General features: G+C 38.5%; 1 protein-coding gene and 1 non-coding gene across 7 annotated transcripts; one reads left to right on the forward strand and one right to left on the reverse strand.

The window, feature by feature from the left end:
- Positions 1 to 53498: 53498 nt before the first annotated feature.
- On the reverse strand, positions 53499 to 229733 carry CCDC85A (coiled-coil domain containing 85A). 6 transcript variants are annotated; one of them, XM_033125491.1, is made up of 7 exons: positions 228649 to 229733; positions 220279 to 221236; positions 90996 to 91072; positions 66605 to 66739; positions 63423 to 63542; positions 59577 to 59675; positions 53499 to 55273 (listed from the first exon to the last, which is right to left on the reverse strand). In XM_033125491.1, exons 1-7 carry the CDS (start codon positions 228916 to 228918, stop codon positions 55184 to 55186), a joined length of 1749 nt encoding a protein of 582 aa, XP_032981382.1. In that variant the 5' UTR covers positions 228919 to 229733; the 3' UTR covers positions 53499 to 55183. The 6 variants fall into 6 exon arrangements, with proteins under 6 accessions (XP_032981382.1, XP_032981384.1, XP_032981383.1 ...); XM_033125493.1 differs by lacking the exon at positions 66605 to 66739; XM_033125492.1 differs by lacking the exon at positions 59577 to 59675.
- On the forward strand, positions 140682 to 140783 carry LOC117033498 (U6 spliceosomal RNA). The gene has a single exon (XR_004424894.1). It is a non-coding gene; the product is annotated as a U6 spliceosomal RNA (small nuclear RNA).
- Positions 229734 to 288358: the final 58625 nt, after the last annotated feature.

Genomic DNA, 288358 nt, shown 5'->3' on the forward strand with positions numbered 1-288358 from the left:
AATGACCTGAGCATCTAAAGTGCTTAGGTAAAAGTGAAAAGAAAAAAAAAAGGACATTGACTTCCCAAATTCTTCCTCTTACATGGAAGAATGTCACAGATTCTTACATATTGAAGTTATCATTCCCAGAAGTTCTGAGCATCCATTCTCTATTCCTTTGTGGTCCAAGTCCTGGTTTTGGAGGCACTTGAAAACAGTACAAAATTTGTAGCATTTGCGTGGCAGCTGAGAAAATTTGCAACGTTAAACCACATCACTATAATTTTTAAATTATTTTAATTTACAATGTTGACCTGACAAAATATATTCAAAGTTTGAATGCTTTGAATACAGTCAGTAGAACAAAAATAACAGTATCATGTTGCCTATAAAAGTAATTTGTGATTCTGATGAAAAAGGCAAAAATATTTTGAAATATAATTTGTGAATTATGTATACCTTTGTCTATTCCATCTCCTAACATTGCCAGCTCAATGAGAGAATGCCTAGACATACACAATATTGATTAAATATCATCATCTTTGATATTTTGCCTAATTTCAGTCCCATAAAAAGTATAGTTTTATACATTTTTCCTTTTTTAAAAAAAATGTGAAGGTATATTTGTCAAACTAAGAAGGGAAACATTTTTATTTCACAGTATGTTAGCTTGATTTAAAACTTTTACATATTTAGACATGGTATATGGGCTTCATTTGTCTTCTTGCTTTGGGTCTTACAGATTTTAGCGGTGGGTCTGATATGAATACATTCTTGAACATTTTTTCACTTAGTTTCTTAAGATAAATGTATAGAGTTACAAAGTCAAAGAGAAAGCACTTTTTTTAGAGCATTGTTTAGATCTGTGATACTTTCCCAGCAAATGTACCTTTAACAAATGGAATATTGTTTACTGAGTACTGTTTACTATCCTTGTATCAGAACACCCATCTTGGTTTTCAGTTTTTATAGTGTTGCAAAATTTTGCAGAGCTGTTGCATAGGCCCTGAAGAGACAGGGGAAATCAGAGGAGACCTGGGGGAATGGGCAGGACAGCTGGAGGAGGCTTTCTTGGGGCTCAGGTTTTATCAGTGGTCTCTGTGCTGCAATTCAGTTGAGAATCAAGAGTCCTTCAGCCTGGAAATTTCATGGTGGGCTCTCTAGGAATATAAATTTTTGTATTTTTTTCAAAAACAAATAGGATGTTTTAAAAGTATACACAAATAAAAGGAGAAAATGATAATCGCCTACAATCCTAACCTGGCGAAAAATTGCTATAGTACTTGTGTATATGTAGTTTCAGATATAAAGTATGTATGTGATATTTGTGTGTGTGTGTGTGTGTATGTATGTGTATACACTTTTACATTTTATCCCCTACATAAACTGTGAACAATTATCCATGTCAATAAATATCTAGTGTAGTGCATTGGTATATGCATGTACCTTAATATATTCGATTATAATTTGTCACATTCTTAGATGTCTAAGATATTTTACTTCCATAAATAATCCCAAGATAAACATCTTTGTACATAAATCTTTAGAATTTTGTCCATTTGTTAATTTAAAGCATGGCCTTCAAAGTGGAATTACTGACTTTAAAATAAACGAACATTAAATGTTTTGATAAATATTGTGAAATAATTCTCCACGAAGGGTATATATATATTTTATCCTGCAGTACATGAAAGTGATTAATTCCCTAATTCATTGTCCTCTTTCTTTTTCACTCTTTACTAGTAAATCTCAATGGCAACCCATAATAATTTTTGTTTTACTGTGTATGGTTACAAGCCATTTTAGATAAGCTTTCATGTTGTTATGGACAAATGCATTTATTTGTGAACTGTTTGTTATAATATATTTTTTCTGTTGTTTGGCTCTTCAACCTATTCTTACTTATGAATACACCTTACACACAAAAAAATATTAAAACTTCATCTCATTTTAACAATAATTAGGAAACTATTTATTGACCAAAGCTCTGTTTAGGCCCTGTGGAGGGCACTCAGTAGACATGATGAACAAACTAGACATGATAGCTGAGCTAAATAACTAATTTAATGATCAATCCAAGGAAGACAGAAGAAAAGGAAAGATTAGTTTTCATGTCTGCAAAGCTGTTTTAACCAAGAGATGTACTGAGTAAACTTACCTTGCTTTAGAGCAAGAAATCTGGCTCCGTAATTCTTATTTTTATTTATTCAATTTTTTACTATTCATGTATTACAAGTATAAACTTAATGAAGAGAGTTTTAAATTCAAATAGTTCTGCACAGCTTATAACAAAGCAGCGGCATACCTGCCCTGTTCCTCCCCACCCTCTAGACCACTGTACAGAAGCAGGCAACTTCCTTTTTAGTTATTGGAACAGATATTTGCCTGCATATTTCTAAACAATATATTTAAACATCTATTTTTGATCTTGAAATTTTATATATTGTAAATTGATTTTATGCTAATAATGATGAGCTTTAACACTCTTATAGTAACTCTGTCTCTTATATACACACATCACAAACACCTACACTTTCCCTATGTCGTCTCTAAATTATAATTTTTGTTTAAATCATTGTCATGCATTTCTAATATATAACTGTTACCTGAGGTTTCTCAGTCTCGGCACTATTGACATTTCGGGCTGGATAATTCTTTGTTGTGGGGGCCGTCTGTGCACTGTAGGATGTATCACAGCATCCCTGGCCTCTATCCACGAGATGCCAGTAACACATCCTAGTTGTGCTAACCAAAAGTATCTCCAGAAATTGCCAAATACCTTCTGGAGGGCAAATTTGCCTCCAGTTGAGAAGTACTAATTTCATCTTATAAACGATGACTCTTATTATTAAATAATGTTCACCACTGAAATTACAAGTCATAGAATTATTTTACTGTCTTTCCATACAAATTTTGTTTCTACTGGAGTTAAAAATTGCATTGTGTAAGTGTGTTTGCTTCACTTTATATGTAAATTTATTGATAGTTATATAACACCTCTTAATATGTCAAAGATATCAGTTAATCTATGAGTTTAGTTTTCTCTGTCGTCCTGCTCCAGTATGGACCAGTTGCTCTCTGTCAGATAAAACTGTCATCTTGCAACTTCGTCTTGTGCTAAGAATTTTGCCTTACTATTCTGATAAAGCTTCTTTCCTGGATTCATGTGTATTGGTATAAATTGTACTTGGCTGCTCATAAGAAACGCCAAAACAACAGTGGCTTTAACAAGCAATAAATTGACTTTTTGCTGATGTAAAGGTATTGGAGAGCTAGTTCTGTGCCGTTATGGTAGCTCCAAAAGTCATCAGGGATCCCGGCTCCTTCTCTGTTTCTGTGGCACCCTGTCCATGCATACCTTGCCTCCTGATAGCCAAAAAAATGGCTGCTGGATTTCTAATATTATATATGAACTCAAGCAGGAAATATAGGAGGAAGAGTTGAGAAGACCAAAAGCGTTCTTGTATAATTTTGGTTTGGTTTGTATAGAATTCTATGTTGGAAATCATGTTCCCTTAGATTAAAATGTTGAAAACATTCCTTCATTTTCTTGTCTTGCAGTGTTACTGCTAAGAAGTCTCATATCATTCTGATAGCCGATTTTTGTGATCCCTTTTTTTTTCCTCTAATGATGTTAGCATCTTTTCTTTGCTATTTCTAAATTTCATGACAATCACCTTGGTTTGGATCTTTTTCATTCAAAGTGCTGGACACTTAGAGGAGCTTTTCAATCTGGAAATTCAATTTTTGGACAATTTTCTTATAATATTTTTGATTCTACATTCCCTCTGCTTTTTCTATGCTTTGATTATGTTAGAACTCTAGTTAGTTGAATGTTGGAACACCTGGATTGATCATATAATTTTTTTTCTCTTTTGTCCCCCCCCCCCCCATTTTTCATTTACTTTCTTTATGGTTCTGTGTTTCTGATCATTTTTTCAATTCTAACTTAAAACCCATCTCTTTAATTTCTTATTTCTGCTGTCCAATTATATTTTCTTCTCTGTTTCTATTTTATAGCTATCTGTTTTTACATAATTATTTCAATAACTTCCCATTTCTCAGAGACCATTAATGATAAAGTTTTGCATTTTCTCTGCTTCTCCAAGGTCTTTCTCCTGTTTGTTTCTTTTCTGTTTTTCATTAAGGGAAATTTCTCAAATATCTTGTAATGCTTTAATAATCTATTCCTCTCTACAAGTAAGGGGTTTAAAAGGTAATTGGAAACATTTTTTGTATGGATTTGTCATCTTTCTATAGCACTATTTGGTAAGGACTTGGTCATTTCATTGGAAAAGCCCAAAGTCAATATCTGTATATATGCTTTTTTTAATCAGTTTTATTGAGGTATAATTGACATATAACATTGTATAAGTTTAAGATGTATGACATGATTTGTGTTTTATAATTCTGATCAAACTCTCTGTGGATGATTACTCTAACCAATTGCCCAGGAGAAGAGTTTAAACTTGTCTCTTAGCACTCTGGAAGTAGAGTATGAGAATTGGAGTGTAAGCATCCTTTTAGGATGAGTAATTCAATTAATTTTTGTTTTCAAAATTGCACAGTATCCCTGCCCTCATCTGTACAGCCTCAAATCCACAGGTTTTGAAGTACAAATTTTTCAGAAACTATTCCAGGTTTCTCTATGGTAGGAGAGCACATATGAGGGTCTAAATTCTCGTTATAAAGACTTTGAACAATACCTCCCATTTTCAGGCCCATCCTCTAACTCAGACTATACAGGTACCTGTACCTCCAATTACTGATTCTCTAAGAGTTCTCTGGTGAGAATTGGTTTCAAGTGTCTCCCTCTACTAGGACAGTTACTATTTGTCCATTTATTCTTCTACATCTTTATTGATATAATGTGCTCCAGTTCAGTCTTTCATTTACTTTGTCCTTGTGTTTTATGCATTTTTACTGGTTTCTTTTCATTTTGGTGGTATTCGTGGAGGCTGAAGATAAATATGTTCAACATTCCAGTTTTATCAGAATTTCCATTAATTTGTTATAACTTCCCTAGGTAATATTGAAATGGCCTCAAGTGTGTAAAGAAAAGGGGCATGTTAATATTACTAGGTGAAGACAACAGAAAGAATTAGTTACCCTGAGTCGATTTCAGGAACTAGTCTTTGACAGTTGGTGCCATGAATTGTTTGGCCAACAAAACATTGTGAGATTGTATATTTAATCCCTACATTATATGTTCCTTATTGTGATAGTTCTACAACTGCTACCTTTATCAGAAGGAATGAGTCAAATGTACCAAGATTTGAAAGATGCGTATGTGGTTATCTGATAAAATGTAATTGGAGCTTACATACTTTTGTCTCTCTTCTACGCTTCACTTTCAAGCTGATTTTCACATTAGCTGTCATGAATAAGTAATATTTGAGTTATCTTACGTCAGTCCTAATCTTGAGCTGAAATTCAGTGAGAACCATTGGGGATCTCCCAAATAACTCCTTTAAGTGGAGAAGTTCCAACTGAACAGGCTACACTTCACCAGTCCAGCATGTTAGGAAGATGTAGGAGCAGGAGGAGTAGAGAGGATTAGATCTGCAGTGGTCAGGGTATATTTCTGATATTTATATATGTGATTAATGAGGAGAATCCCCGATCCCCGTTGTTTTTAGGAATTACATTGTCTGACTTGTGAGGCACTATGCAGCATGTCTTCAGTCATAAATTTAGCGAAGTAGCTTTATTATTAGATTGTACTGAATTTGTAGTGCATTTTGCACTTTACCTCAACTTAGCTCAGTATGTGCCCATTGGGTGCAAGTCACTTCAGATGACACAGTATTTGAAATGCCATTGTGGGAATAAATATTTGCATTTGACTTTTGATTATTTCCAAATGGACCAGTGAAAAGCTGTGTTGAAATATAATAAGGTTTAATACCCGGGTAAAGGAAATTATCTTTGTCTCATCTCTTGCATAATGTGTCTTAAATAAATTCTAACTCATATTATTGAGAGGTACGTTAAGTTATATGTCTCAAGAGTAGAAGAATTTTTGCACCCTAATTAAATAAATTTCATTTCTTGGGTTAAGCAAAAACAACATAACGGCAATGAGATTTGGCTTTAAGTTTTCAGATGTTAAGGAAAAGAAAATAGTAGAAATGCAGAGAGTTGAACAATTTTTATTTGTTACTTTTGAGAATAGAAACAATTTTTTTTTTTCTAAAAGGGGAGCAGGAGTTGTTTCCTGGGTCTTTACACAGCAAACATCTATGAATAAAATCTTCAAACATACACTGTCCAAACTAATGGTTCCTGTATCGAACTTCAATAGAAGCAAAGAACATTACATTAAGTTGTGCCTCAGTGAAAGCAATTCTTTGAAGAGCTGAGATAATGTGGCAAATGTGCTTTACTGTCTGATGGTTTAATACAGGAATGGATCTTGGGGAATCAAACGAATGTCAGCGCATCCATTAGGCTCTTCAGCATCAAGAGTAGAATGGAGGTTAAGACTCTATAGAATTTCTATAGGAAATTCAGTTCTTCCTTAGACATTCAGGAGTAAATGGAAGGGTTATTTATTTCTGAAGTAATCATGATTATCCCTGTAAGTGAAATTCTTTGGGATGTTTATACATTGTGGCATATTCTCAGAATCATGTCTGTTTTTCTTGATATGGTTGAAGAGGTCCATTTCTATTTGGTTACACATATAGAACATTTTGCTCTTATTGATAGCCGTAGGAAGCTAAATATTCAGAAAGTAGATGAATGGATTGGAAACATACTTATATTCTCTTTAAATAACCTCCTAATTCACAAACATAAAGATTTATGGCTCAGCAGTTTATAGCATAATTATTATTTTCTTCCAAATTAAATAATACAAAATTTAAGCAACTCTCTTCATCTACTTGGGCTGCCATAATAAAATGCCATCGCCTGGGTGGCTTAACAGATAGTTTCTTCACTTTTGGAATCTGATAGTCTGAAATGAGGGTGCCAGTATGTTAGATTCTGGTGAGGACCTTTTTCCTGGCTTGTAGATGGTCACCTTTTCTCTGTGTCTTCACAGGGCAGACAGAACAAGCTCTGATGTCCCTTCTTATAGGGACACTAATTCCATTATGAAGCACCCACACTTATGTCCTCACCTAAACCTGACACGTCCCAAAGGCCCCATCTCCAAATACCCTCATATTGGGGGTTAAGGCTTTAACATATGATGGCGGGGTGGTACATGTTGGTCCATAGCAACAACATTACCTGAGTGTTCATGTTGAGTGTTCTAGTTGACTCTTCTAGGTTTTCCTGCAGCCAGTATTTGCAAACCATGATGTATAGTCATCTGTTTATCTGACTGAAAATACCTGGGCTCATTCAAGAAGTCCTATGTCTCTTATCTTGTCTGCCCTTCCCCTTATTTTTTCCAGAAAGAACATGGCCAGTAGTCTCAGTTTTGAAGAAATCGAGAAATTCTTGGTTAAATGACTGGTAGATCTGATGGAAATGTATGAGAAAAGAGAAAGTTCAGAAGCAATGCAGAATTTTTATACAAATCCTAGACCTAACATTTCATACCCACCTCCCATCAAAATAAAAAACATAAACTCAAAATTCTGTTTAGTACAATTTATTTATCAACCTGCCTAAACATATACATGCATAGTATAATCCAACATGTAAAGTCCTCATCCTTTCATTTTGCATATGGATGTGAATCCACATGTACAGTATAAAATTTCACACATTCAGTTAAATGAAATTTCAGTATGCTTTACCTTTTAGCTACTAACTACAACTGGACACTAGGATTAAATGTTCCAGGTATAGGTCATCTGTATTTGTGAATGGCCTTTTTAAAAAAAAAAAAAATTAAAGTTTATTGGGGTGACAATTGTTAGTAAAGTTACATAGATTTCAGGTGTACCAGAAAAAAAAAGGTATGCATCATACTGTCAACAGTATTGGCTGCACATAAATGTTTGCTCTTTGATTTAGACATTAGAGTGATATCTCTAATAATGCTTACATCACTTTACACTTTCAAAAATACATTGTTTAAGTTCTTGAAGTCAAAGCAAGTACTTAAGAAAGTATGGGTGTGTGTTATCTGCAGACTAAAGGAATATTGCTTTGTAGGTGGTAATAAGTGGAAGTGTTAGTATTCATGGACTTTATTTTATTATTTGTGTTTTTAAGATACAGATAGTTGGGTTAGAAGAGGGAAGACTGGGCTGTATTCATATGTATGTGTCTCACTGGGCTATAAGCTCTTTGATGGCAGGCTCTATAACACATTTGACTCTCTGTCCCCAGAATAGTATTTGCATAACATAGGGGCTCTATAAGTGCTTACTGACTGAATATTCATCTCCAAAATAGCTGGAACACAGCATAATTAATTCAATGCTTTAGTTTGATTTAATGACCAATAGGGATAGCTCATAGTCAAATAAATTGATGTGTGTCAGATTTACAACAAAAATGGTGAAGCAACTTATTTTGTTTCAGTGACAATTATTTATAAAGCTATCTATTCATTTGATTTAATATTTCAACCAAAACATTATGGAGCTTTACTTTCTTGTTGCTATTTTCTTTCTTTTACTTCATTTTTGAAGATTCCCCTGAACTCTAAAAATATTTCCTACCTCATTAAAGAGTCTGGCTGACAAGTCCCTGATTGAAAAATACCAGTGGTGGTTAGTTTTGGTTACTTCTATGCATTGTCAGAGCATTAGAAACCTCAAGTTATACAAAAAATCTAAATACATTTTCACAGATACTCTTAAAGATAGACCAAGATGATTACAAAGTCAAGGTTATTTTGCAAGGGGAAAGTTCCTTGAAATTTACTTAACCTAAGGATTGTGGTCAAAAGCCAAGTCAGATAATTGTTCTATGCTCTAGTAAATTTCCTTCCTGCATTAAAATGCATTTGCTTAAATTTGTGATTTCTGGGAGTGGATAATTGGTGAATATTGGTGATGCTTCATCACAGACATGGTTGAAATTTGGTTACGTGGGAAGTGATATGTTTACCAAGTTGCAGAATATTTTGGCTTTTTATGTTTAATTTCTGGGAGTTAATGAATTCATGGCACTGTGCTTTCAGTCTGGTAAAGTAGAATCCAGAGAGAAATACTTTGATGCTTTATCTAGAAAAGGAGAATTGGGATACCTTCAGATGAAATGAGATAGTATGACATAGCAACATCATCATTGCAATTACTTATGAATAGAAACAAACAAAATCAACCATCTATGTAGATATTAGTGTGACATTGTCAGGAGTGGATGAGAAGGGTTTTCTATCAGTTTATTAGATGACTAAATTGTTCAGGAGACCTTGCCTCCTGATTAGAATATCAGCTTTGGAGTCATACAGCATTGGTTTCAAGTCCCAGTTCTCCCTCTTAGGTAGTAGTAGTTGTGTTCATTCGGGCAAGTCGGTTTTCAATGTCTGGCATGTAATTGATCCACGATATGGCGGTTATTGTCATTAACTAATAAACAACTAAGGTGTTTTTCTGGAATATTCACATTTCTTTTTCAATCAGTATTTGTGTTCAGCATTTCTGGTTATTGCCAGGCTGAATGTTGAAGTCTTTGTTCTATGATTTTTCTCAACTCAATTAGCCAAATATCCTTCACTTTTAGTTTATAAAGCAAAAGCCTCAAGGGTTAGAGATACAAGCATTTGCATACTATATCTCATTTTTGTTACATATTTTAGTAGGACCATTTTTTTAAATGCCCTAGCAGTAGGTTCATGACCATTCCTTCTAAATTTTGATTCTATATTCAGGAAGATAGTGATGATAGCTGTTAGGGAAATTGTGATGTAATAGTCCCTGAAGCGCTGGTCCATGCATCTTGGGACATATTCAGATTTGCCTTATAGACTAACCTACCTGGTTAATGTTTTTTATTAAGTTTATTGGGATAACATTAGTTAACATTATATGAATTTCATGTGTATATAACTTTATAATATGGCATCTGTGTACTCGATTGTGTGCTCACCACCTGAAGCCTAGTCGCTTTCCATCACCATGTACTTGACCTCCTTTACCCTCTTTGTCCTCCCCCCAATCCCTTCCCCCTTAGCAACCACCATTCTGTTGTCTGTAGCTATGAGTTTGGTTTTTGTTTGTTTACATATTAGTTTTGTTTATTCTTTTGTTGCTTTTTGTTTATACCCTGCATATGAGAGAAAGTATATGGTTCTTGTCCTTTTCCATCTGACTTATTTCACGTACCATAATACTCAAGATCATCCATGTCGTAAGTGGCAATATTTCATCTTTTTTATGGCTTAACATTCCACTGTGTATATGTACCAAATCTTCTTTATCCCAACAACTTGTTTTTTCTATGTCTTAGCTATTGTGAATGATGCTGCAGTAAACATAGGGGGACATATATCTTTCCAAATAAGTGTTCAAATTTTGGGGTAGATAAACAGAAGAGAGATTGCTGAGTCAAATGATAGCTCTATTTTTAAGTTTTTGAGGAACTGCTGCTTTATTTTACTTAATGAAGGCACAGGTGGTACTGAGTATAAAGAACAAGATCTATTTCTTAGAGAATAGGGAGACCATATGTAAATTAATAAAGTCTAGAAAAAATATATATGTATTTGATCTATTCCTGAGATTATATCAAACTTTTTGCGTTTGAGGTCAAGAACCTTAGGTTTGCCCTTTATTAGCTGTATGATCCTATGAATTACTGGACTCCTGTGAACGTATTGTCTTCATCTATAAGATATAAGATATAAATAATATGTCCCACATTGTTGTAAGTTTTATCTAGATCCTTTTTACATAGATAATACGAGGAAATTCTTGGTTCATTTTATAGTGCAAAATATCTGTTCAGAAAATAATTGATGGTCTCTGAACCAAGCTTTTTAGGCATGAAAATGCAAAAAGACAACTGACAATTCATTGAGTGAGCACACACTGTGTGTGAGGTAAATGTTGGACGATTATTACATAAATTTATATAATTGAATCCACATAACTATCATAATGAGTAGGTCTCATTATCTTGATGTACCACGTGAGGGAGCTGAGTCTTAGGCTGGTTTAGGAACTTAAGCCACACAGCTGAGGCTTATAATGCCAGATGTTTGCTCAGTTTGTCTATTACCAGACACCTATTCTCATGTAATTTACTGTGTTCCTGGCTCTGTCTTATTTGCTTCCACCAAAATATTGTCATTGTTTCCTATTTATTCATTTATTCTTATGCTAAGCCTGTTTGCTTTACTTTAGCCAACATTCCTGCTTCATTTAGGATTGGTAAATATGTATATATCCATTTCAAATGTCAGGAAATCCATGCTATTGACTTTCTGGTTAGCAGGTATAGTAAAGAGGGGTGTGACTTACACAGGTGATTTTCCAGCATTATTGTTTAACTTCAAAAGCAAATACATTCATTTTATATGTATTTAATAAGCAAAAGGCCAATGGTCTCAGATTCCTTGATAGCCTCTTGAAAAACATCAAATATAACAGATTTACTAATATTTTTCTCATTAAATCACATACGGATTTAGTCTATACAAAGGCAAGGTCTGCATATCTCTGGCAGAATCAGACATAGATGAAAGATGAAGTCACTCATAGTTGCCAGGTAATAGTAATAATATGACTCTGAAGAGTGAAAGTGCTGTTATCTCTGTGTCCACCTGCCAAACGGCATGCAGAGAGGGAACAGAAAAGCAGAAATTCTTCAGCTAAACCAATATGACAGCTCTAAAAGCAGAAAAAAACAAATGATCGATTTTGAGATATTCTGATACGTCAGTTCCAGACTTGACTGAATCCAATATTTAATGAAAAATGGAGAATTCAGACATGGAGTAAGTTAAATTACTTTGTCATTCTCCCATTCATAGCTAAATTTCTGTTTTCTACTTGCATATGGTTAATAGGTCATGTAAAGCAAATATTTCATAAACTTGATTAAACAACCCTCTGTATACAGACTGCAAGTAAATTTGGTGTTTAAAACAGTGTTTAAGCTTGAAAACCTGGCAAAGCTACAACGTTGCTTAAAGAGAAGATAGACAACACAAAAATAAACTATTTTTATTTTTCAGATTATAGCATGAAATATAACTTGTTAATCATTCCAGGATTTTACTTGCATGGATAATATGTAGCAATATAATTCTTTAAATTTGTGCTTTCCTCTCATTAAGCAGAATTTTTGTAACTCAGGAGAACATCAGGGTGACCTTGGCCTTTTGGATGTCCTTTGGAAATGCTGCCCTTTACCACCCACATACCCGGCCCAAATCTCAGCAAATGACCTTGTGTCAGAAGGAAAATAGGAGCTCCCGAACATAAATTCAATTTCTCAGCTTTCTGCCCCACTATCCATATTTATTTACTTCTGTATATACCAGTTATAGAGGGAAATGATTAAGGCTGATCCACTTCCTGGTGCTCTGTTCCCCATCCCTTCCTGCCACCTCTACTTTCTTATTACATCCATCATCATTTGCTCTCTTCTTTGTTAATCTCTCCCTCTTCACCGGTTCCTTTCAGTTCATAAATTTTAATTAATTCAACAACTATTTTTGAAGATTCTGCTTGATGACAGGCTCTTTTCTAAGCACTGGAGGTACAGTATTGACTGAAGTAGATAAAAAATATCTACTTCCATGTAAGTTAAATTCTGATGTGCACAGAAGAGAATTAAAAATAAGTAATTGTATACTATAGCAGGTGGCAATAGGTACAAATGAAGAGTTTGCTGTAAAATAAGGTAGTCTGAAAAGGTTTGCCTGAGAAGTGGATATTCATACAAAGGAGGGGAAAGTGTGGAACACATAGATCGGGGGCAGAGCATTTTAGCAGAGGAAGCAGCAAGTATGAAGAGGAACATGGCTGCCATATGAAAAGAGCAATGAGGAGGTCGACATGGCTTGAGCATTCAGTGAAAGAAGGTGGTGCAGATCACACAGGGCATTTTTGTCAATTATTAAACTTTTGTCTTTGAGTGAGATCGGGAGCCAGTGGAGGGGTTTGAGCAGAGGCACGGTGTGATCTTAATTGGTTTTTATCACTATCATCTAGCCTGTGTGTTATAACAAAGGCTATAGAGCAAGGTCAGGGCAGAAGCAGGAAGGTCAATTAGAAAGCCATCCCAAAATCCGGAAGAGAGAGGAGAGTGGCTTGGACTAGCGTGGTGATGGCAGAGATAGTAACAAGTAGTCAGAATATGGATATTTTAAAGATAGAGTTGGTAAGGGGTGGTGATACAGGGTATGAAATAGGGCACTTAAGAATGAAATAGCCTTAGTGGGGCTTCCACTGTGTACTTGGGATGTGGAAAGCTGGAGAAAGCATCACTCCCATCCTTACAACAACAAAGACAGATGATCTGCAAATTTACATCTTTTCTCAAATCCATTAGAGAATTGAGGTTTCAGAGCAACCAGTAACTCTGAAATCTAAGTAAATATACATGCCTATGAGGAGATACAGGACACAGGTATTTGCTTACATGGGAAGAGCCATCAGCCACTAAATTGCTATAATCGTTAAGGAGTTGGGTAAGGGCTGACTGTGGGCTAGAAGACAATATATAGAGAATCTCTGAGACTCAAAGGTGTAAGGGAATTTGCACCCACTTGTAGATTCTTTTCTATGACCTCAGTGGACACGCACAGAAAGATTGGGGGGAGTGTTAAGACAGTGTCCCACATGGTGTAGGCCTGGCTTGGGGGAAGAACAGTCACCTTAGGAAAGGGACAAAATCCCTCCCAGATCCTTCTCCCTTTATATCATCTTCAACTGCTGGGGGAGGGCAACGAACACTGTCACAGTTAGGATACATGAAAACCATTTCAGTCCAGGGAAGGAAAGCGAAAAATCCTGCTAACTCCTGGGAAGGTGAAGGAATATATGCTCGGCCCATAACTACAACAGATGGAGGAAGGCAAGAACTGAGAAAACGCCACACCAATAGAATAATTGACACTGTGCCTACTCCCTAAGGCTGGGGCTTAATCAGCACAACAATGACAGCTCCAGCCACCAGGCTAAAAGGTGCCAAGTAACATTTAGCTATGCAGTTGTGTTGGGAGAATTACCTTGCCTCAGCTAGTGCAATAGTTTCCTAACTAGATGTCTTTTCTCAAAATAATCCCCTACCATGATTCCAGAAGTGTATATCCAACATGCAGGTAGAGCCTATGTTTAAAACATATTATTCATTCTCATTGGGAAGCACATGAAACCCTTCTTTGTGTTCCCCCTCTGAGTAACTAGTCTCATTTCTGATTACTTCATTAAATGCACTCATCGATGTCATACTACTTACAGTTCTTCTAAATTGTTTACATCATTTGGTTTTTGTACGTATTTTTTTGTATGAAAGCTCTCATATCTCCAGTTGGTTGGTGGTATGAACACAATTTGAATTCCACCTAATTTTTAAAGTCTTCACTGATCGCTAACTGCCATTCTGTCCTCCAGAGGGACAGCACTCCACATATCCCATCTTACGTGGTACTCCTTTGGGTGCTTAACAAGTGTGTTACTATTTTAAATTCATATGTCTGTTTCCTCCACTAAAGAGTGAGTTTCTTGAATTCAAACATATCTGGCTGCTTTTTAATCTGTTTTTCCAACCCCTTGCTCAAAACTGAACACATGGAAGGTTCACTGTAAAAATGATTGAATAAATAGAATGAAATAGAATGAGCAGAGTTAGGTTCATAATGCATTGCAATTGAATGAAGACAAGGATTAGCTTTTAAAATGTTTTCAAATAAATCAGATGTAGAAAACATACCAAATATTATATATTTTATTCATTTTAAAAGAATTCAACTTCTCAACAATTCTTGTCTGGATTTTCTAGCATTGGACCACACATGGTCTGTAGATGTATTTTGACTTAACTGTTACGAACTTTATACACACCTGATTTGTTCTTTTACTTCAAAATAATAGTAGAAATTGAACTGGCTGTCAATCTTTAGCTACAGAAAAATGCCTTCTGTGCATAAAATGTAATTCTGTACTTGAGAGTGTTGAAATTTTATCTACTATAAATTTATTTGAAGATGTGCTAAAAGACAAATGGTCCTTGATGAAATCTTAAGCAAGAAATCTTGAACTAAGGGAGATAAATTAAAATACACTCAAATTGCTTGTTGCTCAAAGGGGCTATTTGACTTCTTGATTTGGTCATACCAAGATCCAAACATGGATCCAGAATGAATTGCTACTGGGTGTATCCAGATTCTATTACTTATTTAAGTAAAAGATACTATTTAGTATCATCTTTTTGCCCTCATATTTCATAGACTAGGCTTGTAATTCTTCTGAAGAGTTACAATGGAAACATTACCAGACTTAATAAATCAGTTAACCTTTTTGAGTTTCTACGATGTGCAATAAATTTGAGGGTGGATTGATTAGAAAGAATCCTTGCTTCTAATATGCTTATAGCTTGCTGTCAAGATAATACCATTATTACTGCTACTAATTTTGAGACCGTCAATCACAATATTATATGTCGATATGTGTCTAACACTGTGCCAAGGAATTTATATGTATAATTAAAATTTAACCATCACAAAACCCCTATGTAGTAGATGTAGTTATTATCCCTGTGTAACTACAAAGCAAACTAAGGCCTAAGAGTTTTGTGAACTTATTCAAGATCACACCTTTATTAAGCAGTATGGCTGGAAATTCTAGCCAGTCTTATAAGAGAGCGTGTTCTTTTTACTTCCACAGCCTATTGCCACCTTAAGTTTTACAGTCAGAACAGTTAAAAAGCACATGAGCTAAATCATAGCTTACTATAACAACCTAGAATTATTGTGGGCAGTATATGATTAATTGCCAAAGGAATGGTAAAGACAAAGTGTTTGGGTTCATCTTGCTACTTGAGTACTCGAAGACCACCTTCTACCTCATCTCTTGTAATGTATCTTCTCCTTTAAGGCCCCCCCCTTACAACTCCAATTTGATAGCAAAGTCCAGAATTATGCAAATTTACTCAAATGTACTTGTCCTATACAGATTTTTTAAACGTATTGATTAAATGTGTGCTCTTTTGAATGAAATATATATACAAACTGGTCCCCTGCTTGCCTGTGTACCAATTTAGCCTCCCCACTTGTATGTAAGGCTTAAACTGATAGCTATTGTTGAATTCTTGCAAAATGAATTGGACTATAATAGTCTCAATCTATCAAATTATGTGCCAAATAGCCATGTCATAACGAATGCCTGGCTGTGACCTAATGGACAGCTTTTTAAAATATGTTCTTAATACTACATCTTCAGTTTTTCCCTTATTTTAAAGCTTCTTTCCGTGGTACCTTCGAAGTTCACAAATTTCATAAATAACTGCATTCAGTCTGAAAGAATAAGACTCTGGAGATTTATGATGGACCCATTTGACTGTATAAAAGTGAAGTCACGTGATAATGATTTTCTTTGATTGTAAGGACATTCTTTTTAGAAAATCAGTTGAGCATTTTTTTCCTCCCCATTTCAATGTAGATCATCACTACTTTAGTTATAGCTTACATCAGGCTTGTATAGAAAGAGAAAAAAGAAACCTTTGTTTAGAAATGCTTTCAGCGTTTGACTTACTGAAAGAATCTCAGTAGGAATAATTTTAACCCTAGCTTTCCCAAAGAATTAGCAATTTTAAAATATATAAATACATATTAAACATATACATATTAACTCCATGAATATTTATGCTAGTGTAAATACTTTTAATTCAAGGTGTGTCTATCTAGAAGAAACTGAATTCTTATTGTTTCATAAACAGGCTTCATAAAATCCATAGTGTTTGTGAGGACATAGGCAGAAAAGGAGTAAGTCTCAGCCTCATACAGTAACTTTTGTTTGCAACAGGAGAATAGAATGTGGGTGGCCGAAATCCGCATCCAAAAAGTGCAGTCAGGTTTCTGATTTTATGAAACTGCTTGACTGTTGGAGTTTATTTTGATCATCTCTGATTTGATTTTCCGATTACGAACCTATTTGCGGAAAAGCAAGATGCCCGTGATGTGGCCGATTTGTTAGTTTTCATAATAACTTAGTATATTTGCTATGGTGGGGATGTTCGGACCGACTCCAGTATCTACTGTAATATACAATTTCATTTCTCTCCTAGATGATATTAAACATTGAAAAATGCCACATTATTTGAGTTTTTAAATTAAAAGGAGGTGCTCATCCATAAAAATATCTGAAGTACATGTTGTTGCCTGTTAGATTGTAAGTGTAGATGCAAAACTCCTGATTTGTGAGTCACATGGCTGTGGTTCTAATCCTGAGATCTTTGCCTCTCTGAACTTGTTTATTCTTTCCTAAAATAGAAAAACACATCTACATACCGTGTTTCCCCAAAAATAAGACCGGGACTTACATTAATTTTTGCTCAAAACGACACATTCGGGCTTATGTTCAGCGGATGTCATTCTGAAAAAATCATACTAGGGTAATTTTCCGGTTAGGTCTTATTTACGGGGAAACACTATAATATGGCTGTTTCCAGGAAATAAAAAAAATATATATATATGCCAAAGAGCATTGCACATGACTCTTCTTATGCAAGTGTTAGTCATCACAGTCATTTTTCAAACTAAATATGTAATTATTAACTTAATTTTTGTTCATCCAGAAAATGATTTCTAATTCCCTTTTAATATGCAGTTTTTTTCTTGTTTTGCACCTGAACAAGGTTTCCATATCTAGCTAATTCATTCTTTTTATATTAAAAAGTGAGCTCTTCACGGTGGGGAGCTACTGACTTAATCCCTTCTTTTGGGAAATCCCAAACCTCAATCATCTACTGGAGTAACTTCTGGCTGAGTTGAAACCTACATATTTGAGACAACCGAGTTCTCTAAAAACACACATTCTTTACAGATTTGGAAAGGAATCCCAAAGTCCAAGGGAGAAAAATTAAATATTTGAGCTTGTCATCTTTCACATAGATACCATCATTTCATATGTTTTATGGTTGCTTATTTGATGTAGTGAAAGATTCTTCTATACATTAAGAGGTCCCAACAATGTTTGGTAAGGGATTGTTATAACATACTAAAATAATACTACCAAAAGACACTTTTTATTGAAATATTTTTGATCTGAACATCAGTTGATGGCTATAAAAAGAACTGATATGTCAAAAAATATTTGTACCAGAGTTGATTAACTGTGCACAGGTGAGCCTAGATTATATGAAGAGTAAAATTAAATGAGAGGTATCAGCTGAATTTGATAAATTTAGGAGCAGTTGAGGAAAATCATAATATTTTGAACACATTTTGAGGTCTCTAAAGCTAGATACCATGTTTTAAAAATGCTTTTATTTACTGTAGTAAGTCTTATAGAACACAATGTTTATCAATTTTATTAATTTATCAAATAATTCCAAAATAAAAGCTTTCTAAGCAGTTAAAGCAAAACTTACATGGTATCTAGCTTTTGTGTCAGCAATGAAGAAAGTGCAATATTAAAATTAGCTACATTTCATTTACATGTTTTCAAAAAAATTTTGCACCATATAATCATTAAGTGTTGATAAAGTTTCTCAACATAAACATTTTTGATTTGATCTACCTTTATGGTTTACTCACTACAAGTGAACCACCAAATAATTTTGACTTATTAGGTCACATCAACAAATTCTGAAGCTTTGAACCCCTTTGTATCTAAATGCAATGGCATCTTTGAGATGGGTAGGAGAATTCTCTGGATGTTTTGCTCGGTTGCCTAGCAATCAGTTGCTTGATGTGTTTGGGGAATCAGGCAATGAGCAAGAAGTCTGACAAAAGAGTGAAGCCACAAGATCGTTTACAAAGGCTAGTTATATATACAGTAGCATCTGTTTTAGCTTCTGCTTGAGTGTATAACATAATTGAAACTCAGCCAATATTTTTGAATAAGCTTCACTATGGAAAAAAGGGATCTTGCAGTAGTTGTATTGAGTTGCTCACATGATATATATATATTTTTTTTAACAGAGGGCACATCTTCTCAAGGGACTGCTAAGCATCCAACATGTGCAATGTCTATAATATGAATTGTAATGAATTAGGAAATAACCTTCTGAAAAGATGTTCTTTGGCATTATTATCAGTAGAAAATTTCAGTTCATATGAATGATTACACGTAATTAAGCAAGTATTTGTCTTTAGATTAATTCTCATTATACAGAGTCCTTTTCTAGAAATTTTGTGATTTCTTGATATACGAATGTTTTGTGACAAAACCATAGAAGCCATCGAACAAGATGCTGCCTATTACACTGTCATTGTGTCTCAATAGGGTGATGCTAAAATTCTTAGACTCCTTTCTATAACATTAAGCGTGAGTTACAATCAAACTGTTGTCCACCAATGAGTGGCTGATGGATAACTGAATCAAATATGATAGAGTCTGCTACTTCTTATGACATTCTTAAATCTTCTTGGGAATAAGATGGGGTAAAAATTTAAAAAATAATATGAAAATTGATGGGTATGGAAATATAGTTTCCATAAAAGCTGTCATGAAATGGTATATAAAAAAGTATTCAGTAAAACCTCTAATTTATAATGTGCTACGTATATAACTACTATAAAAAATTTCCAGAACATACGCATTTCCCTCTCATTAATAGTAGACTTAACTATTTACATTTAATGTTAATGTTTAATTTTTAAACACAATGAATATTAAGAATTTTACAGTTGAGATAATACATAACAAAATGTATCATTGTAATCAGTGTACAGTGTACAATTCAGTGATTTTTTTTGGTATATGTACAAAGTTGTACAACCTTCACTACTATCTAATTTTAGAATGTATTCAGCACCACACAAAGTAACCCTAGATTCATTAGTCACTCCCCGTTCTTTCCTTCCCCAACTACTAGGAAGCACGAGTCTTTCTCTGTCCATGGATTTGCATATTCTGAATATTTCAAATAAATGGAATCATACAATATGTGGTATTTTATTTCTGGCTTCTTTAATTTAGCATAATGTTTTCAAAGTTTATTCATGTTGTAACTGAAAATATTTGATTGTATAGGTATACCACATCTTGTTTATTCATTTGCTGGTTGATTGGCATAGCTTTACATTATGGCTATTTTGAATAATGCTACTAGGATCACTCATGTACAAATTTTTGCACAGCTGTATGCTTTGATCTTTTTAGGTATATACCTAAAAGTGGAATTGCTGGTTAATATGTTAACTCTGTGTGTAACATTTTGAGAAACTGCCAAATTGTTTTTGATAGCAGCTGCACCATCAGCTGCACCATTTTACATTCCCACCAGCAATGTATGAAGATGTCAGTGTGTATATATATATATACACACTATATATGTGTGTGTATATATATATATATATGGCCAACACTTTTTTTATTTTTTTATCATAGCCATTCTGGTGGGTGTGTAGTGATTAACTTAATGTAATTTGATTTTCATTTCCCTAGTCATTTAAGATATTGAGTATCTTTTCATGTACTTATTGGCCATCTGTATATATTCTTTGGAGAAATGTCTATTCAAAATCTCTGCCCATTTTTAAATTGTGTTATTTTTCTTGTTGAGTTGTAATAGTTCTATATATATATTATAGCCACCAGACCCTTATCAGATACACTATTTGTGAATGTTTTGTCTTTTTTACTGACTTGAGCATTCTTTGATGCACATTTTTTGTTTTTTTAATTTTGATGTCCAATATCCCTTTTTTCTTTTTTAGTTGCTTATGTTTGTAATGTCACGTTTAAGAAACTGTTACTTAATCCAAGGTCACAAAGATTTACATCTCTATTTCCTTTTAAGAATTTTATAGTTTTAGCTTTTACACTTAGGTCTTATATTTGAGTTTTCATATGTTGTGTCATGTAGGGGTCTAAATTCATCCTTATGAAGGTGGATATCCAGTTACACCAGATCCATTTTGAAAATATTATTCTTTCCTCATTAAATGATCTTAAAATCCTTGTTGAAAATCAATTCCATGAATTTACTTCTGGACTGTCAGTTACACTCCATTGATCTATATGTCTCTTCTTAGATGAATACCACATTGTTTTGATTTCAGTAGTTTTGTGTAATGTGTTAAAACTGGGAAATGTGAGTTCCCCAACTTTGTTTTTCTTTTTCAAGGTTGTTTTGGCTATTCTGGGTCCCTTGTAATTCCATATGAATTTTATGATCAATTTGTCCATTTCTGCCAAAATGAAAGTTGGATATTTAATTGGGATTGCATTGAATTTGGGGATCAATTTGGGGACTATTGCCATCTTAACAAAATTAAGTCTTCCAATTAATGAACAAGGGATGTATTTTCATTTATTTAAATTCTTTCAACAATGTTTTGTTGTTTTAAGTTTCCAAGTCTTGCTCTTCTTGGATAAATTTATTTTTTAATTATTCCTTTTGATGCCTTAATCAATGAAATTGTTTTCTTGTTTACATTTTAGATTGCTTACTGCTAGCATGTAGAAATACAACTGATTTTTATGTTGATATTGTGTCCTATAATCTTGCTGACTTATTAGCTACTATAATAGTTATTTTTTGGATTCTTTAGGGTTTTCTATGTATAAGATCATGTCATCTGTGAATATACATTTTTCTACTTCTGAAAAAAAAATGTTGGGATATTGATAGGCATTGTATTGAATTTATAGATCACTTTGAGTAATTTGGACATCTTAACAATACTTAAGTTTCCAATCCATGAACACAGTCTGCCTTTCCATTTATTTGTGTCTTTAATTGGTTTCAGCAATGTTTTATATAATAGTATTCAGTGTAGAAGTCTTTCACCATCTTGGTTAGGTTATTCCTAAGTATTTTATTTATTTTTTTTTGAAGCTGTTGCAAATGGAATTATTTTCTTAATTTTCAGATTGTTCATTATTAGTATATATCTATCAGTTTGGTGAGGTGTCATTCTTATGGTTTCATTTCATTGGACATGATTTCATTTAGTTTTTGAACATATTTAAAATAGCTATTTTAAATTTTTGTCTAGTAAGTCCAATGTCTGTCTGGGCTTCCTCAGGGAGTTTTTCTATCTATTTATTTATTTATTTGCTTTTCATGGGCCAAACTTTCTTGTTTTATTACATACCTTGTAATTTTTGTTGAAAACTGGACATTTTTAATATTACAGTTTTGTAAATTTGAAAATCATATTCTCCTTCCTCCCCTTGGCTTTTTGTTGCTTCTTGTTGCAGTTGTTTGTTTAGTGGCTTTTAAAAACTATTTTGCATAGTCTGTATTCCTTATCATGTTTGGCCACTGAATTATCTGTTCTGTTAACTTTCTGATCAACTGGTGATTGGACAAAGATTTTCTTAAATAGTTGGAAATAAAAAAAAATTGCCCAGTTTTTGGATGGACTACATGTGTGAGTTTGGACATGCCTTCAGTACTCAGCCAGTAAGTTTACAACTCTTCCTTAGCCTTTACTTACTTCCTGCTTGTGCAGAGCCAAAAGATTAGCCAGAGGTGAAAATTTAAAGCCTTTTCATGTCTTTTCTGCACATGTACACATAGCCTTCTGGATTCCCAATATTATGTTGTAGCTTTTCAAAACCATTATTCATTAAAGCATCTTATTCTGTAGCCATTCTTCCCAAGCTTTTTGGTTAGTCTATCGTTTGCCCCAGCTGTCATCCATTGCCCTTAGGCAGCCGTCATAATATATTTGCTTGTATATTTAATAAACATGCCTCCGCAAATAACCATCTCAGCACTGAGAAAGTTCCGAGTTAGTCAAGATAAAAGCCAGCCCTTTGATCCAAGAAGTTAACAAGACAGGTCAACTGAACCTAGAGTATCACATAATAAATACCAAACCCTTCTCTCTAGGTAATTCCCAGCAGTATTGACTCTCAAATATAATCGTATCACATTCAGACTTGGTGAATTGTGTGGGAGATGTGCATTGACTTAAAATTAAGTGTTTGGCAAAATATAATGTTTTGCAACTATACTAAATAGAATAGGGAGATACTATTAATAAAATTGTAAACGGGGATATTGCTACTTTGAACATTAAAGTTAGTTTGCATAGCGTGTGTGTGTGTTTAAAGCCATTACTGATGTCTATTAAAGTTCCAGAATACTGTTTCAACTTGCTTAATTAAAAAAAAAAAAAAAAAGGTTTGGAAAGTTGTTCCTATCTGTTACTTTAGAAAAATATATCCTAGATAATAGTAACTAATATTGATATAGAAATTTATGGTTTATAAATTTATCATTATAAATTTCTATGGTTTCTCCATACACTGTCCTTCAGTTTCACAAAAATGTATTCACAAAGGAGAAAAATGTTCAGAAATGTTGAAAATAACCTGGAGTCAAATGTCTAGTAATTGGCCAAACTGGGACTAACTAAAAACCATATACTTTTCCCAATACCATAAATGTAAAAATAATGTGTACATACTTGAGTGGCAGATGCTTAGTGTGAACCATTTCTCTAATTAAGCAGTTCATAGAATTGATTCAGTGCAATTCTGAAATTCTACCTCTTTCCGTCATCTCTGAGAGACCATCATTAAAATCATCCCTTCATGTAGTGGTGTAAATGGGTTTTCAACATTTCAGGCTTTTCTCTGAGGAAGAAGTTGGCCTGAAACCTTTGATGTTTTATAATCACAGAGCCTTTTTGATCTTGCTTGGTTATACTAATTTTACATAATATTCCCCAGTCAATAATAATTCTATCAAATTAAAATTACTTTATGCTTCATGGTCATCAAAGAATATCTGTTTCAGCCAAATTAATTGCCTGTGATATAAATGCAACCAAGGGATTAGTTGCTCTGAGAAGTTTAAAAGCTGGTTCACTATGTAAATTTCAAATGCCTATTGGGTTAAATTTGTTTAAGCTTTTCTTTCCAACCTTGGGGGAAGAACAAAAGTCATATCACTATACAAAATTATATTTAGTATGTATCAGAGTTTGGAGATACCAAAATAAATAAGTCTAAACAACCAAAGAGAATAGAAGTGTGCTTGGTGTAAAAGTACACTATTGATATTTGAGTCATACAAAAAATGAAGTGCCTCTGTCTATGAACCTGAAGAAGATTTACTAAGCCATCAGTGTTCTGAGTCTCTGTAAAAGCAATAACCAGAAGCATTGTTCTGTGGAGAAGCGTGTCTGGATGAGTGGATAGTGGGGGAAAATGGGTTTCAAGCCAGACCCTTGTGTTTCGGTTTGCTAATCTGTTTTAACTGCTTACAGGGTTATCTTGAGTATATCGGTGGAATAAGTATGAAAGATATTTTTAAAACTATAAACTGAACCATAGACATAAATTACTTTTATTACCACACATTAATAATTCTCAAGAGAGTGTAGCAATGTTGAGAGGAGACTCCTGAGTTCCCCTTTCTTAAGTTGTCTGCCGTCACAGCAATATTTCCAGCTCTGTCACTAGATAGGGGAAAGGAAGCCATAATTGTTAGCTCTCCTTCCGATTCAAGTGATATGATAGGTTCAAATGGGACAAAGTAGCCTAAAGTTTAAAAAAAAAAAAAAAAAAAAAGTCACATAGCCAAATCTCAAGAACAGTGTTAGCAGTGCTTTTGGGATACCCGGAATCTAGATTTAGACACCATCAGGATTTCCTTGGCATTTGACTCTGATTCTGTCTATATACTGGTTTCTTCATATTGGTTTCATCCTCATAACCTCATTTATTCCTAATTACCTCCAAAAGGCTCTACCTCTTAGTACCATCTCATCTGGGGAAGGTTTTCAACATGACTTTGGGAGAACACAAATATGCAGTCTATAACATTCCATCCCTGGCCCCCCAAATCTATGTCCTTCTCATGTGCAGAATACATTCATTTGATCCTAACAATCTAAAAGTAAACTCATTTCAGCATCAACTCTAAAGTCCACAGTCTCATCTAAATATTATCTAAATCAGATATGGGTGAAATTCATCCTGAGGCAAATTCCCCTTCAGCTGTGAACCTGTGAAACCCAACATGTTATACGTGCTTCTTCCAAAATACAATGGTGGGACAGGCATAAGGTAGACATTCCCATTTCAAAAGATAAAAATGGGAAAGAAAAAGGAGTAATAGATTCCAAATAAGTCCAAAACCTAATAGGACAAACAGCATTACATCTTAAGGCTCAAGAATAATCCTCTTTGCTTGATGCTCTGCCTGCCTTCCAGTTCCACAGGGGGGTGTTGTCACCCCCATACCTCAGTGGGATAGCCCTACAGTGGCTTTCTGCAGTGGCCTTACTCCCATAGCAGTTCTCTACCTGGGCTCGGTGGCTCTCCAGGGTTGGTGTCCTGTGGGTGTGACTCCCCTAATCTGGGGTCTCTAGCCTGTTGCTCTGGTGGGTGGCCCCATCCTTTGAAATCTGGGTGCTTCTCACAGCCTCTACTGCCTACAGCCCATGCTGATCTCTCTGCAGGAGCCCAAACTCTGAAACAGTATGGAGGAGCATGTGGCCGGCTTGACCGCCTTGGAGAGCTGACCCCCTCTTTTGAAACAAGTCTGCCCCGCAGGCCTTTGCATAGTGGGCCTGTGATGGGAGTGGCAATCTTAATGATGTCTGATTCACCTTTGGGGTGGGGGGGGGGTCATTCTTCAATTTTCTTGAAGAATAGCTCGTGGGTTCTGTTGAGGTGGCTGATTTATACTAGTCTCCTTATCAAAGGATTGCTTGACCAAACCCTTAGTGTTCTCATTGTTTGTAGTATGGGTAGGCTGAGAATTGTCCACATCTTTAAATTCTGCTTCATTTTTGCTTAATAATTTGATCTTTAAGTCATTTTTCTCTTCTCACATCTTATTATAAAAAGTCAAGAGAAGTTAAGCTGCATCTTCAATACTGCTTAGAAATTATTTCAGCTAAATATTCCATTTCATCTCTCACAAGTTCTATCTTCTTCAAAGCACTAGAATACAAACACAATTCAACCAGGTTCTGTGCCACTTTATGACTAGAATTGCCTTTCCTCCAGATTCCAATAACATGTTCTTCATTTGCATCTGAAACCTCATCAGAATGGCCTTCATTGCCCATATTTCTACCAACATTCTGTTCAGGATTACTTAGGGAAGGCTTTCTCTACAGGTTTCCTCTTTCTAAGCTCACAACAAAATCTCCCTGAATGGTCCATTCATGGCAATGTAGGCTTTTTCTAACATGCACCTCAAAACTTTTCTAGCCCCTGCTCATTACCAGTTCCAAAGCCGCTTCCATGCATTTAGGTATTTGTTACAGCAGCATATCCACTTCTTGGTACCAATTTCTGTCTTCATGAGCTTGGGCTATTCTATCAAAAGCCCATTGACTATATGGCTTATAAACAACAGACATTTATTTCTCACAGTTCTATTGGCTTGCAGTCTGAGATCAGGATGCCAGCATGGTCGAGTTCCAGTGAAGGCCCTCTTCTCAGTTGTACACTGCCGATTTTCTCCATGTATCCACGCAACAGAGAGCAGATGGAGTAGGCAAGCTCTCTCCAGATTCAGGAGGACACTACTCCCATTAATGAGGATTTTATCTAATCCTAATCCCAAAGGCCCCACCTCCTAATACCATTCCAATGGCGGTAGAGTTTCAACATATGAATTTGGGGAGAAATAGATTTAGTCCATAACAGATGTACATACTACATTTTGTTTAGCGTTTCAACCATTAATAAAGACTTGGATGGTTTCCACCATTTGGTTATTGTGAATAATAGTGCTATGAACATGGGTGTACAAATATCTCTTTGAGACCCTGCTTCAATTCTTTTGAATAATTCCCCAGAAGTGGAATTGCTGGGTCACACGGTCATTCTATTTTTAATTTTTTGAGAAACCTGCAGACTGTTTTCATAGGGGCTGTGCCATTTTACATTCCCACCAACAGTGCACAAGTGTTCTAATTTCTCTACATCCTCATCAACACATTTTCTGGTTAATTTTTTGATAGAGAGGTTATATGTCATTGAGGAAATTCCCCATTCCTAAACTGTATCCATCTCTTTCTTTCCCACTTAAGAATGCATGATATGATGTAACTGAATGAGAGTGATTTTATTATGTTTAATTATGAATCTGTTCTAATTAATTCATTAAAGACTTTCATAACTTGTCTATTATAATAACAAATATGCAACCTACCTCTATCTTGTTCTGTCTGATAAGAATTATAAATGATGGGTCTGAATTACAGTGATGTAATTGTAGTACATATAGAAGGCTCAGTTCTTAAACTTGTACTTGTTTGCCTGAAATGCTGATTCATATTGTCCATTTTTTATCAGCATTATTTCTTTGCTCTATGATTTTTTTTTTAATTTTTCAATTACAGTTGATATACAGTATTATATTAGTTGTAGGTGTACAACGTAATGATTAGACATTTATATATCTTATGAAGTGATCACCCCAACAAGTCTAGTACCCATCTGACACCGTCCATGGTTATTACAATATTATTTAATATATTCCGTATGGTGTACTTTACATCCCCACGACTGTTTTTGTAGCTGTTTTTCTATACTTCTTTATAAGTGTTTTTATATACTTCTTAATGCCTTTTACCCTTTGCACGCATCCCCCAGCCACCTTCCCATTTGACAACCATGATTTTATTCTCTGTATTTATGAGTTTCTTTCTGTTTTGTTTATTTTGTTTTACAGATTCCACATATAAGTGAAATTATAAGGTGTTTGTCTTTCTCTGTCTAACTTGTTTCACTAAGCATTATACTCTCCATGTTGTCCATCCATGTTGTCACAACTGGAAAGACTTCATTTTTTTATATGTCTGAGTACCATTCCATGGTATGTATGTAACAATTCTTTATGCATTCATCTATCAATGGACACTTAACGTTGCTTCCATATTTTGGCTATTGTAAATAATGTTGCAATGAACATAGGGATATATATCTTTTCAAATTAGTCTTTTGGATTTCTTCAGATAAATACCCAGAGGTGGAATTACTGCGTCATCTGGTAGTACTATTTTCCATTTTTGAAGGAACCTCCATACTGTTTTCCATAGTGGCTGCATCAATTTGTAATCCCACCAACAGTGCACAAGGGTACCCAATTTTCCACATCCTTGCCAACACTTGTTTATTGAATTATTGATGGTAGCCATTTTGACAGGTGTGAGGTGATATTTCACTGTGGTTTTAATTTGCATTTTCCTGCCGATTAGTGATGTTGAGCATCTTTTCATGTGTCTATTGACCATCTTTATGTCCTCTTTGGAGAAATGTCTTCAGGTCCTCTACCCATTTTTTTTATTCAGTTTTTTTTCTTTTTTGGTGTTAAGTTGTATGAGTTCCTTCTATATTTTGCATATTAACCCATTATTAGACGCATCATTGGTGAATTTCTTCTCCCACTCAGTAGGTTGACTTTTCGTTTGGTTGATTGTTTCCTTCACTGTGCAAAAACAGTTTGATGTATAATCTCATTTGTTTATTTTGTTTATTTTTTCTTTATTACCCTGGCTTAAAGAAACATCATGACATACATAACTTTTTCTTAATTTTTTTGATATGTCTAGGCTATGTTATTTATGAGTTTTTCATATTGTTCCAAACCTCCAAAAATTGTTCCAATATATTTATTGAAAAAAAAATCTGTGTATAAGTGAACCTGTACAGGTCAAAACCATGTTGTTCCAGGGTCAACTGTCCTCACTTTCCTAGCATCTCTTGTGTAAGGGTGGCTATATGACCCAACTCTGAACCGTGAGGTATAAAGAGAATCCTGATGGGGAGCTCCTGGAAATGACTTTCCTCCTTGATAGAAAGATGTGTGACCCCCCCCTTTTTTTTTGTTCTCCAGATCCCCCATTTCTTCCCTATAGCTATGATTGTATGTGGATGTTATGCTTGGAATTATGACCTAAGAGAAGGCCAAAGATCCTAATCCAGTACACTAATATTAATGAACTGCTGCCCAAACCTGGAACTACCTACCCTCAAATGTATTGCTGTATGAGATAATTAACTATGTTTATTTTTTAAACCAATGTTACATGTTCTTACTTTCATCTAAAAGTATTCCTAACACATGCAGAAGAAAAAAAATGTAACCAGAAAAGGGTATCTATTCAAATTCTTTAGTGAGTATTATGCTTATGGATAAAAGGTTAGAAGTCTCCCATTACATTCCGGAATGAAAAAGCATGCCAATTATAGTTTCCTCTATTCAGTGTTATACTGCAGATTCTGGTCAGTGCAGTAATATAGAGAAATAAAGTTAAAAAATTAGAGAGGAAAAGAAAAAATTAATTTGCCAATGATATAATTGCTTTCATAGAAAACTAGAAAGCATATATAGACAAACCACAGAACTAGTAATAGAGTTTTGCAAGTTTGCTGGATTCAAGATCAACTGAAAAAAAGATTACATAACCACTATCCACCAGGAAAAAGAAATTAATATATATTAATATTACATATAATAATCGTAAAGTATCCAGTAATAGCTCTAATAAAACTTTGTAATACTTTTTAAAAAGAGAATAATTCCATAAGATTTAAGTACATAAGATTTGAAAAGCAGACAAAGTTTTAGAATCAAAACACTCATTATTTTAAAGAGACATCAAATTACTTGAAATTAATCTATTTTTTTATGCAATGTCTACTCAAAACCTGAAAGGCTTTTGGGAGGGTGGATCTAAATGACTCATAAAATTAATGTGAAGTTACAAAGGGCCAAGAATAGCTGAGACAATTTTTGAAAAGAAGTACAAGATAGATAGATTTTACCAAACTTATTTAACAGCATATTAATTATGATTACATCGTATAGTAGTTGCTTGAGGTTAAACAAAGAGAAAGATGGGGAATTTTAGAGAACTGGAAATACCTACGTGGCAACTTAATATAGTTCACAGGTATCATTAAAATTATAGGCAAAGAGTGGCCAAGTATATAATGGTTCTGGGAAAATTAGTTATCCATGTGAAAAACAATTGGATTCCTATTTCATCCTATCTACATAAACAATTAGGTGGATGAAAAGCTTAAACAGGAAAGGCAGACTTTTGACCAAAATAACAGAAATTATGAAAAAATATTTTTATGATCTTCGATTAAAGGAATGATAAATTACAAAACAGCATAAATCTTAAAAGATTAATGAATTGACTATATTAAAATTAAAATTTTATGATCAACAAGAAACACTAAAAAAACTATAAGCCAACAGGTTTAGAGAAAATCTCTTTAATATCTAAAAATATTTGAAATACATCTAACAGAGTTAGGATCTAGAATTAATAGAGGATTCCTACATATGAGTAAGAAAAAAAGTAATAATGCAACAGGTGAATGAACAAAGGAGAGCAAGAGGGAACAGAAAGGGAAGCCTAACCTACACACATGAGTATGTTCTGACTCTACTGATTATTTGGGGAATACAAATAAAAAAACTGAAATTCCATTACCCATCTATCAAATTTGAAAAATTAAAATCCACTTTGACAATTTAGTTAGTTGTTGAAGATATGGAGCAATGAGAACTCTTATTTATGTTGCTGGGGATGTTTACTGATGGCTTTGGAATGGAATTTAGCATGATCGAGCAATGTCAGTAATGATTCTTCACATCATTCATACATCCTAGAGAAGATTTTGATAACACAAGATAACGAATAAGATGTTCATGGCATTGTTGTTTGACATAGTGAAGACTGAAAATGGCCTAAACATCCATTAACAAGAGAACAGATAAATGACATCACAGTAGAGTACTACACATAGTTCAAATGAATGAACTAGCGCGCTACATAATAGTTACATCTCAAAAACGTAACAGTGAACAGAAAAATCAAGTTTCCCAATGATGGGCAAGTTATGCTGTCTATATAAAGTTTGAAAACAGGAACAACCCTTTTATATAATGTTTATTCATACGTACACAAGTAGTCATTGATAAAAATATGGCTGGGAGCAATGAATACCAGATTCAAGACAGTGTTACCTCTGGGGAAAAAGAAGGGAAAGAGATGGGAGAAATGCACAGGGGTTTCAGTTGTTTAAAATATTTTATTTCTTAAGCTGAGAGTTTGTTATATTGTTTATTGTATGATTTCTATGATTGTTAATGCCTGAAATGTTTCACAGTGATCTGTTTATCCTAGCCTTTCTATCTCTCGGTCTGCCATCTGTCTACCCATCCTCATCTATCTTGCATCTACCTATCTGAATGAAGCATACATGGCAAAATGGGTAATCTATAAGTTTTTTGTTATTTTCTTTTCCTGAATAGTTAAAAAAATATAATTTTCTAAAAGACCATACTTGCTACTGTATAGATAATAGAGGAGATAAGAGGAGGTGTGCGTTGACATTGAGTGTCACTGCAGTAGCAGATAGAAGAAAATAGTGAATCTGAAAACCATTAGGAGATTGAATGGATGCCTATGGAGATTACTTGAAAATGTTGGTGCAAGGATGGTTCTCATGTTTCTTTCATGAGCCTCTGAGTGGAAAATAAAATGACTCCTGTTGCTAGAAAATACATGTGGAAAGGGGGATGTTGATAGTCGGAGCAAGAAGACCGCCTGTCAACCTAAATTTTAATATTCACAATTTCTATTTCTTGCAACATTCCTTGATGTGTTGTGTATCCTAATAAGTGCATCCTGGATCCTTGGCTACAGAGTCCAACAGAAGAACTTTTCTGATGTGGCTTGCCCCCTTTTGAAAAGTCCAAGTTACTTTTTGTTTGCTTGAAGATCTACACTCCTTCAAATGACATAGTCACAGTTTGTACCGAGCTGGCTGGCGTGAGGTGGTCTAGGAGTGATCCATTACTTGGTCCTGCTTGTGGACAATGTAGGCTGCGGACCAGAAATGCTGATTGGATTGAAACAGTACTTGCAGCTGAGACTCATCTGTTAGGAAAGGGATGTTGCCTAAAGATGCCCCCTGGAGGATGTGGAATGTGCTGATCTGCATACAGGAGAGGGCCCTAAAGACGGCAATGTGCAAGGCTTTCACTGTTGATAAGAATTCAGGTGAAAAATTTGTGTTACACGCACTTTTTACCGCAGCATGACTTCTGTGGACGCTGCTAATGGATCAGAATTTGCTGCATGTTGTTTTGCGGTCGCTGTATTTCTACACTAGTTCTAGATACAGGATTTTTAAAAAATACTTCTTCAGTATTTTAAGAAGACTGAAGTATATCTTTTAAGAAGACAGTATTTGGTAAGAAGACAAAATGAACAGTTCTTTCTCATCTTCATAATGCAAAGTTATTTAAGATTTTGCCATTGGGCTGCTTTTCTGTTTGTTTGTATTTTGGTTTTGTGGTTGTTGTTCTTTTGTTTTTGGTGCCTGATCCAATTCTTGGCAAATAGCGAAAAGTTATGTTTCTCCTCTCATATTGCTGGTGCTCATTGCTATAACAGGGTATGAAAAGCGCTAATGGATGCCACTAAGTATTAATAAAGTGAGCAAGTGAGACTGCTTAAGAACAAAGGCTCAGCTTATAAGATACCCTAGATTCATACATATCACTCTTATTGGAGATGTGCCACTTTTCCAATATTGATTTCTATGACCACGTCCCTTATTCTGAATCATAAAAGGTAAATGAGTATATGTTTAAAACTAAATATAATATTTAATTTTGAGCAGTTTAGTTACATGTATGGAGAAAACAGGTAATCCTGCTCGCTTGAGGGTTCATTTTAGTTAAGAATAAAAATTTTGCTAATATGTTTTATTCACCAAGACCAAACACAGATTACATTTTTAATAGTTATATTCCAAGAATCCATCAGTGGGAATGTAGAGAAAAAACAAGATAAAACAAAACAAAAAGGAGATCTTGATAGAAGAGGGAAAGATTCAAAAGCCTGTCTCTCCTTGTAAGAAAGTGTCCTGTCCACAAACTTCATACAAAAAAAGTTTGAAAATATTAATGAGACATTTCAGGGGTGAGGTGGTATTGCTGATTTTCGTTCTCAGCAACCACAACCTGTATCTACATAGTTAAAGGAGGAGCTTTAAGAAGAGTTTATATTAATAATATTCCAGGGTTTTGATCCTAGGTAATCAAGATTGTGATGGAGACTTACCGATAATATGTTTCTGTTCCGTTTATTATTGAAGACTCCTGCTTTTATCTTCTACTGAATCTCACATATTCTCAAGTTCATGCTAGCTGTCTGAAGGTTGCTTGTACTCCTAGAAAAAGTACAACTTCACAAAAGATAATCTATTGGGCTCCTCCCCATTTTCTTTTTAAAATCAGTCTCACACCCACCAGGCTGCTAACCTTGCCTTTATCTATTAATGTACAGTTGGTTCTTCTAGAGCAGAGTTTCTCAACCTTAGCATTATTGACTTGGGGCTGGAGAATTCTTTGTGGTTGAGGGCCGTTCTGTGCATTGTAAGACATTTGGCTCCATTCCTGGCTTCAGTCCAGTAGATGCCAGTAGTACTCACCCATGCAGTTGTGACAACCAAAAATGCCTCCAAATCTTACCAAATGGCCCCTGGGGGCAAAACTCCTCGCAGTTGAGAACAACTGTTCTAGAGATATGTTCATTTGGGTCTCCAAGGGGAAACAATGGTGAAAAATCAGTTCCGCAACCTCATTGACATTTGGATGTTTTTCATGCAGATAGACATGTTTGGGGGTTATCCAAAAAACTTCATAAGACAGGAACCTCTTTTTACAGAAGCATCATTCTGTCACAGGACTACCTTCTGCGTTCTGACTCTGAAGCAGCATGAAAACATGGATCACTTTCCTGTGCTAGGTGATGAAATACGAGTGTGAATGAAAAAATGATTTCTACTCGAAAGGAGTAGGCACTTCAGGGACTTTTGGTCAATCCTCAACCAAAATGAAACTTAATGTAAATCAGCGTTAACTGTGGTCCCTATTATCAGTAACAAGCATTACTGCTGGCTTTCATTAGTGAAAGACACCACACATGTTTATGTTCATTCCTAAGAACTTGCTTTACTCTGCTATTCTGGTATCATTATTAAAGGATGAATAATACCCAGAGAGGTAGTTAAAGGCACTTAATTGGCATATGAATAAATAAAATGTTCAATTAAGAGGGCCAAATGCCAGGGATTTGAATTAGTTTAATGCTTTCCTCTGACTTGACATGATCCATTACTAGTGCTTTGCATTTAAAAAATGCTCTGCTTTATAAGACATGGGGTAAATTATTAAGATTTGGCTTAAACCACTTCATTCTATTGTCACTTTGTTTTATATTTTCTTCTGTGGTTCGTTGCTTAAATTCATAAAGAATAGTCCTTACCTTAGTAAACGTCTTCCCATCTTAAGATATTCCAAGGCTTTTTTATTCACTGATGCTCTCATTTGATGCCAAGTGGCATGCATTTAATCTATTGTGCAGCTACTACATTGAGATGATTTATTAATTGGCATATTTCAGCTTTCCAGCAGCGTGCACAAATTAACATTCTACTCTGCTTATCAGAAGTAAGCTGGTTGTAGCTTGTCATATCTGTGCTGATCCTAAAAATTATCTGACATAAAATTGTTCATTGTCCAATTAAGTAAATTAGAAAGCTTCTATCACTAGTTAAATTTTCAGGTTTGTGAAATAAAATAATAATGAATAGAATTGTAATAAAAACCAAGTGTACTGACGCATGATAAAAATTTTCATTACTCTTATTCTGCTTGTCTTTCCTCCTAGTACCTATTTCCAAAAGAATCATCTAAAATAAAAACTAGTACTAAATCTTATGGAAAATACTCCTTAAAACAAGAATGTTTTTTCTTTATTTTGATACATGAATATTTATAATTCTTTCAATGTTCAAAAATAAGACTATAGATAGAATCATATTATCTAGAACGGACAGTGATTTTATGGTTAATTCTGCACAATGCCTTTATTTTTCATATAAGGACACTGAAATTCAGGTTAAATGACTTACCCAAAGTCTCTCATCTAGGAAGAGGCGAAGTAGGCATAATAAAAAGGAATTACTAATTTCTGGTCTAGTGGTATTGGTTTTCCAGCATATCATCTTTCTATATGAACTTCAGAATTATATTTTATGGTTATATAATCATATAATGTAGAAATTGAGGATAAAAGGGGCTAAAATAATCTTTTATCCACAACCAAAAATTTTGTATAGAAATTTCAAAGGTTTTAATGGTTCTTGGTATCTTCTGGCCTCTGGCATTTGGAAATTCACTGTGTACATCACAAGTACCACTGGATACATGGGAATTATAAGATCTAAGTGTTTATTTGCATCAGATTCCTTTGTACTTTTATAGGTGCACTTTTTGAGATTTATATTAAAAAGATACCTTTAGCATTGTTCATTTACAAAAACATAAAATGTTAAAAAGTGAAATAATGTTTTTAAGTGTTTAAGTAGAGGTTTTTGACACGTAGGAACAAAAATGTTCTTGCCATAGTAAAGCCAGTGTTGAAGAATTGAGTATTATTTTGTTATGATAGATGTTCAATGTAATTTCAAGGGGTAAAAACTTGCTATAGTGAGCATTCATATAGAAAAGAATTGTCATGTTAGTAACATTAGTGATAATGTAGAGAGCTATATATCTACAGATCCACCAGATATAGATATAGACGTACTTCTCTATAGGTATCTACTATATAGAGGTACGTCTCACATCATAATTTTATATGTACATATATATTTACATATATATGTATATATATATAAATTTATGATGTGAGACGTACTTCATTGTGTTTTACATTTCCCTAAAGCTGGTAATATTTATGTTGTAAATACCTTTTTTTCAGGTCAAGAAGCATTTTTTCAGGTCATTTCAGCTTTTTGGCCATTTATATATCTTCTATTCAAATCCTTTGCCCGTTTTTAAATTAGGTCATTCCTCTCCCAGGAGAAATGAAAACATATGCACACACAAAATTTGGCGCATGAATGCTTATATTTGCATTATCCATAATAGCTAAAAATGGAAACAAGCCAAATGTCCATCAACTGAGGAGTACATGAACTGTGGTATATCTATACAATCAAAAACTATTTGGCAATAAAAATGAATGACATACTGATGCATGCTATAACATGGATGAACTGTGAAAATACTAAATGAATAATCTTAATACTTAAGACCACATATGATATAATTAAATTTATATGAAATGGCTAGAATAGGCAAATCAAACGGAGATAGAAAAGATGCGTGATTGCCAATTGCCTGGGGCTAGGGAAAGAGGAGTGGGAGTGACTGCGAATGAATATGTGGTTTCTTTTGGAGAGATGAAAAGGTTCTGAAATTAGACAATAGTGATGGTTGTGCAACTTTCTGAATATACTAAAAACTATTGAACTGTAAACTTCAGTAGGGTAAATTTTATGGTACTCGTATGTGAATTATATCTCAATAAAGGTATTTATAAAAAGGAAAATAATACTTATAACAAAGATAGTTTTACTCTCTAGGAGTTTATCAAATAATAGAAATGAGAGTTTCAAAATAAGCCTTTTAGAATCCTTACTACGAGAATAAGTTGGTTACCAGCTGGTAAATAACAAATAGCCATTTGTACTTAAATTAAAAATTAATATACATATATTTCAAATAAATGTTTTCACTTCCTCTTTCAATAAATAGCCATCAATCTAGTTGCCCAAACCAAATATACTTGAACGTCATCTTCCATTTTCTTTACCTCAATCTGTAGTAAAGCAGAAGCTTCTGTTGATTTCACCTTTCATCATCTGGGTACCATTTGGCATTCTTCCTTTCCCATCATGCGGCCTCAGCCTTAGTTTGGAATATTTGACGTACCCTGTTGTTATAGCCTATGCAACGGTTGGTCTATACTTCTGTTAGAGATTGTTCTAAAACACATATATGATCTCAGTGATGTCAATGGAACAGTTTCACTCATAAAGACTAAAATTCTCAGTATGATCTGGAAGGCCTTTTACATTCTGAACCCTGTCCATTTTCCAGTCTTGCTTTCTGTCACTTCCATGCAGCAAATTACACTAGAGTTCAATGTACTTTTCGTGCCATTTCAGACATGTAAAATTTTCTTTCAAATCTTCTTCATTGACCCATAGGTTGCTTAAAGAATATTGTTTAGTTTCCAAATATTTGGTGATTTTCCAGCTACCTTTCTGGTATTGTTTAATTCTTCTGAGATCTGAGAATGTACTTTTTTCTATTCTTTAAAATCTGCCAACGTGTGTTTTATGGCCCAGAATATGTTCTGTCTTAGTGAAAATTACATATAACCTTAAAAAGAATGAGTATGGTTAGATAGAGTATTCTATAAATTTCAACTATATCAAATTGATTGATAGTACTGTTCAAGTCATAGATATTCTTACTGATTTTCTGCCTCCTTGATCTATCAGTTACTGACAAAGATATGTTGAAACCTCCAACCCAAGTAGTGGATTCATCTATTTATCCTTGTGGTTTTATCAGCGTTTGCTTCATATATTTTGACATTCTTTTGTAAGGTACATTCATGTTTATAATTGATATGTCTTCTTGGAGAATTGACTCCTTTGTTATTATGTAATGCCTATATTCATTCTTGCTTTGTCTGAAATTAATATAATTACGTCAGCTTGCTTTTGACTAGTGTTAGGATAGCATAGTAATATAGTTTTTTCCATCCTGGTATTTACTGCGGTTTATTTTGTGGCCTAATATGTGATCTATCCTAGAGAATATTCCTTGTGTACTTGGGGAAAATAAAAGTATATTCTACAGTTTTTGGATGATGTGTTCTATAAATGTCTATTTAAAGTCAATCTGCTTTAATGTGACATTTCAGGCCTTTATTCACTTATTATTTATTTTCTGTCTGGATGATATATCCATGGATGTTGGTGGGGTATTAAAATCCCCTCCTATTACTGTGTTACAGTGGATTTCTTCCTTTATGTCCATTAATTATTGCTTTATATATTTAGGTGTTCTTATGTTGGGTGTATAGATATTTACAAGTATTATATCTTCTTCTTAAATTGACTTTTTAATAATTATGTAATGTCCTTCTCTGTCATTGTAGTTTTTATTTGTCTAAAATCTATTTTGTCTGATATGATATTGCTACCCAAGGTTCTTTGTTTTTGTTGTTGTTTCTATTTTTGTTGTTTCTTTATTCTATCACTTCATTTTCAGTGTGTGGCTTTCAATTTGAAGTGAGTCTCTTGTAAGTAGCATATAAATGGGTCATGTTTTTTAATCCATTCAGCCACCTTATGTTTTTTATTAGAGCATTAGTTCATTTACCTTTACAGTAATTATTATTATTATGATTACGATGTGCTTAATGCCATTTTGTTAAATTTTTTGGTTGCCTTTATAGTTCTCTGTTCCTTTCTTCTCTCGATCTCTTCCATTGTGGTTTCTTGGGTTTTTTTTTTAGTATTTGTTTGTGTTTCTTTCTCTGTATTCTTTTAATATCTTTTGTAGGTTTTGGTTTATGGTTGCCATGAGGTTTATATATGGCATTCTATATGGGAGTCAATTCTATTTCAAACTTACAGGCATTTACATTTGAATATATTCTATAAAGACTACATTTTTACTCCTCTCCACACTTTGTGTTATTGATGTTATGTTTTAGATCTTGTTGGGTTGTGCATCCCCTAACTACTTATTGTAGTTTGGAGTTTGATATTTATTTCTTTTGACCCTCGTAGTAGCTTTTTAAATGTCTCATTTGTTATATTTATTAAATATTTGTCTTTACCAATGAGACTTTTTCCTTTCATATATATGTGTACACACACACACACACACACACACACAAGGTCTGACAATTAGGTTTGCGTACTCATCCTAGAAAAAGTGCTACATACCTCATTGCTGAATATCACTACAGTCACCTTTGAAGTACTCCCCTTGGGAAGCTATGCACTGACACCAGCACCTAGTCAACCCATCAATGCAATTTTGGAACTCTTTTTCTGGAAGGGTCATCATAGCTGTCATCGTATTACCCTTGATGTCCTGAATGTCATCAAAATGTCTTCCTTTCAATATTTCCTTTATCTTCAGGTAAAGAAAGAAGTCATTGGGGCCCTAGAGAGGGTGTTCCAATATAGTTATTTGTTTACTGGCTAAAACCTCCCTCACAGACAGTGCTGTGTGAACTGGTGCATTGTAGTGATGCAAGAACTCCTTCAGGACCATTTTTGCACGCACCTTTCTCATGCCAAGATTTTCCGTTAAGATTTTCCTAACTGTATCTCTATCAATGTTTTCTTGGTCTGCTGTGCTTCTCACAGACAGCCGACGATTTTGATGCACAATTCAATGAATTTTGCAATGTTTTCATCAGTTCTACTCATTACCGGCCACCCTGACCTCTCTTATCAGTGATGCATTCTCTCCCCTCAGAAAAACATTTAATCCATTTATACACTGCCATTTTCTTCATGGCATTATCCCCATAAACTTGGACTAACATGTCCCTGATTTCACTTCCAATCTTGCCAAGTGTAACAAGAAATTTAATGTTTGTTCGTTGCTGTAATTCAAGTTCAGACATTCTCACAACAGCACACAAAAACACGCAACAACAATAATGAACGCCACTAAGCAAGACACTGCAACACATTGACACGAACACAGCTATGAGACACTGATATACTAGGGTTATGAAACTCACTGAGCTATTTGTACAGTGCTGCCAATGTAAGCGCCCAGTGGCAAGTTTGTGAACCTAACTGTCAGACCTCGTATACATTTCTACTTATGGCCTTTCTTTTTCTGTTTAAAGAAAGCCTTTTAACATTTCTTGTAAAGCGGGTTTAATGGTGATGAACTCCTTTGCTTTTTACTTGTCCAGGAAACTCTTTATTTCTCGAATTCTGAATGATAACCTTGCTGGGTGTAAATAATTCTACGTTGTAGGTTCCTTTCTTTCAGTACCTTGAAGATGTTCTGCTTCTCACTTCTGACCTGTAAAGTTGGTGCTGAGAAATCAGCTGATAGGCTTATGGGGTTTCCTTTGGACGTAACTCCTTGTTTTCCTCTTGCCCTTCAAGATTGTCTCTAACTTTTGCCATTTTAATTACAATATGTGTTAGTGCGGGCCTCTTTTTGTTCATTTTGTTTTGTTTTGTTGCAGTCTTTTGTGCTTCCTAGACCAGGATATCTGTTTCCTTTCCCAGTTTAGGAAAATTCTCAGCCATTATTTCTTAAAATAAAGTTTCTGTTCCTTTTTCTCTTTCTTCTCTTTCTGGGATCTCTATAATGTATGTTTTTGAGCATTTGATGTTATTCAAAAGATTCCTTAAACTGTCCTCATTTTTTTTTTTAATTCTTTTTACTTTTTGCTCTTCTGATTGGTTGATTTCCACTAATCTGTCTTTCAGATTGCTGATTCATTTTTTTAATTAGTTAATCTGCTGTTTCCTTCTAGTGTATTTTTCATTTCAGCTATTTTACTCTTCAGGTCTGGTTGGTTCTTTATTATACTTGAGCTCCTTGTTGAAGTTCTTCCTAAGTTCCTCTATTCTACTCTCAAGTTTTGAGAGTATCCTTTTACTTCTCCATTAGGCAAATTAATTATCTCAGTTTCCTTTGTTTTTTTCCTCCCCTGGGGATTTTTCTTTTTTTTTTTTTCATTTTAGATACATTCTTCTGTCTTTTTGTTCGTTTTACTTTCTATGTTTGTTTATATGAATTATACAAAATAGCTATCTCTTCTAATCTTCAAAAAATAGCCTTATATGAGGCTTCTTTGTAGGCTGTGTGTGCCTGGTGGTACTGACAGGCCCATAGGTGTCTACTATGTCTGGGGCACTGACCTACTGAGCTGGAGCAGCTCTGGGTGGGGAGGAGAGGTACATGTAGTAATGCTCTTGCTGGTTGGTCCCTTTGTTAAGGACCAATACAGGCTCTAACAATGTGTCTGGGAGTGTGCTGTAGACCTTGTAGTTAGGCCAGAGTCCCTGGGATAGAGCCCTCAGCTACCATATAGAAATGCAGGGGGACATAAATATTGGTGCTCACTGGTACCTCTGACCCCAGATAATTCCTGCAGTCTCTGGAAAGCTCCTGCAGCTCCCCAGCCTTCTCTCTACAGTCTCTTATTTGTTGTAGAGAAAGTGGTCTTTTGTAGATGTAACCTCTGTGTAGGCTTTATTGTAGCAGGTAGTTTTGGGAAACTGGGTGGAGCCAGAAAAGTACTTAAGGTACCTGGGACACTGACTTGCTGGGCAAGATGCATGTGGCATCCTGTTGTTCTTGCTTGCCCCCTTTTTTCAGAGGTAAAGGCTCTGGGCAGTGGCTGGGAAAGTGCTGCAGTGATCTCCCAGACAGGTCACAGCACCAGAATAGAGCTCACGCCCACCCTATTGAAGTAGAAGGGAATGTAAACAATGGCACTCACTGACTCCTCTTGTTCAGAGAGTTCTCAGAGGGCTCCCTCAGTTTTCTCAGCCTTCTCGATTCTGTCTCTCTTGTTTGTTGTTCAGAAACTGTTCACTTAGCCTCTGCTATCTTATAAAAGTAATTGCTCTCCCTATATATGTATATTTGAGTTTGTTCATTGTTGGGGCGAGTTCACCATCCTCCTACGCCACCGCCATTTTGGACCTCTACTCATGAACAATTTTCTATGTTTGCATGTAGATATTTATGTTATAAAACTATGAATGGAAAGGATACATGCCAACTTTAGAACAGATTTTGTCTCTAAGTTGGTAAGAAGGAGATGAATAAGGAAGGGGGTTCAAAAAGGACTTTAAAAAATGTTTTTTGTTAAAATTGAATCACATATAGCAAAATGTCAGCATTTGTTAAAATTTTATTTTCACTATGTCTGAAACATTTTGTAATTTGGGAAAATTGGGAAACTCCAAATCCAGAGTCCTATTAACATCTTTGGTACACTTTTAGTCTTTGAAACTCTGAAATTCCTAGGATGCTTTTACTTTCTCCCCAGTGGCAGTCTCTCATCCGAATCAGCCTGGGCCCACCATCCTGGTCCCTCCATCTTCACCTGCCTCTTAATCTCAGCCCCCAGCATAATTTTGTCTAAGGTATTTGCTCCTAACTCTCTGCCTTTCATTGCCATAAGCAGTCCTCCTTTGCTGTTGAGATTCTGCCTCAGCACTATTTCTTACCTTTTCTCCCAGATGGTTTAGAGGATACAGGAGTCATGAGAGGAATGGCAAAGTAGATCAAAATAAACAAGCAGAAGGAATAAGGAAAACCATGAAGTCCCACTTGCTTATTTCTTTTTATTCCATTACATAAAGGTAATACAGAACCTCTCTTTTCTGAGAGTAGTTGAATCAGTTGTTTAAACACACTCTAAAACACACTTAAAACTAATCCATCATCATATGGAATATTTATCCTCTAATTTGCTATATTAGGAGAACATATATCCAAATCATAATATTTAAAGTGTACAGTTTTATTGAGTAGGATTTGGGGGGGGTCAGTAATAAATTCCCAAATCAGACTAGTTTAAAATAATAAGAAAAAAAATAATCTACCTATTTGAGAATCCAGAAGCAGAATGGATTCTAAGCAAGGTATATTCAATGTTTCAGCTCAGTTCCTCCACTATTCTCTTGGTTCTCTCTACCCTTACCCGTGTGTATGCTTTTTCCTCAGAAGTAACAGACAGCTCGTCCTTAGCACATCTGACAAGAGAGGGAAGAAAACTTCTCCCCTACCCATAACAGAAAATTTCTTCCCTAAGAGCTTAAATGAGCCTTGTTAGGTCATGTTGCCACCATTGAACCATAGGATGCCAGGTGCTGACTGTCTTAAGATTGGCTTCAGGAACCAATTATTAACAAGTAAGATGAGACGACCAAGATAGGCTTTGAGTCTATGCTTTAGACTAATCAAGATTCAGCTCTAGAATTGGAAACTGTTTCTCCTGATTCTCTTAGACAGTGTGGAAGAGGGGTGTGTTTCCAAAGCAAAGAAAAAAAAAAAAGAAGGCTCACTTAGAAAGGAGGAAGAGAAAAATGAATCCTGGGTAGCCAGTCAATGTGTTCACTATTGAATGGAAGGGCTACACTGAGCCTAGGGAATGGTGATGGTATGGGAAAAAAAATAAAAAGAATACCATAGATTTATCTTATCTGGCCTGTCAGAGACCCATCCCTATCAAACCAGATTCTTGCAGAGGGAAAACAGATTTCCATTATATAAGTCTTTCTGAAATGCTATATTAAGCTCATGCAGCTTGGCCCATACCGAACAATGGTTCTTAGAATCAAAGGCCAAATTCAGACCCTTTGTGCTTCTATAAAACTGCATTCCTGCTTAGCATATGAATCTGTTGCCATGGCAATTATGATGTTGTACATTATATGCTATCACTTTAGAACAGGATCTAGAAAAATAAAAGTCCTGGGATAGGAAACAAAAACCTTCTTGGTAATAAGACCAAATGGAATTGAAAACTTGGACATCAGAACTATGAGAAACTCTATTGCAAAATGAGAGTATCTGTGTTTTAAAGGGACATTATTAAATCTCAATGAAATGAGACTATACTTCATTTATGATTTATCCTTATTTTCAAAGGGTTCTGAGATAGTCTTTGACATTGACACTCATATAAAATAGGGTAATTAAAAAACAACTAGGAAAGAGGAGGAGGGAAGGATTAAGGGAAATGCCAGACAGGAAGAAAGAAAACACTGGAAATGTTGGGACAGAGCTTCCATTTTCTCTTTTAGACTTTTAAAAATCTTCTAAAATCTGGTAAAGTTTTTTGTCCTCAATCTCACTAAATTGCTCTCAGCGGTGTCCTTTCTGCTATACAGCCAATGTACTGAACTTTTTTATTCCCAAGGTGTAAAAATATTTTTAAAGAATGCAATATTTACCATCTCTCTGAGAACATTGGTTGTACTTCTGAAGTCTTAATTCTTTTCCTTGATATATATTTTTTGTTGAGTTTTGTGCTTTTGATTCATAGTTGTGGCTTCCCTCCAATGTTGGGTGATATTCAGTTGTATACTCACTTTAGGATTGAAATTTCCTTATTAGCCTGTTGTGTTTATTTTACAACTTGGTTTTAGGAGAAGCAAGGCAGGATGCTGTGTTTGGGAGATACTGTGTTTCCCCGAAAATAAGACCTAACCGGAAAACAAGCCCTAGCATGATTTTTCAGGATGACATCCCCTGAACATAAGCCCTAATGCGTTTTTTGGAGCAAAAATTAATATAAGACCCGGTCTTATTTTCGGGGAAACACGGTACTGCAGCCTTCCTATATTAAGTAGGTAGTAGGACAGCTTTCTATATTAAGTATATAAAGGAGGTGGTGGGACAACTTTTAGGTAGATTATGTCAGTGCCTAATGATCTGGGCACAGAGCCCCATTTCCTTTGGGTGTTACTAACCTGAAGACTTTGCCCTGTGTCTCCAATTTAAACATCCTTTCTCTCTGCTCTGGCCTGGGGAAATTGTCTCTTTTGTTCTCTCCCAGATCCAAGAATATCTGGGAGAGAACAAACAACATTAATAGTGGTTGTACTAAGAAGGGAAAGGTTATGTGCAGGGGTCAAAATGCCTGGTTATTGTCAGTTACCTCAGAATCCCATTCAATGCATGTATCGAACTTTGCTTATTTGGAGTACTCTTGCAGCAATTCTCATTTTTGCAGCCATTCTCATTTTTGCAGTCATTCTCACTTTTTCAACAATACTCTCCATCATGTACCTGGAATTGTGCATCCATTCTTCAACCAGACACTCTCTGATCTTTCAAGAATTGTCATAATTTCTGGTCCATGGGATACACTATTTCCTGCTTATTTATTAAAATAAATAGGAATTTATTTATTAAAATATATTTTTAGGGTTTGAGGCAAGAGGAGGAAGCTGCAGCAAGTACTCATTCTGCCATTTTGAAATGAAAGTCTTTATTCTCAAATGTTTTCACTGTGACATAAAAAAATAATTTTGGAAATTGTTTTCCAAACATACTATTCCTATGTGAGAATCAAACCAGTGTCCCTTTTTTCCTCTATTCTCACAGTCACCATCTGTGATTGGCCATCCAAGGCCTATGGTAGGCTGAATAATTTATAAAAAACAGAGCTTGAAAATATGTAACTGTGCAGCTACAATCTCTTTACATGGCAGATATAGACCCTTCAATGTTGATGTGGTTCCCTCCCCAAGCCTGACAGTATAAATTGCACAGACCATGGGTCTAGGCTCCTATGTCTTAGAGGACTTGCCATCATTCATTGTGGACTATCAAGACCTTTGAACTTTGGAACTAGGGAGGTTATAAAGAACCTTATGACAATTCAGCAAGATAGATGTGTCTCCATTTGGCATGTCAGGAAACAGGCTCAGTGAGGTTAAGTTGTTCAAACTCACAGAGCTAATTATAGAATCAAATGCTGACCTTGCTGGCCCACAGTCTGCCTAAGTCAGGCAGCCTTTATTCAATGTTGCACTTAGTACAGCATATTTTACATTGGCTTCAGCTCTAGGTAATGATACTCTCTTCTCTAACTTCTATTGTATTTACTCTCTAATTCCCACCAAAAAAAAAAAAATCTATTCATCATATGTAGTTGCACCATATGAAATTGTTGTTTTATAGTCCAAAATAGTTAAATATTGGAAATTTCATATAGTTCAATTGAATATATTGTCCTTTAATTGTGTAATGGCATAGAGACATTTTTAAAATTTATTTGGTAAAATTGGTTAATAACATTATGTAAATTTCAGTTGTACAACTTTATAATATGACAGTTATATATTCCATACTCCATTGTGTGCTCACCACTTGAAGTCTAGTCGCCTTCTGTCATGTTGTATTTGACCCCTCTTACCCTCTTTGCCCTCCTTCCTACTACCCTTCCCTTCTGGTAACCACCATTCTGCTATCTGTATCTATGAGTTTGTGTTTTTGTTTTATTTATCCGTTTGTCATTTTTTGTTTTATAGCCGACATTTGAGTGAAATCATGGTTCTTGTCCTTTTCGGTCTGACTTATTTCACTTAGTATAATAATCTCAAGATCCAACCATGTTGTAACAAATGGCAATATTTCATCTTTTCATGGCCAAGTAATATTTCATTGGGTATATGTACAACATCTCTTTATGCAATCATCTGTCAAAGGACACTTAGGTTCTTTCCTTGTCTGGGCTATTATAGATAATGTTGCAATAAACACAGGTGTATGTATGTCATTACAAAAAAGTGTTTTCAAATTTTTCAGGTGGATACCCAGAAGAGGTGTTGCTGGGTCATATTGTAGCTATATTCTTAGTTTTGTTGAGGAACCTTCATACTGTTTCCAATAGTGGTTGTACCAATTTACATTCCCACTAGAAATGGATAAGCATTCCCTTTTCTCCATATTTTCTCCAACACTTATTTCTTGTCTTGTTGATAATAGCCATTCTAACAGGTGTGATATGGTATCTCATTGCGATTTTGATTTGCAATTTCCTTATATGTTCAATTTCCTTTTATGTTCAACTGGTGATGTTGAACATTTTTTTCATATCTATTAGATATCTATATTCTTCCTTGGAAAAGTCCTTTGCTTATTTTTTAATTGCGTTGTTTGTTTCATTGTTGTTGAGTTCTTTATGTATTTTGGATATTAGCCACTTATCAGAGGCATTGTTTGCAAATACCTTCTCCCATTGGGTTGATTACTTTTTTGTTTTGTTGATGGTTTCTTTTGCTGTACAGAAGCTTTTTAGTTTGATTAAGTACCATTTATTTATTTTTGTCTTTACTTCCCTTGCCTTTGAGGTCAAGTTCACAAAGACCCCACTGAGACTAACGTCCATAAGTTTAGAGCGTGTGTTTTTCTCAATGTATCTTGTTTCTGGTCTTATATTCAAGTCTTTAATCCACTTTTGAGTTAATAGTTGTATATGGTCATATAGCAGTCTAGTTTCATTCATTTGCATGTATTTTCAATTTTCCCAGCACTATTTATTGAAGAGGATTTCCTTTCTCTAGTACATATTCTTGTCTCCTTTATTGAAAATTAGGTGCTGATATATGTATGGATTTATTTCTGTGCTCTTATTTCATTGGTCTGTATGTCTGTTTTTCTGCTAATACCATACTAGGTTGTTGTTGCTTTTTTTAATTAAAGTTTATTGGGGTGACAATTTTTAGCAATGTTACATAGATTTAAGGTGTACAGTTCTGTAATACATCATATATATAGTGTGTTCATCACCCAGAGTCAGTTCTCTTTCCATCACCATATACTTGATCCCCTTTGCCCTCATGTACCATACTGTTTTGATGTAACTTTGTAGTACAGTTTGAAGTCAGGGAATGTGATACTTCCATCTTTTTTCTTATTTCTCAGGATCGTTTTGGCTATTGGGGTCTTCTGTGGTTCCATACAAATTTGAGGATTTTTTTGTTCTATTTCTGTGAGAAATATCATTGGTATGTTGATAGAGATTGCATTAAATCTATATATTGTTTTAGGTAATATGGCAATTTTAACAATGTTAATTCTTAATTCCATAAACATAAAATGTATTTCCATTTATTTCTTCATTCTCTTTCAAGAATGTCTTGTAGTTTGCATTGTATTAGGTCCTTCACCTCTTTTGTTAAGTTTATTCCTAGGTGTTTTATTCTTTTTGTTGTGAGTGTAAATGGAACTTTTTTTGATCTTTTGTTGTTTTAATATATAAGAATGCAATAGATCTTTGATTTTGTACCCTGCCACTTTTCTGTATTATTGTATCTAATAGTCTTATTATCTATTTTTGGTGGAGTCTTTAGGGTTTTCTATATATAGAATCACGTTATGTGCAAATAGTGACAGTTTTACTTCTTCATTGCCAATTTGGATACCTTTTATTTCTTTATCTTGACTAATTGTTCTGGCTAGGGCTTCCAGTGTGATGTTAAGTAGCAGTGGTGAGAGTAGGCATCCTTATCTTGTTCCTGATCTTAGAGGAAAAGCTTTGTTTTTCACCATTGAGTATAGTATTAGCCAAGGGTTTGTCATATGTGGCTCTTATTATGTTAACGGTCCTTCCTTCTATACCCATTGTATCAAGTATTTTTTATCATAAATGCATGTTATATCTTGTCAACTGTTTTTTCTGCATCTATTGATATGAACTTGATTTTTATCTTTTATTTTGTAAATGTGGTGTATCACATTGATTGAGGATGTTAAACCATCCTTGCACCCCTGGAAAGAACCCCACTTGATTGTGATGTATGATCCTTTTACTGTATTGTTCTATTTGATTTGCTAGTGATTTGTTTAGGATTTTTGCATTTATGTTCATCAGAAATATTGGCCTATAATTTTCATTTTGTGTGTATGTTCTTGCCTAGTTTTGGTATCAGAGTAACATTAGCCTTGTAAAGTGAGCTAGGAACTATTCCCTCTTTTTCAACTTTTTGGAACAGTTTGAGGATTGGTATTAAATCTTCTTTGAATGTTTTGTAGAATTCACCAGTGAAGCTATGTGGTCCTGAACTTTTGTTTTTTGGAGTTTTTTGATTACTGTTTTAATTTCCTTACTAGTGATTGGTCTACTTAGATTTTCCACTTCATGATTCAGACTAGGAAGGTTGTATACTTGTACGCATTTGTCAACTTCTTCTAGGTGTATATCCCTTCATAATATCCTTTGTATTTTGGTGGTTTCCATTGTAACTTCTCCCCTTTCAAAACTGATTTTACTCATTTGAGTAGTCTCTCTTTTCTCCTTAGTCAGTCTAGCCAGAGGTCTGTAAATTTGATCCTTTCAAAGAACAAGCTTTGTTTCATTATTTTTTCTATTTTTTTTGTTCTCTATTTATTTCCACTCTGATTTTTTATTATTTCTTTCTACTGACTTTGAGCTTTGTTTGTTCTTCTTTTTCTAGTTCTTTAAGGTGTAATATTATATTATTTGGGATTTTTCTTGTTTTTTGCAGTAGGACTGCAAGGTATAAACTTGCCACTTAGTAGTGCTTTTGCTACATTCCAAAAATTTTGGTATGCCATCTTTTCATTTTCATTTGTCCTTATCTTTTGAGCTCTTATTTATTCTTTGACTCGTTAGTTGTTCAGTAGCATATTGTTCAGTCTCCACATTTTTGTGGTTTTTCTAGCTTTCTTTTTGTACTTAATTTCCATTTTTATACCATAGTGGTTGGAAAATATGCTTGATATGATTTCAATCTTATTAAATTCATTGTGCCCCAACATATGGTGTATCCTGGAAAAAGTTCTTTGTGCACTTAAGAATGTGTATTCTGTCCTTTGGGGATGAAAAGTCCTATAAGTATCAATTAAGTTAATTTGGTAAAATGTGTCACTTAAGGCTAGTATTTTCTTATTGACTTTCTGTCTAGATGAACTATCCATCGCTACGAGTGTGATATTTAGGTTCCCTACTATAATTGTATGTGTTAGTTTCTCCATTTATGTCTGTTTGCTTTATATATTTTTGTGTTCCCAGGTTGGGTGCATATCTATTAATGTGTTATTTCTTGGTGAATTGTCCCCCTTTATTATATAATATCCATCTTTGTCCTTTGTCACATATTTTATATTGAAATCTATTTTGTCTGATGTAAATACTGCTACATTCACTTCTCTCCGGGCACCATTTGCTTGGACTATCATCTTCCTCACCTTTATTTGGAGCCCATGTTTGTATTTGAAGTTGAGATGAGTCTCCTGCAGGAAACACATAATTGGATCTTGTTTTTTAATCCTTCCCACTACTCTGTGCCTTTTGATTGGTGCATTTAGTGCATTTACATTTATAGTGATTATTGCTATATGTGGACTTACTACAGCATTTTCTTTTGTTTTCTAGTTGCTCTGTAGGTCCATTGTTTCATTTCCCTTGTGATTCTATTTTAGTTTGTAGTTTTCTATGATTTTTTTCCCTCCATTTCCTCTTCTTTGTTTCATCTTTTATCTTCTTTGTTTTGTGGTTAACATTAGTTTTGTATAAAATGTCTCATACATACAATAGCCCTTTTTCTTATTGCCTCTCTTCGTCATTTAACTGTACACATTCAGTCCTTTTCCTCCTCCCCTTTTATGATTTTGTTTTCACAGATTATCTCTTTTTATATTGGGCATTCATTACCAAATTGTAGTTATTTTTAATGCTCACTTTTTCCCCTTTAAACTTTGTTATATTTAAGTGTTCAATATCCTGTTCTGAAGTAGAGTTGCAATTTCCTGCTTCTGTCTATCTGTTAGTCATTTTAACTCAAAGTTTAGTTTTGTCTATTTTTGTCTTTTTGTTTCCAGTAAAGCGCTCCTTTCAACACTTCTTATATGCAGGTCTTGTGGTGGTAAATTCTCTCAGCTATTATTTAGAGAAGCCTTTATTTTTCCATCAAATCTAATGGTAAACTTTGCTGGCTATATCATCCTTGACTCATGTTTCTGATCTTTCAGTATTTTGAATATTTCCTTTCACTCTCACCTGGCTTGTAATATTTCTGCTGAAAAATCTGATTATAATCTAATGGGGTTTACTTTGTAGGTTATAGTTTCTTTTTACCTGCCTGCCTTGAGAATTCTTTGTTGTTAATTTTTGACAGTTTGAATAAAATGTGTCTTGGAGGTCTTTGTACAGTGATATAATTAGGTGTTCTGTTAGCTTCCTCTATTCTAGAGTCCACATCTTTCTTAGATTTGGGAACTTCTCATCAATTATTTCTTTGAGTTGGCTCTCTGTTTCCTTTTCCATCTCTTCTCCTTCTGGCATACCCATTATACTTATGTTGCTCTTTCTAATGGAGTCAGACAGTTCTCATAGAGTTCTTTCATATTTAAAAAGTTCTTAGGTCTCTTCTTCCTTCTCAGTCATTTCTAGGTTTCTGTCTTAGAGCTCGATAATTCTCTCTTCCATCTGGTCCGCTGTTTCCTGTGCTCTCTAATGCATTCCTCATCTCATTTACTGAGTTCTTTAGCTTCAGAATTTGTTTGGTTCTTTTTTTATAGTTTCAAGCTCTGTAGTAAAGTACTTCTTTTGCTTATTTTCTTTCTGACTCATTAAACTGTCTTTCTGAGTTCTTTTCTATCTCATTGAGCTTCTCCATAACTGTAATATTAAATTCTCTGTCATTAAAGTCTCAGTCTTCCATGACTTTGAGTTTGGTTTCTGGAGACTTCATTTTTTTTCTGCGGTCCCATGTTACCTTGGTTTTTCATGGTTATTTGATGGGTCGTTTTTTTGCCTGCACATTTGAGGTGGTGAGATCTTTTCTTGTTTGTATACTGTTTTGCTATCAGTGATTCAGGTTCATAGGCAGGGTACATTTTGTTTGTTTTCCAGTAGATTGTGTTATAGCAGAAGTTTTTGTTTTCTCTTACCTGCACTATTTGCACTTCTGGGAATGCAGTGGAGTGGCACCACTTCAGTTAAGAAAAATGCTATGTACCCGCTGGGATGATGGGTGTCCCCTCTGTGACCAGCTTGCCTCAGTTACAGGGCACTACTGTGGTGGGGGCATGTGGAGGGTGGCAGAGAACTGATTTTGCAAGCTCCCAGTGCTACCCCTTTTTACTAATGGTCCCTGGCCCTGCTGTTTTTGGATGTCTCTCCACTACTTCTACTGGGCTCTTTCAGGATGGGTGGGGCAGGGAGGCGAGTGCATGATTTTGTGGCTCCACTATACTATTTAAGGCATCTCAGTTTTCTCTGTCTGGTTTGTCAGCTTGGGTGGGGCAAGGGAGGCAAATTTATGATCTTGTGGCTCCATTCCCCTGCCAGCAATGGCCATTAGCACCCCTGCACTGTTGGGGCTTGTCACCTTCTTTACCAGGCTCTACTGGGATGGGTGATGCTAGAGAGGCAAGTGTTCAATCTGCAGTGCCACCTCCTGTCCAGTAATGGCTGTTGGCAGTGTTGTGTTGTTTTAAGCTTCCAGCCACTTCTGCCAGGGTCTGCTACAATGGGAACAGGGAGGAAGATGCCTTTTCTTGGGAACTACTGCTGCTGGCCCTCTTACAATCCAGGCCATAGTGTGCCACCTGTAGCCCAACTTCTACCCCTGCTATTGCACTCAATAGAGCCTCAGTGGGCACGAAAATGCATATCCCTGTCCTCACTACCCCTATCCTGCCTCCCCTACTCATTTAGTCTGCCCACCTTCAGATGTTCTGATGTATGGATCTTTCAGGTATGTTTGTGTGTTAAGCAGAGGATCCTTTGTTGAGTTATAGTTGTCGAACTTGTTGTAAATTTACAGGGAGAAAGAAAGTCTCCTCAATTTTCTGTGATGCTGATGTCTAGAATGGACCTTTTAGAAGTCAATATATGAATTCTTCATAGAGGTGCCTTGAGCTTGTTGGTAATCTACCTTGATAAACCACTCTAAGGTCGGCAGATGCTTTCCAGGAATGGACGACAAGATTTCTAATGGAGAATTAGTTTGCATTTGGGGTTGGAGGGAGAGATGAAGCAACAGGAAGCTTACCACAGAGTGAAAACTCTGGAAATTAGTAGAAGTCATTAGGAAACTCAAATTAGTAGAAGTCATTAGGAAACTCACCACTTCCTCAGATTATGAAAATGGAAGTGTGAAGCAATCTTATCTAGATCCTAAGCATAAGGGAAACTCCTGCTGGCATCCAAGATACTATTTTTCCATGTTTTTCTTGGGAGCAGTCAGCACTATGAGTTAGGAATCAAAACTGTGTTTACTTATTTGATAGTGGTAGGCATTCATTAAAAGTTCACTGAACTAAGGCACAATCATTCCAATCAACTGTCAGCATTTTACCAGATGTCACATATGATGATCTAAATTTTTACAGTGCCTTAAGCATGTGCTAGAAACTTAAGACATTCGTTTTAAAACCTTAGATTCTGATGTCTACCAGCTTCAAAGCTGGAAACAATATTCTGCCAAGATATGTTCGCATACATTAATTTTTGTTCTACGGAAAATGAGATCATAAACTAACAAACTACTCACATAAGAGAACAGTACTACTTATTTTTATTGATAAATATAGTAGGTGATAGCAAGATTCAGGCTCTGGGCTGTCCATCTACTGTATCATTAAATGTTAGGGCTAACGCTAAGTGTAGGAAGCCTTATTCTACCACCTTATTAGTAATTTCTAAGAAGTATGTGTGTTCTCCGATCATGCATGTGTTTTCCAATTTATGACTTAGTTATATAAGCTTCTAAATACTGAGGCTGTTTTTCATTTTAGTATTTCCCCTGTAGTAAATTTCCTGTGATGATTCAACAATATTAAAACAAATGAAGATTGTATAACTAATTTTAAAGTATCCTTACTCTAAAATTTTGACTACATTATAATAGGGAATGGTGTGAATTGAATCTCTAAATATTAAATCCCTTACAAGCATATTTAAAACATACCTTTGTTTTATATTTAAGATAATAAGTCATCTGTGCAGCTCATTATCTGTGTTACTATCATTATCATCATACAGCAGTACTATGATACTTAATATTTAGTGACTATTAGAAAGCTCAAGAAAAAAACACTGTGAGATTAAATTATTTATTACCATTGCTAAGATGAACACATATACTTGATACTCAATTTTATGCGGAACTTTAAAAAAATAGTTTTAATACAGTATCAAAATTTACACAAGTATTTTGTCAAAAGACCAGTGTTTCTTGAATTAGCTTCTGCAGGCTCTACTGCAGGCACAAAAGCTTATTTTAAATGTCTTCAGAGTGTAGGAATACAGCAATTTAAGGATGAAAGCTTTTCTCACAAGAGAAGGTGTAAATATAGCAAGCAATTTTCTTTTACAGAGTAGTAATATTTTAAAAATATATAACATTTTAAAAGAAAGATTGGTTTAAATGGTAACCCAATTACAATAATTAGAGAGATTATTCTATAGTAAATTAACTCGTAAATATTTTCTGAAAGCAGAGGGCTGATCTTTCATCACAATAACATTTTTAAAAGTATAACAAAATTCCTTGCACAATGGCAATTAATACACTATGTAATGAGCCCATTTAAAAACACCACCAGAGTATCTGCTATGAATCAAATCTGAGTAATTTAGAAATCTGAAAACTAGGAATTGTTGCATTCCTACTTTTTATAAACTACAGTAAAAACTTAGCATTCTGTCACAGGCCTCTTGCACATTCGTACAAGGAACTATCATTGCATTTGAATAAACACAAAATACCTATCATAGCATTTCCAATACACACAGTCTAATATATATGTGTGTATATATATATACACACACATACATATACATACATATATATACCAAAAATATGAAACTAAGCAAAGCTAGCACACCTCTTTTTCAAACCTCAAGCAGTCTGAACAAAGATTTTAGCTTCAATGAAGGACATGCGTCAGTTTCAGAAACCATTAGATAGCTGCGTAGACAAAGAAAGCTTTTTCATAAATGCAGTGCAATATCTTAAAGTTTACATGAAGTTTATTAAATATAACAGCATGTCTAGAAACTAAATTGTAGAAATAGACATCTCACAGTCAAAAACACTTAGAAAAATTGTTTTGCTTATTTTTTAATTGAAATTGTTAATATTAACATCAATGGATACACTGAAGGAATAAAGGTTGACATGTCCCCAAGATGTCTTCATGAATAAGCTTAAAAGAAAAGATATATTTTGATCCTTTGAAAGAAATGGTACTCTGATAAGCACTCTATAAATTCTTGCTACCACCTGGTAAGGAGAATTTATATAGTATTTTTAGCACCTCAAAACAAAACCCCCGAAACCTAATCTTATCTTGCATCTAAATTATGTATCAGGAACTAGTATTTTGTGGATTAAAATATAAAAAATAGGTACTCAACTCTCAAACTTAAGGAGAGGTGTCTTCCAGCTTCTCATCTTTAATAGAACATGGTAAAAAAAACTCCCACCATTAAAGTCAGCTCTATCAAAACCACGGAGGCTCTACTGGACTTTTCCAATGATGCATGTTTCCCAATTATAATCTTAGATCTGAGGAGTCAAAAACATTTTAGTTCTAATGAAAATATTGGTACCAAAATGGTGCTTTCAAAGCTACCTTGTTCAAAAGTGATGTTGTGGACATCAAAGCGAGAGACATAAAATACAGCTTTAGTTACACTAAAGGGAAAATATGTGCAATGTACAAACACTCCATGAGTTCAGATTTGTGGAAATCCACTCTTCTTTTACCTCTCTGGCAGTGGTGATCTCATGTTTTAGAGAGTTTCTCACATTGGTCCTTTGTACTGGTTTCCAGACAAATGCTGCCTAATTCCAGGACACGAACCTGCAGCATCTCCAAGTTTCCTCCACACAACCTTTAAAAAAAGAAAAAAAAAATCTTAATTGTCCTCTACCACAAAAAAGATGGGTGTGTTTTTTGAAAGGGAAATCTATGAGAGGGGCAAAGAGGAATGTGAAGACAAGAAGACAAAATATCCACATGAATGAGCTCAAACACAAACAAAATGTGATGCAAGCTTCTAACTCACCAGAACTGCTCAGTAGATGAGACCACTTGACTTTGTTAGCAACCAGGGTCCAAATTAAAGAGTGATGTGCCAACTTACTGTAGGTATATGAGTGATACTTAGCTATAGCTGAACACGATGCACTTGGAGGACCCTTAAATAGTAACTGCCACCCTTGGAGATTGACTGCATTGGTAGAGATAAAGCGCAGGCATCTGTATTTTTTCAAAGCTCCCAGTATGATTCTAATGTGTGGCTGGAATTCAGAATCCCTAAACAAAATCATCCTGGTTCCTATATTACACATCTATAACGGGGATATCAAAATGTTTAAACCACTAAGAAAAGTCTTTGATCTTGAGCTATTTAAGTCCTGAGCTAATAGCGTTAGGGCCACTAGTAAGTTTCCCTGGCTTTCCCTGCAGAGTGAAGGCCTCAGTCATCGTAAGTCTTAGTATACCAAACAGTATAGGATCTCTCGGAATACCAAAACAGAAAGCATCCAAATGCAGGGAGGAGATAAGAATAAAATCAAGAATCACTGAAATAGATACAAATACAATGTTAAAAATTGAGCCATATTAGAGGGACAACAGCAAAGGTGTTATATAACATATAATATACCATACTATACTATACTATAATATATAATATTACAATATAAAAAAATCAGGTGTTTTACTTTACATTTATATTCTTAAGGTAAGAATAAGTATACAGTAAAACAACTGAATTCAATGATATACTAACATTAATTGGAAGCCATACTTGTGCACAAACACACACACACACAGTAACAGTCATAACCCTCCTAGTGTGTCTCACTGTAAGGGTTATGTTCAGATTGATTCCACAAAAATTTACATGGCTCTAACATGAACACAAAACCAGTTGGTTCATCAATTATTCATAGACCGTTTCTTTTGTTTTTCTTTAGAATAGACATTCCATTGAAACCCAGTAAGAATATAAAGTTCTCTCTACCTTTATTCATAAGTCAATGTAACTATTAATCTCTCTGTTTTAGCAGACACTACTATGTTATAGAAATGTCTTGTCATATTGGAAGGGAGTTGTAGTTACAGTCCTTAACTCTTTGGAAAGGAATGATATAGCGATGGATAGCTCAAACTGTACAGAAAGGAGATAGGAGAGGCTCATTTCTTGACTGAGAAGAGGTACAAACACCTAATGAGGAAGCCACGGGATATACCGTGTTTCCCCCAAAATAAGATCTAGCTGGACCATCAACTCTAATGCGTCTTTTGGAGCAAAACTTAATATAAGACCTGGTCTGATATTACATAAGACCCTGTCTTATCTTAACATAAGACCAGGTCTTATATTAATTTTTGCTCTAAAAGACGCATTACAGCTGATAGGCCAGCTACGTCTTATTTTCGGGGAAACAAGATATATACAATTACATCTACCCAGAACACTTTAAATTTCTGGTTTATAAGCAGAGGATAGGAAAACCTCAAAGGTTCATACCCGTAGACACAGAGCATGATTTGCAACTCAAAAGTGCAACCCTCTTCAAGTACTCAAGTGTAGAAGGCAATGAGCCTTAATCCTGAGCGCACTCTGGTGAAAGGAAATTCAAGAGAAGGCTGATGTCTGAAATCAGCCAGTGATGCTAACACGAACACAGAGTAGTAACCTGTTAACTAAAAGAGCAGAATAGGTCGGTGTCTGAGATTGTGGCCTAGATGACCAGTCAAGTATTTCACCTGTTCTCAGGGAATTTGTAAGAATGAAACAGACAAAACTAAGATAAAACCATTACTACAAAAAGATTTACTATTTCTTAGAGGGCAGTATATGTCTATGGCACAGGGTGGGAGAGAATAAAAGCACTCCATGCTTCCTAATCAACATGACACTGCTGTGAATAACAGTCTTTTCACTGGATAGATGTCAACAACTTCCTTCAGGAGCAATACCAGGAACTGAGGCAAAACTGCTATTAAGTTCTAGCTGAGTCTTATAACTGATCTCACATTATGAGAAACCTTTATATTTCTGTGACATTATTATAAAAGCATAGTTTCTCTAATAGGTTTCAGAAACTAGCTAAAATGATAAGAAATTAGTTATCTATGAAAATAAAAATATTTATTCTCCAGTAGTCACTATTTTCAATGTTCATGTAATTCATAATGGTGACAGATATTTTAGTTCAACAGTTTTTTCTCTTGGTTTTTAGATAGTTTTCAAATATAAGAGTGCTAATTATCATATTTGGGCTGGCTTGTATTTTTTCTCAAATTTTGGGGATCAAAGACAAAAGTGGACACACAGAAAAGGTGTCCTAGAGAACTTTTAAAGGTAAACAAGGAGGACAAGTTTTTGTTTTCATGAAAATGCAGGCAAACAAAAAGATCAAAATGAACTAACCAAGAGTCAGTCGGTTAGTAGGTCTCCTCTGTGATTAAGATTTTCTAATGTCTAGAAATCATTTATAAAAAAGAGACAAGAAACAATCCTGGCATTTCTTTACAGAAATTCTGGCATTAGGCATAATGGAGAGTATCCCCTCAGTAAGATGCATCGCTTGCCATTCTTCAGGAAAGAGTATGAAAGTCCCCAGATTTACCACACTTGAGAAAGTGAAAAGAGCTAGTCCTTATGGGAGATTTCAGTATACTCCTGCTAACTTCACTGTTGGTTAGAGAACAATTTGAACAAGTAATTTGAGTCATTGACTAATTTCAGGTTTCTTTTCATCAAACATAAACTGCGAGTGTGGGGTCTTACCCAGTAGTAGTTCCTATACAATCACCCATAGTCTATGGTAAAACTCAGACATATGAATTATGAAGGAGCTCCAAATACATCCCTTTAGGGGATGAGCCCTTTTAGTTCTATAGTTCCTAATATCTACACTTTCTCATTCCATAGTCAACAGATGAGAAGAAACCGGCAGGCATTCTTAGGTGTGTGGCTCAAATTTTTAAATTTATCTGAGGGAAATACTCACATTGAAAAGCTACAGAAGGTGAACAGTGATGCATTTAGGAAATGATGCCATCTAAAATGACCTTTTGAAAACAGACAAAAACATATATGCAGAAATGAAAAAAAAAAAAAAAAAAAAAACAGCCACAACACAAGCAAGCAGGAAACTAAAACTCTTTTCCCGGCAAATATAAAATGCCCACGGGACTTACTATGTAACGTTTACTGGATTCCAGGAAGACCTCAAAGAGGTTGATAAGTACATTAAGTGAGAATATCTGATACTATTAGCCTAAAGCTTAAGGGGATTTCTAAGCAATTTTTATATCCTAGTCGACAAAGAATATGAGGAGAAAGTAAAATATAAAGCTAATTAAAAACCAGTCCTTAATATAAGCTGCCATGATTTTTGCTTTTAACAAATGTGTTCATTCTATTTAGCTTTTTCAATAAGCTTCACCACTATATCCTTGATTAAGTGATACATCTAAGCATACGACTCAAAAAATTAAAATTTAGTCAGGAATTAATAGAATCCAAATCACATTAATGATTACATAAGATATGCATCATGAAAATAGCTTGTCAGTTTTTTTTACTGAATTCCTCTGACTTCATAGATTTCTGTGTGTCTATCTCTTAAGTTCATATCTATCTCCTCTTACTATTTTCTGAGCTTGTGTCAACCCCTGAAAGGTATAGATACTAGGTCACATGACATAAAGCACACATATACATGAAGAACCAAGAGTATTACCTATTAAGATGATTTTTTTTCCCTAAGTATGATTACAAATAAATGGGAAGAAGTCTGTGTTTTCTTTATCACAGGTTTTTAAACAGTGATTTTTAAGGAACTTCTTAAAAGTATGAAATAGAAACCCATTTATTTTATCAAAACTAATAACTCATTTTAGACAATAAATTTATTTAGAAACTTTCATAATTCATTTTGGAATATAGAATTTGGTAATTATTGCTTACCTGAATATTTTATAACATGATTATTGTGTTAATAAAACTCCAACAAGATATGTTAAAGATAAGAACAAAGGGACTTGGTTTTCTTTTCAAATAAAAATATAAAGGCATTTGACCAGCATTTTAAAAAATAGGTATTCATAAAGCAATAACTAAGCTGTAATGAGGCTTTCAACACAGAATACACAACAAAGCACATTAAACTTACATTGCACATTTCTCTGACTATAGCTTTTTCTGTCTCACTAAGGTCATGTTCATACTCTTTACCCTGTTGACGATCTATAGTTTCCTGAACATCCAAGACCTGGATTTGTTGGGGGAAAAAAAGCAAATTTCACATGGAGAAAAACTTGTTAGTTATGAATAAAACCATCAAGGAGCTCCACTTTGTAAAACCTTTAGTTTTCTCCATGTCTGCATATCAGAGTGGATACATATATGGCAAAACCTTTTTAAATAGCTGATTGCTGTGAAAACTATTTGGAATCAACTCTGCTTGATCTTCAGATGGCCATTAACAGCAATAAATTGCATCACTAAGAGTCAATTCATTAATGTCTAAAATAATTAGATGCATGTAGTTAATTGGGTCATTAAGATAACCTGACTGTGTCCACCATTTGGAGACAGTCAATAATTCTTGCTCCATTGTGAAGATGAGCAATATAATTAATTATACACCAAACAGTCCAAATGATATGTAGACATGGCCTGTAGAAAAGATGACAGTGACAAGTGAAACTGATCAGAACCCAGGAATATGTACATAAGATCTTTTGTTAACATTAACACTCCTGACCTCACAGTTCTTGCCTGGACATTCTCAGTGCTAGGAACATAATATGCAGATGGCTCTTTGATAGTAGCAACAAAAAACACTGACTCCTTATAGTGAAAATATTTGGGGAGCATTTTAAATATTTTTCATTAGAGCAAAGTATCTGGGGATGAGATGCTTTTAAATAAATTTAGATTCCATTTCTCTAAGTTACCACTAAATAGACTGAAAATAATATTCCTTTAAAAATGTCTGTAAAGTTTTCATGTCAATACTTTCTATAGTACAAAAGTTTGGCTTCGAGTGTTGTTTGTTATTTTTCTCTAGATCAGCTTATAATCAAAGCATTTTTAATGTAGCATTAGACAACAACAACAACAAAAAAACTTTTCCTGAAAGCTCCTGTAGAATCAACACTGCTAAACTCCCTGTTCTGTTGTCCTCATGTCCAATGCTCATGGCCACACCTAAATGTGTCACCTGAGCATTACCACCAATGAACAGGCCAAAATAAATGACTTAAGCATGAAGTAGGACCTTCATGTCAAGTGCACAGATAGAGATGACACTGATATTCACCAGAATTCAATCCTGTCATGAATACTCTAATTCACAAACTACTCTCTGGTTAAATTAAAACTTCTAGCTATTATTACTATGTACATACTACTTCTTTAACATAGGCTATGGTGGTACCGTGTTTCCCCGAAAATAAGACCTAGCCGGACAATCAGCTCTAATGCATCTTTTGGAGCAAAAATTAATATAAGACCTGGTCTTATTTTGCTATAAGACTGGGTCTCATAATATAATATAACATAACATAACATAATATAATATAAAATACCAGGTCTTATATTAATTTTTGCTCCAAAAGATGCATTAGAGCTGATTGTCCAGCTAGGTCTTATTTTCGGGGAAACACGGTAGTGAATATAAAGCCTCACTCGGTTAACTCAGATTAGAGTCAGTTTATATTCCTAAGGGAAATCATTAACTATGCTCAGTGAATATTCATAGGAAACCTAAAGAACTCTTAGAACAAGCTCATTTACCTACAGATTCAATTTATAATGCACCTCAGAGAAGTGTGCTTCATTTCAAGTCAGTTAATTTCTACTAGATGAAGTGAAGCTCCAATTATGAATTTTAAAGCAAGGAAAATGTGGTGTTATTATATGGGAGGTAATTTCTCAGTGATTTACGACACTTCCCCCCTACCTCAACCATGACCACAGTTTATTAAACCCTACAGATTTGGGGATATATATCAGACGAGGAGAAACTGAGCCATGGCTCTAGTTATTCCATTCAGAACAGAAAAATCGTATGACATAAATCAGCTCTAGATTACTGGGCTTTCAAAAACACACCATGTTGAGTGGTTACGTTTCTTCCCATAGGCTATGTTTGCACATATTTCTGTTTCAGACACAGTTAACTCATGGAAGCAAACACATTCTGTATTCAAGACCCTCCAGTTATCCAATAAAGATACTTCAGTTGCTCAGTATTACCCATCTGCCAATTGAGGACACTTGTGTGTCCTGATGATTACATAATATCTTCCTCTCTTGAGATAAAATTTTATATGAAAATTGGAGAATGAATTCAGAGAAAATTGAAGAGCTCTTCCTTGCCCTTCCCTTCCTGTTAGGCCATACTAACCCAGCTGCATTGAGAAATGGGGGCAAGATTGCAGTGCGACCCGCTATACTGCTCTGAATCAAAACACACTTGCCATTTAATAAGGCAACAGGCCAAATCAGCTTTCAGTATGAAAAGTAGGGCAAGGTGTTGCTTTGGGAGTATGTACAGACACTAACGCTATAGGATTGAAACCAGGCTCTCAGTTTTCATTTCTAAAATGTTTTTCAGACAGCTAGGGCCTACCTAGTTCATGCTAAAGTAACAGCATGTTTAACATGCCATTCGTGTTAAACAGCATTCAAATGCTGTTGCAGAGGGCAACATGCTCATGAGGGGATAAACCGGCACCCACTAGTCGGAGGGCAGCGCCCCTCATTCTGCTGTACCTTCCCATTGCCTCTCCATTGCCCACTTTGTGAATTATCCCAGTCCAGTGCACTGCCCCTGGCCACCAGCATGGTTCTGCTACCTTCCCTTATCAGAAGTGTATGCTTGGAAAAAGCACACTCATTTAATTGAAGTTAACAGCAAAATGTATTGAGGGAGCTAAATCTCCTGCTACAACCAAATCATACTCAAATCAAATATTTTGAAGTTCTCATCTACTGATTTGCTTAATGCATGCCAGGGAAAGTGTGGCCCCCTCCAAAAGAATGCATCTGCCGGCTGTTAATAAAACATTCTGAAACAAAAACAGTTTTAGAAAAGTTGTGAAACTCATGTGGCAAGGCAGGACTGAAGCACTCGACCTACTCCAGGGCTCAAAGTTTCACTAAGGCTGCATGTTAGGAATTATAGATAATATGAAGGACACGTTTCATACTTGGAAACTGATAAAACTTCAAGGAACTATCTCAATTTTAAGATGATTTTTATTACCTGCATCAGTTTCTTCTCTTAGATATTTATATTGCTTGCTTGTCACTTACCATTAATTTTACGTGTGGTACTTATTATTTATTAGAAAGCTCATTATTGGTAAAGAAAATTAAATGATAAATTTCAGCCAAGTCTTTTTTGAAGTCATTGGCAGAATCTGAAGTAAAAGTCAAAAATAAAAAAGCTTAATGAACAAGACCATATATCTATTTTCTAATACTCTCTAAATGAGCATTAACTAGGGTTTGAAGACCTAATTTCTACTTAGTGGAGGATAGAGCGGGTTTATGCTTATTTCAATATTTTATTTTAGTAAGTTGCACAATGTATATACATCAGTTGCATAAGGAAAGAAAAAATATGGTAACCTTCCTTCCTCTGGCCAACTATTCCCTCCCTATATTTGAAGACATCCATGCTACAAACATTGCACATAAAATACTTTTAACAATATTTTACACATATGAATATACATGCACATCAGATTTCAACTTCAATGCAGATAATGAATCACATTACTCAAAACAAAATGGTAACACTAGAGATTCAACCATAAGTACTCAAACCCATTGTTAATTTAAAAAATTAAAATCATACTTTAAAAATCAGATAAAGTTATACCAACAAGGGTTCAAAAAACAAAGTATCTATGGTTAACACAAGACTGTGAGGACTACCATACTACAGCAAACAAACCACAACACAACTGAATTTCTGGATAAATGATTGTACACAGTTGGTTACCTTAAGAGAATGTACCACCGGTTCAGGCTGCTGAGAAGGTGTGGTATGTCCACTGAAGCTAGCTGGAGAGTTGGGTGAACTGTTATTCCCATCAGCCCCTGATGACAACCTAAAAGAACCCTTAGTAGAAAATCAACAACTTTGTTATTAAAACTAAAGTCGTTTATAACTGCATAGATGTAATTCAATACTCAATTTCACTGTCAAATGAGAATTAGCCATTTTTTGAATTTTTTTTTTGAGCCTGTCCTACGATACTATCAACCTGTTAATTGGAATATACTTGCTGTTTGACCAGTAACAAAAGTCAACCAAGAACTATCACTACGCATGTCCAGGTGTCATTTCTGATTTACCAAAGTGAGCAGTGCCCCATGAGGATTGGCCATTAAGAACATTTTAAGAGCGATTTTTGAAACGTAAAGATACTCAAGAATAGGGAACTTGTGAGTTACTCCACAGCTCAGTTAAACATGCTCATTCAGCAAGACAAATGCCATATTCCATATGTCTCAGAAAATGCAGACACATCACATTTTTGCATTGGAGAAACTGTGTCTCTTATAAAACCCTTTGAGGGAAAGACCTATAGTGGAACATATTCAAAAGAGATTTAACCAAATTTAGCATTTTGCGGTCATTTATTTTAAAAATGAAAAACAAAATAGATCAGAAATTATATATTTGTAGTTTAGCGACTCTAAAACTGAATTGCTGAGAAATCAGAACCTAGGCATTACTAATTTGACCTGTGAGAGTCAGTCACCCATACAGGAACTGGGGAAAAATAAAAACTGGGCTTTTCCTAGGGATTGCTTAGAGAAAGACTAAGGGATCAGGAAAGAAATGGAACAGCAGTTATCTACCCTCTAGAAAAGGCAGTCTACTGGGACTATTCCAAACCTGTTTTTATGGTGATTGTTACACACAGGGGACCTGAGAGATTTAAATTTCTGTCCATCAACAAACCTACAGATTTTTTTTCATGCCTAATGGATTAATAACTGCTCCATTTATCTTGATCCTGTGAATCTAATCCTCTGAGAAGGAACCACTGGGGGAGCGTCAAGTGTGGATTCATAAAGGGAAGAAACAACTATAGTTTGGGACATTTATTTTCCTGCATCTATAGGAGAGCTTCTGTGTTGTACATTTTAGGGATGGGAAGGATAAGGTGAGTGTCCCAATAGTTTTAGGTATGGCTTTTATGCAAACCATGCTATTTTTAGAGAAATTGACAACTCCCATTGATTTTTATAAAAATTGTCATGTATACACTGTGTAATTTAGAATATCTTCTCCCTTCCCTTGTGGCTGTCACTTCTTATGTCCTTGAAGGCTATCCTTGCCACCTCAGAAGCCAACAGAGAGAAGCAGCCATAGAATCTGACATTTAGGTGACCTCTCTAGCTTCTGTCCATCATTGCTACTAATGATTAAATTAATAGCAGGGGAGGACAACCAATTGTAATAGCCCCAACTCTCTCTGGGAAAAAATATTTATAAGATTTGTTTTCCTGTATTTGTAATTCACAGTAAATCAGACATAATAGTACCTGATACAAATAACAGAAGGAAAACTACTTGAAGTTTAAAGATGGTTATAACCCACCACCAAATTTTGAACACTTCTTTTCCTCTATTAGAGATCAAATGTTTCCAAAACAAAGGAGTTATAAAGGAAGCTCTTCTTCTCTGCATAGCTCTGGTGCTCTACTACTTTCTTTCCCTTCTATTTACCACCCTTTTGAACTCGTGTGAAAAGGCTTCTGAGGTTATGCGGTTAACTTCAAACCTCTTATTTCAGACCCACCATTGCAGCGCCATCTTTCCTCTGACTGGTAATCTCATTTCTGGCTCTGTGCCACCCTCCTTCCAGTTCTTTCTTTCAAACCCTTTTCTGCCCTGCCCTTTCTGTTTCTAAGCTTCCCTTCCCAGACTTGGGAAAATGGTAAGCATATCAATCCTAACATGATTTTGCTTGGGCATCAGGCCTCTATTTTTCAGGGTATTTTGGTTTAAGGGAATTTCTGAACTCAGTGATAGGTAGCTTCCTGAAACCAAATGCCCGGACAATTTAGCATTGTTTAAACTTAAGGGCAGTTCTTTTCTACACTTATCTGTTCAGAAAACAACAAACATTCTTTTATTAAAGAAGCTTCCTTAAAACCATAATACTAATGATAATAATAATAGTGATAAAATAATTGGTACAATAGGAACTACACAATGGAGAAAAACTTACCATTTAAGGATTTAAGTTCTACTTCAAGTTTGCTGTGTGAGCCATGGACTAGTAATCACTAGAAAGATCAAGATTCATGTTTTATATGACTTTTGTGAGGCCACAAAAGTAACCAAAGGTCTGGTTAAGTTGTGCATGAACAGCTGCTAAACAGTTTTCTAGATTATAACAGAATCAAGCACCTCAATCACATCTGATTTAGTTACTATAAAATAAAAGGTTAGATTTTCTATATTCTCAGTAGAATCCAACCAATATTTGGAGAATTATCTAGGTTCAATCAATACCTACTCTCAGTTGACTAATACGGTTTCACTGAAGTATTTTTTGTTTTTTTAATGTGCTGAGTAAAATAAAACAAATGATTTTAAAGAGTCTCTTGGACTATATTTCTGTTAGAGTAAGCCTGTCTGTTTCAACTGTAACTTGGCTGGCTCAGGAGACAGGGAATTTAAAAACAGGAAAATCTTAATAAAATTGGAAATGTGACTTCCAACTTCAGGGTGGATTATTTCAAACTACACGTGATCATACAGCACATCACTATACCTTGAGTCAGCGGTCAAATGGAAAGGGCAATTTTCTGGGCTGGTCTGGAGACAACTGGTGGTGTCTAACACTCCATCTCCATGGCCACTGACCCTTTCAAACTCCCTTTCATGAAAGGTGCAGGGTACCTTTGTTCTTTTCCAGTGTTTCGAGTGACTCAACTTTCACCCTCAGGTTCAGGGGGAAAAAAAACAAAACACTGAAGATGACTGTTTAGGAGAGGAAAGACTCTACTCCCAACTTCCCTCCCAAGATTTAGACACACAGCAACTTTCTTTTGTGTATACAGACTTGTCCTTTACCCCCCCGCAGAATAACTTTTCCTCTAGCAACAGAGGCCATCTGGTTATGCACAAGCAAATGCAGCAGCTGACTCATCTTCACTCACCGGGAGAGTGGGCAGGCATCGTCCTATTCCTCGGCACCCTTGCCACCACTGCAAGACCCGCCGGGCTCTGGGCCCCCAGCCTTTCTCCATATTTGAGCTGTTTCTAGTTGGAGGTTGCCTTCTATTCTGGGTGGCCTTATATTTGGAACAATATAGTACAATCACTCAGAAAAATACTGTTTCCCAAGTCTCAAGAAAGCAGATAGAACAAGAAGCTGAATGAAACGAACCACAATGACCACAATGGCAAGTTGAAGCATGCACCTGTAACTAGGGAAAACATTAAAATAAGAACAAACTGAAGTCCTGAAAATTAGAACTAATACTGACTTTTTAAGTTTTTAGCAAAAGTGTAACATTCTCAAGCTATCAAAAAGTGGTAGAAGATACTGCTATTTAGACAACTTTATTTTGTGGGTTTTACTTATGAGAAATATAGAATTACTATAAGTCTTCCAAGGATTTAAAACTGTGTTACTTCAGAACTTAACAGAAATGACTTGAAATGCATTTGGGAGAACTGTGCCCTCTTGTTAAGAAATACAAGTTGGGTAGGTATATTTAATAGAAAAATTGACCCTACATCAAATTCTCAGCAAAATTTCTGTATATTGAAAAAAATATACGTATATAAACTAAGAGGACACTATTGCATTACAATAACTATTTCACATGGGACATATACATAGTTATCAAGATTTCTATTAATCATTGATTCCCAAATTTCTGTCCTAGTGGGAACTAGAAATCACATAACTGAAATAAAAAGAAAATACAAAAAAAAGTTCCTAAATTTCAGGTCTTTTTCCATGACCAAACTGTGTGATTCTGTTAAAATGATCAGAAGCAAGATGAACATAATTTCTTCTCCCTGCCAGCTTTCACTAAGATCTTTAAAAATGAAGGAATAAAATATTTAAAAATATAATATGAAAAATTCACAAAATATTCCCAAAATGCCGGTGTCTAAATATTTAAGTTAATTTTAGGAGACAAAAAAATGAAAACATAATTTTTTAGTTCTCATTGACCCATTGCCTAGAAATCTGTGCTATATTGTGAATAGCACTGGTCTAATTTTCACTCTCCTCTAACTTTTGGAGACTGAACAATAAAGAAAATATACCATGATCTTAAGTGAGGGAAAAATGAGAAGCAATAATGATCGCAGTTGCTACTCACAAAACTCTTTTCTGAATCTATGAAATCAGTACCAATTACCTATTAAATAAGTCACACATATTCCTCACATATAATGGATTATATATTTGTCCTTGGACCATAATGATCATTTCATCATAGCAACACTAATTTGAATATTGCTTTTAGCAATCACGTCACATGTCAGTATCTAATTTATTTCACCATCAAAAGAATTATATCTAGTAATTTATGATATGGCCGATGACTTAAAATTCACCTCTCACCCTAATCTGCATAGTTTTATTTCTGAGAAGATCATTGTGAGTAATGCAATTTTTTTACAAATAAGTTCTATCTTCAGGATTAGGTTCTCTCTTGACTTACACATCTCTCAGATCTTGTTTTTCAGATTCAAAAACTGAGTAAAACATAAGAATCCCTACTGTCATTCTTCTTTAAAATGTGTGGTGAAATTAAATCCCAATGTCTCTCCATTGTAACCAAGTTCATTATCATAACCATGAAATCGAAAGTAACATCTATAACCATTTAGAAGCCGGTTAGAAAGAGCAGCCATTTAGTTGCTATGTAAATAATATACATTATGTTCCCACTTTCAGAAAGTAGATATATGAAATGATAGATATGCTTTTCAGGATATTGTAAAAGGTTCTTTTCAAACATAAAATGTGATTGTATAGTATTATTAATCTCATAAGAGGGGGGCAATATACATGAGCCAGATTTTGGTGGAAGAATAAACTACTTGATGATATAACCATTTGAAAGGAAAGGTACTCTTCCAGAATCAGGATTACTGACTTTCTACTCATGTCAGAAACATTTTTTGTTGTTGTTGTGTAATCCTGGTCATGGAAAAGTGTGTTCCGGACCAGCCATCATTTTTGACCTTCAAGTAAACTGTATCTGAGTGGGATTTATATGTTAATAAAGGCTTAGATCTTTGCTTGCCCTACAATTGTCAATCACACTATTTTCTGAAGACAGCTTCATAAAACATACTAAGCCTCCAGTAAGTTGGTGCTTTGAGTTGTTTCTGGCAACTGTGCAGCTCAATATAGGGCAAACAGATTCTGGCTCTCAGTTGGGAGAACAATTCCAAATGACCTTAAGTCACTTTTTCTTTTCTGAGTAATTCTATTTTGCTTAGTTTTATTTTCTGCAGTTTTTCAAAATTCCACGCATATAAAAAGGAATACCTGAATGAACCTACCATTCCAATAGAAATCTGTGTACTCATTAGCCACTTAATATACTGGTACGTAGAGTAATCCACAAATTATTTCAGGTATCAGTCCACCCTAAATGCTGATAGCAAAGTAATGCTCTGCAACAAGACTGTGTGGGAGGTAAACTATAGATTACTTACCATGTGGTAAATTCTTTCTATAGAAATCCTGAATTCTAATGCTGTGAGCAAATAGTCTAGATCAGGAAACAAAAGTATCCCTTCGTATCATAGAAGAAGAGAAAATATATTGCTTATACTATCCCTCTTAGACCATGATATCTGGAAGATCTTCTTGCATGAAAATTGACATGTGGGACATTTCCTAATATTGTCCTTAAAATAAATGACTTCTTCAGAACTAAGAAAAAAAATGAAGCCATTCAATTTTTTAAAAGATTATCTAAACAAAAAGAAAATATATTATTTATAGTCTCATTGAGTGTATAATTATCATTCATAATTTGAGTTTTAAGGAAACTGGCAAGATGAAGCTATTCTGAATAAGTTATTTTATAGTTGTATTTTATTTATTGATATTTTATAATAGTAATATTTTAATGAACATTTTGGAAGTTTCCATTTTTCTGCCCTACAGAAGCATACATTTAAAAAATCTTTAAGAATAACAGAATACTGTTTCTTTATTTTTATTATGTAAAATACAGGCTTCCCACTCAGATATAAATCAGACGTAGTGCATTTGAAAGAAACTTTAGACCCCAGTCCTCTTATCTATTATAGGAAGCCAACTATGGAAGTCTGAAAATTGATTGGCTAAAGTGGTTTCCTGTTAGTTAAAGCTGTTTAATTTTTTATAAGTCCTGAAGCTAGGTCATACTGTCTGTCATACAGTGCATCCTCCCTCATCAGAACCCAACTTAGTTAAGGAGGAAGGATTAATTCAGTTTTTCCTTATTAAGGGCAATGACAGATGTTTTGCTTAATCTCATCAGGAAAATAACCTTTTGTTCAATTTGACCAGTTTTTATTCTGACATATAAAACTGCACTAGCATAAAAACAGAAGCTCAGATTAGAAGAGATTTTCAAGGTCACCTTGACAAACTTTTCCCAAAAGATATCTGTGAATGTGCTTAGACATGCTAACAGACCCTCTGCTTTGCTCTGGGAATATTTAGTTGATTGCGTTCAAAGAAAAATATTTTTTTATTTAACTAAGGAAATCTATTCAATACTGTTTTAAGACAATTTCCCGGATTTAGAGTCATTTATTCGCTTAACAGATATTTGCTGAGCACCTACCAGAAGTAATATAATATACCCTGCTGTGCCAGGCAAGTATCTACTCCAGCTGCTGTTGAGAGAGAAGCAGAGTAAATTTAAATCAATGACTCTAGGGTCACAATACCTAGGTTCCGATTCTTGATCTGACACTTAGCAGCCTCATGACTGCTCTGTGCTTCAGTTTCCTCACCTTTAAATTGTGGGTAGTAAGGGTAGTAAAGGTACAATGATATCTCACTCGATGGGTTGGTTCTTTATATGAACAGAGCTCTTAAAACAGTGCCTGGCCCATGTTCAGTGCTCTGTAAGTATTTGCTGTCATCATCATGAATGTTTTTGCTTTGTTTGTCAACACATTTTATAACTTGTTTGTCATTCTACTTCTCCATGTTTGTTATTTAGAGCAGCAGCACTCAACTCAGGGTGATTTGACCCCCCAGGGAGGGACATTTGGCAAAATGTCTGCAGACATTTGTAGTTGTCCAAATTAGTCTGTTTTTATGGGCATTTAGTGGGTAGAGTCCATGGATGCTGGTGACCATCTGACAATGCTTAGGACACTCTGCACGACAAAGAATTATCCAGCCCAAAATGTCAGTAGTGCTAAAGTTGAGAAACCCCAATTCAGAGAAAGAACTATGTTGGAAAATGGCAAAGCAAAATTTATGGTGACAGCTCCGTAGCAGATTTTGCATTTGAGGACAGGTGTCCCACATGATTCTGAGCTTGCGATGATTTTAAAGAAAAATCTAAGCTGCTGCCCTCGGGTGGTCTAAATATAAAGATATCCATATTCCCATCCCCAAGTAGGATATTACTCTTTCTAACAAAAGGAATAGAATTAAAAAATACCCAACACATCCTACTGTAACAATGCTAGCAGAATCAGGATATAAAATGGGCAGGGCAGGGCAGTGTTCCAAAGAACAAAGCGCTCTCAGAGTGGAGAGAGATGGCACACTGCGGCACCTTAAAAATCAAGACACCAATCCCACAGAGAATGAAATTGGCAGACGGTGCCGTGTGCACATTATGGAAGAAAATAAAGCTTCCTTAGCAACACAACAGGTAAAAATCCCGCACTTAACTTTAAGTAGTCACACTCAGAAGGAATAAAATTGCCAGCAAATAGAAATGAGGGCTCTGACACATGAAAACATCTCAGTGCAGATAAGAACAATGTGTGACATGCAGAGGGAAATCAGAAAGAAACCTGGATCAGAACAGCGACCATTGTCTCCTTCACACGTGACTAAGGGTTATAGTCTGTTTACATGTTTGCCTCCTCCATAGATAGAAGACTCCTCGAGGCCATGTCTTAGTCATAACTCAATTACTAAGCTCCTATTACGTGGTAGGGCTCTCCCTAAGTGCCATCAATTAGAAGATAATATATTAAGACGAGTTAACATGAGCTCCCATCACATGTTAATACCTATTAAGGCAGTAACGGTTGGCCTGGTGCCGTTCTCAATAATTTACACTCCATAATATTTTTCTTTTTGGTTTGGGCCCTCAAGTTCTCCTCTTTTGTGTTCTGATCATGTAATTCCTGGGCCACATGGAGACCCAGGAGATCCTGGGAAGGATCAGGATGGGTAGAATGGCCCAGGGGTCTCGGGAAGATCAGAAGAGAAGTGTGTTAATATTAATAACTGATACAGAAGTGGTGCACACCAGCTGACTATCAGCTCTGTGCTCATTTGATTTTCTCTACTCCAGGCACATAACTATGGTTGTGACAGTTACATACAATCTGCACCTATAATAATATCACAAGGATTCTGAAACTTGGCATTTTACAAAGTAGCCTAAGGAATGTGTTGAGAATTACTGACAGCTCACTTTGGAATACTATACAAGTCATGCTAAAAATGAAATACAGTAGGGTTCCAGCTAAATATGAGGTGTGATCAAACAATACAGTGAATGTTTAAGTAAAAAAATCTATTACAGTAAAAGACACATTGCCATTAATCCCCCTCAAAATACTCCACCTCAACTTCGAACACACTTATCCCATCGTTCTTGCCACTTGCCAGAGAAGTTCTGGAAGTCTTCTTTCGTGTCTTTAGTTGCGCTGTCCCGGCTGCCTCGATGTCCTGAATCGATTCAAAACATTTACCTTTCATGGTCATCTTGACTTTGGGAAAGAGCCAGAAGTCACATGGTGCCAGATCGGGTGAATAAGGTGGATGAGGACACACTGTAATGGTTTTATTTGACAGAAATTGCTGTACCAGAAGCAATGTGTGACATGGAACACTGTCATGATGGAAGATGAAGTAAAGATACAAAAGAGGCCTTCCAGAACTGCTTCAGAAAGTGGCAAGAACGATGGGGCAAGTGTGTTTGAAGCGAGGAGAGCATTCTGAGGGGGATTAATGGCAATGTGTATTTTACTGTAATTTTTTTATGTAAACATTGACCACAATTTTCTATCACACTTCGAATGTTCAAACAGTAACTGAAAGCATCACTAGGGATAGTTAGCAGACCGAAAATAGACTTTATTAATGGGGCATCCAAAGTATATGCTGATTCCCATCAAAATCATTATGTAATGCCAAACATCAAGTGCTAAAATCAAAAATTATCAAAAGGGATATTTTCAGCCTTATTAAGTGTAGGCCACTCTATAAATATTGAAGTGTTCTCAGCTAAGGAAGCCAGAAGGTAATATTTATTCACTCACTCTTCATTTATTATGCCAAATAATGGCTAAGATTGAGGTCTGTAGTAGAAGCACAGTAGAGGTGGTAAGGTGCTTCAATTCAGAGAACCTGACTTTTAGACAGTTGACTTGTTGAGGGAAACAGAAGGACATGAGCCTCGAATGTGAGGGACAGAGTAGCAGAACTGAGGCAGTCATGAAAAGCAGGAATCAGGTCACCGAGATCCTTCCACACCATATGAAGGATTTGAATTTTATTCTGTGCTGAGGCATGAGCTTTGACAAGACCTGATTTGTGTTTTATAGATTGCTCTTGCAATGTGGAGAATGATTTGGGTGGGACAAGACCAGCTGGGATAACATCCAATTAGGATATTAAGAAAGAAGTTCAAGTGAAAAATGTTTACTTATTGCCTACACTGGACAATAGCAGAAGGAATCAAAAGGATGATACTGATGGATTAAAAGACCGGACCCTACTAGCCCTAATGTTTATTTGAATGTAGGCAAGAGGGATCCAGGATGGCTCCCAGCCTTCTGGGAGGACCAGCTAAATTGTGATGCCATTAACCAGGATAGGAAATGGCAAGAAATTAATATATCTAACTCCTTCATCAGATTTTAAAATCAAGATCAAAGAGGTAATTAACAACTAACAAAGGCCCAAATCATCTTTCTCACACATACCCAAACAAATGTGTTTTTTTTTCCCTGACATGTAAAAGTTTGTAAAATATTCAAATTGTAATGATTTTAACTTCAAGCCATGATGAAAGTGGCTTATCAAATGATACAACGTTCTTGGAAGGAAAATAATTTTGAAATATCTGTGACTCCAGGTAAAAATTGCAGATATAGAAATATAGTTCCCAGAAAAATAAATAAAAGTAATTACAGAGAGTAGCAAGATGCCTTTTTATAAGAATTAGAGAGGGCAAACCCAAGGAAGAAAAGAATTGTTATTCTGAAAAGGCTAAGACAGCAAACACCCTGTATCTGTAGTCAGTGACAGCAGACAGAGTAACAGTGAGGGCCTGGTAAGAAATAGCTGGTAAACAATAGGTAGGAAATGTGGACAATTACGTTTACATACATTCTGTTTCAAGGTAATGAGTTGATGTGCTTAATTCTTGTCTTTTATTAACCACTGTAAGAAACACTGAAATTTCTGGAAGCAAAGAGGAATGATACCTCTAAATGAGTTTCCAATCAGGTTGACATGCACTGATAAAATTTAATGCATTGTTGCTGAGAGAAACATATCTGAATACTTTTAGGTCTTGGGCTTATAAACAAGGGGGTGAAGTGGACATGAGTAGACCTGAGGGTCAGGGCATGGAACTGAATCGCCAGTGTAGATGCAAAAGCAAAAGGTCCTGCTGATCCACACTGCATTCAGCTTGTAGAGCAGAGCCTATTAATGATGGCGTTAAATACCTCAGGACTCCTTCTCAGCCCCAGGGACTAAACAGCTATTTAAGATAAATACTTGTCGAGTTGACTAAGAAACACCACACTGTGAGGCGGTCTCTGCTGCCCTGGCTTTAGCAAAAGGAAAGGTCTTCAGTTCTTCAAGGTACAAAGCTCCAATGTACAAAGCTCCCACACAAAATGGGAAGGTCAAGATAAGAGAAAGGTCAACAGAGGCAGAAAGAGTGGGCTTCATACAAGGGCAGCGACCTCTCTAGGAAGCGGATTAATAATATGAATAAGTACAGGTGCTTGTTAGACAGTTCCATCCATGCCATTTGGTGGAAGCTCTATCTTGGAATATTCCCAATGATCTCACCCAGAAAGGTTTACAGAAACACAAGTGGCCAAAACGATCTAAGCAGTGTAGCCTCTGCATATGTGGTCGCAATAAAATCAGCAGCAGGAGAAATCTCCCATTAGTGAGAACACCATCAGAGCACACAAGGAAGCATCATGAAAGCATGAGCTCTATTTCTACAAACAACTCCTACTAGGAAGAAAGAAAATAAGTGATTTAAAAATATGTTTATTTGTGCCCTACCTCCTAACATAAATAATTGATGATGGAAAATAAGACTTTTAGATTCAAGCTAAATATACTCATTTAAGTAAACAATATTCAGAGAGTTAAAATAAAATATAAAACAATTTTGCAGAATTAGTACACAAAATAAGTTCAAAAATCATCCATCATTTTGGGAGATTAAAAATGTTAAACGGGCCTCTTTCTGTCTGCACTACACTCATTTCTCCTTCCCTATCTTTAAATCTCAGGCTGTCCCAGGGCACAGTCCACAGCCTCTTCTCTTTTGTTCTCAATACTCAGTCACAGGAAGTCCTAATTCAGTTCCATAGCCGTGTATGCTTCCAAATTTTTATCTCCAACCTTGACCTCTCCCCTGTATTCCAGCTCGTATATATCTAACTGTATGTGACATCTCCTCGGAGATGTCCATCTCACATTTACCATGCTCCAAATAGAAGTTGGTTCCCCTGCACCTCCTAACCTGTTCCCCCCAGTCTTCGTCACCTCATCTCTGTAAATAGCACCACCAATCATACAGCTGCTTAGATCACAATCCAAGGAGTCGTCTGTGACGCTTCCCATGGCCACCACACTGAACACCACCCTTGGGTTGCCATTCATTGCACAGTCTATGTGAACAGTTCCTCCAGGGGTTGTCAGTGCCCAACCTATGAAGCCATATGGGTCTCTTTCCCTTATATTCCACATCCAATCTGTCACAGAGCATTCTCAGCTCTACTTCAAGATATATTTGGGAATCCAACCCCTCTCCTCACAGTCTCCACTGTACCACTTAGTTCAGGCTACCACCATCGCTCTTAGACAAGCAAACTATCTCCCTAATTTAGTGTACCTCTGTCCATCCCTCTCCCTGCCTCTACCTGCTTCAGTCTGGTCTCTACCCAATGCTGACAGTGACCTTTTGGAAATGTTAATAGATGATATCACATACTTGCCCCGTTCCTCCAGTGGCTTTCATCAACTCAAACCCAAATCTAAATACTTGACCTTGGTTAACAAAGCCCACTGGGTCTATTCCCTGCCTGCCGCTCTGACTTCATCTCCTGGTACTTCCCATCCCACTCACTGCCACACTGCCCTTCTTGCTCCTGTTTCCTCACACACGACTAGTTCATTCCTACCTAAAGCTTTGTCCTTGCTGTTCTTGCTTCCTGTAATAGTCTTTCCAGCCATATTCCTTTCTTTCCTTCAGGTCCCTTCTGATGTCACTTCCTCAGAGGTGTCTTTTCTAACTCCATGTAAAATACCCTGTCACTCCAGTCACTCTCCAATTCTGTACCCTGCTTTTGTTTTCTTCATAGTGATTATCACTCCCAGATATTACATATTTATGGGTGTTTTTAAAAAAAGATCCACCTACTAAAATTTAAGCTGCATAAATTTTATATTCAAAGCCGTATACCTATTATCTAAATGAGTATCTAAGAGACACAAAAAGTATTCAAAGGGTGAAATACTGAGTGAATGGCCAAGACATTATCCTCCCATGACCTACAGAAATCCCATTCCATATGTGTTAAGGGTTGTTTTGGTTATACTAAGCAAAGCGGTGGAAACCCACTAATCATTTCCCATTGGATGAATATCTCTGTACCAATCTAATGATAAATGTCAACCTTTTTCTCTCCAAAGAGCAAGATCACTGCTTTTGTCTAGCCTAGATTCTGGGGATAAAAGCATAAATAACTAAAATTTAAAATAGTTTTACCTCATCCCTCTGTAGAAGTTTGATCACAGCTAATGCCACAAACCAAGTCTGCCTGGTTCATTTTTATTTTCTTGAAGTTTCTGGGTGAAGGAATTAAGAGTAATAAAAGGGCCAACATTCTGAGAATCTCACCCAAGTACAGGATCTGGCTAAACTATAAAGTGCACAGCTAAAATTTTCTGAAAAGTTGACTGAGAAATTCTGAAAAGAGATATTATAATGCTTTGGGAAAGGCAAACTTTAAAAAGGAACCTTTTTAAAATTAGAATTTTAGTAATAGTATCATCCTGAAATATAATCAGGTTAACTAGTAGTAATAAGTTTTCTAACACTGGCTAGAGCTGTCTTAGAAAATAAAACATATAACAAGTATTTTGCCTACTCAAGAAAAACGACCCAGAGACTAATGAGCTCACTGCCTGACCCTCAGCAAGTCACTTGTCCTCAATGTCTATCAATTAGCCTCACGTGGTGGCTGTGAAGAGTGGCTAATAAACCTGATTGCAAGGCTCTCTGAGAAATTAAGTGCTATCTAGACGCTTGATAATTGCCAGATTGCTCTCAGTCACCGTCTAAGCACTGTGAATGCATTGGGCTCTTTTGAAGCTCTCTGCTACCCTTTGGCTCATCTGAAGTCAATCAGTCCCAGTGACAAGGACAAGTGAGGATCCTTCTCACTTCCCTACAGGTCTCATCCTGATCCACAGGACACACACGTGCTGGAGACACCACCTAGCCTTTGCTGTCCTCTGGTCTGTCCAGAGCACTTCGCAGGTCCCTGATGAAGGGACACTGAATCAACAGCCAGTGAAGGCATTTCCTGCATTTCCAGGGAAAGGAAATACAACATAATTAAAAACCACATATTTGACAAAGACCGTCGGGGAGGAGAATATTAACATGAAGGACCTGAAAAGCACAGCATTCACTTAATTCTTACCAATGATCCCCTGATGTCTCATTCTTTCACAAAATGCCCTCATTTAGGGGAAAGGATGATTGATTTCTGACCTCCTCCTAAACTGGAAATGATTTTCCTCATTCACTGATAAACTAAAATCCACTAAATTCATGGATTTAGAATTTCACTTGTCTTTAACGAACTATATAGAAATTCACGTTCTTTCCAAGTTGCCAGCCATGTGGTATCTATTTTAGAGACGAGCCTGCCCCATGTTATCTTCTCAGTAATCTAAGACATGCAAAAATAGCCAGGACACAAAAGCAATGTAATCAGTCACTCACAAAAGTACAGCGTCAGTCACCATACATATGTGTTTCAGAAAAGTATAAATTTCCTCTCCGATAGTACCACAACACCTGTCCTTTCAGTATTGGGAGGACTTGCCTTTTCAAATCAAGTGCAAGCTTCTTCATCTCCAACAACTTTTCATCCCAAAGCTAAGTGGTTTGATAGGAAAAAAAATTCCTTTACTTCTTGCTCAACTACTCCTCTGGTTCAATCACAGCACATTTCAAAACCCAGATACTGATAACTTAGGGCAGGTTTGGGGATGCTAGGACAAAAACTTAAACCAATGCAAAAATAATACTTATTGAGAAAAGTATTTGTGTATAATAAATTCTTTAGGTACAAATGAAAATGAGACCAATTAACAAATATATATTAAGAGATAACCCAAGTCATGGACAAATTATTTTCATGTAGAGCAGGCATAAACTACTGCCAGAGTTAAATCCAGTCCCCTTCACCTGTTTTGTGAATACTTTTATGAGAACACTGACACACCCATTCACTTAGATATTCTCTGTGGCTGTTCTCAGCTGTCTGGTTGCTACAATTGCTGACATGGGTAGTTGCAACACACCATTTGGTTCACAAATTTGAAACTATTTGCTATCTGGACCTTTACTAAAAAAGTACCAACCCCTGCTATTGAGGATGAAAAGGTCATTGCAGCCTGGAATAGTCGGCGAAGGTTCTCTAGAAGGAGACAAACAGCTTAAAGAGAAACTATAACGGAACCAGAAGATAAGTGATAGGTAGACAAATATTCTTTCCCATGTAATCATTTATCTAGGGGATAGAAATGTCCTTAAGAATAAAAAAGCATGAGATCGTCCCATGCTGAAAAAAATCATTATTAGCATGATACAATCTCTCAGTGAATAGCAAAACTGATGGACTAGAAACTAAACTGTGTCTCTTGGCTTTAGTTTCTTGGCTAAGTCCCAGTGCAGACCCTAATGGTACCATCCCAGAGGCTTGGTTTGGACAGTGGTAGTGGAGACAGTGGTGGTCATGGTGTTTTCTTAGCTATCTTGCTTCACGAGAAACACACAACTCATGACACGTTTCAGGAGGGAAGAAAATCACTAAGACTAGTGATAACAGAAAACCTGTACACAAACTTTGCCTCTTCCCATTACTGGACATCCTCTCACCTACAAAACAGATATCATAGGGTTCAGTGTCAGAATGGAAACTAGCATCGAGATGGACTCCATGTTGGTCCCATGTCCCAGACCTCCGCTGATACTCAGGTTGTAGCTAATGCTTGTGACTAAAACTTCCAGGGTGGAGTGGGTGACTTAGTTATTCCACTCTGTGCACTAGGGGTACAAATTCTTATAAATCATCCATCTTGCTGGGTCTCAAGCTATGTTTCTCACAGAGAGAAAGGTCCATTTCAGGCTGCAACCCCATTTAAAAGAAAAAAGAGCGTATAAAAAAAAGAATTGGACAACAACTATCTTTTTCATGACCAATAGTGTCTCTCCTTGGGCCCTAAAGACTTCAGATTCTGAACACTTAAGACCAGTAGGATTAATGCCTTCAAACAGAATTAACATAAAAGGTACATCTAAAATGAAAAGTATAATTTCATAAGGCAAAAAGTATTAAAAATCAATATGATAACACTGAACATTTTCTACTGGTTTAAAGACCAATTAAAGTCTTATTTATTCCTAAATGACTCCATCACTTTATAGCCCTGAGAAACCACCCAGAACTGAGAGAGGTCCCCTCACATTCACATGACTGATTCTGAAGAACTTTGTCAATGTCAAGATCCTGTGCAGGGTACTCAGGAAAGATACTGGAGGGGCAGCTGCCCTTACCTGCTCTCGTGCCCATCTTGATCTCATTCTAAGTGCCAAAGGCTCAGCTTAACTGGTTTCCCAAACCACAAGAATTCTCTTCAAAGAAATGAGGAGCCACATGAGCCACCTTCTCCACAAGTGACCATTCAGAGGGTCCAGTCTTAAATAGACCTCTCCAAAGTCCTTTTAAGTTGGCAAAGAACCTAAGCTGTCATCACCAACTCTCTTACCATATGGACAAAAGCATGCGGATTTAGCTGGTTAAAGAACCAAGTATTCAAATAGCACCAGGTGGGAACAGGGAATGGAAAATGAATGAGGCTGGTCCCAAACAAAATAATAAGCAAATTCAAAATGCAACGTTGCTAAAGCCCCATTTTTAAAAAAAAATTTTGTGAGAAAGATGTCATCCAAATTCTAACTGTAGCTTCTGTTAACTTTTGACAAGCTTGGCACCCAAAAGGATAAAGACCCATCATTCCCACACAATTATTTGTGATCAGATTTACTAGAATTGTGATTTATTTCTGAGCATGTATTTTATATTTTTCTTTTATGAGATTTCTGTAGTTATGGATATTATATTTCCTGGCGTATGAAAGTATATAAATAAAAAATTGCCTCTTTTTGACATTATGACATACCTGCCTTGGGTGTCAAAACAACCAATATATCTCCGTTATTAAAAAAACCTCCTTTCTTAGAGCCAGCTTTTATGTAAGTCCAGGATGGCTCCCATCTGGTCCTGGGTGTATTATTTGTTATCTGTCAAACATTAGAACTTCTGCCTCACATGTTGTTCTGTTGCAAATGAGCGGCATTTTAGGTGGAAATAAAAAGGGGGGGGGGACTACCAAATTACTTTATTTGCTATACTACATTTGAGCCAGACTTGCATTTCTTCTGATCCTCCCATTTCTATATTCAATCTTTCCTAATATAATTGCTAAGAGTAATAATAAAAAAAAGAGTAATAACTAGGTGAACAAAACCACTCAAATAATAACTAGTCCAAGAGTTTTAAGCAAATAGATTAGCTGCCGCCTTATTGTTTTATTTTTCTCTGTTTTTTAAATTATAATTTAAAATTGCTTCTACTCTACTACCCTGTATGATGGAAGTTCCAAAACTTCCAAAGAGGATAAAATTTCTGAAAGAGAGTTTGATCATTTGTGTGCCTCGACTAAGCACTCGTGAAATCACAAATATCTCAGGTACTGAGTAGTTTGAAGATAAGAAGCTCTCCCAAAGGAAAATGTTAACTCACGTAGATACACTTGAATTAAGGATAATGGGGTATTTTCAAGGCACAATCTTTGAATGGATTGTCCCTTTACTAATAGAAACTCTTCCGTCACACCTCCATTTCTGGACTTAATACTAGAACGCTTTGGGTAAGGAGTTCTTTTTCTATAGGCTTTGGGCCTGGAACAAGGTAGAAGCCAAGCCAGGAGTGGGGATTTTCTTAGCCCAGGGAATGTTGGGAGCCATCAGGAATAGACAAACATCACTGTAGCTCCAGTTAACAGCCCAAGTCAGGACCACACTTTAGGAAAACCTGTATACTTTATGAGGGCGCAGCTCCCACAGGTAGGCTTATGGGGGATAAGAGAACTGATTCCATCTCTGCGAAACCAGCCTGAGCACAACCTATCCCTTTCAGTAATGTCACAGTTACAAAGGGGGGTGGGCTGTTTTTCCAAATACTCTATCTACTGCTTATTGATGTAGAAACTACTTTGTAGAATTTCTATAATATACTCGAAAATAAACCCTAAGTCTTCTCCATCTAAGAATGATTTACCCAGCCACCAAAGGCTCTTAAGTCAAAACAAGGCAAGGTCTGTAACTTATTTCATATGTTCTTCGGACTGCTTCTCTACACATACTTTAATTAGCTTCATGTGTTAACATTTTACCACGTTATACAGGCTCAATGGCACGCAATTTAAACGATACTATATAAAAGCCCCACATAAAGTATAAAAGTGACACTGATCACTGTCTCACAGTATACTTCCTACAATTTCTCTTTCATTCTCTATGTCAACAAGAGCATCTAAAGAAAGGCCTAGTCCACTTTCTTGCAGGCTCTTATTTCAGATGATTTAGTCTACAGAATGAATCCAATAAATCAGATATCCTTTGAAAAATATTTCTTCCTCTGGACATTGTTTCTTCTGTTCAGCTGACTTTGATTTATATACAGGCACTCTTTTGTTATTCACCGTCTAGTCACACTGCATAAAACTAACATACGATATCTCATGTCTTTTTTTCACAGTAATTTATTTTGACTTATCTCAGAATGGAATTCCTAAAATATATATTTTAAAATAAAGAATACACATTGTTTTGGTATAAATTACAGGTAAATAAAAACTAATTTTCTAACATATCCTATGTTGTGATTCTCTCATCATAATTTTTAAAATTCTCTCTGTGAAATGTCACATCTCCATATATTACATGGAATGCTTTGAAATATTTTTACATGTGATTTTAATAAAAATGTTTATATTAGTTTATGTACTCAGAAGAGAAATCTTAAGTCCAGGTGATCTTTAGAATATGTACCAACATTAAAAAGACATTTCCTTCTCAAATAATAGCACCTAATAAATAACACCGTATTTTCTAAAAGTACTAAGACTTCATACTTTGGGGTCCCTTTGAAATATTGTGTTTACAAACTGGATTTAAGTTTAGCTCCAGGAGACCACAGAAACTATGGCAGAGCAAAGAGCGAGGGCTGTGCTCCCTGAGCAATGATGGCATTCCATCACATTTCCTGTGGGCTCTAGTCTACCACTGGACACAACCAACTCAATCTTCTCTGAGTTTCTCTATCTGTTCTTCAGTCAAGAACCCTCATTCTGAGACCTGGTAACTTTGCATGGACTCAGGATGTTCAGGGCTGGAAGAAACCACACTAACCAATAAAGCAACGGAGGACTTTGCACCTGACCACAGAGAAACTCAAAGGATTTATCCCACTCATCTTATTTTTAAGTTAAGTATACTGTTAGAGAAACCTAGTGTCCTTATGTTCATTACACATAATTTTATGTAATGAATAAACACACGTTTAGGGGCTTGCACATTCTCTTTCAAAATACACATCAGCTAACATTGCTTAGACTAGTATGAGAGCCCCACTATATGAATATTTTATGTGATATGAGCCTTAAAGATATATACCCATACCTCTGTTACTTAAATAAATTTAATATCTGATGGAATTTAATTACCTTTAGAATCCAATAAGGCAGAATAACCCAGAGTGACGTAAATCAACACCTGTAAATATAAGACCCAGTATGGTATAAAGTTGTAGTATTAAGAAATTTTATACCCAAATAAAAAGGGGCACACCTATTTTGTGTGTACATTACATATAAACACAAACTTTCTCTGGAGAGAGCCATAGGTTTGCAGAACGTAGTAGAGCATTCCACATCACCTAGGACCGTTCTCTTTTTCAGTCAAGGCATACAAGGCTCACAGACGTTAGACGCATCATCCCGGTCCAGCAGCTAATGAGACCAACACCTAGTTCTCATTATCACTGTTTAGTGTTTGGTCTAGCATACTCACAGGGCCTCCTTTAATCCCTTGATTATTAACAGAGTCCAAAGTCACTGCTGACTACGTCTCAGCTTTCAAAAAATGACTCCGTTATATTTTGCTTATTTTTTACACAATGACAGCTTTTTAAATATAATTTAGTAAAGCTTCAGATCACTTAAAACATATTTAAACTGTCTTATTTTGTCAAAGAATATAATTATTTGTCTCTATTACATTTATTATATATAGTATGTTTATATTTAGGCAATACAAATACTGCCTGTATTACATTTATATTTGTCTACTTTATATTTAGAGGACATAGGTAACTACCAGTTATCAAGAGGCATCAACTCTCATTTTATGTTCTAAGCATGTTCAGATTGCTCAGGCTACAGCAAAGAAAGAAACTACAAATACTTTCAAATGAAATATGCATAAACTCCCTTGTAGGAAAGATCTGAACCAGAAGACGACAAGGACAGCGTGGTTTAGATGCCTCTTTTACGTCAGTCCCCGAGGTAGTGACCTCCAGCAGGAAATGGAGATCAAATGAGACTGCTCAAACAGGAACCTCAGCAACCTTTACAAGCTTCAACTATGCCAAGTTTTCATAATTTCCTGTTTTGATATCCATATTTCAATAGAATTCACATGAATTTAATTTCCAAATCAAACACTACACAATATTTCCTGCATTTTCTATGAGCTTGTTTCTTTACCTTATTAGAAAAGGAAAGACTGTTTCATCTTTTTTTAACTTTTGACTTAGGATTTAAAAAAAAAGCAATACAAGAGTAGAAAACTATTTCAACAAGGCAACTTTAATTTCTCTTATAGTTGCATCTCAAATTTTTCCCAAATATTCCCCCACATTGCTTCTCACTCATATATGTATCTATCTTTCTAGTTGATATTACTACACAACAAAACTTGATGCTGAGTCCTATAATTTTCTTGTGACAAATTCTGCCCAGGACAGGTAACAAAAATGCTACTAATTTTATGTCTACTACAAATAAAAAAAATTTTTAGGAAGCCCTAGTGATAAAATTATTAACATGGCAGCGTACGTATAAGAAGGCAACATGAATTAAATGTGAATTGGTGATACCATAGTCCCTAATAATTGAGTACTTTTTAAATTCAATAATTCTATTAATAAACTTAATACGTGACAGTTATATTTTTTGCTACATTTCTATTTCACCTATTTTCTCTCTTTAGAATGGAAATGTCTATCGGAGATTCTCAAACAAGAAACCTCAAGTATGAGGGGATCACAGAATGTTATAAAATCTCTTCACTTTGAGAGCATTCCATGTTGCCTTACACATTTTTCCTATGAATTTTACTTTCTTCAATATTTTCTCTGATAGTCTTCAGCTTTTCCCTTAATCCAGTCTCTATTTATTTAGGTTTTCCAGCATAACTTTCGCCCCATAAATTAATTTTCCGTATCTATTTGTCTTTTATTCCAGTATACCCACACCACTTGTGTATCTTCCATCTGTCCTTTGAAAACTCTGTTGAACTCTATTGAAAACTCTATTGAAAGCTTTTTTCCTTTTTCTTTAATTATATAAATCATGGTGATTTAGAGAAAATGACAATTCATAGCACTATTCCTTTGGTGGAGTCAAATTTTTCCCCCCAAATATGACCCTAGCAGCAACCAACCCTTCATGGGTTTAACTTTTTTCCTATCAGTAGCATCCAGAATCTACTCAGGTTGTGTAACACGGAGTTGTTATCCATGAATTTTTTTTTTTTTTTTTTTGCACAAGTTACTCCTCAGGAGTACCAGAAGGGTAATTTCCAAGCAAATAACAATTGAAGAATACCACCATCTGCTTTAAACATCCTGGAAAGCATTACTCTCTGCCTGCTTTTTGTGCAATAGTTACTGATAATTTTTCAAACCCTATTAACAGCCATATATTTATGTACCTATTAGACAAAAATGACTTGTAAAATATGAAGTCAGAAAATGTGAAAAGGAGAAAGAGCAATAACCATAATAAATATCTCCACAGCACAGAAGGAAAAGCACATGAGGGAGCTGTTCAGCGATGTGATACTGGACCTGGGGTGTGTTGCCATGGAAGTGAGGAACTCGATTTCTTTTTCTCCTGTGCACCCTGCTCAGCACTTCTGGCAGTGGTGACAGGTTCTTGTCCTTTGTTCAGAAACTGCTCTGGAAACAGCCCTGCCTCTTTCCCACTGCACTGAAAGACTGCATTGTGAGGCCACACTGTAACCAAATGACACAAGAGGGAGATTTTTCCTTCCCATTCCTAAAATTAGGCTTTTATTTGTGTGCTAGCACAACTGAAATAGAAACACTTGCTAAAAGGAGCCTACTTAATGGTGTTCCAAGGTGCCTAGCTCTCAAGCCCATTTGCTGAACCCACAGCACGCGGGCAGGCGTAGGACACTGGGAAGGTCGGGGCACTTTTGCTGATTCTAAAAACTTCTCTAAAATGTTGGTCTCCAGAGATGGGTGGTTTTGGAGAGGGTCTCTGGGGCACACCAGATATATACCGTGCTTTCCACACATGTGGATAAAAGGAACAGATTTCCCAGGAGGACTTCTAACAAATGCACTTAATTGACTTTGGCATCTCAGCAAACTGCTTGTTTCATGTCTCGGGCCCTCTTAATGATGCCAAATCCAAACTCAATACAGAATCGGTGAGAATAGTTTTTAAAAAGTTTTTCCATCATGGTTATGTCTGAATAGTGGCTGATGTCTTCAAAGGGCACTATTATCTATAAAATCATCAGATAGGCATTCTGTATCATCCACTTTTCTAGATGAATAGATTTCATTGCAAATATAGTACATAAATATACTGGCTAAGTCTGAATTAAAAATCCTTGTGACTATCAAGAAAAGGACAATAGAGTGAGTAGAGAGATCTAAGTAAGTTTTTTGAATTTAGACTAAAATATCTAATTTCATGGGTATGCATGTACATATACTGTGAAAACACTCCTGTAACTATCCGTTCCCCTACCCTCCTACCTCCAGCTCACTCTGAACTGAAAGGCCCTCTAGGAACACATTCTGTTAAGTATGAATTCTTTATGCAGATGTGAGTATATGTGTTTGTACAATAAAACTTTATGATTCTGAAGTAATTTTAAAATGTGTCATAGAAGAGAAGACACTATAAAACGCATTTGTTAAAATTTATGATGGATACCATGGTTTTAAGAAAAATAGAGTATTTCCCTTAAAGCAGAAATAGAATAAATGTCTAAGAAACCTTAGATGGCTGAGCAGATCCTGTTTTGAATTTTAAGATAAATGTTAGCATTTGACAAAAAGATAAAAACAGATTTAGCAGCTTAATTTCACCGAATTACATTAATGATAGAAAGTGATTAACGGACGCACTGTGAGCATGCTCGAAAGAACCCTGAGTAGGCCTACATCTTGGCCTGAGTCTGCCCTTAATTCGCAGTCTAGCCAGAACAACACTGCTAACCTCTGTGAGCCTTATATACCTTTATCAATGAGGGCGTTGTCCAATATAATATGTAAGGTTCTATCATCCAACTTTGAAACTCTGACTCTATAGCTACAGAAAATTTATGTTTGTTTATAAATGTACACATGAAACAGGTGTTGAAATTTGACACAAACTTCCTTACAATAAAATTTCATACCATATTGTGTCCTTTATCTCATAAATGCCTACTTACGTCACTGTGAGTGACTTCTACCTCATTGGATTTAAAAGGTAGTAAATTTCATAGATACCAGGTACATTTAGGTAAGTAACACACATTCTTCATTTAGGGTTCATATCACATTAAATATATACATAGTGGAGCTGACAGACCTGTCTGAGCAATTTTAGCATTATGTGCATTATTAGAGGTTCGATGCAATACTTTGAAATACTCTAATCTGTAAAAATATTCATGTTAGTTTACGTGTTCAAGAAAGAATGCCCTAAGTGCAGGCGATCTTTAATGTACATTTGTACCAACTTCCAAAAAAAACGTATTTTCAAGTCTCATTCATGTTGTCGCATGTGCAGGATTTCCTTCTTTTTTAAGGCTCTCATTGCATATATACCACATTTTCTTTAACCATTCATCTGTTGATGGACACTTAGGTTGCCTCCACATTCTGGCTATTGCGAATAGTGCTGCAGTGAACATGGGAGTGCAGGTATCTCTTTGAGATTCTGATTTCAATTTTATTGGGTAAATATCCAGAAGTAAGATTGTCGGATCATATGGTAATATTATGCCAAGCCAGTAACAAAAGAACAAATACCACATGATTCCACTTATATGAAGTATCTAAAATAGTCAAACTCATAGAAGCAAAGAATAGAAGAGTGGTTGACAGGTTGGGGGAATAGGGAGGTGGGCCTCTAATAATTACGATGTATGAAATTTCAGTCATGCAAGACGAATGAGATCTCAAGATCTAATGTACAACATCCTACCTATCGATAACAATAATCTATGCAACATTTCAGATTCTGTTAAGAGGGTCAATCTCATGTTGGCTTCCTATCCAAAAAATAAAATAAAAACGCATTCTCTTTTCAAATAATACCAAGCAATAATACTGCATTTTCTGAAAAGAATGAGACTGTCTGACTTTAGGACACCTTTGATTATTGTGTTCACACACTGGATATAAAGTATAGCTCAGTGATCCTTGTAGGATACTGTAGAGACCACGGCAGAGAGCTTTGTGCTCACTGGGAGATGGCCTCTATACTGTGGCCTCTATACTGATATTTCATCCACACTTCCTATGGGCTCCTTTCTACCACTGGATAAAAACAACTTAATCTTCACTGCATTTTTCTATCGGTTCTTGAATAAAGAACTCTTCATTCTGGGACTTGGCAACTTTGCATAAGACTGGACCCAAGCTTTATTTACCCTTAGACCTACAAAATTTAAGAACTTGGAGGAATCTAGTCATTTACAAATTAAAAAATTGAAACCGTTGCACCTAACCAGAGAGAAATCCACAAGCATTTATTATAATCACCTTATTTATTTTTAACTATGTATTGCTAGGGCAAAGTTGTGACTTTCTGTTCATTATACACAACTTTACATAAAGAATAAAAAAGAGCATTTAAGGAGATGTCTTCCTCCGGGAAAATGCTTTATATAATTAATCTAAACACTAAACTATGGGCAAAGAACCTCATCATAGCCACAAAAGATATCTGATATACATAGAATTCCAGTTGCCAACTATGTTCTTATTCCTATTTATCCAAAGACAAATGGACATATTTTTAAAAACTTGGCAGTAAAAAAAGAATACCTTCTAATCAAGGTACAGGAAGCTAGCTCTTACAATTGAAAACCAAATATTCAGATATTGAGACTAATTTATGCAGGGAAGTCAGCTTGTGGCACTGAACTGACCTTGCAAATCAGCTAACATCATGCAGTCAGAAATCGTTTTTGCAGGGAAATCTCATGATTATTTGTAATAGTCCCAGTAACATCTAAGAAGTTGCAAATCCTTTATGTTATCCAGCCCAAATCTCAGCCTTCCACAAGGATTTCCTTTAGGTGATTCTTACTGTCTATGTTCATTTCAATTGTGTTTATACAAATAGTTGCAACTGATGCTTCTATCATATCTATCTTAGCTGTAAATGGAGGCATCACCCTCAACTACAGAAATTTAAAACAAACATTGTTTTTAAACTGAGACAGATCTATTATCCTTTGCATATATTCAACAGCATATTTCAAACAATGGATTCTTCTTTGCGTTAAAGTAATTTGGACACACACATAGCTGTTCAATTCTAAAACATTTTTCATTTTAACATCTCTGAAATCAGCAAGAGTCTGACATGGAATCACTGACATCTTTTTTCCTTTCCTAATGGTACATATGGTAATGTGGCATCCCACATCAATAACATCTTACTCGCAGATTCAATAAAACATGACCTTTCCTAGCCATTTCTTGTGGAGAAAAAAACCAAAGCAATCTTCTTTGATAGAAGATAGCAGTGTATTTAACAACATGTGCTTGAACACTTTACCTTGAAAAATTTTTTTTTTAATTTCTCCTACTCTTAACTATGCAAGCTCTGTGCATTTAAATACACACACATCAAGTATAGTTGAGGACTCTTCTGATTTCCCTGTAAGATCTCTAATGCTCACTTTTATAGAATTTAAAAAATCAATCTTAGAATCATTTTCACATTCGTTGTGCCTCTTTTTCACTAAGATAGCATACATTCTAGAATGTCAATGTTGATGAGAGCCTCAATTCCTACTCAGAGTAAAACTAAGAAATATCTTTTTTTTCCTCTTTCTTTTCTTTTCCTTTCCTAGTTGCCTCAGAGATGGTATAACTATACATAATGTTCATAATAATGATAATTTTTAGTTTGGGGGAATAAAGAATTAGATGTTTTTAGTCAAGGGTCCTGGCACAGTCATACTATGAATCCAATAAAAGGAAAAATGTCAATGAAAATTGAAAAATGAAAAGTATAGGAGAGCAAAGAAAAAACTCTACCAGTAGTACTTTATTTCATGATACAAATAATCCCTTCTGTCATCATGAATTTTAAGATATGTATAGTTTGAGAAGGGAGATAAGTAGATTCATTTCATTTCATCTCATGATTTCTAGACAGTTGGCCAGCCAGTAGAAGAAAGAGAAAAGCATTCTTACATACACTGTCTGATACCCCAAATCATCATTAATGAACAAAAGTAGTTTAAAAACAAAACAAAATTAAAACCACCTAAGATGTCTTTCTAAAGCATATTTGCTTTAACATTTATCTATGTTCTCCTGCATTAAAACCAGTCTTTATACTTTCATTTAAACTACTGTTTACTAGCTGTTTGAGGTTTGATTTTCCCATGGTCACTTACGAAACACAAATAATCACCAAAATGTAGATAGAGCATTAGAAACTTAGAAAACTCTTTTTAATGCTTAGAAAACTTTTTTTATAAAATATTAAAATACATTATTGTCTACATGTCTAGAAAGGAAACCAACCCAAACACTGTAGAATTGTTCAACTCCGCTACCAAACATTTCCCAAGAACCACCACCTCAAAGGACCAACATCATTTTCACCAAGATATCAGCCCGTGGCAATAATTTTCTTAAGTTAAATATATAGCAAAGCATTAAATCCAGAAAAAGTGCCACTTCACATTCACTAGGGAAAAGAAATGAAGCCCCAAAGTAAAAACTGTCAATTACTGTCATCACTTTTTTGTGCTGAAAGAATTCAATCATATCACAAAGAATTTTAGAAAGTACTAATTTGATTAAAATACGAAATCTTCAGACTACCTACAGTTTTCCCTAGTTCGTAAATTAGCCAATTTTTCTATTTAAATACAAGACCCTTCTCTATATTCGCCAACTACATGCGTGACATATACGAGTGGTACTATCAAAGTATTTTCTACTTCTTTTCTCTTTTCTTCTTCCTTCCCAAGTTATTTTACATTCTTATTTCAGACATCTGCATCCTTTAGTATCACACTTAAGAATCTGAATAATAGGATGGCCATTATGGAAAGTAATGACACTCCACATTGATGAATGGCTATTTACAAAATGATTTCTATCATTCAAAGGAGAAAATGTAATTGAGACTTTCAATTCCAAATACAATGCTACAGCTCAAAAGACACTGACTAGCTGTGAGCTTCTGAAGTCACCCACCTGGGGCAGCATGCGATTCTCTTCCTCCAGCTGTCTTACTCTTGCCTCCAGCTGCCTAACATAGGACAAGGTTGATTCTAAAATTAAAAAGAAAGAACTCACATTATACACACAGGTCTTGTTCAGTACACTGTCAGGGTATTTCTGGCTTGATTTATTCAAATCAAGTAGTGACTACTTATTCTATTATTTAAAAAAAAAAAGATTTCTCCCCGGCATAACAGTAACAGAAGCCACTGAAACTACAAGCACTTGGAACAAGTGTACAATTTTAAGGAAAATTAGAGAAATTTATAGGTGGCAAGATTGCAGGCTTTTGCACACCACGCAGTCTTCAGAGCATTAAACATCTTGAAGATAGTTACCGTGTTTCCCCGAAAATAAGACTAACCTGAAAAGAAGCCCTAGCATGGTTTTTCAGCATGACATCCCCTGAACATAAGCCCTAATGCGTCTTTTGGACCAGCACTTAATATAAGACCCTGTCTGATTTTCAGGGAAACATGGTATTTCTTCTTTTCGACTTATTTTGTTTTGCATTTTAAGCTTCTAATCAGTGTCCCACACATTAAGACTTTTTTGTAATGTTAATTATGACCAAAATAAATTACAAGGTCATACTAAGAATAGAAAAAAAATTTCAATTATCCAGCTCTGCCCATTTTTCCCAATAAATATTTCAAGGTTTAAGAGCAATGTTTGTTCTTGTCACAAATCTATAGATATTAAGATATAATTCAGAGAACGGCTGTGAAAGGGCTAAATAATTAGTTATGCTGAATTTTGACTTTGATTTTGGCTGCCTGTGACAAGAGACCCAGGTTTTCTCCAAATCTCCAGGTACACCAGAGGCAGACTTGAAATTGACTTGTTTTCATTTCTTCACAAGCTTAGGTATGTGCTGAAAAGTCAGTATCAGCATCATGCTTAATTTCTGGTCCCTAGTGAAACTCTCAAGTTTATAGCTTTACATTAGGAAACGGGCCACACATAAAGAAAAGTGTAGTTTTATTTTCAGGAACAATTTGACAGTAATTCTTTTTCATTAAAGTGAAAACATTCAAGCACACCATACATCTATATAGCTGCAGTTCCTTCATTACCCAAGAACAAACATATTTCAGGTATAGTGAAATGTACATGACAATAGAGCATATTTCCAGAACATTTCCATAGTCAATATTAAAGCAGCAGATCCTCCTCTGTGCATGTTCAGCTTGAGAAACACCAAAGAGCAAGAGGCAAGATGGCAGTACATTTAAGAGGCATGTTTGATGCCTGACAATCTGAAGTTAGGATGAATGTTGATGCAAATTAATACTTTGATCTGAAATTCATCATGGAAGCTCTACTTTGTAAGTTTATATTTTATTTCATTGTATGAACTCAATTCCATTTTTGTGACCTTCAAAGCAACATTTTATTATTTTAAAATACCTAAGAAACTTCAGGCGCTATTTCATAAATGTAACAACTAAGCTCCTCCCTGACCAGTTGCCAGCATCTCTATGTTCACAAACATTTGCAGCAAGTCCCTATCACTGACATTCATATAACCACCCACTGATCTCACGCCAATGGAGAAGGCAGTTTTGAGCATTTCTCTTACAAGACAGAAACACAACTAAAGGAAACTGAAGACATTTGCTAAAAATATACTCATTTTTTAGCTCAATGAAATGTTATGAGTTTGCTTTATGGACTCTTTTCCAAATGGGGGTAAAAAGTATAAGGCATAAATGAATAACAAACTTATTGATTTCATGAATCTGCTTTACTCTAGCAAATGAATAAGTGATTTGCAGATCATCAAAATGTGAATGTAGATTGCCTGATTTACACTTTTGCAAGCCCCGCTCTTCACTCTAGAAAAACAACCACTTTCATAGGGCCATCCGAGGGAAAAGTTGCTCAGAAATATTCTATTTAAACCACGAACAAATGCAATTCTTTTTTTCCTTTGTCCACAATTTGCATCTTATCTTTATTATCCCTATACCGCACTATCCCTGTAATAATTAAAGCAGCTGAGATTACTATACAGAGTGACTATTCAGGTGACATTTGAAAAATGCTGCTGACTGGATTTTAAATCAGTAACTATCTTCAGTCACTTTAATCTATTTCTCTTTTTCAAAAATCTTTGCAGTTTATATATTTGATGTGATGGTTTCACTTAGTCTCTCCTTATATTTCAAGTCATATCATGTCAGTTCAAAAAAATAGGGGTAAATTCCTAAATTTGAACAACATTCCTTTCTCCGATTTTTAATGTCAAATTACAATAGATGAAGCTTACGTATTTATTTCAAAGCATTCACTACAAATATAAGCTGGGACAGGAAAAGCAAGGGAATATTTTAGACATTTAAAATAATGAAAAAAATAGCTTTATGATGAGGGCAAAGATAAGGAGAGTTTTGAGTTCATTCATTGAACAAATATTTATTGTGCCACTGATTTGTGTCAGGCATTGTTCTAGGGCTGAGAGGAAAAGATGACCAGTTATTGCAAGTTTTAGATTCCTCAGAGCACAAATTATATTTTAGGTTTATATGACCATGTGCTACGTTCCAGAAGGTCCTGTTTTTCTTCAGTCTCTCAGTAGCAGTTATTAACAATGAAGGGATAGAACAAATGAAAAATCTCCTGGGGTTGGGGGGCAGTAAGAATAGCTGATCTGTATGCATAAATAAGAGAACTCCTGCTGCTAGTTGTTTTATTCATCAAGAAACTGATTACATAATCCTTTAATGGGAGTGGAGTCAGCAAACATTTTTCTGGAATATACTGTAAGATCACCACTGGGTTCTCAAATCCCTATATGAAGAGCCATTGAAGAAACCACCCAATCCTTCAACTGTGAAATGAGAGAAAAACCAATTTGTTAATCCCTTAGGATTGCAATGTTTGTTATTGCACCATAAGCTAGCCAAGCCTAACTACAAGTACATAACCGATAATGGGATAGAAAATGTGTAAATATGTTTAAATAAAACATAAGATAAAGTGTAAGAAATGCCATGCTTTTGAAATATTCACATCATAATCCACATTTCAGTCCTAGGTGATCATTAGAAAAACACTGATAAAATCTTGTGTTAAGAAAGAAAAGTAGCCTCTTGCATTCTGGAATATATTTGGCCATGTCTTCGACGACACTTCTCCCACGATACTGCCTCCTTTTACTTCCTTAATCAAGGGACTTCCAGAGTGGTGTCAACTATAAAATAAGCTGGTCTTCCATTACACCCAGGGAATGTGGAGTACAGCTGTGCACTGACCTAGGAGAAATATCTGACAAAATCTGGCGTTTTCTATTATAAAATGATACGCGTGCACTCACTCACACACACACACACAACTGCATTAGAATGTACTACAATTTGAATTGATCATTTTATACCAGTGGCTGACAGTTGCTAAAACTGAGAGTTCAGGATGTCATTTAGGCTTTCAGAACTCTGAGGAGCCAAAAGAGCCTCAAGGCTCCCTCCAAAAACACCAAATACTATGCTATACTCTATATAGATGTGCAGTGTTAAAGGAGGACCTTATCTTCGAGAAGCACATAACCAGTTGGGAGTAGAGAAGGCAAAAATAAAGAAAACAATAAGGTGATACGAAATTCAGTGCTAAATCATGTAAAACAGCAGTACAGAAAGAGACCAATATTGGCCACAGTTCTTACAAAGAAGAAACTCGAGCTTAATGTGTCAACAGCAGTTGGATAGGCCAGAGAGATGCAAGTAGAGCCCCAGGGTGGACAAGGGCCAGAAGCCAGGAATAATCCTGTTGTGAACAGGGAAGAGAGAAAGGATGCACAAGGAGGGAAGAGAAAGGGACTTGCTGGGGAGCAGAACGAAAGGCCAAGTTCTTTGCACAACCACAGACCTGAAAACCCAATGTCAAAACACAGTTATGAAGGTGGTGATTTGCTTTTTACCTCCCACAAAGGTATTTCATTTCTCTTTCCACTGTGGGAAACCTACAGACATCTACACATCAGAAAAGCAAAATTAAGCAAACAATACCAATGTGAAAATCCAACGAGATTCTCCAGGTGTTCTCTGGGGAAATCGTGGGCATATTTTCAAAGCAGAAACCATTTGTCTCCATGTATCTCAACTTTCTTTGAACCTACATGTAAAAATCCACCTCTTGCAATAAAACAAGTATAAATGGTCATCAGAATTCCACTAAATTCACATTTTCTAAATAATCCCAATTTAGACCTGGAATGCACCTTAGAGATTTCCTAATTCAGCTTGTCCTCAATCCCCTAACTCATTTGGCGACTGAGAGAATAAAGCCCAGAAGGTAGTGATCGTGGCCCAACATGGGGGATCTGTCAAATATATTCAAAAGATTTCATTTCACTGCTGGTGTGTCACAGTGATTCCCACCTTGATCTACTAATCACTAATGTATCAAGATTCTTATATAAACCGTTAAATTCTAAGTTCTCCTTTTTGCTTCCTGACTTTAGATATTCTGGATGGATTTTTACCTTTACGCTAACTTGCTATTATCCTGGACTTGATTTCACGTCAATTTACCTGAAATGCACTCAATCGTTGTTCTTTGCTACTTTGAGAATACGCTGATCACAACATTAAACCTTCTTTCCCCTTGGTTTCTAAAGCCACGTTTCTCTCCCTAGGGATATACCCAACCCTGAAGTCACCCATGAATGGCTTTTACTATTGTACATAAAAGGTTTATCATCGGTAGTTGCAACTAAGGTTTGTCAAACTTCTTAATGGTTTTGATTAGAAGGAATGCTGTCTGGTCTGCAAATTTCAATTAAAATCTGGTAATGGTCTGTTCTAATACAAATTACAGCATTGTCAAGAATGAACAAGAGGAAAATCATTTGGAGACTATAGCAGCCAAAGGTTTATTGATGTTAGCTTTTCTGTGGTTCTCTAAGAGTTAGTCTCCCTCAGCTCGAGAGAGTCCAGTGGCCACATGACTTCAAATCTGGAGGCAATCTCTTTAATAAATGCCAAACTCAAAAACGTCATTTGTATTCGTTCAAAATAAATGTCACCATCCACAGGCTTTAACACATTTAAGGAAATTCATTCAGAATTATATTTCAAAAATTATTACTGTTCTGACTAAAAGTGTTTTTCTCTTCCTTCCTCAGGCAAGCAAAGGTCAGCCTACTTCGAATTTATATTAGCTCCACAAGTATAAGTGATTACATTTCTCACTATAATTTGATACTGATTTTTTTAAAAAAAAAATCTTGTTGGAATCAGCATTTTCAGAGTTCCCTGAGTATTTAACCCAGACTGCCTTATTGACAAAGAATGATGCCAGGTCTTTCTCCAGTACATTATCTATGAAGCTAAATGTTCCCTGGCCCCAACTTCTTTTAGCTTTGGCTTTCTGCCTACACCTTCTCCTGGCCAAATACTCAATCTACTCTACCTAGTCTAATAATACTTCTTATTCTTCTATGCATGGTATGACAAAAAGCTTTCTAATAATTAGAATATGCAAAGATTGGAAACTACGAATACATGCTTCATGTTACTAGAGTTGTTCAGAGAATGATCAATGAGGTTCTGCAAAGATTTCTACCCGTGTATGCTGTTGGGCTGGTCCCTTTAACCTGAAGTTCAATAATTCTACGATTTTAAATTCTTCCTACTCCATGGATTTCTTTGTTTTTTTTTTTCTCAACTCATCTGCCAATAAATCATATATTGAGTGCCTTGTGATTTCTCTTTACTTCATTTTTTAAAGCACATACTTGATTTACCTTAATGTCAACACTTCTTCACCCTGTAGTGATTATTTGCTGTGTGTCAGATGCTGTCCTAGATAGTGAGGATACAGTAGCAAGCAAGAGCAATAAGATCTGTGCAGTCATAGACTTCACATTCCAACAGGGAAAAGGACAGACTATGAAAAGCAAATAGGATATCTTGTGAAGGCACTGTGGGCCATAAAGACAACTAAACAGAGTACTAGCCCAGAGAGAACTGGGGAAGTACAGTTACATTGGGGAGCATGGCCTGGGAAGAGCTGTCTGAGGACTAAGACCTGCAAATAGGCTAACTATGCAAAAATCTTGGAAAAGAGAGTTCCAGGCAAAAGGAAAGCGAGTGCACAGGTGCTGCTGGGAAGACTTGTATCCTGGAATCTATGAAGGGGCAAGTGACAGCAGCTTGAGACAGGGATCTATTTGTCTTGTCACCATCTTCCACTGCTTAATGTTTTAAAATCTTGTGGTCCTCGTTCTGTTTACACTTAGACCTAGTTTTAGATTCTGTTCGTCTTTCCTTGTGACAAAAACTTTAGCCTATGTTTGGCTCCACTCCCACCCACCCCACTTCCCATCCACTGGGAAGTTCTATTGACCTTACCTCCAAATTATCGCAAGAATCCAACCTCACAGTAGTCTCTTAACAGATGTCTTGCTTCTATGCTTGCCTTCACCCCCAGCTGTATTGTCATGCAAAGCCTAGTTTAACCAATAGCAGCCAGGGTTTTCTTTCTGAATGCTAAGTCTGAACATCATTCTCCATTCAAAACCCTGCAGTAGCTCTACATTTTGCACCACATAAGAGATGAAGGTCCTTAAAAAATCCCAGTGTTGGCACATGATCTAGCCACCTGGTACCTCCCTCATCATGACGTCATACCCTCTGCTCCAGCCACACAGCCTCCTTCTGTTCCTGAACACCCAAGCATGCTTGGTTGTCCCCGCTTTCTGGAATGCTCTTCTGCCGTTGCCTGCTTGGCTAACTCACCTCCTATAAGTGGTCAAAGCTCAGCTTCTCAGTAAGACTCACCTGAGTCTATCTCATTTAATCCTACAACCTCCCCCCACCTCCAATCCATGATCTCCTTTAGCCTGCTATACTTTATTTTCTTCAAGATACTTTATCACCTTCTATTATATAAATTAACTTGTTGAGTTGTTAGGTTTATTGTAGAAGAGCTGTCTCTCCCATCAAAATGTAAACTCCACAAGGCAGGAATCTTTTTTGCAGTATGTCCTCTCATTGCCTAGAATAATGTCAGAATAAGTCTGGCACAATACAAATTTATTGAATGAGTCAATCAATAAGTCAGTTATGTAGATATTGCCCTGAAAGGAAATCATTTCATAGTACAGGTCTTTTCAATCATTCTAGTCAAGACAGGACTTGTATTTAAATGGAGCCTAATAGCAATTCTTTTGTGCCATTTGAAAAACATTCTATGGAACATTAAACTTTGGATGGAAACCTTGGAGAGGTTCTCACATTATGTCAGATATAATCATTGGTGGGTAATTCCCAAAAGAAAATCTCAAATGTTTTTTCACCAGGCTTGTTTTACACATTTCACATAAAATATGTGTGAGTGTGTGTGAGTGTGTGTGTGTGTGTGAGTGTGTGTGTGTGTGTGTGTAGGGGGTTCTGGAGGGAGAGAGCGAGAAAGAGAAGAAAGAAGGAAAAAGTCGTGGGGGGTGTACAAAATATCCACTATTTCTACCACTAGTGTCTTGGAATATAATATAAAGACCTTTCAGCTGGATATCTGCTTAATAAGGTTTCCTTTGGGTACCGGTACCCACCAGAAGGAATGTAAACTTCACTTAGACATCCTCCTCCAGCCACCCCTATGAGGGGCGCATTGAGGGCCAGGAGAAAGCAGAGTTGTGGGCACTGGGCAGGTGTCATTTGGGCCCTGAGGGGTTCTGAGCTGTCAGAGAGAGCAGCCTGAGGTGGGCGGCGGGCAGTGAGGTGGGCGGCGGGCAGGGGTCCGTATCAACACAGGCTGTGTTTCTTTGTAAAGCGGGGGAAAAAAATCTCATTTCCAGGGGTGTGGGGGAGAACAGAGTAATTTGCTGTCCTGTTTATTTTAATTAGAATGAAGACTGGAACTACTGAATAACTCTCCAAGAATGCTTTGACAGAAAAAAATTATGGATGCTATTCTCCTAATGACAGGTAAGTGCTATATTTTTTTCCATTTCTTTCTCTGTCTAAGCTGCAGGCTCCGTGTGGTAAGGCCTTGCCTTATAATTCTCTTCTGAGCTCTTACTAGCACAGAGCTCTATGCTAGAAGGTGTTCAATAACTGATTGTTGAAGGAACAAATCAATGAACGGCCTTGTCATTCTTTTCCCAACTTCTCAACCTGCTGCTCAGAGTTCTGTGCTCTGCCGTCTGGCCTACAGAAACTTTCTGGTCCCTAAAATTGCCTTCCCTTTTACTATTTCCTTTGAAAGCATCAGCCCCGTAAAGGAGGTACTAAGTAAGTAGCAATAAATTGGGCTAAAGAACTGAGAACTATATGGAAAATATTTCAAACTCTAAAGAGCTGTTTAACGTGAGTACCATTTTAACAGCTATTTAGGGTTAAAATGTCTTACTTTCCGCTGTTATGTTGCTGCTGCTGTTGTCTTTTCTGAGAGAAAAATAACTGCTTTTTCTAATGCCAGAAGATAAAAATTGATGTAATTTTAATAAATGTAACGATTTTCTTAAATGTATGTGGCCCCCTTGTAAGTGCATCTGTCAGTATTGTCAATGAATGCACAAGGAAATAAATCTGTAAAAACAAATTTTCAACAGACAGTAAACCTATAAAAATGTTTTTTCTTAGGATATTATTTTGAATTTTTTATGTATGCTTAGGTATTTTTAAAAGCCAAATATAGTTGCTTTTTTACTATCATATTTTTCAACAAAAGTTCTATCAAATTATATAGCAAAGCATCATTAATTTGGACTCCATCAACTGGGAATTCATAAAATGTCTTTGAATTTAGGCTAAATATAATGTCTTCACTGGCTATGAAACAAGAGTTGGCAAAACAAACTCACAGTGTAACAATTAAGAAACAGTTCCCCTACATAAGAAAAACAAAATTGCACCATGTTTTAGCATTATTTATCCACATATAAAGTAATGTGGATTGATAATGGATTCTAGTTAGTTAAGATAAACAAAATGGGAAAGGCCATATGCTTTGGAACATTTTTTTGTACATTAGCTATTTTGGTGTATTGATCAACAAGTACTTTGTAATCACAGTCGGTTAACATATTGAGTACTTACTATGTGCCATTTACTCTTTCATGTTCCACAGACACTCCACTGAAAACAATCGAAAAGGGCTCCTCCATTCAAGGAACATTCTCGTAGGGAAGACATATACACTGGCATGCACATACAGACACAGAAGTAAGTACACCACTTTCCTGTACACCCTTCACCACTTCAGCTTAGACCTAGATCAGAGAAGATATGGGGCATCCAAGTTGAAACCTGAATGTAAAGATCTGGAATGAGCTTTCTAAGAGCAAGTTCCCCGACATTTGCAAAGTCCCCAAGACGGGAATAAACCTGAGGCACTCAAAGAACAGAAGAAAGAAGGCTGCAGTGGCCAAAGTGAGGTGAAGAAAGTGAGTGGAGAAGGTAGAGGATTCAGTTGGCGTGGTAGGAAGGCGGCAGGGCCTGCAGTACACCCTTGGATTTTATACGGGATTTTATACTGTTGGGAGTAGGGAGATATTTGAGAATGGGGAATTGGCACCTGAGCGTGACATCATCTCATTTATACTTTCCAATGATCGTCCTGGCTGCTGTGGAGGACAGAGCAAAAAGGAATGAGAGTGAAATGAGGGTGATCATTGAGGGAGCCTCTGTAGCAGATGGGCTGACTTGTGGGTTGTAAGTGAGCCACAGCCGTGGTACAGAGAAGTGGCCCCATTCAGTGTGTATCCTAAAGGGAGAGACAACAAAGCAGATGGGTAGAATAGATGTGCGATGCTACGGCAAAAAGGAAATCAAAGAGAATGGCTACAGATTTCTCTCCTAAATTCTATACACTAAAGAACTTCCAGTAAAGAAAGGTTAAGAAAAAAAAAAATCTTTTCTTATCAGGTTACGAAAAAAAAAATCTTAATCTCAGTATAAAGGAATATTAGTTGATGCTATTGTTGAGAATAAATTATTGAATGCTCGCAAAAAGCAGAGTCTAAAAACTTTAAAAGCACTACTTCATCTTAGCATTTGACTTGACAATGGTAGTCTAACTAAGTTTAACACACCAGATTTTTTTTCCTGTTATTAGTAAAACTGATGTAGGAAATAAATCTCAGAAGTCCTATAAATACAGCCAACACAGGGCCACCTGGACACATTTACCCTGTTTTTCATGCACTTTGATTTTGGGGGTACTTTATAATGGTACCCCCAAAGGGAGAGCACCTTCTGATCAGGAAAATTCCTGCTGACCTCGACGTTCATTTGGGCCCTTCGAGATTCACAAGTATTCAATCATTTTGTCTTTGCCAAACAGTTACTAGGCAGCAACAGACTAATCAATCTAGTCAAGCAAGTAAATCAGATGACACGAAAAATGGCCACTAACTGTAACATGATTTATCATGTATCAAACACTCTGCTAAAAAGGCATATGCATTTTTCACATGCATTAATGCACTTAATCCTCACTGCAAAACTAAGAAGGAGGTATTATTATCCCCAACTGAGAGATGTTAACTCCTCAAAGTCACAAAGCTAATCGAGTTCAGTTCTGGAACTCAACCAGAGGTCTGCCCCAGCAAAGGCCACCATTTGCAGTATTATGAGTTCTCTCACTGCTAGAGGACAAAGACTCTGTGGAGAGACAAGGGTGATGGCCCTAATTCAGCAATTATCAAAGCATTTGCTCAGCACCAATAGAGTCTTACTGATTTCAATGCTCTTCCTTACCACTGGACTTTAGCACTATGCCATCACTCAATTGATGTATTTGTGGACAAAATGCAAACTGTATTTTTCCTAAGATGCAAATAAGTGCATCACCCCTTCAGTTCATATGGTGGTGCCTTCAAGTAAACAAGAGCCAGCCAAAGTGAAGAGAGCAACTTTCCGTCACCAACAGCCACACTACCCCAAGCTAAGTGCATGGATGTGCTAAGTCATGAGTCAACTTAATTAATGTAGATGCCATTCACAATGCAATCTTTGGAAAATTGCACCCAACTCTAACAACGCAAGTCTCAGGAATCTACAGGCTTAGAAGAAGATGATGAGCAAAGACAAAGGGCAGTTTCTGCTGGCTTGTAAATGCCTAATTTCCATTTTCAAAGCAGCTGCTTTCCTGACTCTCTCCTGGATTCTCTTCTGGACAGCTGGGGAACAAAGTTAAATGTTCATTCTGTTTAACTTAATGTGATAATAAAAGAATTGGGTGCATAGCACCCAACAGAAGTAAGCACAGGCATTTAAGAGAGAGGTCAAATATCTCAATACACTACTGTTTTTACAAAATCAGTAGGCAGACTCTGAAGGCATGTATCAATACTTCTGATACATGAGAAACTGAGGTGGGTCCAATTAATTTCTACACCTAAAGTAACGGTAACCTTCAAATAATGGTTTCTCAAGTTACCTATGGCCTGAAATTATACACACAACAATCAAAAGGATACTTTACATTCATTTTGGCCAAACAATGAATGTATTAAATTGTGTTCTGCTTACAGTAATTTGCAGATTGATTATGTATTACCCTAGATATGTGCTGTATTATAAAATGGTATTCTTATCAATGATTTTTATTCACCCTCACAAAGTACAAGAGTGCTTCTTTAACTTTCAGAGCAGATGAAAGTGAAAATCTTTAAGTTTTCATTTGAGTTACCTCTTGTCAGTGCATAGTCATCCTAACTGTTTAGGGAAAACCTTAAATTATAAATAAGAACTTTATCAATCAAAAAGTAAAAGAAGGAGTAAAATAGACTGTGAAATCGTAATGTAGACTATAAACTCCATGTCCCTTAAGAAAAGGACTGTATTTTATTTATCTTTGGCACCTATATTAAACTCCAAATAGTTGTTAAACTAAGGTGCATGCCTCTTCAGCATGAAAATAGCACGAGTATTTAAGAGTTAAAAATGCTTCTATAAAGTTCAAGTCTATGAGAGCTGAAAGAAAATGCAAGCAGTTGACTTGAGCTATAATTGTGCATAAACTAAGTAGAAGCACAAATAACAATAAAAACATTCCCCTGTAGGACAAATTATGATAAAAATAGACTCTACCTGGTCCCGAATGGCTTGAGGCATTCTAATTAAAAAATAATAAATGATGGTTTTACATATTTGGGAAAATTCTATTTTAGTAAGATATCTCATGGCCTTCTGGGTGGGAGAAGCTGGGCAAAGAGGGACCTCCTCCTGTCTGTGTATTCTTTCAATTAATAATCAATGTTATTCAACCCTGACGTCTCCGGGAGTACACAGCTATGGGGACACCGTCATTGTATAAAGAGAATTATGAGTCTATTTTCTCCCTGGGAATAAACAAAGTTATGTAAGAACTTAAAACAACGCAAGAGAGTGGAGGGTCTGCCAACAGAATTGCTTATATGTATATCCATCCTTCTTCCCTCTGTGGACAGCTAAGCTTTCTGTATTAGCACCAACAACTCAACCGGGCCTCTGTTGGAGGCTACTAGCTTAGCAGATGTACTGAGAAAGAGCTCTTTAAATCATATTAGACCCAGGAATAGGACAGATGATTCTTTTTCTTTTTCTTTTTCTTTTTTTTTTTTTTTTTTTTTGTAGTCTGTCCTTAAGAAGTACCCAGGAACATGAAGGTAGAATGAAATAATAGGCCCACGGCCCATGTAAATTCAAATCCATGGAAAATGATGGATACTGCTTACATTTACAAATATATGTCTTTCAACAATGGCCACTTCAGCAAACTCATCTATAGATAAATCTTCTCTGTCTAAATAACACCACCCTTGAAATTTATTTTCTTATTGCTGTGTATGCCAGGGTGACTGAGAAATCAATCTCTCATCAAGAGACAAAGGATCTGTTTACCTATCACGGCAATCAAGCTAAGAATTTAGCTCTTGATATACATGGGGAATAAAATGAATTACCTGGAAGGAGTCCACACTATAATTCTGAAGGCAGTGCTCCTCAATTCTGTGTAAATAAGATTAAATCAGCCTTTTTTTTTTTTTCATAGAGGCCTAGAGAAGGACTGGCTGTGTATGTGTTCACTACCATCATTGCATATTTGATACACAGGAAGAAAAAAAAAATTAGAAGCTTAGACAAGTCCTTCACACCATGTCAGAGAAGATTCTACCTCAGGAAGGGAGCATCAGATAGAACTTTCCCAAACCCCCAAGGTCAGGAACTGCCTGTTACTATCTTCCGTTCACTCTGCTCGAAACATCAGGCAGATGGTACAGTAGCTCCAAAGTTAAGTTCATCACAGAATCCCCTGCACAGTGGTTGGATTTGGCCTCCATTTCTTACACTTTCAGAAGCTAAGTTCTGTTCTCTGGTCAGTCTCTTAGCGCCTGACCTCAGTGCTCACGGCTCAGTCATTGTGAGTGTGGGGTCCAGTGAATTCTCGAGCCAATCTCCAGGACTTTGCGCAGGGGCCTGGTCTCTTCGTGACTGAGCATCAGAATGGCATCAGCTGTGCCCACGGTTTGTTCATTTATTCTGCTGTTTTCCATATATTCTATTCTACTTTTACTAGCACCTGCAACGTGCATGTAATATTTATCTCAAAACCACATTTACCAAGAGTTAATGTGTTCTTTTAAAAACTTGTCTGGCCTCTTAAAAGTTATTCTCAGAGGTTTCTAAGTTTGAGAAAACTTTTCATTTATGCTACTGCACTGAAAATTATTATGTATTGTTTGTACAGAAAAATGGAGCATGTAAGATCCAAAGTCTTAAGATATTCTTTCTTGGAAAAAGGGTTATGGTCTAGGGCCAGAAGACAGCCAAACTTAACCCAACCTACTGTGCTCTTGAGAAGTTGCACATTGTGGATGCTTTTAATCTGCTCTGACAAACTAGATTCTGGTCTGAGGATCTAGACCTGGAATCAAACCACAAATCCAAAGTCAGGCCGGATGGTGGAACACTGCACTTTAAGGAAAGCAAGGGCCAGGCAGGGAGGCAGACACTAGACCGTCAAAGGAGACACCTTAGGAACCAAGTTCAGGTGTGCAGATTACTGGGACTGGCCTGTGCCTGACTTCAAGGACCACGCATCATTCCTGTCCGTTTGCTTCTACTAACTTCAACTACTAATCTTCCAGACAGTTCCAACTGTTAGCCGACCGTGCTCTGTCTGTGCGATGTCCCCTTTATTCCGCTCAGCATCAGCTCCCTGAAGATGCTCGTCTGGGATCTGGTATAGCTCGGCAGTCATGAGAACAGATGCTGCAGCCAGACTGCCTGAGTTTGAATCTTGGCTCTCCCCCCTACTCTGCAAGTTATTACACTCCTGGGTCTCAGTTTTCCCATTTGTAAAATGGAGCAGTAACAACACCTACATCACAAGTGGAGGATTAAGTGAGTTACTGTGTGTAAAGCACCAAGGAGAGTGCCTGGCACATAGGAAGGCTATTATTATTATTTGCCTCCATTCTAGTGTTAAATGTGGTTTGGATACCCCCACCACCATGTCTCTGGCCCTCGCCAGTGGAGTAGAAGATTGCTTGCTTTGCTCTGCCCTCCTACTTCATTGCCATGATGGCAGACAGGACTATGCTCACCATTTGTGCAACCATCTACCCCACTGCAGCCCACAGAGTCTCGGTCCTGGCTTCCTGTCATAGATGTTATGGGCTGCCCGGCTCAGCCCTCCACCCTAACACTGGCCAAGTAACAGCAGCTTTCAAGGAGTGCTCCCTGACTACTGCAGGGAGCGCTGAACCTCAGCAGAGGGACTCTGTGAAATCCAAGTGAAAACCAGCTGAATCCAAGTGGATAAGAAGACTGAAAAGACAGTGAATGCCTGTGTGTTGGAGCAACACTGACAAAATGACTAAATGTGCCCAACATTTGTTTGACTAGTGCTAGTTAACCAATTACACTCTGGCTGTTAAACACTGAGTTGAGGTCCAAACAAAGGTCACAGATAAGCAGTATATTTACTGATTCAACAAATATCTGAATGTTCCAGATACTGGAATGCAAAGGAGAACAAACAATATGTAACGACAGATAAGAAACAAGAACATAAGCAAATGAAATCACTTCAAATGTATGAAGGGGGATGAAGGAATGATTGGATGGTCAGGGAGGCCCTCTCTGGGGAACGGGCATGTAAATTGATAAATAGTGACGGAGTGAGAGACAGCCTGGTTAGAGGACGAGCCTTCTAGACAGAAGCAGCAGCACATGCAAAGGCCCATGATGGAGATGAGCACAGGATTTTATATTTTTTTTAGTAGAGAGTACAATAAGAAAGAGTGTTAAACCTCAAGTCTGTATCTGCTTCAAACCAGTTGGTGATGAGGGTTATGGAATCCCTTCCAGCTCTGAAATTCTATAAATTTCTATAGGAAGTTAGGTATCAATAAGCACGGATAAGGCAGATTACACTGGCTCTGACAGTTTGCATAGACTAAGACAAAAATGCCAGAGGAAGGCGTTTCCATACATGACATACACGGCAGTCCTCAGCCTTCACTACAAGAACAAAGAAGATGGACGGAATTTCAGAAACTTTGTGATGATCAGGTTGGTCAAAGAAAGAGTAGTCATGGATAATACCCCATCTTCACATTGAAAGGACCGGAAGCCTGGAGGATGGACATGGGGACAGGAGATTACATAACAACAGGCAAGCAGATCCATGAAAGACTTGGAGTTTAAAATATTACTGTAATTCCTTTTTTAAAAACTGAGATGGAGATTTTAAAGTTTAAATTCCAAGGCTGTTCAAGCGCATCAGTCAAACACTCTGCAGGGGACTTTGAAACAACCACCCTTTGCAAGTCCTTTCTGAAAAACTCGTTTCTAATTATGAACACAACTCCAATATTTCAGGAAAAATTTCCTCTTAATGAGGAAAGAAAGAGTCTGGGGACAGATGAACTGGGTTGCCCAGCTAAGTATTTAATTTCCCACTTAGTTTTGCAAGACAAGATAGACAGCCTTAGTTCAAACATTAATATTTATGAAAAATGATATAATGCTTCATTTGGAAAGAAGATTTGGGGAAAATGCTCCATGCAGCAATGCCAGCTTAGGCTTTTTGGACTGCTGTATACTGGCTGGTGTAGGTAGGTGTGCTCCTTCATACCGAACGTAAAACTCCAGTTAACGTGGAATTTATTTTGTGAAAATATCTTTTCAGTTATATTGCTCAAATGGGTGGCTCGGAAACCATAGCAACTATATATTTTAATTAAAGTTTGCTGCTTGTAAGGAAAATCTTAATCGGTGCCTACCAGTCTTTGCTGAATTGGCTTAGCTATGGGAAATACAGGCTTTTAATAACAGGAAAAGAAAAATCTTCCACTTTGCCATCTTCCATTTACTACACGCATTTCTTACAACATGAGATAGACTGAGTTAATTCTTTAACATATGAAGCTAAAATATGCTCTATGAATAGAAAGTCCACTTGAACACAAAAATAGAAGAAAAATTATGCCTTTGGTTTAGGAGTGTTTTTCCAGGCATGAATAAGACACACAGATATGCATGCACATACACATGACATTTTAAAAACCTTTGACAACTATCATTAATACTTTTAATTTATTGAATGTCGATGACATCTATTGACCATAGAAAAGTGACCTTTGAAAGAAACGAAAACTCATAAACATACACAATAGTTTAGTGGTTACCAGAGGTAAGGGGGGAAGAGGTGGGATCAAATACATGGTGATGGCAGGAGAACTGACTCTGGGTGGTGAACACACAATGGGATATACAGATGCTGTATTACAGAATTGTACACCTGAAACCTATGTAACTTTACTAACCATTGTCACCCCAATAAACTTTAATGAAAAAAAAGTGACACTTTGCCGTTTTGTGAGTAACTGCCTGAAACCGAAGTGTGAATCTTTAATCATGCATTCATTCAAAAAAATGTGTCAACCATGTGTCAGTACAAAAAAAACACAACAAAACCTAATAGAGTATATTTAACAGAATATCCTCTTACAATCCTCTTATAGTGTGCCTTTTGGACACTTTTTGTTTTACCCTCATAATAGTATCATCCCTAGTCCACAGACAGGGTGGATGTGGACGGGACCTAGCAACGGTTAGTGACATTTCCAAGTCAAGTACTAAGATCGTATCTACACCTGCAGAACAGTTTAAGGCTTCAATAGAATTGACCAGTTAGCTTCATCAATAGCCTGTCAATTTTTGTAAGTAACAAAGCCAAAATCAAAACTGAGGTGAATCACTGGACTGATCTTTCTATTCATTCAATGGGACCAAGATCCTTTGTGACTTTATGGACCAAATGTCAAAAGCAGAACTCGAATTCTGATGCTTTGTCTAAATATGTGAGAGAAATGAAATCCCAGCTGGGACTGAATCGATTTTGCCCCTGATATTCAAGAACAGGTTGTAGGAGAACCATATAAGTGTCCATATAATATCCAAACCAAATTAGGCACTGACGCAATTCTTATGATGATTCCAAATGAAAACTTATCTACACTGTATTTAAAATTTATAATCTCATTAGCTGTCAACTAATCAAAATCTCTTAAATTCTTTTAACAAATATGTCTCAGGAATGTACTATATTATTATTACTGTTAATGTTATGCTGCCTTGTCATTACTCCATCTGGTCCTAGGGCTCCCAATACTAAGTCCGCCACTGAGCTGACTCTTCAAGCTGATCTGCACACTCCCACCACGGTAGGAAAGTTCCAACTTAAAACTCAGCAAGGAAGCTGGGATTCCTGACTCTTGCAGTCTGTAGTTACCTAACCTACTTACATACTCATTCTCTCAGGTCCTACTCATCCTCTTGCCCCCTTAAGGAGGGAGTTCTCCTTATCATCCCGGTACAAAATGCCCTGCCTACCCCACACCAGGGTTCCAAACGTAGTTTATGTGAGATTTCATTTGCTTATGCTTTTGCCCAGCTAACCATTGTCCCTTTTGTTTACAAAATCAACAGATCCCAACTATCTTTCAATAGCTGCCCTCAAGTCCTTCCATCTCATCAGAGCATCCCTTGACTAAGTTAGCTTGTGCTGGTCTCCCATCTGTGAAATCACACCATACTTTCCCTTAACTCAATGAAATGCTATGCAGATTAACCATGGATTCCATCCTAGTGCATCCATACCGTGGCCTCACCTCCCAGCTTGTTTATGTTCCTTAAGGGAAGGAGCTTAGTTGATCTCCCACAGTGTCGGGCACAGTTTTAGACACGTGGTATAAACTGCATAAGTACTTGCTACTTGGGTAAATATTTTTCTGTCTTAAAGTCATTACCATAACTAGATTCCATCACTAAAAAACAGTCACATTTACTTCCACTAAGTTTATTTTATTAAATTTCCCCATTCCCAAAAGGCTGCTGGGGGAAAAAGTCAAGCTGTTCTTAAGGTATTTATGCAAAATGAAGTCTGATAAAACAATTAGTATTTTTTTTCCCCACTCTGGATTACAAAATGTGTAAACAGATTGTATTTAAGGAATTACCTCAGCCAACCCCATGGGAGGTGGGGTGGATGGGCAGAATTCCAAAAGTTTATTTGTAAATCAGCTGTTTGGAAAGAGGAAACACTTTCCCAGGGACAGACATAATGCTCTATGTGGGGGGTTGTTTTCTAGAAGCCTGCAACAGATGAAGTGAAAGGGGCCAGGAGGAAGAGAAGCTCTAGTAAGGAAACAGAAGCAGATCTGAGAAAGATGACTGTACCCCCAACACCAAGGCTCTGGGAGCGGAAGGAGAACAATTACAGGTACTCGCCACACCCTTTGTGTGTTGTGATCTGGGAATTGGGGTCCAATGCACTAGTGCTGGGGGACAGGAAATTCCAAATAGCAGTAGAGTCTCCACTATAACTGTCAAGAGGAAGGAGAAAAGGAAATACCAAATTAAACTTGAAGGGAAGGGACCACTTGTGGCTCCCCAGTTGCTCAGGCCATCTGTGTACCAGCGGCCTCAGCAATGAATGATAGACGTACTTGAGGGTACGCTCAAATGGCAGGCATCTGAGAAATCACTGAGCCCAGTCTTTCTCAATCTGTGTGCTTGCAAACTCTAGATTCCCTCATAGAGTGAAGAGCTGCTCTGGAGAAAAGACATTTCATGGTCAATCAGTTTGCAAACCACTAGGCTAAATAGAATCAATCCCAGGTCATCACTGGCTACTTTAAGATAATAATGAACATTGTAAATCTTGGCAATAGTGGGGAAAGATATACTATGCAGCATTTCCCAAACTATTTAAAAACAGAATTATTTTTGCAAAGGACAAGACTATAGAGGTAATACATTGGGAAATGAACATCAGCCCATTCTTTGAATTTTACAGATGAGAAAACAGAAGCCTAGGAAGGCAAAACAATTCCTTGAGATAGCAGGGTTAATATGTGGGAGAGAAGGGACTAGAACTCAAGAGTTTTCCTACTCTAGGTCAGTACGCTTTCTTCTACAGCACCACACAGCTTCTAACTCCAGCTCTGAGCATAGGTTCAATTTTGTTAGGCACCTGTGCCCTAGCCCCACCTTCTTTCCTCAGGATCCTAAGGCTCTGCCTTCCCCCTCCCTCCATGGCTGAATGCCCAGGCTCATTCGAGACTGCCCTTGACTGCATCCCTAATTTATGCTACTCAATACAAAATTCAATCTCAACTGCCAGCTCACGGGGATCTCTGCAGATTACCTGCCACCAGAATCCCTCACAACATGGCTGGTCGTCAGCCAAAACACACCTGCTGCCCTTAATGGGCCTCTTCAACGCTAATGACTGCTTGCAGCAACACCATCGCCTGACACCACATGCTCCCTCCACAGGCCCAGCCTTGACCACCTGACTAGAATGACCCCATCGCCTCTGCTGGGCCCAACCAAAGTCCCTCCCTCTTTGTATAATAAATAAATACCTGGTTCTCATGCCCCATCCCTGTTCCTCTGCTGCCCACCAAGCTGTTTGTGGCCACAGGCAACATCTTGTACCAGTGTGAGTAGGACAACCTTCTGCCACAGCAAGTATCCATGGCAACCAGATGGAGCTGGATAATAGAATTAAAGTCCACAGATAATTCCCCCAAGTTAGCTTAGCCAATAGATGATTTAACAGAATAGTGAACATTTGGCAAAACTGAATATATTGGGCTCCAAATCTTCTTTGTTGTACCACGGTCTGCTGGGCAGAGACATGGTTTAAAGCAAGAGCTTGGAAAGGAGAGGCAGCGGTTCCAGGCTTGACAGGCCTAAAGAAGAAACCCTGCCTAGGAAAAGAAACATATGAGGACAGGATGCAAATCAGGATATCAGTCTTTATTCCCACTTCAGATTCAACTAGATTTATCATGGCCCTACGACGTGCCAGGTAATATTAGGAATATAAAGACATGTAACACATGAGATTTGCATAGTCTAGTTGGGAAAATCAAAATGAAACATATAAGAAATATGATTTAAATGACTATTAAGACAAAAATAGAAGACAGTTATGACAAACAGGAACATGATTAGTTGCCAACTAAACTGTACAAACAATAACAGCCACAAATGTTCAGAGCAATAAAATGATAATCTCTCATCTATGAAGACTTTCAAGATGCAAAGGGCAATAAGGTCACCCGACTCATCCATCCTTCCATAAAATGGGCATGGTAAGACCTAACCCATGTGAGAATTAAATAAGTTGGTATGTATGAAACATTCTGGAAACATAAAAGCTCTACAAACTTAGTTATCGTGCTTTCGTGTATCAGAATTAAAACCTAGACTAACAAGACTATCCTTTTTATATAAAACTCCAGAAATATTACACTAAATCAGTTTCAGGACTTGTGAATATTGTCATTATTTCCAAAATTAGAGATGAATGTAATTAGAACATAGATGGCACTCAGTAAATGTCAAATAAAGGAATGTCTACACGAAAGTGCTGTACAGATACTGTTTCCTTTTTGTCAGGTTGAAATCCTTAAAATGACTTTATAAAGTTGACATTCATAAAGCAGATCATGTTTTCCCACTGAGACTATACTGTAATTGGGTGTTAGTTTTTGACCCAGGATTCAGTATTACCGCTGTCACAAATATGGTCTACAATGCCATGAAAGCAAAAAGAAAATAATTATAAATCTTTATAATCATGTAAAGTACTAAAGTTACTCTTCAAATCCCATAATGTGGACATCATGCATGACACACACAGATTATACAAAGCGCCCGTATCACAAATACAACCCTATTATAAATTCAAACTCAGACTACTGTCAAAACTATAACAAATATTAAATATTTAACAATGATTTTCTTGCTTTTTAATTCTTTTAGCACTGTCTCCAGGAAATTCTGATTGACTCCCATTTTCTCCTGATAAATGTCTCATAACAAACACGGGCATTCTAAATTATTTCAACAACTGACAGCTACTGTTAAAGAAAAAGTTGCCTGGTAGATGTTTACCATTGGTAATGGTAGTGATGGTAGTGTTTCTACACCTCAAAAATTAATCTGTAGGTCACCATTAATGCCATGCTTCTCCTGGTCATTTCTCCTAACTCCAGCTTCAGTCAAAGCTAGAAACACCACACACCTAAACAGTGCCACAATGAAGCAAGGGTCCCTGACTCTCTGTACCTACTGCAGTCTCCAGTGTGTCTGAAATTCTGACTCAAACAGTGCTTCTCAAATATTACTGTGCATTCACATCACCTATGAATCGCCTTCAGCTATAATTTTGGTTCAGGAGATCTGGGCTTTGCTAGTACTTTTGTTGCTACTCCCTGGACAGCCCTTTGAGAGGAAGGTATTAGAACACTATGGATGCTTGTGTCCTGCTCTGCTCTGTGCCAGCTGTGAGACCCTGAGCAAGTTACACAGCCTTCAGAGCTGGTTTTCCATCTGCAAAAGGGAAAGCCTATTGCTAGATATTTGGAATTATTGTAAAGGCAAATTGAACTCACACAAAAGCTCTTAGCACAGTACCTGACACACATAGTTTGATTCTCATAAAATGTTAGTTACCTTCCCTTTATTGCAAAGTCATTAAAAACAACCGCCACCACGATTAACAGATCATTAGCTTGAGCTTTTAGAAGCAGTCTCAAACAACTCTTACCAGAATTGCTAGTATAAAATCCAGCAAAAGCCAAAATCCTATGTTTGAGCATTGATGGAAACTGTCAAGTGGAGAAAGGCTAAGACTCCTGAGGAATGGTGGGAATGAATGCAGTGTGAATGAGGGCAGAGCAGAAGGCTGCCCCAAACGACTGACACTAGTTTGAGATATTAGAGTTCATATTCTCTTTCTCTCTTTTCTCCTCAGCCTCATCACTAGCGATTACTGAGAATTCTGGTGAATTTTTAAAACTGGACCAAAAATATTAATCAAAATTCTTTCCTATGTTGTAAGTCAAAACACCATCATGTAAGAATAATATGTCCATGGAAATGTTTAAGGACACTTATAGGAAATTTGGGTGGAAAAAGTCGTGTTTGACATTTTTCTCCCTAAACGTTATCAGCATTGTAAGGATCAAGAGTTCCTTGAAGGTCTGAATTCGAGAGAGAGAGGGAAATGGCTCAAGCTATGGGAGGAATAGGAATTCAGCAGTCTTCGTGTCTGCTGTCTGTTCAGACCTGTAAACCGGAAGTAGGAAATCAAACCAACTAATTCTCTTTTCCTGAGAAGCATTGACCATACAACCTTGCTTTCATTGTGCTTCCTGGAAGAATTCCTGGATACTTCTTTTCTTCAATAGTTAAAAGTGCTATAGATCTTACACAGTTACATGTGAAGGGAACAGCTCTAACAATAGGAATCCCATTTTCTTTCCACCTTTGGGGTACTTTCTTAAATGGGCTTTCTCAGATGTGGCCACATAATTTTTTTTTTTTTAATTCTGCTAATAATCACAGTAATACTAAGCCCAGGGAACATGAAATCACTTAAGAACGTGCTCAGACCATCCAATAAAGTAAAGCTAAAGTAGATCGATTAATTTTGGTTGTTTGCTTGATTGGTCTGGTTGGATCGATTTGGTTCTTAACATATAAGCATCATCACGGTCTAACTTTGTGAGGGCCCTGTTGTAAGTTAGAACAGAAGGAATCCATTTTGTGTAGAAAGAATTATTCTGAGATCTCTGCTGCATCCTAGATGAACACTGAGATTTCTTGTTGCTTCTCATAGCTGCAGTTGACAGGACTGAGTAACAGAAAGCTAGATTCCAGTGAGAATACGTGCTAACCTCTTCAGCACCCTCAGCCGGTCCTCAGTCTATCAGGAACTGCTTCCTGTTTTCAGAGGCAGCCCTCTTCTCTGGACCCCCTTCTCCTTGTCAAAATAAACAAAGATCTGCTTGACAATCAGTTGCATCAATGAACATGGTCGTGACATTTCACCCAAGAAATGTCACTGTCTCCCCCAAGACTATAAGTGTAGGTTAAATAGCAACTGGGACTGGAGATGGCAAATGTCTCTAACCCTGTCACATGTTGGATGGGATCTGGAGTATGTCATGTCTTTAGGCCTCTGGTTCTCATTTATTATATGGGACAAACTGGAAAAACCTGATGGTGTGAACAGTGTCACTCCTCCAGGGTCTTGTGGATATGCATAAAGGGCCAAGAACTGAAGGAGAAAGCAAAACAATCGTTTTTTCTCTACTAGACATAGAGCACTTAATGTTGTAACAATTTAAGAAGCAATCATAAAATTGCTGACATTCAGCCAACCATGCTGTGATGAAGCTAGCCTCAAACCCCATTGCCAAAATCCTAGCACATTCTCGGAAGCATTCCGTTTTTCAGCTAACATCCTTTTGGGCCCCCAGCGAGCATGATGGTCAAAGTCATGGACAAACTTCCACATTGGAATAACATGACACCTTCTTTACTTCTTCATATCCTTCCCAAAGCTGTTTGCTAAATGAACCATTAACAAGTAAACTCAGCTCCCCAGTTCACCAAACTGCCACAAACTTTATTTTAAAAATCACTTTTATTGTTAACCATTGTCGCACATTATCCTGTCCCCTCTCACATCAGCGTCACCATTACTTTCGGAGCAGTATTTTACATTGTGGCATTAAATAGGCTATCATATATTTTATGTACCATAAAATATTTTAGAAACTGAGCTCATAATACCAACCAGGGTCTGTGAAGTTTTTATAATAATTAAACTGGCAGTGTCACTTATTGCGAGCTGAGTCTCAGAAAACATTTACAAAACTATGATTCGCGTAGCTACCTATCGGATTTAAGAGCTGGGTCTGATATCAAGAAAGAAAAATTTAACCATTACAAGGACTCATGTCATAACCCACGTATTTTCTTTTTTCTGTACAGTCCTTGAACAAGAAATAAAATCTAGTACTTTTGTCTGCAGTTGCTTATGAAAAAAGTTGTTAAGTTCACATGGTTTTTTTTTTTTTCCTTTTTTTTCCCCCACAGAAGGAACACCTGACCAAACCTTATTAACTCTCAACACAGTACAATCACATTACTAATATTTTCCTGTTATTTCCATAGGAAGAAGTGTCAAGGTCCAGTTGAGTCTGGAACTTTGGAAGCCAGGGAAACCCCCCTTTTCTTTCTACCTTTATGAAAGTGAGCTCTGGTTTCTAAAGAAGACTCCAGTCACTTCCCAAACACAACCTTCTTTCTCTCCCTGCAGTAGCCTTTAACTTGCAAGGCTAGGATTCCATCTTAAGTTTCTGTGACTCCAAAGCCAAAGAAGGTAGCTTTGGATGGTGGAGAGCGGGGTGTGCACATTAAATGAGACAGTATGTGCCAATGACTGGGCTCAGTGGACATTCCGTTTGGTCCCACTCACAAATCAATGCCATTTGGGCTGAAGCGCCCTCTTTGTTTGCAGTGAATGGTAGTGTCAACAAAGTCAGAAACTTATAGAAAACATTCCTGCTACATCTTACGAGGTTCCAGTTTCCAGGTGTGGGAAACTGAAGCTCAGAAAAACTGAGTCTCCCCACTACTTCTCACCAATGTTTCTCCAGCAAAAGGCAGCACACCCAGGATTTGAATCTAAGTCTTCCTGAGTCCAAAAGAAAGCTCAGTCTTGCTAACTGCCATCTTAAGTAGATCTTCATAGTTCCACAGGGCTCTAAATACAACCAATTCCCTAAAACCAACAGTGGCTGAATCCAGAACCCTTGGATAAATCTAGTGACGACAACTCCCCCAACACTGTCCTCCATTTTGAGAGTTTGGCGTGCAGAGTTCTTTCTACAGAGGAATAAATAGCCTGAGTGGGCTTCACAACACATTCTGATGAACATCAATTAAATATCCCTCATGTGCACACAGCCAAGGTACCCTTCAGGAGATGAATGGACAAATAAACTGTGGCACATTCAGACAATGCAATATTACTCAGTGCTAAAATCAAATGAGCTACCAAGCCATGAAAAGAGATAGAGGAACCTTAAATGCATTATTGCTAAAGTGAAAGAAGCCAATCTGAAAAGGCAACAGGTTATATGATTCCAACTATATGTCATTTAAGGCAAAACAATGGAGACAGCAAAAAGATCAGAGTTATGAGGAATGGGGAGGACAAACAGAGTACAGAGGATTTTTAAAGCAGTGAAAATAATCTATAGAATATTATAATGATGGATAATATGTCATCACTTTTGTACAAACCCATGGAATGCACAACACCAAGAATGAACCATAGCAAACTATGGACTTCTGGTGATTATGATGGGTCAACATCGGTTCACCCATGTGCATGTGTGGGGGCAGGAGAGGGACATGGGAAATCTCTAACTTTTTCTCAATTTTGTTGTAAATCTACAACTTCTCCAAAAGAAGTCTTTAAAGAAAAGTCTCACTTTAAAAAATGTCTGAAAACGGTGAACTGCAGTGTCTTCTCATGACTAGTTCAAGAAAATGTCCAGATTTGCCCAAAATGGTTTGGGTTCCTATCAAACCACCAGGTCACCAGAGATCCTCCTGAAATGGCTAGTTATGCTATGAGAGTGAAAACAGGATGATCTCTGAGTGAAGGAACTTCAGAATGGGAGTGAGTCACGTAAAATGTGCTTCCTAAAGACATTAAGAGTTTGCTGCCGACAATGATGTCATCGTGACTGTGTTCAGAAAGTTCTTTCCTGCATTATCACGCACAGCCGAGCTTACTTTCCCTGTCCGTAGCCACTGCTCAAAGCATCAAGAAGTCAGTCCTAAACGTAAATCATATCTACCAGTTTGCATGTAACAGCTATATTTGGAAAAGCTTTTTTTTTTTTTTTTTTTTTTTTTTTTGTCTGTGTAAATCAGTTCCTGCAGGTCAAATCATTTTATATCAGGTTTGCTTTAGTCATAGGTCTTACGTCTTCTGTAGCAATGCCAGAAACAGGCAGGAACATCTTGGCATTAGAAGTAAAACAAAATAACAACCACTACAGGCTATTCTGTCAACTTTACTTCATTGCAGGCTAATGCTGGAATGTCCTTTAGCTGTGTATGCATTCTGTTTTCCAAACTAAACCATCACTGGACCCACCATCTCGCCTCACTAAATAAAACAGCACATGATCAAAATATGGGCTTTGAAGCCATGGAGACGTGTTTTAATCCTGGTGCTGCTAGTTATTGGGTACACTACTTTAGGCAGTCTTTAATCTCTCTGAGCTTCAGTTTCCTCACCTGTAAAATGAAGACAAAAATACTTTGTAGAATTGCTGTAAGGATAAATAACTGGTACAATATAAACCTTCAATCAATGATATACTAATTATTATTATTTTCACATGTATACATCAATAAAGAAGAAAAAACTCAAAGTCTCCATGTATAAGTGTCACTCAATATAGGAAAAACAGCTATTTATTCCACAGATACTAGTTCATTAAATTTCTACCTCCTATCACTGGGTTAGGTACTAGGGTTAGTCTTGGCAATGAGAGAGGCTCACAGGGAGCTTGACTCCAGTGAAAAACTGGAATCCAGTAATTGGGCTGGAATCCAATTATTTTTTTAAGCTCAGATAATCGTTTCTGCACTATAAAATTACTGTATTTCATCTTGGTAAAATTTGTTTTATCTACTATTTTTCTTGTTTTGCATACTTAAAAGTAGGCCATCCCTTTAACTGGTAAGCATGCAAGAAAATGAAGAAAAATGAGTTCCAAAACATTATTTATAATAAACTATTTATTTTACAAAGACTCAAATTTCATCTACTCAAAGCCCAGGAAGTAACTTATAAAGAGAACCCCTTAGATTTCTTTGGCTTGAGCTGCAGTTCTAGAAATTTTTTAAATGCTTAACCTTATCTTCAGCTTTAAAAAAAATCTAAGTTATTAAGATGGTCACATAAATTCTGAATCTAGTAAATCCACTCATTCTGAATTTTCAGTCCATCAACCTGAACTAGACAAAATGTCTTCCTAACATAACAATAGCTGCGAAAGGAAAAACATAACCCACTTCGGATGATAATCTCAGGGAGTCTGGCAGTATCCTACTAGAAAGTTTTTTCCAGAACGGGCGGTGCATCTTGCTCACTGCTGTCACTCAGCACCCAGCCTGGGCCTGGCCCACAGTGGCTATTCAATAAATATCTAGTGCCTGACCAAGTGGTGAACATGCTTACTTGACATGTTAGTAGAATCGGCAGATCTCCAGCCAGGAACAGTATGGCCGTGTTGTGGACTCAATGCTTGTGTGCCCTCAAATCCCTAACCCCCAAAGTCATGGGGTTGGGAGGTAGGGCCTTGGAGAGGTAATTCAGTCATGATGGTGGGGCCCTCATGAGTGAGCCTTACAAGAAAAAATTACTAGAGAGACGATCTCTCTCTCTCTCTCTCTCTCTCTTTCTCTCTCTCTCTCTCTGTCTCTCTGTCTCTATCATGTAAGAATACAGCAACCAGGAAGAGGGCACAACCCAGAACCTGATCATGCTCACACCCTGATCTTAGACTATCAGTCTCCAGAAAGGTAAGAAATAAAGTTCTGTTGTTAAGCCACCCCGTCTGTGATATTTTGGTTATAGCAGCCCGAGCTAAGTCAGATCACAATATGTGGCTACTACATGCAATAAACATATAGTAAATAAAGCATTCTAATTCATAGTTTTCACTAACTTACACTTATACCTCCTCTGAATTAATTAAATTGGATGTATTATTGCCTAAGTGGTTGTATAATGAGTTAAAATTTGAACATTTCCATAAAACATTTTCAATCAAACTGAAAATGGCTGTTTAGGAAGACATATTAATAAGTTCTTCTTGTTGTTCTGGGAGATGTTCTGTAAGTCTCACAGAACTTGTAGCATAGGGCAAGAGGCAACCAATTTCTTGCTGATGTTCATCACTGTAGCCATATCATTTAACACAGCTCTAGGACCTGGCAAGTATTTCACTACCATTTTTATGAAGGAATTGAAAGAAGGAAGATAGCACAAGACTGAACGGAATCTCTTCTTGGAACAAGGTTATAGCTCCACTGAAAAGAAATGTGTCAATCTTCAAATTGTCATTTTTGGTAATTAATATCATTATCTGGGAAACAGGAGTACTTGATTATTAAATCAGCAATGCTGAATACAGAATCAGAAGCACTCTATACTGAATTAAATTCAGCAATTAATCAAAGCAAGTGTGCCAGCTTATAAATATCAATATTGAATTTTAAGCATATAAACTAGCCAATCAATTAAAACCAAGACCATGACTTTAATCATTAAATGTTGAGAAATAATTTGCTGAATTCTGCAAGCAATGAAACTTGAGTCATTGTTGAAGCCTGTTAAAAGGTAAACTGAGGCAGAATACAATTGTGAAAAGTTGATTTGAGCAAACATTGATTGAAATTGGGCAACGCCAAACCAAAAGTGGTTAGGCTTGCTTCATTAACAAGAGCAAGGTTTTTATAGTGAAGATATGGGAGCAAAGCAAATTATTTGACTGCTTGTAGCTTAAGCCGTTGTCTTATTTGGGAAAGTCTAGTTGGCTATTTGTGATTCGCTGCTTGACTTTGGCTTAGGTTTTGGTTACCTTACCCAGGCAAACAAGGCGTCAGAGCCCGAGAGTCTAATGGCCTCCTTGTTTCAAAAGTTTAAGAAGCCTGATTTTGCTGCCTTTGAGGCAGACAGACAAATTACAGAATCACTTGGAGTCATTATTTACTGGCTGTGCCCTTGCCTTTTGAATAAATCTGGCAGCGGAGGTTGTGTAATACAAAAAGTACTTCCCCAACGGCAAACAAGAGCAGTATGTTCTAGTGTTTAAAAATACAGGAACTAGAGACTGTCCACGTTCAAATCCCAACTCCACTACTTACCAGCTGTGTGACTTAGGGTAGGTTACTTCTCTGTGCTTCAATAAAATGGGGATAATAATACCTACCTCACAACTTTGTTGGAAGATCAAGTAAGTTAATAACTATGAAACACTTAAAACAGTATCTGCTAAATTGTAACTGTTTGGTAAATGTTAGCCATTACTAATAAACATATATATTCACTTAAAGTGACAATGTGACACTTGCATTATTTCCTAAATATATTCATGACAACCATTACTACTCTTTATTTTTTTTATTTTCCTAATAAGGACAATCTTCTATGAATTATTAAAACAAACATTTTAAACATTTAAAAAATAAACGTATTTTAAGAATGTTTATTGAAGCCAGACATTTTCTTTAAAATATTTGAGAACTGTTTGCCATTTCAATATTTCTGCGTTTCACTTTCATCACAATATTAATGTGGGTGGCCTAACAATTCCTCCCACAATTTTAATTTCCTATTCTGTCACGAGCATAGATGCAAATAAAATGAGTGGTATTTTACCTCCTAATTAAGTCTACTTGGCTTGGTGAACTCTCTTATAAAAGAACCAGTCCTAGAGGACATGATCAATGCCACTGCACAAAAGTCAAACTTGCAGGAATATCATATTCTTGTGATTGAAAATTCTACTCGACACCAGTCTTCAGTGCCATTGTTTAGTGTGAGCATGAGTGTTTCAAAGACAATTATTTATTTGAAATGTCAGTTCTGTGAATTTTCCTTAAGTCCAGAAAGCCCAGATAACATGTGCCATATTCAAATAGAACTACAGAATAAAAGGTGAACTTTATTGTCAGTGGCACTGGTTATGGAATGGGATGGTATTTCAGATAACACATCATATTTCCTAATTAGAATGCACTTACAACAGCCTAGTTCATGGCAACGCAAGGAGCCATCACAATTGCTACCTAATTGAAATGACTTAGGTAACTGCTTTCATTTGATGAAAATCACTAGGACACAGAGATGTAACTTCCACTCTTTCCTCTTTTTGTTCTAGTCTTTATTATCTCTTTCACAGCTTCTCCTGGCTTTACTTGATATGATAAACTTCTTCAAATAGTGTCAGTTCCCCAAAGTGTCCTTGCAGATACAGCTTCTAAGCAACCTTCATTAGGAGACACTCACGTCAACCAACGTATTGCTTGTCCATTAATGATGCCAGGGCATAACAGTCTAAACCATACTTATCAACTAATTGCTCCTTGCATGCCACAAAGATACTTCAAAACGTTTATGAATATAGTAATTTTCTTCCCGCCAAAAAAAAAAAAAAAAAAAAAAGCCTGGTAGTTTCTCATCTGCACAATAAATACAGCAATCATTCAGAGAGAAAAAACAATGATTCGGCTCCCCATAAAGACAAAGTTCTCATTCTCCCAAGTCTTTTGTTCATAGCAATTACCATCATTAGAAAGCCTTTCCTCCTTGGTGCCCTTCAACTTCTTATCCTTCCAGGTTCAGTATTCAGATCAAGTTCTTTCCTACTTGTGAGAGTCCCTGCTGATCTTCCTCCATTTCTTCATCCAACAAATACTAATTAAGCCCATACCCTATGCCAGGTCTTGAGCTAAGAACTGAGGGTGCAACAGAGAAGAAAACAACAGTGGATACCCTCTGAATTCCTATAGTCCAGTATTAGGTCTTTTGTCCTGCTTTCAGTTTGAACCACAAAATCATGCACAGTCTTTCATTTAAACGTTACATGATTGTGCCAGGGATTGGGGAGTATAAAGTACAGAGAAGACTTAAATCCAGGCATTAAGCAGCTTACTCTGAGTCTAGTACAGGGGATAGGCACACAAGTAAACAAAGAATTATGATGCAATGAGATAGGTTTGTAAAAGTTATCGGTGTAAGGTGTTATGAAAAAAACAGAGCAAGATCCTTTCTGGGTTGAGGAGACGGCTGGAGATGCCTTCAGAGTGGTAGCACATACACAAGGCGGGGACACTGTATCTGGATGTGAGAGTGATGGCACGGAGATACAAGGGAGCAAAAGCAGTGCCAGGGAGGTGGGCAGAGAGGCCAGAAAGGTGGGCAGAGAGGCCAGGAAGGTGGGCAGAGGCCAAGTAATGAAGAACCTCTACCTACCTTCACCCTGTCCTTTGGCTAGGGCAACGGAGAGCCACCGCAAAGTAACACATGGAAGAAGTCTAGACCAGATTTGCATCACAGGCGGATAGGGATGCCATATAACAAGAAACTAGTACAATAGTTAAGAGGACAGTATAATTCTATAAAAAGCTGATGGGGAGACAATGAACATTAAATATGCCGAGAATTGATGGGAATGAGGACAGAGTCCATAGGAGGGGTGACAAGAAGATGATGCATGCGAGAGACCTGTACTCCCATCAATACTTGCCATTCCTTCATGATGAGCACCATGTTTCAAACTTCTTTGGTATCAATCACACGTACCTACTGCAGTACACAGCACAGGGGAGAGGGCGTCAATAAAATTTAGCCAGCTGAGCTTTTAAGAAAACAAACCAGCAAAACATTTATTTTACCTGGTTTGAGCTAAGTCCAGAGAGAGAACAAAAGAACCAAGATATGGTGAAATAAAAATAATGAGGAAAGTCAAGTCTACTAATAAGATAGTGAATAATAATATCACTTCCAAATGGTTGAAACTTTATTTTAAATAGGAAAGAAACTACTCCCTGGAAAGTTTAAACCTCGTTCCTTATTTTCAGCCCCACAACATATACATTAGAAATGTGATGGTAAACTTTTGGGGACCCATAATTTACAATCCTGTGTGTGCCCTAAATGCCTTATATATGGAAGTTATTAAGTAAAAAGATTCAAGATTTCTGTGACACTGCAATTATCAGAAGTAAATGCAGTTAGAAATCTCTAAACCCACTAAAGTTCATCCACTTTGCAACTGTCAGCTGTCCTATGTCGGCGTGTCCTGCAATTTAGATACTATAATCAGCATCTCAGGAGAAGAACAGAACACTTCCGAGTCACACAAGAGAAGTAAAGGCCCGTTCAATGCTCATATTAGCAACATTTTATTCCAGCCTAGACAGCTCCAAACAATCTCCTTTGTTTTTCCTTATTTCCTTGCTCCTGTACAATCTTAAGCAAGTTACTTATCAATTCTGAGCCTGTTTCTTTTGCTCTAAAATGGGGATAGAAATAGTTCTTTCAGAGGGTTAACATAAGATTAAGTAAGTCAATATGTATTACATAAAGTGTTTAGAAAAACACAATAAGTGTTCAATATTTCCTATGATTGTTTTTAATGATGAACCTAATCCTATGACAAAAGTCCAGAGAATGTACTAAGTCTCTGAATTTTGTGAGAAATCTCTGATTAAAAACCAAATCTGCATTACTGCCAGCAGCCTACAATCCTTACACTTGCGTCAAGGACAGAATATCCTGGAGTTCCCGAAAAGAAATCAGCAGGTCCTTTCAAAGGTGGCATGGCCTATAGAGAGGGAAAGCAGTTACTGGTCAGGAAGCCCGGCCTGACTCCTCCCTCACTTAGCTCTGTGTGACAGCATGACACCCCGTGACACTGAGCCCGTGGCCTAACTTCTCCCCCACTCAGGTTATCAGCTTAAATGCTCTAACAAAGCCTGCCAGTTTCATCTGTCTCAAAGGGTTCATATGATCATCAGATGAGAGGAAAAAGAAATGCAATATCCTAAGACCTTGTTCTCAGTTCTTACACTAGGCTGGCTGTAGAGAAGTAGATAAAAGGAAGGCTTAGAAGAGCCAGCCTAACACTCACAAATAAGCACAATGCACATGCAACCCACTGAATGTGACTTAGATGGCTATAAAAGGAGCTTTCTGTTGAAATTGCCAGATTAGTCTAAGATTAGGTTCACACCAGAAAACATGAGAAACAAAGACGTCATTGTTCTGGAAAGATGGTATCTGGACACACTAATCTCTGTCCAGATCTCTTTGTACTAAGCGAATAGTACAAAACCAAATCTATTTCTCCCAAGGAGTTTTCATCCTATAATCATGTGATTCGTTTTTTTTCCGGTCCAAAATTCTGGAAGCCATGCCTATTTCATTTTCTGACAGGTGGGATACAGGAAGGAAACCTATGTGGGCCAAAGTATTGCATGTTATTCTCAGTGGTCTTACAACTCAGTCTCATTCTTACCCCCTGAGCTCAACACCAGTCAGTTTCTCTCCGAAGCCCTTCATTTTGCCTCCTCTTACCTATCCAAATATCTTTTTCTACTGCCCTAAGCGAAACAAAGCCTTCGAGCTGATGGAGGAGATCTATTTACTTTCTTTTAAACGTCACCTTTTCTTTTAAGGAACTCTTTCTGTATAAAATGTCTATCTCCTGCCTCAGCACTTAGAAATATTCAGATTCCACATTATCTATAAAGATTTTTCTCAACCCTCCAAACACCATCTCCAGTGTCCTTTCTCTTTCTTACTTCCTATGCTTTTGGTGTTAATCACATACTGCCCCACACAATTATATTGCCTGATATCCCGGGTAACAAAATCACAGGTGGCAGGGGTGTACTTTTTTAAAATAGAGATTCCCAGACTCTACCCTCAAGGAATTCTGACTGGGAAGGTAGGGCCAAAGAAATTATATTTTAACTAGTACTCTAGGTGATTCTCGCTCAGGTGGTAGGACGGTCATACTCAGAGAAAAGTGTCCTGTTGTAAATTCATCCTTTGACAGAACTCTGCACACTCACATGTGTACATTCACAACCACACACATACACGACACACAACACACCACACTCTACGCAAGACTCACACTCACCCACACAAACACAGGACACATTTAGTGACCACCGAATAATTTGATTTACCTCAGAAATACTTAGTACGACACAAACAAATACTATGTTCAGTGGGAAAAGATTGTAGGGTAGAGCTTTTTATTATTTCAGTAAAGCATCCAAAGTCTAGGGATTTTCTTTTACAAAATTTCTGGTGCAAAAAACATTAACTTATTTGCAGCTTGGACAGATTTAAAAAAAAAAAATAACTAGAGGGAGTCCAATATCACTCTTTTCATTTAGTGCTGTTTATAAAATAAAACCAGGGTTTCAAAATCCAGATTACTTAGATGGTACTCTAGACTGAAGTTTGTGTTTGTAGAAAAATTTAATGTGATTAATGTGACTCAAAACTTAAACTTGTAAAGAAGATTAATTCACTAACCTTCCACGGTAAACCTCACAAACACAATCATACTACAAAAAAAAAAAAAAAAAAAACAAGAAACAAAACGAAACAAAAAAAAACAAAACCCAAAAAACCACCCCACAAATGGGAGATGACAAGAGTGGGGCCCCCATCCACACTGTAACTGTTTTTATTACAACAGTTTATAAATAACTGGATAGCTTATTTGGATAGCTTCGTTAAATCCTTTGGGGGAACAAAAAGTTATCAATTTATTGAGTTTACAAACTTAAAGGTAGTCCATTCTTGAAAAATCAGGCAGTGGTCTGCTAGAGTAATTTGCATTATCTGGCCCTGTATTTCCCTGCCACCCACCTCAGACCACGTGGTCAGCCTCTAATAAACTTCTTTGTCCCCACCTAAGCTCAGCCCTGCCCCCAGGTAACTAAAGCTGTCTCATGGTAGGGGAAGAGGATAAAGGGGTTACTGAGAATATCTAATCAACTAACTAACAAATTATCATTAACTTATACTTGCTGAGAGATTACATCTGAATCTATTTTCAGCATTGAGAAAGTGTTTTTTTTCCATATTCATTTACCTATTCAACAAATATTTATTTAGCACCTATTTTGTATACCCCTCAAGGGTCTTATGCTCCACAAAGGGTGCCAAAAAAAATGTATACACATTTTAAGAAAAGAAAAAATATGTATTAAAATTGTAATACTCAATATATACCAATAACAAAAGTTGAATACAAGTCATGTGTATACATTTTTTTTGGCACTCCCAGTAGATACTAAAGTCAAACTCCACCCATGCCTTCCCCATAGGAGATATGTCCTATCTTATTCCCCTAATATTTGATGCTATGTCGTGATAACTTGTCCAACAAGCCAGTTCCTCTAGGCTGGGACCTATGGGTCCTTTCTCTGAGTCACAGTCACCCAGGGCCTGGTCTGCCTGGATATTTGTGGATATCTGCTTCTCAATTCTGGTCCCTGCTCAGACCACCACTACGATACCTTTATGTAACCCGGTGCCTCTTACCTGCCACCATTCTCTCCTGCCACCACTATACATTCTCTATAGTGTATAGGAGACACTGTACTCCTTTCTTTCCTTGCCTACTGAACATGCCAAAAGTCGTCTCTTGTCCAGCTGCTCACCTCTTCTAGTTTTTCCCAACCTGGTTGAGTTAACTCTTCCAGTCTCCATTATGCCCTTTGAGTTACTGTACCTGAGACTTTGAAGAAATGTGTTCTCTTTGTATGCATATTCGAAATGAATCACTTCAAGACCTAGTTAGTAAAAACTCACTCCCCAGTGCCATGTCAAACTCAAACGGACTAACACAGCTGTAAAAAGCAATGGGGGTAGGGGAGGGAAGCGTCAACTGATTTCATAAGGACAATGGCTGGGAATCACAGCTAATCCTACTTCAGGGATCTCATGTAGGCTTCTTGCTTACAATGATCTATTCCTCACCCTACCCAGTTTCTTGATTCCTCACAATTATTCACTGGCTATTGTCCTTTCTAATCTACACAGCAGCTGGAATCTCCTCTTCTGAGTTAGACAGACTGTAACTGACCATCCTCCATGCCCAGCATTTTCTTTCTCAGGTTCATGCTACTCATCCAACAATCAGCCAACTTGCCAGGAAATTTGTTTCCAGTGGCAAAGCTAGGAAACAAAGGATGTCTGGGCTCCAGAACCAAGGACAGCCTCGGGATCCCAAACAGAGATTATGAATTTTAATTATCAATCGCAGCACAGATGCATCCAGGCAAGAATATTAGAAAAGACTAATCAAGGAAGACATCAGCAGGGGGCATCGGTACAGTGGATCAGTGACAGCACTCTGAACTTAGCACAGCCAAGGCTAATAGCCTCCTTCTATGCTCTCCTCCCATTAAAGATGCCCTGGAAACAAGCTATCCAAGAATACTGCTGCAGTTATCACAGTTAGAAAATTGGCAGGCAATATTCTCTAAGCACCAGGCCAAGGGCTGAAGATTTCCTGTGTACCCTTTACTCTTTCAGACTGAGTGCAGTTATAAGAGGAGTAAGAGAGGAGGTACGAGCGACAAATAATGCATGGGAACTACAGGTGTGGAAAGCTTAATTCAGACCTGTCACACTAATGCATGCCTAAGCCTGGCATTTGCCACAGTGTGACTGGATTTGCTACTCTGTGTGTCCGAAATGGTAATGAGAATAGCAGAATTGAGGAAGGATCTGTACCTTTGATCTGGGCCTTCGCCTCTCTCCAGCTGTTCTGTCCACTCTGAATTGCAATCCTGTCCCAGGTCCCTCCCTTCCAGACCTTTGAAATTTGGCTAGCTAATAAAAATCACAGTATTCCAAAGGCCACAAGAGACAAAGAGAACTGATGTGTGTGGTTAAATACTTGCTCTATTAGTAAGACCACCAAATGTCCAACCTTGCAAAGCTTATTTGCAATTAAATTAGAGATGCCTTTCTAATTTCCACTTGTTCTCTACTTTTTAGATAAGTGATGTTACCACAAACCATTCAAGTGACCTCCTAGACTCCAGTTGTCCTGGAAAGAGTTGAAGAAAGTTTGAAACTAGGAAAGGGATAGTAGGCTTAAAAGATTCCGTCAATTCATCACATCCTCAAGGAAGTAATGATATTATACATATTAGAAAGATTTTCCTTAAGAATTTCTGAATTAAGAAAAATTCAGCTGAGCCCTGAGACAGAATTCAGGATGTAAATACTTATGAAAATCGTAATATGTTCCTTTCATCAAATGTGGAACAAGGTATCTTTTCTCCATAATGCAGACCATCATGTGGTTAAAAAGAGGACTCTCCTGGATTTAGGTCCCTTTCAGATCTAAAATTCCATTGCTCCTGGGCAATGTAGGTGTCTGTCTGGGACTTATTCATACACCAGAACCCTTACTTCTGCAATTAACTCTGTAGCAAACTCAGAGCACTGGGTATCATTTCAGTCTTGCCTATTCTCTTTCCTGCTGCCATTTCTCCTGCTGCCATTCCACAACCACTACTACTTATTCAACTTCAAATTACATGAAAATACCTTCTTGGCACAAGTTGCCATTTAGCTAGTGCATCCACAAGCAAGGCCTCATTTCTGGACATACTACAAACCCCAGGAAGTATCCATGGCTATGAAAGATGGCTTTGGTACCCAGGGCATGACCCTGTAAATCTCCTGCAGTCTGTGTGGGATGGCACAGTCTTGGAATCACAGCTAAAACCTTTCCCAGAGATGGGTATGTTGTTGATAGCAGGTCAGAGTGTCTCAAACATGGAACAGGTTAGAAGGTATTACTATTTCAGTTGTGTGTTTTTTTTTTTTTTTAACAACCCTAAACACTGCCAGTGGTTGGTGCCAAGCTCCAGCTAACCATCTGCCAAGTGTCACCCAGTTTAGCCAAATGGCTGAAGGAGAAAGAAACTCTGGACCCAGTTCCATGCACTAGCATCCAAGACCCCCAAATCATCTCAAACAGAAAGCTCTGACACTCACCTGGATTTAGCAAGCAAGTATTTTTCCCATTGCCCCATGCTTCTGGAATTGATGGGGAATAGAACATACCCTTGTTCTTGGAGATGCTTATTAAGTAGCTATGTCACAAATGCTCCAACTCTTGGCTTTGAAACTCAAACAATCATATATGCATGTTTGGGAACCAGAAAAATATACGTATGCCACATAAAGGCCACACAATGGGAAACACAGGTTAGTATAAAGACTGATGTCCAAAAACACCTGACAGAAGCATGTGGTTTTCTACTTACAGAGCTAGAAGAGAGGCACCGCCTCTCTGTTGTCCTGAGTAAGTTTCCCCCACTCATCCACACTCCATTTAATAAACCGATCAGATGATAAGCTGCCATTTCAATGAAGCAACCTCACCTGATTTGCTTCTCATTCCCCCTGAAGATTTTAGTGCCACTGTGGGAAGCATTTATAATGTGCTTTCATGCCCCACCTCTCAACAAACAAGTATTTACTCACTAAACCTCACTGCGAGTGCACTCCAGACAAAGCTGTGCTTGCAAAATATCTCATGTTCATTTTTCAGAATTCAGAATGAAGTGACTAACCCCTGATACACAATAAAAATGATTCAATGCAAACACTACCGAGCCTCTGTAATCAATATTTTATATATTAATAGGTTTTCAAAAGCCTTATTTCATTTTTACTGCTTTTCTGTATGGTATTATTCAATTTTAGTATGTGCAATGAAATAGTCTTGCATGAAAAAAAGTACACATTTCTCGCTCATTTTAAATAAGCAAATGGATAATTATTATGCTATTAATTTGCTGTGTAAATTGTTTAAATTGCTAACTCTTTCCTCTTTTCATAATTAGAAATGGTTCATTCCTTCCCAAGGAAAATGGAAAATTCCCTTCCAAAATAAACCGTTTCCTCCCTCATGTCTAAGGTATAAAATCCAGGTGCTCTGTTCTATGACTCTTACAGAATAAGCAACAACCTCAATGAAAAGCATTCCGTATAATGCCTGCTTAATGCTCATTCAATGTCAAAATCCACCCAAATCCCCTTCCCTCCTCTACAAGCTAATACCCTACTTTAAGAAAAAAATGCTAGTTGGGGATCACCTGAACACCTCCATAGACTAATGACAGGATGCCTGGTGACAGGGGAGGTTCAACAGTCTCGACTTCTCTCATTTTCATTTGCTGGTTAGGCAAAAGAGAAAGAGGAAAACTACCGTATTCCAGAGACTTCTCAGTAGATACATTATAAACAGTTTTTAAGTTATTTCAGAACATCCTGACACAGTTCACAAAAAGAAATCCTTTTCTGAACTATTAACGACACTTGGAGATAAACCTTTTACGAAGGTGCTATGATGATAGCCAAAGAGGCACACACGGCCATTAGACACATTTGGAAGCTTCTAGTGAGTGGAAAATATTGAGGAGGAAAATAACGAGAGGTAATGAAAGCTCTCCCATGAGATCCTGCGGGTGTGCTGAAGTTCCTGTGCTGAAGTTCCTGATATTATTTTTCACACAGAGGAAAGGAAAATCACTGACTGTAGATTTCATATTTTAAAAACTGACTTTTCCCCCCCCATTTTCAGGGTTGCCTGCCTCCCCTCTCCTTATTGTATGGTGCAAAAAGGATGTCAACATTTTACAGACTTACTTGGAAAGCAGTAGAAAACCCTGTCAACTAGATTTGGAACAACAGAATTTGAGACACTCTGATCTGTTATCAACAACACAGAAATCCTCAGGCATGTGGCACCTGGGTGGTGACACTGGTGACACTGGCGGGTTTCCTTTGTTCACCCTCTCACCAGGACTTTTGCCCAAAGCGAAATGCTGGTATGGTGTGAGGAGGGAGAGGGATTCCTCAGGCCACATCCTTCTTATTCTGTCGCCAAAGACTTTCCTGACACTAGATAATAATGCTAAAACTCATGGGAAGAAGACCTTACACAGACATCACCTTCTTAATGTGGACAAAAATGACCTGGAACCAGAGTGAGTAGCAGCAGAATCCCACACTCCAAGAGAGAAGGGTCAGTTCTCGTTATTGCAGCCAGGCACCTCCACCCACAGCTATTGCCAGCCCTCTGAGACCAACTTCCTATCCATTAACCACGTGTAGGCTGAGTTTCTGCATCACAAAGAGTGAAAGCTATCAGCATTTTATTCATCAGTTATACTTATGCCATGGCCCATGTGCAAAATGTGGCCCTTCATAAAGAAACCAACCTAACTGGAAGATCTGTTTAAGAAACAGAAAGGAAACCTTGATTTAGGTCTCACTACACAAAAGAAAAACAAATTAGGATAAAGTTCAGAAACAATGATCTAATGATCTTTAAAAAAGTGTGAGAAAAAAATAACAACTCAATAAATATGCTAATCAAAATGACCTCTTTCTTTGAAGCTGTGAGCAAATTTTCTTTTTTGAGGGGGGCACATAGCGAGGTGTCTGATTCATTCATTCATTCAAAAAAAGCAACTGGTCAATTCAAAAAATTGGGGCAGAAAAAGCGCAGCAACTTGTTCAACAATCGGGAGGTTGTAAATACAATGTCTTGAAACCTACATTCACATCAGGGAATACATATAATTCAATGACTCGAGTTTCTGCTATCATGTGCTTAGTCCTTAGGACTGCTGAAATCTCTGCCGTAATTATTACTATTAACAACACCAACCCTTACTGGGGATTTCAGGTTCCTAGCAATTGGGGATACTGGCCTTAGGAACCACCATGTACTTCCTCACAGCTAAAGCTCTTCTTAAAAAAAGCAGCGGGTCTTATATTGGACTTAGACTTTGAAATGTGAGATTTTCCAGCAAGTCTCTCCTCTAACTCAGCAACCTGGAAACATTACCCTCTTTTCACCCTCTTATCCCCAGCACCAGGTTCTGATGGGCCTTAAGTATTTTATCTGTCATCGTCAGTCAGTCCCCACATGATCCTAGAGTAAGCGACTAAAAAAAAAGAAAAAACACAGATGGGAATCCTTAATTCCCACCAGAGTTATCTAGTTGGGATGAGCAAGAAAATAAACTAATTCCAAGAGGCCACTCCCAAACTAAGAATGTCAGTGACTGGATAGCACTGGCTGTAACCATTCCTACAGAATTAAAAACAGACACCTGGAAAATTGACTTTTAAGTCCCATTTCTGATATACCTTCAGTTTTTCTCTTCATGAAACCCTCCAGCCTAGAACACTCCAACTGGTAACTGATACATCTGGTGGGCAGCAAATGAAATGGGTCACTAATATGCTAGCCCCATTGGAGCAGCCATGCAGTGCCCAAGGGGGCCAAACCCTGACTCTGGTCTTCTCCAGCTGTGAGTGGTCTGGCCCACTCAACCCACCGTGCTGTACAAATGCTATCATTTTCTATGTGTGCCATGACATGAGAAGGCTGGGGTGCTGTGCTATTCTGCCCTCCTCTCTTCCAAATGAGCAACCAATTGGCTTCATAGGATTATCCCCTCTATTTTAAATATCTGGAGTAAGTTGCACCTCTATAGGTCTGCATAGTACCTCATTTTCAACTTCTTTTTATAGATGACCTCATTAACGTTAGACATATGGGATGGGATAATACCTAACCAGGAACCAAAATCCACAGCACTGAAATCCTGCCCTATGATACTTACAATGCCTTCATGGCCCCTTTGGAAGCTGTATGTAAGAATGGCATCTCCAAGGGACTTGTACACCAGTGCAGACTCCTGGTAACCCAAAACAGATCACGTGGTGTATTTGGTTTTTAGTACTTATTTATTTATTTATTTATTTATTTATTTATTTATTTATTTTTAATTAAATCTGAGGCAGATACAAGTGGCCTCCAACCCTAAAAATAGGCCAGACTAACATATTGTCCCTCATCCTACCTTAAATCCAATTGATTGTTCATATAACCCTCCCCTTCCCTGGGGTCTAAGAGAGGGTTATGGAAGGTAGATGGGTCTGTAGCTCCTTCTGAAGGCCATAATGGAAAGGTTTGGACCAAAAGGAAATGAAAGAAAAGGTGTATCCTCTCTCAAGTTTAGAATCATACGGCAACTCAATATATGCCTTTGCTACAATAAATGTTTTTATCGAGGTATGGATTTTACTGACGTGTATGTCTCAAATCTGCCTAATTCTCTCCATCTCCATAAATTCATCCTAGTCCACGATAACCTTTGCCACTCTCACCTGGGCCTGCACCAGCCTCTAAACGGCCTCTATACTTCTCCTCCTTCCCCTACAATTCCCTCTATTCAGGAGTCAATGACCTTCCCAACATGTAAATCAGGTTATGACATCTCCCTCCTTCAAACTCTACAAAGGCTTCCTATGTTTCTTTGAATAAAAGTTAGACATATAACTCAGTCTACATGGCCTTACATATTCTATCTACATTTCTGACCTCATTTCATGCTCTGCACCCATTAGTCTGCAATGCTCCAACCACACTAGGCTCTGATGGCCCCTTAAACATTCTTTCCCTCTTTGGGGTATTTGTACTCACTAGTCTTCCAATCTTCTCCCCCATTTTCAAGGCGATAGCATCTTTTCATCCTTAAGTCTCAGCTTAAACATCACCTACTGGGAGAGGCCTTCTCTGACCACTCTAGCCAGAGTAGCCCCCACCCTGTTATTCTCTCTCACAGCCATTCTCATTTACTTCATAGCACTTACCACCACTATCTATCGATGTGTCCAGTCCTTTACACCTTTATCAGCCATTCTCATTTACTTCATAGCACTTACCACCACTATCTATTGATGTGTCCAGTCCTTTATACCTTTATCTCACTCATTAATGCTATCTTGGTGACTGTTGTGTCCCTAGGACCCAGCATAGCCTGTCTCATAGTGGAGGACTCCATCCATACTTGCTGAATGACTAATAAATGAATTGAGAACCCACAATATAGCTGGATCCATCTATGCATATTTTGTTTTTGAGTCTCTACTCAAAGATCAAGACATCAAGATTTTCTTAATTCTCTTACTATTCTATTTGTAGTCTTTAATATTGGTCTCTAAATGAGAAAGCAATACAGGTATTCTCTGCTACCTGAAAGTAGAACGTTCCTATGAAACCTTTTGTAAGCCGAAATGGTGCACAGTGAAGAAGGGATTACCATAGGATACATCATGCTATTTTTGCTTTCTGCTTTTTCATAAAAGCAAAAAATCCACTTTGGAATTATTTCAGTTAGTGAACACAGGTACTAATGTAGATCTTCTGTAAAAGTGAAGTGGTGTAAAGAGAACTTTCAAAAAATGGGGCTATATCTGTATATTTAAATTTTCCAAGATCAGAGTTTCCCAATTTACTATCAGTGGTGCTAATACTGACTATCATAAAACCCATGATACACGGTCAAACACTGCACATTATTATTACTATTTTTTTTTTTTTTGCCTGGGATTCACAATGCACATTAGCATATTAAAGGCTCCAAAAGAATTAGAGTAAAGAAGCCTGATTAACTTTGTTTAACCCAAGATTTTCCATTTTAATTTGACAACAGAACCAATTTTTATACTAATACCAATTAACATTCCTAAGAACCAGTTTTTCACAGGATACATTTTGGAAACAATTTTCCAGATAAATATGTAAGAAAATGTCAAATATAGTTTTCTTAACAGACATTTGCTGGGTTCAAAGTAAATATGCTAGTGACATAATTTGAAACACTAACAATGATAGTTAAAAGTCAATGATCTATACACCAGAGGTTAATAAATAATTTCAAAATTATTGACACTATTTCCTTCTTCTGTTTATATTCAGGATAATTAAATGATCACCATCAGTGATGTTACTGTGAGTTCAACCCAAAGCTGAGTAAGTCGGGAAGAGATACAGAGCAAAATTTCACCATGGATACAAACCGAATTCATTTGACCTCATCTCCTATATTAGAGGCAAAGAGTCAGGCATATTTAATCATAACACAAAAAAATGGCAAAAGCTCTTCTTTCTCCCCTCCCCCCACAAATGATGGATCTTCATAGGCACCCTCCCACCAAAACCAAGAAAAAAGGAGCACTGAAAAAAATAGAGATGTCATGTTAGTATTGGCAAAAAGTTACACCCCTGGCATTTAAATGGATTATATAGGTAATAATTAAGACCCAAAATAGCTAGAATGACAAGACAGATAATAGATTAATTCTAAGACTGATCTTTGAGTGATTATAGACAGAGAGACTGGGAACTCACTACAACTGAAATGTCGGCACTGATGCAAGGGTAAGACAAAGGAACTGTACAAGGTTGTGGCCCACAGTAGTGCAGAGCAGAGAAGCAGGTGGGAGAGTAACTGAGAACCAGATAATAGCAAAAAAAAAGGTTCTGGGTCACAACCAGGACAATCACTACCCCTACTCTTCTGGAATACGGTCTGAAAGCCTAGTATCAGAATAATCTCTTCAACTTAGATCTATAGTTGAATTGTAAAATATTCAAATAGAAAGCACCTGACAAAGATTATATTTTATTACCAACATGTTCTTACATGACCAGAATGCCCTGGTGGGCTTTAACAGTATCCCTCAAAAATAATGAAAACATTAAATTAAGCTTCACTAAATGAGAATTCTTGACAATTCAGTCAACAGAGCTGAAGTTTACATACTCTGCAAAGAGTCTGATGAATGGTTTGAAGAAGGTGATAGAGGTGACAACTGTGAAGGCTGTTTTCAAGAATCTGGTGTGTGTCTATCTCTCCAGCTCCATCTCTCACTGTCCCCTACCTCACCTCTACCTTTATCCTGTTTTGGATTTTACAGTCCAAGCATATGAAACTATATAGCTTCCCGAACATGGCTTGTTCTCTCAGGTTCCCTGTTTAGAATGCCTTTCTCCCATACACATCACCTCCTCGTTGCTCACCTAACTCCTATTTACCTTTCAAGACTTGCCTCAGATGCCTTCCATAAGCTCCCCTCCATTTCAGTCTGAGTTAACTGCATTTCCCAGTGCTCACGTAACTGTATCAGAATATTTATACTATGTTGTATGGTCCATTAACTTGACAATTTATTTGTCAGGCCTATATCCCCAATGTCTGCCACAGGGAATAGTAAACAGTGATTGATAAATATAGGAAGAATGACTAAATGCATGAAAAAATGTATATGCAAAAAAAGAGACAAAAGAGTGATAATCTGAAACCGAATGCAGCCAGTAATGAGAAATCATGGCCCTGATGCCTACTGACTTACGAATATATATACTTTCATTTGACATGCTAATCACAGCTTGGGCAGCTCTGCCTATACCCGGGAACCCTTGTCTGTACCCCAGGCCACAATCCTCTCCCAGCACTACTCTTATGCCACCTCTGCTTACACTGTTGAGACACTTACTGCCATGTTAGGAAAACGTGGCAGCAACTAAAGGGTCGCTACATATGGGCACAAGGCTCTCTACACACAGACTTTTAGAAATAATTACCCCTTTTCCACTAAAGAGATCAGATGTCATTTGAACTATTAGTACAGACACGAAACAACAAATCTGCAAGGTTCATTGACTAGGAAAATGGTGTTAATTGTGGTGCTCTGGCTTTAGGGTCTAAAATTTAGGCACAACCAGACTTGTCATATATATACACATATGATTTGAGACTTTAATAATGGTATGGGAAAAAAGAAACAGGGCCTCAAGACCTGAAACGCATTCCTCTACTGATATGTTCTAAAATACACCACTGAACTTGGTTCTGGAGATGTCATTTTCATGCCAAATTAAAGGTAAACATAATTAGGTGTAACACATCAAAAGTACTTCATTAAAGCACTCTTTGAGGCTAAAATATGCAGACAGACATAACTAATTCTAACTTATTTCTTAATAATTTCATTATTTATTTATTGAAAAGTGTCAGTCAAAAACATTAAACTAGTTTGTTTTTATAAGAGCTTAAAAACTGGCAGTAATTTTCATTGTAATTTATTCCTGTTTTCTGCTTTGGGTAATATATAAACATCTGATTGTTTTGATGCTAAAAGGAGAAGAAAAAAACAAAAGGAAAGTTTAAGTGTGGAGAGGTGGCAAGTGAAGATAAAACATAGTGAGTCATGATGAGCTTGCTTTAAATAAAAATGCTGGGATTATGACCAGATATAAAACTATTCATCACACTAATATAAAGACCTCGGTCTCCCTCTGTCCACTCCATCCCTCTGCAATGAATATGAACACCCTGGTACATTACTGCTCCCTCTCAGCAATAGGGAGGAAAACTCTCAATCATCCCCAAAAGCACTGTGTTCAGAGGTGAGACTGACCAGGTTCTGTAAAGGCAGGAGATAGACCCCAAAGATTTCCCAGAGGGCCTCTTCCATGATTCACGGGGCGCTCTCTAGGGAAGAGGGGAAATCTGAAGGTAACAGGGAAGGAACTGAAGAAGCCTGTATTTCGTCTCCAAATTGGGAAGGAAATTGCACACTCCCAAAAGTAGTTCACATTTATATGCACATAACTTTGGGTGTTAGGTGTTACAATGTCCCATTTCTTAAATTCAGGCAAATGGTGAAAAGGGAAATAATTCAATAAGGGTAAAGGTGAGAAAATAAAGGAAAATAGTCTTGGAACCAAGAAAGAAGAGCCGCATAAACACTGGGTCTGAAAGGCTGAGCCTGGCAGAGATCTGGTAGAAAAAGAATACAGGCTTAGAGTCATGTAACTCTAACACGCATTCAAAAGAGGCTATTACTTCTCCTTCTAGTCATGACAGAATAACTGGAACTGGACTTGCCCTCCTGACATAAACAACAAAAAAGTTGAATGGGATACTGGCAACTGTCCTCAGACATTAGACAACAGGCAATAGAAAACAGTAATCTTTGAGAGAAGAGAAGCACACAAGGTGAGCCCATGTTTGCCCTGGTCTTCTGCCAGGAGCACTTCCCAGAACTGGCACTGAGAGGTGGAACCCAAGCATAGCACTGTGTCCCTGAACAGAGGAGATAGATATTGGAGCTTGCAGCCACTGAAGCAACTGAATTTTGGGGGGCTGGGAACTGGGGAGGAGGGAGCTCCCGGGGAGTTAACCCAGAAATTTGGCATCTCCCACAAGTCCTTGACTAAGGGCTGAGTTGTACAAGTACGAATGAGACTCTGTCAGGCCTAGCAGAGAGAAGCTGTTACAAGGCTGAGAGATGAGCAAAGACACCAGATGTTACACTATGCTAAGAAACACTGGAGCTCTGCAGCAGCCAGAGTGAAGACACCTCACCAAACACCTTAGCATTCAGCTAAAATCACAGAGAGGCCACACCTTTGGCAAAAACACCACTCCCTAAGTAAGGGTTATGCCCTCAGAACTAAGAACAAAACCTAAAACAGAGTTGTCCTAACATAGAATGATACCAAGTCTGACAGGGTCAAAAGGATCCACCAGCAATTTTACTACTGGCCAGAAGAAACTCCAGTCTCCTTCAAGGAAGACAACATAAGCTAGATTCCCTATGAGGATTACCCTAGATGTCCAACGCACAATTAAAAAAAAAAATAGTAAGTCATAAAAAGGAGGAAGAAGTGAGACTAAGTAGATCATGTTGCTAACATGCCACACCCCTCAGATTGCACACTGGGCAACACTTAGAAGGATAGGAGAAAGAGGTGAGCCCCTGGCCAGATTATCAGTTTGAATTATTCAGCTGGATCAGACTAGATTGGACTTCCGTAGATACCAAGAAGTGACCAGAAAGCTCTGGGATATACACATGACATCACTAAAAGATAGCAAATATCAATTCAAAACAACATGGTTGAACTCTGATTAGAGAAAAATGAAACAATTTCATTTACGTACCCAGACCTGTTCAGACTCAAAAAACAACTTTATGTTGTAAGAAAATCATTATCTTGATCTTATTGTCAAAAAGGGGGAACAGAAGAGAGTAAATACCCAAGCCAATAGAAAGGATCTAGAAACTCTAGAATGGTGGAAAGACACTGAAGACACAAAGGTTCTATGACACTTGTACATTGATAATAACCTACCTGTGCCTCTAGCTAGGACTCATGCCCTGAGCTCCTGACCAGCCTATCCAAGTGCCTATTGGACATCTCAAGCTCCCCACAATCAGCAAGTTTAAGATTGAAATCATAAGCACCTACCCTCACCTCACTGTCTTCCTCCTGTAACCTCAGCTGATCCAACCATGCAGCTCTAGTGCCCTTAACCTTCATCAGCTCATGCCTGGACCACAGCTTTCACCACATCCCTTGCCCCCTAGTTTCTGCTCTGAGAGTCATTCTCCATGTTACTGTCACACTGATCCTTCTAAAAAGCAAATATAATTATGTATTATTCTCCATCCTTCAAAATTCCCTGGTGCCGTGAAGACATGGGTTCTGCTTATCTCCGTGTCGTCTTAGGCTTACCTAATTCCAGCCATGCCAAGCTGCTTGGAACGCCATGACCCATCCTGAGTTACTTTCCCTGCATGCTACTCTGTCTGTCCAATATGTCCTTTCCTAATATCTTTGTCTGAATTACTCCAACTCATCTTCCTAAACTCAGAGCAGGAGTCACCACCTCTTAGAAACCTAAGAGAGGTAAGTGCTACTCTCATTATGGTGATTCCTAAAAAGAAAATATTTAGGGGCAGATCTATAGTAGACTCTCATCCAACAATCTAGAGCCTCATCTTATTCAGGTTAGCATTTCCAATGCTGAGCAGAGTGCCTTGTACGTAGAAGGTGTTTTAAAAAAATATTAGCTGAAAGAATAAATGAGTGAATCAATGATGATATGAATTCTGTCAAGGATTTCTTCCAGAAAATTCTGAAATATAATATATGAAGCAATCATCATATAGCAAGTCAAACTTTGAGTACTGCGCTATGACGTTAAACAAGTCATGTGAATGTTTTTCATGCTTTTTGTCTCCTGTGTCAAATGGAGAGACTGGTTAAATTATCTCTAAAGAAATGTTTCAGATCTAAAGTTCTCTGGTGTTGTTAGTCTGTATTAATGCAGAATTAAGAAGAAAATATATTTCATCCTCTATTTTCCACATTTTCTTTTTATTTACTTTTTAGGAGAGTTTTCTTAATTTTAGCTAAGTATGTTTTTATTTGCAAGACCTCTTGTCTATTCTTTGATTGCTTTTATTATAGCATCCTCTTCTTAATGCATGAATGCAATACCATCCCAAATCTCTTTAAGAATATTAAACATGGTTATTTTTGAAATTTTCTTGTCTCCATTTCCTATACTTCCTTTTTTTCAATTTGTTCATTTCAGTGTGTCTTCCATGTTGAAAGCTTTTCTCTAATGCCTTATGATCTTTGCATATCTGCATTTAAAAGTTGAGGCTCTATGAAAGGCTGGAATGTATGGGTGAGGCATGCTGCCCTGGAGACTCTCAAATGTAAGGATGTGGTAATCTTTTCATCTAGGTGTTGTTAATTTCAACATGTAAAATTAACTATAAAATAACTCCTCTAGTTTTAACCGTCCTTGATTTAAATGGAGAATGAACTGTCTGGGGGTACACAATAATTGGCATATATTGCAGATATCTACAAAATGTCTATTACTTTTAACCCCAGGCATTTAAATGGAAATGGTAGAAATGTATTTCGTTCAAAGCTTTTCTTGCTCTTTAGTATCTTATCATCACATTTTCTTTGGAAATCTGAATAGTAACAACAGTCTACCCAATTGCCCAAGGCCTTTTAAAAATCAGCCTCTAGTACTTGCTTCAGCAGCACATATATTAAAATTGGAATAATAAAGATCAGCATGTCCCCTGTGCAACAATGACATGCAAATTCATGAGGTGTTTCACATTTTTAAACATAAAAACATTTGTATCATAGGATTACCAGAAGGAGAAAGAAAGAGATCGAGAATATATTTGAAGAAATAATGACAGAAAACTTCCCTAACATCGTGAAGAAAATAGACATACAGGACCAGGAAGTCCAGAGTCCCAAACAAGATGAACCTAAAGAGGCCTGCACCAAGACACATATTAAAATTTCAAAGGTTAAAGACAAAGAGAGAATCCTAAAAGCAGTAAAAGAAAGGCAACTAGTTACTTACAAGGGAGCTCCCATAAGACTGTCAGTTGATTTCTCAACAGAAACTTTGTAGGCCAGAAAGGATTGGCATGAAATATTCAAGGTGATGAATACCAGCAAGACTATCATTTAAAATTGAAGGAGAGATAAAGAACTTCCCAGACAAGAAAAAGCTAAAGGAATTCATCACCACCAAGCCAGTATTATAGGAAATGTTAAAGGAACTTCTTTAAGGAGAAGGGGTAGGGAAAATAACATAAATATGAATAACAAAATGGAGTAACTATGTACCTATCAATAATCACTTTAAATGTAAATGGGTTCAATGCTCTAATCAAAAGAGATAGGGTAGCTGAATGGATAAGAAAAAACAACCTATACATATGTTGTCTCCAAGAGACCCACTTCAGATTGAAAGACATGTAGACTGAAAGAAAAGGGATGGAAGGAGATATTTCATGCAAATAGAAACAACAACAAAAAAGTTGGAGTAGCAATACTTATATCACACAAAATAGACTCTAAATCAAAGACTACAATAAGAGACAAAGAAGGACATTACATAATGACAAAGGAATCAATCCAACAAGACAACATAACTCTAGTAAACATCAATGCACCCAACACAGGAGCAACTAACTATACAAAGCAAATATTGACTGACATAAAGGGAGAGATCGATGTAATACAGTCATAGTAGGGGACATCAACACTTGACTGACACCAATGGACAGATCTTACGGACAGAAAAATCAACAAGGAAACAGTGACCTTAAATGACACACTAGACGAGATGGATCTAATCAATACTTTTAGAGCATTTCACCCCAAAGTAGCAGAATATACATTGTATTCAAGTGCACATGGAACATTTTCCAAGACAGATCACATTTTAGGCCACAAAACAAATCTCAATGAATTTAACAAGACTGAAATCATACCAAGCAACTTCTCTGACTGCAGTGTTATGAAGTTAGAAATCAATTACAAGAAAAAAACTGAAAAACACCAAGACACATAGAGGCTAACATGCTACTAAACAATGAATGGGTTAACAATGAGATCAAGGAAGAAATCAAAAGATACCTTGAGACAAATGAAAATGAAAACACAATGACCCAAAATCTATGGGACACAGCAAAAGAAGTCCTAAGAGGGAAATTAATAGCAATGCAGGCCTATCTAAAGAAACAAGAAAAATATCCAAAAAACAATCTAACCTTACACTTAAAGGAACTAGAAAAAGAACATCAAACAAAGCCCAGAGTACAAAGAAGGAAATAATAAAAATCAGAGCAGAAAGAAACAAAATAGAGTCTTAAAAAAATTACCAAAAAAATCAGTAAAACCAGACCCGGTTCTTTGAAGAGATTAAAACTGATAAACCTTTAACCAGACTCATTGAGGGAAAAAAAAAAGGACCCAAATTAATAAAATATAAAACAAAAGAAGAGAAGTGACAACGGACACCACAGAAATACAAAGGATTATAAGAAAATACTATGAGCAATAATATGCCAACAAATTGGACAATCTGAAAGAAATAGATAATTTTTTTAGAAATATACAATCTTCAAGACTGAATCAAAAAGAAACAGAAAATCTGAACCAACTAAAACTAATTACTACTAACACAATCAAATCAGTAATCAGGAAACTCTCAAACAAAGCTCCTAGACTGAATGGTTTCACAGGTGAATTTTACCAAACATTCAAAGAATTAACACCTATTATTCTCAAACCATTCCAAAAAATTCAAGAGAAGGGAAGACTCCCAAGATCCTTCTATGAGGCCACCATTATTTTGATCCCAAAGCCAGACAAAGATATTACAAAAAAAGAGAGAAAATTATAGGCTGATATCCCTGATGAACACAAATGCAAAAACACTCAACAACATATTAACAAATGAATTCAGAAATACATTTAAAAGATCATACACTATGATTAAGTGGGATTTATTCCTGGTATGCAAGGTTGGTTCAATATTTGCAAATAAATTAACATGATATGCCACAGAAATAAAATGAAAGATAAAATCATATGATCATATCAATAGATGCAGAAAAAGAGTTTGACCAAGTCCAGCATCCATTTATGATAAAAACTCTCAGTAAGGTGGAAATAGAGGGAATATACTTCAACATAATCCAGGCCATATATGACAAACACACAGCTAACATCATACTCAACAGGGAAAAGCTAAAAGCATTTTCCTTAAGATCAGGAATAAGACACTATTCACCACTATTATTTAACGTAATATTGGAAATCCCAGCCACAGCAATCAGATAAGAAATAAAAGACATTCAAATTGGAAAGGAAGAAGTAAAACTGTCATTATGTGTAGATGACATGATACTATAGAGAACCCTAAAGATTCCATTACAAAACTACTAGAATTGATAAATTCAGTAAAGTAGGATATACAATTAACATTCAAAAATAGGTTGCATTTTTATACACCAATAACAAACCATCAGAAAGAAATTAAGAAACAATCCCATTTATAATTGCATCAAAAATAAATAAATAAAATACCTAGGAATAAATTTAACCAAGGAGGTAAAAGACCTGTACTCAGAAAATTATAAGACATTGAAGAAAAAAACTGAAGATACAAATAAATGAAAACATACATTGTGCTCATGGATAGAAGAAAAACATAGTTAAAATGTCCATACTACCCAAAGCTATCTAGTGATTCAATGCAATCCCTATCAAAATACCAATGGTATTTTTCACAGAACTATAACAAATAATCCTAAACTTTATATGGAACCATAAAAGACCCCCAGTAGCCACAGCAATCTTGAGAAAGAAGAACAAAGTTGGATGTATCACGCTACCTGATATCAAACTGCAGTATAAGGCTTTAGTAATCAAAACAGCATAGTACTGGCATAAAAATAGACATAGATCAATGGAATAGAATAGAGAGCCCAGAAACAAACACACGCCTATACAGTCATTTAATCTATGACAAAAGAGGCAAGAATATACAATGGGGTAAAGACAGTCTATTCAATAAATATTATTGGTATAACTGAACAGATATATGCCACACACACACACACACACAAAAATACACTGTTGGTGGGAATGCAGATTGGTGCAGATGCTATGGAAGACAGCGTGGAGTTTCCTCAAAAAATTATGAATAAAATTACCATATGACTCAGCAATCCCTCTCCTGGGTATCTACCCAAAAAATCTGATAACATTTATACATAAAGACATGTGTGCTCCAATGTTCACTGCAGCTTTGTTTACGGTGGCCAAGACATGGAAACAACCAAAATGTCTTTCGATAGATGAGTGGATAAAGAAGTTGTGGTATATATACACAATGGAATAATATTCACCGGTAAGATGATATAGGAACATTTGTGACAACATGGATGGATCTTGAGAGTATGATGCTAAGTGAAATAAGTCAGATAGAAAAAGCAGAGAACCATATGATTTCACTGATATGTGGTATATAAACCAAAAACAACAAAAGAACAAGACAAACAAATGAGAAACAAAAACTCATAAATACAGACAATAGTTTAGTGGTTACCAGAGGGTAAGGGGTGTTGGGGGTGGGAGATGAGGGTAAGGGGGATCAAATATATGGTGATGGAAGGAGAACTGACTCTGCGTGGTGAACACACAATTTGATTTATAGATGATGTAATACAGAATTGTACACCTGAAATCTATGTAACTTTACTAACAATTGTCACCCCAATAAACTTTAATTAAAACAAACAAAAAAACCTGAAACTGGGCCACCTTTTTATTTCACATACAAGAATAAACTCGACGTGGATTAAAGACTTAAATATAAGATCCAAAACCATAAAACTCCTAGAAGAAAACATAGGCTGTAAACTCTTAGACACTGTTCTTAGTAATATTTTGTCTGACATATCTCCTCGGGTAAGGGAAACCAAAGAAAAAATAAACAAATGTGACTACATCAAACTAAAAAGTGTTTGCACAGCAAAGGAAACCATAAAACAAAAAACAAAAAAAGAAAGAAAGAAAGAAAAGACAACCTACTGAATGGAAGAAGATATTTGCCAATGATACTTCTGGTAAGGGGTTAATATCCAAAATTTATAAAGAACTCATACAACTCAACACCAGAAAAACAGACAATCCACTTAACAAATGGGCAGAGGACCTGAATAGACATTTCTCCAGAGGACATGTAGATGGCCAACAGACATATGAAAAGATGCTCAATATCATTAATCACGAGAGAAATGCAAATTAAAGTCATAATGAGAAACCACCTAACTCTTGTCAGAATGGCTATTATTAATAAATCAACAAAGAACAGTGTTGACGAGGACATGGAGAAAAGGGAACCCCTGTGCACTGTTGGTGGGGTTGTAAATTGGTGCAGCCACAACGGAAAACAGTATGGAGGTTCCTCAAATTAAAAATAGAGCTACCCTATGACCCAGCAACTCCACGGCTGGGTATTTAGCCAAAGAACTCCAAAACACTTATTCAGAAAGATACATGCACCCCTATGTTCACTGCAGCACTATTTACAATAGCCAAGATATGGAAGCAACCTAAGTGCCCATCAACAGACAACTGGATAATGAATATGTGGTATATATACACACAGCTGAATGTTACTCAGCCATAAAAAAAAAAAAAAAGAAAATGACATCTTGCCATTTGTGACAACATGGATGGACCTAGAGGGTATTGTGCTGAGTGAAATAAAGAAAATACCATGTGATTTCACTTATGTGTGGAATCTAAAGGAAAAAAACAAAACAGAAACAGTCTCCTAGATACAAAGAACAAGCTGATGGTTACCAGATGGGAGGGGGTTGAGGGGCGGGGTGAAAAAGGCACAGGGATTGGGAAGTACGAATTGTTAGTTGTGTGGTGATAGTGGGGAAATAGAGTACAGCATAGGGAAGACAGTCAATAATATTGTAATAAGTATATATAGTGCCAGGCGGGTACTAATTGGGGGCATCACTTCATAAATTATACAAATGTCTAACCACTATGCTGTACACCTGAAACTAATACAAAATATTGAATGTCAACTATAATTGAAAAAACCTGATAATTATTTAGATGGAAGTAATTAAAAATCTCAAGAAAAACATTACCCTTCAATGATACTTAGTAAGAGAATAAACCAAGTTTTACATATTGTACTTTGCTATCAAATTATGAAATTACATGAATAATACTTAAGAAAATGATGCTAATTCTTACACAATTCCTAACATGTCAATTTCCAATCACGAAGATAAACAATTAAACCTTCTGGATTTTACCACTAATTAGTGTAACTTGTAACAGATGCGAGCCAACCAATCTGGACTGACATAAACACATGTATACATTCACCAGTCAAGATCTTAATTCCTTCAGTGGAAGGAAACCAGGTCAGGTATACTTGACAGCCTATTTCTGCCCAAAATGAATCTGACACGCAGCCTGACAATGCCATTACTGTAAGAAAGCATTTAGCAGACAAGACTCCTAACAGCAGTCCAACTGACAGATATGCATATCCCATGTTGAGTGTTAAATTAAAATCACCAGCAAAGCTAATGCGGAAGGAAAATATAATAGTGCTGTTTATGGTCATAGCTCCTCTGAGTTAACCCGAGGGAATGAACGGGTGTTAACTCCATCTCATGCCCAGAGTCAGCCCAACATTTGTAGATCCTCAAAAAAAAAGACTTTCTTTCTCAGTACTTTTTAATGAGGGCAAGGGTGCTAATAGGAGGATAAGAGACAGCATCATTAAATACAAGGAGATTTTAAATCACATCTTAAATTACGGGAACTGAATGTGACCCTGGCGGTTTGGCGTTGCTGGTAAGGGAAAGTGCCGTACTCTTACTCTGGAGAGCACTCTTGGTGATGGATTTGATGAATCGTTAATATATGTTAGCAATGGGCAGATTTACTCTGATGATAATGAAGCTTAAGCTTTAGGACTGTCACTTGCATGGGCCTCTTCCAAGGACGGGGGAGGAGCCCTAGCAATGTGTTCAGACAGACTTATGTTTTTGCAAATTCTGCAAAAGTGAGGTCTATTACCACTACCATTAAGATTGCTTCCTTCAATTCCAATTTTTCCTCCTTCACACACCCTGTCAAACACATACACCTCCCAGGTGGTGTGGTATCATCTATGGGCATTTTGGAACCCAGCTAAGCAGCAGCTGAGTTGGGAGTAAGTACATTTAGTTGGGATTTGGCAGAATACATTTATGCGCTTCCATATAAGGCTAGTCCTTGCTAGGGGTCGTAGTAGAGAAATGGCTTCCATGAACGCTCTTGCCACACACTGTCCCCATTCCCCCTGAGTCGTGACCCAAAGATGCAGGGAGAGATTGCAAAATAAATGTGGCCTTCATTTCCCAGCACCAAAAAGGAATGGGGTGGGGAAGGAGAAAACAAGGCTTGAAATAAATGTTCAGAGCCAGAAATCAGTCAATGGAAAAGTCTTTGAAATCTTATAGAAAGTTACAGTCAAAGAAATTGATTGAGTTTCCCTAATTTAACAGCAATGCTAAAAAAAGAAAAAAAAAGTATATGACATTACTAATAAAATCTAAAATGTTCCTAAATTAGCAATAAAAAACAAAGTCCAATCAACCTTGACAGAGGGAAGACAATTATCTTTTTAAGCTCTCTGTAGAAAATATCACAAAAATTGTTGTTGTTGAAGGGATCAAAGACGATGCAGCCAAAAACGTTTTGCAAAGAATGAACAATGGAGGCAATCCATTAAAATGTTACATAATTTTTCTGGATATTACATGATAATGGTGGTATTTGTCAGTATTTTTTTAATCTGTAATTGATTGATTGCTTTTCTCATTATAAATATTCCATTTGTATCTAAACTTTTGTTTTCCTTTAAGAGTTCCTCCAAATTTTATGTTTCAGGCCCCACAAAACCTGGATCTGCCTTTATATATTAGATCCTTGTCTTCAACATTCCATAGGATACTTAAATATCGTTTCTGACATATATGTGAAAGCCCCAGAAACTTAGTAACTTAAATTAGTGTTAACCTGAGTAGCTCATGGAAATCTTCCAAACATATTGAATACATTAACCTGATATATATTAAAAGATAACATATATCTTTTTATCTTTAAGATAAATTTGATCTAAGATTTCTTTAATTTTGTATATGACACTTCAAGGGCATCATTGCATATGATACATAAGAGTCGACACAAAAAAGTCTGTGAGATTTATCCTTGAAATTGATTTTTAGGAAAATTGTTGTAAATAGGCTTTCTGAGCCTACGAAATTTCACAACGAACATCACTAGCTCTAACACCCCTACCCATTTATCCTGTGTCTCTAAATTATGTTCAAGGAGAAATTCCAGATACTTCTACATCCTGGTAGTTCAATTTTGGCTAATTAAGCTAATATTGTCAGTGAAATTCTGGTGGGGGGTGGACAGGGATGTTCAAAATAGTCCTGCGTTACACTGAATCTCACCCTCTATGTTCCTAGTGAATTATGGGTCTATCTGGTTGTCTTCTGAGGTTAACTATGTAAAACAGAGGCAGTTTTATGCTCCATAAGGGCTGTGAATTAACCTGCTCAGAAGCCCCCTGAGCTCACCCTGGGTGCCAACATGCCCAAGCCATGTTGGCGTCTCACATTTGTCCTATCTGGTCCCAGTCAGAACGGACCGTGCACCAGGGTCTGTGCACTATGATGGCTACACCAATTGCATTTTTGAAGAAAAATCAAAACCTACGGGGGGCGGGGACAGTTAAAATGATTTAGGTGTGCACCATATGTAAAAAGGCAATGAGCACTTGAAACACTATCATTCCCAATAGGTTTAATCTTTTCACAGATATGAATTTTTGCTTTTAAAAAAAAAAAAGATACAAAGATCAGAAATAGCAGTACTAGTTGTTAAAGAAATCTGCCCAGGGAGCTGGCTTGATTCCTGTTCTACAGCCTTGGCTAGGGCGGGTGAGAACTGGAGAACTGGCAGGAAAGTGGGGCCTGGGGGGTGGAGGAGGAGTTAATCTCTATTTTTAGAGCTGGCGAAAATTGTTCCATTTTAGAACAGCTTCTACTTCTCAGTTGGAAATACCACAAACCAAGCCCATGAACATATTTCATTGTCCATAATTGCATACTACACGACCTCTACCTTGCATATTAAAAAAAGATAAGGCTTTCCTCATGTGTGCAAGCACATGGAGATTCACAAATAGAAAAATTGTCAAAGGTCTTGTGCTTAGCTCCTCACTTTTTATTTAAGGCAAATTACTCCGGGCCCCGCTTTAGTGTTAATGGTCTTTATCCTACTCTACATGTAACAGCAGAGAAGCCTTAATTAACTGTTAATGTATTTTAAACACCTTCATTTGTACAACTTGCTAATAGTCTTTCTCAATGAGAACATAACTAGGGTAGGGTTATACGAGTAAGGAGGTGACAACAGGAGCTACAGAGAGGCAAAGGGACAGAGAAGCTTGAATAAGAGGAATCAGGAACCTGCTTAACCCTTGTAAGACTCGCAGGAAAAACTCAAAGGCCTGAACCTTAAATTATAAATTTCCAGAATTTCTTCATTTCATATAAATTATGCTTCATCTTTACTGGCAGCTGTGTTGATAGAATTGCTCTCCAAAGAAGAGATTACTCTAGGAAACTGGTTCAAGACAAGCAACTTGGACACAGCTGACAAAGTGGCATTGAATGGCAGGTTTTCCTTTCTTTCTATAGCTTGCACTTCCCCTTCCAGTGCCTCTTCCTTTTTCTTTTTCCCTCTTCCTCATTCTTGGGTAAGACTTGGGAGTACCAGTAGCATCCATAAGCAATGTCTGCCCCTCCCTTCCACAGTCTGGTTCATTAAGCTACAATACATAGTGGTTTGTGCTATGGAGAAAAATAAAGGACCAAGGGAACAGTAGCATGAGGAGGCTATTAATGTATTATTTTATACAGCTAAGTCCAAGAAATCCTCTTTAAAGAGGTAGCATTTTACCAGAGGCCTGAATTAGGGCGTAAACCATACAAAGTACCTGAAGGTGAAAGACAGGGAACAGCACACACAAAGGCCCTGAGGCAGAAGCCTACTAGGTGTGACTGAAGAGACAGAACCAAGGATGGCATAGCGGGAAGTGAGGTGAAGTGTGTTGGGAGGTGAGGTCAGAGAGAAAGCAGGGGCCAGATCACAGAGGGCCCACCTATTCAGTCCTGTAAGGACTTCCGCTTTCAGGCTGTAAAAAGGGAAGCAATTAAGAGCATTGCAAATAGAAGAGTGGTAGAGTGCCATGATCACTCTGGTTGCCATGTGAAGAATAAATACTCAGGAGCAAGAGTACATGCAGTGAGACCAGTTTGGCAGCCATCAGAATAATCCAGGAGAGAAATGATGGTGGCTTAGAGCAGAGTGCTAGTAGGATAAATGAGGAAAGTGGATGGATTCTGGATGTTTTGAAAGCAGAGCCAATAAGATTCATTGGTAGTTTGGATATGAAATTTCATAGAAAGTCCACAATGACTCCTCGGTGCCTGGCCTAGAAACAGAAAAGGCGGCGTTACTCTCTATGAAGACTGATCATACAGCTAGGGGAGAATGGGGATATTAGACTTTTGTTTTTGGACATGTTAAGTATGAAAACCTATTGGATATTCAACAAGAAATATCAAATATGCAATAATTAATATATATAAGAATCTGGAGTTCTGCAGCAGCGAGGTTGAAATCACCTAGGGAATTAGTGGAAATAGAAAAGGGAAGAGGGTCAAGGACTGAAACATTGGGCTGTCCAACGTTTTAGTTTGTAAATTGGGAGAGATGAAATGAATCAGGAAAAGGGGCTGAGAGGGAATCCCTCATAAATTCTCCTACTTGCCCAATTGTAAGAGGAGAGTGAGTCAGTTCTCAGTTCCCAAGAGCCATGCTCTCTGTGGCAGGAGGAAGGCTGCTCAAGTGTCCACGATGTCCCACGCATCTCTCATTCCAATGCACAATTCCTCTTATACACACAGACATATACTGTCTCTCTCATTCTCAAGAACACACACTCACCTCCAGGTTGCACATCCACAGCACCAGCCCGGTCTACAGCTAGAGTGCAAATTTAGGAGAACACACTTGAAATTACCCTGGTTAGGGCTCTGTGGGGGCTTTCCCAGAGCATCAGTCCTTTCGCCTAAGAATGCAGGCAGAGTGGGAAGGGGCTGCGGGGGGCGAATAACAAATGCTCTGTGCACTTCAAGGTCATGTTTTGATTCAAGTACATTGACTGTTTCCCAAAGGGGACAAAACCCAAAAACTAAATCATTCTACTTGTCTCCAAACAGTCATTCAAGTTTTCAAGAATTTGTTTCCTAATCACCTTTTAGTACTTACAGAAACTAACACAATCTAGAAGCTCTCTGTACACGTATGTAGCTGTACAAGACAAAGCGCTCCAGGGTATCAACACCCCTTATGCATGAGAACTTTAGCAAACCTAAGGGTGCTGAGCTCTCTACAGGAACTCTGTGCCTCCGGATTATACTTTCTACAAGATGTCATAGTGCCCGGGAAAGGTCAAGTTTTACACACTCTAATTAAGTACTTTCTTTGGCTTGCTTTGTGTTGCTTGCAATATTTCTAGTGCTATTGTGAACTAAGTATTCATTTGGTCCCTGCTGGTGTCTTTGTTAATCAACGCTTTAAGTGGCCTTGAAAAAAAAATGTTCTCTGAGGCGCCTCTTATTTTCCAAGCAATGTAATTGAAGCTGTAGTTATATTCTGGAAAAATAATGGAATGATCCATTCAGGGGAAAAGAAAGCCCACCAAATGCCCTGTTTAGAGACACATGGCTGAATACTTAAATTTTGTATTTGTGAGCTGTTTTGTTGGCATCACATGGACATTCTTTGTGCATGGAGCTTGCCTGCGATGACTCTCTGGGAAAGCATAATACTGAGAATGAGAGACAGCAATGCTCTGCCTTTACCTGACCTGGAACATGAGGTCTGACCTCGCTGCTGTCTCTCACAAACACAACTGCCACTAGTTACCAGATACCACAGAGAATTTAATGAACCCTTAGCAATGTGTGGATTGTTTATTGACGGTGGCCATTGGAAATGAGTGTCTCCCAGTGAGGTGACAACTCTTGACTCCCTGGGGGCATTTGAGTTATACCAGTTTATCTAGCAGTACCTAATCACCCAATCCTAGCCTTCTCATGCAGAAAAACCCTTAGAAACCAAGGAAAATGGGTAAAAGCCAGTTTTGTATTAGACTGAGACATTTCCAACAATTAGTTATAGAAAAGAGTAACCTTCTTCTGTTTGAAATAAATCCCCAGAATATCTGATGCACTCTTATTCATAATTTTTTTTTTAAGAAATCCAAAATCAGCATTAAATTAGTTCTGCCTAACCCACCCTTCAGTTATCCAAACCTCAATCAAGACTTAGGTAAAAAAAGAATGAAATCTTCTCTCATCTGTAACACGGATGGACATGGCATTACACTAAGTAAAATAAGTCAGACCCAGAAAGACAAATACTGCATGATTTCAATTATGTGTGGAACCTAAAACAAACAAACAAACAAAACACAACAAGCTCATAGAACAGATTGCTGGTTGCTTAGAGGCTGGGGGGTGTGGGAGTGGGCAAAATGGGTGAAGGGAATCAAAAGGTATAAACATCCAGTTATAAAACACGTTATGAGGATGTAATGTACAGCATGGAGACTATAGTTAATAATACTACATATTGCATAGTTGAAAGTTGCTAAGAGAGTAGATCTTAAAATTTCTCTTCACAAGACAAAAACTTATATAACTACGTATGGTGATGGATATTAATTAGAATTACTATGGTGGTCATTTAGCAATATATACAAATATCAAATCATTGTTATGCACCTGAAACTAATATACTGCTGTATGCTAATTATACCTCAAAAATACAATTTTTAAAATGGAAAAAATAATCAGAAGGTGACAAAAATATTAAAGCTACAGTTACACTGACTTTAAGCATATGTCATAGCTCACTAAATTTGCAATAAATTAGTGAAGTTCAATAACAACAAAAAATGAATTAAAAATCAGTTTAGCATGTAAGAAGGGTAATCGCACAGCTATAGGAGACTAGCTGACACCTCCGCTGACCCTCTCAAATTGCCTCTACAATCCTATTCCTGGCATGAGAAATTTCACCATTGGAATAAAACTCGGCTAATGCAGTTTTCTCCTGTGAGCTTCAAAATATTTCAAAACCCAATACATCATATGGCAGATGTTCACGAAGTACATAGTGAATGAATATATGGTTGATTGATTTCATTAGCTCTTACCTAGTCACCAGAGGTGCTAGGACAGTAGATGTTAAAAAGGCATTAAGGGAGAAGGGCCAGCCATGGCTTGGATTGGCTCTCTGGGCAATCGAGAGCTACCATACATGAGTCAAGAACGTCATAATGGGGCATGTGAAGAATGCTCCAAACTTCATTTTACCTACAGCACAGTTTGCCTCAAGTCACTAGATGTTTCTACTTTTCATACAGCAAATTTACAGCTAGCTCATTTTCATTTCATCAGAGGGGACGTCCTTGAGAACAGGGGCCTTGCCATATACCCTACCTTACCTTATTTGATGTTCACTCAGTAAATGATGGGTAACTTGGACTAAGTAAAATAAGGCACAGATTGTGTGAAGACAACCAAAGTGATCCCAAGGGGGTGCAATGCATGCAGAATTTCAGATTGGCTTAAATTACATAAATATTAGCATATGAATTTGGTTAACTGATGTAGGAATGTTCAAAACGGCAGCAGGGCTGTGCCAGAGTCACTTTGGATGTAGCAGGATAAGCAAACAACATCCATAAAAGAAGGAAAGAGGAAAGGAACACCCAGGCTTATAAACTACCAATTCTGCTGCTCTGTTTCTCTGTGCAAGGCTTAGGGTTTCAGTTTCAGTCCAAGAATAGCACCATATATTTGTATAACCCGGTGGTTTTCAAAGGGCTACCATAGGTTTCTTCACAATCTCCCTGATGGAGTTTTCATTCTTCTCATTTTAAGAGATGAGAAGACTCCATTTGCAAGAGGCTTAGCAAATTTCCCCAGATCACCACAAGACTGATCTAGGAAGCAAACCCAGAGTCCTGATGCCTATTGAGGGATGTGTCCACTTCATCACTTAAAAAAACAAACAAACAAAATTAAATGTGTACAAGATGGTTTTGGTTTTGTAACACCAAGGCACATTTCAAAAATTATGTTATTTTTTTGCGAGGGCAAGACCTATGAGAAACAGAAGTCTCATAATAAAAGGTTAAACATTCTAGAACAATCCAGAGACTATTCAGGCTAAATGAGATATTTAGGCAACAAATTGAACCACTAGAAATGTTTTCTAAATGACACTTTTTTCTATGTCCAAAAGACCTTTTCATTATATTAAAGTAACAACCTGGGCAGGTATGGTGCATACACTTCCAGAACCAGCGGAGTTTAGGCCAAGTCCAGGCAACCTCACCCCCGAAAGAGGCTTTCTGGAAGCAGCACCTAGTGAAGGGATTACTCAGGCCATGAAAGCAACATGAATTACTAACACAGCCATGTCCTACTCATCAGGCTGAACTCCAGAGCCACAGCACGTTAAAGCACCTTAAGAAAAAAATAGACCGATTTATCATGTTTGTGTAAGCCCAGCACTGAATAAATTGGTTCCACTAAAGTTTTATTTCGAGCATGACTTCTCACAACATGACCAGTGACAAACATCTTCTTGACAAGCATTTATCAAAGGAAAGATTCTGTGATTCTTCGTCAGGATTTACCTTTACTTTTTTTTACCCCTACGCTGACCTAGATCCTAGCTGAACTCCCTAGGAAAGCCAAGCTTGAGACAATCTCTTCTCCAGGAGGAGGTCACTGGGGTTTGGGGGAGAACATGAGTTACTAATCACCTTCTTTTGTCTGTTCCTTGTCCATTTTTCCCTATTGTTTTTTGGTTCCAAGCTGTCTTTCCAGACTTCATGATGCACGCTGGTATTTCGCCACTTCCCATCAGTCTTACTATTCTCTGACCCTCTGGTGTCCTTCACATCATACTTCTCTTGTCTTAAATACCATACTTCTCTTGTCTTAAATACCAGTTTGGTTACTAACCCACCACCTTAAATTTGCCAACTCAGTATGAACATCTGCGCAGGTTTTGCCAAGGCAGTAATGAGGTCTCAGCACCACACATTTGTAAAGAAGCAGCCCACTTCGGTGGACATGATCCAGCTCATCATTATCAGACTGGCTCCCAAGATGAGTAATGGGAAATTCAGCATTCAGTGTCCAAAGAGGCAAGGAGAAATCAGATCTGATCTGTGCCATCGTCAGTATCTAAAGAGGCCCAATTTGACAAGAGGGATGAAGGAGCTATGTGGGTTTTATTCTATTAAGGGTAGGACTTCAGCAAATGGCTAGGCTTCTAGTCCCTGAAGAACAGGCTCTAAGAACACCCAGGAAGGTGACACAGGGCCAGCCATGCAAGCAGAGTTTCAGGCAATTCCAAGCTCAGGGGAAACACTACACAGAAACTGCAGCTGATTCCCAGAAGGAGTCTGCAAAAGCCCAGGGGATAAAGCGAAGGCTACAACTCCATGGGCATCCAAGGGCCAGGATTCACATCTGTATCACTCGTGGGAGTACAGAGCAGAACTAATTCCACTTCCACCCACCAGTGGACTAGAAGCTCCCAGTGTGCACACTCCCTGCCCTGCTCAGGGTGGTAAGAGATTGGGTGAGCCTCATGGGAGAGGAGGCATAGGAAACAAGAACTGGGGGAGAGCCACAGCTTTCTCTCATGTCTCCATTGTTGTCTACCATCTCAAGATATTAGTAATTTCAATATGTCAGCTTCCAGGAGTATGGAGGAATAAAACAACCAGTGCATATTATCCTGTTCATAAAAAACGAGCCACATCCAAAACCACTATCAGTAATGTATCCCTCCCACCCCACGTTCCTCGGTCCCGATTCATCAACTTTCCTGCTCTATCCATCCTCAGTATTGGTAAGCCTAGCATTGCCCCTCAGGTGCCAAATGCAGCAGGAAAAAGCCATAACCTAAGTTACTACAAATGTATGACATCCAATCTCACCTGGCCCTCTGGGTTGTCCAATCCTTATGTTATTCGTCTCACAATGACTCTGAATCACCTAACCTTCATCAATTATTCTAAACATTCTCAAAGGCCTTGGTTCCACATCTTACCACCCATTCATTCGCACAGAAGACTATTTCAAATTGTAATGAGAAGGTTGAAGAAATCCAACTTAAAGTGCTCCAAATTCCTTCCATTCTGCTTTTAAAATCTCTCTGTATATTTACCTTCTCCCTCATGTCTCTTGGCTTTCCCTGCCAAGCCAAACCCAGACTTGATCTCTTCCCCACCTGACTTTGCAAAGATGTAACTTTATCAGTTAGTTCTTTTTTCTTGTAATTCAATCTCATTTTTTTCTGATTTCGTCCTGTCACAATTATATTCAGGTCTCTCCTGACCCCATTTTCCCTTTTAAATGACAACCTTATTCTACCAAAATTCTAGATGGAAGAGTCTATCCTGGGATGCCAAACAGTCTCACCCCATGGCCACCTCTGTTTCGTAGAGACTATCCATAATTCTCTGTGGAGAAGGACTGAAGCCAAGGGCAGGCCACAGCCAACAGTGGAGTATGACCGGGAAGGGAAGCAGCAGTGAGAGCACTAAACACACTGCCTTCCTCTAGTTTCCCATCACACACTCACCCCTGAATTTCTTGCATCCTGGCTTTCAGGGAGACCCTAATGGATACATCCACAGATATTTTCTCATCCTTCATTTTCCACAGTGCCCTCCTTCTGCCAACTCCTTCTTCCAGCGGCTTCTCCATCACCTTTTGACTTCTCTAGCCATTCTTTGGCTTCATTTTTCTTCTCCCTCCCTGGCTGATCCTCCTCTACTTTTTCCCACAGCCACGCTTCCTCCCTCACCTCTTAACTGTAGGTATGCTGCTGAACCCTGCTCTCTACTTTCACATCCTCATACTCCCGCCTCAAAAATTGATTCACTCCTTCAACGTCATGTCCATGGCTCCCAAGTGGACATCTCAAGGAAGAACACCTCTGATAAACTCTAACATGTCTATGACTAAGGAAGTAGAAATCTGAACTTGTTACATTAACTGACCCCAAATGAAAAGTAGTCCTTCCTCCTGATTTAACTCCTTCTGTTGATGGAAAGGATATCAATATCTTATCCCCATCTCCAATCCCTTTTTCTTCCTCTCTGCCAGTAGCTGATATAAAAAAAAGTTGACATCTACCACATCTTTTTATCTTTTCCTTCATGTCAATTCAGAGAGCAACTCTCCTTACTTAGATCTTTACAATTTCTCACTTAGATCATCACAACACCTTCCTAACTCATCTCCCTGCCTCCAGTATCTCTTCTCTCTAATCCATCTTATATACACCTGAATACACACCTAATTAAACTTAAATATGTTTTATCTCACTCCTCCATTCAAAAAAGTACCAACTTCTCACTCAGGCATCGAAGAGTCTCCTAATTATGCCCAAACCTACTTCCTCCCAGATGCTTCTTCCTATGCTTTCTCCACCCCTAACCCTTGCTTCTGCCAGAATACACGACTGCATACACCCCACCTTTTCCCACCTCCTGTTTTCCTCCCACTGCTTTCTGCTCTTCATTGTACCCTCACCCCCAAATTATGGTTCACGATCCCACCATAATTTAAGCGATTCTACATTAGAATATTAGAATTAGAATTAGAATATTAGAATATTAGAATATTAGAATTAGAATATTAGTATTAGAAAGGCAGGCCTATGTGGACTTCGGTTGAATGCTCCTCTTATGAGTGAACTCTCTCCTTTTCCTTTTCAAAATTTTTGACAAGGTGAATCTGTTTGAGATTACCAAGAGTTATTTTTAAAACTCTCCAGCACAAATGAAAAATACATGGCATTCATCCAGCAACACTTTACAACTGGTGCCTGACTTTTTTTTTTTTTTTTAATCTTCTCAGATGAGTCTGCAGGGCTTTTCACTCTTTTCCCAACTTCTGAAGTCACAAGGAGCTTACTCTAAATGTATGGGGCAGTCATTCACACAGCGTAGGCCTTGGGCCAGCAGGTCTATATTCAGCAGGGCTGGGCAAGACAGTTGAATCCAGCCAAACAACACCTACGTCTGGCTCTTAAGTCAGGATAAAAATGGTCTGCCCAACATTTAAAGTGAACACCGAAGAACTAATCCTCTAAAAAATATCTGACTTAATATTGCAAATGAATTCTGATGGGTGTAATTCATTCCCTCCTTACGGATAAGTTATTTTAGTCAACCACTTTATAATTGAATTTTCTCTAGGCAATTCACAGCTAGGCTGACTGACAGGTTTTAAACTGATAACAATGATCAATAGGCCACCCAGGACACACGGTGCCCACTTCAAAAATAGTAATACTAAGCAAGTGCCTGACATTTGAGAGAGATTCTCACTAATTAATTCTTAAACATAGTCCTACAAGGTACCTTGACTCTGTTTTAAAAGATCTGTAGTCAATTCCACCCAGCAGGGTGGTTTATGTTCTCATAAAAAGAGCACAATAATCAATGCACAATTGTTCAAAATGCAAACTATTGTTTTTAATTTTCCAACAATAGCCCTTTCACAGGGTCCTCAGTATGCGGCCCCCAATCGAGATATATTTGAATTCTGATCTTTGTGAGCTAACCTGAATATTTAGTCCTACATGTAGGTTATTGTACATTTCAGGATTACAAACGGGGAAACTCTCATCTTGAATTCTATATAGGCTATGTACATCGTTTCATTTCTCCTAACGACCCTGTCTTCATCTCAGCTATTTGTCTGTATTTTCCAATTCTCCTCCCATCGACTGCTATTATCTCTAAGAATGAAATTGCCACTTCTTTGTTCCCAAGGCTAACTGAGTCTCAGCTAACTCTGTACTCGGTGTGCTCTTGTCTCCTCTAAATCCTGTTCTTCCTGTGTTTTCATTTTCTCTTTCTCCACATAATCCCTATTCTATGCCTGTCATCATGTTCAGGATGTACCCCCTTCCCCTCACCCCCACCAAAAACCCTGACCCATGACTTTAAAAATCTCCCACGATTCCACCGTTCCTTTCTCCTTCCTAGAATATCATCAATGATCTCCTCCATTCCCTGGTCTCATTCATCTTCTTTCATGTCTATAGCATTTGACAGTGGAGGTCACTGCTTCCTTTTGAAACGCCCCTTACGGGCTACTGTTAACTCCATGTGCTATCCAATTCTTCAGATGACTTTTTTCTCCTGGCGTCAACTGCATGGACGTGTACCCCAGGTTACCATCCTTACCATCTTCTGTCTGTACTTTAGATTCACCTATCACTCCTATTTGTGCTTCTCTCAAAATGCCCTCACCAACCCTCACTTGTGCAAGCTCTAGTCCTACACTGTCGGTATCTCCTAAGTAACACCCCAGACTAAACATAACCTCAACCAAACTTATCTCCTCTCTGAAAAGCCTCTAGCCATTGCTTGCTTAACCTTATGAATTGTACCTTAATTCTACGTTCACTCAGGTGCTAAAAACCACCTCCTCCTCTTTGACTCTTTCCCTTCCATCACCCCCCACAATTTATCAGCCACCAAATCATTCTGAGACGTTGTTTGCAGGGTCATTGATATGCTTTACTCCTTTGATGTAACCAAAATCATTACCGCAGTGATTGTGATTATCACCTCACGTAGAAAACTGTACCTGTAAGTCCCTTGCAGTTAGCTGGGGTCATGCAGTCAGTCCAGCAAATGGCCCATGAGCAGAAGTATGTTACTTCTGGATGGGAACAGAGAAAAGTAAGGCCTGAGAACTCCATGTATTCTCTCCTTGTGCTGCACACAGTGACCTGCAATGCTCCAGAGGGGAAGCTCCCATCAGCTTGGGTTCCTTAGTACCTATGAAGAATAGAATCTCCTCACTAAGCTACATCACTCATGTAGCAAAAGGAAAAAACCAACCTCTGTAATGCTAAGTCCCTGGAATCCAGGAATTAATGTGTTCTTCACACATAACCTAGTCTCTTCAAACTGCCCTGTTAGACAGAATGCTTTTCTCACCACTCTCTCTTATCCCAATAATACTATTCTTCTTGCAACTTAATCATCACTTCTGCAGGGAAGCATTTTCTGATGTTCCTGGATAGCTCCAATGCTGATTTATATGCTCCCCTAACACTGTATATTCCTCCCTTATGGCGTGCATCACTGTTATTTTTTTGAATCTTTAATCAATGTATGCCTTTTCTACTAGCCTATAAACTCCATGAGAGCAGGGACACCACCATTGTTTTCATTTGCCATGAAACCCAATATTCAGCACAGCATGGAGAAATTAATAAGCACTTGTGAACTCAATCAGTGCTGCTCATCTTTGTATCAACAGTGTCTAACCCAGTGCTTGGTATCATACTTAGCTTCTAATACGCATGAGTTCATCAATATGGCACTCTCATACACAGTAGACATTGGCATAAATGTCTGGTCACTTCTATTCAATTGTTTCAGGGAAGGATCAACATTTTTCTCTTTGACACCACTGCTACCACCACCCTCCCCCCCCCAAGGCACAGGGAAATAGCAGCAATACAACCTGCACAGCATCACCAAGGAACTGTTAGGGTTCATCTGCCAGTTCACTAAGCCGTCTTTATGACCTGTGAACAGGAACTAGGTTTTCCTCCTTTCACATTCATGTAATTCAACATTCCTCCCTGGAAGCAGGCTGGGTTTGCTGACCATTCACCCTACAATGCCTGGCCTAGGTGAGGCCTCAAGAAATAGTAGATGAATCTCATGGAAAAATGAAAGAATAGGTCACAGTGAGTGTCACAGACTCTCTGACAGGAGAAATAATAGTCTCTCTCTCTCTCTCCTGCTGTGGACATTCTACTCTCTCGGGGTCCCTTCCACACCTCAGTGCTCATCTGGTGTGACGAAGCAGAAGCTCCTTATCCTAGAAAGATCAAGACCTGTGTCACTCAGGAAGGCAGAATGAAAGGATCAATAAAGGCATGAAAGAAGGGAGGGAAGTAGAGGCATCTCAACAATAAGAACAGCAGAAGAGGCAGCACAAAGAGGAAGAAAGAAGCTGGCCATGAGACAGCCAGGGAGGAAGGAGCACCCAGAGCCAGCCATCGGCAGCATCGCCCATGGGAGGTTAAGCTAAGAGGAGTGTACAACTTGATGTAAACAACATTAAAAACAGAGAAGGAAAAAGAAAGGGCAGAACCCACCCAAAATAAGCAATTGCAAAAGAAATGGTGCCAAGGCTAAAGGCAGGCACAAGGTCACCATCACCAGAGGCAAATACAAATAGAACCCAGTATGTTCCCAAGAGTGACCCTTACTTTCCACGTCTACCAGCGCAGTGTTTTTAGAGAACACAGCGACCTGTTTAATAAATATTCACTGAGCACCTAATATGTGCCAGGCAGACCTGGACTCACAATTCATTTGCTACCAACCAGGACGAAGGAGCACCATCTCAAGGCAGAACTGTCTCATTTCCCCCAAATCCATCAACAATACTGCATACTTACAGGTGCCAGGGGAGGTACTTGGGGGGAGAAACTGATTAGACGCATGGCACAGATAATACCAGGTGATGGAGTGTTGGCCCCAAACCATCCAAACAGAAAAAGAAGAAAAGAAAAAAAACCACAAAAGGCAAATAATTAAAAGTGGAAAGACAACAAATAAAAAGAGATTAGAGTGAAAAACAAAACAGGATTGAGAAGCGAGGTCAGGTAGACATATTAGGAACCTGACATGAAAGAAAGGAAAAAAAATGACATTTACAGTAAAAGACCTCTGCATCTAATATCCTTCAAATGCAGTTCTAATATTCTCTATTTGTTCAACAGACTATCTCTGACAGTGACACATGGTCACTCAATGAACACAGACTTAATGGTTTATTAATCAAATGCTGCAATATTCCTGGATTTCTTTTTTTTTTTTTTTTAAGAAGCATACATTAGAAACTTGAACCACAGTATAATCTTCTCCCTAATGTAATACATTCCCTTCTGAAAACCGAGAGAAGAAATCTCTACTGATCACTTCTCAGGAGACCTGGAGGCTCAATTCCCAGCCTGAATGTCCAATTCCCAGCCATCCTGGTCTTGTCCAGGATTACCTGGACCAGAAGGTAATCTTACCTTCTCGAACTTTCTCCCCTTCCCTCCTGGTTCTTCCCTGATTCAGCTGCCTGCCATGTCAACTGCTATGCCAGAAAGCCACGAGGGCTTGTCCTTACTTTTTCCTGGTCAGTATGTATCATCTTATTCTTGAGACACACTGCGACATCCTTCTCAACCATGGTCCCAACAGAAAGTTTCCTTTGTTTACTAACTTCAAACGGACACTATTTCCCAAAGATTGCATCTACACTTGCCTGGGTAAATGGAAATAATGATAAAAATCCACTGTAGTTTCTATGTCAATTACAAAATAGGTCCAGGAAACATTTCTACCGCCGAAGCTCCGAAGATCATTCAGACTTAAAATCTTACTACAGCTTAAGTGGGTTTCCCCCACATCAAACAAGTACCAAGCCCTTAAATAAATTAACACTTGCTTCCAGAGGCTTCCTGCTGTCCCACAAAGCCCTCGCATTCACGTCACTCTCACAATACCCCCTGAGTCCTTCCATGCAGACTGCCGAGAAGCAAACCCTGTACACGCACAGATCTCATCTGCAAAGCCCCGCCTGCCCTTCATGGCTGCTGGCACACTCACTGAAGGCATTCACCACTTCAGGATCCTCAAAAACAGAGGCAACGCAAAGAATGAGGCAATAAAGCCATTTAAATATAGCTATGGCTGGCCTTGGCAATGTTACAAAAATTAAATTTTAATGAGACAAGGAAAATGCTGAACCTTCAGAAAGTGGATCAGAGGAAGGGGCACCTGAAGGACACGAATGCCCGAGGGCCCTGGGGTACACTCAGAGGGATAACTGCATGCCAGGGCCTTCTCAAGGTCAAGAATTTGCAAACTACACAGACATCCAAATGCGGGGAGACCAGCCCTCTGCAAACATGCTGGCTTTTATGCAGAAGGCCAAGTAAATTGACGCAGGCTTCTTCTAGAAGGCTCAGAGAAAACTGATCAAGTAACAAGGTCAAGTGAAAGACACTGTATATACAAAGGCAACTACTGACCAATGACTCAGTGACCTCGAAGCCGCCATAGTGTGTCTTCTGGGGGTGGTCTTCAGGGAAGGATTCACAGATGGGCTGTGAGCAAGGCTTTTTCTGTGGCCCTCCAGATTCACTCTACCCTCCTCCATCCTGCTCTGTGACCCAGAAGGCTGCATCACCCCGGCTCCCCTGCCCTCTAGCTTCTCACTGGGTTCAGCCAACGAAAGGCCCTGGCAAGAGATGGGAGTAAAGAAAAATGGCTTTTCTCCCTGTCAGGCTGTGGCTTGGCAGGAGGTACAGGCCCCTACCTAAGGCTGAGTTCCCGTTTGCTGGCCTCTCTCCCATGGTGACAGCCACCTCGTCCCCTTGTCACTGCCAGTCTGATCTACACGGATTGCAGCAGTGGGGACTCCCAGCCTCTGACTTCTCCCTGGGCTACTATGAAGCAGCACGTGCTGGATCCTGGACAACAGGAAGAGAGTGAGGACCTGGCCTTTACTTCCCTGACTCCTCTCTCCAGTGTCACTTAGGCTGGTGCGTTCTTCCCACACCTGAAGGTTACAGACCTGGCCATTAGCTTTGCAAAGAGGGCCGCCTGTTCTTTCTTTCTTTATTTTTTGCATGATTAGAAAGAAGGTTTTAATATAATTATCACTGAAAGATATGTTGGTTCAACTCAGTCATTCACATTCACTTCTAGGGTAACTTAATACAGTGCAACAAAACATCAGGTACTGAGGTACTGATACTAACTGATGCTGCCACCTACCTGACATGCCACCTTCAGGACAACAACTAAGCTAAGAGGCCGGATTTTCATGTTGGATTCCCTAATACGAATTTGCCAGTTATTATCTACATGACTTTGGATTAGTGATCTGTCCTCGTCAAGCTTCCTCATCGAGGGGATCCTAATGGAACTCAGCTCAGAGTGGTGTCATGACATTTAAGTAATGTATGTGACATGTAGCTCTGACCCTGCTATGTCAAAGTGCTTGATAAACATCATTATTATCATTGCTATGATTTACAGTGATCACTTCCCAGCTCTTCCCTCACTCACTGCGATTCCCTGCAGTCCCCACTTTTGTGATGAGGCTCTGCACTGCTAAAAGCCACTTGTTAAAACAGAAAACACCTTGGGAGCATACAGAAAATCTCTACCTTTTGTTCAATTTTGCTGTAAATCTCATTTAAACTGCTCTTAAAAAAATAACATCTGTTAAAAAAAAAATAGAAATACCTCAAGTGGACATAATATATTCAACATCTATGATCGTCTATCACCCCAAGCAGGGGGTGATCACCCAGAAGTGACCAGCACCTGGGCCTCGACAGGCAGGACTGAGGGGATGGTCACAATGGGGGCCCTGGAATGCTCGGGCCTTTAAGTGGAAACTGAGGCCTGAGGCACAAGCTGGCTACAAAGCAGGGAAGCTGGCACCGGAAGGGAGGTGCAGGCACCAATGAGGCTCAAGACAAACTGCCCCAAATACGCCAAAGTGGCACACTGATTATTCTAAATTAAAGTTCCTTGATAAACAGCCAATACAAGAACACTCTGAGACTCCTCTGTTCCCCTGAAAGCAGGAAATAAATCTGCCTAAACCAGGAGGATAACAAGTATCCTTATAGCCAGAGATGGGGAATTCAAGGCAGGGAAAGTTGTATCAACAAATTTTGTTACTTTTTCAGTAATTTGCTATCCTAAGCAAAATGCTCTTTGTTTTGTCAAATGTTCACAATTGTTTCTTTGTCTAAAAGATACAAAAGCTGCCTGATTTGGTTACTTTTTGAGCCTCATATATTTGGGATTCCCATACATACAAACTGAAATTTGATTGTTTTTCTCCTGTTGAACTGTCTCATGTCAATTTAATAATTAGACCAGTCTAAAGGACCCTAAATTTTTCCTCCCCTATAGCACCAAGGGCAGATCACTAATCCAAAATCACATAGATAATAACTGGGAAAATCATCTGCTTCCCCACTTTCCTGAGGACAAGCCAAACCGGTCAAATGAGCACGTGACTCTTTTGAAGTATGTCGCCCCATCCTAGCACCTGATCAAAGCCCAGGGCTATTCCTCAAACAGAAGTCATAGGGCTAGACATCTGAGCAAGGGAGCCCCCTGTAGGGCCAGCTATGCCCTGAATAGGCCCTTTACCCTAAATCCATCATCCTTCGTACCAGGTGGCAGGGCATTCTGCCATCAGAGCCGATGTTTCTGTGGAATATTTAGAGAGCCGAAGCATTTATCAAAGTGATACATCCTGACTTCCAGAAATTGAGACATCTAGAAACAGCCATCTGAGTAATATCACTTATGTCCCCTGTCGCTTTCTGAAATGATCTAGTATGAGAGAGAAAGATAAAGTTGTTGTAACTTTCTGCTGAATTGGTAAAGCTTGAATACACCTGACATATCTCCCTAGTCCCCAGCGAATGAGTGGAATGAGAGTTTCTGAAGCACTCTCTCTTTCCTCTCTGAATGAGTTGTACCTCTCTAAGAAGCTTCTGATACCAGCAAAACATTGGTCCCAATTCCAGTATCCCCAGATTTTCTACTTATTTATTAAATCAGTACATTCCTTCTTTTTTCCTGTGATTCAAAGAAGAGAATTAAACAGTGATGTATTTTACAAAACTGTATTAGAAGGAAAAATATATCTTCTATCTGCAGTGTCTTTCACATCCTCATGCTGTCTTTTGGTTTCCATTTTTTAACAGCCGAGTCTTTTTCATTTCATATTTTTGTCAAAGCACAAAAGGAGACACTTATCAGTTGCTATCAAAACAAGTCATAGCTTGGAGATACCCAAACAAAACACTTCAAATTTAAACATGGCGACTTTGAGGACCTCGTTTCCCTCTGTGGGCTCCTACTGAATTAAAAGTCTCAGTACTCTCAATGAAAAAAGGCAGGACCACACTCCAACTACTTTAAGATTGTAGAGAAATACCCTTTTAATATAATACCAGATGTGATCCATGCAGGGCAGAATTACAGGCGAAAAATGTATCTTCCAAGTTCCTTTTCTTTTCCTTCCAGGAACAAAAAAAAATGTACCTGTCATATTTCATGTTTGTACTCCTCAAGAAAGTATTAAAATAAATTTTAAATCTCTCAGTACTAGCTATCACTGGATACCAGTGAGTTGTTGTTATTCTGCCCAAGCAACATATTTTTATTGCAACCCAACGTCAGAGAACCCCAGTGCCAACCCAAGTAAGGGATCCATGACAGACAGAAAACATCTGGAAACCCATTGTGTTCTGGTCACCTTCAAATTATTCCCACATAAGAAAGTCACCCTCTTCACACCCAGGCAAATCTTGGTCCCTGGACAAAACCTGTAGTATGGCATAATCATGTTTTGATAGGGCACCATTTAGCATGCAGCATATCTAAATCCTCATAATAAAAATATTGCAGAGTAGGATTTCATTGAATTTGCATAGAATAACATTGTTGAAAATTATAATCACAACTCCAAGTCTATCACAAACATTTGGGCTGTAAGATGACTGGAATAAATTGTTCTTTCTCAAAAAGCTAAAGGTCTTAAAACCATCAACCTTCAAAAAAAAAGAACAGGACAGAAACATATCCAACAAGTTTTCTTTTTCTTTTTATTTTTTTAATCTCAATGAAAGAAATTATCTGTACAATGGGAAGTACAGTGTTCAAACCTGAGCTAACTATCCTATCATTCTCTGAGTCCCCTCTTCCTCTTATGTGTTCTCCTTCTCTCATAACTTACACTGACTATCTACCATCTTTCCAAGAAGTTGATTTTCTCCAAATGTCTCCACTTAAGATTTCAAAGGTAGGTGAAGACTGAAAGAAGAAAACACATAAACTAGGAAAAAGTTCCCGGGCAACAGCAGTTTCTCTCTCCTCTCAGGATAGTCTGGTTTTACCAAATGAAGCAATAATCCTCTAATTGCTACCCAGTGTTGATGCTAAGATTTGCCAATTCATATCACATACCTCCATCATCTCTCCTCACAGCCCAATTTTCACTACATTATGTTAAAAATGTAGAAAACATTCCAAAGTAAAACTTTTTTCTTCTCAAGACAGCCTGAACTGAACATCAAGTTGAATTTAAATATAAAAAGGATTATATATCATGACCAAGTGGGATTTACCACAGGAATAAAAGGTTGGTTCAACATATGAAAAAAAATATATCAATGTAATAAATCCTACTAATAAAGAACCAAAAAAACACATCTGATAAAATCCAATACCTTCCATAATAAAAACACTTAAACTAGAAATAAAGTTTAGGAAATTAGGAAATTTCCTAAACCTGATCGAGGGCATCTATGAAAAACCCAGTGCCAACGTCATACTTAGTAGTTCAAGTCTGATATTTTCCCTCTAAAATTAGGAACAAAATAAAGATGTCCACCTTCACTACTGCTATTCAACACTGTACTGAAGACTTTAGTCAGGGAAACTGGGTGAGAAAATGGAATAAAAAGCATACGGACTGGAAAAGAAGTAAAAATATTTTCCTTGGCAGATGACATGATTTCATATATAGAAAATCCCAAGGAATCCAGAAATAAATTATTAGAGCTAATGAGGTCAGCAAGTTTGCAGGATACAAAAACCAATTATATTTCTATACACTAGCAATGAACAATATCCAAAAATGAAATTAAGAAAACAATTCCATTTACAAAGGCATCAAAAATAACAAAATATTTAAAATAAATTTAACAAAATAATTGCAAAATATGTATACTGAAAACTATGAAACATTGCTGAAAGAAATAAAAGAAGACCTAAATAAATGGAAAGACATCTACATTCATCAATCAAGACTTAATATTGTTAACATGGCAATACGCCCCAACTATCTGATAGATTCAACATAATTCCTTTCAAAATCCCAGCAGCTTTTTTGCATAAATTGGTAAGTTGATATTAAAATACATATAGAAAATCAAGGAACCCAAAATAACCAAAATAATCTTGAAAAAGAGAAGTTGGAGGACTCATACTTGCCAACTTCAAGACTTACTAAAAAGCTGCAGCAATCAAGACAGTATAGTACTGTCATAAGACTAGACATATAAATCAATGGAATAAAACTGAGAGTCCAGAAATAAACTCTTATACTTACCATCAACTTATTTTCAACAAAGAACAGGGTGCCAAAACATTTCAATGGAGAAAGAAGTCTTTTCAACAACAAATGGTGCTGAGACAGCTGGATATACACGTGCAAATGAATGAAGTTGAAACTCTACCTCACACCACATATAAATATTAACTCAAATGGGACAAAGGCCTAAAAGTAAGAGGCAAAACCACTAATCTTAGAAGAAAACATAGGCATAAATATTCATGACTATGGATTAGACAGTGGTTTCTTGGCTATGACACCAAAAGCACAGCAATCAAAGAAAAGAAACATGATTTCATCAAAATTAAAAGTTTGTTGTGCTTCGAAGGACCCTATCAAGAAAATGAAAAGACAACCAACAGAATGAGAAAAAGTATTTGCAAATTATATATGTGTGTGTGTATATATATATATATATATATATATATATATATATATATCTGATAAGCAACTTGTACCTAAATTATACAAAAAACTCATATCTAAATTATATAAAGAATTGATAACTCAAACAAAAAGACAACCCAATAAAAAATGGGTAAGGAATCTGAATAAAAAATTATCCAGTAGTATATGCAAATGGTCAATAAGACATGAAAAGATGTTTATCAGTCATTAAGGAAATGCAAATCAAAACTATAAGAGATATCATTTACACCTACTAGGATGGCAATGATCCAAAAGACATGCAATAACAAGTGTTGGCAAAGAGGTGGTGCAATTAGAACCCTCATATATTGCTAGTGGGAACGTAAAATGGTGCAGCCACGTTGGAAAACAGTTTGGCAGTTCTTCAAAAAGTTAAGCATGGAGTCACCGTATGGTGCAGTAATTCCAGTCCCAAGAAAATTCAAAACATATGTCCAAACACGTGTACACAAATATTCACATTGGCATTATTCATAAGCCTAAAAATGGAAACAACTCAAGTATCCATCAATTGATGAATGGATAAATAAAATGTGGTACATCCACACAATGAGCTTTTATTCAGCCTTAAGAAAGGATTAAAGTACTGATATCTACCTGCTACATGAATGAACATTGAAAACATATGAAATAAAAGATGCAGACACAAAATGTGCCATATTCCATTTGTAAAAAATATCCAGAATAGGCAAATTCGTAGAGATAGTATGTAAGTGGTTGCTAGGGATTGTAAGAGGAGGAAATGGGGAGCAACTGCTAATGGGAGTGATGAAAATATTCTGGGATTAGATGGTGTTGATGGGTGCACAGGTCTGTAAATTAACCTAAAACCATTGAATTGCATACTTTAAAAGAGTAAATTTTATGTATGTCAATTATATATATATATATATATATATATATATATATATATATATATATATATATATTTTTAATTTTATTGGTATGTGGATTTTAAGAACAGGCAAATTTTGTTTAAAAAAAAATCAAGGAATTCCAGTAAAAACTTACCATGGAACAGAAATATATAAAATGGCAAGTTGATTAAAAAAAAAAAAAAAAATCTCAAGTTATGACAGTCCTTAAAGTATGATTCCAGTCCTTAAACTTATGATTCTAGAAGCCTTCCAAGGGAATTCTCCAAGAAATTATTACATCATATCGCCAGTCGTTGTCACTGAATGGTTAGGACAATGTGCCTGCACAATGAGGCCAGACTATGCCCTTTCCCGAATCCGAAACCTGGAGATAATCTTTTACCTGGTCTAAAGAATCGAACTCAGTAACTGTTGATGAACGCCCTTAGTAAAGCAAAAATTCACACCAAAATTATTGGTTAATGAACCTTCAGCATGAAAATGAATACTTTCAAATTTATGTCTCAAGTGAGTACTGTGCCTCAGTGTATTTCAGAGCTCTTTTTCGAGGCTCCAGACCCTAACCTACCAAGTCATGTGAACTGACATGTTCTTGGCTACCTCCCAACAACGTGTAGTTTCCTACAAAGGCATTTTGAAGAGGAAACAGGAACAAGCTAGATAAAACCTACAGAGAGTAATTTGTCACCCAATACCAGGCATTAGTCAGCCTGGCCTCATAAGCATAGATCACTTTATGCTATTTCTCTTTTGGGATTCATCATCCAGAGATTTTTCTCTCCTGCTCACTTTTAAACAAAGAAAACAGCATGACATGTACCTTGAATATGAGGACATTAATCCCTTTTTCTTACCCAAACAAGCCTGTTTGGCTGTCTGTGCAGACTCCACAGTCACATCGTGACCTTGACACCTGGCTCAATAAAAAGACAGAGAAACATCTACTCAGGGAACCTCTAACAGCACTCTTCTCCCTTCAACATTTTAAATGTAAATGCACTTTCAGAGTGCATTTCAAGCTTCTTTGCATTTATTTTCAGCTGCCAAGGAAAATCTTAAGTAAAAAGATCTATGTTGCTCTTGGATGAGTACCAAACATTTGAGCATGATATTCCATCTCCCAGGGAAAATATAAAATATATAAAAGAAGTTAAATAACCTTTAGCAAACACCCATTTCCGAGCCATACAACAAGTTTACATGTGTACACGATGCCTATCAGATGAGTCAATCCTCCAGGAAAAGAGTTGGTTTTGTGTAGACTGAACCCATGATTCAAAATAGTACAAGTTTATCACTCCGGCATGGTACCCAATAAGTGGTCTAGAATAAAGAAAACGATCGATTATTTGAAGGGAAAATAAACCTCTGATTATGTGAACGAATTGCACAATTTGTTCACCCCAATTAACCAAGCATCCCCATAAACACAAAGCCTCTAAATAATTTTCAAATGTATTTATTTGTACAATGTTTAGCAAACTTACATCTGCTGGACTACCCATACTATGCCAGGAATCAGTCACAAATAATAAGCCCTATTTTTGTTTTATTTTTTTATTGGGGAACAGTATGTTTTTCCAGGACCCATTAGCTCCAAGTTGTCCTTCAATCTAGTTGTGGAGGGCGCAGCTCAGCTCCAAGTCCAGTCGCCGTTTTCAATCTTTAGTTGCAGGGGGTGCAGCCCACCATCTCATGCAGGAATTGAACCGGCAACCTTGTTGTTGAGAGCTCACGCTCTAACCAACTGAGCTATCCAGCTACCCCTCCAGAAGCTCAGCGGCAGCTCATTGTCTTCAATGTAGATGTGGAGGGTACAGCTCACTGACCCATGTCAGAATCAAACCGGCAACCCTGTTGTTCAGAGCTCGCCCTCTAACCAACTGAGCCATCCGGCCTCCCAAGAAGCCCTATTTTTAACAAAAGAATAGACCATCTATTATGTTTGTACATTTATAATTTTGAACAGTTGAATGCTGATGCTGCTTTTATATTAACCTGTTACCTCACGGCAGCATGGAACAATGGAAAAAGCAAAAATGAACAGGACAGTGAGGCAGACCTGAGTTCAAATCCCAGCTCTGCCACGAATTGGCTGTGGGTGAACTTGAAAAAGTCACTTTACCTCTTCAAACCTCAGCTTTCAACACGAAAATGGAGACAATGTCTACCTTTTAAAGTTGCCATGAGGATGCAACAAGAAAATAAGTATGCCCTGCACAACACAGCATGTGGCACATAGAGCAAGCCCCCAGTCCCTGTTAGACCAACTGTAGTAGGGACCTAACCAACATCCTTTTCTTCACTTAGAAAAGAGGTAACACTTTATTAAGCATTCTACCACAGCAAAATTTGGGTGTGTTGTTTGTTTGTTTGTTTGTTTTTTAGTAGTATTCAATGGTTAGCGTGAATATAGCATCACAGTTAAGAGTTCCAGCAAACCAATGATGAGACTTGAGTTTGAACCTTAGGTCCACTGCATGCTGGTAGAGTGAATTTGGACTGAATTTCTGAACTTCCCAAACTCAGCTTCCTTTAAAATAGAGATGAGATATTCATGTAAATTGCTTAATGCAGTGTTTGATACACATTAGTGATTATTGTTATTACTTTTCAAGATTCTTATGGATTTTTTTCCTATTGAATCCCTTTAGGTATAAATCTGCTGAATCTCCATCACAGTACACAAACTCCACATCACGACAGAAACACCTGCAGACCACCTGCTTTCTTCCTCCTATACCCAACCTTCCCAGCCAAACGAGGTAGGCCTGCCTGTTATTTGAATTACAACTGTAACAAGCATAAGCCTGAAGAACTAATCGTACATTATGTGTGCTCATTAAGTCATGCCAGGAATCTGGAGAGGACATCCAGCTTTGGCGAAACATACAAGCCACATTTGAGCAAGTGGCTCTCCATACCCGGTAAGGACTGAGGGTCAGACCTCGTAGTGAGGCAATCAGATTCCAGGTCTAACCCCAGTGAAAATCCCAATGTCACAGAAATGCTGAAATAAGCACCACTTAGAAATACCCCTTGGCATCAAAGCAGCATTTTGCCTGGATTAGCAACTAACCAAACACAGTTTGATGAGCCATGGAAATAAGTTCATGGGAAATCTGGACAAGACCAAAAGAATACGATAAAATCAACATTCTTGCAGGGGAGGGGCCCTACTTTGTTACGTGCCTGAAAGACAACCTAGTACCTTTTGAGTAACTCCACATCCTTCACACATTCAGGCATGAGAACAGGAATGAGAATGATTGGGACACAAGAGGCCTGATAAATCCGCACCAATGTGAGACCAAAATGCTGAAGCCGCCATTTTCAGAGAGAAAAGGACTCATTTAAGAGACCTGGGTACTCTTTATCCCACCACTAGGTACATGGGATGCATATTTTATCTCATCTGCCCTAAGACACCATCCCTTGTCCTGACACAGTGCAGGGCATTTTTAGATTCTGAAATGGAATGTGTGAAATGGGGGTGGAGAGTCAAGAAAAATTTTAAATGAACATCTCATAAAAGGTTAAGAAGTGTGAGATCTCAGGCCTCCTCTATCCTTCATTAATTTCTCCTCCTCTTCCTTCTACAGTAAATCTTCTCCTCACCTCCTCTCTATTATCTGAAACTGATCTCCAATTCAAGAAAGAGGCCAAGTCCAGAAATGGATAACAGAGGTCAGGTTCAGATCACACCTTGTCATCTCTCCTGCTCTCCCAGCTGCCCCCAGTCTCTCTGAACTCCATTCTGTCAGGCACCTGATTATATCACTTCTCTGCTCAAACACAGAACAGCGCCCTACAGCCCCTCTAATACCAGGCATACGAACTCAGAGCGCACACTGCTAGGTACCAGGTACCGCACGAGGATTGTTCCTTCATCATTCTCAATGCTAACCCGAGAAGGAAGTTGCTATTTGTTATTTTTGTTATTGTCCCCCAAATTATTCAAACTCCATATGTGGTCACATCTACCTTCTCAGCATCATTCCTTAAACACCAACAAAACTGAACTCACCACTTCCTACTCAAGTCTTGTAATTCTTCCCCTTTGGTTCTTGCTACAGCTTTCCCTCCGAGGAATGCTCCCCTGCTTATCATGTACCCACTTTTTAAAGCTGATATCAAACACACCTCCTCCACAAGGACGTCTCATACCTCTTAGTCAAAAATCGTATTTTCTCTTATATATTACAGATATGTTTTGTACCACCTTTATGGAATTTCCATTTGATTTTGTACCCCCACCCCCGCCAACTCCTTTGCTGGACTGTCACTTTTTTCAGAGATTGAATATCATGACATCGGTGCCTGTGCTCAGCATTAAATGCACAATACACATTTGCTCAAGGAATGACTTATGGATAAATACTAACCTTGAGAAGAAATCTTCATCTCTTTTTAGTGTCTTATACATTCTGCTTCCCTCATTGATTAGTTTTGTCATTTCCCTAATTTACATTTTTTCATTCATGTATAAAAACCAATATCAGAATAAGCCTCCTATAACTATATTATTTTTTTAAGTACATCTAATGATGGTTATTTAATCAAGGCTCTAGTTGGTTCTATAGTAAGTGGACCCTGACAATCAATTAAGGAAGGAATCTATGCAGAAAATTTCCTGTGCCTACTCTAACCATTCCAAGCAATAAGATTATCCACATTTTCATTTAGACAAGCTTGTATTTTAGGAGTAATAAGTTAGTATTTAGCTTCATATTTTTCCCCAATTACATTGCACACCCTAGAAGGTGGCACTTCATATAATACACTGAAGTTATTTTTAGCTTCTTCATAGGTCTCCACAGAAGTTTAATGGAAATTAATGATACCAAAACCTTACATCTGTTTTGATTTGTTTCAGATTTTAGTAAAGTGTTTTTCACAACTTGAAATCAGCTCATTTATGCTCAGGCTTATAGGTATATGGAAACAGCTACAAAACAAGTTTTATCAGCAGAGATGATAAAATTGTTCAACTTTTCATAATGTCTCAATTATTATTCAAACAATTAAAACATAGAGAGTGTCTTCCCTAAGTCAGCAAACAGGACAAGCAAAGAATGTGTAAACACTCCAGTGAAGGAAGATGAATACCTAACCAAAAGGTTAGAAAGATGAGATCAATTCTGGATGTCTTTAAGAAAGGTCTAAGCTGGCTCTAGAGAACATGCATATTTGAAAGGGAAATGAAACACAGAGAAGACTAAAATGTGCATAATAATGAATGACTAAAATGAAACAGGCAAATTGGAGAAAAAGACCAAGAAATAACAAGATGAACCAAGATGGGAATAAGCATGAAATATGAGAGAAAATTAAAATCCATGAAGGGTTTTTTGGTTTTGTTTTGTTTTGTTGTTTTAATATTGGAAAAATAACTGTAGCCAAACATTTTGAAGTGGTAAGATCAATAGCTAAAAATAAAAGGCTAAGCAAGCTCAGAGTGGGCCAGGTTCAATTCAACACCTATTTACTGAGCTCCTATTAAAGGCAAGATGCCATGCTAAGAGCTGCTGAGCCCACAAAGACAAAAGGAAAACCTCACCCTCCAGAAGCCCGGTGAAATGATAAAAACAAAGCCAGCATTATACCTACAAACCAAGATAGATGGCAGATTGAGATGACTGTCAGGAGAGAAGCACAGAGAGATAATGAGGAAAAAGAGAAAGCTTTCTAGTCAAAGAAGTGACTCATCATTTGCATGCAGGCTTTTTTCATTCATGGAGGAAAAAAAGTTCAGTAAACATGCAAGAAAGCCCTGTATGAATAAATAAAAAGTAGACTTTCTCATTTTAATGGGGTTAGGCTAGGAAGAAAGAATTTGAAAATGAAAGAGGACCAGAAAAAGCACTATCTGTGCATGTACTGTTAACTACATGAACAGATAGCCTCCATCTTAAATGCTGAAAATAGTATCATCAAATGAAAGACGTGCTAACTAGGCTCTTGGTGGAGAGAGCATTTTTCAGGTACTATGCTACACCCTTTACATTTTATCCCTCAAGACCTTAGCTCAGAAGTTTGAAAATAATATTTGAAAAACAACTCAGCCCTTGGTGCATTTCCAACTTGATTATGCATCAGCTGACTTTCCCCCTTTTTGGACCTAAAATGTAGGGAGGGTGCTTTTTCCATGCAGATGGCAAAACAGGACTCAACAAGATGGGGCCAACTCAAGCAAGCACCAGTAAAAGAATGTGGTGAGAAATACATCACCAAGTCCTTTCCTCCAGGACTAATGCAACTGAGGCATTAGTCACGTTTACCTTAGTCACGAGGGCCATTCTTAGATTCACAAATGTAGTCTATGAAAACTCCAATAACATCCCTTACAGCAGGGGTCAGCAAACTATTGCCCCTGTTCTCCATCTAGCCCACTACCTATTTTTGTACAGCCCACAAGCTAAGAATGAGTATTATGTTTTTCAATGACTAAACAGAATTTTTAAAAAAATATATTTTGTGACACGTGAAAATTATATAAAACTCAAATTTCAGTATCCATAATAACGTTTTATTGGAACAGTCACAACCATTTGTTTACATATTGTCTACGCTTTGTTTGGCACTGTAACAGTAGAGTCGAGTAGTTATGACAGAGACCTTTTGGCCCAGAACCCAGCCTAAATATCTACTATCTAGTTTACAGAAAAAGTTGGCTGACTTCTGCTTTAGAGTGCCAGGGTTTCTCAACACAAATGTTTTGCGTGCATTTCCTCTGCTATTTTTCAAAGGATGACACAAGAAAGCTGTGTAGTCTCCTTGTTATGGAACAGGCTCTGTAGTCAAAAAGACAAGGTTCCAGTCTTGTCCCCTCAGCTATGCAATAGGCCAATTAATTTAACTTGTCAGAGCCTCAGTTTCCTCACCTGTCCAGGAGAGTACTACAATCCACACCAACCAGTCAGTAGCCTAGGTCTACCAGGAACTGGACAGGCTGGGGATTTCTTGGCCTTATCTTCTTAGCTCACATGTAAGTCTTTCTTCATTCACGTGCACATTTCTGAGACATCATATTTGTACAACACAAAAGGCATTGGTCATACTATGAATGGCACAAAAGACAAATCCTGAACCACAAATCAACTGTTTTGCTGACATCAGTCATTCTTAATGCCTTTTCAAATCCCTTTGCATATAATCACGTATCCATTCATTGAACAAATAATTGAGCTCTGATGGTGTGCCAGGCACATTGCTGATGATGGAGACACCGCGCTAACAACTGACATTTTGCAGAGGGAATAGACAACAAATACAAACATGCATCCTCACATACATTCATATACATCTTAATTATATATGATTATGTGGAAGGTGAGATAATGCAAGAAGTCAAATGCAAGCGGATTTTTGGCTTGAGGAACTGGTGCCATTTTCTAAGATCAGTGTTTCCATGGGAGAAGCCGCTATGGGGAAGAAGTCGCGTACGGTTTCAGGCAAGTATCAAATACCAATTAGACATCCTAGTGATAATGTTGAATAGGTATTTAGATATCAGAGTATGAAGTCCTGCAGAGAAGTCCTGGCTATACGAAGATTTGGGAATCCTCTGTATTAAATTAATATTTAAAGCCCTGGGACCCGATGAAATTACCTAAATGTGCATGTGGAAAAGGGAGGTATACCAGAGAATGCCCTGGGGCGCTTCAACACTGAGAGGTCAAGCAGAGGAGTGAGATCAAGTGTAGAAGAGAGAACAGCTAAAGAAATAGGCAAGGGGAACATGATGTCACAAAAGCCAAGAGATCAAGTATTCAAAGGAGAGAATGGCTTTTCCTGTCCAATGCTGCTGAGTGATCAGAACAGTGACCTCTGGAATCACCAACACAGAGGTGATGAGAGATTCTAACGGAGCCATCTCAGTGAAGTGATGGGAACTAAAGAACTACTGGAGCGGGATAAGAAAAGAATGTGAAGAGAGGAGGTGAACGAACTAATTAAATATCTCTGATGAACCTAAGAACCTTTGTCCCAGACCCAAAAAGAATGCACACTAACACATGGAGCATCGAACATTAGGGGGGATTACATGACAGACTTCTCTGAAGCCATGGACCCCCTAAGGTTCTAGCACCCATTAAAAAACCTTGGTCTACAGTGTAAACATACTGCCAAGGCTAACTTCTTTCACCCAACTGAAACCAATAATTGTGAGTTCATAGACCATTCCAGTTATTTGTGAGGTCCCCTGTCTTTCCCATGAAGCTCTTTCCCTTTAGAATGTGTCTCTTTCTCATAAAATGGAGTCACCCAGGTTCAGAAAGACCCCATAGGCTTAATTATGGGCAGTTGAGTCAGATTGACTCCAGCTGTTTCACTGACTTCTCCAAGAGATGCTGTTAAACTGAAGTGCTGGCCATGTAGGAGCCAAGGCCCATAAGAGACTGTTTCCAGGCTCAAATACCTTACCCTGTTACTTAACTTGCTCTTCCCTCCAACTCATGCTGGGAAGACTATGATTAGCATATGGCGTTTTACCCAGAAGGCAGTTGTGATGTTATTTTCCAAATTCTTCCAGAAGAGACTCTAGGGTCATGCTGAGTGAATAGCTAACGTACCCCACCATCAGACCCCACAGAGTCAGAGGCTGAAAAAGATAAAGTTGTAATGGAAGAATTCATTTTTTTTATCTCTACTTTGCTCCTAAATCTCCACTTTAGTTGGCATGTTGCCTTTTCATATAAGGGAAAGATACCAGCCTGTGTATGACAAGTTTACTGAATTTTTTACAGCAATCCTGAGATGTAAGAAACAGAGAAACAGGTCTTGTCTGGATGCTTTGTAACTCACTTCAGCACCTCAGCAAACTTTCAGTAGCAAAAACATACAGCAAAAGGAGTATCTGAACCAGAAACAGTTCCTTCTTGTTCTTTTCTTACTTCCTCCAGCATTTTCTACCAAGCACTTTACATGGTCTTTCAGAAAACCAGTACCAGGGCTGGGGCCAAGAACCAAATGCTGAGTGACAGTCAAGGTCCCTCTCTTCATGGAGCTCACATTGTAGCAGACGGAAGACAATAAACAAGTAAAAAGAAAAAACATGTGAGACATTTTCAAATGGGAACAACTGCTTTCAAAAAATTAAAAAGAGTCAAAAGCAGAGAGGCTTGTCTAGCTTGGGTGGGGATTCGGGAGGACCCTTTGAGAAGACGTAATACATGAGCTGAGACCTGAAGAAGGAGGTGCCAGCCACGGAAACAGCTGAGGAAGAATCTTCATTTATGCTTTTAAAATCTCGCTTCCAACACCAAACTTAAAACCACTGGGAAATAATCTAGGCTTTGAAGTTTAGCAGCAGCATTTCTAATAGGAAAATAAATATGAATTCCTGGGATTGCCTATATAAAGAAAGGAGTCATTACTTCTTTTATGACTCTTTCAGTGACTAATTATGAGATCAGAGAGCACCAAAAAATAACAACTGCTGTACTTTTACTACCTGTGTCCAGGAATGACTTCATCTGCCCCAGGTATCTATTCTTAGAGTAATGTTATGGTCCTTAATGATCAGCTGTGAGTTACTAATATAGTAAGCAAGCAGAGAAGGTTTTAGTTTAATTAGTCTAAGTAATTCTGCAAACTTCATCCAGCCTCAAGAAAATGTTTGAAACACAGAAAATGAAACTAAACATGAGATACAGAAAATAGAATTTTGAATACGCTAGACTCGATGTTGCCAAACACCTTGGTAAATTTCACTGGCTGATTCTGATAATGATACTGTCCAGTATTAAAAAACAAAAAATTGCCTAGCAATACTTACTTAAGCATAATTTTACTAACATTAATATCTGTATCAAAATCACCAAAATTCTCTTACAATAAACAAATTCTTTTAGTGTAATAGCAGAGTCAAAATTCAGATACATTTTGCTGCTAAAGCAAAGTTAGCTCAAGGTCAAAGTTATATTGATCCCCTGGTGAAAACCCATTTGTTGGGACTGATTCATCTTTGCCTCAGATAAAAGACAAAGAGTAGGCTCTGTAAGCTTAATATGTACCATATATTGTTTTGAAAAATCGATCACTTTTCATATTTCACTCTTTGAAAAAAAATCTAGACTTATAGATTTGGCTGTAACTGTGCTTCAACATGGTTCTTCTTATAAAAAAAAAAAAAAAACTGATGGTCACCTTGAGCAAAAATCAGAGGTCTATGATACCAGCAAATATGCTCTTCCTTTTCCTCTTTTTCCTACCCTCTTCTCATTTTCCTGTCTCACTTTTTCTCTCCTCTTCTCTACACTTCAAGCTTGCCACCAATATCCAAGTCTTAAAAAACCTTGCAAACCTAAGATCTAAAATGACTAGCAGTCACCATAGCTCTTGCCACCATTACTAGCTAAAAAATTAATAATCTTACCTAAAAAAAAAAATGCTTCTTTAAGATCCTCTATTAAAAAACAGAGAAAACATTACACATGTTCAAAAATCTCAGCCAATCAAAAGGAGGCAATAAAATGGATGAAAAATAGTACAGAAATTCAGACGTAAATCTGAGCCTTGATCATGTAAGATTAAACTGCTTATAAACTAATACTGGAAGAATTTTAAAAAATGATATGAAATAGCAAATGAAATGTTAGATATAATGCACCCATCTAAAAAAAAAATTTTTCCAAACAGAGGGGATAGGTCCTAAATATGCTGGTAAAAGTACCTGTGTCACAGCAATCCTGCATTACGGTAGGAAAAGCCTTGGCTTGGTTTTGCATTAAAAGAGGGAGAGGGAGAGGCGGAGAGGGAGAGAGGGAGAGAGAGAGAGAGAGAGAGAGGGAGAGAGGGAGAGAGGGAGTGAGGGAGTGAGGGAGAGAGGGAGAGAGGGAGAGAGGGAGAGAGAGAGAGAGGGAGAGACACCGAACCAGGAAAAAGTTCAGGGTTTTCAGAAGCCTTTGCAATCATCTTAGGTATTCAGTTAATGTGAAAACTCATTATTTAAATATATTATTGTCTAATGAATACATAGTTTAGAGGGTAGATAAAAGCTCTCAGTTTGTTTTAAATCTTAATATGGTCAAACAGAGTGGAATTAAAGAAATAAAAGAAGGAGGGGGAAGATAATGAATAAGCCTTTATGTTATTGCCTTTAAATGCTAATGTAAGTAATAAAAGCAAACATGTGGTACACTTACTGTGTGCCAGGCAGTGTGTTGTCTCATTTAATTCTGATAACAATCTTATAAAGTGGGTACTATCATTGTCCTCAGTTTACAGATAAGGAAACTGGGGCACGGAGAAGTTAAGAATTTTGTTCATATCACAGAATTTGCAAGTAGGAGAGCCAGAAAGTAATACTGGATTGCCTGGCTTCACAAAGAAATTCTTAGTTACCGTTATCTTTGTGCTCAATGGAGGAACTTCAGTCCTCAACTCTGCTCTGTGCAATGTCCTTGAAAAACAACCATCTTAATCTCTCAGCAACTCAGTCATTTCTAGGATGCTGAAATAAGGTAGATCTACCTTATAAGTCACAGCAAAAGCTCACCACAAAGGGTAAGTGCTGTGTGAAGAGCACCAGTGTCCCCAGTACTGAGTCACAATTATTGAAATAAAGGTGAGCATATCTCAAAAAGTGCGATCAGGGCATCAACAAACCTCATTACAAACCCCCTGGGGTGGGGACCCTGAAAAAAGGCTTTCAAGGCCCTTGAACTCTGACAGGAGAGAGGTTAGGCCAATATGCAGTCACCAGGAATCTACAACTACTAAAACACACTGATAAGATGGAGCAGGTCTTGATGTATCAGACAATGGACGGGCATGGGTAATTCCAGGAAGGCTTCCTAGAGAAAGAGGGCATGTGGGCTGTAATTTTTTGGAAGGAAACAATGAAAAGAAAATAAAAGAATACGCCTCACACATAATGAATGGGTAGAGTGGGCAAATCTTCAGTCCATGAGCTTGACTTCCAACCAGAGTATCTACACAGCTCAAATGGACAAAAACCAATTCCGGCTTGAAACATTTCTCAGAAAACAAGTACAAGAAAGATATTGATGCCATGTTCAGTTTTATTCTCCCTCCAGGCTATTTTTCTGCAAATAATGAAATCATTTTAATAAAAAGATGATTACTAAAACCCTGAATTATTTTTAAAATCTGAAAATATTATGTTTCCTTCTGTTGCCAAGCAACACACTTTTGCTATGATACAATCTGAGACCATGATCAACATTCTCAGTTGTATAGAAAGGATATAGAAACAGGGTATCTTGATTACAGAATGAAGTTTTAAAAACTAAATAAAAGAGAAAAACAAAATAGGATTCATGAAATCTGACTTCTACACTGGAAACAGCAAGCCATGGATTTCTCAATTTCAGAAAACTCAGTGTGCAGAGCTAATAATAAAGGAGGATTCTATGCAGCTACTCAGATGGCTGCGGCTGTGTAAAAACATAACAACACCACTCTTACAACATTAGCTATAATCATGCATTTTCAGTTACTGAATGGTTTTGTTAGCTTTGATACCTTGGACAATTTGAATCTGGCTGTTGGAATTGTTCAGGATGCATCCCCATGAGTAAGTATTCATATGTCAAACAAAAACCCCCAATACTTAGGTACAAAACTCCAAAGCTGCACACCCAGTCCATCTTAACAACCTTCTATTTGAGTTAGGAAGTCCGATATCAAAACTGTGGACAGGAATTTTAGAGAGATTCTAAAGGTGTGACTACCATAGTCATTGAATTCATTAATCCTATAAAGCCAATGGGGACAGTGGGAAGACTGGGGAAAGGCTGTCACTAATACGTTTGGGAGATAAAATGAAGATGCAAGAATTCAATAGAACAAAAGACATGAAGTTCATAATATCAAAATTAACAAACTTTAACTTTATGTATTGAGATTAAAAAGATCAAATTGGGAAAATAAGTTTTAAACGAGTTCATGAGTGAAATATCATGGACTTTTAGGTGAATGGAAGTTTAACATCTACTTTTATTTTTAAGTTTCAAAAATTTTTAAATTATGTTAAGTACATAAAGGAGAAAAGCTTACTCAATTAGGTTTAACAACTCCCTTTAAGTATTACTGGGGGGGGAAATGTAGCAGATAAACTGTGACATAGTTCCTTAAAAAGCATTTTTTAAATGACTAGATGCTTGCTGAGTTCTGGGCACTGTGCTAAGTGCTTTCAATCTTAGCAAGTTCTGTGTCACAGGCATCCATTCACTCTTACATTCCACAGATATTTAATAAGCACATACTGGGGTCTACAGGCACTGTTCTAAGAACTGGGTAACTGATGGTAAGCAAAAGCAATACAGTTCCTGCCCTCATGAAAACCACAGTCTAGAGAAGCTCTCATGCTTATCTTTATTTTATGAGGAAATTAAGGAACATTCAAGGAACTTCCCCACAGAGCTAAAATCTGGCAGGCCTGGAATTTTAACTCAAGTCTGTTTGACCCAAAAGCCTAGATTCCTACCTGCAGTTTATAACACATGCCCTGACTTGGGAGGTGATTGATTCCACTGTATCTTCCAATAATATCACACCTATAAACCTGTATTCCATTCTCTGTGACTCATTTTAAGAGAGGCACTGAGCTCTCCTAGATACCTTCTACTTTGTTAATTAGGATAATGGAATATCTGGAAAATATGTCAGGAATATTCTCAGATTGTTTACCTAAGAGAGAGATCTAAGCGTACGTGTGATAAGCATTTTTGCACAATAGAACGAGTTTTATGTAGAAAAAGTATGAGATTTACCCTATGAAACCTTAAGATAAGAGTAGAACCAAAGAGAGAATATAATGGGAGGAGGACAGCAAGGGAGCAAATTTCAGTTCAACAAAACCAAAAAAGCTGTTTGACACAAAATCTGTCCAAAATTGACTATAGGTGGCTTTTACATAAAATTAGGTCCCAGGAACTAAGATTCCTCAAGTGGAGAATGGCCAATAAACCACTGATGGCAATATGGATAATATATATGCTAAACTTGGATCAAATACTTTCTAAAAATCCATCCTATCCTACTAGATTATATTCATATACTTTATTTTATGACGCATACACCCATACCCAACTCAGGTAACTGGACATATTTCTGTAGATAGAAGGAAAAAAGTCCTCTTTTTATTTTCTTTTAAAACTATGTTGAGTACATAAAGGGAAAAAGCTTACACAATTAGATGCCAGTTTATTTTTAACAACCCCCTTGAACACTTGCTGGGAAAAAAGAACCCAAACAACAAAATCGCCAAGAAATGGAAGGAGTGGGCTGAAGCAACCCAAGCACTAGGAATCTAAGATGAGCTGATGAATGTAAATGAATATTCAAAACTCTGAATTTTCTACCAGCAAATCTGAAAGGCTTCCAATTCTGATAATACGTGTAATTCTATTACAGGACCAACAGAGCATAACTGTGCATTTCAGTCTATGTGAACTGCACTCCCTGGAGCTGTTCAACACACAGTTGGCCAAGCCGTATGTCCCAACCAGGCCTGTCCTTCCTAAACCAAGAGAACATGACTGACCCTCTTCCAGTTAGAATAGACACACTGAATTCCATCTCCACTGGTGCCCAAGGCCTCACAAGCTCAATTTACCTTTTTACCTCCATCTTATGACAGACAATGGTACCTATTTGTAAGAGTGGCTGAATACAGTGATCAAATTAATGACCCTGATCTCATTGGCCCACTGCTCCAAGTAAATGACATAAGCAAGCACCTTGTCTGGTTATGCTCAAAACAAACAGACAAACACAAAAGAAAAAGCTCACCAATAATAAATGGTAATAATTTATTTTTAAAAGCTGCCACTACTATTCTGACCTTGGAAATTTTTACAAACCAGTTATGAAAGATAAAATTTTTATTTTTATTTTTGGCCATTCCTTGACTTGCAGTTAAGGTCCTGTTAGTGCAAAATTGCTTGAGGTTTCCCACACATACAGTGTGATTTGTCTTTCTACCTTTTTATCATCCTAGGAGATCATCAGTTGAGAGCAGGGGGACAGCTTCTGAGAAGGAGACAACTACAGTAATGCAAGTCTGAAACAGTTACAGAAGGGAATGAAAAAGGATGCTAACCGAGTCCAAAAAAAAATAGATTCTTAAAAATAAACACCTAATTTGCAGATGATACGATCTCATATATAGAAAATTCTAAGGGATTCATTAAAAATATCAGAATTTATAAATGAATTCAGTAAGATTACAGAATATAAAATCAATATACAAAAATCAATTATATTTCTATACATTAGCAAAAATGATAGAAAACAATTCTATTTACAAAGGCATCTAAAAGAACAAAACATGTATAAAGAAATTTAACAACAGAACATAAGACTTGTACACTGAACACTACAAAACATTATTGAAAGAAATTAAAAATCTAAATAAATGGAAAGACATTCTATGTTAATGAATCAGAGATTTGCTATCGTTAAACTGACAATATGCCCCCAACTGATGTACAGATTCAATGTAAGCCCTGTCATAATCTCAACTGCCATTCTTGATGAAATTGACAAGCTAATACTAAAATACATATGGAAATTCAAGGGACCCAGAGTAGCCAAAATAATCTTGAAAAAGAACAAATGTGAAGGATTTACATTTCCCCAATTTTAAAACTTACTACACAGCTACAGTAATCAAGACAGTATGGTAGTGGCATAAGGACAGATACATAGATCAATGGAAGAGAATCGAGAGTCAGAAATAAGCCCTTAGTTTTATGGCCAATGATTTTTGACATGGGTCCAAAATCCATTCAATGGGGAATGTCTTTTCAACAAATGGTGCTGGGCAACTGGATATCTACATGCAAAGCAATGAACTTGGACCCCCTACCTCACACCGTATACAAAAATAAATACAAAATAGATCATAGATTTAAATGTAAGAGCTAAAACTATAAAACTATTAGGAAAAAAACAAATGTAAATTTTCATGAGCTTTGGTTAAGTAGTGGCTTGTTAGCTATGATACTAAAATCATGAGCTACAAAAAATATAAATTGGAGTTCACATGAAATTAACTTTTGTGCTCTAAGGGACACTATCAAGAAAAGTAAAGACAATCTACAGAATGGGGAAAAATTGTAAAACTGAAATATTTGTATATCTGATAAAGGACTTGTATCTAGAACACATATAGACCATTTATAGCTTGATAATGAAGACAAACCAAATGAAAAAATGGGCAAAAGCCTTGAGCAGATGTTTCTCCAAAGATATACAATGATCAATAGTAACACGAAAAAATGTTAATCATCATTAAACATAAAAAAAAAATCAAAACCACAATGAGATACTACTTCATACTCACTAGAATGGTTATAATTTTAAAAAGCAAACAATAGCAAGTATTAGCAAGGATGTAAAGAATTAGAACTCTCATACATTGCTGGTGGGAATGTAAAATGGTGCAATCCCTTTGGAAAACAGCTGGCGGTTCCTCAAAATGTTAAACATATAACATATGGGTTTCATACGACCTAGCAATTCTACTCCCAATTATTTATTCAAGAAATATGACAATGTCCACACAAAAACTTTTACATGAAACTTTTACATGAATGTTTATAGCAGCATTATTTATAATAGCCAAGATATGGAAATCCAAATGTCCATCAACTGATGAATGGATTAAAAAAATGTGGTATATGCCTACAACATTATATTGTTCAGCAATAAAAAGGAATGAGGTACTGATAATGCTAAAAAATGGGCGAACCTTAAAAACATGTTAAAGAAGCCAGTCACAAAAGACCATATATTATATGATTCCATTTATATGAAATCCACAATAGCTAAATCTATAGAGACAGAAAGTAAATTAGTAGCTTCTTTGGGGTTGTGGGAAAGACGGCAACTAACTACTAAAGGGTATGGTTTAAATACGAATTCTTTTTGAGGTGATGATAATGTTCTAAAATTGTTTGCAGTGATGTTCTACAACTGTGAATATTAAAAAAAAAAATTGAACTCTATACTTTAAGTGGGTGAATTTGATGATACGTAAATTATATCTTTATATCTTAAAGATATGAAAGGGAGGGAGAAGAAAGATATTAAGGGTACATGCAAAGGGCAGAGAGAGAGGGAGAGAAGAAAGGAGGGAAGGAGAGACTAAAAGTGCCACTAAACAGCTGAAGTGGATTCTAGAAGATTATTTAGAGAAATGGGAAAACGCTTCTCATCACATCTTCCTTAAGTCCCTGATATAGCCATTCCAGACGTCTGTATGGCCAGACTTTGGAGCAGCAACAGTGATGATGAGATAATACAGTGGTAATGAGCACTTCCAGCTGATTACTAGATACAGAAGTAAATTCCCCTTTAGACTTCTTCCTTAGGCTACTGGCTAAGAATATCAGATGTAATCACACATGGTCAGAATTTTGTTATTATTTGATGTAAGCAGCTATCCTTTAAAATGGTGATTATCTTATCAAAGATGAAAACAAAGATTCCAATCTATCTATATTTTCAGGAGATGGGCCTGACAGTACTACTGAGGGCCATTTGCTTTTCAGGCCTCTGTAGAGCAATGGGCCAAATTCAACCGGCTGCCTGAATTGGTAAATAAAGTTTTATTGGAACAGAGCCACGACCATTCATTTACATATTGTCAATGACTGCTTTTGTGCACAGTTGAATAGATGACAAAGGCCTGTGGCCTGCAAAGACTAAACTACTTACTATCTATGGAAAAAGTTTGCTGATTCCTGCTCCAGAGCAATAGGACTAATTCGACTTTTTAAACAAATAATTTATACATCCAAGTTGACACTAGCCTCTTCAAAGTATTCACCTCATTAGACAGTTTATATTTATTTTAGTGATGCCATGTTGCTCAAAGCTTTATTGAAATTCTCCTGGGGTCTGTCTTTAAGACCCAAAATGCATGCTTTTTAATATCCTAGCAATGAAAACCTTGGCACTTATAAGTAGGTAGGTATCTATTGACCCAAGGTGGCAAATCAAGATGGATAAAACTATCATTGGTTTAAATTCAGGTATGACTCTGAAACAATTCAGCATTACCATGAAACATGTAAATTGCCTTCAAAAGCAATTTCAAATAAGTTCCAAAAATAATTTTTGAGTAGAGACAGCATCTTTGGGATAATTGTTGAACCTCCTACTGTCATTATTTTGAAAAAGAAAGCTCATTTGGATGTGTAAATTCTAGTATATTGGTTAAATCTGTCTCTTTACTTCCCAGTCACATCTCATACTGGAGACTAAGAATACATTTATTATCAACGGGTGGGAAAATCTGTCTGATATGCCCCAGAATATTATGTGCCAGGAAAACAGATTTACAAAGACATTAACTCTCCGTGGTTCAATTATCCTTGATGGGCTCTCTAATAGCTGGAAGGTCTGTACCTCTCCTTCTCTGACTATGTCCAGAAATTCATTCTTCTATGAAAGAGAAGTGTTCCAGCCCAGTGGTTCTAACAGGGAATACTCTCTGCATGATTGCACATAAAAGGGGGTCAGGGGTTCCTGTATTTCAGATGCTTCCCAAGTCTTTTGCCTAAGATACAGCGAAACGGGTATTCCATTAATTTCAAAGGTTGGGAATCATTTTTAAATGATAAATAGAGAAAGCTCTTTTCACAGAGCCCATACCATATGGCTCACAAAAGCCAATGCAAAATTTATCACTCAGATTTTCTAGTTTTGCTTTCTTCTTTAAAGTGTAGTGAGAAATTAACTTAAACATTTAAAAATGGAGTAAGAAATCCGTAACCTAGAAAAATCTAAATTTTTATGACTGTTCCCAAATATTCCATTTTCTTGCCCATCTCTAATTTAACAACAATTTTCATTAAACAACTTACCTTTACTGAATCTTTCCAGAGCATTTTATTTTTCATAGAAAAATAATTCATTTTATAGTCATAGTTCATCAATCTATGCAATATTTCATTAAATTTCAAGGTTACAATCACAAGTGCAACTGACATAAACAGGCTTGGGAATACACACAGATAATTCCTAATAAGCAAACAATTCAACTAGTGAGAGACGTGCACAAGCTTACCAAAAAGTGTACTTCCAGCTCAAGTACTGTGGACATCAGTCAGTATATTTTACAACAAGTGACAAGCCATCAGCTAGTCTGTTAAGTAGGTTAAGTGCAAGCTATTTAAGTGCACATCTACTACATAGTAAATGTGCACATAGTATACAACTTCATGATGGGACATATATGCCTTGGCAGCTGATAGTTTCAAATGCCAAGAGAAACCTTACACACAGCCTGATTCTATTCTTGAGTGGCCACCTATTGAGCCCAATCCCATCTAAGGCATTTCTATGAAACGATCTGTGGCTCATCTCTTATTCATAAGCTAGTGCTTATTATTGGTGTGCCAGGAAATGGAGTCAGAAAAGCGAAGAACCACAGAAAACATCAAGAGAATCAGCACCTTAAATGTAGATGTTTTCACAAAATGGGAATTTATTTTGAAGATAGGGATATGTGGTCCTATCCAATAGGCCCAATGTCATGGGGATGGGCGAAAGAGGTGGTGAAGCCACCAATTGATTGATAACAATTGGTGAAGCCACCAATTGATTGGCTTGATTGATAACAGCCAATCAAGAGACCTTACCTCCTTGGCCACCTGCGTATTTCTTTCCTTCTAGATTCATGGGTCAAGTTATTATATGGTATTTTTGGTCGCCAGGAAACAAAGAAGTTATCAATAAAGACCAACCTTTATTGCTATTTTGTTAGGTAAAGCCAGCCTTACTTAGCTTTCAGAAAATCCATTTGTGGTTTGTCCTATCATTATGCATACTGACATTTCCGAAGAGTGATCTTCCAAAATGCCACTTAGCTACTGAGAAGAAAAATGGTGAAATACAAGCTGCCTTCTCAGAAATGTCTGACCTGCTAATCTGTCTGCAATGAAAAGAATATTAAGTGATAGAGTTTCTGGAAAACAAAGCACCACTCACTCTATGTGTAGGGGCTTTTTATTTTTTCTGTCCTAGTTTATTCTTTGAAATTAATTTGTCTTTCTTCAGCATCATTGTTATAAAGGTAATCTGTTTTCAAAAACTCAGTGATAGCTTACTGACTTGTTACAAATAACCACATTATTCTCTGATATATCAATAGTTTAGCATTTTGTCTTTATATATATTAAATATAGAAAAAAATTTTTAATCCCTAAAATATTTATTTAGCACATTAAGAGTACTTGATTTACCAGCCTCTTAAAGAAATAGTAACAGTGTGCAATGGAGTTTAAGATTAAATACAAATGGAACACAAAGGGATTATAGAAGAGAATATCTGTGTTTATACAAATATATGCAAAAAGGGTCTTCCAAGAACACTAACATCTCAGAATTCCCTGAATATGTCTCGACTTCAGAACACCATGCTCTTATAAATATTAATAATTTTCCTTATACTCATGGCTTTTTTCTTCTCTATCTAGCAAATCCCAGGCACTTTAAATCTAGAATTAACCTCAGTGAAGTACTCCTTCTTCCCCACCTGGTTGACTGCTCCCTACTTCTAGATCCATAAACCACCGCACTGATCTCTATGACATTTATCACACTGCATTATCATTTCTGACTTTCACTCCAACTATATTCCACCCTATGAGGAAAGGGCCAAAGTCTCGTTCTAAATTCTGTCTACCCCAGGATCTATCATTAAGCCTGATATATAATGGATATTGAAAAAATATTTACAAAATGGATGAAATAGGAAAAATGAAAAGGTTTGTTAATAGCAGGCAAATGTATAGTTAAGACACTGAAGAATATTATGCAGATATTTCCTTTGGTAAATGGTGTTATACACACAGACCTCTGAGAACACGTTGTGAAGCTAAAGTTTGGGGAGCGAATCAAGCTAATAAAGTGAGGTGAAGGCCATTCCAGACAGAGGAAAGCAGCAAAGGCCCCCCCACAAAACTGAATATTTGGAAAGGCCTGGAGAATGCGGAACTTGTGGAAGACTTTACGTGCAGTTTGTCATTGCAGCAGGATAAAGCACGGGGTGGTCAAAAACTGAGGCTAGACACTACAATCGGTGCATTTTACTGTATATAAATAATGCCTCAATGCAGATAATTTTAAACTGAAAGACCATGGAGTGTTTTTAATGCCATCTTGTTTACTGTCCCAAGGGTGTCCTCTAACATTGCACTTATTTATGTTTTCATATTTCTGATAAATCTTTTCTCCACAATTATTCTGTAGAGATCTCTGAGGGAAGAGACTGTGTTATTCATCTTTGTGTCATTCATTTGTCTGTACCTCCCACAACATCTAACAAAGCACAGCATATTGTAGATACTCTCTACTATTGCTTTTAGCAGTGGGCCTCCTGGCCCACAAAAAATATAAAACTGCGGGGGTGGGGGGAGTGTATGTGCACGCACAGGTACGTGCACGCATATGCATGCATACATGCACACAAGTCAGTGTGAAGACAAACAACAGTCTAAACTAAATTCAACAAAAGGACCGCAGCATTACTAACCGCCTCTTTAGTATATTGGTGCTCATCATGGGTCCAGTTCATAGAGTAAGAAATGGAGGAAGTGCTTGGTGAATTAAGAGCTTCACAATTCAGGAGATAACATCTCCTAGACTAAACAATACATAACTAGCATACCCTTGCAGATAAAAGGATTTGTGCAGTTCAGTAATATATTTAGGTCTACCTTACCTACCTCCTCTCTTGCTTCTGGTCCTCCCTAAACCTCGTAAGAAGTGGATTTTTAATGATTCAAGAAGTTAAATAGTATCTCCAAAAAATTTAATATTCAAAATCTATGACCCCCAAGACAATTTGCCCATTTCTTCTTGCTCCGTCTCTTTAATAAGTCAGTGTCATAGGAAAAAAAGGTGGGGACTATGCTAGATCAAAGAAACTTAAGGGACATAATAACTAGAGGCAAAGAGTGGACTGGAATAGAATCCTGACTGGACAAACAAGTTCTAAATGGTTTTTTGGAGACAATTGTTAAATTTTGAATGTCAACCACATAACATGTAAGATGTAAATGTACTGACATAAAAAGCTGGTGATTATTAACTGGGGGAAAAAATTATAAAACAGCATGTGTCGCATGGGTTTTTTCATTAAAAAACATGTACACAGAAATAGCTATAAAAAATGTACAACGTTAACAATGTGTTAATGATAATCTCTGGTGTAGAAAGATGGTGTTTTCATTTTCTTATATTTTCTAATTTTCTACAATGTATTACTATTGCTATTATAATAAAAAGTTATTTTTAATTTTAAAAAGTAGGGAATAACTTAGCTGCTTCTTTCCCAAGTACAGTTTTGTTTTAAAATATTTTCGATAACTATATTAAGATTATAGTTTCCATGTTCAAGTTTGTTTTTAAAATTACTTAAAAGCATTTTGACTAAGAAAAATTTTACGATGCTGAAGTTTATTCTAATTTTTTGTTGTTTTTGTTTTGGTTTCTGAGTAAGATTTTTCACACAAGATGTTGTATCAGACAAGATGCCATATGTCCCCAAACCTCAGCAGGAACAACTCAGAGTCTGTAAAACAAATTTAATGATGCTTTTCCATAAATTGACTTCCCTGTGATCCTTAAAATATGCACATATTTTAAGAAACCAATAATCAGGCAAACCTAATTAAGAGATAATTATGACTAACAAAAAAGATTGACAAATCATGTTCAGAGATGTATATTCAGATGTTTGCCATGATTTTCATGTACAATTAATGTAATAACTGTATGCTGTATGCTTTAATCCTTGAATAATTAAGATACACTACATTAAGCTTGTAGAAAGAACATTATTTTGAGTATTTTGCTTTTATTCCATATAGAAAAAAAATTTTTTTCCTTCCATTCTAGATGTTTTCTTAAGAAAACACCATACATCTGTTTACTCTCTTTACATGGCAAGAACACATGTGCATAAAAAAGTGAAATAATTATCTACTTAATTTTATCTGTCTAACACCAAACATTCATGTATTTTACAGCACCAAAAAGATAGGTTATGACTTCCAGATCAAAACGGCTAAGCAAAGGAATTCTTTTCCTGCAAAAACAACCCAAAACTTAAATATGGAAGAAAATTCTTTGGAATAAGGACACAGTGACAACTCCAAAATGCACACTATGAAGCAGACCTAAACAATGGGGGGAAATGTTACTACCCGTATCTCCTCATACATTGGTGGAAAAGGTTTCCCTGAAAGCTCAAGTCAGACTAAGCCTCCCGAGAGAGGCCTGTACAATGACTGGGGCAACCTGATGGAGTGGTGTCTGCCTAGGGGAGTGGGGGTGGGGGGCAGGGGCGGCAGAGAGATGAGCAGGGATGTTTGTAGGAAATATACCTGGAAGCAATAAAGATACAGAACAAGCCACAGAATGTCAAGGGAGATATAGCTAAAACAGAAACCCTGTTTTATATCCACATTTCTATTACCTCTGACCTAACCTTAGAGGAGGGAGATTGCCAGAGGAAAGGCAGCTAGGCTGGGAGATTACACACACAGTCTCTGACTTCAGTGGTTTTGCTGTGAGTCACATCACTATTAAAGGCTAAAGACCTAAAGGAAGACAAACTTACAGGGCAAAGAAAATAACCTATTTGGTGAGTGGTCTTTTGAAACAAAAAACAAAACTGAAACTTCAGAATGTCCCAGCTCACATTCCCCTTGCCCCATGAACAAAAGATGAAGAACATAAAAACACAACGAAGCAGAGAAAATTTTCAGGCAAATCGTTCAAAAAATAAGATGGCAGAGTCCAGATTTTTAAAAAAATATTACTGAGATGAACACACTAGGAGAATAAAACAGATGGAATGAATTCATCTAAAATCCCAATCAAAAACAAGGTGGACAGAATTGAGTAAGTCACCAAAAAAGGGGGGACGGGGAAAAAAGACAACAGACATATAATTGCCATTTGGGGAAAAAAAAATTAACGCAGAAAAATACTCAAAAGATAGGCCTCATATTTTGGTCAGAAAGGAATAACACCTAAATTAAATACTAGGTCACACCTATCAAACTGACAAACACTTCAAGTCACACAAATAGTGATTATTGGTGAGCATATGGAACAACAAGGAGCTAGCTTCATGTACTGCTGGTGAAAACGTAATTAGAAATATCCACTCTGGAACACACGGCAGCACCTAGTAAAGCTGAAGATAGACACAGTACAATGACTCAGCAATGCCAAAGTATATACCCAGCAATGGTACACATGCTTCCATGCACGAGTACACACGTATAAAAATGCTCATGACAGGTTTTTCTCGTAACTGCCAAAAACCACAACACCTTAAGCCCATCAGTAGAATAGGTACATACTTTGTGAAATATTCATGCTGTAGACGATTAAACAGCAGGAGTCAGCAAATTTCCTGTAAAGTGCCACAGAGTAAATATTTTCCACTTTGAGAGCCTATGATCTCTGCTGCAACTACTTAGCTCCGCCATGGAAGCACAACAGCACATAAACAAATGAGTGTGGCTGTGTTACAACTGATTATTTATGGACAATAAAATCTGAATGTCATACGTTTACATCACAAAATATTTTTTCTTTAAATGTTTTTCAATCATTGAAAAATATAAGAACACATTCTCAGCTCGCAAATCATAAAAACAGGCAGTAGGCTAGACATGGCCTGCAGGCCAGAATTTACCAAACCCTGCTATACAGAATTAAGGTATAGAAAGCACAAGATCGTAGCCGATTGATGAATCTTCAAACATAAGACTGAGTTTCTAAAAACTGAACAAGTTCAAAAAGAACATACACTAAAGAACAATAATCATATAATTATGTCAATACAGAGAAAGCATTTAACAAAATCCAACACCCATTCTTGGTAAACCTGTTAATAAACTACGAACAGAGGGAAACTTCACCAACTTGATAAACAACATCTACAAAAAGTCTGCAGCTAACATCATATTAGACCCTTTGCTCGCAAATGATACGACTGTCTATGGAGAAAATACCTAAGGAGGGGGAAAAAAACACCTCCTAGAACTAAGCTAGTAAAGCAAAGGTTGCAGGATACAAGGGTAATACATAAACGTCTACTGCTTGCCTATATCCAGAAATGAACCAGAATTTGAAATTTTAAAAAGTACTAATTATAATAAATAGGGAAAGAGAGAGTCTATGTTTGTGGACTAGAAGATTTAGTATTGTTAAGACTTCATTTTTTCTCAACCTTATCTATAGATTCAATAGACTCCCAATCAAAATCCCAGAAAATTATTTTGTGGATATCAACAAACTGATTCTAAAGTTTATATGAAAAGTTAAAGACCCAGAATAGCCAACAGAATACTAAAAAACAAACTGTAAGGACTCATACAACCCAATTTCTACAATTACAAAGCTACAGTGCAGAATTTGCAAAGGAATAGACACACACCTTCATGGAATAGGATAGAGAGCTCAGAAATAGGTCCACATGGATATGGTCAACTGGTCTTTCACAAAGAAGCAAAGGTAATTAAATAGAGACAGAATGTGCTTTCAACAAATGATGTCCGTATGCAAAAAAAAAAAGTATTTCATATAGGCACCTTTCACAAAAATTAACTCAAAATGTATCATAGACCTAACTCTCAAACATAAAAGTAAAAAATTTATAGAAGATAACATAAGAGAAAATCTAGGGGACCTTGGATTTGACCATGAATTTTTATACACACCACCAAAAGCACGATCCATGAACGAAAAAATTGGTAAATTAGAATTCATTAAATCTAAAACATTCTGCTCTGCTAAAGATACTGTTAAGAGAATGAAAAGACAAGCCACAGACTGGGAGAAAATATTTGCAAAACACATATTTGATAAAGGACTTGTAACCAAAATATATAAGGAACTCTTTAAAACTCAAAGTTACCCTATTTCTTCATGGGAGAAAGATCTGAACAGACATCTTACCAAAGAAGATATACAAGAGGCAGTTCAACCCCTAAAAGACGTTCAACATCACTTGTAATTAGAGAATACAGTTTAGTTTAGAGAATATAGTACTTGAACTCATACTGCATCGTTTCAGGAAATGTATGCCAGTGGTAAAATTATAAAGAAAAGCAAGGAAATGGTCACTCTCAAAGTCAGGATAAGGATACCACCAAGGAAAGAAGAGGTTTTCACTGGGAAGGAATAATAGGTAGTTTTGGGGGAGGCAGTTATGATTTGTGTCTTTACCCAAGTGATGTTTTTTTCTTGGTGATTTGCTTTACAAACAATTCTTAGAACTGCACAATTCAGTTTATTTCCATTTGTCTCTAAGTGATATGTTACAGTAAAAATGTTAAATATTTAAAAGATAATATAATGTCCTGAAATTAAAAAAGTGACTACATCACTTTTTTTCCTGGGGCCACTCCACCCCAGGAAAAACAATTCTGAAGCATCAATGTCAAGACATACACCGGGGAGTTTATTGGAAAATTCTCTAGGCAGAAAAAGCAAGTCACATGGGGAGGAAAAAGTCAGATTGGCCTTATAGCTCTCCACAGCAGCTGTCAAAATAAAAAGGGATACATTTATCTCAGTTTGTAAAGCAATTTCTATCTGTCTACCTTTCATCTGTATTATGCATGGGGAGATGTGTAGAAGGTTCACAAATGCCAATGGTGTTTATTTCTGGATGATACAAATTTTGGCTTTTTTTTGTTGTTGTTCTTTCTAATTTCTTGGTTGCTTAACATTTTTATTATGGTCATGTGCCATTTTTACAAAAACAATAAAGTCATTATTCTTAGGGGGTGGGGGGGAAAGCATACCACTTTTCACTTTGAGGAGGCTAAAAGTCCAGAACGTATGCTCAAACTCCCTGAGTTTGAATTCAGGTCTGTCCTGGACGAGTAAAATTAATTCAACTGTTAACCAGGATTTATTTACACATGCTCTTCCTTTCCCATTTTTTTTTCTTTAGTTGTGCCATCTTCAGCTCATCTTGGATACCAAGATGTAGGAAATAAATACAGGAATTTGCCCAGTGAGATGAAAAAAATTCACCCACTGGGTAATTGGCACCCAGGTAAAGCTTTCTATGTTACCACTGATCCTCATCTAGTTTCCAAGGAGTATGGCAATTGATGGGAAATCCTAACAATTCATCTTAAACATTAATGCAGCATGTACCATGGGCAGATATTAATCTATATGCTTTACATATTAATACATTGACCCTTAATGTCACAAAATCCCTAAAAGGTAGAAAATTTTACCACTCTCTTCCTATAAATGAGAAACTGAGGCCCAAAGGGGTTACATAACTTTTCAAAGGCCATACATGTAACAAATGGAAAAGCCAAGACTCAAAATCCTATCTGGCCCCAAAGCCCATACTCCTTACATGTACTAACATGTACTAATGTCAACTGTTTCCCTCGTCTTATCTCAGTAGAGTGTTCAAGACCACCACCTACTGTCAGCCCAGCACAGTCCCCAGTGCCTATCTGTCCTGGACACATGTGGCGCTACACCTTGGCCTTCCATCCAGCTGGCATATCCCGCTGTTGATGGTGTACCCTCTCCCCCAAAATTCCAATTCACTATTAAGGGTTGCCCTACCCAAACTGCGCCATCCACGATCGGGTCACATTTATGAGACGAGACTATTTTTGGTTGTTCTAAATTCTGTTATTAGACATTGTTCCTTTTAGGGAGAAAAGAAAATCACTTCAATAGCAACGTTTTATACTTGAAATAAATACTCTTTAATATCCAGTCATTAAAAGTGCATTAGTCTCTTTTCAAGAGGTTCCTAGAGTGCATGATAATAAAAATTTTAAGAGGCCGCTCAATCCCCGTTTGGCCTAGATCCCAGAGTGTGGGTATACAGACAAGTCATCTATCTCTCCTCTTCCTCCAACCTCCTAGAAAAAGGCAATTCCTAGAGAACTCCTTTTGTTTGACACATAGGTAATTTTAGCTACAGCTCTTGGCAACACATAGACCCTGCTGCCAATTACAGCCAAATTTAAACTCTTTGTAAAACAAGACTGTGGGTCCCAATTATTACCATACTATACTGCCTTGCCACCCAAGCCATCCCACGCCTGTATCTACAAGGTGGGAGAAAATACAGGTACATGTGACATATTGGCGTACTACCGGAATAGCAGGCAACAGGGACCCAGGACTAAGCAGCGAGCTGAAAATTGTGATACTTTGGATACATTCAAGTGCTTATTTCTTTTATAAACAATAGTAACCCAGGTGATTCATTTGAAAGCTGTCAGCTGATAAAAGTGTAGAGCCCTAACCCAAGGCTGCAGTCAGTTGAGAGCTCTTCACCTCTCCTTCCCTTGATTCTGTGATGGTATACCCTCTTGTCTAATTGTCACATAGTTAGTGACAATTAGCTTACAATATGAGGCTTATTAGCTTCTAAATTCCTGAGATTAAAATGATAAAATAAGGAGCTAAGAGGTGAAGGAGACGGCTATCCAGCTCTCAAGTATAAAATTAGGTACACTATTATTTCTCCTCTGGAGGAAGGAAGGGACCTAACATTTGTCAATTGCCACTATTATATGCTGTCTACAATTAATAAATAAGGTGAGGCTCTGAGAAGTGAAATAAGCCGTCCCAAAGGACATGCAGCTTAGGAAGAAACGAGAAACAGAATTTTCAGTATGTGTCTGGTTCCAAACTCATGACCCGTCCACTATACCAGGATGCTTCGGGCAGAATGTGTGTGAAAATTCAGGCTGCTCACTGAGGGAACTAAGAAACAAGTCACAACACAGGTACACACAAAGGAAGGTTTTCCTTGACATTTACCAGGGAGAGCTAGATTTAAGATTTTTCTACTTTTATAATATGTAAAGTATATCATCAGGATACACAGAATTTTGAAAAAGATCTTTCATTTGTTCTCTCCTCAAGCATATTTATATTTTCCCTTCCCATGTGGAGAGCACGAATACATGAAGAAGATAACACAGGTCACGGCCAACACGAGCAAGAACCATACCTCCGTGGCCTATCGCCCTCCGCTAAAAATCGTGCACAGCTTTCCAGAAGGAGTTTGCAGTGAGTCCATATTGCTTCCACTCTTTTCCCCAAAGGGAACACTCAGATTTATCATTATGAATGTTGACAAAAGATAAACTAACTAGAATTTAGGGTCCATCTAAATTTGAAAATACCGAGGAAAAACACTAATCCCTAACTCAAATGCCCTTAGAGGCAATCAGATATTAGAAATCCATAAAGTAGCCTGGATGTAATGTAACAGGGCATGGTGAAGACTACAGCAAATGGAAACATAGTCCCCCCACTTCGTGTTTTAAAACATTGCAAATTGCTTGATACTTAGCTCAAGGAGAGGTGGGGTCTGTGCCCGTCTCCTTACATTTTGATGGGCTTCAACCAATAGAATACAATAAAAGTAACACAGTACAACCCCCGAGGACAGGTCCTTAATAAATAGAAAATCACAAGCCCAAAATGGCGCCACTTGCGCTAAAAGCCCATGATATGAAACCTAGATTTAAGAACTGATCTAATTTCAGATTCAACCTTTCTTAGAAATATAATTTTAATCAACCAGACTGCAATTTTCTGGTCAAGCACTAGTAAGGTAATCTGTCACTGTGGGCCCTCCCCATTCCCCCACCTCAAGGAAGCGGAGGCAATCTGCACGATAAAAACTCTTGCCATTCCCTTCCCCTCCAAATATGCCCTGGTCTAAAAATAATCATCTCTCTTCTTTTGTTAATAGCTGCCTTGTCCCACCCTTTTTCCTAAAAAATCCTTCCATTTTATAAAAGCCCTGGGAGCACCCTTAGAAAGAATGTTCCCTGATTCATGAATTGCTTAATAAAGCCAATTAGATCTTCAAATTTACTCAGCTGAATTTAATATCCTAGAAGACCAGGTGGCTTTTTCCTTGTTCTTCTGAAATGTTTACTCTTGGATCACTGAGCTGTCATGTAGGAAGCCACACTATCCTGAGGCAGCCATGTTGCAGAAGACACATAGAAAGATCACACAGAGAGAACAAGAGCTGCATATAGATTCAGGGTTTGCCCCAAGGAGCTCTAAGCCATACCAGCTCAAACACATATATGTGAATAACAACATTGCCAGATGATTCCGGCTCCCAGAATTTAAGAATCCCCAGTTGAGGCCCCAGACACTGTGGAGTAAAAACAACCCTGTCCACTATGCCTTGTCCAAACTTCTGACCCACAGAATCCATAAGCATAACGAAAGGGTTGTTGTTTTCCAATACTAAGTGCCAACATGGTTACACAGCGATAAAAAACTAGAACACCTCCACTAAAGAGGCCGCCACTGCATTGTCACACTGTTGCCATGTGGGGATGCAGGTCCACTGTCAGAAGACCCTCTCATATATCAACAGAAGCCAGAAACTAAGATGTGTACGTAACTTTTCCAATTATCAGAACACTATGTGGGGGCCAAATAAAACATGATTGTGCTTGGATTCGGCCCTTGGACCACCAGTTTACAACTCCTCATGTGATATACAGAGTTCTTCAAGGGAACGAGACGTGCCCTTCATGACAGCCACTTTCAAAGAACACAGAGTCAGTGGTTCAGACCTCTTTGCCATCACCACTCTGCACCACACCAGCTTGTGTAGTTGCTTTTCCTTAGACCACATGAGACAAGAGTCAGCTTTAGCTAAGGCTAAGAAATGCCGATGAAGTATTCATAAAAATACTCTAGGATTTGCTTTATTTTTACATCTCCAACAGATTTTAAGGTCCATATTCTAACACTTCCAAGCCACGATGACAAGAGAAGTCAAGATCCGGTAAGTTTGCAAGTCACAGATAGGAGCTCAAGCAGCATGCCTGGGATCCATGACCTGCCAAAGCAGAGCAAAAACTCAGTTGTGGGATAAAAGGTGAGCATCAAGCCTAGTAAATAACAGTAGATCAATAAAAGGTAAATGTTAAGTGGGAGGATGGATAAATAACCATCTCAACAGATGATTTGTCTGATATTCCTTTACACTGTATTTTGGCCTCTTCACAAAGAAGACCACAACCTAATCTAGGTTTTAAACTAATGTAAACTGTTAAGTCTCTAAAACAGAAATGACAAATTCTCCTAACTTTCTGTATCTGATGGAGACCAACCAGTAGAGCTAGTTAATTACACTATAGAATAAAACCTTTGCCAAAAATAAAAGCATTAAACAAACAACAACCCAAAAAGGCTATTCTTATTTAAACTACTAATCAGGGAGTTTTATATACAAGTCAAGATTTAGTTCTGAAAGAAAAAAACAAAAACAAAACAGACTCCAATTTGCATCTCCGTAATTTTTACCAAATATCACCCAGGCCTAAATTAATCTTCTTGTAAGTGACTAGGGTTTTGTTTGTCTGCTTTCTTAATTTTTTTTTAATAAGGAACAGAGAAAAAAGTCACATGAGAGTTTACAAGAATGCTCACTTTCAAATAAGTTGCATTCATCACATCAGCATTCTATTGACTTTCTGTGAAATCACTATGAAACCACCTGTAGAAGTAGGCTATGATATAAATAATTATGTTAAAGACAACTTGGATATAACTCTGATAGTAAATTCAAATCCACCACCATTCTGCAGTCTGCTCAGCAGGCCTTCAGGGAAGGATGGCTCGAAATGGTCAGAAACTGATCCCATGGCCAAAAGATTCCTTCCTTTCTTTTTGCCTGAGTTATACCCCAGGCTTGTGTGCACAAGAAAGTCTTTGAGACGAATGAGAATGCCTGCTGCCTCCTATCTGGATTATAAACGGGGGTTTTGAGATTTTGTATGGGGTGCCAAAGGAAATTCTGGTTTCTTCAGTATTTATGAGTAGATGATGAAAACCATGAAGTGCCAAGAGTTTACAAGAAAATGGGACGGAATATCCTGAGACTAAGAGCCAAGGCCTCCAATTCTAACATTCCCTTCTCTCCCACCTTCCTCTTATCTCATGTACTGGATGAGCCTGAAAGAGGAGAACAAGGTGGAAGCTTGAACATATTATCATTTTAAAGTCTACACAATCACTGTAAAAATTTCTCTCTTGAAATCACACTGGGCTCAAGACAATTGCTTGAGCCCCATGGCAAGTGGTTCACCATGCACCAATAAATTCTTAGGTTTCACTCTTCAATCCAGGCCCTTCTTGATTTACACTAACCCAGGATCCCAGGAGCCATAACTTCATGGAAGAAAAGGATCTTGTGTTGCTATAACATATGCCATTGCTTCAAAATACTCTGCTACAGTGAAACTACATCTTCAGTAAGTTAAAGTTGGTATTGATAAAAGATTAAGTATGTTTGTGAGTAGTGAGAGAGAGAGACAGACAAGACCTAGAACAAAACTTCATTTTATAAATAAAATTACCAATGTAACTTAGTTTTTTTCTGAGTTAAAAAAATTTAGTATCCTAAATACTATTAAAAGTTAGCTCTTATATAAATAAAGCTTCCTATCACAACTCAGAATTGAGGCAGACAGTCAATTAAAGACACCTAAAACTCAAACTCAATCTTTTGGAAATGACAGCCCACTGATGTCATTGGTAAAGATCACATTTACCTAATTAAGCTATTAAAACACAAATTCTGCCTGAACAGTTCCTTAGTAAAGAAAGGAAAAGGGGAGATTCAAACAAGAAAAAGAGATGGGTTGGTAGATTCAAAGATAAACATTTAAGTTATATTTCTCTAGAAAAATTTGTTACTTCCTATAAAAACCATGAAAAAAATACCAGCACTTCAGCAGTTATAGGTAGAGGTTAGCAAAAACTTCATTTCTTTTGAAGAATTTATATTTTGTTTCCTCTCCAGCCCCAGAAGGCATCACAAAATAAAGAACAGATGGTGGAAACAAAGTAGGAGAAACTGAAGGTGAAAGTTTTCAAAGATGAGCCAATTTAAATGTCTACCTCTGAAAAATAAAATTCCCATGCCTATAAATTAACTTGATTGTATGTTTTCATAACATGGCTGTCTTCACAGCTGAGAACAAGTACACATGCTCAGTTAACAAGAAGAATTAAGAAATGGTGTTATTTGGGACCATTCATTTATTGGTGCAGAAAACCATTTCATACATCCAAAATGTTTGCTTCTTTTGGTGTCTCTGGGTTAGATCAGAGGTTTTCAAACTCTGTAAAGTCACTTTTGTTCATGTAAAAGCTTAAGCAGAAGTGTGACCAACTCAGACGACTGTAGAGTTGCCCAAATGAAGGGTACCTGTGGTCGGGGTGCAGGGGGCAGTAGAGCCTGCCTATTTCCCCTTCTTCACCTCCTCTACTCCCCGCAAGTAGGCTCCACAAACCTTGAAGGCTCAATGGAGCACAGCTTGAAAATCATCTGAGAATTAATATGACACACCACAGGCTAAAATGAGGTCAAAATGGTCAAGTGAAAAAACATCAAAACTGATGACATGTAAAGGCTGAATTAGGTTAATTTTACTACACTAAACCAACCAAAACGTCAATGGGTTCCAAGAATATTTTTCTCCCTTTACTGTTTTAACAGAATTAGTTCATTGATTTTTCACTTAGTAGTATATTTCTGCTCGCCAGGCAACCAGGCCATATTTTCCCTAAAACCTTATAACATCTTCATTACCGACATAGGAGATACGTATTAGTCAGAAGATGGGTAATCTTTTTATTTTATTTTGTTTTTAACAACTTAAGTGAAATATAATTTACATACCATAAAATTCATCCATCTGTAGTATACAATTAAACAGTTTTTAGTGTATTTACAGAGTTGTGCAACGATCACCATAACCTAATTTTAGAATATTTTCATTTCCCTCAAAAGCATCCCTGTACTATTAGCAGTCACACTCTATTCTCATCCCCCATGCCACGTAACCACTGTTTATATAGATTTGCCTGTTCTGAATTTTCATATAAATATGTGGTCTTTTGTGATAGGTTTCTTTCACTTAGTATGTTGTACCATGTAACAGTACTTCATTTCTTTTTTTCTAAAAAGATTTGTATTAAAGTATAGTTAACCTACAATATCGTATTAGTTTCAGGTGATCATAGTTATTGAACATTTATACACCATAAAAGTGATCACCATAAGTCCAGCAACCATCTGACACAGTACCACACTATCACAATATTATTGCCTATATTCCCTATGCTGTACATTACATCTCCATGACTTATTTGTTTTATATCTGGAAATTTGAACCTCATTCCTTTTCACCTTTCCCCCCTTTTTCAATTTTTCAATTACACTTGACATTCAATATTATTTTATATTAGTTTCAGGTGTACAACATAGTGGTTCGACATTTATATATTTACAGAGTGATGCCCTAACTAGTGTAATGCCCACCTGGCACCATATATAGTTATTAAAATATTATTGACTATATTCCCTATGCTTTACATTACATATTTCCTAACTACCAATTTGTACTCCATAACCCCCTCACCTTAGAAGATGGATTGTCTTAACTAACGGCCTTCATTGTAAAACTTCCCCACTAAACAAGAATAGTAATTCAGCATAACCTTTGGTAGAAAAATAAAATAGATGATTAAATGATGGCATAAATCTGGATAGATAAAGCCCTCAAACACTGACCATTGTAAAACCTCTTAGTTCAGGAAGCCTTAAGAAAAGGAATGAAAAACTATTAAAATTAAATTGAGTTATAAAATCCCAACAAGAGATTTCCCACCCCCCACCCCCACCCCCAATGGTAAGGAACTAGCTTTCCGGGTCCACTTAGTTTAATGACAAGGTCTAAAGAATGGAGAGCAGTTTACATTCCTCCCCATATGAAAAACTAATGTTGCTATTAGGAGACACCCATGGATAGCATTTCACACCCTATGTAATCTAGCCTCCATCCACTTTCCAAAATTATCTGGCACAACCTAACAAAGACTTCAGACCTACTCATGTCCTCATCGTTCCTTTAACGCCATTTGCTCATGTCCACCTCTCCTAGACATCCTCACCTTCCTTGCCAGACTATCCAAGTCCAACCACACCCCAGGACTTAACTTCACAGCACCTCCTTTGAGTGGACACCCCAGACAGGGATCCTGTGACCCCCACCTCCCAGGTCCACAAAGGCCCATGGCTCCAATAGTTCATTCTGTCATTCTGTCCATTTGGTTCTTTTTTTTTTTTTTTCCATTTGGTTCTTAATTGTATACCTTCACTGTTATTTATCTCCTTCTGTGGATATGTCAGATCATGAACTCCTATTATGAAGGGTCTGTGACTGATTTCTTCTGCTCTACCTCATATAGAGTTATCACCATGCTGTACCCACATAGAATACACAATAAATATTTGTTGAATACATCAGTGTGTGTCTACATATGTATTATTCTCAACCTCTCATCTCCACAAGGAACGGTGCAAAAATTTATATAAAGTAAGTGAAATATAAGCAGAATTTTGTATTCTACCACTACTCACACTCATTAGTCTTCTACCAGGTCATTCTTCCCCTTACTGACATTTATGTCTGTTTTACTATGTTGTTTATCTCAGAACACACTCTGATTAGCCTTTGATTTGTTATAATAAATCTCTATTATCTCTGACATTGCTTAAAAATGCATGGCTACCTAACGAGTCAAGGCAATGATTTACAAGGAAATTGCTATAGATTTTGCCCTTCCCTTCATGTTATACTCGCAATTTCACTGAAAAGCCTTACTCCACACCAGTTCAAACACTAGCTGCAAAGCAATAGGATTAAAGTGCCAAAGGAAAAAGAGAATGCCTTATCTTCCGCCCAAAGGAAAAGACCATTAAAATCTGGTTAGATGGGATATAACAAAAGCACATGAAAAGCTTGGTGCCACTGCTTTGTCATTGGCTTACTGTCTTCCAAACTTTAGTTGACATACATACTCTCCCATCCAATACAAGGATGGGAAGGAGACTCAAGAATATCCAGCCTATAGTAGAGTAGAAAGTGGAATCCTTCGTTCTGATTTTCAAGAGATCTACCCCACTGAACAACATGAGAAAATACATAAGAATCTAGACACAGACTGAATGTTTCTAACAAAGCCAGCCCATTAGCAGTCTGCCCTCTGAGACCTGCCCAAGCAGAAGAAACCTAACATAAGATGGACTTTAGAACTCTACAAATCCCAAGTCACCTCCACTAGAGCATCTTTAGCTTCTTGTTCAATGATGAGGTGTTGCCACTCACTTGCCACTTCAAAGGGTTTGGGTCCATTCTGACGTTGCTAGAACTGGCAACCCTCCCTGCCAAGTTCCCTACAAGGCACAGTGGTGCAGAGAGAGGAGTTAGCCCAGTGGGTCTCAGGTTGAGCCATGCACATTGAACTTGTCACCTAAGCACAGAATTCCTCTTGGATAATGTCTTCACTGCTTCCTGTTAGGAGCCTAGGCCCAACTGTACAACCTCTGGAGGAAATCGGGTGGAACAGCAAACGAGAAGAGCTCCCAATATAGGTTGCTCAGACCCCAAAAGCACATGGATGAATCACCTTTCTTCCTGTCCTGTAAAAGGAGGAGAGAGAAGCTGGTAGCAGTACATGGGTTGTGATTCCTGGTTTCCATCCGTTCGCCCAGACTCTGACAAAGTAAAACTGAGTTAACACCGGGGATTCTGTTTATCAACATATAATCCTGTGTGAAACCAGATTTTTTACAATGGCTGGGATAAAAATAAGGCCTCAAAACCTCATTTCGTATTGCATTTCTGAACCCTAGGTTATCATTATTATTTAAAAAAAATGTTTAATAGCGATAAATGTTGTCAGTGTAGCTGTTTCTTTGGGGAGAAAGACTAACCTTTGGTAAATATATATTTTTTTCTGTTTTTAAATATTCAAATGATCTTTTATGAATGGTGTCAGTAGATAAAGATTAATTTTTATTAATTTATTAATTTGCTATCCATACCTAACAGAGGTAAAAAAGTTGGCAATTCCAGGTTTTTTTCTCAGGGTTTATATATCTGTGAAATCCAAATTCTGGGACTACTGACTTAGAATACCTCTTTTTCCAGCCCCTTACACTGTTTTGCCCACAGAAGTTGGTGGTGTGCTAAAGGTCACACAATAAGAAAGAGGCAAAACCATTTCTATATTCAAATCTCCAGCTGAGCAGAGTGTGCCATGATGCCTTTTAAGAAGTTAGTGCAAACTTGACTCCAAAGGCAAGCAAAAATAAATGAATGGGACTACATCAAAATAAAAAAACTGCTGCAACATAAAGCAATATAAACCACCAACAAAATAAAAAGGCAACCAACCAAATGGGAAAAGATATTTACAAATGATACCTCCAATTAGAGGCTAATATCCCAAATATATAAAGAACCCATACAACTCAACAACAAAAAAACAAATAATCTGATTAAAAGTGGGTAGAAGACCTAAACAGGACATTTTTCCAAGGAAGACATACAAGTGGCCAACAGATATATATGAAAAAATGCTCAATATCACTAGCTATAGAGGAAATGCAAATCAAACCCACAATGACATACCACATCACACCTGTTAGCATGGCTATAATCAATAAAACAAGCATAAGTGTTTGAGAGGATATGGAGAAAAGGAAACCCTCATACACTTTTGGTGGGAATGTAAATTAGTGCAGCCCCTATGGAAAACAGTACAGAGGTTCATTGAAAAATTAAGACTAGAATTACCATATGATCCAGCAATCTCTCTTCTGGGTATCTACCCGAAAATTTGAAAACCCTTGCTCGGAAAGCTACATGTACCCCTATGTTCACTGCAGCATTATTTACAACAGCCAAGACATGGAAACAACCCAAGTGTCCTTTGACAGATGATTAGATAAAGAATGTAGTACATATATACCCTGGAATACTACTCGGCCATAAAAAAATGAAATATTACCATTTCCAACAACATGGATGGATCTTGAGAGTATTAGGCCAAGTCAGATGAAAAAGGACAAGAATCGTATAATTTCACTCATATGGGGAATATAAAACAAAAAGCGACAAACAAAACAAAGAGCAAATTCAGATACAGACAACAGAATGGTAGTTACCAGAGGGGAAGCAGGTAGGGGGAGGATAAAGAGTAAAGGGGGTCAAATACATGGTGATGGAAGGCGACTAGACTTTAGATGGTGAGCACACAATGGACTATACAGATGTCGTATTATAAAGTCGTACACCCAAAATTTTTATGATGATATTAGCCAGTGCTACCCCCATAAATTTAAAAAATTAAAATAAAATAAAGTTAGTGCATTACACTATGTAACTCCATGAAAAATTTAAATTGTTTTTAAATATTTTAAGATACATATCACTTTTATTCACAATTAAAATGGATTTTGACTGAAGGAGGTTTATGAAATTGTTTCACTGCTTTACAACCATAAATAAAGATTGGATACCACATGGCAATTTAAGGATAGCTATCTATATATTACTTTAATATATGTGTGAAATTCCAGATACCACAAATAGAAAAATTACTAGATATGCTCTATAATAGATACAATAGTACCAGCCTTGCTCTTTTTTAAAGTGAATGCCTATTGTATATATACTTGGCTGTACAGACTCTGGCAAGGATAATGTTTCCATCAAAGATAGATTTATGTGGTAGGCCAATAAACCCCAAAGTGGACAAGTCTGAAACTGCAACAGGATAAAGCCAAAGAAATTAAGGGTGAAAACCATGTGGCACGTAGTTTTAGGGTAAGAAGGACTGAAGTACTGGTCTCCATTTTAAGTGCTACAGGAACACTGTAAAAATAAGCAATTTTCAAGCCTATCCTTCTACAAATTTTGAGAAACTTGATTCCAAACCGTTTCTCATGAAAGTCACTATATTGGGGGAGAGATTCATGGCAAACCACCTGGATAATATTTATATCTAGACCTTTAATTGACCATAACTGTAAATGTGTTCTTTACCAAACTGCCCTCATATGTAAAATGAGCAGCTAAATTCAGCCAGTTTCCTCCTTGGCTGTAGAGCCAGGACATTTCTGGTTGGCTCCTGTAACAATGAAGAAGCCTGCCCTGCCATTCTACATAAGACAGGTGCCCATTCACAGCCTGCACTGCCAAACAGATCCTTTGAAATTCTTCATGGCATCGTCTCCCTTACACCGCCTTAGTCTGCTATTTTCATTCTCTCTTTCTCACTCTAAATTGACTCTTAGCTCACTTCCCTGTTAGTTCTGTCTAATCCATCATCTACAGATATGACTAATGACTCGCCTTTCAGGGTCTTATTATTCTGTTTGGGTGAATGGTGAATTGGCACTTGCTGTCTAGGGAAATAGAAGAGATGCTGAATTAATGAGCATGGTTAATTTGAATTCTCAAGAGTGGTTCAACCGTCCAGCATGCTTTGCAGAGAAATCTGCCAACTCAGATTTTCTGACCTTTTAAATGCCATCAAAAGTGTAATGTTATGTATACTTTACTTCTGTCTATAGTAGCATAAATCAGAATAACTGGCTTAATTAGTTTTGTTTGCAATAAGCTGAGTTATTAAAAAACACGACTCCTTGAGAGCAGTTGGTGCTGCCATCTGGCCCACTCCTTTGCTCCTGGTCTCTTTCCCTTCTGTTTCTAGCAGTCCAGAGCTGACACTTCTCCCAACGCACAGCATTCTGGCTATGAATACAAGTGGATGTGTGAGGACAGGACTAAGGTCAGTCCATCTTCACAGAATGTTTATCTGGAAGGAATGTGGTCTTAGAGTGGAAAGAGTCTGTGTGGGAGGAAAACAGGTACTGAGACTGCTGGCCTCTCAGGCTAATAGCACAAATATTCCTCCTACTAAGAACACAGTTCAGTAGTTGTCCACCAGCTGTGAACTATACACCCCATCTGGCCCAATGAGGGATTCCCAGGCAATAGATGCAAGCTCACCTCCTAAATCACCAGGCCAGAGTCAACTGACATTTCTTCTTGTCTCATTCTCATCATTGCAGGTCTCTGGTTGTCTGGAATTTCCAACAGGAAAAGGGGGAAGAATGGTTCTCTATTCCATTTAGGGTCTTTATTATTAACATTACCCCTACTTCAAGTGGCCTCAAGGTCTAGAAAATTAAATGTCTTCCTTATAAAACTGATTCCACTCCCTGGTAGTCATCTTGATTCTAGTCCTCTACTAACTTGGCAACTGGTCTTGGGAAGTTCACTGAAAATAAGTCCATGTTGTCATTCAGAAAATAGGAAACTGGAACTGGATAAAATGTACAGTACTTTACAGATTTAAGTCACCCTGATTCCATGACTTCTTGAACTAAATACAACTATAATGTCCTAATTTCTTTCTATGCTTTAGCATTAAAATCCATTTTCAATTAACTGAACTAATACACTCCTATATACATGCATGTATATGTGTGTACATAAGTAAATATTCACTGCTAATTGTTTATTTTTTTTTTCTACTGGTAAGAAAACACAAACCTTGCCCCAAATGCAACTGATGCTTCTCATCATTTTTGAACCAACTAGCAATTACGGACACTCAGGAAGCTACACACAGCTCAGATCAGGAATTTCCCCTGAAATCCAAAAGACCCCACAATAGAAGATAAGAAGACCTTTCAGTTTCCTTTATAATCAAGGCTAGAAGACAAAATCCTGAGTTTAAAGCAATGATAAATACACCTGAGTAGAAAAGCCAGCTCACTCAGGAAGCATTAGAGAGCACCTTTGATGTCTTGGTTATCAAAAGTTAACCAAAACATTCACCCTTCAACCATAGCAGCCGGCATAAATGGTGCTACAAATATTGTTTGCAAGATTTTAAAATGTAAGGATTCACATTCCTTTATGTAGCTGAAAATGAAAGTAAAAAGGTATTTAAAAAGTCATTCAATATCTTCAAATTCAATTAATTTAATGTTTTATTAAATATACATACAAGAACACTAAATACTGTGTGTGGAGAGAGAACATGAACAATTGAAATATCATCTTTGAGCAATCACCAAACCCAGCCTTTCTCCCTAACATATTCTGGCTCATAGAAAAGCCTACAGAAGGCTTAAATAACTGAAGACATGAAGAAGAAGAAGAAAAAAAAAACAGTAAATATTTTTCTCTCGTAATTGAATGTGTGCCTAGTTTCAATCCAGAGCCAAGACGAAGTTCCCAGACTTGCTATACCCTTCCGTAAAGATTCAAGTACAGAAGCTCTATAATGCATAACTTTGTTACGTGAAAATTGTAAATGACTCAACCATGTGTGAATAACTCAGGTATCACCTTTTATCCCAGGGAGGACAAACCGGTATTGCCTTTATAAGGACGATAATGCAACCTGCTGTTCCTCTGCCTTTTCCCTTTCTAAACACCTCTTCTGCCTCTCTGTGGCTTAAGGATCCTCTGACTCCGAAAGAGCAGCCACTCTTTCTATTGAAAACTCTTGAATAGCACTCTGAAAAGGAGGCAATTTATGTCAGGAGGAGCGGTAACTTGAACCTGACTCTTTTGCAGATTAGAGACTCTTATAAATTAGAGCTGAGATTTCATATCTGTATTCTCAAGTGTCCCATGGTCTATTCTTGATATTGAATCCCAAATTTCCCAGAATTCTTGAAAATCGGCCCATTTCAGAACTTGAAACTATTCTTAATATTTCCCAGAATGAAATTCAAAATAATTTTCTCAAATGTACACAAATGCTTGCCCTAGATATTATGTATTAAAGTATTATTAAAGGCAAATTGATTATGCCAAAGCACCCAAGAAGCAAACAGTTCTGTGTTCTTACAGAAATACTTAAGTTCTCTTAAGCATACTCAAGACCCCAAAAAATATGCAAAAATGAACCTTAGAAAGTAAGAATACTTACAGACTCAAGACACACGGACCATGCACTGAAGGTCATGCACTTTATTCATAGAAGGACATTGTAAGGCCATATACTCTTATTTTAAACAGCTCTGTTCAGTGTAGGTATTCACTTTCCAGACCAACCATTAGCAACAGCAGAATGGAATTTAGAAACAACAGTGAGAAGGTGAGTTAAAGTCAGGCCAGCTAAAGGCAGCAAGGAATACTCCTAACAGCACACTGGTACTTGAAGTAACTGAAAACTGAAAATCTATTTTCTAAAAGTAGATATTAAAAAAAAAAAAAAGAGTAGCCACCTGGGGCTATTTAATGTAGGGACTCACAGTTTCATCTAGCATAAGAGTCCCTGGGGTCTCTACACATTAGAAGTAGCTAAAATCTGAGAAGTTTTAGAGCTTAAGGTCATAAATTTCAGTCTGATAAAATTACTTCATCAAGCATACACTGGCCCAATGGTGGTGCTACAGAAGTAAAACCTTATCCTTTAATACATATATTAGGTTGGTGCAAAAGTAATTGCGGTTTTTGCATTTATTTTTAACCTTTTAAACCATCATAACTTTTGCACCAGGTTAATATATATATAGCAAACATTTATTTCAATTGAGTCGAAATGACACAACTATAGGATTTCGGGTTGACTTCATAGCAGCAACTGGCTTTGCATTCATTATGGCAATGGAATAATTGCCATAACTTTTCACTTCCCCATGTTTTGTTCTAAATTATTTTAGTTAAAAAGATAAATGTATCACTAATTCAATAATCATATTTTTTCTATTATATCTTTTGGAAAGTTGCAATGAATCCAAAAATACAAATATTTATTTCAATTGGGTCGAAATGACACAACTATAGGATTTCGGGTTGACTTCATAGCAGCAACTGGCTTATGTGACTGGATACATTTGAACATTTGTTTGACTTAACAGAACCAGTCAACTTACTGTTTGACATTGTTCAGATGCAATATTAAAGTTATTAAAATATATATGTACAGACACATATATATAACATCTAGGTTATAGATATAGAAACTCCCATTTAGAGAAAGGTGAAAAGAATCCCCTAAATTAAAGAATGCTTACAGCTTTGTACTATTATTGCCAGTGGAGTTGAAAAACTTACATTCTATTAGAAAACACCTTTTAAGCCATCCAGGCTTTCCAATAACAGTTTGCCTTACAGATATAGTTTAAGAAATTACAAAATATTCTCAATATTAATTTTTATGACATTAAATAAGTGTATTCTAATGTATTATGATAAACGCAATTTGCACACACAAGTATTGCATAATAATTTATTATTTTTCGAAACTTCTTAAATTGATGTCCTATCAAAATGGAGATGAAGCTACCAAATCACCACATTAAAGTTAAGACCAAAAACTATTATCTAGTTCTTTAACCATCTCTGTGGCAGTTCACACAATAGAAAATATCCTCAGAGGTCCTCAATCAAAATCAGTTCTAGTAAACTGTAACTGTTGAAAATTTTCTCCCAAGAGACATTCAATTTCTATTGTCCAAATTCATAAGTGATGTTCTGACTTTTTCTAAGCAAAACACAAGATTTATGAGAGTAATTATTCATGCCATAGTGCACCATTACTTAATTTACAGACAACCTTGCTTCAGAGAAATCTTGCTGGGCTCTTCCACACACAGCTTCCTACCCCTCCTTAAACAAGGCCATTTTGTATTATCAGCATTGTTTGTTCACTCACTAATAACTTCAACAGAGAATAAGGAGCAGTCTTAAAACCCAGGGTAAAACCTATAAACTGAGAGATTGAGCACGCAGTATCCTCTCGTAGGAAATATGCATTAGCACTGCAGGCATTGCATGATATACATGCACCATTGGCATCTACTATAAATGGGCTTGAAACCCATGTTCTTCTTTTACCATCTGGATGTGAAGGCTTTAAAAAGTAGTCTTGAACTACTCATATGCCAGAGTTTCCCCAAATTAACCTAACAATCCCACCTGCCTAAAAAACTCCCATTTTCAATGTATACCCCCACAAAGTGCATTATCAGATAGCTTTAATCTGGGTTGAGAGGGGTAACATGTTACAGTACCTTCTGGGGTCAGTCCTTCTGAGTCCTGGAGTTCAGCAAAGAAAAAAGTTGACTTCCTTGTTCCCAGGAAGCTTGGGTGTTTGAGAGCTTCCCTCCCACAAACCCATCTTATATAACCACCACGCACCTAGGGCGGTGGGTTTCACGGGGTCTGCTCATTAGAAACACCTGAGGAGCTCTTTTTGCAACATGCCTGGGCCCAGTGCCAGACTAATTCAATTTGCCCCTGAGTGTGGGGCTGAGGCACTGGTATTTTTTCAAAGCTACCACAGTGATTTTAATCTGCAGCCAGATAGAAAAGCACTGCTGTAAAGCAGTGGGTTTGAATTGGGGCAATTTTGCCCACTCCCTATGCCCTGGTAAGATCTGGTAAGATCTTACATTTGGTAAGATCTGGAGAAATTTTTAATTAGTCACAACTGGGGGTGGCTTGTAGATAGAGCCAAGGGTGCTGCTAAATCTCCTAAAACACACAGACAACCCCCTCACAACAAAGAATTATGTGGTTCCAAATGTGAATAGTGCTGCTGCTGAGAAATCCTGCTCTAAAGAAAGAGCTGGTGGAGAAACAGCCTGCCCTTTCTATCTCTAGGGATACTCTCACAAAAGAAGAAAAGAAGCAGAAAGAAGCTTTCAGGAGGAAGACTTACAACCCTGACACTCCATCTGGCAAGGCCAAATGTAGTTCTAAATGGACCTTGTCTAACACAAGTGAATAATTTCCTCATGTACATATACTAAGATGCTGTTGAATGAGGGCCTATAGCTATTTGTTCTCGGGAACATGCTCAAAAATGTCAAATTAAAGATAATTAAGCAATGTTTTTAGGAGAAAAAAGATAATAAAATAAAGAGTAATGTTTTTTCTATTTATTCCTGCTCAGTTGCTGATAACCAGAAATATGTGCCTCTAGAATTAAAATAAAACTATTTTTATTATTTTTCCTCTGGATTCTTAATGGTCCATGGGTGGACTATTTGTAAGGACCTGATGATCAGACTCATCTTTGTCTGGAAGGTTAACAATAAAGTAGAGTCATTATTGATGGAAGAACCTGAATCATCCACGACATCCATGACCTTGGCTAAAAAGTTATCTGTTAAAAAGTAAAGACCTGCCAGCTGATATCTGGAAGCAAAACCCTTTGGTCACATTGTGGAAAGGAACACTTTCATCTAAAAAATTTCAATCCAACCTCCGATTTCAATGGAATCAGGTAAATGAATCCCCCATTCTCAAAAAGGTTATTGTGGGGACAGAGTCCCAAAAAGCAGTTTCCAGGCTCTCGGCCTCACATAGAAAGGTGCTGGCTCAGGTAGTAAATGGCCATCAACTGTGATCAAACGGCCAGCAGCTGTGGCTAGTTGGCCGTCAGCTGTAACTAGTGAGCCATTGGCCACGAATATAACTGCTGTGGTTACGCTAGCAAAGAAAGGGGGAGCTAGCAAGAAGATGGTGGCTGAGTCTGCAAGCGGCACAGTGAGGGTTGAGAATTGTGTTGCTCCTGGTTCCTGTGTCCCCAACCCGGCGCCAGTGAGAGTATCGTGGTATGCCCCTACCTATGGCTCCGTGGGTGTTCCTTTTTGGCCTCACCATGTCCTGCGTTCTTATGTGGGGAGTGGGACCAGAGACCCCGCCGGACACCCCGCACGACACTTGGTGTAGTCGGCAGGATCCCCCGCATGACACCCCGCAGGCCGCCCCGCAGGACACATGGCGCAGCGAGCAGGCTACGGTGTCGGCCAAAGCTCCCCAAAGGACGGTGAAGCAGTTTGTGCGTATGAACACTCAGTCTCAGGAAGACCAGGAGGAGCAGCTGCCTGAGAGCTGGACCCCCGTGGAGGGGTGCGAAGACGTGGACGGTTCCCCAACCAGCAGAGGCCGGAGAAAGCGAAGGTCCTTGCGGCCCTGTGGGCTGGGAAGTGCTTGCTGAGGCAGCCCGGATGCAGGACTTGTAGTCCCAGGAGGAAAGGCTTGCTGAGTCCTCCGTGGGAGCTGAGGGTGAGGTCAAGGTCATCCCTCACCCCCAGGACAGCCCTGGCGAATGACTATGGACTATGGGGGATTGCCTTCCATCCCTAATTTAAGGGACAGCTTGACTATTTGTTTAGGAACATACCACCATGTAGTGGAACTGGCGGATGTTTGCTTTTGTGTCTTGACCGGCCGCCATCGAGAATATGTAAGCACCTTGACTGTGAGCCGCTGTTGTTCCAGCACGGTACCCTGAGAGGCCCAGAGAGAGTGGCAGTGCCCTGAGAGCCCTGGCTGAGTCCAGGGAGTCTGGCTGTGCCCAGAGAGAGTGGCAGTGCCCTGAGAAGCCCTGGTTGAGTCCAGGAAGTCTGGCTGTGCCCAGAGAGAGTGGCAGTGCCCTGAGAGGCCCTCGCTGTGTCCGGGGAGACTAGTGGTACCCTAAGAAGTCCAGGAAGTCTGGCTGTGCCCAGAAGTACTGGTGGTGCCCTGAGAAACCCTGGCTGTGCCCGGGGAGACCGGTGGTACCCTAAGAAGCCCAGGAAGTCTGGCTGTGCCCAGAAGTACTGGTGGTACCCTGAGAAACCCTGGCTGTGACCAGAGAGCTTGGCTGTGTCCAGGAAATAGCATTCACCTCCAAGCTCCTCGCACAGGGCCCCTCGCGGAAGACGCTTGTCGTGTAGATTGTGAGGCGAGACCCTGGAGACCCTGTAGGGGTGGAGTGTGGGGACAGAGCTCCAAAAAGCAGTTTCCAGGCTCTCGGCCTCACATAGAAAGGTGCTGGCTCAGGTAGTAAATGGCCATCAACTGTGATCAAACGGCCAGCAGCTGTGGCTAATTGGCCGTCAGCTGTAACCAGTGAGCCATTGGCCACGAATATAACTGCTGTGGTTACGCTAGCAAAGCAAGGGGGAGCTAGCAAGAAGATGGTGGCTGAGTCTGCAAGCGGCACAGTGAGGGTTGAGAATTGTGTTGTTCCTGGTTCCTGTGTCTCCAACCCAGCGCCAGTGAGAGTATAGTGGTATGACTCCCCTACCTATGGCTCCGTGGGTGTTCCTTTTTGGCCTCACCATGTCCTGCGTTCTTATGTGGGGAGTGGGACCAGAGACCCCGCTGGACACCCTGCATGACAGTTATCATTTTTTGTACATTTATAGCTAGAAGTGGCTATTCAATTACTTAATTTACAAATCTGGAATACAGCAAGAACTTGAATGAATAGACAAATGCCTTAATGTCTAGATGTGACAAGGGTTGAATCTACTTCCTCTTTGCAACTGGAACTTTCTACAAATTGAAAAAAAATACTTGAATAATAACTTCTAACTAAGTAAATGAATTCATGAGCATTTTGTTCAATTTATAGAGATTTTTTTCTGTGTGTTTTGTCAATGCTTTTATTGTTTTCTTAATCAGCTACTAATTTAAAAATGGCCTTGGGTATTCTTAAGAGAGGAAAAATACCTAAAATTCATCTTTGCATCCAGTTGGAAATTAAGCCAACTGTTTTAACCAAAGGAGATTCTTGGAGGTCAAGTTCATCAACTACTTCCTGCACTGAGTTTGTAGTTGAAGGCACAAGATTTAACGATGCCCAAGGCACAGTCAACTAAAATAGCAATCGTTCTCACTGATGTTTCCTCAGTGAGTATATGGGTGTCTTTCTGGAGGGAATGTGTATCCTCACAAGCCAGACAGTATCCCACCATCTCTATTTCATTGTACCATAATGCTGACACGTTTCCCACTTGCTTTCACCTGGGTTTTGCTCACACATGCAAGTGCTCATCCAAAACACTCATCTCTCACACCAACTCCAAACAGAATGACTCTGTAAATGACTCAGCAAATCTGCAATTTGAGATTAACCTTGCTAACTGATTCCTATTTGTTTACAAGTCAATAATTCAACCAACGTGTGTGGGGATTTATAAATATAAAAGATCATGTCTTACAATCCATATCAAAAATTAATTTGTAATGGCAGCATAAATACAAGCTAGCAATGCCCAAGTTTATAGACTGATGATCCATAAATATTTCATTATGCCACTTCATTTTCCAATTAATTACTGAAATAAAAACGTAATGCAAATGTACTTACAAATATACTTTGGTGAGGATATCAACTGTCAACAGACTTGTCACTCAAGATTGAGAAAAGTAAACACAAGCATTAGAGTGTCATTCTAATAATGCACCTTGAAACATCGAACTTTTTAACTTAAAATTGTTAAATTTTAAAAAACATTTGCCTGACCCACTAAGTTTATTTGAATCCAGACAATAAGCCATGATATAATGTCATCTTATCTAGCGACATACTGTGGGGACAGAGCCCCAAAAAGCAGTTTCCAGGCTCTCGGCCTCACATAGAAAGGTGCTGGCTCGGGTAGTAAATGGCCATCGACTGTGATCAAGTGGCCATCAGCTGTGGCTAGTTGGCCGTCAGCTGTAACCAGTGAGCAATTGGCCACTAATATTGCAAGCAATTGGCCGTGGCTACGCTAGCAAAAAAATGGGGGCTAGCAAGAAGATGGTGGCTGAGCTTGCAAACGGCGCAGTGAGGGTTGAGAATTGTGTGGCTCCTGTTTCCTGTGTCTCCAACCCAGCCGCCAGTGAGAATATAGTGGTGTGACTCCCCTACTTATGGCTCCGTGGGTGTTCCTTTTTGGCCTCACCATGTCCTGCATTCTTATGTGGGGAGTGGGAGCTGAGACCCTGCAGGCCGCCCTGCGTGACACTTGGACACATGGCGAAGTCGGCAGGATCCCCTGCACTACACATACCTTACTTTACACCAGGTATTCTTTAACAGTCGCACCTAAAATCTTCTAAGTTAAATTACATGTTGATTAAACTAAATGAGTTCCTTATTTTAAAAAGCCCTTTTGTAAAGAATTGTTTATAGTGAGTGAACCTCCTGCTTCTAAGTCATTTTTTCTTTTTTTTTTTGGTTCAAGATACAAAGTTTCCTTAAAATAGTGCACACATTTACTTCTCATGCTCATTAAAAAGTAATCAAAAAATGGAAAAGTCATTAACTTTACCTTCCTGGTAACCCCCCTACCCCCTGAAGACAAGCTTCATGGCAATGACCCATCTCATGATAGCAACACAACCAAAATATCTTTTTAAATGACGTTCGTCTCCTGTGAGAACTGTGTAGCCAAGGCTGCCCACAGCAATCGGGGCAGCATCTCTGCCTCACCTGGAAAGAGTGAATGAGGGACCAATGAACTTGGTAACAGCCCCAGCCAGCCAGCCAGGAGGCTTCAACACAACAGGTGAATTGGCTTCTCCCAGCCTTCACTTCCCAGCACACACAACCAAGAAAGCAGCATCCAATCTCTCCCACCCTTTCTTCTAGTTCCCCTGGCGCATAAAAGAACATTGGATGCATGAGAAGCCAAGATTCAGGAGTCAATTTTCAGCACTACAAGAAAAGGATTAGGATGAAATGGAATCCAACAGGTAAATCCCCAAGGACAATATTGAAAATTTACCCCATTGTGTCACTGCTAAAATTGGAAGCCGCCACTGCTCAGAGTTGACTGCACATGACTCTGGAGCAGCTTTCATATAAAGCGAAAAACCTCAGATATTTTAAAAGAAAAAAAAACCCACAGTGTATAAAACCAATCGTTTTAGGTCCAACTCAACCGTAAGTAACATGAAAGGACTGTGAGGGGTTTTTTTGTTTGTTTTTAAAGTATTTTTTTTTTCTCTCTATTCAAGTGGTTTCAAAACCAAGATGCAGAAAACTAAGCCTCTTCCAAAAGGTTGAAAAACTCAGGTTTAGAGCCACATCAGCAAATGCAGCGGATGTTATGCTTCAGAAACCAAAGGAGTGTCCAAACACATCTGTATATTTTAAAGAAGAACATTTAAACATCCGGAAAAGATGTCTCTTGTAATGTAAAAGAGCATGCATTTCAGAATTTGTTTCAGGGAGTTTAGAGGGAGAATTGGGTGGGTTTGGAGTGAGCAGGGAAGAGAATCATTTGATGCATTCTAGATGCAAAATAAAGTCACAAATTCACACTAAGGCCCCCAAGACCATGAAAAAATTCTTCAAGGTCAAGTAAGGCATATTTATAGGCATTCAGACAACAATCAGCAAGCCTGTTTAGGGACACCATGTTTCCTTTTTAATGATGTTATTGTTTTTCATAATAAATATTCATTTCTTCCTATACATAAACTATTAAATGGATTAAAAAATCTTTTAGTCATCTGTTCCACAAGGGAGCCCCAGTAGGAAACTGCACACAACTTGGAAAATGCTCAAGTTCAAGATGGAAGAACCTTCGAAAGGTTCTGTTTTTATCTACAATACCCACAAATCTCACCCTGACTACTCAGGGTCCCACGGAATTATTGACCCTCTCCCTCCCCCAACCCTTCATTCCTCATCTTCTCCAAGTTTACTTGACTGATAACTATAAACTAAAACAGATCAAAGGGAAGAAACACACATTTGAGGGAAAACGTTTGCACCTCCCTCAACCCACGCGCTAGCGAGAGCCTGCTCCTTCTAATCTGTCTGGAAAGCCCTTCAGCATTCAGAGCAATGCAGCCAAATTCAGAGCTGCCCCAGCCAAAGCACTGCCCCAGCACGTACTGACCCACCGTTCATGCCGCTGTAGACGTTCCGGTGATGGGGTGACACTTCCTCTTGCGCCTGCCTCCGGAGGGTACCCTCTCTGCTGCCTCCGCCGCTGCCTCCGCCTCCTCCGCCCACAAGTTTGTGATCAGGGCTCCCCCCGTAATGCTGTTTGAGGTGCTCGGGGCTAGTGCCCCTGGCTCTCGGTAGATGCTCCAGGCTCCCACCGAGGGCGTGTTTCTGAAGATGCTCAGGGCTCCCTCCGCTGTGCCTGGCGTGTTCGGGGCTGCCCCCGGGCCTGTGCTTCTGAAAGTGTTCCGGACTCCCGCTCAGCACATGCTTGGGCAGCGTTTCGGGGCTGCTCCCTGGGTGCGGGTGCCTTTGCTGTTCGGGGCTGCCCTTGCACAAGGGTTTGTGGTGCTCAGGGCTGGGTCCTTTGAGTGCTTTGGGGTGATCTGGAGTGCTGGAGGCCCTGGGTTTCTGCAGATGGTCGGGGCTGGTGCTCCTGTGCTTGGCGTGCTCTGGGCTGCCCTCGGAGCGGGGCTTCTGCAAGTGCTCGGGGCTGCCACTGCTCGCATGGTGCTTGTGGTGGTCCGGGCTGTCGGTGCTGCCGGTGCTGGAGGTGCTGCTGCCGTCGCCCACATCCCGCACGTAGGGCGCTGTGGAGGTGGCGAGCTGGCACAGGCTGGCCTGGCTGTCGATGGAGCAACGGCTGCCCACGCAGCCCGCGCCCTTCTCCTCATCCAGCAGCACGCAGAGCTCCTTGAGCTCCATGTTCTCCTTCACCACCTCCTCTTGCTTCACCTCCAGCTCCTTCAGCTTCTGCAGGTATAAGGCCACTTCCTTGTGCATCACTCCAGCCGTGAAGCGGCCCAGTCTTTGCCACTCCCGGGACACCCTCTTGCCTTTCTGCCGGTCGTCATCCAGGAAACAGCAGAGGTCCCTCAGTTCCTGGTTGTCCTCCTGGAGCTTCTGGTTGATATCCTGAAAAAAGAGAGACAACCATTCAAGAAAGGTACACATATGAAGATTTGTCAGGCTTAGACTTTCCCACCCTGGAACGAGGGAGCCTAGAATAAGTGAATCCTCTGTAATGTTAGGAGAGGAGGTGAGAGGGTGAGAGGCAGCTTCAGGTTTGTAGCTATCCATCAAAATAAAAATAATAGGTATTGGTTATGCTCCCTGCCTAATTATTAATGCTGTGCATGTATTATCGCATCTATTTTTCACCCAAACTAAGTGTTGATATCGTTGTTTTACAGAAAAGTGGACCTCAGCAAAGCTTCTCTTGTGCAAGGTCATCCTGCCAGTATTTAAGGAGCAGCCTGTTAATTAACAGGAAATCAGTAAAAAAAAAAAAAAAAAAATCTCACCCCTGTCTCACCATCAAGGGAGAAAGATGGCTCCTTGAGACTTGTGAAATGCTGAAAAGCTCTGAAGCCACAGGGCTTTGATCAGCACCAAACAACAAGCACCGCTTAGGTTTTCGGACCATGACTGGGATATGCAGCCCCAAACCCCCACGAGGGAACAGCACAATTGCCCACTAGTGGCATTTCGGCCCTGCACATCTAACCCCCACTTGCTATACCCCCTGCACATTTCCCAGGAGTCACACAAGCAACACAAGCAATGCTGAGCTCTTGAATGATAGTCAGACTCCTCTCCCCAAATTGCAGCCCTCAGCAAATGCCACCTCCACCCATCCTGTTGCTCTGCATAAGAACCTGTAGTTATGCCTGACGTCTCCTTCTCCCTTGCCTTCCACTTCCGAGACAAACAAGTCTTCTGAACTCTACTTCCAACATTTATCTCATCTCATCACTCCCAGAAACCCTTAATAGCTTCTCACTGCCCTTAGGATAAAGTGCAAAATCCTTCAAGCCTCGCAAGGCCCTAGTCCTATGACCCAGCCTACTTCTCCAGCATGAATGCTGAGTCATTGATTAATTCACAAACATTTAGTAAGCCTCTGTTATATGCTAGGTACCAATTCAGATGCTGCGATGCATCAGTGGACACAGGAAAGACCTTGACATCCTATGACTTTTATTCCAGTAGGAAAGACTGGCAAAAAGCAGGACTAGAACCTGATGCCATGTGGTGAACGATGCTGGGAAGAAAACTAAAGCAGATTAAAGTTATACTATTTTTTAAGGGAAGGCACTTCTGCTGAGAAGGAAAACATGAGCAAAGACCTGGGTGAAATTAAGGGGCAAACAGTTGAGAGAAGATGATCCCAGGTAAAGAGAAGGGCAAGTATAAAAGCCACAAGACAAATGTGGCTCAAGTTGCAGTGAAGCCAGCATGCTAAAAGCGAGGTGAGCAAGAAGGGCAGAGCTCGGAAAGGAAGTCTGAGAGGTGTCAGGGACCAGGTAATACAGGGCCTTGTCAGCCACGGGAAGCACTTTGGCCTGTCGGCAGGCCAAGGATAGAGTGGCGTGTTATGATTCATTTTGTAAGGAATCACCATAGTTCTGTGTGAAAAACACACTATCTTGGGGTGGAGGGGAGAGAGTGGGAGGGTGGATGAAAGACAGGGAGACAGGATAAGGTAGAAGCCCAGAGACCGGCTAGGAGATCACTAGGCTAGTCCAGATAGAGGGAGATGATGGTGGCTTGGACACATGGTAGCAGTGGAGAAGATGAGAACGTTCCCTTCTCATCATGCACTGAGTCCCACCAACATTGGCTTTGTTTCAGGGCCTCAAGGGATAAGCCCTTCCCCTTTCTCACTTGCGTTGCCTTACCCCAGCCTTTTACACAACCTTCAGGTCTCAATTCATGTTACTTCCCCACAGAGACCATTCCTGACCACTATCCCTAATCGAAAGGAAATTCCCTTCTATGCTCTACCCGTACCCCTTAGTCTTCCCCTCCATTGTACATATTACAATTTGTAATCACATCTGGTTGGATGACACATGGTTGAATGTGGCTATTACTCATGTCTCCATCTTCACCACACTAGAGTCATGACAACGGAGACCCCCACCCCCAACCACATACTCTGTTCACCTCTGTTTATCCAGAACACTGCACCCCTACGATAGATAGTAGGTTGATGCAAAAGCAATGCGGTTTAAAAGGTTAAAAATAATTGCAAAATGCACAATTACTTTTGCACCAACCTAATACTTGCAACCAAGAAATTTTTAAATTAATTATGAAGTCCCCATTGATTCTCCATTCACACATGTAGTAAAAGAGGTAACAGTTTCTTAAGCACCATGGTTTGGTGGGGGTAAACCACGGGCAGCTACCTAAGATTTCCCCTGCTCTACAACACCTGAAAACCTCTGGTCTAGTTCACTCCATCATCCAATCCAGAACCAGAGGTACTCAGAGAGGGGACTTAATTCTCTTAAACTCAGATTAATTCCAACACTTTGCCCACTATTGCCTAGAAAATAAACTGGAAAACATCTGCTAACCAAGTCCTGCACCTCCTGACAGGCACGAGGCCGAAGGTGGGAGTGATGTTCAAGGCCTGAGAAAGAAGAGGCTCTGTGCAGCTTAGCGTTCAACTCCAATGCGAACACTTGACTTTACCAGCAACTCTGTTTCCTTGTCTCTAATGCCTATCTATGCCTTTTACTTCTCATTGCCACGGTCTGACCTGAGGCCTGGCATTTCCAAAAGCCTCTCTCACCTGGCCTCCCTGCCTCGGTCTGCCCCATTCCCTCACCCACTCCAAGCCAGGCTCTCATTGGCCAGACTGATCTCCAAAAACACTCTCTGCATGTGTATCTCTCCTGCATATCAACCTCCATCACCTCCCCTTTGCCAGGGAAAATGAATAAATAAAGGCATTCTCCTGCCTTTCCAATTTTAGCTCCTCTATGTCAGCTAATTAGGAACCCTGATTTTTGTCTAGCTTTCCAACTAGAAAATAATATCTTCTCCGCGTATGAACGTATAAAAGGAGAGATTCCTCTGAGAAGACTCCCTCCAACCCTAGAATGGCACCTGGTATGCAGCAGTGCCAGGCATAAATGAAATGAATGAATGAATGAATGAATGAATGAATGAATGAACTTTCCCATTCACTGCTTAATGCCTGTTAGACACACTAGCTAGAGCACGCATTGGGCATCATTTTTATTTGTTTTCTAATGTAGATGTCTTAGCTTCTGGAGAGCAGAGTCCATTCCAATAGCTCTCTTTGCACAGTTAACTCACCTGGCATGGTTCCTTGCATACACTGAATACTTAACATACGTTTATGGACTGACCAACCCTTTCAATCCATAAGCCTATGGTCAAAACAGGATACAGCTCTAGCTACTGAGAAAGGACTTCTTGTTTTCAGCAAGCCCCTGCTATGTTGGAGTCCACAGTAATAAGAGAATAAATGATCCCTTGACATGGATACTTTAGGGGAAATGAGAAGCTGTGGATATTTTGAGAAAATATTATTCAAACAAAATTAATCTTTTTAAGCTTCAGAAATTGCTCCACATTTAGCTTCATCCTGGCATTTCATAAAAGTTCAAGTCATGTTCTTCATCTAACTAAATTTCCATCTGAACATACTTCCTTTTGACTATCCTATAACTACTCCTGACTTCACCCGAACTGGGAAGTAAACAGGACTTGTGCTGCTGTGGGCTTCAAGGAGTTAGTGCACTTTCAAATGGAGTGAAACATATGCTTCTCAAAATTCCAGTCAGGGCAAAAAGGAGTGGGTACTGGCCCATTCATTTTTCTTTATCACAGCTCCATCTTCCTATATTCAGTTTTCTTGGGAATATTATTAACTCTCCAACTTTGTAAGCTATTTCCTTTGCCTTCTGAGGAACAGCTAAGCAACCACCTTAATAATAACCTTGTGAGCCTGCTTCTTCGAATCTGCCACATTAAGACTTGGGCTTTCTTTTTCAAAACACCAAGTGTCCTTTTTATCATTGCCACAGGCCACCAGACGTTATCCATCTGTCTAAAGTGGACTTTTAAAAGATTAAACCCACTTTATAGCATCCAAAATTTCATTCATAGGACTCTCAAGTATTGTATCTGTGGTTAAGAAGAATGTTTTAATTTGTTATTTTTCACCATTGCAGGGCAGGGAATTGCTGTGTTGGGGAGCAAGGAGGGAAATTAATGTGCTGCAGATAAAAAAAATCTACAGAGATCCAGTTCCCTGAAACCACTCCCTGCTCCCTGAAATTCCAGGCCAGAGCAGCCTAAGTGTTGGTATATGCTCAGCAGTGCACAACTATGGTTCTCAGGAATCCAGTTCTTTACAATATCAGAACTCTAATCGCCTTTCTCCACCCCTTTCAGGGCCACACATTCGAACCAGAGAATGTCAACTAGCCAAAAGAGTCAGCCGATTTTGAGCATTTTATATCTGTATGACCTTGAGAAAACTATTTAACCTCCCTGGAGTTTCTGTATCTATGTATCATTTAATCCTCATCAAACCTAATGTGGAATTAATATCCCCAGTTAGCAGACGAGGAAACTGAGGCTTAAAGACGTTAACAGTTTACCCAAGCTACCAAAATTGTCAGACTCCAAATCCTTTGTCTTTCCACTGTCCCACACTGCACTACCTTTTAAATGTTTAAATACAAACAAGTTTGCCAGTGGTTGGACAGAATCACAGCCCCCTCAAAGGAAAAGAACTGATGCTCTCATTTCCTATGTCCATAGCTGCAGTACCAACTAGTAGCGTTGAAAATATTTAGATGTAATTTCAAAGGCAGTTCATACAAAGGGGCATAAAAAAGAAAAAGTGTTATGGCCTTAATACCCTAAATTTACCGTCCTCAACTGAGAATTCCAAACCCTCAGAGAGAGAGAGAGAGAGAGAGAGAGAGAGAGAGAGAGAGAGAGAGAGAAGAAAGAAAGAAAAACAATCCCTTCCTTCCAGAATTATTCAGCCAACCACATTTATAGATCACTACGGTGTCCAGGGAAGTTCCGAGTTGAGATGATGAAGAGAAGGGAGAAGACTGGCCTCTCAGCAGGGCTTTACCACAGCCCCGAGAGGTGGGTTAGAGGTCTTAGACATACCACCTTTCAGCTGCTCCAGACAATGGGAAGTAGTCGTAGTGGCTGTGTCAGAAAGTAACCATCCCCCATCATTTCTGAACTTCATAAGCAGGTGGACTGGAAAATCTTTTAATGTCGGTCACAAACCTAGACAACCAGGAGACACCCGTACTCGGGGTGTAACCACCCTTAACTGATGTAATAGGTATTTCTCTAAATAAGGCTAGCGGAATGAAGACCAGGCCCCTCACCACTCACACTTCCCGTGTTTCCCTGAAAATAAGCCCTAGCCAGACAATCAGCTCTAATGCATCTTTTGGAGCAAAAATTAATATAAGACCCGGTCTTTATAATATAATATAATATAATATAATATAATATAATATAATATAATATAATATAATATAACATATATAATATAATACCGGTCTTATATTAATTTTTGCTCCAAAAAACGCATTGGAGCTGATTGTCCGGCTAGGTCTTATTTTCGGGGAAACATGGTAGACCCATGAGCACACTGTCAATCCACACAAACTGAAAGAATTTTCGAGTATTTCTTAGCTATTATGTCAATGCTCCATACTATTAATTGATTAATTTAAAACTCTTCCAAGTCACATTATAGTTCAAACCATGGGAGATTAAATTGGAGGGTTATAAACTCTACTTTTTTCCAACTTTGCCGGAGAAACCCAGATCCTGGAGACACACAGCTATACAATTACATGTCCTCTCCTGGTGGGAATAGCTACAATTTTTTGTAGTCAAGTCCAGTGTTAAACCTTCCTCTACCTTATCATAGCTTATTATCACAACCCCCTAAGAGATGGTTATTATCATTTGCATATTATTGATGAGTAAAATGAGGCTCTGAGAAATTAAATACCTAAGCTCACCCTCCTGGTAAATGAGGATTCTAGATACAAACCCACCTCTGAGATGATCTTACCGCTACACTAGCCTGTCTCTAATCCCCCAAGAATCTGGTACTTAATAAATACTCCATTAGTAATGAATTAAACCAAGGGAAAGAGTAAGCCTTGGGGTTTTTCTGACTGTGGGACCTTCCTAATTGCGCCCACTCTAGGGACTATATGATAGTCAGTTGGGATCTGGGGGAGTTGGGGATCTCCACCTGGAGTGGGCGCAGCACCCAGGTGAGCATTTAGCGTTCTGCTCCTCCCCCTTCCCTTTGCCCCAGAGTCCCAGAGCTGGAGCACTGAGGCAGTTAAGAGAGTGTCTACTGCCTGAGAAGTGGGTGGGAGTGGAACGGGGATAAGAACAGCATGTGCCTGCGGGAATTTGCTCCCTAAGGTCCCTGCAGTGATTTCGTTTGTGTCTGGCTTCCTATAAACAAAAGCAGAACAATGAGAGGAAGGAATACCAGGAGGCACCAGCGCAGGCGGTGAAGAGAGGAACTTTGTGGTGCACGCCGGCAGGGCGGTTCCCCGCCACCGGTATGCCGCAACCAACCGGGCAGGCACACTGCTGGCACACTCAGAGCTCTCCAAGGAGAAAAGAAAGTTGGTGGGGTGATTCGGTTTTTTTGTTGTTTTTCTTTTCGTTTTCCTAATAGCAAAGAGGGAGGGCTGGCTGAAAAAGCAAGCATCGCAGGCTGACACTTGGGGTACCCTTTCAAAACCCTGCGCCTCCCAAACCCTTTGCTCCCCCTCCCCCATGCTAGATGGAATTAAAATCAATCTGGGAAGGAAACTGGGAGCAGAGGAAACAAGCAACCCCAGATGACGCCATCGGAATTTCGGGAGAAAGAAAGCACAGGAGCAGGTAGAAAACGTGAAGACAGAGCTTAGGCTCTTCTGCACCGGGTGATATACTTCAGCTCCGAGGAGGGCGCCTGCAGCTTCTTCCTGGGCGTCCCTCTGCCCAGTAGTAGCACCGTGTCCTCATCCTCTGCCCTCCAGAAAAGACGCGGCACCAGAGCAGCCCTAAGGTATTCCGGAACCCCAAGGGTGAAGATGTCCTGGCCTCGCTCGCTCCCTCAATTTCCTTTTCCCCTTCCAGGATGTCACTCGGCTCCCCAAAGCACTAATTTTCCAGACTCCCTAGGAAATTAAAGGTTCCGCATGCCCATCACCTCCCCCCAGCCTTTCAGCATCCTAGGCGCCCGCTCCTCCGGCCACAGAGATCCCGAGAGGGAACTGGACGCTGGCGCGCACCATATGGGGAAGAGGAGGGAACCAAATGCATCCAAAGTTTGGAAAAGTTTCCAAAGAGCTGGGGATGGGGAGCAAGGGGTGCTGACCAGGACAATGGGGAGAATCACCTGTTGAAGGAGGGAGGGAGGGAGGGAAACTTAGCTTGGCCCCACCTCCCCGGAGCGCCCCGCTCCCTGCCCCGCAGAGCCCAGCCTCCCAGCTCCATCCCGCACTCACCTTGAGTCCGCGGATCTCGCCGAGGTGCAGCTGCAGGCGGCGGTTCACCTCGCGGATGAGGTTGCTGTGGTCCAGCATCGCGCTCACCTTCTCGGCCTCGGCGCGCCGTAGGCTGCGGATCAGCTCCTCCTTGCTCCACTGCAGCAGCTCCTCGTCCGACACTTTGGACAGGTCCTCCACGGCGGCGGCCGCGGATGGGCCAGCAGAGGCTGGGGGACAACTTTCCGCCGTCGCCGCCGCCGCCGCCGCGCTTCCGGCGGCCTTCGACATGATATCCGCGCGGTGGCAGGTGCGAGTGGGTGGAAGAGGGAAAGCGACACCCAAAGGCACGGGCGCAAAGGGGCCGCCTCCGCCCACACCCCTGTGCGCTCCGGCGAGTCAACGGCACCGGCCAGGGGCCGCTGGGTTGGGGCGACAAGGGTCGCGCTGGGCAGCCATCCTACCTCGCCATCCCTGCGCGCGCGCCCGCGCACCCCCAGGGCCGGGCATCCACCAGCGCACTACTGCCGAGGCGCGTCCCAACTCTGCACAAGTCCATGGTGAGGGTGCAGTGGAGCTGGCGCCGCCCCGGGAGAACCTAGGGAACCCGCGGAGGCGCCGAGGGGGGCGCCGAGGGGCCGCACCCTGGTTCCCCGGCCCTCTCCTACGCCTTAATAAGAAACGGTCGCCCCCACTCTCTCTCTCGCGCACACACACGCACACTTTCCTCTTCCTTGCCCAGCAGCCTCCCGAGGCTCCTCTCCTCTCCTAGCCATGCAAGGGCACGTCGGACTCCGCGGCGCCTGCGGGGCTGCTCCAGCGCCGCCGCCGCTGCTGCCCGAGGGCTCGGCGGGGCAGGCTGGCTGCGATCCTTCTACCTCCTTCGTTGCACCCGCCGCCGCTCCTAGGCTGTTCGGGGAAGCCTGGGATTTGCAGAGCAGAGCCAAAGAGGGGTGGGGGCTTGGTGCGGGGGTAAAGGCTGGACCCGCAGGAGGAGGAGCCTGGAGCCGGAGCCGCCCGCAGCCGGCCGCACCTCCCCGGCGGGCCGATCGCAGCTGCCGCTCGACCGCCTCCCAGGCTCCGGAGGCGCGCTCCCCGCTATCCCGCCGGGGAATGCCAGGGGCGCGGCTCCTTCAGCGCTGGGGCACGGATGGGACGGGTAGGGGGAGAAGTGTGAGGAGCAGTGGCCGCCCGGGCTTTTGGAGGCTCGCGCGCACCATCGTGTGGCCAAAGAAGCTCCCTCCTCCGCCACACACCAAGTTAGTCACCAGACAGGAGAAACAGCTACCGACTGAAATGGGAGAAGCTTGGTATTTGGAGGGATTGGGGTTCAGGAAAGATGAGTAGCAGGACCTGAGGGGTAACTATTTGTTCTTTAGACAATGAAAGAAGAGGTCTGGGGGGGAGGGGAAAGGGTGGGGGTGGGGGTGATGTTGGGGAAGGAACGTTTCAAAAAATCCTAATGCTCTGAAAGGGGAAGAGAGGCTTCAGGGTTCTGCTCTTTAGGGACCACCTACCCCCAGGCCTAAGTCTTTTCTAAAAATCCACTGCTTTGCTAAGAAGCTTCAGGGGAAGGAAGTGGATCTTTTAAATTTTTATTTGAAAAACATCAAAGCCTTAAGGGAAAAATAAAATACCTTCATCTCCTGCTTTCCGAGGCCTGGATTTTAAGGTCAGGTCACCTCCCGTTTGAGCAATGCAGGGCCCCTCAGGCAAGCTGAACTGCCAGCCAAGGAGATTTCCATTTTCCTCAATGAGGCAGGTTGCCCGGTGCTTACTGGCTGGGCTTTTTATGATGGTAATTTCTGAAAGGGGGTACTCTGTGTCCCTGGGTTCTATCTTTAGGCTGCAAGAGTCCCTTCCCCCTTCTCCAGTCTACCCTCTTGTGAAGTCGCATGGAATTGTCTCTGAGCTGAACCCTTGTTTTTACCTGAAGAAGCGGGTGCATTTAGTCCTAGGCATGTCATTTAGGTGAATGCTTTCCTCTAGGATGGAGACAAGGCCAGAAAACAGCAGGGATTTACCCCCTAGGGAAAATCAGTGTGCAGAGGGAGTCATCTTCACCTGGATGAGGATCTAAATCAGAGTCCCTCCACCAGCTACTTAACATATGTCCTCTGATAAAGCTGCCACCTGTTAGGTGACAGCTTTATCTGAGACCTGGCTTCCTGGAGAGGAAGGAAAGGTGGTGCTGCCCTCTGACCTAAATGGCCTTAAAGTTCCCCTCAGCTTGACTAAACTTGAGACAGGTTTCTTCCTGACTACAGGTCCTTGACTATCCTTTTCTTAGAGCGTTTACTTTAGAAAACTTGCCATTGTAAATTATTTCTCTGCTTGCTTGAGGTGTAAATCATCTACCAGCTTCTCACCAATTTTACTACCCAGGAATGTTTCTCAAGGACTGGGAAGCCATCCCTTGGAAATGGAACCATCAAAGATAGGGCCCCTGTATCCCAGTCTGTCTGGGAGAGTGGAAGCCTAACTTCAATGAGTGCTGATCAGCAAACACAGGGGCCTAAACATATTGACCAACTCCCCCTCCCGTTCCCACTGCCCTCCAGTACTTTCCCAGTAGATCCTCTGAGGGCTTAAAAACTCTCCTGCTTCTTATGTCAGTGGAGGTGAGTTCAGTCTCTCTCTTTCTCTCCTATTGCAATAGTCTTAAATAAAGTCTTCCTTTCCTGTTGAACTATGTCCAGTGCAATATTTCTTTGACACCGCCCCTTCTCTCATGTACACAGAAGGCTCTCCTCAACACACTTCCTAAGACTACCTTTGGCACAGAAAGGGAAAATATAAGTCAGAAAAATACAAGTCAGAAAAGTTTGAGTCCCGTCTTTGTCACTTGTTAGTTCTTCTCCTTGAACAAATCATCTAACCTCCAGCAGTTAATGAGGTAATGTATATGAAGTGCTTTATCAGGTTACCTGTAGAAATGTGACTTTATCATTACTGATACTATATTTGGGCAGCCCCTTATCTGAAAATAGGAATTTCTACATCTGGTTTTTATTTTATTTTATTGTTTTAACTCCATCACAGGTTTGTTCGTCAGGAAAAACAAACTTCCCTGTGTAATTCATACCATTCTCTGGCGTGTGACTTTGCACTAGCTCCCACTGAGGAGATAGTTTGTCTCCCCTCTCCGATGACATAGTGCTTGGCCGTGGGACTTGCTTTGCTAATGGAATGTAGGTATACATGAGGGCGTATCCCTTCTCTGATGAGGCCTCCGAGACATCTGTCTGTCTACTCATCCTCCTATACTTCCACATGTCACTGGGAGAAGATCTAACCTTGGGTGGCTGCTATTCCTTCAGTCTGGACCCCAAACAGATCTACCCCATGTAACCTGAATATGTGCACCCTGAAGTATAATCTCCCTCCCCTCAGAGACTCACAGATATGTGCATCAGAATACGTGATTGTTGTTTAAGCCACTGAGTTTTGGGGACAGTTATTATATGGGGACACATTATTATTTGGCGACACATTATTATTTGGGGACATTATAATGCAGTAGTTAGCCAGTACAGCTCCCCTGCCTAAACTCTTTCAGTGGCACATCAGTATCTTCCCACAGGGCAAAGCCACATTTCTTAGCAAAGCACAAAAGATGGGTGTAGTCTAGCCCTTGCCTACTTCTTCAGCTCCACCTCCCATCATACCTTGCCTCCTATTTCATATTTTTCCAGTGCCAAACTGCCCATAGCTTCCTATCAGCACTCTCTATACTTCTGTGCCCCATCGATGCTATTTATATCATGCATGGAATGCCTTCCCTGCCTTTTCCGCTGGGTAGTTCCCACTGGATCCCTCCACGGGCATCATCTCTTACTGGCCCCTGGCATCAGTCCACACTTCTCCAGTGCAGGCAGAGGTGAGTATCCCTCTCCACTCCCATAACCTCCAACGTAGCACTTAGAATATTGAACTAATGGAAATTATAGGTGGGGGCTCAGATTAACCCAGCCCAATCCCAGGGACAGGATGTTTAGCTGCAGCTAGAATTTAATATTCTCTTTTCTGTTTTCCACAACCCTATAAATTTCTGTCATGCCCTCCAGAACTTTTTGGTACAATGAGAGATGCTATTGAGGACATTGCTAAGTATATCCCACAATGCCATTTAATAACACTGCACCCTAATCCATGTCGTTTCTTGGTAATTCAAGTTTTAATCTTATAGACGCTATGAATTATGCAATTGATTGTGTATTCCTCTTTGCACTGGCTGCTAGGAAGTCAGATGTACACTTAGGGCTAACATTCGGCTACTTAGACAAGACTTAAGAAATATAATTTGTTGATTAATCTGACTGCCATAATTTTCTTACTTTCAAATTTCCATTTCCCAATTTCTTCTTTTTCACCTTGCTCTATATGTTCTTTGTAAGTTACCTGATACATATATATATATATATATATGTGTGTGTGTGTGTGTATATATACATATATATATACACATGTACATATATGTTTATATACATATATATGTATATGTGTGTATATATACAGAGTTGACCCTTAAACAACAACATGGGGGTTAGGGACACGAACCACCACATCACAATCGAAGATCCACGTATAACTTGACTCCCCAAAAACTTGACTAATAGCCTACTGTTGACTGGAAGCCTTACTGATAACATAAACAGTCCATTAACACATATTTTGTTTGTTATATGTGTTATATATTGTAGTCTTAAAGTAAGCTAGAAAAAAGAAAATGTTATTTTTAAATATTATTTAAAAAAAGGAAGAGAAAATAATTTATGGTACTGTATATATTGTTGAAAAGAACCCATATATGAGGATCCATGTATTCAAATGCATGTTGTTCAAAAATCAGTTGTGTGTGCATATGTACACACACACACACACACACACACACACACACACGGCAGAAAAGAGAATGAAGGAAAGGGCTAAAGGGGAAGGGAGGTCTTGTCTCCAATCACAGACCCTATAGTGTTTTCTCTCTCAATCACCTTGATGTCTTCTCCCTCTTTTAGCCCCTACATTCTGCGGAGACAAGTACCACTTCCTAACCTAGAGTTAACACTCAATAAAGAAAGGAGGGAAGGGTGGAGGGAACAAGTTTGCTAGAGGCTGTTGTTCAGATTTTTTATTTATTTATTTTTTTACCCTCCTTGTTTGGAATGCCTTGCCACCTAAAACACATATTCAAGACTTTAGCAGCAAGGGGCTACGTTTTAAGTGGCCACAGAATTTGGGTGTCGAATACGCCTTCACCATGCACACTGAGACGGAGTTGAGGCAGCAAAACACTATTTATTAAGTGAGGCAATAAGTAAGATAGACAGAATAAAGCAAAGTAAGGCAAAGAGTAACAGCGAGTTCTTACCACCAGAAGAGTGTTTCCAAGGTGCTGGGGAACCGAGACAGCGTCTTGGCTTCAGGTGTGTCTGGTGAGCCTTCCCGTCGGAGAATTCCATTAGGGCTCTCCCAGAAAACTAATTTTTTAGAGTTTTTTCCCAATAGATTACCAGTCTAAAAAGTATGCTAGGCCATAACGATTACAATCAGCAAGGATGGGGACAATAAATCACAAGTTTCAGGATAATTGTCTAGGGTACAAGGCAGGGTACATAATTTCGGCAGTTTCACAATGTACACGAGGTTACTATGGCAATAGGGCAACCAATGTGATCCTATTCTTGCATTCCACCGGCGGGTCAGCTATTGTTCAACCAGGGGGGCTGGCAAGGCCTTCCTAAATTTAATCCTGCTCATTGGGGAATCAAGGTCCGAGTGCCACCCAGACAGAGCGTTCCCCTGACGCAACAAGTGGAAGGCACAAAGGGGCACCTAACTCACATTATATTTACTTTACAAAGACCTTTTTCTTCTTAAAATATTTATTAATGTTTAGTATATGCTGTTTTGGAAGTCAGAGGAGTGCTGTGCAATTTAGAAATTTTTTCAAAAATTTTCAAAATTGTTTACATGTAGGATAATATGGTCCTTTAATAAGTTAGCCTCAAATTGCTGCAAAAATGCAGCAACTCAGGTGATGGCTTCATTCACTGATGATGCCAGACATAAGTAATCATCCTGCATAAACAAGGCTGAAGTTTATCTCATTGTATGTGTGTTGGGTTAAGTAACGCAGCAGCTCCTGAAACATCCTGTCTTGCTCCAAGAACCGATTTTCTGGGCAATACTTCAAAAGTCAAGGGAGGTACATTGAATTTTAGCTTTGTTACCTAATTCTGAGTCTAGATCTGGAGAACATGGCCATTGTGTGGAGTTGGAAATAGCTGGGAATCCCAGTAGTTGCAGGAAACTCTGGTGGTGGTAAATATTATTAATGGATGCCTCCAAAACATACTTCCACTGTAAGCAGCTGTGGAAGTGCTTTGCTTTGATCCTGCCTCCCAAATGCAACATTTAGGAGCTTGTTGGTCTTTATTGTACTCTGTTCTACCAAGTATTATGGCAGAAACTGCCAAGAAAGGGTGGATCTAACTACCAAAAGCACCCAAGGGAGAGAGGTGCTGCCAGCCTCAGAGTATTGCAATCCCAGGTGTCTTCTGGCTCATGGAAACAGCTGTTCTGTCCCTTTGCCCACTTGCAGATGCACAGCTGCACTCTGTGGGTAATGCTATTTCCACTATTAAATGTCCTCCAAGTCTCTACTTCAAGGGTTCTCAACCTTGGCTGCATACGAGAATCACCTGGGGGGTTTAAAACATGCTGATGCTTGGGCCTCTCCCTAGAGATTTCTGATTTAATAAGTCTGGAGTGCATTGTGCACAGTGGGGCTTGTAAAAATTCTCCACATGATTCTGCTGTGCAGTAGTTTGAGAATTACTATGGTGTAGAACACTGTCCAATAGAAATATAGTACAAACCACAAATGCAAGCCAGAGGTGCAATTTTAATTTTTCTAGTAGTTGCAATTAAAAATTTTTTTTTAAAAAAAGAAAGATGGTTGGACACTTGTCTTATTAGGGAGACCACTTCAGGGATGCTGTAGGTGCCTGACCACCGAGCTGCACACCTAAAGCTGAAGCTGAATAATAATGAATGTCAACTATAATTTAATATATATAGATATATAGATATTAGATAGATAGATAGATAGATAGATAGATAGATAGATAGATAGATAGATAGATAGATCATCACAAGAAATAGAGTACAGCATAAGGAATAGAGACAGCGGAAATGTAACTGCTGTGTGCGATATCAGAGGGGTAGTAGATTGGGGGAGGAGAGCTATCACTTTGTAAGGGGTATAAATGATAAACGTCGAACTATTAGTGTTTTGTGCACATGAAACTAATAAAAAAAAGGTGGTACTAGTTTTAATATATTTCATTTAACCTAATATAGTGAAAATATTATTGCAACAGATAATCAACATAAAAATTTATTCATGAGGTGCTTTTCATTTTTTTGTAGTAAATTTTCAAAATTTACACTTACAGAACATCTCAAATCAGACAAGCCACATTTCAAGCACTCAAGGGCCACATGTGATGAGTGGCTATCACAGTTGTAGACCATTTGGCATCACAGATGAGTGGCTATCACAGTTGTAGACCTCTGGGCATCACAGTTGTAGACCATTTGGTTGCGGGGAGGGAGTGGAAGAAAGAAGGTGGCACCTGAATAATCTTCCCAGAAGATATCCACGTGCTAACCCTGGAACCTGTGAATATTACTTTATATGGCAATGGAAGACTTTACAGATGCGATTACATTGAGGATCTCAAAATAGAGCAATCATCCTAGCTTATCCCAGTGGGCCCTCAATTGCAATCACATGTATCCTTATAGAAGGGAGGCAGAGGGAGATTTCACAAACAGAGGAGGAGAAGGTGACGTAACCACAGAAGCAGGGACGGGAATGTTGAGGTCACAAGTAAAGGAATGCTGGCGGCCACTAGAACCTGGAGGAATCAAGGAACAGGTTTTCCTCAGAGCCTTTGGAGGAAACGCAGCCCTTTCAACACCTTGATTTTGGTCCCATAAGACTCATTGCAGATTTCTGGCCTCCTGTGAAAAAATAAATTTGTGCTGTTTTAAGCCACTAAATTTGTGGCTACGATAGGAAACTAATGCAATACCATATAACAAAGTGCTTCCTTTTTATCTGCATTGTTGTAGTTATCACAGTCTTTCTTCTTTTATAACTATTTGGATGCCTATTGATTTTTTTCTTTTTGGAGAGCAGGGACCTGTCTTATTCACCAGTGTACCCTCCAACACACATGGAAAGTAAAATGTTCGTTGTAGCAGCATAGCAAAGGTTGTTCAGATGCATCTGAAGCTCAGCCTCTGGGGTGCCCAGATTCTGGTGTGCACTCAGGAAAAGCATGAAAGGAAGGCTGCCTCCTAAAGAGATCTCTATAAGGGAAAGCGACAGATCACAAACATCCCAGAAGTCCACTGTAGTGCCTGCCTGCCCTGGTCGCTTGAAGTATCTTTGAGAAGCTGTAACCCCAGGAGTAAAGAAAGGAAGAAAAGTGCTAAAAGCAGGAACTGTCTAACAGATCTGACCTGTGAACAAACTGCGGTAGAAGTGGCCCAGCCCCTGGCCCCATGCAGAACAAACCCCAGAGAATCTGGAAGTTCTCAGTTTCTTTGCTAAGCTGCCTGACACAGACATAGTTAGGAGTCTTGCAAGTGAAAATGCCTCTTCACACATTTGCTCAATAAAATCACTTCTCTCCTAGCACAAAAATCAGCTGCCCTGAGGGTGTGCAAGTTTGATTAGGAAGAACTGCTCTTTGGCAGACAGTGTCTGGCAGCTCGGACAAACAGTATCACCTGGGATGTTGGCTTATAATATACCCCCATATCATTAAAAAGGATAAATGACAGAGCAAAAGTTGAGGTATACTCATTGCCTTTCAGAATAGGACCTTCCAAGGTACCACAGTCACATTGTGACTGGACAAGAACTATCATGGATGAGGCACACGGTCTTATTGAAATCAATTATGGGACAAGCCTTCTTACCCATTGTAAAGACAAGGAGTCCACGACTTAGGCCAGACTCACACAGGTAACATGGAGTGTCATTCTCTTTTTTTTTTTTTTTTTCTGTTTATGATGAGAGATAACCGTGTACTTACGGGCTCTGGAAAGGACTTTGCAGGAAGAATGGAAGGTGTCAGTTACATGGGGAACTCCACAGTGATCCCTCTCGGAGGGCTAACGTTGTAGGACCCAGCACAGCACAGTACCTCTTGGGTGTCACCCGGGCTAGGTACCTGAACCCAGGAGCTCGGGCTCACGTGAGCTCAGGAGAGTTTCTCAGCTTCTCTGTGCTTAGTGTCCTTGGCCATTAAATAGGGATGTTGAGGGCTGGATGGGTGAGTACAGGGACAGCTGTTTGGTGGGGTCCAGCGCGGTGAATACCCTGCATAGGCACCTTCCCCTTCAGCTTAAACCTTGGCATGTGCTGACCCTTCTACACACGCCTACCCACCGAAGACCATTAGCTGTGTGGACACTGCCCACGACAGTCCCAGATGGAGGGCTGGAGTGTCATTCTGATGAGCCCCTTCACCAGAAGGAACAGAAGGAGTCTGAGGACTCTGCAGGGCCCTAACGCTCCACACAGCCTTCAAGGAGTAGCCCACAAATCTTGAGTGGTGTATTCATTGAGGTCCAGGATTTGGGCATTAGCAGTAGAGCAAACAAAGAAGAACAGGCTCTGAAGGTGACATAAAGGGAGTCCTTATGCTTTTGCCACCTGGGAAAGAATTTCTAATTTCAGAATAATTTGCACGGAAGGACGTTGTAACTTGTTTCTTTGGTTTGTCTGGTAGCATCTACAGAAGTAGCTAAAGCATGTTCTTTCCCACAGGGATACTCACATATGATGCCCTCTGCCTAAGCACCACCATGCTGCTGGATAATTCCTACCCTGTCAAGTTACAGCCTTAGTACCATTGCCCCAGAGACACCACCACTAATCAGGTCATTAAAGGACCTACTCTTTCACTGTGAGTTCATCACCTTATCTGTTTCCTTCATAACACGTATCATTTGCAATTATTTCTATTTTGTTTACTTTCCACTTTGAGCTGGGGAAGGCATGAAGGGAGGAGCTGTCTTTGTATTATGCCTGACCCATTGTAGGTATTCAGAAACTCTCTTTGTGACTGGATAAATTGAAGGTGTTTAGTATTTGCTCATCAGCACAGCAAGCTCCTAGCCACTCTGTGCTTTATAACAATACAAATACCGCCCAGGGATGCTGATTCAGTTGTTCTGAGGTGAGGTCCTATAAAAGTGTATTTGGAGGCTGATCCTCGCTGATTCTGATGTGGGACCCGTGCCTGCCTTCCTCACACAATTCTTATTTGTTCTCTGCAGTGAGAGTCATGGCAACAGTCTAATTTACACACTAATTTCTGGATCTTTGGGAAGCCTGATGAAACCTATTTGCATATGCACCACTTGTCTATCTGTGAGAAGCCATGAATAAAATTCTAGAGCTAATGTTACCTCCTATACACCATGAGTTAACACTCTCCGGAAAGAAGGAGAGACAAAGACTACCACAGCCTTTGGGGGAATATTCAGGGCAGCTGAGGAATTCCACTTTTTGGAAAACTCATTCTAAATTCCTTGTAACTTGAATGTGACATACTCTCTGGGGGGCTTGTGAAAGAACCAGAAGCTAGGCCACTTAAAGTGGGCCGAATGAACTCTAAGCAGGCTTGAGTAATAGAAGACCAGTCTTAAAGGCTCTTTTAGCAATAGGTGGGAATGAGACTGGAAATGGTAGCAATAGGAAGTAGAGGCCACAGTCACACAGGGGTGGCATCAAAAGAAAGAGCAGGAAAGGAATCGAGTACCTGAGAAATTATCTTCACTCTGGGTATTTACTATTCATAGTGTGGCTCATGGACCAACAACATTAACTTCACCATAGACCTCGTCGAAAATTCAGGATCTCTGTCCATATTCCAGAACTACTGGGTGAGAATCGGCCCTTGGAAAAGATCTCCAGGTGATTTATTAAGAAAGTTTGGGAAGTGCTGATCTAAACCAATGGCAAATAGAGGCTTAGTGAACTAGAGGAAATTCCTTAAAATTTAGGAATTCCTTAACCTATAGGAAATTCCACTATAGATTTAGTCAAGTCTCAATCATATCTAAGGGTAGTGTGACCATGGAAACAGGGCTTACCACTCTTTTATTCGTGGATGTCTTTCTTGTCTCCTCCTGGAGGATGTAAACTACTGGGGTCACACAGAGTTCACTAAACTCCTCACAGGGTGCAGCTTTGTGAGCTAGAATTGGACTGTTGGTAAGTAATGATGTCAAGTTCAGATAATTCTGAAGGGTTAACTGAGATCTGCTTCTACCATTTTCTCCTAAACATTCTTGGCCTAGAACTTCAGCCGACGTGTGAATATGAGGATCACAAAACTTTAGAAAATGGTTTAAGAATCTGTTATTAATAATCATAAATATAATGTGCCATTCCTCAGAGATGGTCTTTCCAGGGTTGGAACTGTGACTGATTGTGTTGCTTTAATTTGCATTAAATGCCCCAGAGGGAAGATTACATAAAAGTATAAGAAATTATGAAACCAATTTGGGTAGCAGCTGAAAACAAAACAAAAACAAAACATTGGTTCTCCGGTTCATTGACTTTCATCTTCTCCTTAGGGCACAAAGAACTCTTGACTGCATTATAATGTCACTGCTCCTCTTTCAACACCCCACTGTGGATGAGCACCAACAACAATTGTTATTTTGAGGACAATATGTCAGGTACTGCAAACATGACCTCATGTTTACCCTCTATTGCAGTGATTGGTATGATACCAGTTTCCTGAGTATGCACAGTCTGAGCACTTTTTTAGAAAACAACTGAACAAAATAGTCCTGAGATATATGTGTGGGAGAGTGTGTGTGAGTCTGTGTGCATGCGCATGTGCACTTGTAAGTGTGTGTGTGTGGGGGGGGGGTGGGCGTGGATTCTTGCCTTTACAACAATTAGAAGAGGAGGGACTTTGGACAGTGAGAGTAAAGAATGAGATTGACATATATAAATATAGCCCAAATAAACATAGCCATTTTCTCAGGGAAAAAAAAATCTGCACCAGCATCTCCATGTTTGTTCCTTAATGAAAGTATGCTCCTGATCATACTGGTCTACTTTTTCTAAGAAATGAAATAATAGAAAGAATGTGCTAATATCTGTGTGTTCCATCAGGCCTGTGAAGAAGGCTGGAAACAGTGTAGGAGCCTAGCCAGCAGCTCAACTAGAGAAGACACCTGACCTCTAGCCACCACCCAGCCATAGGGATATCCAAGTGTCCCCTCTGCAGCTCTGTTTCCACACCTTTAAAATAAAAATGGTAACAAGCATCAGTTGTGCTTCTTTGTATTAAAACAGTGAAGGCCACAGTTTTTTAAAAGTACACTTGGACCCACCAAAACACAAAATTTGAGTATCACTCATCCCTATTTTACTATGTCTCTCTCTGACCAGCAATGACATTCTCAGGGTTCACCATGAACATAGCAGAGGAACGAAAGCCCTTAATTGTTTCCATCCCTCCGGAGTTGTAAGAATCACCCATATTATACAACTCATGCTGAGACCAAGAGTTTTAAACCACAGCCAAACTTTAAGTTCCATGGGAGTGGAGGGGGACATAATTTTTCAAATTGTATATATCAGCGTCTTTCCTACCTCTTCACACCCATTTCATATTCACTGTCAGAGTCTTGGTTAGTAATAGGGAAACTGTGAATTAGCAGAAGGCACCTCCTCCTTGCATGGTATCTCAAGTAATATGTTAGTGTATCTCTTGAAGGAATTGGCTCACACAGTTACGGAGACTGAGCAGGCCCAAGATTATGTAGTCCATAAACTGGAGAGCCAATGGTGTAGCTCCAGTCTGAGTCCCAGGCCTGAGAACCAGTAGAGCTGATAACATAAATTCCAGTCCAAGTCCAAGGCAGGAGAAGACCAATATCCAGCTGAAAGCCAGTCAGGCAGAGGGCAAATTATTTCTTAGTTGGCTTTTTTATTCTATTCAGATCTTCAGTTGATTGGATGAAGCGCACCCACATTCTGGAAGGTAATCTCCTTTTGCTCAGTCTACTGATTCAAATGTTAATCCCATCTAGAAATACCCTCACAGACTCACCCAGAATAATGTGTGGCCAAACATCTGGGCACTCCATGGCCCTGTCAAGTTGACACATAAAATTAACCATCACAAGTAGGGTGCATGGTGGTCCACAAGCTGCATTCCAGCCCCTATCATCTCCTGACAATCTACACAGGCACACGCAGTGGCCCTGCCCACCACATTAACTGCTCTAAGAAATGGCCTCTTCTCTTCTCCAGAATCAGGGACCTCGAGCCTTGTCTTTGTGGCTCCCTCAGTCCCACCATAGTTTCTGGACTGATAATGGCTTTCAGCTCCATATACTACCCCAGCAAAGGGTATTTCACCTTACAAGTTGTTCAAATGAAGCCTCCTTTAATTTTTCACTTGGGGCCACCCAGACAAGCATCTGAGTTATGTGACTTACATAGGTCAAGGGTATAGTGCTAAACCATCCCTTTCAGTGGAAGAAGCAGCACAGCTTTCCCCTAGACTGGCGTGGTAGGTTTTGTGCAACACATATAATTTCCCCTCTAAGAAAACAGCGAATATTAAAAAGGAGAACAGCAGGAAGAAGTCAAAAACCAAAATGAATCCACAAAGTAAGGAATCATGTAAACAAACAAGGAAATAAACAGAAATAATAACTGACAAAGCGTCAGTGAGTTCTGAGTCTTAGAAACGGCACTTATGCAGAACTGGAGCATACAGAATGAATCACTGTTTACCAGCCATGGATAGGGTGCTGTCAAGTTCAACACATGTGCAACAATTAGGAGTGGAACGTGTGGCGCCTGGAGAACAGTGGTGTAGGGCTGACATCAGTCATTTCTCCAAAAAGGGGTGTGGGAATGAAAAATTCTTCCACATAAGGTTCATGCATACAACGTGTAAATGTTTCATGAAGCAAAGCGTTGGAATAAACAGTTCCAAGTGAGCAAAAAACAAAAAAAGGGTTTAAATGTTGTTGGCTAAGAAATACAAACAATGCAACCAGGGAAAGCTGGGGAATATAGTTCTTGCGATGGTAACAGATTAGGAACCAAACGTGACTCTGATGTGGAAATGCAATTTTTTATGCTGGAAGAATAAGCATAAATTGTCTTGCCTTAAAATATATTTTCAGTGTTTATCCCTGAGATCTGAAAATCTGAAAATGATTCCCAGACCCAAGAAGGCAGAAGTTTTGAGAAGTGGTTTCAGTTGATTTTTCACACAGCATGTGGAATTCTGGCCTTTTGACTGCCAAACGGATGGCTCTGGTGTGGAGATGTATTTGCTGCTAGATCAACAGCTAGTCTTTTAGAAACTCAGCTTAATCATAATAATTGGGAAACCAAATTTCAGGCCAGCCTGTCCAACAGAAATCATGGAACTGGATCCCAAATGCCCTTAGTATTCGAGTCTCCACTTAGAGAACCTCCACCTCCATTTCCTAGGTGAAGAGCGTCATCAGCCCTGTCATTCTCACCAGTCCAATCCTCTTGCCAATGTTGCCCAGTGAAATCTCCCTTCATCAAATGGGCCAATGGGCATTGATATGCCAATGGGCATATCAAACCTACCCTGTCCAAACCTGAACCCCTGACAGTCTCTCAAACTTGCTCTTCTTACAGTCTTCCTCATCTCAGCAAATAGCAGCTCTACTCTCCCAGTTACACAGGTCAAACACCATGGAGTCACCTTTTGCTTTTTCTCTCCTACCCCTCATCTAATCATCTGTTATTCTATTGGTTCTGCCTTCAAAATACACCCAGAATTTGACGTCATTGTACCACGTCTACTGTTACCACCCTTATCCAAGTCACCATCATCCCTTGCCTGGATTATGGCTGTAGCTTCCTAACTGTACCCCCTGCCTCTTCCCTTTGCCAGCCTACATCTGTTCTCAACATAGGTCAAATATAAATGAGATCACGTCCCTCCAGTGTGCAAAATTCTCCAATGCCCACCCTCCCCAATGACACTCAAAGTGAAAGCCAAAGTCCTTATCATGATCTTGTACAATCTGTTCTTCTCCAACTCCAGTCAGCCGTCAGCTGTTTGGCCTTATCTCTATTACTTTCCCCTTTGTTGAGTCTGCTTCAACCACATTGACTTTTTCCTGCTTCCTTTAACACACCAAACTCAGTCCCACCTTAGGGCCTTTGCACATGCTGTGCCCTCTGTTCAGAATACTCCTGCCTCAGGTGCCTCACTCCCTCTCTTCTTTCAGGCTCTCAGGTCTGAAACACCTCCATAAGGGCTTCCCTGACCACATTACTTAAAATGTAACATCCTCTCCAACACTTCCAAAACCCCTCCCAATGTGGATTGGCAGGAAGGGGGGGTGGGGTGGGGTGTCTCCCTCCACCCAGTCCCAAGGCTACATCTAATGTTTGCTGTCTTGTAACTGCACATTCTGGAACATGTGACCTCCTGGATTGCCAGAGAAAGAAAAAGAGAGCTCAGAGGTGGCACACAGGCTCTTACATACCTGGACATATAAATGGCACATGTCAATTTAATGCATATTTCATTAGCTTCAATGAGTTAGTTTCACCTCATTGCAAAAGACCTAGGAAGTGTAATATTCTAAATGCTCAGGAAGGAAAGAAGAACAAGATATGTGTGAATCCTGTACCCTGAACTAGAAGTTGCTTCCTTGGAATCCCTCACTGCTTGGGCAATAGGGATCCTTGTCTCCCTGTCTTACTGCTCTAATATTAATCTTTGATTGATTCCTTTTTATTCATTCATTCAACATCTATTTTTTGAGTGGCTCCTCGGTGCCAGACATTGTGAATGAAGCTCAAGATACAAGGCATCAGGTAATGTGGTATTCCTGGCTGCAGTACCCTATGACGGCGTTCAAGAGGCACACCATAATATGTGATACCAACTACGCTCACCCAAAGTCAATGGCATACCACACTGGATATATATGCAGGATGGAAAGAACAGTCTTACTTTTCCCAAGACTGTTGACGTTCTAAAGAGGTGCTATTACCAACATAAGATTTCCTGAAAGATCTTGCAACTCTCTCAGAAATTTACAGATCCATTGTACACATATGTAACCATATAACTAATCATGATCTCCTTTATTCAAGAAATAACAACACATAAATATTCATTTGATCTTCCCAGACTGACAAATTGAGCACAGATATATTCCTCTTTGTTTGGACCTCAGGTATATATCGTGGAATTTTCTGCAGCAATTATAAGCAAAAATCTAACATGCTCACTACAAGGATGGAGTTTTAATTTTTTTTAATGTAGTGTTTAGTAATAGTAAATGTAAGACAATGCAAGTTTTGTGAATAAAATTTATGTAAATTAAAACCTCTTAAACTGAAAACCACAAAACACTATATACTCTTCAAGAAAGCATGCATATCCAATACATATGTTAAACACACTAGAATGGCTGCTATGGAAAAAAAGGGAAAAGGGGTGGAAATTGAGGAAACAATAAAATAAAATAAAACAAGAGAGCATCCTGGAGTGAATTGTGGTGCTAATATGCCATCAACTGAAGAATATTACTAACTTGCCAAATATAAAACTTTACGTTCTAAATTGTTTTCTGTTTTTGAAGAGGCACTCAGAAAACATTTATTGAATGAATTAATGAAAAGCGTTCAATCTAAAATTAGTCTTTAGAGCAGTAAAACAGACTGATAAGGCTTCCTTCTATACTTCTATTATATGATCTGATCTAAGCCCAGAGTTAAGTCTGTAAGCTGATAACAGTAATAAGTCATATTTTTTGTCTATGAAATTGGCAAACATAAAAAATTGTACACTCTGTGATGGCAAAGGTATGGAAAAGGGGTACTTTCAAATTACTGATAGGAACATAAAATGGTACATCTTTTGGAAAAGCAATATTTATTGAGATCCATAAAAATATTTATAGCCTTTAATCCATGACTTGCACTTTTAGCAACTTATCATAATAAAGTAATTTATGTACAACCATATTCATATAAGGTGATGTTTGAGGCAATACAACTTGAAATAACAGAAAATTGCAAATAATATAAATGTTCAGCAATAGGGATTAGTTAAAAAAATTGAGATATATCTATATGATACAATTATATTTAATTAATATGTAATGATATAAGATAATGTTTATGATATATTATAAACAAATATAGCATTCTAAAATATGTCATGTAATTCCAATTTTGAAAACAGAAAGGATATAATTAAAATGTTAATGGTACATATCTGCATTAATATATAAATTCGATGAATATTTATTGAGTGGTGTAATTATGCATGACTTTATATTCTTTTTCTGATCTATATTGGATATGTATTTTAATCAGAAAAATACTGTAATGACAAACATCAGTGAATATATCAGATTGTAATTTCACCTATTCTACTATTTATGTCTCAATGGCACAAAAAAGAGATTATTTCCATGCTAAATTCTTAAAATGATATGCCTCTCTATTGACAGAATTCTCAGATCTTTTTTTCCACATGTACATTTCAGTCATTGCTGAGTTTTACTTTACTGTGTCACCTTGAGCCTCTGCATTATTCCCATCTTAATAATTAAAGAGAAAGTCATTTTATGATAGGAATATGCATAAACAAAATTTTCCCTATAATTTTCTAGACCTTAACCAAGAATTCATTAAACATTTTACGAAGGTTCTGTTCATGATTGAAATCAAGGGAATCCATTTTTGTCATCAATGTGTGTGTTCTAAGTTCAGTTGTGTCAGGACAAAACTGACACGGCATTGTGACCAATTTGAAGTTAAGAGTTATATTAAAACCCAGGTTGTATTTTATTTTAATAATAAAGAATAAATGTTATTTAAATTTATTTTACTCTCAAATATAAATCCCTAGAGGGGTGGAGAGATAAGCAAGAGCTGGAGGAGGTTGAAATCAAAACACTGATATACTTTCTATTTTTCCTAGCTGTACTAGCTAGTTCTAGTATCTTGCTTCTTCAATAAATGAATCTTTTTTGGGGGGGGAATTAAAAACCCCAAACACAACAAAAACTAGCCCGGATCCAGATTTAAATTTCAGTGAGAGCAAACGTCACCTTAAGAAATCACATTTGCCAGTGTATTGGATATAGCCATAAAAACAAATGTGATATTTTCAGTCTATTAAGCAGACACCAATACAAAAATGAGGCATATTGCTAAGTAGAGAAATGGGGGGCATATTCCAAGGCAAAAAGTTGCAGTTAATATCATTTGGAGGACAGAATTTTTTGATGATTACTTATTATTTTCAGGTATCACTAAGATTTAGAAAAGTATGTGATTTTTTTTGTTGTTGTTAAATGTGCAAACCCATCTACCACCTGTTACTTTGAGCTACTGGCTTCTTTGATACAATTTTTTAAATTGAATTATGTAGATTACTTGAGTTACAATGAACTAAATTCGATACTAAAACTAAATTCGATAGATGAACTATTAGATCACCTATGTTTAAAACTAATAAATGCAGCTAATGTAAAGAAACATTAATTAAAAATTGATTTTGATGTTTTCCTTCTTTTAAAAATGATAAACCTGTCTAGATCTGTAACTCCTATGATATCCCCATCTCCAAACAGAAGACATAAACTTATATTTTATATCACATACTGTACGTATGGATTGAATGTGTCCTCCCAAAATTCCTTTATCGAAGCCCTAATCCCTAGTGTGGTGGCTGTATTTGGAAATGGTGCCTCAAAGGAAATAATTAAGGATAAATGAGATTTTAAGACTGAGGACCTGATCACTCTCTCTCCTTTCTTCTCCAGACCACAAAAAGAGGTCATGTGTATACAAAAGGCAGTTGTCTATAAGCCAGAAATAGAGCCTTCATAAGAACTGAAATGGCCAGAACCTTGATCTTGGACTTCTGGCTTCTAGAACTGTGAGAAAATGAATTTCTGTTGTTTAAGCCACCCAGTCTGTTTTATTATGGCAGTGCAAGCAGACTAATATATAATTATTTCATACAGCTTATATATATGGTGTATACTTTGTACCAAACAAATTTGATTAAGGTATGGATTGATTGGATTCTACTAAATATAAGCTTCTTCTATTATCTAGACATTGAATTCATACTGCAAATTGGGGACTGAATATGTGGCACTCATGCTACCATTCTCCACTGCTAAATATATTAGTAACTGATTATAGCATTCTTTCCTACTGAATCTAGACCTGATTTCATAATCCTTGTTAGCTATCCAAGCTCTCACCATCAATTAACAGAGGTAGACATTTAAGTTGAAATCTATTCGTCATTCACATATTGGACTATAAACTCACTGAGTGCATGGATACTATTTTCTTTCTTTTGAAAGACTATAACTCTTCACACGATAGAAACTCAATAAATATGCACTGAATTAAACACACTTCCTTCTGAGTATAACCTTCTATAAAGAAAGTTCCCTATACAAGAGCTTTGGGGCTTGAGTCAAGATAAACTTTCCTTGACTTTACACAAACGCACGGGAAAGACACCATCACGTGTACTTCTAACTTTGACTGAATTTTCATCAAGTATGAATATGAGTCATAATAATGATCATAACAATACTTCAATACAATAATACATAATTCATAATAACGAATGGTGCATTACGCATCATGATGTATGAAGCTCAAAGCTGGAAGATGCAAGTACACAAAGGAGTGGGAAGCCCAGCCCCTTGCCTTGAGGAACTCCCATCTAGTTAAGATATTAGACTGCTTCACGTGAAAACTTCACTCACGATACAAACAGAATATGAGAAGTGCCACTGCCAAGTGAATGGTTTTAACAACAAGAGCATAAGTGTTCAGGGGAAGGAGGGGAAGATTTTTCTTTAAAACTAAATTCGATAGATGAACTGATTCCTGCAGAGTTCAATTATCCTTCTTCTATTTTCTCATAACAAACTCCCCTTTGGTCTTCTGTTGACTTGTCAGATTAGCTATTCAGGATAGTTGGATACTCCCCCAAAGAGCTGCATACTTTCTACACTGCCTGGTCCCCCCGTATGCAAAGCAGATGGAGGGGAATCATTTTCTAAATCCTTGAACACCCTGGGAAATGTAACATGTCCTCTCTTTGGTGACTCAGTAACCCATGGTTAAAGTCTTGACATCCTGATTAAAGAAAGATGTTCTCAACCTCAATAGCAATTCACAGCAACAGAAAAGATGTGAGGCTCCAAAACCACATTTAAGGTTAAAATTCTAAAAACTAACAAACTGGTTGGTTTTCTATCCTCAGAAAGGCACCTGTTAGGACTACACCTAACTTACTGAGTTAGGTCAGGAGAGCAGAATTTAACTTTTAACTAAGAAAAAATGTTACCTTCCTGGACTAGTGGTAGTGAATCATTATTATCTTTAAAATTGCCAAGAAAATAGCCTATCACCCATCACATGGTAAGCAATAAGCAAACCAGCAGTACATTTCACTGATGGTGACATTTGTTAGCATTTGATTACAGAGAGATCCTAAAGCATTCTAGGAGTCCATTAAACTTTTTTTAAGTGGAAACTAGATGAAGAAGACAAAGTGTCAAACTTCTCATGCATAAAGACTCAAAATACCTTTTAAGATCCTAAAAGCCATACCAAGTATCAGCTTGGAGTTTTCAGAGTAGGTTACTATGGAAGCACTGAGAACTGTGTCCCCGATTATTTTTCCCTGGCGGCCATCCAGTTTATTTTACAGAATGAAATACAGGACGAGAAATACCCCGTTAAGAGTGGGTGCCTTAAAGAGGCATGCCTGCTTTCTTCGAAATTTAAAAAAGAGAACACAGAGAGAGTCTTCTTTTCAAGATATAGAACCACATCCTCCCTGCTTCAGCCCCATTGCCATAGGACACCTGGCTCTCAGAAGAGGAGGAACCCAGAATCTGGTTGGTTAAGTCACTTATTTTTAAGACTGAGTGTTAAAGTGACTTCATGTTTGAGAAGGACTCGGAATTGGCAGAGCTTTCCCTGCTTAAATGGGAGAAATGCTTATATATTACCAAGTGAATCACTTTCGCCAGGCGTAAAAAAAAAAAAAAAAAAAAAAAAACTGGAACAGTACTAAAGCCAAGAATGAAGGGGTGAGGGCTAATCCCCTTGTTCTTATTTTTGAGGCCGTAAATAAGCCCAGGACTCTTTCTGGCCCCCTCCTTCACCTATCTCTCCCAGCTCCACAGAGGGCAGAGGGGCAGCAGCAGGGCTGCAAGAGGTGTGTGCAATCCTCCCTACCACCAGCTCTCTCTCATCACCTGCTCAGTTGCAGAAATCGTTGTGTAAATGATTTTCTGGATCTTCTCAAAAGAGAAATCCCCAAAGGAATAAATAAAGAGTTATTTAGCTGGTGCCCTAGGATGAGAGGGAAGAAGGAAAACAAAAAAAGGAAGAAAATCAGCCTTATTGAGCTCCTAATAAATGCCAGACCTGTTATATTGTATTTAATTCTAGCAATCAGACATGACACAATGGATTTCGACAAGATCTGAATTTGAACCCCAGCTCTGCCACTTACTAGCTGTGTGACCTTAACTTCTCTGAAAGCCAGTAGTTTCATCTGGCAAATGAGGTAACTAATAATAATAACCTTCTAGGTTTATAGAGAAGATTATGTGAGGTCATGCTTGTTAAGTACTTAATGTAATAAATAGTAGCAACAATTTATTAAAAACAAGCTATTTTTTATAAATAAAACATATGACTCAGAAAAGTAGGTAACATTCCCAACCAAGTGATACCCAGAAAATGGCACATTTCCTCCTGTCATGATGCTTAACTAGTTCAAAACATTACACAAGAATGCAGATGGTTTTGAAAGGCACATGCGTTCTTTATACATTCAAGAGTCACTTATTAAACCCCTTTTATAATAAGGGGTTTGAAAGTGGCTTTTAGATATTGCATGTCAGTCCCTTCCCCAGGCCTTCCTAATGATAAGAACGAGAACTCAGCTAGCTGAAGGCTCCATGGAACTCCTTCCTGCTGACCCAGGCTCTCCTCTTGCCTTACTCTACCTCTATCTTGGATGGGTCCCCTTGTTTTTCATTCCACAAACTTCTGGCCTACACTTCAGCAGCAGAATCCCTGCCCCACTCCTGATGGGATCCTTGCCCATGGATCTTGTCGTAGGGACAGAATTCTCACCAAATAGTACACTAGCTCTCCTACATTTCCTGACCCATTTAAAGTTACAAGACCATTTGTCTAGTTCTAGCCAGTAAAATGTGTCCACAAGTGACATGTATCACCTTAGCACTGAGGCAATGAAAAGCCCATCCCAGATTCTCCAGTCTCATTTCTCCTGCCGTGAAGGATAAAGTCTACATGACCCAGGTGATACAGATACTAAAGTAGCAGTAGCCTTGCTTAGCTTGGATTCCTGAGTGAATGTGTAGAGCAGGTCATCATACCATACCACACTGCATACTTTGTTTAAGACATAAGCTTTCATTTTGTTAAAACACTGATTCGGGGCTGGCTGTTACTACAGCATAATCGAGCATATCCTAATTTATACAAAATTCAATCCCTGCCTGTATCTTAGTGCTGGGCCTCTTGCTCTTGGCTACCTCTCCAAGGCTCCCAGACTGGCTCTTATTTTGCCTTTTTGATCCTAGCACTCTGCAACAAGTGTAGAGCTTGAAGTTCTAGTCACCTCCCAGGAGTCAATTATCGGGATCCCTTCTTCCCTTTTCTCCCCCAAATCCTACTTCCACCCTGACGAGGTCAGGGGCTGACCCTGCTAGAGATTAGCTAAACAACCAGAATAGAGAATAAAGCAGGGAGTTTGTAGCTGAAGCACTGGAGCAAAGAAGGTGAAAAAAAGAGTTGATATCCCAGAGATCAGGGGTAAATGTTCAGAGTCATGGAGCCAAGTGCTTCAGAATGGAAAGATGAAGCCAAAGAGAAAGTGAGACATGATCAAACGTTAGATGGTTCTGGGCAGTTCCCTCCAGCCCTGTTTGGTGTACATGGCTCACCTATGCTGGGTCAGCAGGTGAGTTTGCAGAGGTAACTCTGACTGGCTTCAAGATGTAACTATTTACACAGAAGCACTGAGAAAACTACTGTGCTAACTGATCTGCTAAATTTTACAATGTTGGTTAATGCATTGGGAAACTGGGTCTATTCCATGCTCCTTGGTGCAGGGTTTCTCTTTTCCCAAAAACCCAGCAATGCATACATTTCTCACCAGTGGGCTCCAACCCAACATGCTTAATAACTTTAATAACTTGCTTCATAACCTAAAAGTTTACAATCTGACTCACTTACATAATGTAATTTCTCCAGAATGAGTAAAGAGCTAATTGAGGAACTTAATGACTAATTTCTCAAGCCAAACAAGATGTGTTCACATTACCTTTTAACAATTAAGTTTGTGACCAGATTATCTGATTTGGCTATGAAAGCAGTAATCACACCTTATAACACAAATAACATTAAAAATCAATGTGCAGTGGAAAAGTTAATTAAGATTATGAAATATTACCCTTTTTTATCTTTTCATTTAAAAAATCCCATCTTCGTTCATTCATTCTATATTCAAAGCCGAACTGTAGATGATGTATCTCTGAATTTACAAGGCTATAACCAGTGATATTTACAAGATAAATCTTCATATCACACACTGAATATTCAATGAGAGGCAGTACACTGCTTGATAGCTCCTCTATTATTGATACCCTGCATATCTGGAGAGAGTGTAAATCTTTGCATATAGACGAAATTAAATTTGCAATTAAATGTAAATGAAAGCTTGTTCTATTTCAGGCCTCAGAAAATAGTGAGAGGAGGTGTTGTCACCAATCAGCTTTCTAAAATAATGCATTTTAAACCAAGCCAAATGCTTTTACCATGAAAGAATACTGAGTTCACCTCTAGAGTAACTCACACATCGCTAAATTCCACCTTGCTATATTTAAGAACAAAGTCCGTTGATCAATTCTGTTACTTTTCACAAAATGTTTTTTCACTTCATGGACATGGGACCTCATATATCCTACTCACTTTCTACCAACATAATACTGCTCATTCCTGCTGAAAGTGGGAAAGGCAAGAGCTTATAAAAATGTGTACATTTAAAATCCAAAATGTGAAGATATCTTCAAATTATAAACCCCTTTCTTTTATACGAAGCTGGTGCTACTAGTAGAACCGGTGGAGGCAGTTTCAATATAACTTTTATTGTGCTTTTCAGACCACATGAAAGTTTTATTTGACGTTCTTAGTACATTGGATGGTCAGTATATTACCTAACAGATAAAACAACTTAAAATGGGGTAGTTCACTACACATGATGCTCCCTGCCCCAGGTTTTACAATTGTAGCAGATTCTACTTCTCTTGTGAGAAACTTCTGGAGGTGCTGATCCCAGAAGGGGAGGTGTGAGCACCGTAGAGTCAGTTACAACAGCCAATCTTTTGAAGTATGAGTACTCCACTGTCCAGGGTCCTGGAGCAGGTATTGTTGCCTCTACACTCCAGTGACTTCTAACTGCAAATGCCAGTAACTCTGCCAAGGGCTTTCCCCTTGCGGTGGGAGCACACGTGGAGCACACTGAGAGTGCTGGAGAGTTCATGCCTCCAGGAGAACAACATATGGGGGTTTAGTGGACAGATGCCATCTTATTTGTCACTCAGCTGGAATACCTCTAAAGCCTGTTCTACATTGCATCCTAGAGTTCCTCAGGAGGGTTGAGCTTATGTTGTCCAGTGGTAACTGTTTGATATTTTATCTTTTACCAGCTTTCTTCACCTCCCTATTTTACGTTTCAATTCCTTTACTGATATTTCTTAAATCACCCCTTAACTGAACTACCTACAGTTGAATCATAGTCTAAGGGTCTATTTTTGGAGGAATCTAAAAGCAATCCTTTGTGCTTTTGAGAATACAAAGGAGAAGCCAGCTGACTCCTTGTTATGGACACCTAGACAGAGAAGAGGGTCCCTGATTCTGGGTCGGTGAGATGATGAACGACAGAATCACTCTGATCCTCACTCGGTGGCTGCAGGAGTCCTGGATGGTAGTTTTTCAGGGAAACATGAATAAGAAGACTTCCAGCCTTGGAGTCTAAGCATGGGCAGTGTGGCCAAAGTTAACCCAAGAGAGTGGGATCATAACTCTCCCCCAAGATTTGCAGTAGGAAAATCAGGGCTCTATCACCGCCCCAGCAGCAAGAGACCAGCAATTGTGAGCAGGGAGTGCTGCGCTGACCTTCTACAAGCAACATCACTTGGTGATGAGAAGCGCCAGCTATTGTGGTCACTGGAACCAGTGATGCTCTAGTCAAGTATAGAGGTTGGAGCAAAACATGTTTTGGACTCTGGCAGCTCCTCGCACTGTATTATCTAGTGTGGCAGCCACTAGTCACATGTGGTTGTTTAAATTTGAATCTAAATTAATTAAAATTAAATAAAATTACGAGTTCAGTTCTTTATTTGCACTAGCCACATTTCAAGCTGTAAATAACCACATGATACGATCAGGGCAGAAAGTTCTATTGGACAATGCCTCCTTAGAATTATGGGGTGGTTCAGGAAGACGGGAAATCTCAAGTAAGAAAGACATCCTAAACTCTTGACAGTAGGGATCGAATGTGCAGCATAATGACTATGGTTAACAACACGGCATTATATCTTAAAGATTGCTAAGACAGTCAATCTTAAATGTTCTCACCACAAAAAAAGATATAGTTAGTTTGTGAGATGGTGAATGTGTTAGATACCTCTGGGGTGGTAATCCTTTTGTAATATGTAAGCATATCAATTCAACATGTTGTCCATCTTAAACTTACACAATGTTATAGGTCAGACAAAGCTGGAAAACATAAGGGATAAGAGATACTAAGATAGTCATTTTAAAAATAAAAAGATGCTGCTTTTCTGTACCCTAAGTGTGTGAAAAATTCATATTAGTTATAGAATTACAGATGTTATAGAATTCCTTCAAGAGAGTTTGGAAATTATATAGGACAACCTCCTGACCTCATGTTTTACAAGCTAGCATGAAAATAAGATGAGTGTAGCTGTGATTACTGGAAGAAGGAATGCATAAGTACTAAAAGAGCTATAAAATCCCTATTGCAAATTAAGGAGGCAGAGATTACCTTTAGCTGAGGGCCATAGGTAGGCTTCATGGAGGAGGTAGCATCTTCAAAGAGCCTTGAAGTGTAAAAGTAGGATTTCAGTAGGTGGAAAAGCAAGGGGAGAAGGAGCACTCCATTCTGAGAGAGTCAAGAAAGCAGAAGCCATGTGCGGGGAAGGTTTATTAGTCAGATTTTCTCTGCAGTGGACAATAAAGATGTATAAACGAGCTGGGGCCTCTTAAAGGAGAACCAAGAAAGTCAAGTAGGTCTCCCTACCAGCACAAAGTCAGAACTAAAACCTCTTTCTGGGGAGACAAACTTCAGATCTTTTCTCCCTTTTCTCCCTCCTTAGCTACTGTTAAAGCTACAAAAAGTAATTTGTCATCGCAAGACCCCTCCCAAGTGCTTAACGATCTATGCCCTCCGGATCAGCCTGTCTAAAATTCTGCAGAAATGAGGCTATCCCAACGAACGACCTGAAAGTGGTGCCTGCACCACTCCCCTTGGAGCAGAGCAGACTGCTGTTTTGATGGTGTGGTTTCAGAAGAATACTATTAGGATTCTCTGTTCTGATCCCCGCCCCAAAATCTTATGAAATGGCAAATGAAAGAACCCCAAATCTAAATAGCTTAAGCAAACAGGGGGTGTGTTGGTAGGATTCTGGGATAGCTCGGAGAATCAAAGACAAAGCTGTCTCCAAAGCTCTGAGCAGGACAGGGGAGGCAGCACTCAAGATTTCAGAGGAAAGCGGAGCGGACTTGCACACACCTGGACTTTCCTTAGAATGCCCCTGACCCCTCCAATTTGTGCTGTTCTCCCTGGGGAGCTCCTCATTCTCTCTGTCTGCAGACAGGCTCTGTCACCCACCTGTGGACGTGGCACCTCAGCTGCAAATTTGCACCCTTGTGGTTCCGGCCCCAGAGGGGGCAGCTCTTGTTGAAGAACTCCCAAGGAGAACTCATGGGCCATCTCTGGACCTATCCCTGTGGCCAAGGAACTGGGGACATGAAAAATGGTGACAGTCATCATTTAGACCACATGACCAGGGTTAGGGGGAGAAAAGTGGTTTCCCCCAAAAGAAGGGGAAAAAGAAAGGAAGATATAACTTGACTCAGACAAGACCACTGGGGGGACATTGTAGTCAGCCACCCCAATTGGAATATAGGACACAGGGAGTACTTAGAACTTACTTTTGAGGAAAAGAGAGGCAAGAGTTTGCAAAAGGATCCCCTGTGCCAGGTCTCACTGTGCCAGACTACAACCCCAAGATTTATAAGCGGCCTGATGTTAGCCAGACCATGTCCTTCTCCTACTCAACTCTAGTCTTATAATGCTGAGGTTACCATGAAGAGTACAGGACAATTGCCTCCAATTTGCCAAACCCACCCATAAAACCCATAGCACCAAACGCTCTGTAAAAACCGTGCTGCCAACCAAAGCAAATCCATGCCCTGTCTGCCATCCTTTCCTATATTAGCTTCAGGGTATTTTTCAGGCATGCTTTGCATCTTTCATTAAACAAATATATTTTCTAGGATTCTGATAGTAAACAAATGCAAAATGTGTCAGTGTGATGGATGACAATATAATTTAGGACACAAATATGCTGAAAACTAAGGGTGACCCGAAAATGGGAAGTCCATTCCAGGAGACAGTCTTCTTGGTGGGAGACGGGCACCAAAATCACGTGTGGCATCTGGTGACGGCTGCTCACTGCATAGAGCTGGAGGCATGACTGACCTTTCTGTGGCCTCTGCAATGGTTTACCACCTTCACTCAAACACAAGTGCATCCCTGCAGAGAGAATAAAACTTTCAAAGTCCTTTAGAGAAAAGAGCATTCTTTTAGCTGATTCTTTAGCTTCTGGAGGGTGCTCATTAAAGGAGGAAGAGGGCAGCCATTTCCCCACCGTCTTGTGGGCCAGATCCGATAAATCACCTCCATCTTCAACTAGAGACAGGGATCCCATGCACAGATTGCTTACAACCGATATGAACCTTGAATATCATTTCTAACTGCCAGACTTCTGGATGTTTCCACGCTGGCAAAATCTAATTGAATATTTGGCATAAACTGTGTAGAAACTAAAAGCAAATGCATGATTTGCCTCTAAAACCAGTTTTTCTTCCTGACCTTCTGTAAAATTCTCAAAAGAAATTTCTCACTGTATCCCAAGCTTTAAGCCCCATCTCCAGATGTCTTCTATCTCCGCCCCTGCACGTAGTCACAAAGGCTGCTGGTTCTTCATCCTACATCTTTCCTAACCTATCCTTTGTGTTCATGCGCACTTGCACATCTTTAGTGCCCGATGGCCTGAGAGCCAACTCTGGCCCACCACCTATTTTGGTAAAGTTTTACTGGAACACAGCTATACTCATTCATTTCTGTATCATATCTATGGGTGCTTTCACACTACAAGAGCAAGGTTCAGTGTTTGAGACAGAGACTGTTTGGCCCTGAAAGCCTAAACTATTTATGATCAGGCCCTTTACAGAAAAGGTTTGCCAACTCCTGCCCTATAATATTGCATCAGGTCTGCCTAGACCTAATTCTAATTTCTTTTGAATTCTCCCTACTTTTTAAAGCCCTCTACTAAATTACCAATGGATTGTACACACACACACACACACACCACACACACACACACACACACACCATTTAAAACTTGTAAAAAGCTTCTCATTGCGCTTAGAATAATTCCCAGTGCTATGTCCTATGTGACTGAGCATGGCTTACCTCTCCAACTTTTTTCATTGCCTCCCTCCTCATTCACCATACTCCTTCCTCAGTGGCTTTTCTCATTTCCCACTGTAGGGACTTTGCAACTACTATTCCCTTTGGTGCCCTCTGTTCTCTCCTCGCACTCTGTTCTTTGTATCCATAGGGAGAAATTAGGCATTTGTTTGTCTGCTTTCTAGATTGCTGTCATAATAGCTCTAGGGGGCCAAGCATCGTGTCCATTCTATTTATTACTCCACATCCAGCACCTGCCAAATAGTAAGCCCTCAAATCATATTCTCACAAATGAAGGGTCTCCCCTTGTTCCCAAATAATAGTTTTACTTTGGCCTGGCACCGTCTGGCTCGATTTGACTTTTCAGCCCTAGTTGTATGCCTCCCTGTAGGTAAACGGAGATAACCATCATCTTCCCTATACACATTGCACACTTTCGCCTCAAATTCTTCCTTGTTGTTCCCCAACACTACTTCCTCTGTCATTTTCGCCGAGGAAAACCTTTCTCTTCCAGGCTTCATTCAAACAATTGGTCTAGGAAACTGTGTTATAATGAAAACGTTTGAATAATATAAAACAAGGACATATTTCATAAGGCCGTCTCCTAGAAGACTCTGTTATAGAGTCTGATACCCTCGTGCCTACGTGCAATGCAATAAAAGCAATTCTATGTGAGCCAGGCTATGATGTACTCCAAGTCTAATTCTCTGATAGGCTTAATTCAGGAACAAAGTTTAGAGTGCAGAGGGATGGGTTACACAGCTGTCAGTTGCTTGTTGTTTTCCATTAATAGTCTTTCTCTCAGCTCCAGTTTTGAAAGCAATGGAGTACTAATGAGTACTGACAATTACCTTTATTCTATATTTCAGTTAAACAGAGGGGGGAATAGGATTGATAACTTTGTGTGAGATCTAAGGAGCCTAAGACTCATGCATATAGAGGAGGCCAACTCCTGTTCAGTGACAATTCAGTGATAAGAGAGTCCATCCTTACATCAATCAGAAAGAGGTACTGTACCTAAGGTACCACAACCTGTCTACTAAGACCATTGTTAGTTCACGTTAATGAAACCTTATCATTGGAATAAAAGGGAATGTTTCAGTGTGTGTTGCCTGTTGCTTGAGGGTCTCCATCCAGTTTATTAGAAGAGATAGCAACCCCACCACCACCAAATCGAAAAGGAGTGAGGCCACAACACATCTCTGCTATATGTGTGTTTGTTCCCTCCCTTGCTCCACATAAAATGAACGTAGCTACAGATTGCTATTGCTTCTGAATCGTTTCCTCATAATAGTTTATCATTGACAAGAATCCCCCAGAATATTTTATGTTGCTACCAGTCCACATCCTTCTGTTATTTACTTATGCAGTCATTATTTTATAACCCAAGTGTAGGAACATACACACACAAATACATACACACCTATAATTTTGTTCTCCCACAGTTTATTGTCAAGTGCAAATTTTATAGGTATGGGCTCCATGGCTTTATTCAAGCCATTTATGACTCTGTAGGACCCAACAAAGGCCAAGATAGCTTCAGCACATCTCTGGGGTCTTCTAGTTTGCATTCATTATCAATCAGTACCCTACTCAGAAACAAGCGAGCTGTTAGCCCTAGAATCCAGTTCTTTGACAGGAAAACATTAACAAATAATATTGCACTCCTACTATGGACCATGCATCTTACTAGGTAATAAGCTTTCAGCAATTAAAAGAAAAAAAGCCCATTTCTAGCTTCATGTAGCCTATAGTGAGGCTATCAAGATATCTAATAAGAAATAACATTTATTGAATCAGGCACTACTTAAGCACTTGACATATATTGTAACATTTAATACACACACACACACATCCCTGAGGAAAGTACTATCATCTATATAGAAGGAAACTATAAAAGTTTTTAAAGTTTAAGTTATATAGTTATAAAATATATACTGTGTTACCCCAAAAATGAGACCTAGCCAGACAATCAGCTCTAATGTGTCTTTTGGAGCAAAAATTAATATAAGACCGGTATTATATTATGTTATATTATATTATATTATATTATATTATATTATATTATATTATATTACATTATATTATATTATATTGTATTATATTAGACCGGGTCTTATATTATAGTAAAATAAGACCAGGTCTTATTTTCTGGCTAGGTCTTATTTTCAGGGAAACATGGTAACTATATAGTTATAAACTTTTTAAAGAAAAGTTTAAGAAGATTAAGTAATTTGCCCAAAGCCTCTAGCAAGTGCTAGAGTCAGGATTCAAACCCAGATGGTCTGTCTCCAAAGATGGCACATTTAACACTTCTGCTATTTAGGACCACCATGTTTGACCACAACTTGTGCAACACAAAACTCAGAGGAGCATGGTTCAAATGGACTGTACCCTGTACAATCTCATACAACGGCCTGAAGCCCAGACACATCACCATATTTCCTTGACCTGTGATTTTTCTACTCCTGGTATCCAAGACAAAAATAAACACATGAGTGGAGGAAACGAAAAGTAAAAATTGCTAGAAAAATACCACCTACTGAAATTGATTCAAAAAGAAATAGAAAATCTGAATAAACTTATAATTAAGAGATTGAATTAGTAATTGTAAAACTTCCCACAAAGAAAAGTCTAAGCCAATATTTTTTTCACTGGTAAATTCTACAAAACATTTGAAAAAGAATTAGTACCAACTCATCACAAACTCTTCCAAAGAATAGAAGGGAACACTTCCCAACTCATTCTATGACACCAAAAGAACAAAGAAAATCTAGATAAATTAGTCATCTTTTCTGTTACAAAGGACACCATCAAGAAAGTTAAAAGACAACACATGGAATAGAAGAAAATATTTGCAAACCATATAACTGATAAGAAAACTAATATAGATATTATATTATATTATATTATATTATTTTATATTATTATATTATATATTATATTATTAATATATATTATTATTATATATTATTATATATTATATATTATTATATATTATACATATATATTATATTATATTATATATGATATATTATATATCATATATAATATTATATATTATATATGATATATAATATAATATTTATATTATATATTAGATAATAATATTATATAATTATTATAGAATTATTAATATATATATTATATTATATTATATTATTATATTATATTATATAATATATATTATATATTATTATTATATATATATTATATTATATTATATAATAATTATATTATAATTATATTATTATATATTTTTTATATATATATTTTTATATATATATTTTAATTATATATATATAATTATATTATTATATATATATATTATATAGATTATATATATATATTATATTATATTATATATATTATATATTATATATTATATAAATATTATATATTATATAATATATATATTATATATTATATTATATATTATATATAATAATATTATATATTATTATATATTATTATATATTATTAATATATATTATATTATATTATATTATTATATTATATATTATATTATATATATTATATTGATATATATATATATCAAATGCTCTGTGTTGAAAGACAAAATACAGGAATCTGACAGAAAGTAAAACAAAAGGGCAAAGAGATGGGAAACAAGAGGAAAAAAAGACAAGAAAATTGAAGAATCAATCCAAATGGTCAAACATCAGAGTAACAGAAATTCCATGGATGAGTGGGTGGAAAGCAACATCAGAGAAAATGGAGGAGAGAATATTATAAAAGAAATAATGCAAGAAAATTTCCCAAATTTTAAAAGAATGTGTTTCTGAATTGAAAAGACCTACCAGGTATCCTGCAAAATGCCCGTCATTCTGAACTTTCATAACCCTAGGATTCTGGAAGTTCCTTCAAAGTTCTAAGGAAAACTGTCCAACACAGACTTAGCAAAATCAAGTCAAGTGTAAGGGTAGAATGTAGACAAAAAAAAAAAGGAAGTTGTACAATCTAAAATATTGGGATTCAACACCAGAGAGGAGCAAGCAAAATTCCCAGGCTGATGGTGAAGGGCAGGCTCTGGGTGCCAGCTGGGCAGCAGGCCTGAACAGCCACCATAACAATGGGAACAGGGATAAGAGCATTTTCAAAGTTAGGAAATGTATGTCTCCAAGGTGGGAGAGACTTCAAGGGCAGGGAGAGGTGTGAAAGAGATTACTTACCTTATAGAGAGTTTTCAGCCTGCAGGAGTTTAGAGATGAGCTAAGCAAGTAAACAAATAAACAGAACCAGTTAGCTCTAGAGGAAAGAAAAATTTCTATAGGAAAAGAAGGGTAAATTAAGAAATACATAATTAAAATTGCTGGGTCCTTCCAAGCGACTTAGTAAATCATTTTCCTATTCTCCACCCAAGTTTTGAACAATTTGATAAATAAAACCAAGGAATTCAGATGAAGATCAAAATATCACCTTTTTCCCCCTTTGTGATAAAGCCTTAGTTGGCTAATGTAGTTTAGTTGTGAGAACCAAATGGGCGTTGAATCCCAGAATTAAGCAGATTTTCCCACCCAGGTAGGGCAGCACTCCAGGGAAAGCTTGCTCCTTGGTAACAAAGAGCTTCCAGCTCGCCAGAGGAGAAATGGTTGACTCAAATTTACCACCCAGATTAAGATGCTCCTCCTCCCCCTAGAAAGAAGCAAATGAATAATGAGTAGCAGGGCAGAGCTACACACAAATGAGCAAGGGAAATCCCACCTCATGGAAGAAAACATCAGGAGCTCGAACAGGCTATCCTCCTGACTAAACAATGCCAATGTAAAGAGTGATTTCATCAGAAATTATAATAGAGCAATATAAGAAGGAGCAGGAAATGCAGGTATTTATGATGGTGGAGGAAAAGAGCGAAATCCCATCCTCAAAACAGAAATTCAAGACCCAGTGTTAAAATGGAAAGTCAAGAAATGACAGTTAAACATATTATGTGGCAATAAGTAACCAACAAAATAGTTAAAAGTAGCTCTGAGAGTTGAACTTTGCAGACTTGGTGAGAAAAATCTGGGGTGGGGAGGTACAAAGCAAAGAACTCCTGCCCTTTCTATATTAAGGTGTGTAGGGGGTGGGGTGGGGGACAGAGCCAGGAGTGCAGTTTCCAGGCTCTCGGCCTCACGTGGAAAGGTGCTGGCTCAGGTAGTAAATGGCCATCAACTGTGATTGGATGGCCATGAGCTGTGGCTAGGTGGCTGTCAGCTGTAACTAGTGAGCCATTGGCCACTAATATAACTGCCGCAGCTATGTTGGACTTTTCAGACTTTGGGTAGGTTGGATCGTATAAACTTGTCAATATTTGACAATTTATGGCCTAGAAAAATGTGGCAGTTCCATATATTCATGTGGTTCAACCTAAACTTTTAACAGAAATTTAATTTTAAAAACCTTTTTAACGAAAGGGAAAGGAATGCAGTCTCCAGGGAACTTTCTCTCCCTTTCTCTCTCATCTAGTTTGCTTGCCTCCCTGGGCCTCCTTGTACCTGTGCTAATGTGCTTGTACCGACCTGATGTTTCCACCCCTCACAATCATCCATGGCCCTGTCTTCCCACCACTGGTCATGACTACTTTGAGGGGCGGGTTGGCTTCTATTTATCAGGACGCCCAGCACAGCAGCAGGCACAGAGTGGGACCCCAGTGTTTTCTAAATGCCATTGTCTGAGTTAACAACCATTTTTGGGTACTTGGATTGGTTGCTTCCTTTCCAAGGTGTTTATGATAACCTTTTAGTAATCTATTTGAGGATTTTATCCAGAATCACATCTTTGCAGCTTGTAGAATCTATTATAGTTTTGTTGTTGTTGTTGTTAGCAACAACAAAAAAAGTTTGAAAACAGAAAACCTGTTTTCCCATCCTTGGATCTCCAGCTGCTCATCACGGTCAACATTACCCATTTGCAAGCTCTCACAGAAGCTGAGGTGTTATTGTGTCTGCACCAGGAGACCTGACCTCCCTTAGAAGCTCTGGAGAGTGGTAACTGAGCAGCCCAGCTAGCTTTCAGGCTGCAGATTAGAGGACCAGGGTATCAATTGTGCCTTTTCTCTTCACCTAATTACATGAAACTTAAATAGCATGATCTCCCTGAGTTTAAGACTCCTAATATCTAAATAAAATAATACCTAAAACCATAGAGTTATTGTATAAACACATGAGATGATGGAGGTGAAACATTGAATTCAGGAAGCATTCAAATGTGTCATTGACATGAGTTTCCTCCAGTCCGGACTTCTGTTTCACTTTCATCAATATTTGTTCTATGCTTTCAACACAAAGGTCATTCTTTCATTCTTTGTTGCCAAAAAATGAAGGTGAATGGAGGTGGAGGAGATTTGATATTTTGTGGTATTGGTTGGCACATGGGAATCGCTCCAATAACAATCCCATTCCTTGAGGGACTTACTCTGAACATAATTCTGTGGGTTTTGTTGCCCTGAGCTTTTCTTACAAGCTCATAGGAATTAAAGCCTGCATAATACTGCTCTCAGAGGTCTTGCCTCTTACCTCTGGCTCTAAGCACTCATTTCGATGCTTTGAAAGTGTTCTTTTGAAATCAGAACTCCTCAGAGAGCTCCTGCTAGCCACTCAGGTCTCCCTAAGCACCCATATAACTACCCCTCATTGGGTGTATTTGCATTTCCACAGTCAGAGCACCAGGGTTTTGAGAGCTCCCCATCCCCCTATGTGGCCTTCTCTCCAAGAACCTACTTTTGTCTGAACTCTAGAGCCCAGGGTCTGTGCCTCACCAGGTCCCGTTTTCCTCCCTGGTTCTCACTGCCTCAGGGTGCCATGGTCACTTCTCACAAGGTTCTTCTCACTCCTCATCATACTCTCTTGGTTAGAATTAGATCTGAAACAGCCATTCTGCTGGTTACTTTTTTTTTTTTAACTTAAAGTTTATCGGGATGACAATTGTTAGTCAAGTTACATAGATTTCAGGTGTACAATTCTGTAATACATCATCTATAAATCCCATTGTGTGTTCACCACCCAGAGTCAGTTCTCCTTCCATCACTCTATATTTGATCCCCTTTACCCTCATCTACCACCCCCTTCCCCCCTTTACCCTCTGGTAACCACTATTGTCTGTGTCTATGAGTTTTTGTTTCTCATTTGTTTGTCTTGTTCTTTTGTTGTTTTTGGTTCATAATATACCACATATCAGTGAAATCATATGGTTCTCTGCTTTTTCTGTCTTACTTATTTCGCTTAGCATTATAATCTCAAGATCCATCCATGTTGTCACAAATGGTCCTATTTCATCTTATCTTACCACCGAATAGTATTCCATTGTGTATATATACCACAAATGGGCAGAGGACCTGAAGAGACATTTCTCCAAAGAGGACATACAAATGGCAAATAGACATATGAAAAAATGCTCAACATCACTAACCATCAGAGAAATGCAAATAAAAATCACAATGAGATATCACCTCACCCCAGTGAGAATGGCTATGGCTATCATCAACAAGACAAATGGTTACTTTTTAAATAAGCAAAGAAATAACAGCTAATCAGAAAAACCCTATTTGTGTGAAGGAGATCATGGGGACTCAGAGGGCAAACAAGTGAGCACTAGTTTCCACTCAAAGAAGCAACTCGAATGATGCGATTCTCTACCAGTTTATCTAGTCAGCAAGAGAGATGATGGTTTGGGCCCTGGAGATCCTCTTGGCATCCTTTAAATCATAGTGTTTGTCCAAATAGCCATGTCATCTTGAGTCAAGACCTCTTGGCGATGAGAGGACACCAGTCCTCTGCCATTACCTCACCGGACAGCATGAACGAGTCCCTTCTCCTCTCTGAGCCCGTTTCTCACCTATGACCTGAGGGTATTGGATGGGTGATCTCAAAGCTCTCATCTACATGAACCTTTGGGATTTTAAGCATAGGCTGGGGGGTTTCTCCTAGTATCTCAGATTTAAATAAAATATTAGATCAAAGAAGCATATTAGAACTCAAATAAAATTTTTCAGTATTAAGCAAAACGTAAACTTTCCATCTCTTTCCATGTTTCCTTTTTCTTTCACAATTCATCAAGTTCTCTTTTTCAAAGTACTGTATTCATTCCTTTGCAGTTGAGACCCCCATCGTCTGTTTTTTTAGCTATTGTTTTATTTCCCCAGTAGGTGGCACCCCATTACAACTTTCAATTACTACCTTCTGCCTATGAAGTGCAGAAAATAAACAAAGACAACGTGGGAAGCATTTGTTTATCAAACACAGATAAATAAGAGGAACTTTATAGGAAGCACACGCCTAAAATATTCATTGATTTTTCTAAATTTTGAACAATTAGGTTCTACATGTAAAGTCATAATTCGAATGTTTTGATACAGACATGTCGGACTGTTGTATGTTAAAATTAAGTGCTACCCTTCAAAATGATGAGATTTTGAGATTATGGTTGATCCAAATGATGCTGCCACACGGCTATTTAAAAAAAAAAAAAAAAAAAAAACATTTGGAGGGCCGGCCCAGTGGCTCATGTGTTTGGAGCACTGTGACCCTAACGCCTCCGGGGTCCCAGGTTCGATTCCCACGTGGGCCAGTGAACTGCGCCCTCTACAGCTAAGATTGAACAACAGCTCTCTCTGCAGCCAGGGAGAGCTGTGTCCTACACAACTAGGACTGACGACTGAAAAACAACAGCTTGAACCAGAGTGGGGGGGAAGCGGAAGAAGGGGGGGAAAATAAAACCATTTGGAAAATCATTTTCTGGAAAATACTCCCAGGATTGGTTTCTAGGCTACATGAGAGAAACAACAGTGTCTCCTTTTCGACAAGCCTTCCCCAACAGCATCCACTTTCTGGATAATCCTCACATTCAATAGTTGTTTGCAGGTCCCCCCTATTTGGAAAGGCTATTTCCAAATATCCCACACTCAATGAAATTTGACCATCCACTTTTAATTGTTTTGGAAAGAATAGAACTCAAAGACATATTACTTACTTTCAGCTTATGTGTTCTGTCTCCCAGCTGGTTGCTTCTGCCATGGTAGGTAAAGCATGGCCCGTGTTGTAGGAAGATTTTTTTTTTTTTTTTTTTTTTTTTTTTTTTTGGTATACTAGCAAACAAAAGAACCAGTAATAAGTAAGACGGGAAAGGCCTCTAGCATTGGAAAACATGAGCCCTTACAAATCTGAATTTACCTTCTGGCAAAAGTAAGAAGGTGAGCAAAGTTCTCACCAGACTCAGGTTATAAAGAACCAGGCCCTGCTTTAAGCCTGGCAGTCAATTAGGAACCCTAGTCTTACCCATATAGATCTCGTCAGGATTGATTTTTGGGACAGGACTGGCTACCTGATACCTTTGGAACGAGAAACATTCCCAATCCTTACCTTGAATGCTTTCATCTTCCCCTGCTGAAGGGGGAAGCCCTCAGTTTTGGATTATACTGTAAAACCACTGGGCCATGTTAACTCTGGAGATCAGCGAGTTGCACGATCTGCTAGACTTCTATTTCTATGAGCAATTAAGTTTCTTAGTTGCTTAATCCACTTTGAGTTGGGTTTTCTGTGACTTGCTCTTTCAGCTCCCTCTGGTGGTGGAAGCCTCACCCACAGCCCACTGTACAAATTACGGGCTCAAAAGCTTTGCTGGTTGATGGGCACAGTATGTTATATTGGAACATACTAAGGATATGACAACATAGCTTTCAGGTAAGTGGTGGAGACACTATGCCATCTGGCTACCAGGTTAGGGTTCCTTGGGCAAGCCCTCACCGACTCAGGATAACTTTAATTTTAACCTTCAATATGTTTTCTCCACAGCCTGAGAATACACTGCCATGGGAACTGGCAAACTAGGATGACAACAATTCTATCAACAGCCTAAAGTAATATTTAAGTTTTTCTTTTTCCTAATATTTACTATGTGATGATCCTCGTTCTCCTGTTCTAAGCACTTTTCTTGTATTAACGTATTTAATTCTTAAAACAACCCTATAGGATTGATACGATTATTATCCCACTTTTTAGAAGAAAAGATTGCCATACGCCACCTCATATGCTACAAGCCAAAGAGAACAACAAATAGTCATCTCTCAGATTCATCTACACAAGTCTGTGAATCCAGTGAGCTGCTGAGTCCATAAAGAGGCATTAGGCTTATGACAATGGCCCAGGCAGGTCTTGTTGCAGGAGCTACAGAGCCCAGAGGGAGGCATTGGGCTCTGAACTCTGTGTTTAGTCCCAGCCTTTAGCCGTGGTAGACATGATGTTTAAACGTCTTCCATTGTCAAGAGTTTAAATGCACGCTTTGTCTGGCTTGTCCTTTGGGTTCCTAGAGTCCTGCACAGGCTCTGATAGGAAATCACAGCTCTCACGCTGAGTCCCTTAAACCCTCATCCAGTCCCTAGTTACTTAGCTGGGCAATGTCCACCTCTCCTACAGTGACTCAGGACTGAAACTCAAGTCATCTAGAATCTGGTACTAACTGTTCAACCCCATGGCCTCAGTATTTCCAGATTAAAATGGGAGTAATCCCTGCCCACCTCTTAGGGTATTGGGGCTCCTCAGAACAAGTTTATAAAACCACGAGGAAGACAGTTATGATCATAAGAACCTCTTTCTACATAACACTGCCCTGAACTGTGTTTTAAAATAGGCCCCGTGATTTCCAACTTCAAAAAGAAAAACAGACAAGCATGACCTAGACAAGCAAAATAATTAGAAGGATTTAAGTAAATACTTTGAATTCTTAGAAAGAAAGGTACTATAAAGCTGATTCCCAGACTTATTTGTATTCACATCTCTAGCCTCAGACTGATCAGCAGTATAGGATTTGGAAAGCTCCGACAAACCCCGCTTGGTGTAATAAAGTTATGACCATCACTATCACTTTAAGAGAGAAGACACAGGTAGGAGACATCTCTGCCTAGAAAATTGCTAAACGGGATTCATAGAAATGATCCAGGCAATTCCAGCTTTCTAGTACCAATGGAACCAAGTCTCTTGCTCAGTACTTTCTCCAGAAGTATCTGAGTCAGCCCTTTGGTACCCTCAATGGCTGGCTTTTTTGTACTAGTGCTCCAATCCCCAGGTTCAGAAATACACTTCGTGGTGGGAAGGGTCCTCATGCAAGCAACGAGACAAGCTTTCTGATTAAACACCTTTTATATTCTCCAGTGCCTCTTTCATTTGCTCTGCCTCCTTTATATTTCTCTGGGATAAAATTTGTTCAATCTTTTTGAAATAACACATGTCTGCTTAACCCTGGCCCCCAAAAAACTTCCACTGCCTATTTCTTTCAATAGCCACATGATCTACTAATGAACACTGAACAGCAGAGATTAAACAGAGGAAATCTGTCCCCACTTTTGCTTTATCCATTAAACACATGTAAATCTGTGATGGTCTCCACCTTCCTTGTGCTCAATGACTAACTGAGTTTGAGACACTGGCTGTCCAATGCTGGAAAAGGAATGATTTATGCTAAGGATATTTTTGGTCTCTTATATCTCCAGCTTCAGAGGGAATAAAAAAAGTTGTTACTGTGCCAGGAGGGTGATGATAGGCAATGTCTAACAATGGAATTGCCCTCGTACAACTAGCCTGTCTATTAACTAAATGCATCAAGTTTCCATCTTTGCTTTCAACCCCTGCTCATGGGCAGAGGATCCTGCAGATTTTTATTTGCATTTATTTCAGCTGTAGCATTTATTCCATTCCCAGTTATCCTTCCCTGAGATCTTATTGAAGCTGCCACTGGGAACCATGGCAATAAGCGATAGCCTCAGTAAAGAACCAGCTGCTAAGCCCAGCCCACATTCAGATGACGTACGCTCCAGCCCTGCCCGCCTCTCCCAAACAGCATCTCAGAAATATTCTGACTACTCACAAAGGAAACTCATTTCCTGCCCATAATCTGATCACCGTGCTCTCACTTGGGACTGCAAACTAGGTTAATAATATTGCCCTCGTTTGGAAAAATGAGGGGTGGGGTGGTGATGGAGAGGGAAGATGAAACTGATTTTTAATTGTTTTAACATATGCAGGGTGCACAAGTCAGAACCGAAACACCTCAATCTGTAGGCTTTAGAAATACCAATCATACTTAAATGCTGAATTCTGGTGACTATATATTTGCCTGTTTTATCACAGGGATAATTTAATCAACTCTCCAGATCTGAAAGCCTGGCATGGATAACAATGCTAAGAGACGTCTGACTTTTTTGTGACATTGCTTCTTTGGATCTTCTGCTGCCCCTGGAAGTTGTTTCTCATGGATCCAGGAATAGTATCACCACTGTCCCATTTGCAATCTCCTCCAAGCTCTATTGCTCTTATGCCATCAGGCCTGCCCCAGGTAACACTGACAGAGCACCCTCTATACAGACAACTCTCCAGCTCCTCAGAATGGCCCTGAGAACACACCTCTCTCTACTTCCCACCCCAGCTGTTGCTCACAGCTTCAAACACTGACTCTCACAAGGCTTTTCTGATAACATGTTAGCTGGGTCTTTGGTGATGTGCAGGGAAATGGAAGCAAAATGACTGCAAGGCTTATATACCCACGAGAGAGGAATTCAAAGGACAGGTATTCACATCTCAGGGCAACGAAGAGAAACAGTGTTCATCTCACCTCACTCCTCTTCCATGTTCTACCGTCCTGACCCCTGTCAGGTGTCGAGTGCCTTCCAACTGCCCTCACAACTCTGCAGCCAATCTCAATGTTGGTTCCTTCCCTATGAAGGGCCCTATTCTTTTCTCTTTCCCCAATAACCCTTCTCAGAACATCCATTAGCAAGAATCACGTAGTGATCGAGCTGTGACTCTCAGCTTCAAGAGGCAGAAGCTCAACTCACACTTAAACATCAAGGGAATTTACATAGACGGGAAGTTCAAGGGCAAACTAACTCCAGGAATATAGGCTCCGGGGTTTAGACAATGTCTTCTGAAATCCCTTGCTATTTCTATGCTCTATCTCCTTTTGGTCCGGCCTTCATTTTAAGGCGCTGTCTCCCTATGTAAGGCCAAGAGGACCACCAGAAGCTTTAGATTTATCTCATTCTTACAGATAGGGGGTCCCAAAAAATTCCAATAAAAAATCCCAGGTCACCTCTGACTTGCCTACCTTAATCCTGTATCATCCCAAACCCTTTACTACGATCAGGCGGGTTGTGGAAGTAGGAAAAGGACAGAAAAGGGAAGAAGAGTGTGAGAATGTAGATTGCAGTCTTGTTCTTCCTGCCTCCTGAACTACTGTCTGACTGTCGCACTTTGGGCACCAGTGTAGTGCCCCCCACAACTCTTCTGCCATCCAAAGGCTGGATGTGACCACCACTGCATTTCTGTTTCTCAACGTGAGGCATATGGACAACCCAGGTACTTTTAAATGCAGACTCCTGGGCTCCACTTCAGACGTATTGAATCTGAATTAGGAGAGAGTGGAACCTGAGGATATCTATTTTAACAAAGGCCCCAGATGGTTCTGAAATTTCAGAATCACTGCCCAGATCTTGAGAGCTGGGAAATTTCTAGCATTTCAGGCATTTGCTCCCCTCCCTCAGGTGAGGGTTATTTATTCCTCTGACATGGTACTCCAACTCAGCGACCTTCCCTACCACAGATCTGCATAGGCACAAGGCAAATCTCATAAGAATGCCCAAAGGGTGCCAAGAATGACGCTTAGAGATGATGGTCCAAAATTGTTTGTTAGAAAAAGGAAGTCTGGGATAAATATAAGAAGCTGAAATACGGCATAAGGGGGTTGGAGTTAGAGAAACAAAAAGCAAGCTATGGAAGGGCTGCATGGCCAAAACTAGAGAAAGTCTGGCTAAATTCCAGAGATACAAGGCAACATCTGGCTGGATTTTGTTTGTCTTTTTTAACTTGTTCTGACCAGGTATTTATGTGTTCCTAGCTTATGTTTTCAGGAGCAGAACAAATCTGTTGGAAAGGTGGCAGAAAAGCAGCAGACACAGGTGGAAAACATTGCTTTCTCCTTTCCTCCTCCTCAAAAGAATAAGTTACACTGTCACTGGGGAAATACAAGCAGTCTTCTGGGATAGTTCATCTTCATCCTCAAGCTACACCATAGGCTCATGAGCACCCAGACGTCACACAAGAGCACTGGGCCTTGCATTCTTCTCTGTAAGTCAGCGAGTGCTGAGTCTCTTCCCACAGTACTTGAAACAGCAGAACCTCTTACAAGGAAATGGATTTTCCCTTTCTGAAAGCTAAACAGTAGTCAGATGGAATCTAGTCATCCCTTCCTCCTCTGTCACATAAAACATTTAGCCAAGAGAATGGGCTTTGCTGTCAGACAAGACCTGGGGTTGGATCCTGGCCCTGCTGCTCACACACTGGGCCAGTTAGGTCCCGTTCAAAGCTAAGGGTTTGTAAGTGTTTCCATTTCTGTTGGGGACGATCATGACCGTGTTGGCCGCAGTAAGATCATTACAAAGATTCAATGAAGAAATGACTGGTCCTTGGCAGTGGGCTTCATACACATTTAAGTTTTTCTTGTAATTTTTATTATATGCTGCAGGCCTCCAACAAGGCCCTTTCATATTCATGTAGCAAATAGAGATAAAAACCTTCCTAGTTGACTCAGAAGTTATTGAACTGAATTGAAGGACTATGAAAAGAGGACGAACATGTGAGAGGCAACATGTAAGAACTCACATTTGCAGTATAAATTAAAGGTAGCATGGATTTAAAACGCTTGGGCACCTTTCACCTAGCTTATGAATAATTCAGAGAGAGAAGGGGTTTTTTTATTTGTTTTCTTGGAACCTATAACACAAACTAAAAACAAAAACAATAGCCCAAATCAACCAATTTCTTCATTAACAGGAAAAAATGCACACAGAATTCCAGGATGGATACTGGAAGAAATACATCTAGGAATCAAAATAATTTTCTGAACAGGCAGGTACTTAGCCTTCCTTAATGAGAACTATCCTTCTCTAACGTCATCAGGTCTGCTCTCCTCTGGGTCATAATTTCACTCCTACCCTCCTCGTCCTGCAAATCTCCTTTGCCTTCCGGCTTGCGGTTCTGAAAGTATAATGTGCCTCAGAATCACCTGGAAGGCATGTTAAAACAACAATTTCCAGGTCCACCCACAGAGTTTCTGACTCGGGGGTCGGGGTGAGGCCTGAGAATCTGCACTTGTCACAAGTTTCAGTGCTGCTGTTGCTGGCAGAGTCCTCGTTTTGAATAGAGCTGGCCTAACTCCACCTCTCGAGTCATTTAACATCTTTATGCCTCAGGTGTCTCATCTATAAACTGGGGATAAGAACATCTACCTGATAGGATTCTTGTGAGGATTAAATTACCGTGTTTCCCCGAAAAAAAAACCTAGCCGGACCATCAGCTCTAATGCGTCTTTTGGAGCAAAAATTAATATAAGACCCGTTCTTATTTTAATATAAGACCGGTCATATAATATAATATAATATAATATAATATAATATAATATAATATAATACCAGGTCATATATTAATTTTTGCTCCAAAAGATGCAGTAGAGCTGATGGTCTGGCTAGGTCTTATTTTTGGGGAAACACAGTAGTTACTCCTCATAAAGTGTTTGCAACATATTTTTTTCTGGAATTTATTAAGCCCTCAATAAATCGGGCCAAATAAGCCATAGTTCGATATGGTGGCTGCAATAAGGATGCACTCTGCTCTGAGAATCTCCACACTTGCTTTATAGAGCTCAAGTTGTCCCTCAAAACGGGGCCTTTTCTCCAACTTGTCCTCGTCACCACATCCTTTCAAACTGTATTAAAAACAACACCACCTAAAAGTTATCGGGTACCCGCTACAGGTTAAGAATATGAAGAGATTTACATGCCTTCTTTCTGTTACCTTCACAACAGCCCTAAATATCGTAAGTACATTGCTCTATGTCTCACAACCTCAAAGTGGCAGAACTGGGACTTGAACCTGCTCAGTCCATTTGACTGCAGAACATATGCCCTTCACCACCCAAGACAGAGCAAATAGGTTTTGTCATCCAGTCATCCCATCCGCTAACAGCTGTCTGGGCCACAGGGTTCTGAGGCATAAATATCCTGGCTTGAGGGGAAAGATGGCTGGAATTGATTAGAAATGTCTAGCTGCCATGCAAGCAGAGAGGGGGTGTCAAAACAGAGACCAGATATTTGCTGCCCCTGCACTTTGCTATGGCAACACAGATGGTGGTAAAGGTTTCCTAATTTTATTGAAGATTATATTTAAATACACAAATCAGGTGAACGCTCCCAGGAGTTGCTAATGATTTCAGATCTGTAGTCCAGCTCCCCTGCTCACTGCCATTTAATTCGCATGGTATTTCAGTGTACACCAACGAAGGCAAATAGTTGTGAACCAAATCCACAGATATTCCCAAACCATTTTTCTTTGGTTTTATATTTCCAGCAGGAATACGGTGTTTAAAAATTGACAGTGGACTATCTGACATGATTGATAGATAATCTAGGAAGTTTCTGGACAGTATGCAAGGATTTAAAAAGGAAAGAAATAGTCCATCTTTGGGTAAAACTTAAAAAAACAAAGCTTTAACTTTCTGAAGCTGACTCCTGATTGTGTGAAGGTATTTTCCAGTTCCCTTAAGCCCATGGTTCTCCAACTTCAATGCACAGGGAAATTGGCATTAGGAACTTTGTTTCAAAAGCAGATTTGCAGTTCCTTGCCAGGGAGATTCTAATCCAGACTGTCAGGGACAGAGCTGGGCAATCTGTTCTTTACACAGAGGACATGAGGTCTTAGATCACACCTGGGAAGCTATTTTTCAATCAGAAAATACCTTTTCTACTCAAAACATTTCTCAGACATCATTTGATAGCAGTTGAGAAAACACAGGATAGCAAAAGAACTGTAATTCATTTTGTAATGATTACAGATAAATATGTGTTGTATTTACCACAATAGTGTGTATATAAATATTTGAGAAAGAGTAGGAACTCTGTGTGAGAGACAGTGTTTAATCTGTCTATCTGCAATGCTCAGTGCACATATAGATTTAAAGTGTTGTGTAGATAACTCTGCAAACATTTCATCCACCCCTTCTGCAATCATGCCTGCCCACAGAGGTTCACAGGCCACAGTGGGGAACCTCTGACCACAGTTTTTATTCCTGCCCACCCTTTAGCAGGGTTGTCACTTGGCATATAGATGGGCCATCACCCACCTGAGAGGGAGAGGAGAAGGAAAGCCACGTTCATCGAGCACTTATGTGATAGGAGTGGATCTATATTAGCTACTGTACCTACATATTCTCATTTAAAAGCAGAAATCCAAATCCTTCTTTCATCATCTGCACCAACAGAGTAGAAACACAGATTTGATTACTAAATGTTACTGTAAAATCAGGTATCTCCATTTTTTATATCTCCACTCTGGTTTTTATATTTTCTGTGGCTAAAACCCACGTTTGTAAACAATACTGAATTATAACAAGGTGTTAAGCATCTAATGTGAGCAAAGCACTACGCTGAGGACCATACAGACCTCATTAAAAATTAGCTTGGGTTGAATACAGGGATTATCATCATTAAAGAGGTAATCATTCGGATACTTTTGGTTGGCCCCTATTCTTTTTTCCAAATTCAAAACTCTTCTCAACTTGAAAAACAGCAAAAAACAGGATTGTCTTTCCTTAATAAAGAGTTCCTGCGTTCTAACAAATGTGGCTTAAATAAGATTATGATCCCAAATGCCTTTCACTTAAGCTCATATTCAAATTAGCTTGTGTTCCCTGAGGAATCTCCGAGTGGGAGATATTCGTCTATAATTCAAAATTCACAGAGAAAAATCTATAAAGCACATGTGCATAATAAAAAGCAATGAATGTTTGTAGAAGACAAAGATACCACAATTATCGACAATCAGGAAGTGTCTGTCCAGAGTCTCAGTCCTGCCTTCCACCGAAGGACTGGCTTGACATCACTACGCGTCTGTTTGATACTGTCATAAATGGTAACAATGAGGATTTGGACTGTGGTAGAAGCCCAAACTGAATAACACAAGGACAAAAGCACAGAGAAAGCTGGTTTAATCGACTCAGTTCTGATTGTTTCTAGCTAGGCCACGCTAGGATTTAAAACCATCAGGCTCATAGATGATTGAGCTGTATGTAGTTCATTAAGAAATGCTTGGAGGGTGATGAAAATGAGAACTGCTTCATTGGGAGAATTTTTTTTTTTTTCCTTAATGCTATTTGTCTTCATGACACCAAGGAGAAGCACAAGGAGATTCAGCGGCTGCATTTAGTGTGTAAGGACCTTTCACCTCTGTTGATCTCTGACCCAGCCATTTCAATCACACAGACACAGAAGCTGGAAGCTCGGCAAGATGTTTTAGGAGACAGTTATCCTTTGCAGTGTGGTGGGAGGGAAAGAAGTTGAGAAGAAAATTTCTCCAACAAGACAAATTTCCTCTGTGCTTTAGCTGACAACGGGTTAACAGGACATCAGGTCCAGTTTCCTGCTTGCAGTTTAATTGCTGCAAGCCAGGGAAGCAATTGAGGGAGACAGGGCTGTTACTGGGGACCTCATTTTTCAAAGACCTGTCAGATAGCTAGTCTACTGAATGGGTTTGATATAGGAATTGGGTCTGTTTCCTAAATTCAAATGACTCGGACCCTATTGACTTGTCCCTTAGCAGGAATTCTCTAGTTATTGGCTACCATGGTCCTTTTATGTGTTGATATATTGTTTCCCAGAAGAGACATACCATAGTGTGTGTGTGTGTGTATGTGTGTGTGTGTGTGTGTGTGTGTGTGATTTTAAAGCAGGGTTCCCAAAATTGAGCATGCATCAGATTCACCTGGAAGTCTTGTTAATACATTGCTAGGCCAACTATTAGAGCTGTTTCAGTAGATCTGGGTACAGCCCAGAAATTTGCATTTCTAATAATTCCTAGGTGGTGCTGCTTCTGGTGGTTTTAGGACCACTGTCTAAAAATCACTGTTCTAAACTATAATTTCCACTGTCTTCTTTCTGCCTTAATAATTACACACACCAGCTTAATAAGTGTTATGTATTGTGTTATAAAATGTCTATCAATATTATTATTATTAATATTATTATTATTAATAGCTACTTTGAGTACCAACTATGTGCCAGTGTTATTAATCCTCCGGGGCAGATGTTATCACCCATTTTACCAATTAAGGCCTGATCCAGCCCAAATCTCACTCCTAAACTCATGGTCTTCACTACTTGAATACTCTTTTAACAAATAATAAGACATGAGTCAAAATTAACCAACCTACAAGTATTTTTAATCAATGTCTTTCCTATATTCCAATAGAAGATATATTTGTACCCACTCTAAGTGGAAAAGTCTAAACTTTCTTTTTCCTTCTGTCACTTAGAGCCAAAAATAGGAATACCCAAAGAATACTACAAAAACAAGCCACCAAATGTGTATGGAATACTTCCTAGATGCTTGAGGGCCACAGGACAAGCCAGCTTCCTGAACCAAAGAACTTGAAACAATTAGGGAAGAGTCTAAGATAAGTGTAAATGTCAAATATGAGTATTGCAAAGTTTTCCTTTTTTTGGCTTGACAAATCGTAGCAAGTGCAAAAGATAATGTGGTACCCAAACAGTATATTCAAGCAGTGGTTCTCAAAGCTTTATCCAGCATCAGTCACCTGAAGGGCTTGTTGAAATGCACATGGCTGCCTCCCAGTTTCTGATTTAATAGGAGTGGTGTGAAGCCCCAAAATTTGTATTTCTAACAATGTCTCAAGTGATTCTAAAGCTGCTGTTCCAGGAACCACACTTTAAGTACCATTGTTCTTGAACAGGGGTGTCCAAACTGCGGCCCGCGGGCCAACTGCGGCCCGCAATCCATTTTTTATTGGCCTGCAGCAAATTCCAAAAATATATTTAGTTTACTTAAATAAACCAGGTGAGGCAATACATACTTCACCTCGAGTGAGTGGCCGGGCTGTTTGTGTATTTTACTGAATATGGCCCTTGGTGAAAAACGTTGAAAAAAGTTTGGACACCCCTGGTCTAGAACAAGCCTCCTGGATTCTGATCCATCTTTATTCATTGATTTAGGAGACATTAATGGAATGCCTGTTATGTGTGAAGCTTCTTTCTAGCTCAGAGGATAAAGCTGTAACCCAAACAAAATCTCTGCCCTCAGAGCTGAGTACATAGGAGGGAAAACCGACCAGAAACAATAAATCCATAATGTAAGAAGAGAGCCAAAGAAAGACAAAAAAATAAATAAAAGTAGGCAGCTGGAAGGATTCTATTTTGCCAATGTGGATATCTAGGTGAAGAGAGTTCCAAAGAGGAAGTACAAAGGCCCTGAGGCAGAATGTACTCAATGAGTTCAAAGAAAAGCAAGAGTAGTGGTACAGGTGGGTGTGCAAGAGGGAGAGTGGTAGATGAGATTCAGATTTAATAGGACTCGGCATTTTTAAAAAGCTCCCCAGGAGATTCCAATACACATCCGGTTTGGAAATGACTTCTCAGATGCACTTATTTCTAAAGCTCATCCAACTTTTCTCAATTCTCATCCACACTATTTTGGTATGTAATCTGAGTGTGGACACACCTCTGGAGCATGAAACAAAAAATGCACCCTCGTAGGGTAAGGCTTACTGGGCATGCCCAGGGACTAAGCTTTGCATGATTTTTTTAATCAGAAAAATTATTTCTCTCTCTTAAATAAGAGCCTGAGCCACCTTATATATTGAGTGTGAAAATGGAGGAAAGGGGCTGAATCCAAAGATTAAAGAGCACTGAAAAGACATGGAAGGCAAAGGAGGGAAAGAATGGATATGCATGGCTATGACTGGGGATTAAAAGAAGGAATGGAATTAAGAGAAGGAATGGCGACAGCAATGAGTCTGAATTTACCCACAGGTCTATGTGAATCAAACGGAAGTGTGTGTGTGTGTGTGTGTGTGTGTGTGTGTGTGTGTATGTGTATTTGGGGGAGTAGGGGAGACAATGAGACTTGGAAAAAGGGTTATGGCTGTACACAAGTAGGTGACAAATGAAGCCCCCAAATTAAATATGTTCCCTGAAGAAGTAAACGTGGAGAAGGAAAGGCCAGATACTTAAACCCAGTAGGGAGAAATGACCAGGGAAGGAAGTAGAGATATGGAATCAACAGCAGAGTACAGGAAAAGTGCAACACCCCACCAGCCTGTTACCCCCAAATTACTGTTTCTGACAGAGCTGCAGCAAGCACGAAATGGGCACAAGTCATTTCTCCTGTTCCTTAATCTTATGGGTCTATAACCTGCTGGCTTTGTAAAAGGGATCCCCCATTATGCAGAATACTTTATCCCATAAATAAGTCAAGCTCAAGTCTTTTATATCAAAACAATATTTTAGCTTTTAACGAGCACAACTGCCAATAACCAGAGTCACACATTATAAATCACTATTTGCTCCTTCCTACACTTTCTAATTTCCTGCTAAGGAGACAGGGCTGAATGGGGTCATTCATCTGAATTAGAAATACTGTGACCTGCTCTGCACATTTCTTGCTAACACTGTGTGGCAGAGCTGGATACGTGGGGGTTTTACTTTCCATACAGTTCTGAGTAAGAGGTGAGGTGGCGGAGGGGGTGGGGAGGAGATGATGAGCTAGTTTTAACTTCTAAAGCCTTTTGAATTCCAGATGCCATTTGGGCATCTCACATTGGGCTTTCAAAGCATCGCTATTATTTCAGCTCTGTTACTGGAGCTGTGGTCAAACGACAAGCTTCGCTCAGCCTCTGTCTGGAACTCTAGAAGCCTCACCTACGCAGCCTAAAATAATGTGCCCCCTGTATTAGAAAAGGGGGACTTGTGTATTTTCTGGCTGAATTGACATAACTCAATGGATGTTTCCCTAGTGATGCCAAAAAGGGAAAAAATCTGAATGAAGCAGGAGCATCTGCTATGCACTTAGCTCAATAAGTCTCTCTTACCACTGCCTGCCTGTTTCAGAGGAAATACAATGAATGGTCCTTGGAAAACCATAACTGCAAAGCCATCATTTACATCTTTCAGATATTTTTCCACTTGCATTAACTACTTACTGTGTGGGCTGGGAAAATACACAGGCTAAAAAGTCAAGTTTATTAATTTACCTTCTTCTTTAGGTCTCTGGTAAGAACTTTGATGGAATTTCTGGGGCTAATGGGAGTTGGGAATTATCTTCAGAGGTATACCAGCCTTGTTGTCCCCATGCCCCTAAAACAGAGGCACAGATGATAGGGGACATCTGGTACAGGAACCTTTGGCCAAAAGATGCCTTTCTGGACTGACCCCATCCTGCTCTGACCCCTAATTGGTACAGCCATTACTGCTAACAATATTACTAGTGGAAATGCATTAGAAATAAAAGTGGGTTCCAAAATGGTTGGATAAATTTCTAGCAGGCAGGTCTGTTAGGGCAGGTCTGCAGGTGCAGCCCCAGCCTTCTGAGGTCATCAAGGGGAAGAGCTACACTCCCTCAAGTTCCATCTAGATGTCTCTCACAGACCACAAGGCAAAGCTGAAGGAACTGTGGGTCTGAGCTAAGGGTCATTCACTCCTCTGCTCTATCTGCCGGGCCCCACCATACCATCCCAGAGTCCGAGAGCTGGGAGGATGAGACCCTCAAGTTTTCTTTATGGCTCATGCTTGAAAAATGTTCCCTCTGACTCATCTCCTGCCTCCCTCACCTCCTTCCATGGTCTTGGGTGATTAGGTCCCCAAAACAATCCCAAATGCCACTTTGCCCTGAACCTCTCGGGCCAGCCAGCATCCCACTGCCCCCTCCACGTGCCCCACGTCCTCCTGAGACCCAGAGGTGACTGTAGCCAACTTGCTTCAGAGCCTTGGGCTTTAGGGGTTTCGTTGCTGCTCCAGGGCTATGGAAATTTGAGTAATTTTCTGTGATCACAACCCCAGGGTCCCCAGTCAGTGTAATTATCAGTCAATCACTTCCCTTCCAACACCAGTTCCCCTTCCCTTTGGGCAGGTGAAATCATTACCATGGCTCCTTTCTCCCTTCAGTCAGACATTTGCACAGGCCATTTGCCTCATGTCTCATGAATCTTCACAACTGAATGTTATTTGGGGAGTTGGGGGTGTACTTATTTATTTAACTCGGAATGGTAGAAGGCCTATCTGTCATCGATTTCCCTGCCCTCCACAGCCTAGGGCGTTCTCCTAAGTGTGAGTGCTGGGCAGACATCCCCAGGAAGAAAGCTTCCTGAGGCACAGCCCTGGAGGGTCCCCCCAAATGCAGCTTTCAGCCCACCACAGCCTGGCTTGGAGACGCCCTGGGGTATAACAAGGCCAGAGGAAGCAAGTCTCTCTCTCCTCAAGGGAGGCACTGGGGGCAGGACAGGGAGAGGGAGGGATTTATGGGTACTGAGAAATGTGAAGAACCCTTCCACACAGGTTCAAATATCCCTCACTACACTAACTAGAAAGAAAAAAAAGAAAGAAAGAAAATGCCTTCTTGAATCAGGGGAAAAGCAGTTCCAAATACAGGATGGTCACTTATGAGAGTGAGTACTGTTGAGCCAGAATTGAGGGGGCTTTTTAAATTTTCCCCAGGACACCCCCTGATTGCCATTCCCCTCCCTGCTCCATCAGGTTGTTTGGCGAAACCACACCACAAAAGGCTTCATAATAAGGCTCTTCATGAGCAGAAGGGATTCCTGCCTCAGCTTGAATCCAGCCCCCAGAGCTCAGACCTGGGCAACCTCTATCATTAGAATGCCCCTCCCTCTCTGAAACTTTAAAATTCCGAGTGATGTGCATTTCTAGGCTTCCGGGTTTGCAGTTTCCCTTTTCTGAGAACATGATTTTGCAGTGGAACTTAGAGCCAGATTCACTGTCCATCCCTGGCCTTACGGCACACACTTCAGAGGCCTCGTTGCATTTTTAATCATGTAGTTTAGCCGCTGTCAGCATTTCCACAATCATTTCTCATGCTCCTTCCTTCAGCATTTTACAACATAGCAGCAATTCCCTAAAGAGGATGTCAATATAGCAGCATAAAGCAGAAGGAGAGCATGGTCACAGAGTCTGGGAGACCTGGGTTCAAATCCCAAGTCAGCAACTATTAGTTGTGTGGCCGTGGGGGAGTTAGTCAACCGCCCTAAATCCCAGCATCTTCATGAATCAAATGGAGGTGATAACAGTGCTCAACTCATGGAATCATTGTGAGGATTAAATAAGATAACGAACAGAAATACTTATCCTGGATTCACAGCCGCACTGCCCAACAGATATATAATGTGAGCCACATATGATAGAACCTGAGGAACTTTCTAGTAGCTTCATTTTTTTAAAAAAAAGAAAAGACAGAAGTGAACTTAATTTTACTTATATTACAAAAATACGATCGTGACAAAACAACATCGATTTAAAATATAATACATATGAGAGATCTTTAAATTCTTTTTGTTGTAATAAATCTTTTGAAATCTTATATTTTTTTTATATATCTCAGTCTGGACTACCCCCATGCCAAGTGCTTATGGGTAAGGGCTACAATATGGGGCAGCACAGGTGTAAAACATGATAAATATTCAGTAAAGGTAAGTTCCTTTCACTGAGACTGTCTTTCCATGCCTTGGAGTTTAGAGATATTTGGAAGTGAACTCTGAAATCACCTTTTAACCCCAATGCTGAAAGGCTATGTTTGAGTTTCAATGCTGGTCTTTTCCCACGGAACAGACAAGGACGTGCACAGGTAGAGAGTTCTGTGGATTCTCGGCTTCGATATCCTGATCTCGCCAGAAAAACAGATGCTGTTACCATGCTGATTTCCTGGAACACTACCCCTGAGCATTGCTGGAGCCCTCAGTGGTCTAGCCTAATCTCCTATCCGGTGCTGAGCACCTTATACAATGCCATGCTATCCCTCAGCCTCTTCTTGAATGCCCCCAGAGATGAGCAGCTCAACACCCGTGGGAGTGCCCACTCCACTTTCATATGGCTTTGGTCGTAAGAAAACTCCTCCTTTAGAATTTCATCCTTCTTCTCTCCACCTTCTCTTCATTGGTCCTAATGCCAACCCCTGGGGAGAGAACAAGTCAAAACCACCTTCTGTGTGACACTGCTAGCGGTATTTGAAGTCGGCTGTCAGGTACTCTCTAGGTCCCATTGGGCCAAGCATAAACAGCCCCAGTTTTTCCATGGTTGCTCATATGACAGAGTGTGAAACCCCATCTCCATACTACGGTATGTGTATGTATTAGTTGTTATGGGTCCTTTGCAAAGTGCAGCCCCCAGAATGAAACATAAAATGTGCAGTGTGGCCTTGAAGACAAATATTCCTGATGATAAGCAACCTCACCATCACTGCCATTTTTGCCACAGCCACACTACACCTGGTGGCAGGAAGCCTTCAGTCCAGATGAGGCCCTGCCTGCCCAGCTTCATGCCAGATGCCAGGCACTCTCCACCTACCAGCTGGCATGTCACCCTGATGCTGGCATCTCTCCCTTTCAGCCCATATGCAAGAAGGGCCAGAAGTGCCAGTGCCACTTCTCCTCTCACATACCAGGGTCTGTGAGCCCTTTCTAGCTCCTTCATGTCTTCGTACACCAATGCCGGGAATCTGGAGCTGCCTCGATGGGTCCTTTCTCTGGGCGATTAAGGTTGCTCCCCCTGCCCCCCTCTGGCAGTGGGAAAGCCCTTGTCCAGCTTTCCCCTTGTGTGATATGGAGATTCCTGCCTTGCCCGGAGCTCAGCACTGGGGCTACAGGTTTGGCCCCTCCTCTTTGGGGTCTCTGATGTTTCTCACCAAACTTCCATTAAGCCCAGTTCAAAGAGTGGGGTGCACAATGTGCGTGGATGTTGGTTGGGGCCAAACACAGTTCTCCAGAGATAGGGACGGAAAGGAGCAGCTGCAGGGGAAGATTAAGCTGGGCCTCGCTCCCGCTGATCAATAAATCAGTCCGTCTTTATTGAGCTCCTCTGCCTGCACATACTCATTAGCCAGCGTGGACCCAAGAGTAGCAGCTCTGTTTCTGGGATTCAGGGGGAGCAAGAGGCCTCTGGTCAAAATATTTTTACCTCACAAAGGTCAGTGGTTTCCCTGTAAAGTCACTGGCTAATTCACGCTAACGTGTTAATGACTTATAAGCTCTCATTCCTGCTAAATGAGGGTGCTAGGTAGGACGACTTAAAAGGGTAAAGGATGGAGAAATATAAGCTAAAGGCAAATGTCTCTTTCTTGACATTTTCCCTAGGGCTTGGGATGCTGAATTTTAATTAGAATCAGGACAGAAGGTAGGAGCAGGGTGCTGGTGATGGTACTGCTTTCATTCCCCAGCTCATTTCCTCATTTAATGTGACCTACGGCAGGTTACTTAACCTTAAAGGGAGAGTCCACCAAACAGAGTTGGGAGGATAAAGCACGTAGTACAGCTCTCGGTTTAAAACAAAACAAAACATGGTGGATGCTTTTGTTTATATTGACTTAACCCGGACTGACAAGAGCTATGACCTTCACAAAAGGGGATGGATGGTGGATCTTCCCTGGCCTTCACCTGCAACAACTCCTGTCACCCAGGCATCATTTGATGGCCTTTTATGACACCGTCATTTGTAAAATTGTCCAATCTCTTAGATGTTCATTCCCATTCATTTAGAGATCCTCCTTAGATTATCTCTTAATTAATGAGGCTCACACATTTACTGTTCTAAAATCAGGAGCAGCTCCCTGAAATATCAAAGGCAGCCTCCCCAGCCCACTGTTTGGGGATTTGGCGACCAAACTGCATTTTCCTTTTCACTCATGATTTTATAGATTCTGCCCGTGTCTTAGCTCAGTGTATCTTTATGCCACAGCCTTGCCTGCTTCACATCATTCATTCATTCATTTGTTCATTCAACAAACATTTATTTGGCTCCCTCAAAGTGCTGCTGCTAAGGGCAGGACCACAAGGGTGGTCCCTTTCCTCATAGTCATTATATACTAGCAGGCAAACACAGACAAGAAATAGGTAAACAAGGAAATAAATAAAATTCTTCCAGTGTAACAAAGTATGAATAAGTGTAATGAAGAAAACAAATAGGAGGCTGAGATGGAGACCACTAGGGAGAAAGTTGTCCACATTAAGGAAGAGGTCCTCAGGTGGGAAAGGGCTCAGAAGGAGACTCTGAAACACTGAAGTATAACTTGGGTGGCTACAGCCTAGTGATTTTTTTTTTGTTTTTAATTAAAGTTTATTGGGGTGATAATTGTTAGGAAAGTTACATAGGTTTCAGGTGTACAATTCTGTATTATATCATCTATAAATCCCATTGTGTGTTCACCACCCAGAGTCAGTTCTCCTTCCATCACCATATATTTGATCCCCTTTACCCTCATCTCCCACCCCCCACCCCCCTTACAGCATAATGATCTTGAGGGAGAAGGGCAGGCAGCGTGGGGAGTGAAGGGATAGGCTCCAAAAGCTTTGGAGCCCATCAAAGGAATTTGAACTTTATGTTAAACCTGTTGAGAAGTTGTTGAAAGGTTACTCATGGTAGTAACATAACTTGATGTGTATTTTGAAAGATTAGGTTTGCTATCAAGTGGAACATGGGTTAGATTTGGAAAGAAGCAAACATATTGAAAAATTGGAGGCTGTTGCCTTAATCTAAATGAGAGATGATGGTGGCCAGGACCAGTGGAAAAAAGTAGATAGCTTCCAGCCACACTTCCAAATTAGAGGAGAGAATGGACAGGATTTGCTGATAGAAGGGCACCAAGCAAATAGGATGAGGGGAAAAAAATTATCAAGGAGGCAGTAGGATGAGGGAAAGAATTATCAAGGAGGGTTCCTGAATTTCTCTGTGGAGTCACTGGGTGGATGTATGAAGGTGTCATTAATGAGATAAGGAAGATACAAAGCAGGGGGTACAGAATCAAATGTCCTTTTTTAGACACACATTAATTTTGCGATGTCTGTCAGGTGTGATGTGTCAAGATGGTGGATGGATATGTGAGCCAGGAGCTCATAAACCTGATCCGACGTGAATTTAGAAGTCATAGCACAAAGATGACCTAATAATCCACAGAGGGCAATCCTCTCACCTCCCTCCTGCCAAACACTCCACTTCCTCTCCAAACACAGGAGATACAATCCAGTGCTATTCTATTTATTAAGAAGCCACCAGGGCTGGGCCCACAGATTTCCAGGTCTAACCAGGAGTCCAGGAAAACAAAAACCCAGAGAAGCGGTAGCCACTGCTATTTCCTACGGAACACACTCTCTCACTAAGTTCTAAGGAGCTTTGCTCATTGACTTCCATCGTTCTGGAAGCGGTTGCTTTTCCTTCAGGGCTCATTGCAAATGTTCTTATATGTACCATTTGGCAAAGTGGCCAGCTCAACAGGTACTCAAGCAAATATTTGTTCTGGTTTTGAAAGTGGAAGTAAATGACCACATCTGTTTGTAAAACCCTCTTACTCTGACTGATATCATATCCTTTTGGGTGGTTAAATTTACTTTCCATTATTCCTGGCTTTTTGAGACCAACATACTTTAGGCATTACATATGCACGTGGCCATGACACCAAATGAAAGGAAATATAAAATTCGATAAGCACAAGAAAGGGCAAGAAAAGAGACTGGGGCATTTTTTATCCTCTGCATACATCCCTGGAGGGCCTAGATTTCCACAATAATTCTGAGTGAGGAGATCCATGAATCATGAGCTACCAAAGAAGAAACATTATTCATGCATCTACCATGTTTCCCCGAAAATAAAACCTAATCGGAAAATAAGCCCTAGAATGATTTTTCAAGATGACATCCCCTGAGCATAAGCCCTAATGAGTCTTCTGGAGCAAAAATTAATATACGGCCCGGTCTTATTTTCGGGGAAACACGGTAGTTTATTCTAGCTTTTACATTTCTCCCATTTTAACAACTAAAGGAAAGTTGGGTTGTTTTCCCCTTCTAATGTACATAGAATTTTCTCCAAGGCAAGCTTTCACAAAATTTCAATTTTGTACTTTCTTAAATGTTTCCAAAGTATAGTAAGTCATAAAGGAGATTCTGGTGAACATGTACTTTAAGCAAAAATCACTATACTACTAAATATTTTGCATGCTGTTGTAATATTTTCCATATAAAATTACAAAAATGATTTGCAAACTCTTTACCTGCTTTCAGTCTAAGGAGAGTCAAGCAAAGCCATCAGCGTATGCCAAGTCAGCAAGTTTTTTTCTGTTTAAAACTGCACTACGGAGCTTGAATTTGCATGCTAAGTAAATGAAACAATTTGATTATATTTGCTGAAACAGCCCATTACTGAGTAGCATTTCAGAAGAGCACAACATTTAACACATGTACTGAAAATGGATTGTCTCCTAACTGTGAGAGCATTGAGGAGAAACTATAAGAACACTGGGTATTGTGATGAATTGAGTTCTCATAAATGAAGGTGGTTAATTTCATTATCTTGCTATTAATATTACTTGATTACAGTTTAAATACCATAGAAGTCTTAAGTCTTTGTATTTTCCCTATGAATATGTTACTGTTTCCCTTAGGAAGGTTTAACTCTGCATTTATTTCTTGGCACCTAATCTCGGTCAATTAGATATTTTTTAGCTTCTGATGCCAAAAGTATTGTTGGATGTGGTAAGTTGCTTACTCTATAAGAAGATTTCTAGCATGTGACAATTTAAATTCTTCCAAATCTAACCCATGTTCCACTTGATGGCAAAGCTAACCTATCAAAACACAGGTCAGATTATGTTATTGCCATGAGTAAAACCTTTCAACAACTTCTTAACAAGTTTAACATAAAGTTCAAATTCCTTTGATGGGCTCCAAAGCTCTTCATGATCTGGCCCCAGCCCACCCCTTCACCCCCCACACTCCCTGCCCTTTCTCCCTTAATCTCATTAGTCTGTAGCCACCCAAGTTATATTTCAGTCTCCTTCTGAGCGCTTTCCCACCTAAGGACCTCTTCCTTAATGTGGACAACTTTCTCCCTAGTGGTCTCCATCTCAGCCTCCTATTTGTTTTCTTCATTACACTTATTCATACTTCATTACAATGCAAGTATTTTATTTATTTCCTTGTTTACTTATTTCTTGTCTGTGTTTGACTGCTAGTATATAATGACTATGAGGAAAGGGACCACCCTTGTGGTCCTGCCCTTAGCAGCAGCACTTTGAGGGAGCCAAATAAATGTTTGTTGAATGAACAAATGAATGAATGAATGATGTGAAGCAGGCAAGGCTGTGGCATAAAGATACACTGAGCTAAGACATGGGCAGAATCTATAAAATCATGAGTGAAAAGGAAAATGAAGTTTGGTCGCCAAATCCCCAAACAGTGGGCTGGGGAGGCTGCCTTTGATATTTCAGGGAGGTGACTTTAGAACAATAAATGTGTGAGACTCATTAATTAAGAGGTAATCTAAGGAGGCTCTCTAAATGAATGGGAATGAATATCTAAGAGATTGGACAATTTTACAAATGACGGTGTCATAAAAGGCCATCCAATGAGGCCTGGGTGACAGGAGTTGTTGCAGGTGAAGGCCAGGGAAGATCCACCATCCATCCCCTTTTGTGAAGGTCATAGCTCTTGTCAGTCTGGGTTAATTCAGCATGAACAAAAGTTACCAGATGCCTGGGTGTGGAACAGAGTGGGAGTAGAATACTAACAAGCCACGATGAGGAAACGCTTGATGAGTTGGTGTCAGCTTTCTGTGTAGATGCTATGTTCACCTTGGTTATGTACCAACCCCTTCTGCTCTCCTGGTTTCTATCTGAGATTTTGGTTAGGAAGGAATAATCAAAACATGCAGGTGTCTCAACATAATTGTGGGCTTTTTATTTCAATTCAAT

The sequence above is a fragment of the Rhinolophus ferrumequinum genome, chromosome 13 (assembly GCF_004115265.2).
Source record: "Rhinolophus ferrumequinum isolate MPI-CBG mRhiFer1 chromosome 13, mRhiFer1_v1.p, whole genome shotgun sequence".
NCBI classification, from domain to species: domain Eukaryota; kingdom Metazoa; phylum Chordata; class Mammalia; order Chiroptera; family Rhinolophidae; genus Rhinolophus; species Rhinolophus ferrumequinum.

Coding starts and splice junctions, on each gene's coding strand:
- CCDC85A (XM_033125491.1), bottom strand. CDS start 228,918: ATGTCGAAGGCCGCCGGAAGCGCGGCGGCGGCGGCGGCGACGGCGGAA. Junction 91,073..220,278: donor CGTCTACAGCGGCATGAACG/GTGGGTCAGTAC, acceptor TTTTAATTTTAG/AATCAACCTTGTCCTATGTT. Junction 55,274..59,576: donor TAGTCAGAGAAATGTGCAAT/GTAAGTTTAATG, acceptor CTTTTTTTAAAG/GTTGTGTGGAGGAAACTTGG.